Source organism: Scleropages formosus, chromosome 22 (assembly GCF_900964775.1).
Source record: "Scleropages formosus chromosome 22, fSclFor1.1, whole genome shotgun sequence".
Taxonomy (NCBI): Eukaryota; Metazoa; Chordata; class Actinopteri; order Osteoglossiformes; family Osteoglossidae; genus Scleropages; species Scleropages formosus.
The window spans coordinates 3,896,634-4,166,732 of record NC_041827.1 but is presented as its reverse complement, the minus strand read 5'-3'; the positions used below and the strand labels follow the sequence as shown (position 1 = coordinate 4,166,732).

Sequence of the window (270,099 nt, the reverse complement as noted above, 5' to 3'; positions counted from 1 at the left end):
AGCCAGGAATTAACTTACTGAATCAACTTCCAAATTTCAGGCACTGTGCTTTAGGCTCACAGATTTTTTCCACGCCTCAAGCTGACAGGTCTAAGTCAAGAAAGCTCATATTTCTTAGCAGACACCTCGAAGTGGTAATAAAATGTTAACGCAAATGTTCAAGTTCAAGGTTTATTGTCATAGGTACAAGTACCATGAAATTCTTGTCTGAGTGCTTCTCCACATACTATGAACAAAAAAAACTGTAGATAATGGGCAACACGGTGGCACAGTGAGGAGTGCTGCTGTCTCACAGCGCTGGCATTGCGTGTGAGAGGACGAGGATTCGAACCCTGTTGAGTCTGTGTGGGGCTTGCATGTTCTCCCTGTGTCTGTGTGGAGGTGCTCTGGTTTCCTCCCACAGGCCAAAGACATGCTGTTCAGGTCCCCCATAGTGTGTGAGTGACAGAGAGAGTGTGTTCCACGGATGTATGGATGAGTGACCTAGTGTAAGTAGTGTATCTAGCAGTGTAAGTCACCATGGTGAATAAGGTGTGTGGGCTGATAACACTACATGGAGTTCATTGGAAGTTGCTTTGGAGAAAAGTGTCTGCTAAAATAAATAAATGTAAATAATACTGCACAAAACAATAAATAATGCTAATGACAATGGACAGCCTGAGTACTTAAAACTGAGACTACTTAACGTGACAGTATAAGTAATGTGCCGACGTGCTTGGAGGGAACAGTCCAAGTCTAGTTAGAAAGGGTGGAAAAGGGTGCTGGACCCAGCAGGTTTGGCTGGGTCCTGCTCTGTGGTGGGTCTGGGGTTCTAGTCCTGCTTTGGGTGCCCTGCAGTGGACTGGCGTCCTGTCCAGAATGTTCCAGCCTTGTTGCCAGGTTAGACTTCAGCGCTACTGTCCTGATTATTCCACCAAATAATCACAGTTAAGCCTGCCCCAGCCTTCACCTGCTGCCTCTCCGTGATCTGAGTTCACTGTCTCCATACAGTGCCAGAAAGCTCTTTGCCTTTTTTTCCGCAACACGAGCGGAAACAATCCAGAGAGTGTGAGCAGTGTGACGCCTCCTATAAACATTAAATACCATTCTGTTCCTGTTGCTAATGTCATGACTCCAAAATAGAACAGAACAGGAACCAGAGCACCCAGAGGAAACCCATGTAGACACAGGGAGAACACACAAACTCCACACAGACTGAGCAGGGATCAAACCCACATCCTCTGACACCACCCAGGTGCTGTAAGACAGCAGCCCTCCTCACTGTACCACTGTGCCACCCAAGGACATTGTTACTGTACCACATGTACTTGGACAGTACATATTGCATGATGGACTCAAATTTATCTATGACACAAATATTTCAAGTACTCATCAATAGAAATGCTTACAAAGCAATGCCTTTAAAGTGTTCAAGGTTTGTGTGTAACTCTGTGATCTGCATGTGGACAGAAAATCTTTTTAGTGTTTCATATTACAGTGTCGAAATGGAGCGGCTGAGAATAGGTTCAGTCCCTGCATTCTGGAGCACTGTACACAACTCTCCGGACCAGTTGGATGTGTGTCTTTCTGCCTCTTCTGATATGCTAGGTCATATAGAATGCTGTTACAAGTAATGACTGTCCTACCTCATCACGCCCATATCTCAGCCTTCTTGGTTCCCCGTAGGCCTGGCTTTCTAGGCTGCTAGGGACTCAGCACCAATTCACGCACACTCTCAATACATCACACGTATTCATTTAGCTGATTTTTTTCTCCAAAGCGATTTAAGATGTTAAGCTACTGCTTAACTACGCATTTATACAAGGATAATTTTATCTGAACAGTTTCTAGGATGGGGGTGTGGTGGCGCAGCGGGTTTGGCCGGATTCGAGTCCTGCTTAGGGTGCCTTGTGATGGAGTGGCGTCCCATCCTGGGTGTGTTCCCTCCCCCTCCAACCTTGCGCTCTGTGTTGTCAGGTTAGACTCCGGCTCACCGTAACCCCACTCGGGACAAGAGATTTCTGCCAATGTGTGTGTGAGTTTCCAGGGTAAACACCTTGCTCAAGGGTACTGCAGGAGAAAGAAACACGAGACAAGTGTTTGCCAAAATTATTACCATGGTGACAGTGGGTCTGCCACCTGCTAGCATATGACAGCGGGCAGAGTTTGAAAACCAGAAAAAAATAATTATAATTCTGCAAATATGTTTTCACCTTGTCCATCAGCACCATAGGTTCCACACATGGGGAAAAGAGTGCAGTGTCACCATCTGGAACCATCAGGATCAGAGAATAGTTTGCTTTTTATTGTCAACCACTAGTAGTCAGAGCTGCGCTGCCTAACCAGCCAATAATCTCAATGTCCTGTTTCATGTCCAGTATACAGATGTATGGAATACAGTGGAGCCGATTATTAACGGAACAACATAACTAGTCCCTTCATACCACTTTCCCAAGAGCTGCCCTGGAACAACCTGAGGGCCATGGAGAGACATGGGCTGTACCACGGTAAACAACTGCAACACACACGTTATTGAGATGTAAAATCATTAGTGGGGGATGTGATGTTCTACAGTGTCACTTATTCATTATTCGCTTTCACTGCCAAAAATCTATAGATCCACCCAAGAAGACTTTTAAAGTGAAGATGATTTATGTGGGCTGAATATAATTTAGATGGATTTACATCTATTTAAATCTGTCTGTCTGCTGGATTTAAATCTATTTCTTGTACCTGCTTGCATCTTTATGACCTCTTGTTTTACTTAAATACACTTACAGTATCTGTATGCTGAGAACATCGCATACATAAATCGCTTTGGATTAATGTCACTGCTGAATATCGAAATGTAAGTGTTGTTCTGAGTATAATTTTGGTAACATGAAATGTACAGTTCATGGTTTAGTTGGTACCTATACTTAGTACTTTTACTCTGAGTTGCTCTCTTGGAGGAAAGTGTTCATTTGCCAGATGTTAAAGGAATCTATCATTGTAAATACACACACACACGCTTTCTGAACTGCTTGTCCCATACAGGGTTGCAGGGAGCCGGAGCCTAACCCGGCAACACAGGGCATAAGGCCAGAGGGGGAGGGGGCACACCCAGGACAGGATGCCAGACTGTCACAAGGCACTCCAAGCAGGACTTGAACCCCAGACCCACCGGAGAGCAGGACCCGGTCCAACCCACTGCGCCACCGCCCCCCCTTCATTGTAAATATTTATATCTATATGTGTTTTATAGGTAGGGGGGTGCGGTGGCACAGCGAGTTTGGCCGGGTCCTGCTCTCTGGTGGGTCTGGGGTTCAAGTCCTGGTTGTGTCCCCTCCCACCTCCAGCCTTGCGCCCTCTGTTGCCGTGTTAGGCTCCGGCTTGCTGCGACGCTGCTTGGGATGATCGGCTACAGCTTGTGTGTGTGTGTGTGTGTGTGTGTGTGTGTTGTGTGTGTTTTATAGGCTAAATTTTTTGTTAAATATAGATTATGAAGGAATGTCCTGGAACTCACACACACACACACACACAGAAGCTCCTTGTCCCAAGCAGGATCACAGTGAACCAGAGCCTAACCTGACAACACAGGGTGTAAGGATGGAAGGGGAGGGGACACACCCAGGATGGGATGCCAGTCCATCGCAAGGCACCCTCAGCAGGACTCGAACCCCAGACCCCCCAGAGAGCAGGACCTGGCCAAACCCACTGTGCCACCACACCCCCTTACCATCCTCAAACTGATGAAATAAAATATCCAGTGACTATGAATTTTTGGGAAAATATAATGGCAGGAAGGGACTGCTGCATTCAACAACTAACACTAAAAGACCCAAGAGACTCAAATAAAAAATATCCCGAATAGGTCCAGGTTTCATAAAAGAAATGCGTGGGTACCACAGCCTTTGAAAAGTGAACATGTCTGGAATGTTGCTGCTTGCTTCCTTGTTGTAGTCAAATTCTGTGTCAGAAAAATAAAACTGAAGTAAGAATAAAAAAGAAATATTGAAAAACGAGCCCAGAATGCAGCTATCGAAAACACATAATGGACTGATTCATTTCACTAAACAGATTTACGAGAACTGAAACGGTCCTCTGCCCATCCTACACTTTAAAATTATTTTAAAATTCTGTACGAAAATAGGACGCTTTCGGCAAATCTGCCTTAAAAGCCACATCCGAGAACCTGCATCAGAAAACTGAGAAATAAGGAAGAGTGGTTTGAGTTCTACCTCCTGCTGCAGCACCCTTGATTGAGCCCTTGGGCTAAATTGCTCAGGTAAAATTTATGCAGCTGTACAAAAGAGTAAATCACTGTAAGCTGCTTTGGAGAACGTTAAACAAATAAATGTAACAACATGATAATATATTTTTTGCCAAATTGTCACACCCAGTCCTGTTTACCCGTCTTTGGCTTCAGGAATGTCAGACACATGTGTTTTCCATGTGCGATTAACTTTATAATAGTTCTTTTTGGATGGAGCTCCCAGCTCTTATGAAACATGTCTTGCACAACAGGGAAATGTCTTACGTGCAGTAACTGACTTAAATATGATTATTATACCTGGTGGTAAATTAAAGAGAACGTGAACATGTTTATTTCTGAGGTATGCAAACCTTGACCCTGACCTTGACCTTTGCAGACCTTAATTCAAGGCCAGTATATAAAGTACTATGTATTAAATTCAAATAATTTCTTCTTCTTCTTCTTCTTCTTCTTCTTCTTCTTCTTCTTCTTCTTATTATTATTATTATTATTATTATTATTATTATTATTATTATTATTATTATCTATCTGACACCTTTGTCCAGTGCAATGTTTATAGTATGAATTCATGGTATATACCTTGCTAAAGAGAAGTACAACAGGAGGCAGAATTTAGACCCTGCGGTAACACTAATGGTACCTGATCCCCTCCAAGTCAAACCGGGGTCTTTCAATTGCAAGACGATGGCTTTAACTACCACGCCACCTGCTGCCCTCTAAGATACTGAACCCTACAAAAAGTTGCATGTAACTTGCAGAGAAGTCATGTCAGTCTTCTCAAGTTCTAGTATAGGGGTTGTTGTAGCAGACATGCCCCCCCACACACACACACACACACACTCACACACACTCACTCTCTCTCTCTCTCTGAGATATTAGGTGGGTTTTAGGGGCATCAGATACATTCTGCTTGACACAGAAAACCAAAGGACATAAGTATTTCTGACAAAGGCATTGTGATCCACTGAATGACATCCTGAATGAAAGACCAGTGTCAGTTACATGCCATTTTTTTTTTTTTTTTTACAATTTACGATTAATTATTATATCACCGTGATCTGTGAACAAAGAGCAATTTGATTTCTTCCAGCATATTTTTTCCAAAAACATTTAATCATTTTGCTGCATGACAGGGACAATAATATGACAATTCTTGTATAATAACTTAAAATAGCTCAGCCAATGGTATGAGCTGTTACCGGACTCGTCACAAAAAGCACAGCAATGCTGCTGAAAATGTTAATTTCGATAAATTTACAATAAAATATGTAATGCAATCATAGTAGAATTTTTAGTTTTTTGGCTAATTTTATAGGTAACATAACTGTCATTCAGTCAGGTCTTTCGTCATGTATAGAATGGAGAATAAGCACAAAGGAGATGACTACACTGCGAGGTTACTGACATGAAAATAATGAAATATGAATCATTTTAATATCAGAATGTAAGTCAAGATTATTAAACCTGTTTATCATAGAGCAATTTTCTTTGTAACATTTACTGAAGCCGCTAGGGTCTGCCTCCGAGGCACGTTGTAGTTAATGTGAGAAACGCCCAATACAAGTCCTGAGGGACAGGATCGGTTTGCTTGATAGTGATTATTAAATGCATAACTTTTGTTGAGCCTGTGGAGGTGAACTTAGTAACACCCTATGAAAAATACTTACACGTCTAAAATGAAAAACTGAAGGCGTGCAGCACAGACCTGAATATCTGGACTCCCTCCCAAATGTTTTCAGGTAAATATCAATTATAGGCGTTTTAATGACACATAAACACCACATTTATTAGTTCTGGGAACAGATCAAGGCAGCAGGAGGCAGGGAGCTGCCCCAACGTTTAAAAGTCACAAACAAGAAGGAGCATGAATTGAGAGCATTTCGACTAACTTGTACTGCTGTTAGGTAATGGAGTTACACAAAGGTTCAAAAGTTGGTTTGCACGAAACAGGCGGCATTACCACAGGAGACAAACGCCATGTGCAGGTGAACACATGAAGCACCGTCATATGCCGTGTGCACTGCCATTGTACCAAGATACATGTCAGCTGTCCATCACAAGGTGGTCCCGAGAAACTCGCTGAAAAGGGTCCAGTGCAGACCTGATCAAGGATTCCAGGTGTATCCCAGATGAACCCCTTGGATGGTCTGTGCAAGAAGGGTCTGAGACACCTTTACTTTTGAGGAGGCTCAGGTTTTTGGAAGGATGCAGATCACTGTTGCAGATGTTCTACCAGTCACTCAATGCAGGTGTGGAGTCTTCTGTGCAGCTGTACCTGCGCAAATGGCGTTGCTACAGCTGATACCAGAGCACTGGATGAACTAATCGAGAATCCTGGCTTGGACCTGAGACTTAGGCTGGACTCTCTGGAGGGAGTGGCACAGAGAAGAGATCTGAGCAAACTCCTACCCATCATGGACATTGACCTTCTGCATGACCCCATGACTAAACGGAGAAGCACCTTTAGCAACAGACCAGTCCAGTTCCAAGGAGCCCAACCCGAGGTCATTGTCCCCAACAGCCGTTAGGCTCAGTAATGAGACCTTTCACCTTTAGAAGGATGTCAATGTCTTATTGTACGGGTGGTGCTGAGTGATCTGGATAAAACCAAGCTTTATGTACACACTTTCTCCGAGGTTGTTTTTGGTGATGAAATGGAAGCATACCCCCAAGAGACAACAAGAGACATTTTATCGCTTAATTCTACTCCACGAGGTCTAGAAACGAAATTTAAAGCCTCAGTATAACTCCTTGAAATTGACTGCTTTACTGAGTCACTTGTTCCTAAATATTTTGCCAGTTTTTCTTTCCGTGCTGTTTTTCCATGCCTAATTATTTCTGCAGTCAGTCAATCAGAATTGAGCAGTTAAATGCATATGGGGTTACTATGGTAACTAGGTCATACAGTTTGTGATTCCTTCTGGAGTTTCATATAAACTATGACATCTCTGTGCATGTCATACTTGTTTGTTTTGTGTCTCTTCTGCACCTATTAACAATCCTGGCATCACAACCGTGCCAGAGTCATTGTCATTAGGCCTTTAAATAAATTTCAGTTCATAACTTCTATTCATTTCGCATGGGACCTGTAGCACGTTCCATGCTACATCCATGTATGTAAAGATGTTTCACATGTTCTCAAGATTCTAGCGAGATGTTGGTCAGAACACAAGAGCGGAGATCGTTGCCCGAAGTGTCGCAGTCGTGGTCCAAAGAGCGAGGGTCGTGATCCGAAGGGTGATTGACAAGGAGTAAAGAACAAGATGAAAGACAAAGTTTCTCAATGAGATTCCACAACTACTGCAGATAGATGGTCTTCCTTTATAGGGCATTTTTAATGAGGTGTAGGCATTTTCACTTTCTTTCACACACACTTTCAGAACTGCTTGTCCCATACAGGGTCGCAGGGAACCGGAGCCTACCCAGCAACACAAGGTATAAGGCCAGAGGGGGAGAGAACACACCCAGCACAGGACACCAGTCTGTCACAAGGCACCCCAAGCAGAACTTGAACCCCAGACCCACCAGAGAGCAGGACCGTGGTCCAACCCACTGCACCACCACACCCCTATCTTACAGGTGTTTTCATGAATGTGAATTTAGATCTGATGACCTTCCGCTGTAGTCCTCTGGTCTACTCTCCCCAAGGTCATGACATACCTTTATATCCACCAGTTACTTTTACATGGCTCGTGTGTTCACGTCCATTATATTTCTCTGCAAGTGAAATATCAGTTATAACCACAGAAACATATTTTTGGAGAAGTAGAACATATATAATGTATTTTGGAGAAATGTATTCATGGGAATGGTTTGTAGTGTAGTGGTTTAAGCTGCTGCATCTTAACCTCAAGGTTGGAGGTTCAAATCTTCCTCCAGCTATAGTAGCCATAAGAAAAGTACTGATCCTAAGTTGCTCCTGTAAAATCAATCAGCTGTACCAAATTGGTAAATAATTGTAAGCTGCTTTAGAGGCAAGTATGAGCTAAATGAATAAACATGTGCTGTAGTTATACAAACATGTGCCCTGAATACATTATGAGGTTGAATTTCTCTGTCTGCTCAGGGCAGTATTGAAGCTGGCCAAGCACCTTGGGGTTTGAGTGAGAGCAACACCAGCTTTAGTTGTACATAAAAACCTTCAGGTAGGTCCTCATGGGAGATGTGTTCACTTTGTGTACCACAGGGTACTTTTCTGCTGCCTCAAAAGGCTTTTATAATACGGTGCAGGCAGAGAAGCAAGAGGTATGTTTGAAATGTAAGACTGATTAAGGACTTATAAAGCTTAAGTGCAGGATTAAATGTGACACTGCCACCCCACTTGCGAGAGGAGGTTTGAGCTGTATTGTCTACAGGGATGGTCATTATTCCTTTACAAAATATTAAAATAAACTAAAATCTAAATTTGAATTCTTAAAATAAACTTTTAAAATTAATAAATGACTATGATTTACACCCCTGATTCTACTTGCCTACTTGGTGTAACCAGTGTAACTTGGGGTTCACTTATTTTCACATCTGCACTACTTGTGTGTTTCTGCTACACACATGATTTCCTCTAAAATAACATGGAATTGGTCGTTACACACCTATTATGTAACATGAGAAATTCTGATTTTCATTGAATATTTTGTGGTAAAACTAAGGGATACAAGGGGTTCACATATTTGCAAGCAGCACGGTAGGTAAACACAAGCGTTGGTCTGGATTGTATTGCACAGATTCTTACTACGATTAATAACAGATTCTCCAGGCAGTGAAACCAGTCCTTTTTCTCTTGCACATATTGAGGGAAGAGCTGTGGCAGTACTCTATTTCATGGTTATGAAAAAAGCAGAGGTGATAAGACAGGCTATGCATCAACTCACTCACCAGTGTGCCTTTTACAAGTGTGGAAAATAAGACTCCATAATCTATACGCAGGTTATCAAGAGAATTTGAATTTTTTTAAAAAAATACAGCAGTAACAACAATCTTTCTCTTTTTGTGTCTGTACTATGGCGAGCAATTAGGCATTAATAACTATACATGTTCAGCTTTGATTACCGAATTCTCCTTTTTCGCTCAAGGACGAATCCCTCCTGCCTGAGGTCCACTTTACAGTGCGGCGCAAACCACCCCTTCACACCGAAGAGTAAAATATGAGAAAAATATGTTGCGCAACTAAACAATATTGTGCAAAATGTCTTGCAGCCTAAATACCAGGTAGAAAAAAAATGAGAATGTTGTTTTATCCATTAATGAAGATTAAAATATATGACAACTGTTTAGTGCTCATGTGCCAAGAGTAACCTTATATTAATTACATACCCACTTACGTTTGGGGCACAGAGAAAAAGTCTATTCAAAACAATATGAGTAAATTAAATGTCTTTTGGGAGAAGTGCCAGCTTCACTAAAAATCCAAGCTGACTGTCTGGCCAGAAGTTTAGAGGAGCCTTTGCGCTGGCAGGGCAGCAATAGGAAAAGCTTCAAAGTCTCACAAATAATGGTTTACAGCGAAACAAATAGCGGTTCTCTGAATGGAAAATTCCGACACTAATTCAGACATTTGGTTTCACTCTTCAGGCTGTCTCATTCCCACAGGATCTAAATGCGGTAATCACGGTAATACAGAAACAAAACGCAGTTATCTTATTAAATCTCACTCGCAACATCACTGACAATACATACGTGATGTGTTTATGTAAACAACAGAGGTTGTAAAAAGACTGAATTGATTAGACTTCAAACGCATGTTCACATTTACATTTACATTTATTCATTTAGCAGATGCTTTTGTCCAAAGCGACGTGCATCTCAGCAAAAGTACAATTTATGCATTACATTAAGAGAAAGACATAGCTGCAGACATGTGACTCAGATAAACCTAGTTTGTTACCTACCACTTGCTGCACCGAGGTTCATCATTCGAGAAGGTGCATAAAACACAGGATAGACAAATCCTGATACCCTCCTACCATTTATTTTTAAATATTATAAGATACAGTTGTTGGATGTAAGATATTTATATTGGTATTATTTGTCAATATTTTTATGTATTAATATATTCATCATTACTGTATTCAATGTGGGGGCTGCGGTGGTGCAGTGGGTTGGACTGGGTCCTGCTCTCCGGTGGGTCTGGGGTTTGAGTCCCGCTTGGGGTGCCCTGTGACGGATTGGCGTCCCATCCTGGGTGTGTCCCCTTCCCCTCCAGCCTTATGCCCTATGTTGCCGGGTTAGGCTCCAGTTCCCCGCGACCCCGTGTGGGACAAGCGGTTCCGAAAATGTGTGTGTGTATATTCAGTGTTTTGCCATTAATCTCAATCACCCTCTAGACAATATTGTTGTCAGGTCCTGCACACTCTTTTGAAAGAAAAACCGCAGTAGTTTGGCTCCATGTGACTGGCCTCAGTATAGAGAGTTTGTGCAATAACTGCAAGAGTTTGACTTAAGAACATTCAAAAAAACGAAAGAACCTAATCCAGCGTCAAATTTTGCGTGTGGACAAACACACACACACACACACTTTCAGAACCGCTTGTCCCATACGGGGTCACAGGGGACCGGAGCCTACCCAGCAACACAGGGCGTAAGGCCAGAGGGGGAGGGGACACACCCAGGACGGGACGCCAGTCCGCCACAAGGCACCCCAAGCGGGACTCGAACCCCAGACCCACTGGAGAGCAGGACTGTGGTCCAACCCACTGCGCGTGTGGACAAACAGTCTTAAGCTAAAATGCATCCCAATAACTGAAATTTACCAGCAGTCAAAACCAAGCTGGGACCATTAGTTCGGCAGTTTTGGAATTCATATCATTACAGTCGCTATCTTGTGGTCAACTGACGCGTCATCCAGGGTGAACCCTACTTTGCCTTGTGTGCTGTAGTTCAGGAATAGGCTGCAGACCACCATGACCCTGCTTTGGCTAAGTAGTTAACGACAGTGAGTGAGTGAGTGAGAGCACTTTCAATGTTTTGCACTATTTTGTGGTCTTTACTAGTTTAATATTACACACTATGTTTGAATAGATAATCCAACTGAAATAAAACAGCATGCACCTCCAATAAAACTAAGACTGGCTTTGAACGATGGCAAAAACAATAACCGATACACCTGTATTCTTTAACAAGTTAACCTTTAAATGAAGCTTCACGTTTACATTTGCAGTTAAGTGGTCTTCCAGTTTACGGATGGGTGACCATGATAATACAGGTGCAGCTTCGAACCAAGTAACCCTCAAAGAGCGACTGCTTAGATACAGATTATTTACTTTTATAAAGGGGAATGTAACTCGTAGAAGGTGCTCCACAATGATTACGTCATATATTTTTAAAACAGCTGGCTCCCATCAATCTATTTGCCCCCTGCCTCCTAGTTTCTGTGGTCATTCACTGCTACTGACTTTACAAGCTTTGCACACCCAGGGTTCGCAAGGCTGTTAGATGTATTCTGTACCAAAGGGTGAAGCTTCTACCTTTGGCTTTTGCATTGACACGAGAGGCTTAGGCATGACAACAGAGCTGCTGTGGCCTACAGAGGTTAATCCAATGGCTTTATCCACTGGGACTCTCAGGATCACTGGCAGTCTGCATCTCGCCTTTTGGAAATTGCTGAGCACAGAGTATTTTTTGCACTCCCTGTAAAGAGACCTGAGCATGGATGTGAGAGGCTATACATTCACCATAGCCAAGGCTTCTCTGATCATTTATTTATGCCCTTTATAAACCCTCTGGGGAAATTTCAGGCCTGTGATACAACAGATGCAGTGGGAAGGTGAAGTATTTTGTTTCATTTGGATTATATGTTTTTTTGGAGGTGAGCAACTGGACAGCCAATTACGAATAGTTTCCCGGAGGAAACATTTGGAGTGAAACAGGGTGCGCTCAGGTTGTACCGCTCCGCTCCCTCTCTGGGCTGGTAATGAGTGCCCTCCGTTCTAAACATTTTGTTCATTAAAGAAATCTTTAGAGTAACATACAATATCAAAGGTATCTGCAATAACTTGCTTTTGACCAGAATTTCTTAACATTGTGGATACGTTTTTACTCACCCTTGCAGTTTATTAAAGTAGTAAACTGTGAGCTAAAGCTGAATGTAATATGTCATTCGCTGCGATATTTAAATTGGTCTAAATGTGACTAATGAAGAAACTTTAGTGACTAATTGAGTTGTGAATACATGTCTGATCCAGCATTTTATTGACTTTTCTTGTACAGGATTCATGCATTTCTGGATACAAATTAAAGTGTAAGATATATATACTGAAAGCTGGACAACCACCTTAACAGAAATACCAGGTCACAGGTATTGCTAATGTTACTGTAAAAAAAAAATATTTTTATTGACTGCACACATGCGGTCTCCAATATATTTGTGTGTGAATGTGTGTGTGTGATAACTACTGAATCAGTTTTGAATGAAATGGGGTTGTTGGTCAGCCCATTTATCCTCTGTGAAACACAAAATATGTGCACTCAGTTATTTTTGCCAGCAAACACAATCCATCGCCATGATTGATTCAGACTTGAAAAAATGGCACATAAAAGAAAAAATCAGGCATTTGTTTAACGTTGGAAACATTTTGAGGATAATACAGTTTTGGCTCAGGATGCCTGACACACTCTACGCTGTGACTGGCTATATAGTATTACAGAGAGATGAAATTAAATGTGTTCGATTGGTCATAACCACACAGCCTCCTGACAGGCCATAGAGACTTCTAGAAGTGAATGTCTTCCTGTGCTAAATATGATCTTTCACTCCTACTGTGCCTGTGTTCACATCATATTTGATTAAACTATAAATCTTTAAGGAGTGTAGGGAGCATGGTAGTGCAGTGGGTTTGACCAGGTCCTGCTCTCTGGCAGGTCTAGGGTTCAAGTCCCACTTGTGATGGACTGGCGTCCCCTCCTGGGTGTGTCCCCTCCAGCCTTACACCCAGTGTTGCTGGATTAGGTTCCAGTTTGCCACAGTGCTGCTTGGGACAAGCAGTTTCAGTGTGTGTGTATTTAAGGAATTTACCTTTTACCCATAATATCTCACAACTGACAAACTTGCAAGGAATGGGTGCTATTGCTCTTATGTCACATTTCAGTACTTTGTATATTACAATAGGGGGTGCGGTGGCGCAGTGGGTTGGACCGCAGTCCTGCTCTCTGGTGGGTCTGCGGTTCGAGTCCCGCTTGGGGTGCCTTGCGGCGGACTGGCGTCCCGTCCTGGGTGTGTCCCTTCCCCCTCCAGCCTTCCGCCCTGAGTTGCCGGGTTAGGCTCCGGTTCCCCGTGACCCCGTATGGGACAAGCGGTTCTGAAAATGTGTGTGTGTGTGTGTGTGTGTATATTACAATACACTTTGCACTCAAATGACATGACAGAACTGGCACACATGAACCAGAAAAAGTAACATACTTACACCAAAATTATGGTTTTCGCTCAAATACTTGACTACAATGATTATTTCATCAAATTACAATATCTACAAATGTAAGAAATTTAAAAGGAAAACATGGTTATTTCAAGAAATAAGAAAAAAAAAAAGGTTTTAAAATAAACCAGGAACTTTTCTCTATATTTTCTGTATACCACAAGACTGGAGCAGGGCGATGCATGTAATATTATACTGGACAGTTGCTCTCTCGCTGCTGGCAACCAATAGACTGCAGGCATCCAACAGATCCATAAAAGGCCATTATGTGTATTTAGAAACTATGTAACTATAATATCTAAATAAGACAGGTCTGAGATATAGTGCTAAATTAAGCACATGTTTTTATGAATGTGCTTTTTTTGCTCTGCTAGTATGAAAAGCATTGGTACACAACTTTTTAAAAACAGTTTTCCTGAATTTAAAATGTGGAAAGGAGTAAAATGAGCTCAAAGGTAGTCTGATCAAACCTATAGTGATATGTCGAGAAAAAAATCAGTAGGTCTGTATCTTTTTAAAATATGGAACTGATATCTGTAAACTGTGTGTGTGGAGAGGAGCTCTATGAGGACAGAGGTAGGAGGAAGAGGGGAGATCAGATCAAATTCCTGTCATGGAAGTGACACTCTGTATTTCTGTCTTTGGTGAAATATATCCTCTTGGAATGCCCCATGCCCCTTCCTACCAATGGTCTGCATACTAATATTGTATTAAAATAAACTGTGTTGCCCAGCCAAGTGAACAAAATTACTGAAATGGAACATTTTCTCTGAACAAAAATGACAAAATAAGTGCAATGGGACAGAGACTGTCCTGTATCAGACTGGGAGTTACAATATACGGAATGTTTCCTTTAAGGTGTTTCAGAATAATTATACAGTGTAAAACCAGGTTGGGGAATCTGTCTAGTTTTAAATACACTGCACTTCTTACAAAATATAAAATATTCAGCATCATACTGAGATATGTCTCTATTTTGCTGAATATTTTTATATTTTAAATGTTACGAAATTATAAATGTTACATCCACTCTACTTACACTGTATATCCTGTCTACTTGTAATTGCTCTAGTAAATATGTGTTTGTGTGTGCGTGATAGATCATCTGCCAGCACTGGCAATGCAGCAGAGATTTTATTGGAAAACTGAGCCCTGGTAGTAATCACAAACAGCACCATAAGAAGAAAGTTTGGAAATAAATTTCTCATATACTGCATAATGTTTCTTATGGTCCTGCGTGCTGTGGAAGAGAACTAACCAAATTAACACTGAACCATGGGTGCAACAACCAGCAACATTAATCAATTATTATGCACAATCTGGTTTGCACACAGGGGGCATGGGGGCGCAGTGATTTTGCCCAGGTCCTCCTCTCTGCTTGGTCTGGGGTTCGAGTCCTGCTTGAGGTGACTTGTGATGGACTGGTGTCCTGCTCTGGGTGTGTCACCTCCCCCCCCCCCCAGCCCTGTACCCTGTGCTGCCAGGTTAGGCTCCAGCTCACCACAACCCTGTTTGGGACAAGTGGCTTCAGCCAATGTGTGTGTGTGTGTGTGTGTGTGTGTGTGTGTGTGTGTGTGTGTGTGTGTGAGCACTGGGAGGGGGTGTCACCTCTAGCTACACTGGTATCTTAATACTAGGAACATCTGGGCCTCCAACAGCTGTCCACTGGAATCCTTGCATTACTTAATTAAAAACTCACAAAGGCAACTTGTAGTGCAGTGGTTAGGGGTGCTGCCTTTTGATCTGAAGGTCACAGGTTTGAATCCCACCTCCAGTTGTAGTCAATCATCTTGTGTAAGGCACTTACCCTGCAGTACAAGTACTCAGCTGTATACACAGATAAAATAATTGTATGAATTTTAACATAACTCATAAGTCCCTTGGGAGAAAAGACAGAAATATAACTGGGTATTTGGCAAAGAATATTGCATGTCCTTCATACGAAACTCACAACGGTTATATTATCATTCTGTAGTTCCTGAACCCTCAGAAATGAGCAAACTGGTGAAAAAAATTGTCCATAAAGAAAACCAAGCGCTCTTATTGAGACTGATTGACAGCTCGCGAGAGAGAGGCAGCCCGTGTCGTTGTGCGGGAAGGCCTGTAACGTAGTTCCGCCTTCAGCTGCTAAAGCCACCAATCAGAGTTCGTATCATCACCCCCGGACCACAAAGAGGGGCGGGGCTTAGGTTAGGTCTGGTACCGCTACAAGCCAGAGCCAGAGGACCGAATGACAGAGCGGAGAAGAGGAGAGCTGGGGGAAGAAGAAGAAGAAGGAGGAGGAGGAGGAGGTGATGATGATGAGGGAGGATGTGACTGAAGGTGACAACATCAGCAGCACCTCACGAAGGAAGCACGAGTCTGCCGCAAGACCGTCCATAAGCATAACCTCGAACGCGGCACAATGAGCTGACAGTCGCTTTCTATTTTTTTATACGACATTTTATACGGACTGGTGTTCCCCCTCTCTGACGCCGGTGTTTTCCGTTAGAAAAGTAATTTTGACCGTTCTACTCGCGCCGTTTCCCTCCGCAGTGTCAGCCTCGTTTCCACGAGCCTCGTGGTAGGACGTTCTGTCGAGGACCGGCCTTTTGCGGTGGGGGGCGCGGTGTTACCTGACAAGTTATTCATTCGTTTATTATTGACCAAAGGAAACGCATCTCTGGCTTTTCTAGTTTATGCTCTGCTTGTTTTGTACGCGGTGAAAATGATGAACTCGATCCTGTTCGCCGAGGCATCGACAGCCCCCGGGGTGGCCGCGGTGCCGGTCGGCGGAGCCTCCGGCTCGGGTGCGGTGACGAGCGCGCTGCGGAACGACCTGGGCTCCAACATCCATGTCCTTAAGACGCTCAACCTGCGCTTCCGCTGCTTCCTCGCCAAAGTGCACGAGCTGGAGCGCCGGAACAAGCTGCTGGAGAACCAGCTGCGGCAGGCGCTGGAGCGGCCCCGCTACCGGGGACTCTACTACAGCCGCGATGTAGCGGTCCAGACGGATCTCGTTCCGCCCGATTCTCCGCTCCACGGGCCGTTCCGACACTCCAGACTGCCGGGGACCATCTGGAGCTTCACACACGTGAGGAGGCACGGCGAGCGGCTGGAGACGCTGCAGGGCCCGGGGGTGTCGTGGGTGCACCCGGACGGCGTGGGGGTCCAGATCGACACGATCACGCCGGAGATCAGGGCGCTGTACAACGTGCTGGCTAAAGTGAAGAGGGAGAGGGACGAGTACCGCAGCAAGTGAGTGTGTGCGCGCGAGTTTGAATGAGTTTCAGCGAGTTCCACTGAAGGGGAGTTTCTTGCAGAATTTCAGCGAGTCTGACTGAATTTCAGTGCGTGACAGAATTTCAGCGAGTTTTTGACTGGATTTCATTGAGTCTGACAGAATTTCAGCGAGTCTTTGACAGAATTTCAGCGAGTCTTTGACAGAATTTAAGCGAGTCTGACAGAATTTAAGCGAGTCTGACAGAATTTAAGCGAGTCTGACAGAATTTCAGCGAGTCTGACAGAATTTCAGCGAGTCTTTGAATTCCAGGAAGTTTCTGACTGAATTTCGGCGAGTCTTTGAATTTTAGCGAGTTTTTGACTGAATTCCAGTGAGTTTTTGACTGAATTCCAGCGATTTTTTTTTGACTGAATTTCAGTGAGTCTGACAGAATTTCAGCAAGTCTTTAACTGAATTTCAGCCAGTTTTTGACTGAATTCCAGCGAGTCTTTGAATTCCAGCAAGTTTCTGACTGAATTTCAGTGAGTCTGACAGAATTTCAGCGAGTCTTTGAATCTCAACAAGTTTTTGACTGAATTTCAGCGAGTTTTTGACTGAATTTCAGGGAGTCTGACAGAATGTCAGGCAGTTTGACTGAATTTCAGAGTAGAGTCTGAGCGAATTTTTGTGTATTCCTACTGTGATGCGATACAGAAGCAGACACCAGACAAACTGCACCAGCAATTGCCGCTTTTACCAAATATATGTGCAGTGAATCTGGACTTCAATAATAAATGGAAGGTTTATTCCTGAAAAGTCATTTATTTTCTATTATTTGTATTTGTGATATATTGCTTTTTATTAAATATATTCCATGCACATTTCCAGAGGGGTTTTCAAGCATGTGGTCCTGCTACTGCTCAGTCATCACCAGTATTGGGTTTCTCACACACTTTCTTCTTAAATAACTACTTTAATGTTTAACTTGAGCTCTTTTAGGGTACTTTAATTTTATACGGTCTTACATTTTAGAATATACATATATTGGGTGCGTTAGATGTTTTGCAGACGTATTAATGAGTCTGTTTTATTATTATTGCTATTGGTATTGAAGCTGTTATAGGAGGAGGATGATGTGTTGATTCATAGCAAGTCAAAAGCCATATTTCATCCAAAGAAATAGTCATCATGATGATCACAATGATCATAAAACATTGCATAATAATATATACAGGTCCTTGAGGGAATCTGGTTACCCTGTATTTCTTTCCCCATTATGATGTCATTAAACACCGTTTCTGTTAAGGTTTCCGAAGTTAGTTTTTACTGTGTCAGTTATGGTTGTTTCTGTCCAGAATTTCATGGCCTAGAGACATGAAAGAGACATCAGTTTATTACATGTAGGTTTACTGGCTTTGGAGATTGAGCATCCCTAATGAGGCCCTTTCTTGGGCAATATAGTCAACATTAAAGAAAATGGTAAGCACAGTGTTTTCTTTTTGAATGATACATCTCATGTAGGATTCTGTGCAAAGGACAGCAGGTAGTGTTCTGGTATGTTCCTCTGAAGGATGTGTGTTCAAATCCCACTGTTGCTGTTGTACCCCTTATCAGGGTACCTTTACTGACTTGAGGTAGTAAAATATCCTGCTGTATAAATATGTAAATCATTGTAAAGTTGGCAGGGGGTGCGGTGGCGCAGTGGGTTGGACCACAGTCCTGCTCTCCGGTGAGTCTGGGGTTCGAGTCCTGCTTGGGGTGCCTTGCGGCGGACTGGCGTCCCGTCCTGGGTGCGTCCCCTTCCCCTTACGCCCTGTGTTGCCGGGTAGGCTCCGGTTCCCCGTGACCCTGTATGGGACAAGCGGTTCTGAAAATGTGTGTGTGTGAAATTGTAAAGTTGGTTATCTAACATTGACACCTTGGACAAATGTGTCAGCTACATAAAGGTTAAGAATAATAGTGGGGTAGATGAATGGAACAGTGAAGTTACACTATAATTATAGCCTTAGCTGTTTGTATTTTTTTAAGGCAGTAAAGGCAGAGATCTAAGTTAGTGAAATTTGTTTGAAAATTTGTATTTGCAGTTGTAATGTGGCATTATATTTATTTGCCTTAATTTCTTTGTTCAACCTGAAATCCATATGATAGTTGGTGTAACCATAAGCAGTGCAGGTCTGTATGGTCTGATTGTGATATTTTGCACAGTGCACCCCAGTAGGAAACTCTCACAGTGAGAAAGATATTTTCCGGGGAGCTGAGATATCGCAACTATTTTTAGTAACATTTTCACATGCAGTCACAGTTTTCTCATTCCCAGATCTTTATCTGTGTTTTTGGTCGCTTAACTCATGAAGTTGCTATGGAGACAAGGGGTATGGGTGTGAGTTATTGTAAATGTGAGTGTATACTCTTACATGACTATGACATATCTCAGTGTGTCAGCTCTAAGTTACTAAAGCTGTCTTATTCCATGCAGGATAATAAAATAGGACAACAGACGGTTAAGGAACTTAACTTGTGACCAAAATCTTGCCAGTTCAGGTACCTGCTTTAGAGAGTAAAATTGTAAGCTGTGTAAGTAGCTTTGGATGAAGTACCTGCTAAGCTCCTTAATTACAGGTGGAGATGGTGCAGTGGTTGAAGATATCGAAAGGTAATGTCAAGATCACTGCTTCATATCTGAAGGCCGATACTGCTACCAAACCCTGAAATAAAAGGTAATCTAAGTTGAACAATTGAACGTGTTCAGCTGTGTAAATGGATAGGGTTATGAGTTTCTGTGGAGAAAAGCAATGGCATGGTAGTAATATTTTTAACAGTACAATACATATTACTATTGGATGAGTGACCCATTGTAAGTAGTGTATCTAGCAGTGTAAGTCACCTTGGTGAATAAGGTGTGTGGGCTCATAACATTACATAGTATCCATTGTAAGTCGCTTTGGAGAAGAGCGTTGAATAAATGTAAATGAAAATGGATAATATGTGTTTGGTGTTAGAAATTTCTTGTCTTAAGACTGAGCACTTGGGAAACACAGGGTTTCAGGTAAACTTCAGGTTTCAGTGGGTATCGTCAGCAGGATTCAGTTGTGCTTGATGTGTCCATTATTTCTGTCTTTGCAGCCAGTGGAACAGAACAAGGGACATTATTGCACGTTGACAATTAAGCCATGGCAACACTGAAACAGTAACTGTGACTGGGTAGAATTTCTGCTGTTCCAGGTTTTGAATTTAAAAGGTTAAAGCAGCTGTTTTGAGGAAATTATTTTTAATAGTACAAAATGTAGACAAGACTGGATCACTGCCCTCCCTAGCCTGTAGACTCGTCCATCTAGTGTTTCTGCAAATAGTGTTAAATCAGGGCTTTGCTGGAAGCCTGGTTATGAATAAAACATCCTTTATTTGAGAGTCGTTTACCTCCTGCTTGTTGGCCGGCACCGCCCAGGCTTGGTGCCTCAAGGGGCTCTGCAGTGGCCATCGCTTTTTATAGGGGGTGGGGAGGGGGATCAAACATGTTACATACATCTGTTCTGCTCCATATTGCGGTAAGTGGAGCTCCAGTGGCGATTCAGGGAAACTGTAGTAGCTCACAGCCAAATGAGGACCTGTTGAAGCCCAAAAACAACCCCAAAAAAGCAATAAGAGGTCATTATTGGCATTAATGTGGACAGTTTTAATTTAGAGGACTTGTCAAATGGCTGTAGTACCCAAAACATTTTGATATATTACGCAGAGAGGGGCCCACTAGTGATGGCTCTGGTTTCTAGTCTTACAGTAAAAGCTGTGACCATTATGATGTGAAACTGTGGATCCCATGTGGTATAATTCTACATGGCAATAGACTGAGTTAGCAGCTTATGTTTTTTTTTCATATTTATTTGTCTGCCTGTAATTTTTGCTTTAATGAGTGCCAAGTTGGTGCCTCCCTTTGTGCTTATGGTTAGTTTTTGAATGCATTGGAGGCATCAGCTATGTATCGGGGGATAGTGGGAGAAAAAACTTACCCATAAAGACAGAATGGATTAAAACACCCTGTCCCCTGCACACCATTTCCACTCATAGATGTGTTTCATCGCAAGTGTTCCGCAAAGCTGCATCAGAGCCCATGTGGCTGCCATGTGCAGCCACTGGCCTTGTCGTGCTTCACCACTTCCTCATGAGCCACCCTGAAGAAATGTCTCCCAAAGTCTGGTGACCATTTCCTTTATCAAGGCACAAGGAGCCTTTATCTGCCCCTGCATTCAGTGGCTTACTTTGTGATGAGTAAACTGGAGACCTCATCATTTGTTTACTACATCCTACCGTGTTCTCTTAAAGCCCTGACTAAATGAAATTCCTTTTGAGAAGGAAAAGTGGGGCTAGATTTTCATGTATGCAACTAAAAACACAAGCTAATTCCATAGTCTTGTTTTGTGCTCATTAAATGCATTTGGGAAAAAAACTTTTTCATTAAAATAAACTAGTTTTATCATTAATTTGTGACTCTAGAACAATTAGTAACTGGCTGACTAGTGTTGTAATGTTTTGATTTGGCTATAAACTTAAAAACTATGGAAGAGAAACAAATCTCTAGCTACTAAAGGGGAAAAGGAGCTTATTCATAAAAAATTCACTGCAGACCCTCAAGTGGTATAACAAACAAAAGCGTGTCCAAAAAGATCAGTCAAACTCAATGATGAATTTGGCCGGGAAAAATGGGGATAATATTCAGTAAAAATTCTATGGTAACTTTTGTGGGGAATCCTGAGCACAGCAGCTATAACAAATTCAATGGATAGTACAAACAGTTCACATGGTGGGGTATTTTATTGATTATAGTAATTTGATCAAGTATTTTGATATGTAAGAAAAAAGATCAGTCAGGCATGGGTATATAATAATTATATGCACATATTTTTGCTTTGCAGGATAGTGAAAACTCCACATATAATTCAGGAAGCAGGGATAGATGGCATGGACATGGTCTTTGAAAAGGTGTCCTCATGCATGATTAGGGACCAGGAATTCCACAGATGAAACTTGGGGGATTACTAGAGCAGCTTTTCCATTTTACTTTGCAAAGTGTATTGAATCTCTCTCTTTCTACATGTGGTAGAATGAAGCTGAGACTGATTAGATTGAAGAGATAATTGAGTGCCCTTGAAGGAGCTGAAACCATGTGATGTGATTGGACTGGAAAAGATGGGCTGTTGTGTAAAAAGGACCAGTGGGTCTGATATTGGAACAGCTGGTCATTATGAGCCATTATCACAAACGTAGCATAGTCTGAACAGTTGGCATTAAGAAGATTGTTTAATTTAGGGCTTGACATAGAACATCTAAACCATCCTAATATTGCACAACTTCCCTTTGCACTCCAGTGCAATAAAGCTTGTCTTGATGGGGTCTTGGTGTCTTACCATAATATAGTGCATTCTTGGTTATGTTACTGCACTCGACTATATTCTAGTTCAAAAACATTATTTCAAGAAAATAACTATTTTGGTGTCCTCAGTTAAGCTGCTCTGTTTGCAGTTTTGGACGTTATGTCCATACAAAGAAAAAGGCATCATCATCAGGTGCTGTGCACTGACCTACATCCTGATGTGGCAGTGTTCTTTGGGTGAAGTGAACCAGGTCGTGACCATTTGGCCTGATGTAACAGTCCCTCTGTTTCCACCATTCCCATCTGTGTTTGTTCTATCATTCTCTCTACTCCTAGCTCCCTGTTCCCTATGAATAATTCCAGTTCCTGACATCAGACCTTCAGCATTCTTTATTCTTTTGATTATTTCTTATCTCTCTCCATGTCTACTGTCGCTTAATTAACAAGGGTGTTACATCATAAATGTGGTACTGATGTGTCCAGAGTAGAGGTGTTCTTATGGCGTCAATGGCATGCACCATTCACCTGTATAGCTACACATGGGAGAGCGGAGCCCCCTGTGGCATGAGATACAGGCTGTGGCAAGCTGTCCGTTGCCCTTCTGTCTGCTCTTTACGCCATCCTGAACTTGTCTTTTCTTGCTCCTCTTCCTGCAATGCGTTCTTCTTTACTACCATACACACTTCCCTTTTCCATTGTAATGCTTTTTTCGTGTCTGTTTAATCGCGCTAGTGTGTTTGTGTGGAGGCTAGTGGGTGGTAAGTGACATGAACACTGTGCCGATTTGTTAGTATTTAGAAAAGTGCAAAAATATAGACATTCACTGTGCTTTTTGTCATTGACTTTCTGAAATTTTGTTTTTAATCTCAGGGGAATTTAATAATTATTCACAATGTTTCTAAATGAAATTAACTGGTGGTAAATCACAATTTCTCTTTTCCAGCCACTTGGGTATTACTTGGAGGTCTTGTGCCTTTTAAACTTGTATTACAGAAAATCTGAGTATGGGACTGCTGTTATAGTGTGGAATTAAAAGTTACAACCCCCTCACTGACTCTCTGGTATTATACATGTGATAGGATTTAATTTTAGAAAAATTCTTTTCCTGATTAACTTGGGATTCAAAACTACAACTTTCAGGGTAGGGGCCCAGAGCCCTAACCACCTCTTCATTTAAGGATGACCCAGGGTTACTTAAGTATTTTAATTACTTTATATTGATGCAAGTGTGGGTATGGCTTTTTTTCATTGCTCTTGTGACTCATTCCTTACTCATTACTTATTCTGTGTCCTGCTTTAGTGAACAGTGACTGCACTACCCTTTCACCCATACCTAGAAATACCTTGTTGAACAAAACTGTGAATACAGCTATTTGTTGCAACTGTATACCAGGCTTTTACTTGTGCCGCTAAAGTAATGATAAATATCTAGCGCTGAAACATGCAAGAGATGTGGTCCAGACCGCTGTGACGCTGCATTCGACAAGTAGTTATTGATAACAGATGGATAGATAAGACGCACAAAAAGATTAACCAGAGTTGCTGAGAGACGATATTTACAAGCGTAAGTTTTGAAAAAAAAAAAGCCAAAGGCAACACCCCATGTTGTAGAGGCCAAGGCCATCACAGAGTAAGTGCAGTGCAGATATGAAGGATTTGGTGCTGCCTATACGTCAGCTATTTGTCAGTTTCCTGCTGGGTTGCCAGATCATGTGGAAAAGCAGTTTGTTTGGCAGCAGCTTCTTAAAGCAGAATGTTGGTGGGCATCCTTGCCCTTTGTTTTTCTCGCTCTCTGTAGATTAGGAACCAATTTAAAAATGTAATAACACTGAATAGACTTAATTTTAGTGCAGAGTGATAGTATAAAACAACTTGTGTAAATTATATAAAACAGCCTTATTTAGTTTTGGTATGGAATGGGTAATAGACTAATTCAGTAAGGAATTGGTGGGATTTATTCTTTTCTATTTTATTTTTTCTGGGTACGAGAACAACGATGCCATGATGACATTCATGATGAAATGACAGTTTATGACTTTAGTGTATGCACCCAGTTCACATGATCTGCTTGGTTTATATCATGGTACAAATAAGATTCACCTCAGTGGAAAGGGATCCGTTTTTACACAGATATCTTGTGTTCATGAAGCATGGAGATTTTGTGTTCTTCCAGATGTAAATCTTGAACTGAAATCTGAAAAAATAGGTCCACTGTACAAGCTCAGAATCCATATAAACACAAGAATGAGTGTGTTGGTGGCAAATGGAGAGTGATGCTCTAAAAAGCCAAGTGATTTACTGTGATGTGTGTAACAATGCTGCCTGTCTGCCATATAGGTCAGTTCCAGCTCAGGATAAGTATTTTCAATAGCCATGTGGTTTTCCCAAAATGTGACTCCATTGTTTTACAACAGCATCGGTAGGAACTGCCTGTAGATTTATTGTTAATATTTCTTTTGCTGTCACAGGTGTAAATTTTAGCTGAGGCTTTGCTAAATCCTCCTGATGGTACAGAGACAAGGTCTCTCATACAGAACGTTTCTGTTGTGAAAATGAAACTCGGAAGCGGGGCAGGTGCATCATTGCGTGCTCTGCCACTTAGTTTGGCCACATACTGTCGCTCAAAATTCATTATTTAATCCTTCCCACTTCCTTGTGCCAGGCACCAGTTCCTCAGAGCAGTGCGCTGGGTGTTTTTCGCTGGAATATCCTAAGCCTCCTAGGAGTAATGAAACATGCTGCAGTAAGGGGTGGTCAGCTTGCACACACCCTTATTTCTTCAGCCACAGCATTTCAAGTGTTCTCAATATTGCACATATGCACAAATGACCGTCCATATTGCAGTGACCTTTCTTTGGAAATGGAATGAGCTGTTCTGTCACTTCTTAACATCAAAAAAAACGATCTTTTCATCAGATGCAAGCAGATAAATTGAGATGTTTATTAATACACTTTTTCCCCCTGTATGGATAATTCCAGTGAACAGTAAATTAGCAAGTATGTCAGTTATTGAGTATAAACTTGAGATAGGAACTGAATCTGTGCTGATCTAAGGAAGTGAAAGGCATTAAATAATTAATTTAAAACCAGGGAAGACCTTGGTCTGAATGAACCATAAGTGTTTAGTATAGGTTTCAAAACAACAGCCAGTGCATTATGTAGTTGCAGTAGTGCAAAGAACTTAGTTTGTTAAAATAAACTATCCACTATGAAACATTAAATCACAAAAAGCATATTCGAGGTAGAATAACTGTTTTAGTGCCCCTGTTTGCTTAGTTTAGTCTCCTGCCTTTGTCTCCTGCTGCTGTTCTCGGGGTTAGAGTGGGTGTGTGGGGCTGGGGAGACCCCTGATCACGTTCTCTTTTCATGAAGCACTGCAGCACAGACAGGGGTGTGGCTGGCTGTTATTCTGCTTCGCCTTGTCGCTGACCTTCTGCCTTCTGTTGAGCGTCAGAAGACACCCAACCCACCCCAGACAACCATGCCGTGCAGAAGCCTCCTTTCCAGTAGCGTGCAGAGGACCCGCAGCACGGGGTCCATGCATGAATAATTGAGACACAGCCGAATTTAGCTCCGTTGCAGTGGGGATCAATGGAACAGAATGCTTAGGAGACACCTTCGGAAGCTTCCACCTCGTTGCTGGTTCCTGAACGGGAACAGCCTAATTGGAGCTGAACAGCTCACGCTGTCCCACGAGGAGAGAAGAAACACGACGAAACAGCGAATAAATATGAACAGCTTTTGAGCTTGAAAGCTGTGTGTTGAGTGAATAACAATAAACAGGTAACTGAGCTGTGGGAATCCGCACACAGGAAGACCTCGTTATATTTGTTCATCCAAACAATTCAGTGAAAAAGACAAGAATTGCCCGCTACCTTTCGCTATGACCATAGTAGTTAGCCTTTTCTTTAATTTTCAGAAATGCTGTAAAATACACGCCCTTATTCCACACACTTAATGTCATTTGTTGTCTTGCCAGAGTTTTGTGGGATTCTCTCTGTATAAAATAAGTTCTGGATGACAATTTATGGTAAACCACTTATTTAATCTACTTGCTCACTGTTTGTAGTTTAACACACTCAGATTTTTTTTTTTGTTTTTTTTTTCTCTGCACACATTGTACTTTTTATTTAACTTTTAATATTGGACTCCACATATTTTTATCTTACTTATTTATTTTATTATTTATTCTATCCTATTTTCATCATTATATATTTCTGTAGTATGCTCCTAATTTTGGGGGTGCGGTGGCGCAGTGGGTTGGACCGCAGTCCTGCTCTCCGGTGGGTCTGGGGTTCGAGTCCCGCTTGGGGTGCCTTGCGACGGACTGGCGTCCCGTCCTGGGTGTGTCCCCTGCCCCTCTGGCCTTACGCCCTGTGTTACCGGGTAGGCTCCGGTTCCCCCGTGACCCCGTATGGGATGAGCGGTTCTGAAAATGTGTGTGTGTGTGTGTGTGTGTGTGTGTGTGTGTGTGTGTGTGTGTGTGTGTGCTCCTAATTTTTACTTTATTTGTATTGCCTCATTTATCTGTACTACGGACAGTCGGAAAAGCATTTCACTGCACATCGTAATAAGTATGGTTGTGTGTGACAAATAAAATTTGAACTTGAACTAATCCGTTATCACAGTTTTTTCTATTGTTTGAAAGAGATTTTAAAAACTAGGTGTTTGTGATTTGCCATTCAATGGATTTGGACCTAGACAACAATTTAATTTGTTTACAGGTCCTGGGGCCTGTTTTTCAAAGTCTGCTATCCTGTTTTCCTGTGATGGGTGACTGCTGTTTCTTCGTCTGTAGGGCTACGCTGTATCTGGTTCGCTACCAATGGCAAACCATCCAGTTTCGAGCTTGGTTCAGTTGCACTGCAGTGCAGTTTTCCCTTGACAGTGACAAATGTATTTCAGCGACTGTTTTTCTCCTCAATCATACAGCTGAATTCAGTCTTGGCTGAAAAAACAGTCATGTTCTAGTGGTCCCTTGCTATAAGATAAGGATAAATACAAACTCTCGTTTACCCCTTGTCCACATCAGGGTCATGGTGGTCCAGAGCCTACCCCAGAATCAGAGAGCATGGGGCTAAACGGTAAATCTTAGTCGGAATGCCAGCGTACAACAGGGTAGCAAGACATACTCTTTCTCTCACACATTCACCCCCTATGAGTGGTTTAGAGTCCCAAAAAAGATAAATATTCTTTCTGATAAATTTAGTTGGCTTTCAGTTTCCTCAGGAGCTGAGCAGACCTGACATGATGGTTCAGAGGTGTTCAATTGTCGATGACTCTGTATGCAAGGTATTCAGTGGAGCATTCCTAGATGGCATTGACCACTCTTGCCTGTCCTCATTGATTGAGGCTGCTACATGAGGAGTTCACATTCGTGGGCTGCAGTGGATGTGGATGCATACAAATCCATGGTGCCATGGCTGGAGGCAAGCTACAAATGAAACCGAATAACTGCATTTACTGTCTAACCGCTTTCTTGTTAATGGCCATCTAACCTGGGGAATGTGACCGATTCAAGCTTTGCACGTGCACTAATGAAGGAAGCTGATGGTCTCTTCATTCGCTATTGGAAAATGGCACTATTGATTCAGTGTTTTGCATTAACCACATGTTCAGTCATTCTGTGCAAGGGAAGGGCTTCTAGTTTCTAGTCAAGGATACCACTCTGCTAAGCCATGGCCCAATGATTTTATTTGAATTCTTTCTTAAAGCAGTGCTCACACTATGATGTCACCGTCACAGGCAGGACACATGGTCTCCAGTCTCCTAGCATTAATCACACAACTACAGTCCATTTTGGTTTGCCTTACCCAGTTGAGGTGAGATATCTGGCATGCAGGTAGCCTTCTGTTTTATCAGTGAGACATCCAGAGTTTCAGATTCCGTCATGGGCAATTTGCGTGATTTTACTTGTTTGTTGGCCACCTCCAAAAGCTTTAACAGGAGGAAAGGCTAATACTCCATAAATTTAACTTTGCTAAATAAGGTTCTAGTGTAGCAGGAATTACCCTCCCTGCTGTTATCACATTCCTCTTGAGTTAACTTATTAAAATTCCTTTGCTTTAAAAAAAAAAAAAAAATGTGTTTCATTAATAATAATGGAAAGTCTTGAGTAATTGGAATTCCTGGTGTTTGTCTCAACCATTGTTTAAACTTGACACTTTTTGAGGAGATTGGCACTTTGACGAGGCGGTGTTCTCATTGACAGTGTGCTGAAGGTGTGCTGCCCGTCATCCCCCGGACTCCACCTGGTCCAGGTCTGGGCCTGTGGGTTTTGAGGCTGGTTACTGGGTGTCAGACATAAGACATTACATAATATCCACCTTGCTAATAGTAACTGTTGTGACTAGCTCAGGAACCGCACCCCCAGGGCATTCCGCATAACCAAGGAGAACAATACCAACCTGTAGTTCCATGGTGAAGTGGTTGTTCTCTCCTGCCTCCTTAACATTGTGGCTGTACTCATGTCTTAATGCCTGAACACCTGCGAGGAGACAACTGTCCATGCTGAGGTCTGTTGAGAAACCCAAATAGGAACGGTACATGCTCAGTAGAGGGGATGGGTTTGGCTATGCAGACCTCGCATTCCAGTACCCCAAGACATTAAGATTTTCCTTTGCAGATCAAAAGTGAAATGCTTAGAACTGTTTTTAATTGTCCCATGCCATCATGCTTCAAAATTTTAGTTTTTTTTTTTTACGCAAGTTGAAGATGAGGCTTCTGTCACAGCTTAGTCAAAAGCTGTAGCAAAGTGTGCTTTGTTGGTAGCATTCGCTGTTAGACCACCCAGTTTAACAAGACTCGCAGAGATTCCCATCACAGTGACTGTCAACAGTGATTACCAAATATAGTCGACAGAACACAGGAGAAAGTCTTGTGGTTCTTTGTCATTATGGTTCACAGTGCTCTTCTTAGGAATTCTTCCCATTGCAAGTTATTGATCCTAATAGCACTGAATGAATTGCGGGGTCACTGAGATGTGGAGCTCTTGTGCTCTACAGCAATGAAGAGCAGGCTGTGGATTTGTCTTCGTGGTACCATCCTCTCAAAGTCAATTTCAGCTGTTGCCAGTGCTGCAAGTTCCAGCAGAGAGGAGCCAATCTGTCGCTGTTTCGTAGAAACAATTATGTGTTCTTTCACCATATGTGTCATGCAATGCTTGGCGTAAACACCCATGTGTGCTTGCCTCCTCTTGTCTGACTGAGATAAAGCAAATGTGAAAGCTATGTACTCCTTAGGTGTTTCCTTTGTAAGAGATTAGTAAGCTAACCGCATTTCACTTTGGGGCAATTGGCGGGTAATCGCTTGTTGGCAGCTGAATGTTGACATAATGCTTTTTCCTGGTTTTAATGGCATCAACATAACTTCAGTTTTGTTAGAAGTGGGCTTGTTGGGGGAGGATGAGTTGGTAGGCAAGGGTGTGGTATGAATGGCAATGTATTCGGATGCGACTCAGCCATTTCAGCTGTCTACACAAGGCTATCACTTTGCCTATGTGTCCAGGTGTACTTCCTTTCCCTGGGCTCACTCTGATTCAGTCATGCTGGCTATAATTCCGTACATGTATTAAGTACAGTAAAATCTATGTAATTGGTTACATGTGCAGAGATGAATATGATGTGGTTTAAGAAAATGTGACTGTCAGTGTTGCTGCTCAGGCTCTATTCCCTAGCCTGGTCTATGACCCATTCTTTTTTACATAGGAATCACAGAGAAAGTTTTCTGTGTTGTACTAGGGTGAAGTTCGGTTTGGTGTGGGATTGAAAATTTCTATTCATTTCAGGACCTGCACCTGGAAAAGTGTTCAGCAGACAAAACATAGACATACTCTATATTTATAAGAATAATAGTATAAAAACGTTCCTTATTCGTTTCTCTTCCTGTACACAAACCAAAATGGTGAGGTAAAATGGTATTTACTGTATTTACAATTTTTGATTCAGATCTTGATGTAATCATTTCCAAGTTTCATCCTAATACAAGATGAACATAAACCTTCACATTCTCCATCCTTCATGTTCAGCTACACACCCTTCTGGGATCCTTTAAAGGATTGCAACAGAGACCTGTGTTGACGCTCATTATTCAGCTCCCTGTTTGCTACGTCTTACTTGCCAGTGTTTTTAGGCATCGTCTGTCAATATATAAGGACTGCTTTCTCATAGTGTGTGTGACCAAGTCAGTGATCAGCCGGCTTTCCTCAAGACCATTCGGTAGTGTGATCTGCTGTCCCAGCTGCTTGTCCCTTTCACGTCACAGTTCGCTGTGGATGATGAATGTGGTAGTCGAGCATTTGGGTTTTAAGTTACTTCAGAGTGGTCTATTTGAGTTGCTGTGTTTGTGGCTACAGGCAAACATCCTTGCAATGTGCTGAGTCATGACACCAAATCAGCTGTTTCTTGCTGGGATCACATCTCCTACTGTTCATGCCAAGAGCAGAGGAGAGACCAAGGAAATGTTGAATCGCTTAACTATTTGTCACCCTTAGCCTTCTATTCCTGTAGTTTCTGAAGTGTCTTAGGGTGCCTCATTTCATGTGTCATCATTTTGTTTCTATTTTTTCATTTAACTGATACTTTTCCATTAGGTTTGTATTCAACTTAGTTATTTACCCTTTTTGTTGCAAAGTAGTACACAAACTGCTGCCTCTTTCTGTACAATTGTGTTATTGCACTGTGTGGGAAATTTCCTGCAGGGATTAATAAAGTATTATCCCATGTTTTTTCATTTAGCTCACACTTTTCTCCAAAGTGACTTAGTGTTAATCTGCTTACAATTATTCACCCATTTATACAGCTGGGTAATTTTAATGGCGCACTTTAGGATAAGTACCTTGCTGAAGGGCACTGCAACCAGAATAGGGATGTGAACCTGCAACCTTTGGATCCAAAGATAGCTGCACTAACCATGACACTTCCAGCTGTCTCCTGACCCTGTCGATTAAATTCCCTCAAATTGTGAGGGGAAAGCACAGAATGTGTTTGCTATTTTCTGTGTAAATGACTTTCCTCATTAGAAGGATTATAAGCTGATGCTTCCTATGACAGTGACTTGGAGCAAGGCTTCCAGTTTGGGAATCACTTTGTTTAAAGTATTTTTGCAACAAATCTGCAGAATCTTGCTCTTTCCCATCATAGTAACTTCCTTTATACTGTTGAGTATGAATAAATGTATAAATGAAAATGAAAAAATGAATAAATGTAAATGTAAAGAGTATCACTTATGTGCTAAGGTGGAGTCATGTCATAAAATTTGTACTTGATTCTTGTTGTAACTGTAAGCATTCCTCTGTTACTCATCACTGCCTGATAATATAATGGCAGGAACATGTGCTACTGGTTGCCAAGCAGTACTGGTGTTTGCAGGACTTCCAGGTGTGGTCATGTCTGGGATGAGGGTGCTATATTTAAGTGGGTAGCATGTGGAACAGAATTGGAGGCTATTCACCAGAAGTGGGGGAGGGCGGTGGGCACCATATCAGGCATGAGAATGATGACGTGGAGCTGCAATTTTTTCAGTGTGTGTCAGTTGCTTGGAAGTAGGGTGTGAGTCAAGGAGCTGTGAAAGTTTGGAAAGCCACATCCTGTGGGGCACTGACTAACTGAAACATCTGTCCTGTCCTGGGTGTATCCCCTCCCCCTCCAGCATTATGCCCTGTGTTGCTGGGCCAGGCTCTGGCTCCCCATGATCCTGCATTGGGATGAGCGGTTTCAGATTTTGTGTGTATATAACCTTCTTTGCATTTAGAGAGAGCAACTATTATTTTATTAATCTTCATTCATTTTCATATGCACACCTAAATTTGTGTGTCTTTTTTCTTATATAGTGAGGGATTGAAAGCGTAGTGGAGAACGAACTGGGGTTGGGGAGTGAACATGTCGGAGAAGGACAAGCAGAGAGAGAGGCTGAAAGAGAAATCACACAAAGCATGACCTTGAAATGTTGTCTACTCAGCAAATCAATCTACTCACATCCTGCTGGGGGGGTGGTCTCTATGTACTGTAGCCCCCTCCACATGACCACCAGTTATTATCACTCTACATATACTGTACCATTCTGGGTAGCTGTGGTAAATCACACAAACCCATCCGTGTGATGGTAAGTCAATATCTCTCTGCAGGACACACAGTTGGTTTGTCCTTTTCATTTTCTCCTCCTGCAGTAGTAAGCCCAGTCACCAGCTCGGACACTGTTTTTTCTTTGTTGTTCATTTACAATGTTAACGTGCTGTTTCTGGCACTGTTCTCATTTCATCTGAATGTTGCACTATCGTAGGAAGGCACGTTATTCTAAAAAAAAGGCTGCAGCATGTCCGAAAAGAAGGAATTCTCCCTGGTGTTCTGTTCAGAGCATACTGGTAGAGCAAGAAGACTCTTGCAGCCCTGCTGGCAGAGTTTGCGTCTAGCGCAACAAGACCGGGTTGAGGTTGACGACCGCCTGCAAAATGTGATGGCCATCATTTTTTCTGAGGATAAGGGTTTTATTTTGTTCACTCAATAGAGGCTACTCCTATCGGGACAAACTCTCTTACACAACACAGTGTGATGAATGACCGTATTGCATGTAGAATAACTGTCAGTTATCCATGTCTTTATCCTGGCTGGTATTGTAATTTCTTGAGAAGTACATCTCTGTTGAAACAACTGTTTAATTTGCAGTCACTTTAGCTTTGTTGGGCATTTCAGTACAGTGCAGTAGAGTAAACGTACTGTATGTTTCAGTATTTGAAAACGTACGTGAGTGAAGATGTCAGTAGGACGTGTCAAGCCCATGCTATACATATGTTTCTGTATAAACTGTACATACAGTAACCTGATGGGTGTGAGAAAGGCTTAGCCACATATGATCCAGATGTCTTATGAAGTTTGTACAGGGTGATGGTAAGGGACATTCTTTAGGTTGGAGCCCTTGGCAAATACTTTCACTTCCGATTTCCACATATTGCTGGTGTCTTGAAGTCTGGACCTGAGGAGGGTGGTGTCAGTTTTTATACTCAAAAACAGGAAGTTGGGAAGAAAGAACTGAAACGAGATGTAAAGACTGGCAAAGAGAACACCAGAGGAAGAATTAAGAACTGAAAGAGACAGTATGGAGTTTGGAGAATTTTTTTTTTTTTTTTTTAATAAAGAAATGTTTATAGTTTAGTCTGGTACAAATACAGTTATTCATTGACTTACGATGTTAAGGTCTGGTACAATAACTAGGTCTGGTAACCTAGTCGGTCTTCATTGTTTTGATCAAGCTTTGGAAAGTCCTCTGTCATGCTAATAAAAAATAAAAGATATGATTGGCTATAATAAAAATTGCCACAGAGACCTCAGAGATCCAGAGGAATTTTGACATGTAAGGCAGCACTGCTCCTATTGCCTTATGTTCCAATATTCCTTACCCCTGTAAGCTGACCCCCTGCAAACTTGACCTGGTCAGGCTGTTGGTTTGGCTTTTTCATGGTTCTGGATCTCTGCAGGTCTTCATGGATGGTAGCAGTGGATGAAACATCATTGATGTCAACAGAAAATTAGATAAATATTGGAATGCAACTTAAGAATTGCAATATGAGCCATAGTGTGTTGAAAGGCTCTTTCTGTGTTTGGATAATGGATGGAAGTTCAGACAAATGGTGCACAACTAAACATGCCAAGGCTTATCAGCATCTTGAGTGTTATCAACTGTGGCATATGTTTTCTGTGTGATTCATATTACACAGACACGATCTGATGGAAACGACTAAACAGAGGCTGAGACTGACAATGGATTTGTGTGATCAGGAAACCTGGTTTTTCTACCCCACGTCAGCTTGAACAGAAGGCCGTCATCACAGCAGGTGGTGTTCCAGCTAAGTCACAGTTGCTCATATGGTGCTGGGCCAACATAGAGGGTGCGATCAAGGGAGGAATTCCAGTGTTTGTGTGTGTGTGCCTGTGCATATTGGCACAGGGTAGTGGAATTTCTTTGTTCTCCAGAGGAATGTGTCTCCTGAGCCACCTCTTACGCTCATCTTCATCTGATTTGATCTCTCATTACACTTCACCTTTTCTTTCGTTTTCAAAACTGTATAGATTCTCTCTGTGGTCGTAGTGACAAGGCGCTTGTTGAAAATGTGTTTAGATCTCATGATTTTCAGTTTCCATGAAGTGAGACTGAAATTAAACCTAATTCTGATGTGGAGCCATTAACAGCAAATAGTGAATATATTTGTTAATGCTAAATGTACTTTACATATTTCTAATTAATTGTATTGTTTATGATGTATTCCATAAATATGTTCTGCTAGTCTGAATTTTTAGTCCTTTACAGTGCAACCAACAGTGCTCATTTACCCATTTTGGACCTACAGTGAACAATGGAACCATTTCTATCCTTATGACTGTCCTCTTATGTGACAGTTCCTTAACTAAATTCATTTTATAGAGCTCTTCTCAACTGAGGTGGGGGTGGTGGCGCAGTGGGCTTGGCTGGGTCCTGCTATGTGGTGAGTCTGGGGTTTAAGTCTTGCTTGGGGTGCCTTGTGATGGATTGGTGTCCTGTCCTGGCTGTGTCCCCTCCCTCTCCAGCCTTGTGCCCTGTGTTTCCAGGTTAGGCTCCAGTTTGTCCAGAAGTGGTTTCGGATTATGTGTGTGTGTGTGTGTGAGCTCTTCTCACACGGTGACACGGAGCACTGAACAAAGGTTCAGAGGTGTCCTCTTTTCCTAGAGCTTGACAGAATCTCTTTCCAACTTTCATTTTGACAGAAAAAGCATCCTGGCTCTTTAAGGCCATTTTGGAGCCTATTTGTAATCCCTGAAGTTTGCGAAAAATGAAAAACACGACGTGTGTATATCAGCTGCTATGTTGACATTCACCCTAGCGACTCACCTGGCAGCGTTACACTACCCAGAGTGCCAAGGATGGACCTTGTCTGTAGTGGAGAGCAGAGGACTCTGCCCTTGTAAGGTAGTGATCTTTTGTTTTTATTTATTGACCCTCAAAACAAAAGCTAGAAATGGAGTAGCAGACCTTTCCAAGGCAGACCACAGTGGAGATTAAGAGCTGTTTTTGTTGCGATTCCAAATTCCAAACAAATGAGGTGCAGCAGAAGGTTTAAGGACTTTATATTCCGGAGATGTCTTGTTGGTTCCCTCATCAGTGCGCTGACCTGGGCCAGGAGATGACATAGCAGCACTCCACTACTAGAAACTCTGGCAAATGCCTGGGATGGAGAGGATGTCACATCAGCAGAAGACAAATATGAATTAGAAGACCACTATTGAGGAACACAGCAATAAGTACACAGAGAGACACTGCATCTGGCAGAATTGGTCAGGTATATCTGGAAGACATACAAACATGGGTGCTGGAAGAGAACAATTTTTGGATTTGAGTGACAGGTTGACATGTATGCAGTTGAAGTGATGCCCGCAAGACCGGATGAGATACAGGAAAATCGGTAGGCATGGAACAAAAAAGACGAGGTTGCATCTGGATCTGATAGGTGGCACCTGGTATACGAGAGAATGTCATAGTATTTTATGGCCTTACGGTCTTCAAGAACATCTCCCAGATTGCGATGCTGACTGAGGGGGTATCCATGAAGTCTACTCCAAAGCACAGTGGAGTAGAGTGGGGTGAGAATGAGAGGTATTAGAAGTATTTCTTTGCCAGTTTACCTCCCTGTTTGGATGTTCACTGATGGACATTCACTAGTTGACATTGTGGCAAATGGTTGACAGAAGGGGAATTGAAGGATTCCACTGAAGACATCCCCACTGCAGTTGCATGCCATCAGCCATAGGCATAGTTCGCTGTTTGTTTGCATTGCCGTGGTAACAGTCCGGAAGTGGGCCTTGTGGTTTGATTTAGCTGAAGAGGGATGGGCTGTCCTCACACGCACACACATGCACACACACGCAAGGCTAAAATTGAGCACCTCACTCATAAAGCCCTTCAGACATGGGTTGTGGCTAAATTAATGATATATTCCACACGAAATTAAATTTCAGTCCAAAATGCAAACCCTGCCAAAATGAACTCATTAACCTGTCTCACATATACGGTATTTTTTATTTATTTATTTTTTTTTACTGTCTTTTCGGAATTTGTCTGAGAGCATTCCAAGTTTTATTTGTTGTTTAATTTGATTAACTTATTTTGCTATGTGATACCATTTGATCAGTTAACATGGCAAATTAACCTATACCTACTTTCACATCAATTCCTGTCCAAAGTTTTAAATTTTGGAAAAGTGAAATGCTGGAGATAAAATGTTTTAGTAAGTCCAGAAGCTGGCCAGGCATGTACATGAGTGGTAATGGTGAAAGAAAAGGATGGTGCATAACAGGAACACCTGTGACCAGAATTGAAAAGAGAACTGATTTTCCCATCACCCCATTCACCAGTAATCCCATTAATGTAAAAGAAAAGGTACTTTACTGTTCAACTGCTAAATTAATTCTTTTTTTCTGCTGCCCATTAGTTTCAGTTCTACGGGAAAATGTGTGCTTGTTCTTGGTGTTTCACTAAGTCCCAGTTGGAAACTTTTAGAAGAAAACCAACAACTTCAATTAAGCAACTACTCCTCTCTGTTTGTTTCCTTAGGGTTTAATTTGTTGTGCTGTGGCTTTTAATCCACTGCCTCTTTGTCCTCGGAGCTGTGGATGGAATGGAAAGAACTCGCTTTCATTATGTGAAGTGCTGAAATGTATGTCAAAGGGCTCTGGCCACCATGTGTGTTACTGCTAGCCATAAGCACACAACACACAACACTTTCCTGAAGTCTCCCACTACTCTCTTTTAAGACACCATTGAGCACTTAGCCTGCTCTGAAAGCTCTAATTTGGTCACTTTCTTCTTGTATTTTTAGAACACAAATGTTAAACTGTAGAATTGGCTTCTGAGAGAATGTTCACACTGCAGGTTGGTAAATCAGTATTTAGGAAATGATGCCTTGTAAAGAGTTTAGAATGTATGCATTTTAGTGCACAGTGAGTAGTGCTGGTGCCTCACAGTTCCTTGGATGTGGATTCCAATCTGGCTCAGTCTGCATCCGTTTGCATGTTCTCCACGTGTTTACATGGGTTTCCTTACGCATTCCAGAGATGTTTGCCAGGGGAATTGGTGACACGCAATTGTGCGTGAGTGAATGAATGTGTGTTATTGCTCTGCGATGGACTGGCAGCCCATCCAGGGTGTATCCTGCCTCACATCGTGGTACCAGGCTAAACTCTGGACCATGACCTTGCACTGGATATGTGGTTTCTGATGATGGATGGATGTTTTAGTTGAGTGCTTTTCATTAAGCTGAATTTCTGACTTGATGGCTGAAGTTCATGGTCATGAGTGCATTGTTCCGCCATTAGAGGTCAGGAGTGGATAGCTGTGGGAAGCCTGTTGACCTCAGGTGCCCTGTGTTTCAGGTGGGAAGAGGAGGTACTGAGGCGAGAGCAGACGGAGTCCATGGTAGAGACCCTGCAGCAGGTGAGACTTCATTGCTTTTGCCGTTTATTCTTTTCTCTCTACCTTCTCCTCCCCATCTCTGCTTTGTACATACGAAGTGTCGTTCATTATGGCCATCTCCACCCACTGCCCGCTGTGAGGACTCACTCTCTCTGTATGGAGAGATTATATTGGGCTGCCCACCTTAGCTAGGTTACCCTCACTATCCTGTATCACTTTTCTCAGCCATCTCCATGGTTGTGTGCTTACTGTACAACGGTCCCACTTCAGGCAGCATCATGCACTTTTGTTGTTAAATTGATCACATATATGCATTCAGTCTCGAAAGATGGAGCATGTATATGTAAGCATATATATGCATGATATATATACTGTATATATCTGATGTGTGATATATATATATCACTGAAAAATGATGTCATTCTGGTTTATGACAGTGCCTTTCACACAATGACAGCTGTTTGCTGACACAAACAGTTCCACACATCCTCAGTGTGTCCCTAGCTGCTGCGAAATGCCACTGTGCCCTTAAATTTCAAAAGTAGAGCTGGTTACTCTTAGCATTTGTCCCATAGGCCATAGACTTATTATTCTGCATTCGTGACAGAACCTTGTAGAAGAGAAAATTCCCTTGAGGGACCAGTGTGCTAATACTGCTGTGTGTCATTTCACACCAGAATGTATCCCAGCTTTTTCAGTTTTGGGCCTCAGGGACTCTGGAGCAGCAGAACAATCCCACTATCACTATTGGTCGTTCTTAATTCTGTCCACAAACCTGCCTTTGACGACTGCAATCCTACATAATCTTATTCATGGTCATTTATTATTACTATGTTTCAGCAGAATTATACTACATAAAGTATGAATGAATGGAAACCTAAATTATGGTTTCTTTTACAGTCTGCAGTCTGCAGTCTGCATGTAAACTAGTTATATTGGGGAGACTTTGCAAGTTTGAATCCCATCTCTAGCTGTAGTGTCCTTAAGCATGTTATTTACCCTAAATTGCGCCAGTAAAATTTCCCAGCTGTATAAATGGGTAAATAATTGTAGGTAACTTAACAGTGTAAGTTGCATTGGAGATAATTGCTGCTGTATGAAGTGTCGTAAAGACAAATGTAAACTTTACTACCTGTGCAAATGGTTATGTTCCATGAAAGGTGTCAGAAGGAATTGCAAGAATTTCAAAGATGGCTGGTAGCGTGGTAATGTCTCTGTGCGTCCCGTCATGATCTCTTCTCAGACCGTCCAGCAGTCAGAGGCTGTGCAGGATGAGCTCAGTGAGACCGTGGACAGACTGAAGGCTGAGCTGGTGGTCTTCAAAAGCCTTGTGACCGATGTAAGTATCCCCAGGACTGTTCCCCTTTCAGAGTTTTCTATCCATGCTTTTCTGGAGACGATTCTGCTCCTTATTGCTGTTCTGGGGTCCCCTAGTAAAAGTCATTAAAGTTCACTAAGTGCATTTGTTTGCTTTCCAGCAAGTCTCTTAAGAGTAATGCTTACATAAGCTGGCAAAAACAAAATAAGCAAATTATAATCTTACTACTGCTGTATATTTATCTCAACCAACAAAGCCACCATATAAAATATTTTATTTAGTTTTTGTTGGCAATGCATGCAAAGAAATGTATGAATCTGGATCAGTACTTACAACTGCTGAATTAAGGGCTTAGTGATGCTGCTCTGTCTCATGAGAACAGGACCAGCAGGAAGAGTTAACATTTGCTGGAAAAGCATTTGTTTTCAATGAATGCAATTGTGTGTGTGTGTTTTTTTCCCCCTTTTCAGCACCAGCCCTGGGGGTCAGGCCTTCGGATTTTGGTATGATCACCAGATTTGGGTTCAGTCAGGGTTTGAGAGGGCAAAACGTAGTTTGAGGACTACGCTCAAGATTGGTTCGAGCAGCAGACCTGTGGTCATTCAGACCCACTGAGGCTCGCTGTAAGCATTTAAGGTTCCGTTTAAGGTTCCGTTCAAGCCCTGTGGAGCTTCTTCCTTTGCCTTATTTGGGAGTTTTTTTTTTCTTTTTTCTAACAGCAGTGGAAAAACATTCTTTGGTAAACAGTGGTGGTGCCGTTGGGGAAGGCGTTCAGTGAATTCCACTGCACTCAGACAGCGGCATAAACACACTGGATTGGGGAGGAGTAATGTTGCTCAGCCTCTTTGTGCTTTTTTGGATTCTGGAAGCTTGGTGCTCTGCTTCCCTTTAATTTACTGCAGCTGGCCTGCCCGCCCCCCCCCATTTTTTATATGGAATAAGTATACAAATGCCACATGAGTTTCCCAGAGGCCATGTGGACTTCCGTTGAATCGCTCTGGCACATCTCATGCGTCCCATTTTATGTTGCACTCTCCTCATTCTCGTTACTCAGTCCCTGGACAATATGGGCTGTCAGTGTGACTTTTACCTTCAAGACGAATGCATGGGGTCGGTGGTTCATGGGCTAGCCTTAGCTAGCCATTCCATTCACCCTCGCGATTCCATGACGGCAGCTTCATTTGTCGTTCTTCTCAATAAAGGGTACCTGGCGACTCAGTCCTCGTTCAGACCCTGTAGAGATCCTCAGGAAAAGGTGGCATCTGAAAGTAAGAGACATGCACATGTCTGTCCTGCTCTTTGTCTCCAGCAAAAACACCCTGCCTCACTTACTGACTAGTGTGGAACAGCTGAGTCATTCATAAAACTGCATATTTTCATTGTTCCATATTTAATTTTCCTCCTTAATTTTTATTGTGTTGTATTTTGCAAGATGTGCTTTTGTGTTATAATTTCGTTGTGTCATAATCTTCTCACTAAACATCTCCAAGCCAGTTATCTGGAGCCAGGGAGATGATACAAAACTGATGGCTCTGATGAGAGTCCCATGTTCAAATCGAAGAGTGTATTCCACTTGAAGGCTGATGGCCTGTCTGCTTTGGTCCTTGCTCTTCTCTGCGAAGAGTGTGACCTGTTCCACGTTAGGCCTTCTAGCTCCCTCAGGATGTTGATCTTGATGCATTTTGTGGTGTAAGGACATCCCACGAGGCATTGCAAGATGTGTGAACAAGGCACTGTTTCAAAACACTGTGTAGGGACTGCTGGATTTAGGTCTTAGAGATCGGGGGTAGGGCTCTTTTCTAACAGAGACTTTTGAAACAGAAGTTCTGCTGGTATGCTTGTGGCTCTGGGCTGTGTTGCATCTTGGGACAGCTTTCGCTTCAACGCTGAGATCCTCAGGCATGGAGGTTTCATGGAATGTGTTCAGTTTAAAGCAAAGCGAGTGCAAGTTTTTGGATTTGGTTGACTGGGTTCCAGTGGACCTCAGACTCATTTCTGCATAGAAACTAGGTGGGATTCGAACCAGGGGCAAACTTAGCCCTCTGCAGGCTTTGTGTAACGTGATCTAACAGGGTCAGGTTTGGCATGTGACTGGAACGCCTGACAGTGGGTTGGTTTGACGTTGAGCCCTGCATATAAGGAAGGCCGCATGGTTTCTGTACAACTGTGATTCTGACTACCAACTCTCATCTTCCCTCTCTAGCAAATGTCTGATCTGGACACCAAGATCCAGGAGAAAGCCATGAAGGTGGACATGGACATCTGCCGGAGAATTGACATCACAGCCAAACTGTGTGACGTGGCGCAGCAGCGTAACTCTGAAGACATGTCCGTCATGTTCAACGTCAGCCCATCCAGAGCGCAACCAGACAGGGTATGAATACGCCGTGTACCTGGATGTGATATTTCATTAAATCTTATTACTGATCTCTGCTCCCCCCTTGAGAGATTGCAGAGGGGGTGTGGTTGTGTTGAAAGCATCATTTACACTGCATTCCTCGTTGTTTTCGGGGTGCACGGACCAGTCATTAAGTGGGTATCTGTGCAGTGAGATCCTGCAAGCCTTCGGTGTGTCAGGGGAATCCTGTATGAGCCCCCAGCTGCAGATCGGAGGAGTTGTCCAGAACCACTTCAGCCTTTTTCTGGACACAGCAACACCGACAGTGTCCACACACTCAGGTGGCATCTACACACACTGCATCCTGCTCATTACATTGGTAAATGTGCACTGAAAAAATTCACACAGACTTGCTCATATGGAAACATGCATATAGACTCACAGGAACACACGCACAGAAATAACAGTAAACTGCTGAATCACAGATCCTCCCCACCCCGGTGGAGGTGATGACATTGCGCCGACAGTGCTGGCTGCGGCCCAGTTGAGTCGAAGCGCATGCCGATAGTCCTCACTTTCAATGACAACCGATGTAGGGGACCTGAACTTGATCCACTCCTCTTTGCATCAAGTGCTGGGATGAGAAGTAAAATAGTTAAGACTCACATTTAATCCAGAGAAGATTAATTTTTTTTTTTTTTAAATCAGTTTTTCATCCATTTAGGATGTCCGAGGCAGATATGAACTGAGGGGTGGACAGGTTCCTGCGCTGTCAGTGGGAAACACCGGTAGGACAAGCATGTTATTTCACTGGGTGACATACGGCTGGCCTCTGTTGTCCAGGCATCATCGTCGTGCCGCAAAAAGGAGCGCAAGGTGGCATCGGACGAAGACAGCTCAGAGATGGACGCTGACCCCAGCACTTCGGAGGAGGAGGTGGCAGGTTCTCTCAACATCACAGATGAGATGAAGCGCATGTTGAACCAGCTGTGAGTGTGCCGCACCAGCGAGTCGCATTGGACACTGGAGTCACGGTTTTTACCAAGGGTTGTCAGCAGAGTACTTCTCCCTTGGTCTTTCAGTCAAGGAATTGTGTGACATTTCAGTTTTAGACTGCCAACAAGTGGTCTGATGGTGAATTGCACCCGTGGCATTCTTTTTAAAGAAAGGTAAAAACATGGTTCACCAGACTTAGCTTTAACACTGGATTGTGGAGATTTTTACCATCTATTAATACATACAGTATGTTATTATATGTTGTTTTTATAACGAACATCAGTGTGGTCAGTTTTGTGAATGGTCTGTAAGAGTGGGCTTAAAGTCCAGGAGTTTAATGGGGTAAATCATGCCACTTTTCTAGAAGTTTCCTTATCAGCGTTTTAAAAGTGGTTGTTTTGTTATGTGAGCCTTACCTGTGTTCACTCTGTAGGCTGCACACGTTCCTCTACCTGCTCTCCGTCACTTTGTGTTTTTCTCATTTTTCCTGCCTCACTATGCGAAGGCCTGTGCTGAATGTTCTGTCCTTCGTGTTTGTCCTTCTCTTCACACCCGTTATTTGCACTTCTCCTCTTTCTCTTTCTCTCTTTTCTCTCTCTTTCTCTGATGTGCAGAAGTTGCTCAGATAATTGCTTTGTTGCCAGGAGGGAGACATTTGACATTGATGATGACTGCGACAGCCTGACCTGGGAGGAGAATGATGAGACCCTGCTGCTGTGGGAAGACTTTACCAACTACAACATGCCATCTGCCATCTGCACAGGAGACTGCCATGGGGAAGGAGTGGAGGCTGTGAGTGTGTCCACACTGTAGTGGCCCTATGTCCACGCTGCACTCGCTGACACGACATGTCTGTGCATTATACTGCTCCATTTATAAGAGACACTCTGTGACCCATCACCAGGCATCTCATGACGGAAGCTTGGGTAGACTCATCGACGAGACAGAGTCTCTCTTCAAGACCAGAGAACAGGAGTACCAGGAGACCATTGACCAGATTGAGGTGTGAAGTCTGTGCTTGGGTGTCTCTGTGCAAAAGTTCAAATGAGAGAGTTTAGCGTTCATGTAGGGTTCATAGGCCAGATGACGAGAATCAACGGGTGGGTGTTTCCCTCGGTACGAAGTGCTTTCTTCAAGTAGAGGAATATGTTAGATTTGTGGATCTTCTTGTACTGCTGTGGAAGGTTTGTGAGACAGGAGAGGATGTGTCTCGCAAACGTGACTCGTTTGTGGACGCTGCTGGATTGTCTTGCTTGTTTCATCCACTGCCCTCATTAACCCTAACCCTAGTTGGAGCTGGCCACAGCGAAGAGCGACATGAACCGGCACCTGCATGAGTACATGGAAATGTGCAGCATGAAGCGGGGTCTGGACGTGCAGATGGAGACCTGCAGGAGGATGATCAAGGGGGGCAGGTAAGTGGTTGAGTGCATCTACAGTATCGACAGGTGCCTTGGTTGAGCAGCAGGGCTGAGCAAAGCCACAGTCAATGTTCCCCTTGACTGGTTACATTGGAGGTCCCTTGAACAAGTGGCCTTCAACATCAAACCAGCACATTTGGGTATAAACTTTATCTGCTCAGAGTTGGTGTTTGGATTTCTGTGTCCCATCTTCAAGTGGGCGATGTCCAAAGTCACGTGTCCGTTGAGCAGACTGAGATAATATGGCATTAGGGCAGCGAAAGTCAGGTGAAATGAAGAAAGTTCCAGTGTGTGAACTGGGCAGCTGGGTTTCCTGTGTGACAAGCACATGAACTGATTTTAGTGAAATCTCAGCTTTAATAAACTGCTGTCTTCCATTGTGCTCAGGAAATATTCTGTACTGGTTTTGGGTGACATGTCTGCTGCTGACGATGATGATGACGGGGGTGTTGAACTGTATGTTTGATGTGAGGCAATGAAAAACAGCAGTCGCACAGACACAGAAAGAGATTGACTTCCAAGGTGTAGAGCATCGCAGAAAATTCCATAAAGGACCATAAATTCATCCTGCCTGAGGAGCTTTTCCTCACCTCATGGGCTATAAATCTCTCCTCTCCCTGCAGAAACTCCCCGTCTTTCAGCTCGGTGGCGAGCAGCGATTCTGGGAACACCGACGAGATCCAGGATGAGCTGGAGAAGGACGTGGAAGCCGAAGGGCCGGTCAGCTGATGACGGCAAGGCAAGGCCCTACCCTCCCCTGCTCCGGACCCAACGCCCCCTCATGTTACCTGGGGGAAACGCAGGATTTATCCTGACGTCGTGACCCTGGATGCTAATAGCCGGGCCACAGCTCACGGCCCCCATTTGCTAGGACTACGCCATTCTTGTGGGAAGCTGGGGGTGTTCTCCATGGCTTTGCGAGCGCGACATGGGCGATGGCCCCTGGCAGCGCCTCAGCTGTGCTTCCTTCCTCTATGCTGTCAGCCCTGAAAGCCCCCTTCACACCAGCTTTGCTAGGCAGGGAAACGACACCTACTGAGGCACTCTTTATTTATATAAGCCAGAGGAACCCATGTCCACCTAATAAGATGGTCTGTATTTACACAATGCAGAGAAACACATGTCCTCCTGGTCACACACTCTGTATGCAGGCCAGGGACACACATCTCCACTCAACAATATGCTCTGCATACAGGTTAGGGAAACGGGACAGTAATCAAAAGAGCCAACCATCCGAGCTATTGCTCAGTAAGCCTCACATATGAGGAAAACATGGATTTTTCTCTCAGGAGAACCCCTGTTTCTTATCAACAGTGCAGGAGGAATACATGCAGCACTAAGCATCAGGGCAGTGTTTCACAGAGCAAGAGGAATTAGCCAGCAGTCACAGCTGTGCTTCTCCACAGCTCACAGGGTACACACACATAGATCCTCCTCCACAGGGGAAGAGACACTGTGGCTGCAACGTTGCCCTTGCCAAAAATGCATGAACAGGTGAAACCACTCTACCTTCCGTGTGCATCAAACTATAAGACTCCCCATCTCATAATGCCTCATGGTGTACCAGCTGGGGAAGGGGGTTTGCAAGGGGCGCTGTAAAGCACTCGAGAAGGAAGCACAGCCTTTGCTGGAAAGCGCTCTGTTCAGGTACTATGCAATTCGCTTGCCTTATTTCTAGATCAGTATTTATTACTATTATTGTTATCATCTGCCTTTTATTTTGCTGGGTGGGGGGATTATATGAATGAAAGTCCAGTTGCTACTGTATCTTTTTATAAAGTGTAAAATGAATGGGATGTGCACAATGTTTACTTCTGTGAGGGAAGAAAACAAACCTACGACAAATACATGGAAGTGAACCTCTGGACCTCTGTGCTGAGGGGGATGGTGTGAGGAGACACTCTGAGCGCAGGGCCAGTGTTGCAGTGGGCAAAAAATACCTGCGTTGACCTGGTAGAGTGTAGTACCCTGTGCCTACTAAAATTGTGTGTTTGTGTCTGTGTGTGATATTGCCTTATTACATTTCCATGGATTGCACATTATGAATCACTGGGGGGAAAAATGCCATGCTTAAGCGTAAGTACAGTCTTAAGCAACTTTGATTGTAGGGACTTTCGTGTCACTCCAGTAAGTGGATCGCTTGGATATCTGTTTGGCATTGGGTACCTTAGCAGAATCACATGTCTTCTCATGTTGAGGACTTAACAATCTATTTCTGACAATGTTTAGGTACTCAAAAGTAAACAACCTTTTTATTCCCATCAAAATGATGAGAGATGACAGAAAAACTGGTCTGTTTATGCGGAGGGCAGAAGTTTCAGTTAAGTAGGGTAATTAACGTGTGCATTGGCTCCTTAAATTCCAAACTAGTATGATTTTTTTCACTGATTCGTACCTTTTCAGTTCATTTGTATGTAAAAGACATTTTCTTTACTGGTTTTTTTAAAATGTGTCTATAGCAGGACAAACACAACCTGTGTTTACCTGCAGAGCCAGTAGGTGGAACAGGAGTGTGCACGTGGAACAGGAGTGTGTCAGTGCAGTGAACGAGCTCCAGTGTTCACAGCTTGTCTGCTGTTTGTCACTGTTGGTGAGGAAGAGGAGTACCGTTACCACGGAAACCAAAGTGTATAAAGTCGAAAGTAGCGAGAATGTCGCCCATGTGTATGGAAAGAACTGGTCAGTAACTGGGAATCAGTCAATTGGAATTTCAGGCACTGTATTGTATTTTCAGTAATTTTAAATTAGTTTTACTACAGCATGGATTAATAAAGTCTTACAGAATACTCTTTCTATTTATTGTAGCTGTATCTGAGGTTTTTATGGAACTTAACCTAGGAGTAAATTGAGAGATGTCTACTGTTGAACTTGTAATGATTGCGAATTAACGAAAAAGCTAACAAAGCCTTCTGTTCCCTGTTGTTGGCGAGATGAGAGAGAAAGAGAGTATGTGGAAAGTGTGTCCACCCGGTGTCACCGCAGTCCACTGAGTGTGTTTACCCCCTCACAGGTTCCCCTCACAGTGACAGAGGCCCACTCCCTGTTATGCTTATTCTGTGTCAGTTATATCGTCCGTTATCCTTTAAAAAGATCCATTATGTGTGTACAGGAGGTCTGCTGGAGTTCGATCAAACCTTAGTGGCCTTTTGTTCAAATTGTTTTAGAGTTATGCTTATGATGTTAAGCATTATGCCATTTTAATCCTCTCTGTTGGTTGAAGTTACATCATACATTCAATTTTTTAGTCATTTTCTATGTTTTATTTGATATTTTATTCCAAAGCTTTTTTTTCTATGAGTTTAAATTTGTTTTATATTTTTAATCTTTAATAATTTATATGCTGAATGCATCCTGATATTTAAAAGGAAATCCTGCAAAACTGGGAAATGTTTCAAGATATGTCACACAGTTAATGAGGGCTATGTTGCTTATGTTAGAAGTTATTGCAGTTATATAGAAATTTGTCTGGTGGAGGGTGATATACGCCATGATGTGTCTCTGGTTTAACCTAATGATGGCTTGTGGAAAGACCAGAGTACCAGATAATGTACAGTCATTATTCAAAGTGGTATGGTATTTTAGCTAGCCACTTAACTCACAAACGAGTGTTTCTACTTATTTTTCTCACCATGTTTTGTATTAGTACTTTACTCATTTAAATCCAGTTCAAACATTCATAAGAAGCATTAATTACTCTACTTATTTTGTGTTGTGTTTCAAGAAAATTTTGAGAAATTGTTGCAGCAAGTAGAGAGAAGGGCTAAAATGAGTGGAAAAAGAACAACAGAAGTACAGGCAAAGGTCCTGCTCAAAGAAGCATACAAGGAATAAAGAGAGACAGCAGGAATACCAGTTACGTTTAAACCTCGTCCTTGTAAAGATCTTGAGAGCCGAGTCCATGCCCTTGTGTACCGTGTTTACTGTGGTATTACCCTGAAAGGGTGTAGCAGTAGATTTACAAAGCAGACATCTCATAGATCTTTGTTTTTCATTGCTTTTGTGTGTCTAACAACGTAAACAAAACCACTTGGTGTGTTCTAACTGCTGGATAAGGGGTGTACTTGGGAGTGTTTCTATTCAAAGGACTCCCAAGCAAACATTGGGAAATGTTGAACAGGCTGCGCACAAACACACACACACACAAACCACTGGACACTGGGGTGCTTATACACAGCTTGGCTCATAAAACTCTTACTGATACAAAAAAGGCTTTCGGTATACAAACCCCGAGTACAGTAAAAAGCTGTAACTAAAAACACCCTGTTTGTATAAAAGTCATGGGACACTTCACCACAAACGATTGGTGAAGTTTTGGCTGGTACTGAGATGCCGCAAGTTTGTTTGCTATAGTTCTTCATTCCCTCTGCACAATGCTGACACTGGCAGTGATTACAGCTTTATTTATAAGGCTCCTCCCATTTGTGGTCCACTTCGGTTTTTATGAATCAGTGCGTACCTAGAAGAAAGCGTTTTAACTGCCACTTATTTGGATGAACGCAAAGAGAAAATGCAAGAATCCAAACACCTTTTACATACTTCTGAAATACTGTTGCAGTATAAATGGTGAAAAAATGGTTTTGTATCACCTTACAATGCTGTAAACCATTGTAACAAAGTATTTTCTAAAATTCAGTGAACCGAAGGAAGTTCTGTCTCACTTTTTATAATGTTCTGTCTCCGTGTCAATTATATAGATCTGATGCATTGTCAGTAAAACCTGTAAAAAAAAAAAACCTAAACTTACCATCCCAAATCAGGTTTACCTGGGTTTGTTGCCAAACTGTGATTTCTGTATTCCTGTGTCCTGACATGGTCCAAAGATGTATTTATTTAAACTGTATGGATAGTTCTTGCTGTGGGCAGTCCATTATTAGCTTTCAAAAGGTTTCTTTCAAATCTTGCCAAACGCTCTGTAGAGATTCACTCTTTTATTGTTCCAGTGTCATTTCTTAAGATAGCTCAGTGGTATTAATTTCTGTGCATGCAACAAGCAGCCATAAACCACCCCATAGAAAGTATAAGCACTTGCTGTTAATGGATTCACAGTAAACCGGACAATTACACTATTTTGCCATCAGCAAGAGAGAACAATCTGCGGGGGTCCATTTATTCAGAAAATGGTTGACAGTTGATTATCTGGAGAACGGAGAACACCATACTTAAAACTTGGGGTTTACCTCATTCAGGCAAGGCTATCTGGTATTCCTGCCTTTCCTTTGATTGTTAAATTACCCTGTTGGTCACATCCTTAGGACTTCCCTGTGCTCAAGGACAAGTGATTTCTATGAGCCCAAATGTGTCACTTCATTACTGCAGTCATGATGAAGACTTTACATAGACAACAAAGTTTAAATAGCCAGCCCTTCTTTTTACTGCAGAAAATCTACAACTATTTCCTTTGTGCTGTTTGTTTTGGCATACAAAATACATAAATGTTCTCCATACTACACTGACTTGAACACAGCATATAGGTGGTGAGCAATAATCAATTCTGTTGTCTCTGTGTGTGAGAGATGGAGAACATGCTCCACCTGGAACACCTTCTGTGTCTGACTGGTCACTGCTCCTCATCTGAGTTTACCAAAGTGTGGTTTGTAAAATAATGATGAAGGTGCTACCTTCCACTACTGTCTGAAAAAATTTTTTTTTCCCAGTGGTGCTGGTCATAGACAACAGAAGGAACTTGCTTTGACTGTGTTGTGCGCGCGTGACCGAGATGGAGAGATTTGTGATATTTTTCTCATGAAATTTCATGGCAGACTTCTTCTACCAGCTCCCACACTTGGATAGCGTGTGACTCGTATGAGACTGTGGCTCCTCAGCGGTCCTCTTCACTGTGGTATCACAGCACTGAAAGCTGAATAAGCTAAGGCTATACTGAGCATTGTTTTTGTCTGCCTGAATTTAAATTTTATGTTGCCTTATCCGCCCATCAGCGTACTGAATATTTTTGCATATCTTCTTTAAAAAAAAAAAAAAACCTGTTCATTTAACAATTTGAATCTTGTTATATTCATTATACTTCATGTTAAGGTCAAATTATTGATTGCATTGGTTATATGATTATGGCTGTACAGTTACTCAATTATGGATGTAAAAGGGTTTAAAAATTTAAATAAAAAATTTATGGGTAACAATTCTGAGTTGTACTATGGAAGTAATGAAGTTAAGGGGTTAATTATTGTGGCTGTTTTTAAATGGGTATATGAGTGCCAAAAAACTAAAGTAAATGGACTTCAGTTATTACATCTTGTGTTGCACCTGGACACATCAGTAACGTAACCTGGCATCACCGAGAGTTTCAGGTTTTTCAGCATCAGACCGCCTTTCCCTTGGGACTCGACCAAGACTGATCAGTCCTCAGCCAGCACTCAGGTGGTACACGACCGAACCCACAGCATACCTCTTCTGAGCCACAGCCACCCAAATTTTCTCTCTGCACCTTTGGTAGCAACTTTGATGGCCGTCATCCTCCAGTTTTCAATTCTCAATAAAGATCATCAGTCCTGAACCTGTGTAGGGAGAAGGGATGGGACAGCTGATAGTGTAGTGACTACAGCTGCTGCTGCCTTTGGGCTCAGAGGATGCAAATTCAAATCCCACATCCACCTGTTGCTCCCTTGAGTAAGTACACACCCAAAATTGCTCCAGTAAAATAACCCAGCTGTGTAAATGGATAAATAATTGTAGGTATCTTAATGTAAGTTACTTTACAGAAAAATGTCAGATAAGTGAATACATCTAGTGTGTGAATGACAGAGAGAGTGTGTGTGTTCCACTGATGTATGGATGAGAGACCCATTGTAAGTAGTGTATTTTGCAGTGTAAGTCTTTGGGTGCTCTGGTTTCCTCCCACACCCCAAAGACATGCTGTTCAGGTTCACCCATAGTGTGTGAGTGACAGAGAGTGTGTGTGTTCCACTGATGTATGGATGAATGACCCAGCATAAGTAGTATATCTAGCAGTGTAAGTCACCTTTGTGAATAGGGTGTGTGGGCTCATAACACTACACGGAGTTCATTGGAAGCCACTTTGGAAAAAGAAATGTAATGGACACAATGAGTCCATTACTGGGGACTGACAGAACAGGTGGGGAATTAAGAGTTTACAGCCTTGGAACTATGAGCTCACCATAAAAACACAGTACCACAGCAGGTGGTCGGACCATCTCCATACAATCTGTACATGATTGGTTCCGGTTCCAGTCCCACTCCAGCTGTTGCATCATTGAGCAAGGTGTGTATTCTCTGGATTTAGTCAGAATACCCTGCTATATAGTGTAAACTGGTAAATCATCGTGAAGTTCACATTGACATTCTAACATCGTGAGTCACGTCGAGCACACATCTGTCAGTTAAAAAGGGTGAATGTGTCAGAGACAAGGGGGTACGGTGGCGCAGTGGGTTGGACCGCAGTCCTGCTCTCCCGTGGGTCTGGGGTTCAAGTCCCGCTTGGGGTGCCTTGTGGTGGACTGGCGTCCCGTCCTGGGTGTGTCCCCTTCCCCCTCTGGCCTTCCGCCCTGTGTTGCCGGGTAGGCTCCGGTTCCCCGTGACCCTGTAAGGGGCAAGCGGTTCTGAAGATGTGTGTGTGTGTGTCAGAGACCGGGACTTCTGGCTACTGTTATCAAACAGTTCGACCACGCTCTGCAACGTGACCAAAATACACCTGAAAAAAAGCGGATGAGTGCTTAAATGTGCGCGTATAATTACTAGTGACGTGAAGTCGTTGTTTTAGCGAACACAGCGAAAATTTGACCGAACCACTCGCTAGTTTATCTCAAGTACAAACACGCGGTTAAAAAGTCACGAAATGGCCCCGTCTCATTGGATGCTGCTACTGTCTCGGCAGCTGATTGGCCAATCAGACACCCGCCCTTCGCGTGTCCCATTTAACCTTAAACTGGGGGAGTCCACTCTGCATTGTAGTGAAATAAACCATACATAGGAAGCAAATAATGTCTACATGTATGGATGACGAAATACAGGAAACGTAAACATTATAAAACATAGTACCATATACATAATTAAGGACTCTAATACTCGTTTCTAATGTTGGACACTTTTCAATGTCTTTGAGTTCCCCTAAAAGTCAGTGGTACGTTCACTTTTGGTAGCGCTCGCCGTACGAGTCCTTAGTTTTCTCAAGAGACTTCCGAAAGCATTTGGAATTGTCTGAAAAGCTGTCGGACGTTTTTGAGTCCGGTCAGTTTGAAGAAGGCATATCATTTTTTTTTTTTTTTTGTTTTTATATTTCTTGCTGGAGGCATGCTGCGAGCGCGGGTGGCGCTGTGTCAGTCCCTGAGACGGTGGGTATGATATGAGCTCCTCAGTTGGCGGCAGCGCGCGGCCCTCACTCTCGCGCTCTCCCCCTGACGTGCCTGTCGGTGCTGCAGACGACGGAGCCGTGCACGCGCTCTCTCTCCACCGCGCACTCGGCTGTGGAGAATCATGGCAGCGGGGATGTGCTGGGCCCTTTTCCTCGGGTCCCCGCTGATGGCAGCGCCGCCGTTGCGTAACAAACAGTCCGTCAAACATGCGCTGACACGCGTTCGGATCTGTTCGTGGGCAGGGAAGGGGTCAGGTTCTTCTGTGGCACGTCAGAGCAGATATAATGGACCATTAAAAATGGTGCTTGCTCTGCCACTGACTAGTTTCACTGACGATAATCGCGAGGGCATTTTTTCCACACCACTGACTGACGCTTTTCTCTAAACAAGTTCCCTGTAAATTACGTGTAATTCATACAGCTGGGTAATTGTATTGGAGCAATTTAGGGTAAGTACGTCACTCAGGGCACTACAGCCAGAGGTGGGATTGAAACCTACAACCTTTGGACCGAAGGCAGTATGTTGAACCAGTACGCTACCAGCTGGCCCAGTTAGTTGTATTCCTGCAGCACTAACTGAGGTTGAGTTGCTCAACCCCACATACAGTCAAACTGCTACTGGCACTGACATCAACACTGACACCCGGTGATTGCGCTTCAGGCTACTCCACCACCCTGAACACTGCTGATGGTGTGAGATCTCAGGTGCTAAGCATTGTTTGGCCTGGCTATACTCAGGTGGGAAACCTGGGGATACCAGGTGCAGAAAGCTTATCGCTGGACACTTGGTACCATAAGTTAGAGCTGCTGTCTTTGCAATCAGAGGTCACTGGTTCAAATCCCACCTCCAGCTGTGGTACCCTTGAACAAGGTACTTGCCCTAAATTGCTCCAGTAAAAGTTACCCAGCTGTATAGGTAGCTTAACAATGTTGCTTACTCTGGCAAAAAGTGTTAAATACATAAATTGGTGCAATATGTTCATGTAGTTGTATTGCACATTCAATCAATGTAAGTCTGACTCGGCGTAACTCTGCAAGCGTGTTCTTTCCACAACGTGCCGTCCACAGCACTGCGTTCCGGAGAAGTTCAACGTGACAGTCATGGACTTGATTCTCTAAATGTTTCGTCATTTGAACTCGGTGCTGTTGGATATGTTATACTCTCAATTACACTGAACCGATTTATTCTGCCTTTACCATTTATTCATTTAGCTCATGTTTTTTTCCCAAAGCATCTTAGTGTTTAAGGTACTCAATTATTTACCCATTTGTACAGCTGAGTAATTTTACTGGATCAATATAGGGTAAGTACATTGCTTGAGGGTGATAGATCTGGAGGTGGGATTCAAACCTGTGACCTTTGGGTCCAAAAATAGCATCCTTAACCACCATGCTACCAGTGTCCCCATGTTTTATTTTTGTATCATTGCTGAATGAAGTGCACTGTAATCTGTATTCATTTCTGTCATGTAAAAAAACGTGTTGATATTATGCAAAATATAATTTGGCCATTTTATGAAATATCTTAAAGTGAAAGTCAGCTCTGTTGACAGGTAAGTGCTGTGTTTGTGACAGGGAGCAGCCATGTTTCAGTATCCTAAAAAGCCCATAGCCTCCAGCTGCAAAGATTGTGAGTGTGGCACTTTTTCACAGTTTAATTGTTTCACTGAAATTACTATGTGAGGTGCTTATCGTTCACATGGTTATTTGCTCAATAATTATTTGAAACGCACAGAACCGTGGCCTGTGAAGAGCAGGGTTGAAAGGGCCAGAGAAGCAGTCTGTGCAGCTGTCTCCTTCACACGCTGCAGTGTGTCAGAGAAATGTTGTTAATGTATAATGAACCCTTCCTAAATGTCAGTACAGGATTAAGCAGGCTGGAGAAATTCACAATTTCTACTTGTTTATCAAAACACTTAATGGGGGGAAAAGAAAAACTAATATGGTGCTTTTGAAATATTTTAGCCCTTGGACAACTTACAGCTAAGTTTCATGGCTTTGACCTTACTGTCTTTGCTTGTTCTAAAATTGTGCAATGAATCCAGAGTTCTTGGTTTTGGTCAAATTTCTAATGAGCTTTACCATAATTTACTCTCCCTGTGCTCATAGGCAATCAAGGTGCCAGCTTTTAAGCATATTTACTGCCTGTTATACAATTTAAAAAGCGAAACATCTGTTATAATGTACACCATCTCTGCTGGTGTATGGTTAACTCGAGTGGCCAGTTTTTGCTGACTTGTGTGCTCTTGTGCCAAAGAGCAGCTGGGCTGACGCTGCAGCCAAACGAGCAGGAGGTATTCAGGTAGCTTGGCGTGAAGCTGAGAATGGAGCTGCAGCAATTGAAATGCTGCTGTGATTTGGTCCAAAGACCCAGAGCTGAGCTACAGGTTGTCTTTTTTTTTCTTTTTTTGGCTACAGTATGGTTACAGAAGCTATGATTTTCGAAGATTGTATAAGCACTTATTTTAATCGGGATTTATGGAGAAGTGTATAAAGTGGCCTGAGGACATATTCAGTTGATAATGGAAAACCAAAATAAAATGTTCAAACGTTTTAATGGAGACTGGTTATTTACAAAGGGGACTATGGGTGTGTTTTGGGAGGAGGAAGTAAACGGCCCAGTTGTGTAACTGACGTCAGATTCATTCAGGTTATTTTCAATGATGTTGTCGTCTCCAGGGTCAACATCGGATGACCCTTACACCTGGACCATCTGTATGCAGGATTGGAACTGTGACTTCTCGTGTCAAATCTACCTGCCGGACACTCGGTTGCGACAGAACATAGCAAGCTCTCTGAAAAGGGGGGGGTGGGCCGGGAGGAGGGAGACTGATGAGAATGTGTTGCTATGGATGCAATAGTGTGTAGGAGAGGCCATTTGCAGCGACCTCCTGCCTGGCAAGCCAGACAGTGGCCATGCGGCGATCGCTACACTGGGAAGGAGAAGTGATGTATTGCGCGTGCACTTTCCCTGGCTGAATGGGACGTCTGGCCCAGCCCCCCCATGATGTTAGAATTACTTAAATTGTGGTTAATCCAAGCAAACAAGATGGGCTGAATGGCTCCCTTTTGCTCATTTTCTAGAAATGTGTGTCTGTTACTATGCTAAGTAATTATCATTTACATATAAGAACTATAGCTTTATTAAACACAGATTTATTAGAACTGCAGGGTTCTGGAGAATTTTTATGTATTCTGTAAATACTGGGGTTGATGAATGAGTTTGTCTGCTTTCTACAGTTTGAGGACTTCATCCTGTGCTGCTGTGGAAGTGAAAAATGAATCCATCCTGGAATTTAAAGAAGGGAGTCCGGAGAGGGCGCAGCTTCTAAAGGTACATCTATACGTAGTCTCGCTGAATGTCCAGCACTGACCACAGTCGTGTCTCCAAAAAGACAAAAATTACATTATTTCATACAACTGTATTTGCTAAATACTTGTGGGGTGTAATTTCTCCTAGTTTGGACATGAGGATCATTGTGGGGGGAAGGGAGGAGTTTGTTCTCATATGTTTCTGAAAGGCGTCATACTAACTGCATTAATCTGGACATAACAATATGCTCTTAAAATTCTCCTGGTTCGGAGCTGTCGTGTATTGTGATTTTGGTGTGCAGTGTGTCCTTTAGTCCAAAGAGCCTTAAATTCCAACCATTTATTGAGCTGGATGTCTTACTGGAGCATCTTACCATTTAGGATTTTGCTCAAAGATACTGCAGGGCATCCTAGGCTTGGAACCAGCAGCCTCTAGGTCACCAGTTTGTGTTTCTTTGAGTTCTGTTTGTGTCCTCATGTCCACATGTGCTTGACAGGCCTTGCAGGAGCTGAAGGGGAAGACAGAGGAAATTCCCTGTGTGGTTGGAGATGACCATGTGTGGACCAAAGACATCAGATATCAGCTGTCGGTGAGTGAACTCAGTCACCAGCCTCTGATCAAGGTTAACTGGTTAATATGATGACCTAATGCCCTCCTGCAGAGCTTGTGGTAGAGTCAGTAAGTCATGTATAAATAAAATCTTTCTAACACAGTATGTGCAGTCTTCATGGCAACACAGAAAGAGAAGGCAGCTGTAGACACTAATTATGCCAGTTTGTACTACATTTTCTGTGCATTTTGTTTTCCCAAGAATTCACATCAGAAATTGTCTTTCAGCCCTTCAACCACTCTCACAAAGTGGCCAAGTTTTGCTATGCTGACAAGGTAAGGTCATTTGAAAGCAAATGAATGACAGGACCTGTGTTGTCAAGACAGCCGTTTCAGAGAAGTGTTAATTGCATGTACATAATGTTGTCTCTAAGAAGTTCCTCTCCTGTGGAAAAGCTTCAGTAATGAGTTGTAATTTTAGGTTTACTGGGGCAACTTCTCTGATTAGATTTAATTTTGTTTGTGTTATAAAGATGACTTTGGTTGTGCCAACATTTTGCAGGCTAAAATGTTTATGTACAATAAATGGTAGTTTGACCCTAAAATTTTAGCATTAGACTCCTTCTCCATGAGAAGACCTTTGTGAAGATGTACTTAGTGTGAGTTCTAAAGCCACTCTCATGCACTTTTCTACAACAGGACCTCATAAACAGAGCAATTCAGGCATCAGTAGCAGCCCGCCGGGAGTGGGACCTGAAGCCTGTACAAGACCGAGCACAGATCCTGTTCAAGGCCGCTGACATCATCAGCGGGCCCAAGAGGGCGGAGGTGCTTGCCAAGACAATGGTTGGCCAGGTACAGTGAGACACAAGCTGCTTGTGCAGTTGTTCTCGAGACCAGGTCGACGCTGGGCAAAATACACCTGGAAACTCATGTCGAGCATCATCATCGTAACAGTATCACCAGTTTTTCCCTGTGGCTCGCTGCTGTCTGTCTCCAAGAAGGCCATGTCCCTACTGCTGGGATAATAATGGGATCAGGACCTGTTTGCTTCGCAGCTGACAGACTCTAATCTGTGTCTTCACTGACCTTATGTGACATGTTACAGGGCAAGACGGTGGTGCAGGCGGAGATCGACGCAGCTGCCGAGCTGATCGACTTTTTCCGCTTTAACGCCAAGCACGCCATCGAGCTACAGCACCAGCAGCCTCTCAGTGTTGAGGGCAGTACCAACACCATGCTGTACCGTGGCCTGGAGGTGAGCACCCCCTACAAGTCACAGCATGCTTCTCCATACAGGTGTTATTACACTTTCTACACCATAACCCTTGTCCTTCAGTACTTACTGTGTCTTGTTTGCATAAAGCTGGAAAGAGCTATTAAAGGCCAAGCTAAGTGATATATAAGCATAAGACAGTAATAAAGATCTCTGTTGGTGACAGAGTGCCTATGGTTTTGTCTTCAGTAGGTGACTCTTCAGTCTACTGGTGATGCTGTTTAGGCCAGATAGTCACGGCTATACTGTATTGTTTTTGAGGTTAACAGCATACAGAAGTGAAACGCCTCATGTCTAATTCAAGGCTCTAGTGTTGGATGATTCTAATTCCTTAGTTGTTTGCTATAACTTTTGCATCTTACTTCAGGGCTTTGTGGCTGCTGTTGCCCCATTTAACTTCACGGCGATTGGAGGAAACCTGGCTGGGACCCCAGCGCTGATGGCAGGTTTCAGAGAGAGGTTCTGAAAAGGTACTGAAATGGAAAACATTCAAATATAGCGACTGACCCGTGTGCTGCTCTTATCAGGGTAATGTGGTGCTATGGAAACCCAGCGACACTGCCATGTCTGCTAGCTACGCTGTCTACAAGATCCTGAGGGAGTCTGGCCTGCCTCCCAACATCATCCAGTTTTTGCCAGCCGACGGGCCTGTCTTTGGCGACACCATCACGGCCTCCGAGCATCTGGCAGGCATCAACTTCACCGGCAGCGTGCCGTAAGTATTTGTGTCAGGCTGTGTGTGTGTACTGTGTACTATCCATGTGTACTGCTGTGTTATTCTGTCTGTATGACACTGCCTATAGCTTTTTTTTTTTTCCTTTTAATAAAGACCTTCAAAATGCATTGTGAAAATAATCTCCAGTATAATAGCATGACACTGTGTTCTTCCCTGATTCGTGGTGAAATTTCTTCTATGAATCCATGATCTCTTCTTCCCAAACTGGCAATTCTTCCCCCAGAAGAATTGATCAACATTTTGTTCCTAACCAGGACTTTCAAGCGGCTGTGGAAACAGGTGGCTGAAAATCTGGATCGTTACCGGAACTTTCCTCGGGTGGCAGGAGGCGAGTGCTGGGAAGAATTAACGTTCCCTTCTGGATATGTTCCAAGACCCCCATCCCTGAACTTTGAATATGAAGACATGATGAGAGTGTATTTACCATAATGTATACCACCTGTTAAGATCGCTTTGTATTTCTTGGATAATGGTTTTTTTGTCAATTGTTTTATGGAGGACTTGGTCACAGGTTTTGATTTAGTGGTGCAAGGCCTTAATTGTAGCTACTGTCCTGTTAAGTGTCCATCTCTTGTAGTCATTTTGCATCAGTGCACAACTTTCATTCCTCTTTCCTCATGCAGTTTTTCTTTGTTTGCAATATGCTCTTGCAATTTTTAATACTTCCTCCATTGGATTCTGATTCTTTAAATTCACGTATTGGCAGGGTTATTGTCAAACTTCTTGCAGTTTTTTGCATGCGTTAGCATTCATTTTAAGGATTCTTTGTGGCAGCCTTTGTTTCTCTTAAGTACCCTTCTTTTCATTCTATTTTCATCCGTATCCTGTGTTATCAGTCAGAGAAGAAGATTCCTTATGTGTTTATGATAATCAGTTGTTTTACACAGGCATATTTTTCGTGTAATTGCTCTAGTATGTGTGATGCCTTTCAGAGTGTGGCGGTAAGAACTTCCACTTTGTGCACAAGTCTGCGGATGTGCAGAGCGTGGCGATGGGAACGATCCGCTCGGCGTTTGAGTACGGTGGGCAGAAATGCTCGGCCTGCTCCAGGATGTACGTGCCAGACTCTCTATGGCCCCAGATTAAGAAAGAGCTCCTCGCTGTCCAGAAGCACATCAAAGTGGGCGATGTGAGTCACACATTTGGGGATTCTGTCTGACAGCCAGGCTCTCACCTAAATGAGAGGTTTCTCCATGTCTTCGCTGTTTTGTAAACTCCTTTTTCTTTAATTCTGTCTTGCTGTGTTCTCTGTAGCCCGTGGAGGATTTCGGCACCTTCTTCTCTGCAGTCATAGATGACAAAGTATGTGCCACCATCCTGCAATCCATGAATCTCATGTCTTTTGCAGTCTTTAATGTATTCTGATGCTTAAATGTATTAAATTGAATATGTGTGTAGTGCTGTTCTGGTATAATTGCTTAAGGTAACATTTCGGTGTGTCTGTAGTTGAAGGTGTTCTGTGAAGAATCAGTTCCTTGCGTGTACAATTAACCTGCTCATATGGAATGGAGATTTTCATTTAGTTTTTTCTCCTTTGTATTAACAAAATGCATTTTAATTTTGTTTTTAAACACTTTCCCCATGCTTTTATCTTCCCAGTCCTTCGGTCGTATCAAGAAGTGGCTTGATCATGCCAGGTCATCTCCAAAACTGACAGTCATCGCCGGAGGGAACTGCGACGACAAAAAAGGGTACTTTGTGGAGCCCACCATCATTGAGACCAAGGATCCTCAGGACCCCATTATGAATGAGGTAGGGGAGCAGTGGAAGCCCACACCCTCTGAAGAACACCAGGTTGAAGTCATATGCTTGTGAACGTGTACTAATCCTGCACTGCTGGGTCCACATCGCTTAGCTGTTTTGAGATTTCCATGAGGGCAAAAGGTATAGAATGTAGTTTTCCATATTTGCTGAATACCAAAAACAAAATGCTGCGTAGCCAGCCATAGGTTCTACTGCTCAGCAGTGCCTGACATGGTGTCTTTAAACAGTGCTTGGCTTTGTGAATGAGTGAGCAGTCCTGGGTTTCTGCCACAGTAGTCATGCGTTCAGCGAGCAGTCTGATGCTGGAGGATTATCCCAGCCGTTGAGCACAGATGATCCTGGAGAGCAGAGTCTAAATTGCCACTTGAGAATGATCTACTGTGTTTTTTTTAGCTAAAGCCTGGCTGAGCCTCTGTTTGAGCTGTTGATGTGGAGCCTACCCAGCCTAGCTGTGTGTGGAGCCACAGGGAAATTTGTGTGGCCAGTGGGCTGATGGGGCAAAATGTACTGTCTGCAATTTGTTGCACTTTCTTATGTACTTTTAGGTTGTCCATTAGCTTCGGCTGGTAGTCTAGTAGGTCACATTACCTATACCTGCTGTGTCGCTTTTATGTGCGCTTTTTAATTTGCCTTTGAGTCAAGTATATTTGTGTTGCATGTTTCCGGCTTGGTCTACTGGTCTTTTTTTTTTTTTTTTTTTTTTTTTATTTATTTATTTGAATGAGCAATGCAATTTACATTCAGTACAAACTTTGTCTCCACAGGAAATCTTTGGTCCTGTTCTGACTGTCTATGTTTACCCAGAAAACCAGTACACGGACGTGTTGAGGTTAATTGATAACACTTCTCCCTATGCCCTGACTGGAGCCGTCTTTGCTCGTGACAAGTACGTGACAATGACATCATCCTTTGCTGCTGACAAGTTCTTTATGAGATGCTGAAATAAAGTATACAGTGCTACTTGAAAGAGTGGGAACTCCTTGTGTGCCTTAGTTTTACCGCAAAGATGAGAATCAGTGTTTCTTATGTGACATAATAGGTGTGTAATGACCAATTCCATGTGATGCTTTAGAGGAAATCATGTGTGTAGCAGAAATGCAAGTAGTGCTGTTGCAAAAATAAGTGAGCCCCAAGTTGCACTGGTTAAACCAAGTAGGTAAGTAGAATCAGGGGTATAAATCAGTCATTTATTCATTTTACACATTTAATATTTGTATACGTTTATTTTTTAATATTTTGTACAAGAATAATGACATCCTTATAAGGTTCACATATGTTGAAGCAGCACTGTACATGTGAAGGATAAGGATTTTTATTTTGCAGCCATGCATATTAAGGCTTGTGTTGACCGTATTTTATGTTTTTGTGGTTATTAAATATGTCAGGTTTTGCTGCTAGATGGAGAACAAGTCTTGCAACAAAGAACAGCTCTAAACCTTTCACTTTTTCATTTCAGAAACGTTTTGGATGAAGCTGCAAAGGTCTTAAGGAATGCAGCAGGAAATTACTACGTCAACGACAAATCTACTGGGTCCATTGTAGCTCAGCAGCCATTTGGTGGCTCTAGAGCTTCAGGTGAGCATGTTTCAAAGTTCATCATTTTGGGGATCTGATTCCTCATTTTTGTATCTTGCATACTTTGATCTCTTGACATGATTCCGATTTTACAGAAGCATCTGTAAACTTAGTTTTCAGTCCAGCTGTCCTCTTCACTTTATTGTTCATATTTTGCAGAATCTCAGAACTGATGCTTTAAACTTCTGTTTTATACACCTGCCCACATCCTTCTTCCATTCAGGCACCAACGACAAACCTGGTGGCCCCCACTATGTCCTCCGATGGACTTCTCCACAGGTTGTCAAAGAGACCCACATCCCACTGAGAGAATGGAAGTACCCTTACATGTGCTGAAAGGAGACTGCCTGCCTGCCCTAAAACAACTATGCACGCCATCCTTCCAGAATGATAGCACTGATGGACCGTCCTCTTTGACCGTCCCTCCCCTCTTAGCCTCAATCTGTCCTGCTGAACGTGACTGAATGTATCTGGTAGTTGTAACCCAGCTACGAAAAGCTGCTGCAGCTTAATTGGAACTGTTTGCGAGCCGACATAGTCCGCTGCTCAGCCCAGCTCTACCATGCCTGCTACAACGCCAGGCTCTCACCAACCCCAAAACCTAGAGAAATTTCCTTTGGCAGTCAGTTGCATTGCAAGTTTATGATTTAACATTTAAATCATTAAATTTTTAACTGCAACACATGAGGGGAAATTTTTGTTCCTCTTTCTGTTACTCAAGTATTATGCTGATGTCCAGATATTATGCTGATTATCTAGGGGATATGTTTCAAGACCCCCAGCAGATGCCTGAAACCACAGATAGTATATATAGGGTTTGGTACTATGTTTTTCCTACACAGAAGAAGGAAAAAAAAAAACTAAAGACCAGTGCCCAGGTCCTCATAAGTACTGTTTTTTTTTTTTTTTTTTTTTTTTTTTTTTTTCTCTTCTCCTCTCTCTCTTCTCTTCTTCAATGCCACGACAGTCAATTTGATAACCGAAACACTACTGACTAATGGACAGGTAGCGTATACAGCGTGGATACACTGGACAAAGGGATGATTCACGTCCTGAGCATAGCGCGAGATTTCATCACACTGATCAGAATGGCGCGCAATTTAAAACTGATAAATTTATTCCTGGAATTTTTCCATTTAATATTTCCGCACCACGGTTGACGACAGGTAACAAACCGCGAATTAGGGGGGACTACTGTACTGATGAATGTAATAGCTTCATTCTGGTGTCTAGTGTCTCCCATGTGTCCTTTAAGGTTGAGATGCACAATCTAATTCATGTTTAAGTACTAAACTTGTAAACTGTCAATGAAAACATTTTCCCTTTTTATTTTAATATGAGAACAAAGTAATTTCCTTCAGTGTGGGTGTGTCGGCCTGTATATTTTAGGAACAAGTTAGTTTATAGTGTGGCATTGTGGTGATTTCTGGAGTTTGACAGTAGTTTTTTCACCAGCATTGATGGTTCTCAGCTGTTAATGGATTGCAGTACTAGTGGTAAACATGACTGTACACTGCTAGTGAATTGGAAAATAGGGATTGATAAAGTGGAAATACCATCTCCTGCACAATAAATATGATTGTACATCAGTGTAAATGGAAAAAGTAGTTTGAAACTCAGTTTGAATCAGTTTAATTTTTTGAGCAGTGATGTGTTTTAAGGATGTGCCTCAGTAAATAGAATTATATTGTAAATTGTGAGTTACATGCAGTCTTGGATATCCATTTATTTCTGTTGATTCTTTTATGTATTTTATAGGGATTGTTTAAGATGATTGCTTCAATGAAACAACCAGTTGCTGAGTTGCTTTGAAATCCCACAAAGGCTGCAGTTTTAGGACTGACTTCACTTTACCAGAACCAATGGAAAAATACCCCTCAACTGTAGTTTTAATCATTCACAGTTATGTCCTCATCATCCTAACTGTGTTTGAGGACCAGCAAGCAACTGGGAGCATAGTGAGGCTGGAAAAGCAACAGCTGGAGCTGAATACAGTTCCACGCATATCCCTGTAGGTGGCATCCAACGTACATTTGATGTCGAACCAAAGGTGCGAGGAGGAGGTCAGGATGAGCTTGTATGTTCCTTGTTTCTTACACAGTGCTGCAGATCAGTGTAACCTACCACTGCTTCTTATAAGCTATTTGCTTGTAAAGCTGCTTTTTTAAATTGTAGAGCCTGGATCCCACTATCTGTTTGGCCTATAGACTAGATGGTAAATCAGAGTTAATTTTACTCCAGAAAAATTGTCAGCTGTTCACATTTTTAAGGTATTTTGAATGAAAGAACACAGCTGTCACACAGTCCAATTAGCACTTGCAATGCCTCCACCTTGCTTTGACCTTTGACTTTGTTTGGAAGGTAGATCTCGGCCATGGTGTCCCTCCCCCCTCAGTGTCTGTTGAAAGGAGAAGGAACGACGCTCCTTGGACTGCAGTATGTCCTCTCGCTTTGGATTGTGCTTCTGCCTCACCATCTGGAGACGTCAAGTGAACAAAAGTAATAGAGGGGTAATCCAATAGAGAATGTGCTCGCATTTCCTTTGACGCATCAGCACATGCTGTTCAATAATGTAGTGGTGTGTTTCATGAAGAATGTAGTGCCTTTGCCTGCTGTAAACCTTATCTTCAAAATTGGCTCTAAAGATTGTTTACAGTTTGCAAGTAACCAGTGACTTATTTTTGTGAACTAGCCTTTGACCAAGAGGTGGTATAATGAATTACAGCCTAAAGTATTCCTTTAAATATTGATACAAGTTTCAGAAATCAGTAAGTTAAATTTTTAAAACAAAAATATTAATCAGTCCATGAATTCAGGTACAGCATATCCACTCAACGATGATGAATGAAGGACTTTTCGTTATGTTGTTTGCATTTCCATACCATGATATGTGTAAGTCCAATCCTGGATAGAAAATGGGGAAAATACCTTTGTGAACTGAGTGGGAAAAATAAGGCCCTGTCCTCTGTTGTGGGGATGGGCCAGAGAGTGATGCCCTGCTCTCCATTGTGGGGTTAGACCACAGAGCCATGCCATGCCTTCTGTTGGCACAACAGACAGCCCATGCCCTTTGCCTCTGAGCATGTGTGCCCGCGTTTGGCAGCGGTGATATCCTGCGATGCTGAATAGGACAGCTGATTTATGTGCCAGTCCTCCTGATGTCTCTGCAGATGTCCCACGGGCCATTTTTGTTCTTGACTGCAACTCATTGTGCTGGGCCGGGTTCTGTGTCCATAGTGTGGACGGGAGCGCAGGCAGCTGCATGTAAGTTACAGGGGCCCACAAAAATACTGTGAAGAAGTGCGAACATATAACTAGAAAATGGAAGTCATTTCTGTAAGGGGGACAAACCCTAAAAATGGATTGATTACAGAACTTGCAAAGAAAAATAAAGTGTGAGTAGGTGTTGATCAATGTTCAGATCTGATTAAAAGTAAAATACTGTTTTTATTAGGTAACATGTTCTCGAAGGACTTTTTTTATGAGCACTATTCCTAAAACATACAGCACTGACACCTGAAGTGAAGTACTGTAGTTAAGGAAAAATTTCATACATGACTATTGTATGTAAGTAATTTTTATACTGCAATTTTGAATGTTACAAAGTTTAGGGTTACAGAGTTCTGGATACATTTTGTATTTTCATCTTTACATTTATTCATTTAACAGGTGCTGTTCTCCAAAGCGACATACATCTCAGAAAACTTTTGCCAAATAAAAGCTGACCGGTATAATCGGCATGGAAAAGCCCAAGAGCTCAGACTCATTGTGTTCCTATGCTGGACGGCCACAACTCGAGCACCTGGTTTTACGATGTAACGCTACACTCCTTTAGTAGCTGTAGCTTTGCAGACACCCCCACTGTGGTCACCTGGGAGCACGGGAGTGTGGCAACAACATCAAAGTGCAGAGTTACTGTGCCTTGTCACTGCACCTAGGCCTGGAGGGGGGGGGGGGGGAAAGAAGGGTTATAACATGTAGTCCTCATTGTGTCTCACCAGGGTTTTACTGGGATGGATAGGAGTCAAAGGCACACTTCACAGTTTCCTCTGAAACCCACATCACCACAGCCTGTGGTGGGAGCCTGGGAAAGATTGTGTGGTATGGGTTTACTACCCCCTTGGTTCCATTGCTCTTTGTCTCTGAAGGACACACACACACACACAGAGACTGAGAGTTACACCTGAAGCTTTACTACAGGTATGGTCAGGCTCACATGGCAATGACAGTCTAGCCTCCAACCAAAGTAATTACTTGGCTAGATCTCTTAATAGTATATTACCAGATTATTATATAATTATGTAATACTAATATAGTTATATAATTAGTATATAATCTGGTAATTACTTAGGTAGACCCTGCTCATATTTATGAGAGGTACATTCTGATCAGGATCTCAGATGTAAATAATTTTTAAGTAAGACCATTTTACAGCACCAGTCAGAAGTTTGAGTACACTTCCTGGATATTTGTTAATTTGTTGCCTTAGTTTTTTCAAAAAAGTTAATGAGAATCAGTGTTTCTCCCGTGACATAATAGGTGTGTAATGACCAATTCCATATGACGCTTTAGAGGAAATCGTGTGTGTAGTAGAAACACACAAGTAGTGAAGGTGTAAAAATAAGTGAAGCCCATCAGTTATCAGTTTTTTTTAATATTAAGAATAGCGACCATCCCTATAAGGTTCACATACTTTGAAGCAGAACCGTATGTACTAGGTACTGCTCTACCTAGCTATGTGTTTATAGGTATTTGAGGTGTTTAGCCTAGGGAGACTTTTTTTTTGTCCTGGTTAGCTATAGCCTATTATATCCGACTCTGACACACCGGTACAACGGATGTCACGCGCATGTTCCCACAAGTACAATGTGATGACGTGTCCGGGCTTGTGCACCGCGGCGCGCTCCAGCTATCTGGAGGTCCGTCACGGAGAGCTCCGTTTTCCCTTGCTGTGCTTCTTCAGAATGACAGCTGGACTGGCACCTTTCACACTGTTTACTCACACACACACACCTCTGCAGCCGCTCCACCCTTTCCCGCCTTTTTTCGTCCCGCTCTTAATGGAATTGTTTGAAACTATTATCTCATGAAATTGTTATGTCAGCGTTTTATCTGACGTGTCTTATGACCTTGGCTTGTGGAATTTAAGTTTGGAAAAAAAGGAAATATGGAAAAAGGGTTTCAACAGAAGTGTGAGTACGGGTCGGAAAAAAAAAAAAAAAAAAAAAAACAGCATATTCCTACCTTCATGCATGATGCTGTCCAGTATTTTGGACTGTTTTAAAAAATGTTATTTTCTTTATAAAGTTACATCCGATTATGCTGCCTAAGTTTACATGCTAAAACTGAGCTTTCTTGCTATAGACAAAACAAAACTTTCTTATGAAAAGTTCAGCCGAACTAAATGCAGTGAAGTTGATTTAACTTCCATTGTGGGGTGAAACAAAAATTCAGTCATTTCAAGAAGTTTATTTCGCAAAGAAAAGACAACAGTATCAATGTGATAAATAGAAAAGAGAAGTAAAGGTATCTACCAGAGAATACAAAACAATTTCAGAGAAAAAAAAAAAAAAATATATTCTCGTCACACCCTCGGTGCAAAACATCTCTAATTCAGCATGAATCTGAGAAAACACAGCGCAATTTTACAATATGTAAAGAGAATTAATCTTCACAGAAGTTAAATTAATAAAGCATTGTTAAATGCGAATACGGAGGGAAAATGTCGCATTCTATACAGAATACCCAATATTAGCGGATCACCACAACTTTTGCCTACATAGTTACAGCGTTAGAATGGAACACACTTCCTACTCGAAGAGGACACAGTGGCAGTCGGCCCCGCCCCGCCCTCTGGCTCGCGCTCCTCCCGCGTGAGGACTCGGTCTTCACCACGGTCTCCAGAGCCTGCCGCGCTCCGGCACCGCTGCGCCCTTCGGCGCCGAGTGTCCAGCCACCCCCGGCAGACTGGGGCAGCTCTCTGCTCGGTCCGCTCGCCGCTCCGCCACGTGGAAGTGGCTCAGCAGCCTCTTGTGCGAGTCTCCGAGGCGGTCGTGTGCCGACAGGAAGCGCACGGTCTCCTGGAGGCACTTGGCGAAGCCCTCGGCGTAGCCCTGGGGGATGGGAGCGGTGGGGCGCAGGTGGTCCCTCAGGTAGAGGACGGCCATCTCGAGGATGTCCGCCTTCTCGAGCTTGCAGCTGCTCCGGCTCGCTCTCAGCTCCGTCTCGAGCAGCGCCTTCAGCTGCTCGATGCTGCCGTTGATGCGGTCCCTACGCATCTTCTCTACCACGGGCTTCCTTAACTAAAAGGCAGGAAAACAGACACGTCAGGCGAACCCGCAAACAGCAGCAGTGCAGAAGACACGTGTCAATGTTTTAGACTTTTCTTCACCTAGATGTGACACTTACTTTAATTTTTTCCTTCGTGGTCAGACCCACGTTGCAAAGCTTGATGGGCGCCATGGCAGGTCTTGTAAGGTGCTTCCCTGTCGCGGAGCGAAAGCTTCGTTATCGCTGTGTGTCCTCGTGTGGAAGGTCTCCTGTATTTATACTGCTGGTCGGAGCACGAGAATGTGGGTGTGAGCGAGCCGGGGGTTTCCCACACTGCAAAGCCAATCAGCAGCCTTTCAGGGACAAAGAAGGAGGCCTCCATTACTTCATGCTAAATTGACAGCATATTGCCCCCGGACAATGAGCGTCTTCCGCATGAACAGGTGGAGTGTGTGCGACAACAGGGAGCACCCGTAGAATCGTGTAGAACCTGGGAAATAGCTGACCACCGCGGGACCCCCAACCCCCCCTCAGCGCGCACTTTTCCCGCCGACCTAAATTCCAGGAGCGCGCGGTGCCCTGTCACAGAAAGTGACCCGAGGAAAAGGCGGGAAAACGAAGGCACGCAACTCCTCCGATGGAAGCTAAAGAATTACCGCATTATTATTCAGAACCGATGGATTCAAGGCTGAAAAAATCCTTTATAAATGTTTTTAAGTATATAACAATCGTTCGGCAGGCGTTTATTCTATTAAAATATGACTGCAGTTTAATAGTACAATATTACTGCAGTTATGAAAGAATTGACACTAAGCAATAAATACAGTAACAACTAAGTAACTCGTTTATATTTTAAAATTTTGATTTAAAAAAAAAAAAACAAAAAAAACGTGTATTATATAATGGTGACACCTGTCATAAGGGCTTCAAATTTCACCATCAGCCACCACACATCTGGCGACAATGGCGTATATAAAAACACAAATGGCGCAGTTATTACAAGTTACTGAACTTATTACATTCAAAAACAGGGAGCAAATTAAAAACATAATAACAGAAAAGTGTTTATAAGGTGGATTTGTGCCGTCTTTGCGGTGACGGCGGTTGGAGGGAACTCGCGGTATTAACATGATACTTCAGCAGATGGCCCTTTTGGGAAGTGGACACTAAAGAGGAGGCCATTCCAGCAGCACCATTGAACGCGGCACACTTCCTTTGTGCACCCGGTGAATGCGCCGTGTGGGAAAGTTGAGGCAATACTGGCCCCAGGATCCTTTTCTGAAAGACATCAGTGAGCTCAAAAGAGCAGCTGGCTTCTTCGAGCGGGAAACCTTTTCAAGAGCCCGCTGCTTGTTGTCCTCAGAGGTGAACAGCCTTACAACAGGAAGAAGGTCTGCGCGCTTTGCCGCCACAGTAACCATACTGTGTGTGTTCTCTGCTACAACAACATGCGACTTTAAAAGAACAAACAATATTGCTTATCAGCACGAATTACAAGTCCCGTTAAGAACAAAATGAGTAATGGAGTGCGAAGGACTGAGCTCCCCTGAGAGAACCGCTGCATATTAATATGAGATGTTTTCCCATCATCACGAGACCACGAGAGCTCTTTTGAACTTATCTTGATGCCTCAACACTTTTTCTTACATGATTTTGTATATGCTGGCAAACACATTTGCCGTGTAACATTTTAAGTATTTTAAGGTTTGACTTTATTACTGAATTAGTTTAGGTCCCAGGAAAGAGTTTGCTCAAGGTAATTAACCTGAATTGCTCCAGCTGTATGAATGTATAAACTTCTGAAGTTCTTTGGGGTATATCAATAATAAAATCAGTATGCAGCGCTACAGAAAATTGCAACAGAGCAGATACTCTTGGTATGAATTTATGAGCCATATGAATAATCACTGTGGCCACACAACTGTCCCCACTTAATCACCCCCACAAAAAAAGTTCAAAATAAGCTGTAGGATTACTGGAAGTATGTGTGTGCCTCGACCCAAAGAGTTTCCCACACTTACTTCTTCTACCCCCTCATACCGTGGGTTCGCATGGCACAATGCATTCCCGCCTTGCCGCTAAATGGGCTTTGCCTTGGACGCTTCGGGGAAGGCAGTCCTCACACAGAGAGGCAGGTGTTCGGCGCCACGTGTGGCACGAGGGGCACGGGTGGTGGCGCCCGCACAGGACCTGGGAAATCTCTGACCTCTCCCGGGTGCGCAAGTTCTCCCCTTGATGTGGGTGCCGCTCAGTGGCATTCCAGTGTCACGTGGCACAGCCCACACAAAAGAGCCCTGGGAAACCAGGCAAGGCGGGAAGCAGCCAGAATTGAATGCCTTCTGCCTTCTTTGAAACCCACTTCTGAGTGTGGTGACTTAATAATGTGTAGGTGATCAGGGCACGCTGGTGGTGTGACGTGAAGGTTTTTGCCGTCAGTCCCTTGAAAACCTTTTCCCTCGAATGAAAACAGTTTTCTTTTTTGTAAATTAGTATTAATTTTTTTTTAAATGATTTGTTTCAGTGAAGCAAACATACATAGCTCAATTAACCTTTCATCATGCATTTTTTAAGAGCTATATTCATGCTGGTGCACTCAGATGAAAATATTCAAATGATGGATTTGGGAATCAGGTCATCATGATAACTGCTATCAAGTAAAATTTGTTCTTGAATGAATTTCTGCATTCATTAAAAGAGCAAAGAACTAAACACTTCGAGAACCATTGTTTGCGTGTGATGATTGTCGACCTGGATTGTCAGTCTGTCAGTTGGCTTCTGAGAGGTGTGCAGCGCAAGACGAACTTGGGTCACGCCGTGGCAGTCCAGATGGCCCATTGAGAGGGAGACACAACGAGTGCCAGTGGATCTGAGCGGACATGGGGGGGCTCACACTTGTTTAGAGTGCCGATGAATGGACCTGCGGTGTGGGAACAAGGAGTGGACTCAGGCTCTCATGCATTCCTCAGCAGCAGTGGAAAAGGGCTTCGCCGGTGGTGTTTAAACAGGAGGGCAGCTGGGCCATCCGCTGCAGAGGGTTCTTATGGCGGGAGCTCGCAATGAAGATGCGTCTTTTCCCCTGTGAGCAAAGAGAATGTCTACCTTGGAATGCCTGAAACAATGTCCTTTCAGCCAAGTGCTGCATCCATTTTCACATTCTTAATTCATCCTTTGAGAAGAGAAGAAGGATGTTTGAGGATGTTTTCCCTCCAAAACCACCTCTGGTATCTGCTTCCAGAAAGCCCATACAGTTTTGAAGTAACAAAAACATTATTGCACATCTGCCATTATTTTACCTGCTGACAAAAAATGTTTTTGGAAAATAATTTTGTTACCTGGTCTCATGTAAAGATGATATTGTCTGACCTGAAACAGAAAACACAAATAGTTTTATATTTTTTAGTATTGATTCCCAAGGCTTTTCTGTAAAAAACACAATAAAGTCATTCCGTGTCATTTTCACTACAAATTACCTTTTAATGATGTTACACATAATAAAAATATTACAAATCCATAACCATTCCTGTTATTATTTCTGGACAGAGAAAAATGAATTTATAAGGGTACCATGTATAATGACAATAAAACCCAGTGATGACTTCAAAGCACTTTAATTATACTTAAATTAGCTAGTAATGATAATTTTCGGTAACTGCAATAATCTGTCATGTTGTATTTTATTTTCATGTTTTTTTTTTCATATTCTGCAAAAGCATAAAAATGTAAACGTGGACCTTGTAAAAAAACAGTTCATAGAAGGTGGATTAACTTGAAAATATGTGAAAAGTGATGAATGGTACTAACATACATTAGAGCATTAGTTAGTGTTACTATTTACTGATGAATTAATAGTAGAAGTATACTATACATAGATCATTATTACATATGTTGCTTTGACTTAGAGTACTTTACTTCAAAGCATAAGCTTTGTGGGAGCAGATGTTTGTGTCCAGTCAATGACATCCCAGAGGAAGAGAGAAGCAGTGTAATTACAGATAGATTGGTGCTGAAGTGCTGGGAGGAACAGGTGATGTGAGGGAGGCTGAGTGCGAACACACACGCGCCCAGGGTTGCATCGGAGCCTCAGATCTGAACATTGCGATGAAAGAGACTTCTGTTCAGACCAGGGGGGTGCGGAGGGTCAGTTCTATTGACTGGAGAACGTGTGAGTAGGAGTCTGTCCGCGTTTCCCACACTAGCCACCCATTCATGGGTCTGTGTTCTCATGGGAATGAACAATTGAAGTGTGCCTTCCCCAGAGGGGTTGGATAATTGTGTTTAATTGACATTCCCAATGAGAATGTGTTTGTGTTTGTGCGCGTAAAAGTACAGAGAAACACTCTGGACAGAATCCTGGAATGAGGAAGCTAGAAATATTTTTCCTTTTGCATTACTAATTTATATAACTTGTTTAGTTTTGTAATGGAATTAATTTTGCTTTTCAAAAATTGCTAAGGACCACAGTCATATTTTATATCGCAAAGTCTAGTCTGTTTGTCTTAATGGCCAACCTCCTGAGCCACTTTATTTGTGCCTGACTGCTCCTGGACTTTCCAAGGAGATAAAACTTCTTGTGCTGTTTGTCAGTCAATAGTGATATCAATAGTGATATCTCGCGAACCATTCCCCCCTGAGAAACAGCATCCACTCAGCCAGTTAACCATGAAATGATGTTGATGATTCTCCCATTGTTGCGGAGGCCTTGCCTACTGCCCCCTGAGTGTGGGAAACCTAATCCTGCCTGGGGCACATGGCTTTGTAATGCAAATTCAGAGCTATAAATAGTAGCGCAGGGTCCAACGTCGGGTCCCAATCGACTCGTCTTCTGTGGAGAATCCTCATCAGAGCAAACATGGCTCCTTGCTCCTATACGACTGATTTCGGCAGTCTAAAGCTCTCGAACAAGGAGAAGAACAAAGTAAGCTGACGCTGCTACCGGTTCTCCTCTGCTGTAAAATATCGCACCGTTGGCGGCATCTCCTGCATCGCATCTTCGGTACTTGGAGCTCATGTAACGTAATGTTTTTCTTCACAGCTTAGGAAACCGGTGGTGGAGAAGATGCGCCGCGATCGCATCAACGGCTGTATAGAACAGCTCCGGAAGCTGCTGGAGAAGGAATTCCACCAACACGACCCCAGCGCCAAGCTGGAGAAAGCCGACATCTTGGAGATGACGGTGAGCTTCCTGAAGAGGCAGCTGCAGCCGCGTGCCGTCGGCACCGCGAGGGCCTACAGCGAGGGCTACTCCCAGTGCTGGAGAGAGACTCTGTGCTTCCTGTCAGCCAGCTCCGTGGGGGGTGTGTCCCTCGATCACCTCCATCATCTGCACGACAACCAGAGAACCACCAAGCAGCTCTGTGCGGTGTTTCCGGTCGCTTCCACGCAAACTGTGGTGCAGGTGAAGCAGGAGCCAGGTACGGAAGGACCCATCTGGAGGCCATGGTAGAGACACTGTAAAGCCACTGTGGCACAGGAACTGGAGACAGGTTTTACTGCCTCTCAAAGTGTAGGAAAACCTTTTTTTCCAATATGGTCTGTACTTAAGAATTCCCTTCATATTGAAGGATGAGTCAATCTGTATCAGATTTGTTTAGACCCTCCTCAAAAAAGAGAACCAAGTCTTTTTTCTTGAGTTAAAAACTACCCTGTACTCTGAAGGTATAACATGCAAAAGAATGTGTGAGATTTGTGTCTTTGTCCAGTGGTTGCTGTGCAGAAAAACAATTTCTGGATTTTTCTATGACAGCTGTACTCATACATTCTTGAACTTGTCACAGAAACACCATTTGACGAGGAATTTTTGGGGAACATTTCCTTGTGTCTTTAAGTCTTTAGTGTGTCTATCAGGGTAAATTGTTGTATGGCAGGTATGTTGTATCAACAATCAAATTGCATGCATGTTTGTGCAAACCAGATCCTTTATCAATGCCAAGAGTCGACTGAGTTGGGATCTACAAGCAAGTAATCATTTGACCAGAAAAAGGTAGTTGGATTGATAGAATTTTTCTTTTGCAATAAAAAAGGGAGATGTGCATTGTATTTGATTTTCTTTGTTGCATTCAAACATAGTTTTAGTTTGTAAAAGAATAAAATATTGTTCCCTCTCAAGGATCACGTCAAACAACATTTATTTATTTAGCTGATGTTTTTTTTAACTGTTTTAAGCTACACACAATTATTTGCACATATCATTTTTCAGCTGAAGCAATTTTATGGTAGTTACCTTGCTCAAGAGGAGGAGGTAAGATGCAAAACTGCAACATCTGAGTAGAGAAGAAACAGCTTTAACACCTTAACTACCTGCGACTGTGTCAGAATATGACACCAAATTATCATCTATAATAATGATATTATAATAATAGTATAATCATATGAATAATAATTTATATACCATACACTGGTAGCCCCTTCACTTTGTTCTGCCTTTGGGTCAAAAGGTAATATTAATATTTTTATTAATTAGTAATATTAATATTTTTATTAATTAATGGCCATAGTAATTAATACTAAAAGAACTTGAATTTGGATGACATGTCCTGCCCATATACTAAAACACTGTTGCCTAATTAAAATGAAGGTGATTATAAAAGGATGCATGAAGACTTCTGCAGTTTCTTACATGTCAAAACAGAACAGAACCATACTTTATCATACACTAGTTTTCTGGAATCTGTACAGTTGCTACATGTCACCAGGCAGCATTGCTTTCTATAAAGATATTTAGCGTGAGTGGTTGCCATAGAAATATTATTTCCTCATATTGCTTGGAGGAACTTCACTGGTGTCTCCTGTGTTGAGTTTTTATGTTCTTTCTATGTTCATGCCAGTTTCCTCTGGGTGAAACGATTCAGTGTTTCACAGGGATTTTTGAAAAATAATGAATAACTTGACAGGGGGTGCAGTGGCGCAGTGGGTTGGTCCTGGTCCTGCTCTTTAGTAGGTTTGGGGTTCGAGTCCCGCTTGGGGTGCCTTGTAATGGACTGGTGTCCCATCCTGGGTGTGTCTCCTCCCCCTCTGGCCTTGTGCCCTGTGTTACCAGGTAGGCTCTGGTTCCCTGTGACCCTGTATGGGACAAGCGGTTCTAAAAATGTGTGTGTGAATAAATTGACGCTATACCATGACAGTTAGCAAATGCTGCTCCTTTTTCACTGAGAAAGACAGAAAATATTTACTGATGAATGCGGTAAATGGTAACCCATTTTGCCTATGAATATTTTGACAAAGGAGGGTGCAGTGGGTTTGGCCGGGTCCTGCTCTCCGGGGGGTCTGGGATTGGGGTCCTGCTTGGGGTGCCTTGCAACAGGCTGGCGTCCCATCCTGGGTGTGTCCCTTCCCCCTCAAGCCTTACACCCTGTGTTAGCCGGGTTAGGCTCTGACTCCCCGCGACCCTGTATGGGACAAACTGTTTCAGATGATGTGTGTGTGTGTGTGTGTGTGTGTGTGTGTGTGTGTGCGCAGTACTGACACTTAGCATCAAATTGTCAGTGAGCAAAGAAATAGAACGAACGAAGAACGAACAAACGAACAAGCTTTATTGCCAAGTATGTTTGCACATACAAGGAATTTGTCTTGGTGACAGGAACTTCCACAGCACAGACAGAATGACAGTGACAAGATAGATGAGAAGATAGAGTATGTGAACAAGGGATAAAAAATATTTAAAAATATAAAGTACCCAATATACAAAAATAGTCACTAGATACAAATGCAAGGGAGTGTGAGTAAGAGATATGATGTGATAAATAGTTATAAATATAAATATAAATAGCATTATGTATTGCACTGGTTTACTCTCTAGGGGAGAGATTTAGGTGTTCATGAGGTAGATGGCCTGAGGAAAGAAACTTTTCTTATGCCTGGCTGTCCTGGTGCTCAGTGCTCTGTAGCGCCGGCCAGATGGCAAGGGTTCGAAGAGAAAGTGGCCTGGATGTGAGGGGTCTAGAATGATTTTGCTAGCCCTTTTACTGACTCTGGACGAGTGCAGTTCTCGGAGAGCTGGGGGGGATGTGGCGATGATTCTTCCAGCAGTCCGAACTATCTGCTGTAGTCTTCTGATGTCTGATTTCGGAGCTGAGCCGAACCAGACAGTTATAGAGGTGCAGAGGACAGACTCGATGACTGCGGAGTAGAATTGCATCAGTAGCTCCTGTGGCAGGTTGAACTTCCTCAGCTGGCGAAGGAAGTACAACCTCTGCTGGGCCTTCTTCACAATGGAGTCTATGTGGGGCTCCCACTTCAGGTTCTGTGAGATGGTAGTGCCCAGGAACCTGAAAGAAGGTCATCCACTGGCTTTTGTAACACTGACCAAAGCTTTTCATATACGATTACATGGTAGGTACCTCCAACAGTCCTGCAGATGGATGATACATATTTATGTCATCATACAGTCAGCTGATAGACTACAATAGACAGATATTAAATTTAGTAATAAATATATTTTAAGGGGGTGCGGTGGGTTGGACCGCAGTCCTACTCTCCGGTGGGTCTGGGGTTCGAGTCCCGCTTGGGGTGCCTTGCGACGGACTGGCGTCCCGTCCTGGGTGTGTCCCCTCCCCCTCCGGCCTTACGCCCTGTGTTACCGGGTAGGCTCCGGTTCCCCGTGACCCCGTATGGGACAAGCGGTTCTGAAAAAAAAAATATATATTTTAATATTAGAACAGGTATTTTTCAATGAAAATTTTCAGTTGTCAGTTGTATTCATGGACATGTGGGAACGTAGTCATTTTGTTGTCTATGATGCAGGAAAAAAAGTGTGAAAAGCATTTTTTTTCGGAACTTTAAGATGCAAATATTAAGTGAATTAAAAACTTTTTGTCTCGCATGATTTAAGTTGAACAGTCTAAGTGCGTTTGTGCATTTACCATGACTTCACGTGAAAAGTGTGTGTGTGTGTGTGTGTGTGTGTGTGTGTGTGTGTGTGCGCGCGCGCACCTGTTAGAGGACCAGGCACCGGGATTAGGGCCGCTTTTGTCCAGTCTGCTTGGATTGTGTCAAACAGCTGCTCGCGAGGGCTCATAAAAGCGCGCGCTGAGTGTGATGCGCGTGGGGGCGGCTTTGCGCGCCTTTCCCACACTTCTCCCTCATTCTTCTCTTTCATCGCCACCACAAAGGACGTGTGCCGCACTAAATCATCCATTAGGGGTAATTGCGCAAAATCTACCAATTTGTACTCTCCCTAGGGGACCAGCGCTATTTTTGAGCATCGCGATATGTGCACGTGCTTATTTTCATACGAAGTGCTTTACAGAGAAAAAAAAATCCTCACATTAGACCAGTAATCTGTAAGGTAAAACATTAAAAATGTGATTATTTCATTAAAGAGTTGATTATCAAAAAGAGGGCTTTTATTTGTGATTGTTCTACTTTATTCATTGACTCTGACGCCTCCTCCAAAGTGACTTACAGCGTTAATGTACTAGTTACAGTTATTTACCTATTTACACAGGTGGACAATTCAGGGTAAACACCTCACTCAAGGGTACAACAGTCGAAAATGGGGATCAAACCTGCTTTGGAGCCAAAGACAGCAGCTCTAACCACTACACTACCTGTTGTTTTGGGGAGGTAGTTATTATTTTTCCGAATTTACAACCACTTTTAACGATTTGTCGTTAAATATTGTAGCTAGCCTATATGATTTTTATAGGCAACAATGGAAACCCTTAAAATAAATGTGCAGAAAATTAATGTCTGATTAAATCCAATTGTTAGGCTTTAAGTTTAAATTCGGTTCATTCTGACCGCGTATGCGTTTATTGTCCTCGTTTTTACACCCGTGGGAGAGCACAAACTTAAAGAAGCTGTTTATTGTAAAACAGATGACGAGTTTATAGCATTTGATTCCACAGAGGTGTGGGATCCAGCACCGACACGTCGCCGAGGACCGCGGCTCCACAGCCGCCACGCGTTCGAGCGCGAACTAAGGGAGATGAGGTGTTGCCACGAGCTGCGCTACGATTGGCTGTTCACTGTGGGAAAATTCGAAGAGCCCGCGCTGCACGCGAGCGGAAGTGATTCCTGCTTAAAAATTACAGTACAGGGACGCTTTACCTTAATGATTGCAGAGTCGGACAAAGTATGTTCTCTGCTTACTGGTGGTGTGTTATATTCTGATCACTTCGCATTCGCCTCAATACACACTTAGTTGGTTTAGTGTGTGTTTAGCCAGTGCCTTTAACCAAGGCAACTAACAATGGTAAATACACTGCAGTAAGCTACTTACAAGACAAGTATCTACCCATCCGCCCAAGAGAGCGATGTAACACCACAGTGAGGTACAGTAAGGACAAATTAATGTCACCAATCCACCTTAGACACGTTTCAACTGTGGAAGGAACCTCACACAGAGACAGAGACTCATCTCCTACTAAAGATGCATGAATCCGTTGAACAATTCCATGCAACCTTGTCTAGCTCTTTACTCACCGTACTCTACTCATTTTGGACTCCTCACCTTAGACACCTTACTTTGTGATGTTGACCTGATGTTCATGACTCTGACCTCTGGCTGAAGTTTTTGAGCTTACCAGTCATAGCTGGTAAAAGGGAAAACAGCAAGTAGTGACAAATTTGTGCAAATTAGCAGTTATCTTATTCTGGTCCAAATCTATATTAAACTAGTTTGCAGTTAATTAAAAGAGGTCTTTATTTAGAATTAATTACAATTAGTTGTGTGCTCATCTAACATTTAACAATCTCACGGTCCCAGGTTCTAGTTTCCTTTTTTGCTGTAGGATCCTTGAGCAAGTATCAAGGCTGTTGATGCAATATTTTCTGCACCTTCACTTATAAGAAAGAAATGGAATTCAACTGAAAGAGGGACTGAGTAAATTGTGAATTTCATTTATTTCTCATTTATTTTGTAAATAAAATCCATTTTATGAGCACAACAGTGCCAACACTGAACATCGCAGTAATACTTTGCCTTTACAAAAGACATAGAGAAGTGTTACACAACAATGGAAAACTTTCATAGAACTGAACAAACACTACTGATACATTTTGCTCAACATTCAAGTTTGCAGCACAAACTACTTGGAGAAATAAGGATTCTGATGTCTGCATGGAAGCAAAAATTACTTCAGCCATATGTTGTGGCAATGTGGAAATATGTATCATGGTGTGAACATACTATGTACATAATACTGATATAAGGACATATTTCATTCAATATGAAAACACAAGCTTTGCAGTGCAAGGCAGCAGTCTTCAGTAATCAGTAATCAGAACAAACAAGATAAATATACAGATGTACAGAAGTTATAAATCATATCTCATACCTTCAGCCTTGGACAGTCATTTTACATAGTACAAAAATGAAACCATATTTTCTTCATTATGAAGGTTTTACTAGAAAGTTCTCACTGTAAGGTAACAAAAAAAAACATGTGCAATGCAAAATTGACAATTTTCAACACGAATGTTGTCACTGAAACAGTTCAGTTCTAGTTTAGGAGCAGCTAGACTGTTTACTTAATGAGGTCCTACAAAAATCTTTGCTTTTAAATTATAAATTTAAAAAAAAAAACACTGTTAAAAGAGGGTTTCTCCACTGTCTCCAGTTCCTGTGCCACAGTGGCTTTACAGTGTCTCTACCATGGCCTCCAGATGGGTCCTTCCGTACCTGGCTCCTGCTTCACCTGCACCACAGTTTGCGTGGAAGCGACCGGAAACACCGCACAGAGCTGCTTGGTGGTTCTCTGGTTGTCGTGCAGATGATGGAGGTGATCGAGGGACACACCCCCCACGGAGCTGGCTGACAGGAAGCACAGAGTCTCTCTCCAGCACTGGGAGTAGCCCTCGCTGTAGGCCCTCGCGGTGCCGACGGCACGCGGCTGCAGCTGCCTCTTCAGGAAGCTCACCGTCATCTCCAAGATGTCGGCTTTCTCCAGCTTGGCGCTGGGGTCGTGTTGGTGGAATTCCTTCTCCAGCAGCTTCCGGAGCTGTTCTATACAGCCGTTGATGCGATCGCGGCGCATCTTCTCCACCACCGGTTTCCTAAGCTGTGAAGAAAAACATTACGTTACATGAGCTCCAAGTACCGAAGATGCGATGCAGGAGATGCCGCCAACGGTGCGATATTTTACAGCAGAGGAGAACCGGTAGCAGCGTCAGCTTACTTTGTTCTTCTCCTTGTTCGAGAGCTTTAGACTGCCGAAATCAGTCGTATAGGAGCAAGGAGCCATGTTTGCTCTGATGAGGATTCTCCACAGAAGACGAGTCGATTGGGACCCGACGTTGGACCCTGCGCTACTATTTATAGCTCTGAATTTGCATTACAAAGCCATGTGCCCCAGGCAGGATTAGGTTTCCCACACTCAGGGGGCAGTAGGCAAGGCCTCCGCAACAATGGGAGAATCATCAACATCATTTCATGGTTAACTGGCTGAGTGGATGCTGTTTCTCAGGGGGGAATGGTTCGCGAGATATCACTATTGATATCACTATTGACTGACAAACAGCACAAGAAGGCAGTTAAACTTTTATTACCAGGGAAATTTCCAGACCCAAACAGATAAGTCGTGTGCCATATGGATCATTAAAGCTACAGAGATAAGGCCGCATACACCTGCCTTTAATGTCAATGGCCAAATATAATCGGAATATATAATGGATTATTATTGCAGATTCAAATGTCAGTATTTGGAGCAGCACATGCATCCATTTAAATTATTTTGTTTGTGTGCATAAGAATATTTGCTGTCACTCATCATTCAGTCTTCTCCCAGTTGTTGCTGTGTGTTTCTCAGTGTATTAGAGCACTTAGTCATGGAAACACACTGTCCCAGCATGTCTCCACAGTGTGCTGGTCGTGACATTTTATTCAAAAATGTCCTCAAGGTCAGAAAAACACGGAAACAAGTCTGCACAGACACGGACACACACGCATCCTCTCTCTCTCCCTCTTTCACTCATCAATTAAACACACTTATGCAGCCCTTCCAGGGAAGACACACTTCTATTGTTCATTCCCATGAGAACAGGGAGCCATGAATGGGCGACTAGTGTGGGAAAGGAGGACAGTCCCACTCGCGCCTCCTCCACACACTAGAGCTGTGATCCCCCATAACAGACATTTCAAAGGGTGCAAAAATACCCCTTGTCACTTTCACCACGTTTAATGCACAACTGTCATGGACAGATCACACAGACAGTTATTATGGTTGTTATTCATGCTGTACTTATTTTACATCGCATCATAACTGCAAAAATGTGACGTAGTAGTGACAGATTGTTCAGTCTTTGTTTTGGAGGAGTATATGTAACCACTGAAGAATGTTTTTGTGTCTTGAGTAACATTCCTGAATTCACATATGTACAATCTTAAAAAGGAAAAACAAGCAAAAAAAGTAATTTCCATGACCTTGCATAATTAACTAAACTTGCATTGTTGCACACCCAGCTCTGGGACTGTAAACATTTTGATCCTATTACATTGCAGCTTCATTTTCAATTTAAAGAAATTGCATGAGATGGTTCAAAGCTTATTAACAAGTGCTTATGCAATGTTTTTCTCAGTGGCTGTATGTTGTTGCCGCAAATATTTTGTTTTACTACATAAAAATCAGAACTTGCCATTCACCCATCATCAATAACTGCTTGTCTTATGTAGGGTTGCGGTGATCCAGAGCCTCTCCGGCAAACACAGGGTAGGAAGCATGCTACACCCTGGATGTGGCACCACTCCCTCACAGTTCACCAAATGAGACTTGGTTACAGTCAAGTCAAAGGCAGCTGGTAGTGTAGTGGTTGGTGCTGCTGCCTTTGGACATAAAGGTTGCAGATTCCAATCCCATCTCCCGCTATAGTACGTGTGAATAAGGCCATTTACCCTGAATTGCTTTGGTAAAATTATCTAGCTGTATATGTCACAGAATTTCCCCAGGGCGGGAGCATCGGACCCAAGCGCGGCGCACAGGAAGGGCTTTCAGGGGGCAATCCAGGAAACATGGTCAGAAAACAGGCAAAGGGTCACCCATGTACGAACGAAGTTCAGAGGGAGAATCCAAGAGACGTAATCCAAAGGCAGGCAAGGAGTTGTGGTAAGCCAGAAAGTCATGGAGATGCTGGAGAGGATTCAGGGAAACGAGGAGGAGAGGAAATGAAGAAAGCAGAGGCAAGGTACACAGGTGAGTAACAATACTAAGCAAGGTCCTACATCTGTGTGTGCTCAGCGTCTCCCTTTTATGCGCCCGTCCCCTGATCAGCCACAGGTGCTCCTCGTTGTGCCGAGGGGGGCATGACAGTATAAATGGCTAAAATGCTGTAAGTAGTGTAACGTGGTAAGTTGCTCTGGAGAAATGCTTCAGCTAAATGTCTAAATGATCCTTCTGATGGAGTAGTTGCTTAGTTACATTAGTAGGATGATATGCATTGTGATGCTTCTGTACATGGTTAATGTCTCTGTTTCTGCTTGTATGGTAACTTATGCCAAACCAGACTTTGAGTTTAGTGGAATTTTGAACTAAAATGAATGAGCAGATGCTTTTTCGGTCCGGTTCATCAATGCTGTTTCCCCAGCACCAAGACAGCAGTTCACAACAGTCTGCAGGTCCTTGGTTCGAATCCCACTTGTGCTGCACTATCCTTGATTACACGATTTGTCCTGATGTGACATAGTATGGATACCATGTAGGCTATCACATGTCACTGCACTCAGATACCACATCATACAGTCTAAGTGGTGAAGTCATAACTGGTTTATGACTGTTGTAATATATTTTGGTATGATAATCTTCATTAATTGTCAGTTGTCAAACCCAGTAGCCCACACCCCCCTGCCCCCGCCCGGCCCCCCACAGTGTGCCCTGGTTTTTCAAAAGGCGCGTCAGTCTGTCTTGTTTATTCCATTTATAGTTTTGCCCTGCGGGAACCATTTTCCTGCCATCTCCTTGGGGGGCTGGTGGTTGTGGGGGAGTCTCTCTCCTCCTGGCTCACGTGCTCGGCTCATGTGCTCAGCCCCCCTGTGTGGACACGCCTCAGGCACGGCCTTCCAAAGGGAAAAAACACCTTGAGTGTTATGACAAAAACCAGAATCAATCAAGAATCAATGTATACATACTGGAAACAAGTGAAGTGATGATGATGATTATTATTATTATAAGGAATGCATCTGGTAAGTAAATGATAGAAAAAAAGAGTTTTGAGGATGAAAAATCACAGCTCTCCTCTTTAGACAAATTTTTAAATCACAATTATCTGTTCTATAGTCTTATTTCCTACACATTTAAAATGAACTATTATTAGTCATGATTCACACTTCAGTATTTTCTCACCATATATTTCACACAACACATATACACATTATTTTGTTCTCTTTATTATACATTGCTGTCATGCGATAAATAGGAAATTAACATGAAACAAGTACATTTACAGTTTGGACAGCAGAAACACACAAACTTGAAAAACTTGAAAGTGAAAAATTAAAAAAAAAAAAAAAAAACATTAAGGAATGACCAATAGCTTTTCATTTTGTCTTCACAGAAGATCACATGCACTTATGAAATCTCACTTTTAAATATGCTTAACACAAATAAACCACAAGTTTATATAATAAACACTAAGGCACTAAATGAGTTTGACACTCACTGTCAGTACAGTACACTTGATAACACTGACACAGTGATGTTTGGGGAATAGTCTTCACAGAACATATTCAACTTGCTCAGAAACAGGTTTTTTACAAACCTTTTCGCAAACACAATTTCCATTCACATTAAATGCAACATCTAAACACACGTGCAGGGCACAGTGATAGCTATAGTGGCAAAATTGGGTTGTACATTTGATGAAAAGCTGCACCATGATGATTGAAAGTTTTGCAAAGTAGAAGAGAAAGAAATGCTTCCTACACACTGAAAAACAAAGACCTGAAAGTTGTATTACAAATACATACTAAATACTTCATTTGAATGAAGAAGTGCAAATAAAGATCTGCACATACAAAACAATAAGAAAATAATAGCAATGAAGCCATTGGTTAATATATTTCTTTGAAATATAAATGTACCTAAAAAACTCTTGCACAGAGCAGAAAATGTTTCTACAAAACAAAACATAAAACCCACTTTTTACAGTGATGTGAAAATCTCACACAGTATTTGATTCAAATAAAAGTGGATTTAAAATCATCTGCACAAGCAGAAAAGGAAGAAAATACTTCCTACACCCTTAGAATTACTGTCCATGTTTATCACAGATGAACATGTTCAATTGTGTTTGTCTCAGCTCCACTCTGTAGGACTCTACCAGGGTCTCCAGATGGTGCTCTTCACTTGAGTCTTCTCTTTGCTTGTGGTGGAGCAGCATGGAGAACTGAGCTGAGGCAGGACACTCTCAGTCTTGATCATACTGGAGGAAGGCAGCAGGGTTTGGAAATGACTCAGAAGTCTTCTCTGGGACTGCGTGTTCACTTGATCCCGGGACAGGAAGCGCGCGATCTCTTGGACGCACCTGGAGAATCCCTGAGCCTCAGCTACTGAGCAGAAGGAGATGCTCTCGGGCACGGGCTTCTGGCGCCGCTGCCGTCTCAGGAAGGAAACGGTCATCTCCAGGATGTCGGCTTTCTCCAGCTTGGAGTCAGGATTGTGGCTCAGGAACTCTTCACCCAGGAGACACTTGAGCTGCTCGATGCTGTTGTTGATACGATCTCTGCGCATCTTCTCCACCACTGGCTTTCTCAACTGCACACACAAGACAAGAGAATTATTAATAACGTGACGCCGCAATGTATCATCCAAGAAGCCGAAAACAGCGCAAAGTTGAGGTACTTCTTGGAGGTTGAATTGTCACGTTACCTTGTTGGCTAGAGTGAGGTGCTCCTTGGAGTAGATGAGTGCTGCAGTGACTGCAGGTGCCATGGCTGAGTCCTTGTCCTCTACAAGTGTCTGTGCGGAGTGAATGTGACTTGTGCGGCTTCATGTCTCCTATTTATAGTCCCACATCTCCATATGAATGTGTGAGTGCTGAGCTTCTTGGAGTTTCTCACAGTCTGCAGCCAATGGCTGAGCTGCAGAGGACAATGAGGAACGTGGAGCTGCCACATGCTCCACGGAAGATCTTATTGCTGGGGGACAATGGTCACGTCTCCAGGGAACAGGTGGTGGGTGGGAGTCTAAGGATAGATGCTCATAAAGAGCTGTGTAAATCTGAGGCACTTTTGACCCTTAAAAGAGAGACGATCTGTTCTTTGATACTGTGAATAATGACAGTGAAAAAGCACAAAATCAGCATAATGTACACATGTATGACTGAATCAATATCAAATATTGTCTAAAATAATGAAAAACACAAAAATAAAATTTCAGAATGAATTTTGACCTCCTCCGAGCTCAGACACTTTTGAAATCCATTGTTGAATATTCTACAAATTCAGTGTACAGTTATTTATTTTGCTGATCCTTTTCTCCAAAGCAGGTCATCATTTTAAGACACCTACAATTGTTCACCTACCTCTATAACTGGGTATTGGTGTGATTTTATGATAAATATATTGTATTACAGATGCAGACAGAATTCAAACCTGCAACATCTGAGTCCCAAAGCAGCAGCTTTAACAGCTTTACTATGAACTGTCCAGTTTTTTTTTGCTGCAGTAATTTCCTGTTTTGCTACTTTGTGTTTTTCAAATCATCTTTTCCTGTAACACTCAGTACTAAAATTAAAAATATATATATTTTAGAACATATAGAACATACCCTTAAAAAATGCATTTTTAGATTTTTATTAATAATCAGCTCATACACACAGGAAAACTGTAATAATAACAAGTATGAAAGCTCTATGAACAGTGAAATAGTTTTCTTACATTTTTTCCTTTTTAAAAATTTAATTTCCTCTGTAAATGGTATTAAACTCATGCATTTTGGATTTCCATCACGATATTGTTACAAAGGCCATAACCTATGGAAAGGTCATGTATTTTCTATAACTGCAGTGTTTCTGTGTTTTTTTTTTTTTTTAAAGAGAGCAGCTCCAGTGCGGGGAGTCCAGATGTGTGGTCACTGAGTCCGGCGGTGGCTGTGAGTACAGAGTTGCTCAGAGTTTCCCACACTGAGCCCTGTGTGCTGTGATCAATGCCACACAAAGCTCTTTGCTGAACTGAATAGGATATTAGTGACGGCTGTGCGGTGGAACAGCAACATCAAGAGAAGGACGTCACACTCCATCTGGAGGGAAAGTGTAAAAGTTGAAGCAGCATTCACAGCTGTGGTAAATAATCTTGTTGTAAATGCCAAGCTAACAGTCAATATGGAACAAAACTGCAGTAAATGCTATTTTAATTTATTCTCATGGAGATTTTTCTGTTATTCTTTTTTGAAAACGTCAATTTTCAAAACTTTCATTCCATCTTAACTCTGGGCATTGTCTCGGTTTTTAAGTATGTTTAAAAAAATAATTTATTTCATTTAAGAAATTTAGACAAAGTTCTGGGAAACAAAGAATAGCGTTATGAGTAGCAATTAAAAGAAGTAGAGATATTTCCAAATAAGGTCTTATTTGGATATGTTTGAATGAATGAATGAATGAATGAATGAATGAACGAAACTTTATTTCCAGCGGGAGTTCTAGAGAGTTACAGCAGCATACAATACACAACATACACACATGCTCTACATACAGTGAAATAACAGAGGTAAATAAGCAGACAAATTTGTTAGGTAAATTAATGTGAGTTTAATAAACAAGCGAATATAGTTGTACAGTAGGGCCAGCTGGTAGTTTAGTGGTTAGCCTTGCTTTCTTTGGACCCAAAGATCGTAGGTTTGACTCCTACCCACCTCCAGCTGTAGTACCCTTGAGCAAGGTACTTACCCTAGAATTGCTCCAGTGAAATTACCCAGCTATAGAAACAGGTGAATAATTATAATTAGCTTAATATTGCCAGTAAATTGCTTTTGGAGAAAAGCATCAGCTAAATTAATTCATTTACAAGGGAGGGCAGAGTCAAGTGAGGGGGTGCTGAATGTAATGTAATCTGAATTAAATTAAGGTGTTATACGGTTGACGGAAGCACTTCTCAACTTTCTCCCGGGCTACAGAGCACCATGTATGGAAACATTGCTTGATCTTAGTCTTATGTTTGCTGACTCTAGTCACGAGAGGGTTGGAAATACGTGAAGGTGAAACATTTCTGCCTATCTGACAGAAGAAATATTTACCCTGCAAGCGTTAGGTACAAAGACTCTGGGGACACGCTTTTCGACCGATGAATTAGCATGTGAAAAGGCACACTTCTATTGTTCAGTGGGGTCCCTCGATGGGCAGAGTGTGGGAAAGCTCTGGAGAGCAGAGTCACAGGTCCAGTGTCATCAACGTCATCAACGTCATCAACGTCATCAACCCCTCCGGCACCTGGACAACTTGAGGAACCTGTTGATGCACCTTTCAGCTATCTGATACAAATAGTCCCATATCATTGTCACATAATACATTTGTTTCCTTCTAAGTTCTCCTTTTTAGTAGTTTCATCTATTCATTTAGTTGATGCTTTGCTCCGAAGCGACTTATACTGTTAAGCTACTTATAATTATTGATCCATTTATACACCTGAATACTTTTTTTACTGTCAATTCAGGGCAGATACATCGCTCAATGGTACTACAGCAGGAGGTGGGATTTGAAATTGGGTCCATCAGCTGCAAACTGGCAGCTCTAACTGCACTTCATCTGCTATTTTAATAACTGAAATAAACTGGCCTTTTGAAAGATTTTATAATTTATACTACAATTAATGCAAATTAGTGTTTGTCGATAGTTCCTCTTTCGAAAGGAATGCAAGAAAAGAATTTGTAAATATTTGTACCTTTGTACTGTTTCTCAGCTTTCATGATAATACTTTTTGAAAAAGGTGTACCGTGGTGCAAAGGGTAAATGCAGCCTTTCACAGCTCCAGAGTGACTTGGTTCGCAGCTGGTTTGTAGACACGCAAGGAAGAATGGAATGGTTACCCTTTTCGTTCCCCTCTTCACCCGGTTTATTTGATTCAATGGCACTTTCGTGCATTTTGCGGAAAAAATCATGGAACTACAAATGTAGTTAATGGTAGTAATAGGTATATTTAAAAGTGAACTCAGAAAAAATACAGAAAACATCCTGCATGAGCAAAAGAAGAAAAATATTTCCCACTTCACATGGGATCGCAGTGTTTGTCAAAGGTGAACATGTTCAACGCTGTTCCTCTCAGTCATATAACAGAACTGTGTTATGGATATTAAAGGATGCTGTATTGAGTCTTCTCTCTGCTATTTGCTCATCGAGGAGGAAAACTCAGCTGAGGCCTCTTACTACAACAAGGCTACAAGTGTTTAAAATGGAAAAAGGTGAATTTTGAGTCCTTCTGATGCTGCCACTCGATGGAGGTGGAATGACCGTAAAGTCCTCTCTTACACGGTGTCTGTACTTCATCCTCAGACAAGAAGTGTAAAACCCCTTAAACAACTGGAACAGCTGCCAGCAGATGAACATCTGGGCTTCGCATTTTCCCCATTTAAGGCACCCTGTTTATCTGAGGTGCTTTAAGTAAATATAACCTGTGTGAATAAACAATGAAAACCGTTTTTCAAAGTTCTATGAAAAAACTACACAAAACTATTAAATAAACCAATAAATCATTTGGTGTGTTAAAACATGAATGCACCCAGCATGTTAACTAAATACTTCAAAATGCTGTGTACAATTATAAGCAATATTTAGAATTATTGGACCAGAAAAGCAGTGGCTCTTTTTCCACAATTCCTGTATTCACATCCTGGAAGTGTGACTCTGCTCTGGAAAACTTTCCCACACTCTGGCCATTGAGAGACTCCACTGAACGATAGAAGTGTGCCCTTTCACATGCTAATTCAGTTCTATAAAGCGATGCCAAAGTAGTCTGGGGGGGTAAAGCTCGTTGGTTAAATATCGTCAAACTAAGCACAAAATAAAGAGACCGACAGAATGTGTCTGTTTGTGCTAGTGGACAACATGCAGAGGGGGAATCATGGCCTCGTTATTTAAAGTTCTATCTTTATTGAGATTAACCAATTGGGCTGAAACACCCTTGAACAGAAAATGTAGAAAGAGCTAAGGTTTGGAGAAACAATTTAACTGATACGCTTTACTCAGAAAAATTGCCGTGATGTGTATATGTTTGAAAACTGTGGTCCCCTGAACCTATTGTCAGGTGGTAAAGACTCACACACACACACACACACACACACACACACACACACACACACTCTGAAGCTGCTTGTCCCAAGTAAGGTCATGGTGAGCCGGAGCCTAACCCAGCAACACAGGGCATATGGGGCTGGCAGGGGAGGGAACACAACCAGGATGGGATGCAAATCCATCACAAGGCACCCCAAGCAGGACTTGAACCCCAGATGCACCAGAGAGCAGGACCTGTCCAAACCCACTGCATCACTGCGCCTCCCATAAGAAAGAGTCTGTCTCATTAAATAACCATTTAAAACTAAGGGACACAAGAGTTTGACATACTTACTTTCAAGCAGCACTGCATAAACTTTGTAAATGTTTGTGTCACAGCCTTGGTAGAGCTAGTAGTGTAGTGGTCAGACCTGGTGCCTTGGGATGCAAAAGGCACAGATTTAACTCCCATTTCCAGCTAATGTACCCTTGCATAAGGTATTTGCCCTGAATTCCTGCAGTAGAATTACCTTGCTGTATAAATGGGTAAATAACACCGTTTCTTTTGAGAAAAGAGTCACTGAATGAACAAACATAAGCTCTTAACTGCCTGCAGGCCATGGACCCCTTAATTTTAATTAGGAATTTGCTAAAAATTAGGGACCTCCTCCAGAGAAGAAGTCAATATATAAATTTTAACACAGCAATACAGCAATTTTTTTGTAGTGAAAATTGGTTACCTTTGGATATAAAATCATAGACATTAATATATTGTTTTAACTTTTATTCAGTTAGTCTTATTTTTAAAGCAGTTCTGTGCTTCACAGACCCACAAGGATGATCTCCAAATTCAGCACTTCTACTTTAGGCAGTCATCGTGTTCCCGCAGCTTCCAGTGGACATGTCACTCATTGTTATTGGTCGGGTTTCCTTGCTTTATTGTCATCTATTTCATTGTGACAACTGAACACAAAGACTACGTCCCCGTTGGGTATATTTCACAGCCTGTGAGGGAAGCTCTTTCAACGCTTGGTTTATTTCACTGTAAATGCACTGAAACCATGAACTGATGAACCATTTGCTGTTTTATGGTCGAACTACTTAACAATGAAGTGCACAGGGACCTGTTGAGTATCCCCCCCCCCACCATCCATTCCCTCCTAGTGGAACATTATTGTCGCACACAGCTTTCCTCATGGGGAATGTCGATTAAACACACTTATGGAGCCCTTCCAGGGAAGACACACTTCTATTGTTCATTCCCATGAGAACAGGGAGCCATGAATGGGCGACTAGTGTGGGAAAGGAGGACAGAGTCCCACTCGCACCTCCTCCACACACTAGAGCTGTGATCCCCCAAACAGTAATTTCAATAATAAAATGATAGAATGTAATAACTATAATAGCTTGTGATGAACAGGCATCTCGTCCAGTCTGTCTGTTTTTTCCTGTACTTCTAAGCTTAGACACTCTTGAAAGTGAGGATGTGCACTTTTCCCCATTTCACAAAATTGCCAAATAGTCTATAGTGCTGCTTATGACTTGTGCAGGATTTTGTGAGCCAACTTGAGTAATTTAGTGCACCCTGGGTAATGAAGTTTAGTCGGAACTATTACGAATCTCCATGTGCTACAACGATGTTCTGCTGGGGAGACCAGGTCAACCTGAGAATCACTAGAGAACTGGATGAGTACCAGGCCACTTTAAGCAGTGTATGTGTTCCTATAATGTACCTCATCATGTTGCCCTAATAGATGTTAATTGTATCATTTGGGGTTGCATTTTTCTCTTCTCAATCAGTTTCCTTCCTGTTGTCCTAGAGAGGGTTGCCGTCTGAGCCTTCTTTTCCCCAACCACAGTCTCTAGCTCCTCCAAGACATTCCTAGGCCATTTAAGAGACGTAATCTTTCTCATGTGTCCTGGGTCTCCTCCAGGTTTCCTCAGAGTGGGATATACCCAATATAACTCCAGCTGGAGCCAGCTGGGGGCATTTTTACAGCATTACCCTCAAGTGACTCAACTCCAAGGCCTTCCCAAACCACCAAGCCCCTCTTCCTGACATTGACTGAGCCCAGCAATGCTGCAAAGAAGCCACATTTTGACCACTCGTGTCTACGATCATGCTCTCCGAGTCATTACCCAAAGCTCATGGCCATAGCTGGGGATGGGTATGAAGATTAAGGGGTGAACTGTGAGCTTTGTTCAAAGTCTTGACTACCACTTCACAAGATTGCCGACGCTGCACCTTTCCATCTTTTATTCTCCTGTTCCCCTTTGCCAGCACTCATGAACATGAACCCATATCCGAAATTTTGCATTCGGTGCAGCTTTTCTTCTTCTGGTGAGAGCAACACACTCCTTTCTGGGAGAGGACTGTAATCTAAGAGTTGGAGGTGCCGAAATCACTATGGTGGATAGCAGTTTTGTGTCACTATGGTGGTTTGAAGCCTTGCACCCAGAGATTTTCAAAACACTGGACAGCTTCTGGGGTGCATGGCTTTTGTGCTTCTCTAGTTTTGCATGGTAGGCAGGCAAAAAAAGTCTGTACTGCCAAACTAAGTTGGTACACTGTTTAAGATCTTTTGTATCTGACAATTTCAAATTTAAGAAATCACCCTCTGCTTTTTCAATGTTTTTTATTGAATAAAATTGTCATTCAAAGTACAACAAACACCGTGGACAGGTGAACAACTACCCTCCAATGAAAGGAACCACAATCAACTCTTATATCATGAGATGCATGAAAACAAATACTAAAATATTTTCAATAAAGGGAGACCCTCCAGAATGTACCCTGCACACTGGGTAACAGTCTTTATGAAAGACATGCAACTTTCACTTTTTAACATTCCTCAGTTGCTGAGAATATTTATACTTTACCATAAAGCTGTGATAGGCCTTTAAAAGACAGTATTGTCATAGGTCTGAGTTCTTTCATGCATACTAAAATAGGCAGGATCAAATACATTTAAATAAATGTAAATATACAGAGAAAAAAATTGACATTCTTCATAAAAGAAATAATTTTAAAAAGTACATTATCAAAATACTTCAAATTCATCAAATAGATAAATAAACATTTAAAAAGGCACATTTTAAGAAGAAAATTTTCCAAAAAAATGGACAGTTACTAGCAGTAAACCAATTGGTTAATATATATATTTCTTTAAAAAAAAATTACTTAACTCTGGCACAGAGCAGAAAATGTTTCTACAAAACAAAACATAAAACCCACTTTTTACAGTGATGTTAAAATCTCACACAGTATTTGATTCAAATAAAACTGGATTTAAAATCATCTGCACAAGCAGAAAAGGAAGAAAATATTTCCTACACACCTAGAATTACTGTCCATGTTTATCACAGATGAACATGTTCAATTCTGTTTGTCTCAGCTCCACTCTGTAGAACTCTACCAGGGTCTCCAGATGGTGCTCTTCACTTGAGTCTTCTCTTTGCTCGTGGTGGAGCAGCATGGAGAACTGAGCTGAGGCAGGACACTCTCAGTCTTGCTCATACTGGAGGAAGGCTGCAGGGTTTGGAAATGACTCAGAAGTCTTCTCTGGGACTGCGTGTTCACTTGATCCCGGGACAGGAAGTGCGCGATCTCTTGGACGCACCTGGAGAATCCCTGAGCCTCAGCTGCCGAGCAGAAGGAGATGCTCACGGGCACGGGCTTCTGGCGCCGCTGCCGTCTCAGGAAGGAAACGGTCATCTCCAGGATGTCGGCTTTCTCCAGCTTGGAGTCAGGATTGTGGCTCAGGAACTCTTCACCCAGGAGGCACTTGAGCTGCTCGATGCTGTTGTTGATACGATCTCTGCGCATCTTCTCCACCACTGGCTTTCTCAACTGCACACACAAGACAAGAGAATTATTAATAACGTGACGCCGCAATGTATCATCCAAGAAGCCGAAAACAGCGCAAAGTTGAGGTACTTCTTGGAGGTTGAATTGTCACGTTACCTTGTTGGCCAGAGTGAGGTGCTCCTTGGAGTAGATGAGTGCTGCAGTGACTGCAGGTGCCATGGCTGAGTCCTTGTCCTCTACAAGTGTCTGTGTGGAGTGAACGTGACTTGTGCGGCTTCATGTCTTCCATTTATAGTCCCACATCTCCATATGAATGTGTGAGTGCTGAGCTTCTTGGAGTTTCTCACAGTCTGCAGCCAATGGCTGAGCTGCAGAGGACAATGAGGAACGTGGAGCTGCCACATGCTCCACGGAAGATCTTATTGCTGGGGGACAATGGTCACGTCTCCAGGGAACAGGTGGAGAGTGGACGACAAAGGACTAAATCTGGGAAAGTTGTGACCTTCTAATAGATGATATCTGCTCCTTGGTGGTAGGACCAATTACACTGACAGAGGACATACTCAACACTACTGTGTTTGTGTTTGTGACTGCATTGGATCTGTATTTATTAATTGCTCTCTGTGGAATGCGTACTGCTAATACTTTTTCCTCGCTTCCACAATTTTTATCATTTTTATTGCGTACTATTCAATGTCATCATGTAAAAACTTTCAACTTCATACTGATTTGATAATATACTATTATTGGATGTATGAGCTATATCATTAGATCTATAATCTTTAAAGATATTTGTAATATTTGTATATTGCAGGGAGGGGGTGCGGTGGGTTGGACCGCAGTCCTGCTCTCCGGGGGGTCTGGGGTTCAAGTCCCGCTTGGGATGCCTTGCGGCGGACTGGCGTCCCGTCCTGGGTGTGTCCCCTTCCCCCTCCGGCCTTACGCCCTGTGTTGCCGGGTAGGCTCCGGTTCCCCGTGACCCCGTAAGGGACAAGCGGTTCTGAAAGTGGTGGTGGTGGTGGTGGTGTATATTGCAGTTAAATATCTTTCAAAAGTTGTATGGAAAATATTACAATATTAAAATGGGCTATATCTTGTGAATGTATTATTATTTTCTTAAACATTTCTTAAATCGGGAATTTGCATTGCAGACAGTTAGTTGAGCAGTGACTGGATACAGACTATTCCAGTGATATAAAACTTTTAGCAGCGGCTCTGTGATGTCCTCAGTGTTGGGAGTCCAGATGTGTGGTCACTGAGTCCGGCGGTGGCTGTGAGTACGGAGCTGCTCAGTTTCCCACACTGAGCCCTGTGTGCTGTGATCAATGCCACACAAAGCTGTTCGCCGAACTGAAAAGGATATTAGTGACGGTTGTGCGGTGGAACAGCAACATCAAGAGAAAGACGTCTCACTCCATCTGGAGGGAAAGTTCAGTGGCTAATTTGGAACCCAGCAGTTGTGCAAATGTACCAAGAAACCATGTTGTTCAAGGAATATAATAAATAAATCTGCCAAAAACACTTGTCCCGAAAATAACTGTAGTTTTTCGGATTACTAGATTATGGTGATCTGTTTTTAGCTATCCCAAACCATTTGGTCATTTGTGCACAAATATCTGCATGCTTTTTTTTATCATGGTTAAATCCCTATAGCATTTTGTAGAACCATGAAGGTAATCATTCTCCAGATTAAGATGTTGTTTTGAGAAGACAGGAGTTCAGTGTATAAATTTCCCATTAACAGGGCTTGTAGATCCAACAGATTCCAGTGGGAAGTGAGGATGTTAATGACATCAGAACAGGGAGTCTTCTCTCTTGAGCTTTCCCACACTCTTTGAACAATCCCCTCTGAACAACAGGAGTGTGTCTATTCAAATGTAAATTTATTTTCAGACATTCTGTCCAAAGTGATGCCAAGGCTAAACAGTGTTTCTACATTTACATTTACATTTTTTCATTGTGCAGACCCTTTTCTCCAAAGCAACGTACAGTGCCGTGAAAAAGTATTTGCCCCTCCCTGATTATTTTGCATATTTGTCACAGTTAAATGATTGAGATCATCAAACAAATTTTAATATTACACAAAGATAACCCGAGCAAATACAAAATGTAGTTTTGCGTGACTTTTGCATGACTTTTTCACGGCACTGTACATCTCAGAGAAATTACAATTTGTGCATTACATTAAGAGAAAGAGAGACATAGTTGCACATGTGTGATTAGTTGCTATTTTCCACTTTATGCATCGATGTCCATCGCTCAAGTAGGTACATAAAACTCAGGATATACTAATCTTGATCACCTTCCTACAATTTTTTTTTAAAATGTACACACACGCACACTTTCTGAACTGCTTGTCCCATACGGGGTCGCGGGGAACCGGAGCCTAACCCGGCAACTCAGGGCATAAGGCTGGAGGGGGAGGGGACACACCCAGGACAGGACGGCACCCCAAGCGGGATTCCAACCCCAGAGCTACCAGAGAGCAGGACCCAGTCCAATCCACTGCGCCACCGCACCCCCTGTACATAAACATTTACATGAAATACAGGAGTAGTGGCTGTATAAAGGCCTGTTTGGGGAAGATCATAAAGTTACGGTGCATGAACATTTACACCATACATGAGTTTGAGAGATCATGGGTAAAGTGAGTCCGGAAATTATGAGTTTTCAGACCCTTCTTGACTGTAGACAGAGTTTCTGCAGTTCTGAGTGAGAGGGGAAGGTCATTCCACCACAACGGAGCCAGAACTGAGAACCTCCGCGCTTTACTTTTTCTGTGTGGAACCACCAAGCGAGCAGAAGTAGACGAGCGAAACGGTCTGGTTGGGGTGTAGCGTATGATCAAGTCTTGTAGATAGCTGGGAGCAGTTCTATTGATGCATTTGTAGACAATAACCAGGGTCTTGAATTTGATCTGTGCATCTATGGGAAGCCAGTACAAAGAAATGAGTAGAGGAGATACATGGGAATGCTTTGGCAAGTCAAACACAACTCGTGCAGCAGCATTCTGTATGAGCTGTAGAAGTTTGATAGTTTGATAACAGTAGCAGGAAGGTCACACAGGAGAGAGTTGCAGTAGTCCAGACGGGAAGTCACCATGGCTTGGACAAGTAGTTGGGCAAAGTCAGTTTTGAGGTAAAGACGGATCCTGCGAATATTATGCTGGATGTATCTGCAGGTCTGGGTTGTGGCGTCGATGTGCTGAGAGAAAGACAGACTTGAGTCAATTGTCACTCCCAGACTCTTAGCTAAGGAGGTAGGAAAAAATAGTGAGTTGTCCAGTTTGATCAATAGATCATGACAGGAGGACAAGCTGGGAGGTGAAGAATCTCTGTTTTGGAGAGATTGAGTTGGAGGTGATGATCAGACATCCATGCAGAGATGTCTGACAGGCAGGCAGCAATGTGTACAGAAATGTCTGATGCTCCAGGTGGAAAGGAGAGGACGGGCTGGGTATCATCAGCATAGCAGTGGTATTTGAATCCATGGGAGGCTATGACTAGGCTGAGGGAGGAGATGTAGATCGAGAAGAGAAGAGGACCCAGTACCGAGCCCTGCGGGACACCAGATGAGAGAGGCAGAGGAGAAGAACAAGAGCTCCGCCAGACCACTTGATAAGATCTGTCACACAGGTAGGACTCAAGCCATCTTAGTGCTCTTCCTTTGATCCCAAGCTAACTAAGAGAAGAGAGTAGAATCCGGTGGCTGAGTGTCGAATGCTGCAGACAGGTCGAGGAGGATGAGGACCGAGGAGAGGGAAGTAGCTCTAGTTGACTGAAGAGCATCAAACACCAGTAGAAGGCCGTCTCTGTGGAGTGACCAACTTTGAAAACAGACTGATATCCATCAAGGAAATCTTTCCGAGTAAGGAATTCAGATAGTTGATCACAGGCTGTCCCCTCCAGAGTTTTAGACAGGAAGGAGAGGAGGGGGACTGGTCTGTAGTTTTGAACCGAGTTGGGATCCAGGGAGGGTTTCATGAAGAGAGGTGAAATGAGAGCAGTTTTGAAGGCAGCTGGGAAACAGCCAGAGAGGAGCGAGGAGTTGACGATAATAGAGATGAAGGTGGAGAGTTGCGGGGAGATGTTCTGTAGGAGTGATGATGGGATCGGATCAAGCGAGCAGGTGGTGGATCTGTGTGATATTAGGAGGTTGAAGATTTCAGATTCGGAGAGCGATTTGAATTTGGAGAGCATGATTTCACAGTGAGGTCCAGAGCAAACCAGGTAGGGTGATATGGTGAAGTTCTTAGCGATTGCATTGACTTTGTCTCTGAAAAACAAAGCAAAGTCATCAGCAGTGAGAGAAGAAGGAGGAGGAGGCGGCAGAGGACACAGAAGGGATGAGAAGGTGGCAAAGAGTCTTTGTGGTTTTTTAGTTGCAGACTATTTTGTTGTGCTAGAAAGTAGTTTTCGCTAAAGAGACAGCAGAGTGAAAAGTAGCTAAGAGTTGTTTGTAGGCATCCAGGTCCAAGTGAGTCTTGGACTTTTGCCATTTTCCCTCTGCAGCCCGGAGTTTGGTCCTGTTAGCTTGTAACGTATCAGACAGCCATGGAATGTCACTAGGGTGCGCTGGTCTGGAAGATAGCGGACAGGGAGAGTCAAGGGAGAAAGGTAGGGCAGAGAGGAAAATGTAAGTGGCATCGTCTGTTGATGGATCCAAGAATTTTGCAGCAGAAGGAAGAGCGGACAGAGTAGCAGAGGCAAAGCAGGAAAGTGAAAGAGATTTTAAGTTGTGGTAGAAGGTGAGAATAGGTGCAGAAAAATGCGAGGAATTAGAGGTTAGGCAGGGTTGGTAGGAAATGAAGAAGTGGTCAGAGACATGCAGCGGAGTGACAGAAGACGGGACAGCCACAGTTAGGGGAAAATACAAGGTCAAGGAAATTGCCTGCTTTGTGAGTAGCAGGTGACTGGGACAGGGTGCGACTGAAGGACTGTGGAGCAACAGAATATGTTTTCTGTTTTTTTTGTTTCTGTTCATCCGTTTTCAAGTCCAGACTAAAGACTTACATGTTCACTCAGGCATTCCACCTTGAAATGTAATTCCACTTGCCTTGGTTATTTTTACCACCTTTATACAAATGCATTTTAAATTGACTTAAGCTACAAATTACTAACTCTGTTCTTCTTGTCGAGCATTGCCTCGCTACATAAGACTTGAGGAGGTCGGCTGGTGTTGACAGACGAATCCCATGCTGACTAAAGATGATGTCCAATTGCCATGATGGACGAGACGTTCCATGCTGAGCTGGGGATTCAAGATACCATAGGGCAACAATATCATTATAACTTGTACTATCAGTTGGGAGTTTTTCCTTTCCTCCGTGGCCAGTAGACATACTTATACCTCTATAAAAGCATTATATTATGGTAGTCTGTAGTCAACTGTCTTCTTTATTTCTTTATCTGATGTATTTGTTTTTCTTGTCTTATGGCTGTGTTAAAGGGCTCTGTGTCACTGCGTGAGAAGAGCGCTCTATAAAAATAAATTGAATTGAATTGCACAGAAGGCCACTTGCATGAATGTCGTCGACATGCAGGTTGAAGTCACCCAGGAGAGTCAACGGAGCATCGTCCCCAGGGAGAGAGCTCAACAAGATGTCAAGGTCACCTAAGTATGAAATAAGTATTTTTTTCATATACAGAGAAAGAGTGATAATGTTCAGATGATTTTTTAATCTGAAAATCCACAAAAGGAGTGTGATTCAGGAAACTTCAGGTTGTGAGAAAAAAGGCCAGTTGCTATACTACTTGCTGTCCCCGACATGTGTTATGCAACATCTGTCAGTTCATAGATCCAGTTGTAGAATTTAATCAGAATCAGAACGAGCTTTATTGCCAAGTATGTTAACACATACAAGGAATTTGTCTTGGTGACAGAAACTTCCACAGCACAGACAGAATGACAGTGACAAGACAGTTGAGAAGATAGAGTATGTGAACAAGGGATAAAAAATATATATGAAAAATATAAAGTACACAATATACAAAAATAGTCACTAGACATTATATGTATGTACAAGTATGTTCTATACAAATGCAAGGGAGTGTGAGTAAAAGATATGATGTGATAAATAGTTATAAATATAAATAGCGTTGTGTATTGCACTGGTTTACTCTCTAGGGGGGATTTAGCTGTTCATGAGGTAGATGGCCTAAGGAAAGAAACTTTTCTTGTGCCTGGCTGTCCTGGTGCTCAGTGCTCTGTAGCGCCGGCCAGATGGCAAGGGTTCGAAGAGGGAGTGGCCTGGATGTGAGGGGTCTAGAATGATTTTGCTAGCCCTTTTACTGACTCTGGACGAGTGCAGTTCTCGGAGAGCTGGGGGGGATGTGGCGATGATTCTTCCAGCAGTCCGAACTATCTGCTGTAGTCTTCTGATGTCTGATTTCATAGCTGAGCCGAACCAGACAGTTATAGAGGTGCAGAGGACAGACTGGATGACTGCGGAGTAGAATTGCATCAGTAGCTCCTGTGGCAGGTTGAACTTCCTCAGCTGGCGAAGGAAGTACAACCTCTGCTGAGCCTTCTTCACAATGGAGTCTATGTGGAACTCCCACTTCAGGTCCTGTGAGATGGTAGTGCCCAGGAACCTGAATGACTCCACTGTTGCCACAGTGCTGTTCATGATGGTGAGTGGGGATAAAGCTGAGGTGTTTCTCCTAAAGTCCACAGTCATCTCCACTGTTTTGAGTGTGTTCAGTTCATTTAAGGATATTTCAGCATCCTAACAAGAAAATTAAGTGGTCAGTCACATGCTAGTAATCACACTCACATTGTCTGAAGCCGCTTGTCCCAAGCAGGGTCACAGCAAGCCGGAACCTAATCCGGCAACACAGGGCACAAGGTTGGAGGGAGAGGGGACAAACCCAGGATGGGATGCCAGTCCATCGCAAGGCACCCCAAGCAGGGCTTGAACCCCAGACCTGCCAGAGGGCAGGACCCAGTCAAACCCGCTGCATGACCACACCCTTCCTTATGCCAATAATATTTTACAGCTTTTTTTGCAGTTCAGAACAATTAGTTTTTGTCCCTGAAAATATGTGTCATATATTTAATTACATCTGAAACTTGATAAACAGTGTGTGGAGATGGTAGTGTAGTGGTTAGAACTGCTGTCTTTTGTCCAAGAGGTCATAGTTTGAACCTCTCCTACATTTATTCATTTAGCTGGTGCTTTTCTTCTACTTGCAACCAGACTTACAATTATTTACCCAACTGGGCAGTTTTACTGGAGCACTCTTAGGGTAAGTACCTTGTTCAAGGGTACTACAGCCATAGGTGGGGATTGAACCTGCAACCTTCGGAGGCAAAGGGAGCAACTGTAAGCAAGACACTACCAGCTGTCCCCAGTACCACTCCCCCTCCGGCTGTAATACCCTTGAGCGAGGTGCTTGCACTAAATTGCTCCAGATAAAATTACCGTTCTGTATGAATGGGTAAATTGTTGTAGGTAGGTTAATGTTAATCAAGGGTAATGAAGTTCCTTTGGAGAAATGATGAAATAGATATAAAGAAACAATGACCTTCTTCTCATTGCAGTCAACACCTTTGCAGGTGTGTGAATTCACTTTGGATCCATTGTTCCCAAGACGCTCTGTGTGAGTGAGTTTTCCTCTGTTTCCCACACTCTGTTTATTCACTCAAATCAATGGAGGAACAATGGACACGTGTCTTATTACACATCACATTAGTCATGGTGTTTGGTCTCCCATTGCCTGGGGAGGAGGCCTTACACCCAAACAGCTTGATGTGGACCCTCACTTCAGCAGGCTGTTTTGGATAGCTTGATCATATCGCAGTTGACTGAAGCCACCATCTATCAACAAAAAAAACTCTTTACAAGAACAGCAATACCAGTTCCACTTCACTATTTCAGGATGTTCGATTCTGTACCAATAGCATTCAGTTCATTTTTTACATCAGCAGCACTTAAGGAAAGCATTTCATTTGTGTTTCACTATGGCAAGTCAGCAGAAGTAACAGTGCATTAAAGATGTTATGTTATTATGAACATCTTTTTGAGCACAACCTTTAAAACCTCTATTTCTACTTTACTTTCTGTTTCTATTTCTTGATATTGTAGTAACCCCAAATGGCCCTTGTAAAATACCCAGCTGCATGAATAGGTCAGATACTATAATAAGTCGTTTAGGATAAAAAAATCTCATTAAAAAGGGGGTGTGGTGGTGCAGTGGTGCCATAGGCTTGGCCGGGTCCTGCTCTCTGATGGGTCTGGGGTCCGAGTTCCACTTGGGGTGGCTTGTGATGGCCTGGTGTCCCGTTCTGGGTGTTCAGGTTCACCCATAGTGTGTGCGTGACAGAGAGAGAGTGTGTGTGTTCCATTGATGTGTGGATGAGTGACCAATTGTAAGTTGTTTATCTAGCAGTGTAAGTCACCTTGGTGAATAAGGTGTGTGGGCTGATAACACTACATAGAGTTTGTTGGAAGTTGCTTTGGAGAAAAGTGTCTGATAAATAAGTGAATGTAACTCCAGTACAGATCCTTGAGAAAAAAAATTCATACAACTTGCTTTCCACATGGGGTGCAGTGGTGCAGTGGGTTGGACCACAATCCTGCTCTCTGGTGGGTCTGGGGTTCGAGTCCTGCTTGGGGTGCCTTGCAACAGACTGGCGTCCTGTCCTGGGTGTGTCACCTCCCCCTCCGGCCTTACACCCTGTGTTACCGGGTTAGGCTCCGGTTCCCTGCGACCCCGTATGGGACAAGCGGTTCTGAAAATGTGTGTGTGTGTGCTTTCCACATTTTTCACCAGATGCTGTCTTCCTTGAAGTCTGGAAGCCTTTGTTTGGAGGCAGAGTAAGCACACTGGTGGTAGCTGCTGCACTCATGCTCAGATGTAGGTGTTACTCCTTTCCGTCAGTGAGGCATACAGTGTTTTGCTTGAAACTACCTGGATTATACTACATTTATTCATTTATCTGGCGTTTTTCTCCAAAGCAACTTACAGTGTTAGTCTACCTACAATTATTCACCTGTTTGTACAGCTGGGCTCTTTTACGAGAGCAATTTAGGGTAGGTACCTTGCTGAAGGGTACTACAGCCAGAGGTGGGAATCAAGCCTGCAACATTGGGGGCCAAAGACAGTAGCTCTAACTACTAAACTACCACCTGTCTCTGTACCTGGATACCTCCACCAAGGGCATGGTAGGTAGGATTCATGCTCATCGAATCAAAGTCACATTGAACCTAAACAGCCGAAACTTTGTGCTGATGAAAGGTGGCACTGTCCGTGGTACTGAACCGCTCACCCTGAAGAAATGTGTGGGTGGTTGTTCATAGCACTGAAACTCCGACACTGTTAGTGGGGGTGGGGGTGAGGGTGCCTGAACCTTCTTAAAACTTTGTACTTGCTGTTTCAAGATTATCCTCCACTTAAAATGTTGTATTTAATCAGAAAAAATACACAGCAGGAAAAGAATATGTGATAAAAGAGAAAAACAGCTTTCCTAGGCCAGATTTTGAACTATTTAAAGAAAATTATGTTTCACTTAATTCATACCCCTCCGTGAACCGCCACCTTACCGTGGTGGAGGGGTTTGAGTGCCTGAATGAGTCCAGGAGCTATGTTGCATGGGGCAATATTCCCCTGGTAGGGTTTCCCACGGCAAACAGGTCCTGGATGACAGACGAGACAAAGTGCGGTTCAAAAACCCCTTATGAAGAAAATAAAATCGAGGCTTTCGTTTACCCCGCCCGGTATGGGCTCACCGGGGCCCCACCCTGGAGCCAGGTCTGGGGGGGGGGGGCTCGCATGCGAGCGCTTGGTGGCCAGGTCTATGCCAACGGGGCCTGGCCGGGCTCAGCCCAAAACCATAACGTAGAGCCGCTCTTCGGTGGGCTCACCACCTGCCGGAGAGACCGTAAGGGGCCGGTGCATTGTGATTTGGGCAGTGGTCGGGGCCGAGTGCCCAGCCGACCCAAACCTCGGGCTCCAACTCTGATTTTTGAGACTTGGAATGTTACCTCACTGGCGGGGAAGGAGCCTGAGCTGGTGCGGGAAGTTGAGAGATACCGTCTAGATATAGTCGGGCTCACTTCCACTCACAGCTTTGGTTCTGGAACCACTCTTCTCGACCAAGGGTGGACTCTCCACTATTCTGGCGTTGCCCAGGGTGAGAGGCGGCGGGCGGGTGTGGGCTTATTAATAGCCCCCCAGTTTAGCCGCCATGTGTTGGAGTCTACCCCGGTGAATGAGAGGGTCATCTCCCTGCGCCTTCGGGTCAGGGAACGGTCTCTCACTGTTGTTTGTGCTTATGCGCCTAATGGCAGTGTAGAGTACCCGGCCTTCTTGGAGTCCCTGGAGGGCGTGCTGGAAAGCGCTCCCACTGGGGACTCTGTCGTTCTACTGAGGGACTTTAACGCCCACGTGGGTAGTGACAGTGACACCTGGAGGGGCGTGATTGGGAGGAACGGCCTCCCTGATCTGAACCCGAGCAGTGAGTTGATATTGGATTTCTGTGCTAGTCACAGTTTATCCATAACGAACACCATGTTCATGCATAAGGGTGTCCATCAGTGCACTTGGCACCAGGACACCCTAAGTCGGAGGTCGATGATCGACTTTGTAGTCGTTTCTTCTGACCTTCGGCCATATGTCTTGGCTATTCGGGTGAAGAGAGGGGCTGAGCTGTCAACTGATCACCACCTGGTGGTGAGTTGGATTCGATGGCGGGGGGAAAAAGCTGGACAGACCTGGCAGGCCCAAACGCATAGTGAGGGTCTGTTGGGAACGTTTGGCGGAGGCCCCTGTCAGAGAGGTCTTCAACTCCCACCTCCGACAGAGCTTCAACCAGGTCCCGAGGGAGGTGGGGGACATCGAGTCTGAATGGACTATGTTCCACGCCTCCATTGTCGGGGCGGTGGTTCGGAGCTGCGGCCATAAGGTCTCCGGCGCCTGTCGCGGCGGCAATCCCCGAACACGGTGGTGGACACCAGAGGTAAGGGATGCCGTCAAGCTGAAGAAGGAGTTCTATCGGGCCTGGCTGGCTCATGGGACTCCTGAAGCAGCTGACGAGTACCGGAGGGTCAGACGGAACGTGGCTCTGGCAGTCGCCACGGCAAAAACTCGGGCTTGGGAGGAGTTCGGTGAGGCCATGGAGGAAGACTTTCGGTCGGCCTCAAAGAGATTCTGACAAACCGTCTGGCGACTCAGAGGGGGGAAGCGGTGTTCCACAAACACTGTTTACAGTGGAAGTGGTGCGCTGCTGACCTCAACTGAGGATGTCCTCAGGCGGTGGAAGGAGTACTTTGAGGATCTCCTTAATCCCTCCGACACGCCTTCCGTAGAGGAAGCTGAGGCTGGGGACTTGGAGGGGGACTCGTCCATTACCCTGGCTGAAGTTGCTGAGGTAGTCAAAAAACTCCTCGGTGGCAAGGCTCTGGGGGTGGATGAGATCTGCCCCTAGTTTCTCAAGTCTCTGGATTTTGTTTGGCTGTCTTGGCTGACACGCCTCTGCAGCATCGCGTGGAGTTCGGGAACGGTGCCTCTGGACTGGCAGACCGGGGTGGTGGTCCCTCTTTTTAAGAAGGGGGACCGGAGATTGTGTTCCAACTACAGGGCGATCACACTCCTTAGCCTCCCTGGGAAAGTCTATGCCAGGGTACTGGAAAGGAGAATCCGACCGATAGTCGAACCTCGGATTCAGGAGGAGCAATGCGGTTTTCGCCCTGGCCGTGGAACACTGGACCAGCTCTATACCCTCACTAGGGTGCTGGAGGGTTCGTGGGAGTTTGCCCAACCAGTCCATATGTGTTTTGTGGACCTGGAGAAGGCATTCGACCGTGTCCTTTGTGGCATCCTATGGGAGGTACTTCGGGATTATGGGGTTCGGGGCTCGCTGTTATGGGCTGTTCGTTCCCTGTATGACCAGAGCAGGAGCTTGGTTCGCATTGCCGGCAGTAAGTCAGACCTGTTCCCGGTGCATGTTGGACTCCGCCAGGGCTGCCCTTTGTCACCGATTCTGTTCATTATCTTCATGGACAAAATTTCTAGGCGCAGCCAGGGAATGGAGGATGTCTGTTTTGGTGGCCTCGAGATCTCGTCTCTGCTTTTTGCGGACGATGTGGTCCTGCTGGCTTCATCAAGTCAAGACTTGCAGCATGCACTGGGGAGGTTTGGAGCCGAGTGCGAAGCGGCGGGGATGAGAATCAGCACCTCCAAATCCGAGGCTATGGTTCTCAGTCGGAAAAAGGTGGATTTCCCCCTCCGGGTTAGGGGGGAGTTGCTCCCTCAAGTGGAGGAGTTTAAATATCTCGGGGTCTTGTTCACGAGTGAGGGAAAAATGGAACGGCAGGTTGACAGACGGATCGGTGCGGCGTCCGCAGTAATGCGGTCATTGTACCGGTCTGTTGTGGTGAAGAGGGAGCTGAGTCATAAGGCGAAGCTCTCAATTTACCGGTCGATCTACGTTCCTACCCTCACCTATGGTCATGAAATCTGGATCATGACCGAAAGAATGAGATCGCGGATACAAGCGGCAGAAATGAGTTTCCTCCGCAGAGTGGCTGGGCGTACCCTTAGGGATAGGGTGAGGAGCTCAGTCACCCGGGTAGAGCTCGGAGTAGAGCCGCTGCTCCTCCGCATCAAGAGGAGCCAGTTGAGGTGGTTCGGGCATCTGTTCCGGATGCCTCCTGGACGCCTCCCTCGGGAGGTGTTCCGGGCTTGTCCCACTGGGAGGAGGCCTCGGGGCAGACCCAGGACACATTGGAGAGACTATGTCTCCCAGCTGGCCTGGGAACGCCTTGGGGTTTCCCCAGAGGAACTGGAGGAGGTGTGCGGGGGAGAGGGAAGTCTGGAGGACTCTGCTCGGACTGCTGCCCCCGCGACCCGGCCCCGGATAGCGGAGGAAGATGAATGAATGAATGAACTTCATTCATAGGTGTTTGTTGAAAATGTGTAGTTGGGATTTCGAAAGATTTTGCAAAGACTCCATCTTTAAGGATTTTGTGTAATTGTTTTCTTAAGCTGGGGTGCGGTGGCGCAGTGGGTTGGACCGCAGTCCTGCTCTCCGGTGGGTCTGGGGTTTGAGTCCCGCTTGGGGTGCCTTGTGATGGACTGGCGTCCTGTCCTGGGTATGTCCCCTCCCCCTCTGGCCTTATGCCCTGTGTTGCCGGGTAGGCTCCGTGACCCCGTATGGGGCAAGCGGTTCTGATAATGTGTGTGTGTGTGTGTGTTTTCTTAAGCTCTCTACAAACAATTTGCCATGATTCATGTATGTTCACTATAACATATTATTATATTATAATATATAGGGCTTAATGAAAGGCCAAATATAATTTAAAAAGGGAGAGAAAAAACTAAACAGGATGTGAGTTTGCTGTGCACACAGTACAGAGGTTACCTTACACCTCTGTTTACAGCCAAGGTGCTGAAGGGATTGAGAGTGTCAGAAACACTATGAAATGTAAATGTTCTGCTCAAGCTGTCAGTTATGAAAGAAAGTACTTACGGCATCTTTTTAAAATTAATGTTGGTCCAAATCCACCTGTGAAGTTTATACATGCTTATGCTTGCATGAGTTTTTTCCAGGTGCTCAGGTTTCCTCCCACAGCCAAGATGGGGTTTCAGGTGGACAGGAGTATCCAAATGGCCAATAGTGTGTCGGTGTGTCACATTGTACTGTTCTATACATGGACACATGATTGTAATACAGTATATCTAATCTTGTAAAACTGGAACTAGGACCGCTGGTACCCTAATGGTGAGAGCTGCTGTTATTAGACCCAAAGGTTGCAGGTTCAAGTCTCACTTCTAGCTGTAGTACCCCTGAACAAAGTGCTTACCCTAAATTGTCCCAGTAAAATTACCCAGCTGTGCAAACAGGTAAATGCTTGCAGGTTGCTTTGGAGAAAAGTATCAGCTAAATGAATAAATGTGAGTCTCCATGGACGAATATGTCATGTGTTCAAAAAGCTGTAAGTTGCTTCTGTGAGAAGAATGTAATAAACACAAGTATGTACTGCAGAACAACATAACTTTTGTTAAGAAGGGCACTTTAATCTGGATAACTTTTTATACTGTATATACAGTATTTAAAACATTTCCTTGATAAATGTGCAGATAGAGTACAAAATATTAACATTTTAATAATCAACTAAATACAGAAAGAAGAGATTTTTAACACTTTACATATTTGGAAATTCACAAATTTCATGCATCTTCACAGAAGGTGGTACAAATTTCACATTTTCTCATATCAGCCTGATATTTCCATGTAGCATTCTAAAGTAAACATGGTTAAATACAATTACAGTAAACCCATTTTGAGTTTACAGTCTTCTTGGAAGATACATTAGGTTTATTTCTTCAAATTCTAAAAATGTACTCTTTAGAGCTGTAATTATATAATTGCAGCAAAAATACTCAATATTTGATTCAAATAAAGTAATACTTTAAAACTTCTGCACAAGCAGAAAAGGAAGAAAATACTTCCTACACACTTTATGTGTACTTCTTCATTCAAATGAAGAAGATCTGCACATACAAAACAATAAAAAAATAATAGCAATAAAGGCATTGGTTAATATATTTCTTTGAAATATAAATGTACCTAAAAACTCTTGCACAGAGCAGAAAATGTTTCTATAAAACAAAACATAAAACCCACTTTTTACAGTGATGTTAAAATCTCACACAGTATTTGATTCAAATAAAAGTGGATTTAAAATCATCTGCACAAGCAGAAAAGGAAGAAAATACTTCCTACACCCTTAGAATTACTGTCCATGTTTATCACAGATGAACATGTTCAATTCTGTTTGTCTCAGCTCCACTCTGTAGGACTCCACCAGGGTCTCCAGATGGTGCTCTTCACTTGAGTCTTCTCTTTGCTCGTGCTGGAGCAGCATGGAGAACTGAGCTGAGGCAGGACACTCTCAGTCTTGCTCATACTGGAGGAAGGCTGCAGGGTTTGGAAATGACTCAGAAGTCTTCTCTGGGACTGCGTGTTCACTTGATCCCGGGACAGGAAGTGCGCGATCTCTTGGACGCACCTGGAGAATCCCTGAGCCTCAGCTGCCGAGCAGAAGGAAATGCTCACGGGCACGGGCTTCTGGCGCCGCTGCCGTCTCAGGAAGGAAACGGTCATCTCCAGGATGTCGGCTTTCTCCAGCTTGGAGTCAGGATTGTGGCTCAGGAACTCTTCACCCAGGAGACACTTGAGCTGCTCGATGCTGTTGTTGATACGATCTCTGCGCATCTTCTCCACCACTGGCTTTCTCAACTGCACACACAAGACAAGAGAATTATTAATAACGTGATGTCGCAATGTATCACCCAAGAAGCCGATAACAGCGCAAAGCTGAGGTACTTCTTGGAGGTTGAATTGTCACGTTACCTTGTTGGCCAGAGTGAGGTGCTCCTTGGAGTAGATGAGTGCTGCAGTGACTGCAGGTGCCATGGCTGAGTCCTTGTCCTCTACAAGTGTCTGTGTGGAGTGAACGTGACTCGTGCGGCTTCATGTCTTCCATTTATAGTCCCACATCTCCATATGAATGTGTGAGTGCTGAGCTTCTTGGAGTTTCTCACAGTCTGCAGCCAATGGCTGAGCTGCAGAGGACAATGAGGAACGTGGAGCTGCCACATGCTCCACGGAAGATCTTATTGCTGGGGGACAATGGTCACGTCTCCAGGGAACAGGTGGAGAGTGGACGACAAAGGACTAAATCTGGGAAAGTTGTGACCTTCTAATAGATGATATCTGCTCCTTGGTGGTAGTACCAATTACACTGACAGAGGACATACTCAACACTACTGTGTTTGTGTTTGTGACTGCATTGGATCTGTATTTATTAATTGCTCTCTGTGGAATGCGTACTGCTAATACTTTTTCCTCGTTTCCACAATTTTTTTATCATTTTTATTTTGTACTATTCAATGTCATCATGTAAAAACTTTCAGCTTCATACTGATTTGATAATATACTATTATTGGATGTATGAGCTATATCATTAGATCTATAATCTTTAAAGATATTTGTAATATTTGTATATTGCAGTTAAATATCTTTCAAAAGTTGTATGGAAAATATTACAATATTAAAATGGGCTATATCTTGTGAATGTATTATTATTTTCTTAAACATTTCTTAAATCGGGAATTTGCATTGCAGACAGTTAGTTGAGCAGTGACTGGATACAGACTATTCCAGTGATATAAAACTTTTAGCAGCGGCTCTGTGATGTCCTCAGTGTTGGGAGTCCAGATGTGTGGTCACTGAGTCCGGCGGTGGCTGTGAGTACGGAGCTGCTCAGTTTCCCACACTGAGCCCTGTGTGCTGTGATCAATGCCACACAAAGCTGTTCGCCGAACTGAAAAGGATATTAGTGACGGCTGTGCGGTGGAACAGCATCATCAAGAGAAGGACGTCACACTCCATCTGGAGGGAAAGTGCTGCGGTTTATCATGTTACATTTCGCCCCAGGCTGCATGATCCAGGAGCAGAGCTCATCGAAAATACAGTAATATTTTGTGTGTACATGTGTACATGTACATTAATGGACCACGATACAGTACTATTCGGATGTCTATCCTCTTTCTTCAGCTCTGGTTGCTATAATAAGGGCAGTTCTTTTTCTAAGCTGTAATGTTTAATACTTTTAAAAGATACACACTGTAGGTATACACGAAAGCTGAAAACAAAGTTACATAAATGAGGTGTGTGTGTATCCACATGCAGTGTGTCGTGGTGGTTGAGTTATGAAAAATGTTAATGACACTGGACCTGTGACTCTGCTCTCCAGAGCTTTCCCACACTCTGCCCATCGAGGGACCCCACTGAACAATAGAAGTGTGCCTTTTCACAACGTCATTTATTTCCAGATGCGCAGTTCCACATTTCTCTTATCTTTACCTCTAGATCAAATAAAATTAAGGAAAGATAAACATAATTTTATATATGGACCACAACACAGGTTTCCATATAATCTAAATTAATCTAAATGGAATTACAGTTTATGTTTTTCACCTTCAAAACGATGCGCTACATGCAGGCTGAAGTGATGGTAACTTCCACATAAACTTCACCTAACCTTCTTTATTTCATGCATAATCCTGATGTTATTGAAATATAGCCGTATTTTGTTTGCTTTACCGGGTGCTTTGCAGCTCATCCAAATTTAACGATCTTTAAGTAAAAATACTGTACGTGATATGACGGAATACACTGAACTCATGCAGTGAGAATATTGTCTGCATTCCTGAGTGGGAATTTTATGGACTAATTTAAGGACATGCTTGTTGTTAAGGGATACAGCAATCGTCCCCCCTGGGCTGTAGGCTGAGACGTGGGTTCGAATATGGGTCAGTTAACGCAGAGTTTGCGTGTTCCACCTGTGTTTGGGTAGGTGTCCTACAGATAATCCAGTCGAAAGATGTGTTCGGACAAACTGGTGACTAAGCTGCCGTTAATGTATGTCTGTTTGAATGAATGTGCATGGTTGGTGTACCTTACTTCATGTACTGTGCTTACAGGATAGGCTCGTTACCACTGCAACCCTGAACTGGACAACAGATTACTGATAATGAGTGAATGAATGAATGGTGAATGTAATGAAATGCAAGTTACTTATTGTTCATTTTATCTTTATCATGGACATTTCAGTGAAAACTACACACACACACACATTTTCTGAACCACTTGTCCCATACGGGGTCATGGGGAACCGGACCCTAACCCGGCAACGCAGGGCATAAGGCTGGAGGGGGAGGGGACACACCCAGGACGGGACACCAGTCCGTTGCAAGGCACCCCAAGCGGGATTCCAACCCCAGATCCACCGGAGAGCAGGACCCAGTCCAACCCACTGCGCCACCACACCCCCCATTTCCAGTGAAAACTATTTGCACATAACTTCATATTGTCTAGTTTGTAATAGATTTGAGTTTTACGTTAAATTAGACTGAAAGGGTTAACTATGACTTACTATTAATATAAATTTTACTATAAATTTTTATACCACGTTTCATTCAGATATATGGCATATTTCATACTGCTGTGTTCGATGAGAGGAGTGATTCCAACTTTTATCAGTATTAGACAACCTGTTTGGATGACCTTTGACACAACTATACAAAATGACACGAATTATATACTAAGTGTGTGAATTACGACTGTTAGCCTTTACTGTACGACGACATCATCACAGTGGAGGACTGAGTGCATCTAATGGCCTGTATAATATGAGCGGAACGGCTTTCGTGCAGCCTCATGAGTGTACCAACACACAAAGTAATGTGACACTATTATTTGTAAGGATAAGGTAAGGAAAAGGTAAAAGTTCTTTCTTGCATTTAAGCATTTCAGTGTTTTTTCATGTCAATGTCTCTTTGGGTTGGCACAAACCGGTACAACAGAAGTTGTTGAAGCCTTCAGTCGTACAATCTGCCTCTGAGTATAGCCAAGACGTTTAGCGAAACTCTTGTCTTACTTTGGCTTACTTTAACGTCCTGATCAAACACCTTTTCAAATTAATAATAGTAAAATCCCAGTGAAACTTCAGCTTTGTCCCAGTTGATGTCTGGATTTATGAACAAGTGGGCTCAACGGAGCAGCAAAGACAACTGTTATTTTCCAAGATTTTATTAACAGTAAGTAACAGTATTAAACTGACAACAGCATGTTAACAATTAGCTGCCAAATTAAAATGAAACCGTGGCACTGATACAAATTTCTTTCACAATATACACATATCAGGCTTTAACAAAATATCGAATAAAAGTTTAATAACATATGCAATGGCATACAGAACATAACATTTCCTTTTTACAAAGGAATAGACCACTGGTTATTCAATAAAAGCTCTGTTCTGTGACTGACTGTACATTTCATGCAGCGCACATCAGCTTCCAGCTCACCTCCGGCATCATTCCTCTGAAAAAACGTTGCTGTCAATTTGTGCTTTGCAGTGAGATCAATGCAATCTTCACAAATCTGTCTTTCATAAAAATCATAGCATAATCAGGTTTTCTTAAATCTCAGCTCAGCAGCGTGAGCCTTGAAACTTTTGATTTCAAACATATTTTATGACAGCAAGTAACATACATTTAAAAATGTGTTGTTTGAATTTGCTTGCAGGATGTGTGCATGTGTCAACGTCTATACTGCCGCTGAAATCTCTCCTTGGTTTTGCAGCAAAGAAAAGGAAGGTTTTGAAAGTCTCTGAGATGTTGGATTTCTGACCTTTGACCTTTATAACTCTGTATGAAATCTCAGTTTTTATGTTACAGCTGGCAGAGCAGCGGAGCCACATCTTCCACAGGAGCAGGAAAAATGCGCAGGACGTCTCTGGAGCACCTGGAGTATCCATTGTGGAAGAGTAAAGCCTTTCTCAGTGTGAAGAAAGATACCGTCTTCTCCCAAATGTCCAGGCTGGGGAACCCATGTCGGAGGTGGTCCTCAAGGGTCTCCTTCAAACGCTCCACTTGGTCAATGCACATTCTCTCCAGGCTCCGCAGTTTGCACCTGAACAGCACAGAGGAAAATGGTGAGTAACCTAGATATGAGAGCACTGATGACATTGATCATTGACATTGACGAGGGAACTGCATGACTTCTGATCTCATCACTCAAAACTTACTTAGTGCGCTGGTCCTTCACGGAGTCCTGTAGACTGACGTACATGTTGTCTGGCAGGTTTGTGTCTCGGCTGATGGTCTCCAGTGAGATGGCGTGTGAAGTGTCTCCTCTAACTGTGCTTGTCCCACTCAACCTCTATTTATACCGCTTCTGGGTGGGTTTTGTTTTGTGCAGTGGACCAACTGGAGGTCTCTGAGCAGAGAACAATAGAATAGACAGCGATTGCTCATGCGGTCAGAGAAACATCTCAAGCCTCAGAGTGATGGTGGCAGGGTGTCTGCTTAGAAATCACTGTCAGTCAAACACCCAGAGGGATCCTGAGAAAGTGTAGCGAAGTGAAGACTTGTACTTTTGCTGAGATGTACGTCGCTTTGGACAAAAGCGTCTGCTAAATGAATAAATGTAAACGTAAATTGGTTTGGATGTAGTCATAAACCTAAGAATGAAACCTTGCATTTTTTAACAGATGAGTCTTTTTCCAAGTCCTGTTCTTTTATTCTAGTACAGGAGACCCCTCCTCAAAAGCACATGTGCACTGTATATATTGGGTAAAACAGCCACCCATCTGTCTTTCCAGTGACACACAGCAAAACCGACATCTTCTGTCACATAACCGAATTAAGCTAAAATTTTATCTTTCACGGAGAAAGACGGAATATTAAAAGTGTAATAATGAAATGCATGTGTGGGGGTCTTCTTTTTGTCAGGGGAGCAAATGTGCATAATATCATCTCTTTTCATCTCAAAAATATTTTAAACTCCTTTTCAATTATCGCAAACATCAAAAAAGGAGGCTGAAAAATTAGCTGTCATAACTGTTGTTTCTTTAAACTCAGGACTAGTGGTTTATTTAACTGGTAGAAAGACCATGTTAAAGTGTTATATGCTTTTACTGTATGTCTGCATTGAAGAGCCCTTCTTCAGAAAAATTATATTGTTCTGCAAGACATTCTGGAAACACGTTTTTCATTCTTTGTCTTTTATTGCCATCTCGCATTTGCATGGGTTGCCCCAGTGCTATTTGGTCAGGTGTGCTCATCTGAATTAAAGAGATCTGCTTCTGGAGGCTGCAGGAGGACCCCCCCCCCCCCAACCTCAACACCACCTCAAGGCTCCTCCCTTGTTTGCAAAAGTTCTTTGTCTTGCCATCTTGAAAGGATGAATTCAGAAGTGTGGGAAGATATGGATCTCACTGCCTCCCACGTTCCAGCGGCAGGTGTGCTGGCAGGAGGCCCGTGTGATCCGAACGTGGTCGGTGTCACGTACCCTGACAAAGGATACTTACAGGGAGGGAGGTCGGGATGTAGTTTGGACATTTTAAATCGCACATAGTGCTAACACACCCTCTTATTTTACAGTCCTGATTTTAAACCTGTGGAACCAGACCCTGAATACACCTGAACAAAATTTTCTGATTTGTTGCTTATTTAGGCTTTCATTTCACAAAATGTGTGACTACCCCAAATCATAACTCATTTGTTGCAACAGTGAACAACATATCTTTTCACTTTAAAAGGTCACTACTCTCCCAGATTCATTCAGCTCTCTGTCAGTCTCTATCATTAGTCTCCCACCCACCACCTGTTCCCTGGAGACGTGACCATTGTCCCCCAGCAATAAGATCTTCCGTGGAGCATGTGGCAGCTCCACGTTCCTCATTGTCCTCTGCAGCTCAGCCATTGGCTGCAGACTGTGAGAAACTCCAAGAAGCTCGGCACTCACACATTCATATGGAGATGTGGGACTATAAATGGAAGACATGAAGCCGCACGAGTCACGTTCACTCCGCACAGACACTTGTAGAGGACAAGGACTCAGCCATGGCACCTGCAGTCACTGCAGCACTCATCTACTCCAAGGAGCACCTCACTCTGGCCAACAAGGTAACGTGACAATTCAACCTCCAAGAAGTACCTCAGCTTTGCGTTGTCATCGGCTTCTTGGGTGATACATTGCAGCGTCATGTTATTAATAATTCTCTTGTCTTGTGTGTGCAGTTGAGAAAGCCAGTGGTGGAGAAGATGCGCAGAGATCGTATCAACAACAGCATCGAGCAGCTCAAGTGTCTCCTGGGTGAAGAGTTCCTGAGCCACAATCCTGACTCCAAGCTGGAGAAAGCCGACATCCTGGAGATGACCGTTTCCTTCCTGAGACGGCAGCGGCGCCAGAAGCCCGTGCCCGTGAGCATCTCCTCCTGCTCGGCAGCTGAGGCTCAGGGATTCTCCAGGTGCGTCCAAGAGATCGCGCGCTTCCTGTCCCGAGATGAAGTGAACACGCAGTCCCAGAGAAGACTTCTGAGTCATTTAGAAACCCTGCAGCCTTCCTCCAGTATGAGCAAGACTGAGAGTGTCCTGCCTCAGCTTAGTTCTCCATGCTGCTCCAGCACGAGCAAAGAGAAGACTCAAGTGAAGAGCACCATCTGGAGACCCTGGTAGAGTCCTACAGAGTGGAGCTGAGACAAACAGAATTGAACATGTTCATCTGTGATAAACATGGACAGTAATTCTAAGTGTGTAGGAAGTATTTTCTTCCTTTTCTGCTTGTGCGGATGGCTTTAAATCCAGTTTTATTTGTATCAAATATTTTGTATGATACTTTAACAGCACTGTGAATGTATGTTTTATGATTTGCTTTTTACAGATATATTCTGCTCTGTGCCAGAGTTTTAGGTACACTTTTATTTGAAGGACCTTAACCTATGGTTTTATTAACATTAATTACATTTTCTGGTAAAAAATTTTCCCTGTAAAATGTACCTGTCCAAAAGTTTATTTATCTATTTGATGAAGTGGTCTAAGTATTTTTGTAATATACTTTTTAAAACTATTCCTTTTTTTTATGAACTATATGTCACTACGTTCCTGTATACATTTACATGTATTTATGTACTATGACATATTTATGTATGTATGATACATTTGATCATGTATTTTGAGTCAAATTCTCTGTATGAGGAATGTTCTTATTTCTCTGTGCAAGAGATTTTACATAGTTTCATTTAAAACACATATCATGTACTACTTAGTTCTACAGTTCTGCAGGTCTAATATATGCTATTAAACATGTACTTTCGGGTGTCTACACCTCGGCAAAAATGCATGTTTGAGTATGTACCACCCATGTGTTTGATGTTTTCAAGATATTTATCTACATCTGAGACCTTAAAGTTATTTGTGTTTTAAAGAATATTGAACTTACATGTGTTCAATCACACTTGCTTGAGTATGTAGCTTAAACGTATTCAGACCTCTGATATTATTCCCTTTCAAATGTCTATCACAGCCGTTTGTATAGTCTTTCAATTATAATAATTTAATTTTATTCTCAGAAACCGAGAAATGGTGACATTTTAAAAGTTGCGTGTCTTACGTTAAGACTGTTACCCAATATGCTGAGTACACTCTGTTTTGAGAAGCTTCATGTTCTGGAAATATTTTCTGTTTGGAGTTGATTTTATGTGTCTCTTTCTTGGAGATTTTGATTCCTTTCAATGAAGGGTAGCTGTTGACCTGATCATGGTTTCTATTATTCTTTGAATTGAGTCTCCAGTTCAAAGATGCTGTCTTTTCCCTTCAATAAAAAAGGAAAGCAACTTCCTTGCTTTGTTTTTTCATTAAACATTCACAGAAAAGAGCAATTCAGTACAGAAATGTAAAATAGGTAGCATTAGGGAGTGTACACTGCTACACAGCTCATTTAAATATTTTCAATTCAAGGTTTTGTGACTATGATCAGTATGAAGTTTTCCCTCTTTGTGTCACTATGAAGCCAAAATTCTTATTTTGCCGAACATTAGTCAAGTATTGCAATAAGATTTTCAGAAATCATTCTCTAAAAGCCAGAGTTTTGAAGTTTGACTGATTTGCATTGTGGTTCTGGGATTTCAAAAGGTTATTTTGAGAGACAGAACCTTTGTTTAACAGTTTAGAATATTGAGCAACAGTCCTTTCATTTAAAGACATGAAGATTTAACCAGCATGGTCAATGTTTTTTTATCTGTGTTACTCTGCAGAGAAAACACAGTATTTTTTGAAAAAAAAAAAGAATATATACCTTACCAGAGTACAGCAGCAGTGACATCCAAGATCATTATGGCACGACAGTTTATTACAGCAGAAAATAGAGAGATGACCACTGTACATACAAATAATTAGTGGTAACTGCATCTACTGCATGAATAACTTTGTACAACAGTAACCACATCCTAGAAGACTCAGTGCTGAAACACTCAAATAACTACAAATTAAGCACATTCCCACGGGCTGAAACAGCTCATTTAACAATTTCCACCGAATAATACATCTTCATTGTATGAACTTCACATCCTGCATTTCCTCAAACAAAAAATAAGTATGATTTAAAATTAGTTTTAAAAACAACTAAATTTTGACATACTGATTTAAATAAAAGCATAGATCATAACGTTCAAGAAAATACCTAACACTAGTACTGTACAGTGAAACACCTTTACAAAAGGCAAGGTGACATGACAGGCACTGATTCAGTGTCTCCTATAAAATATTTTCAAATACTGTAGCGGAAGCCCACTGACCCATATACTGTATACGTACAACAAAATTTTTTCAACAACTGCAAAGGTTATATAGCTATAGAAGAAATAGTTTCACACTTAATTTTGTCATAGTTTGATCTTTGTTTTTGTTCATGTACTCGACTGTTACTGTACTTCATCTAAGACCATTAACATGTGACTTTTACCCTACCCTGTCAAAGGCACTAATAGTAATTAGGATAATAATAGTAACTAGTAATACACACACACACATTTTCAGAACCGCTTGTCCCATACGGGGTCACGGGGAACCGGAGCCTACCCGGCAACACAGGGCGTAAGGCCGGAGGGGAAGGGGACACACCCAGGACGGGACGCCAGTCTGTCGCAAGGCACCCCAAGCGGGACTCGAACCCCAGACCCACCGGAAAGCAGGACCGTGGTCCAACCCACTGCACCACTGCACCCCCATTAACTAGTAATAATCCTGATATTTTAAGACTTGCTGGACAAAGGCAGCAGCTCGATAAGGAATTGTAACAATAACTATATAGAACATCACTGGTGTTAAAAACAGTATATGCATGAAGTATTCACTGCCATGTATACTGATACGTCTCGCATCATTATTACTGGAACCAAACTGACGCTCGGCTGCAGCGGAGAGAAGAAGTCAGTGATCAGTTCAGGTGCCGCAGTAACTTGAGACAACTGTCAAGCACATCTGCTCTACCATGGTCTCCACAGAGACCCCTGGGACGGCTGCCCCGACTGCGCTGATGCCGCGACAGACTTTGAGAGGTTCCTCCTCGCAGTTTCCTTCTGCGCTGCTGTCCTCCGGCCTGTTCCGGAACTCTCGGTGAGCCCTCGTTCAGCCAAGAGCCGGGGAACCGGCAGCGGGACGGATCTGACGGGCTTCTCTGGGTACCGGGCTGATGCGTGCTCGGGGCCCAGGCCGCCACTCGACTTGACCGTCTCTTTCAGCAGCTTGACGGCCATCTCCAAGATGTCAGCTTTCTCCAGTTTCACGGCGAGCCGCTGCTCTTCCACGTGTCTGCGAAGCAAAGCTCTCAGCTGCTCAATGCTGGAGTTGATGCGATCCCTGCGAATCTTCTCCACAACCGGCTTCCGCAGCTGGAAAAGGTCACGGAACACCATGGATGTCAACAGGTGACGACGCCGGGAACGAAAGAGCCGGAAAGGCCACACAAGTAGGTAGAGCGAAAGTGGTTCAGCGGGATGCACTTACTTTTGTGCAGGAGCTCCCTGGTGCGGGAGGTTCCGCGCGCCTTTGAGCGCGGGGGGTCATTGTGGTGCGCGCGGACAGTGCGGGAACCTGGAACCTGAGTCCCGCGGTCAGAGGTGCACAAAGAGTCCGGAGCGCCCTTATTTATACTATATCCCACCTGCACGTGCGCAGCCCCGACTTGAGGCGCCATTTCCGCGCACTCGCGCGCCAATGAGGCAGCGCAGCGGCGCAATAAATGCGCGCGAAGCGGCTCTGGGGGCCGCGGCGGAAGTATCTGTCTCTCTCTGACTGCGGAGACGAGATGAAAGGGCTGCGAGGAGGTGGGACTTTATGGGGGCCCCGTCCTCGTGGACACACGTGTGACTCTTCCTGTGTGACCGTGGGAAAGTCCACGGCGTCGTCGGGCAGCCGCCTTTAGTTTACACGTCCGGGCACCTCGGCTCGGCCTCGGGGACACTTTCCTTCGCAGTCAAGTACCGTGATTTACACCTTTACTCAGCTGGGCTGCTGTGTAGCAGCGCACCGGAGGGGGACTCGAACCCGCGTCCTTGGCTTGAAACGCAGCAGTAGCTAAATAACCACTGTCTGTGCGAGCCGCTACTCGCCCTCCCTGTGCGCTTTTTTTTCTTTATTGTACGTGCTTCTTTGCACCCTGTAACTGCGAATATGACACAAAGAGCTCCGGAAAGAAGAGCAAACGAATGGGAGTTTCACTCTTTCAGACTTTCTTTCCGAGGGAGAGAAACAGTGAGAAAAGTGCTTTTAACTGATGGAAGCGGAGCTGCGAGTCGCAGTACAGGAAAAACAGACTAAAACATGTTTCCTATAATTTTATTAGGTGCTACAAATATTTTGTGCAATAGAATAGGTTCAGGAACGTCAACGTGTGAAGCGCCACGTTCTACTAAAAGGAATGTACCTTTCAGCTTTTGGCACAAGGACACCGAAGAAAACATTTCAATAGTTTTTTTCCAGAACATTTGACACTAAAAATACATACTACGAGAGATGCCTCTGCGCGCCCTCTGTTTCCAGGATCGGCCCCGGACCACCGCGATCCTACAGAGCAGCGCCGGTTATCGATCGTTGGAAGGATGTGATGACAACAAAACCGCTTTGTTCCAAAATGTCAATTCATAACCGTATGTATACATGGAAATGTAAAATACCATATGATTATTTTTGTTGTTACTGTAACTTATTGTACTGAATTCCATTCATCCATCCTGGTTCCTCATCTGGAAGCACTGGGCGCAAGGTGGGGGTTGGGGGGTACACCCTGGACAGGATGCCTGTCCATCACAAGCTGTTATATTTATTACATTCTATCATTTCATTATTGAAATTACTGTTTGGGGGATCAATCACAGCTCTAGTGTGTGGAGGAGGTGCGAGTGGGACTCTGTCCTCCTTTCCCACACTAGTCGCCCATTCATGGCTCCCTGTTCTCATGGGACTGAACAATAGAAGTGTGTCTTCCCTGGAAGGGCTCCATAAGTGTGTTTAATCGACATTCCCCATGAGGAAAGCTGTGTGCGACAATAATGTTCCACTAGGAGGGAATGGATGGTGGGGGGGGGGATACTCAACAGGTCCCTGTGCACTTCATTGTTAAGTAGTTTGACCATAAAACAGCAAATGGTTCATCAGTTCATAGTTTCAGTGCATTTACAGTGAAATAAACCAAGCGTTGAAAGAGCTTCCCTCACAGGCTGTAAAATATACCCAACGGGGACGTAGTCTTTGTGTTCAGTCGTCACAATGAAATAGATGACAATAAAGCAAGGAAACCCGACCAATAACAACGAGTGACATGTCCACTGGAAGCTGCGGGAACACGATGACTGCCTAAAGCAGAAGTGCTGAATTTGGAAGGAACCCACATTGTAAATAGCTTCTCTGCTTTTACTATTTGTTCAAACAATTTTTACATTATGAAGCTCATCACTGTTTATGCGTGTATTTGCATACAGGTGTTTAAAATACAGATTAATCTGGTGTTACATAATATTTTTTTCATGAGTCTCTGGGCCTAAAATAGTTTTCTTAAGTAATGTTTCCCAAAACCAAGACAGTATTACAGAAGTTACACATTTAAGACAAATAAGACATTTTCTGTACTGTCCTTCAAGAAATGTACTTATTTATTTTTGAAGTTACAGAAAACTGTAGCACAACAATTTCTCAATTCCTCGAGTAAACGTGACAATAAAACTTGAAATTCTTTTTTCTTTCATTGTTAGGGGAACACCAAGCATGGTGTTTTCTTGGTCTCTCGATGGGGAGGAGGAGACTGCACCATTTAATCACTTTTGAGCCGCTGATGAAGAAAACTTTCTTCCCTCGGTATCTGCAGCATAGATGGTCTTTTTTGTGAAGGCGCTCTTCTTATGCAATATGAGTCCAGCACATCCAATGTTGTATGTAATAAGACACACTTTGTTTCCTTACTGTAAGCAGGAAATGAATGAAGTGTGATAAACTGCTGAAAGAACATAGGATTATGTATTCAGGTATATTGCTGTGTATTTTTTCACAGGAATAAGTACCTTACTCAAGAGTATTAGCAACAGAGTGGGATTCAAACCTGCAACCTTGAGACCAAAGATAGTTGATCTAACTATTCTGCTACCAAGCACTACAGCTGAACCCGTGGTCCAGGTTTTACTCGCAGGTTGTAAACTCATCTACATCTGCAAGAACATTGTCATGAAACTAGGGTCACTGCATTGGGTTTCGATCATATGCTTTTAATGTATTAATCCACACACACACACACACATATTTTCAGAACCGCTTGTCCCATACAGGGTCGCGGAGAACCGGAGCCTACCCGGTAACACAGGGCGAAGGCCGGAGGGGGAGGGGACACACCCAGGACGGGACGCCAGTCCGCCGCAAGGCACCCCAAGCGGGACTCAAACCCAAAAATAGCAAAACGTGTCCTGTTTTGGATTTCTACACTTATAACAGAATTTGTTGTTATGTGGCATGTAGTGTTATTCCATTGTTGTCAGCAGTTGTGGAGTATGTGTTTTTCATCTAACCATGTAAATGAAATAGTTTACAATGGTCAGATTGTTTTGTATGTGTCAAAATTTTGATCTTAATTAAGAAGCAACTCTGTTCTATTTATATGATTCCTATATGCGTTGGTTTCAGCTGCATTTCACAGCGTGAAACATTGATGCACCTTTATAAACACAGACAACCTGACAAATTATCTTCTGTTCTTTTCCTCTCTGTCTGTTTTTGTTAAGGATCTTTAACTTAAAGGCTTTGCCTGCAGAGACTTGTTTGGAACCAGTTTTTAGAACTGAATTAGCATGTGAAAAGGCACACTTCTATTGTTCAGGGGGGTCCCTCGATAGGCAGAGTGTGGGAAAGCTCTGGAGAGCAGAGTCACAGATCCAGTGTCATCAACGTCATCAACGTCATCAACGTCATCAACCCCTCCGGCACCTGGACAACCTGAAACTAGATACAGGAGCACTGAGAAATTCAAGCATTCTAAAACATTTATTAAACAATGCTTAAAAGGGCTGCAGGCAGCATAATGGTTAAACCACAAAGGGTGCAGCACCCTTGAGCAAGTTAATCATCCTGAATTGCTCCAATGAATATTAGTCTGCTGTGTGAATGGGAAAGTAATCATAACATTGTAGGTTTCTTCGGAAGAAAGCATCAACTAAATAAACGTAATAGTAATGTGTCTTTTTTCGGATGAGCAGTCATTAGCGTTGTCCTTTTTGATGTCATTTCAAAGATTGTTTAAAATCTTGTTTTATATGCATATATTGTTGTGATAAAATCAACATTAACAATATTTTCAAAAGCAAATATTATCTAGAATATTATAGTACACTATACATTTACAGTTGTTGTTTACTTGTTCAACATCTCTTAAGGTAGAATTTATTGTCAAGACAGAAAACTTACAGAGCCAATTTGTTAGTTTATAGGTGAAAAAAAAAAACAGCTCTTGAAAACACAACTGATTGTGAAAAACATAAACCCCACAATTCAAAAGTCCACGTGCTTATTCCAGCAGCTGCAGATTGAATGTCATTCATCAAGAACATCTGGAAGTAAGTTCAGTGTCTTTACATGGTCACTACTTTCCCAGAGTCATACAACTCTGTAAGTCCCTCTCCTTTGTCCTCTACCTTCCACCTGTTCCCTGGAGACGTGACCATTGTCCCCCAGCAATAAGATCTTCCGTGGAGCATGTGGCAGCTCCACGTTCCTCATTGTCCTCTGCAGCTCAGCTATTGGCTGCAGACTGTGAGAAACTGCAAGAAGCTCAGCACTCACACATTCATATGGAGATGTGGGACTATAAATGGAAGACATGAAGCCGCACGAGTCACATTCACTCCACACAGACACTTGTAGAGGACAAGGACTCAGCCATGGCACCTGCAGTCACTGCAGCACTCATCTACTCCAAGGAGCACCTCACTCTGGCCAACAAGGTAACGTGACAATTCAACCTCCAAGAAGTACCTCAACTTTGCGCCGTTTTCGGCTTCTTGGATGATACATTGCGACATCACGTTATTAATAATTCTCTTGTCTTGTGTGTGCAGTTGAGAAAGCCAGTGGTGGAGAAGATGCGCAGAGACCGTATCAACAACAGCATCGAGCAGCTCAAGTGCCTCCTGGGTGAAGAGTTCCTGAGCCACAATCCTGACTCCAAGCTGGAGAAAGCCGACATCCTGGAGATGACCGTTTCCTTCCTGAGACGGCAGCGGCGCCAGAAGCCCGTGCCCGTGAGCATCTCCTCCTGCTCGGCAGCTGAGGCTCAGGGATTCTCCAGGTGCGTCCAAGAGATCGCGCACTTCCTGTCCCGAGATGAAGTGAACACGCAGTCCCAGAGAAGACTTCTGAGTCATTTCCAAACCCTGCAGCCTTCCTCCAGTATGATCAAGACTGAGAGTGTCCTGCCTCAGCTCAGTTCTCCATGCTGCTCCAGCACGAGCAAAGAGAAGACTCAAGTGAAGAGCACCATCTGGAGACCCTGGTAGAGTCCTACAGACTGGAGCTGAGACAAACAGAATTGAACATGTTCATCTGTGATAAACATGGACAGTAATTCTAAGTGTGTAGGAAGTATTTTCTTCCAATTCTGCATGTGTAGAAATTTTTATATTATGTTTTATTTGTATCAAATAATATTACGTATGACAGATGAGTACCAGTATAAAAGGTCTGTTTGTATTTTCAGTCTGTCAGAAAATTTTACTGTATTTGTTTTTACCCTTAGGGATTCTATCTTTTTGCATTCTTATCTTCCAAGAAGACAATTAAGTAAAAATGGTTGTGCTCAATCATGTGTTTTGTTTCTTGCTTTATTTTATTTGGTTTTGCGGATCATTTAATAGAGTTGGCTTAAAAAATATTGTTTTTACCTTTTTGTAAAAACTAACTGCCTTTCAGAAGGATATTTGCTCAATGTGCAGTGTAGCCTGCTCTCTCTTTATAGTTCCTTCATGTCTTGGAAAGGTTTTCAAGCTGTAGTTTTACATAAATAATATATATTTTTTTATATGACAATTTATTTGGAAATTTCTTTAGTGAAGGATGTTTCAACATGCATGAATTCTGCCTGATGCAATACAAGTTTAATAAAATTAAACAACAAGTAATTCTTTCCTGTCTTAATTTCAATTTTGAGGGAAGAGCTGTGTTGTTCGTGGATGAAGACCGGACAACCTGCAATACTCTGTCTTCCTAACTTATTACAAAGATTTTATTTTATATATTTTGATTCACACACATATTATCAGAATCAGAATCAGAACGAGCTTTATTGCCAAGTATGTTCACACATACAATATATTATACTGTATTATACTTTATTATATTATACTCAGTCAACACAACTTATCGCTTTAAACTATTTAAAGAATCTGTATTTCAAAGTATTATTTCATAATTTCCTTCAGGTATCAGTTCTGATACATTCTAAAATTAATTTATTCATTACTTCTGCTGTTATTCTACAGACTACTGAATGATCCTACCCTGTAAGTAATTTTTATGAGATTAATGTAAAAGTGTGACACAATCTGTTGGTCAAAGTAGAAGCACTTATCCAAAATAATCCATTGTTTTCATTCTGAATGCAATACCTATCCTACAGAACGCTTCTTCATGACATTGAACTGAAACTGTCCGCTGACATGATGGTCCACATATGGCTATTTGGGAGTTAGGCCTCCTCCCCAGACAATAGGAAATCAAACACCATAACTAATGTGCTGTACAATAAGACACACGTCCATTGTTTTTCCATTGATACCAGTGAAAGGACGGAGTGTGGGAAACAGAGGAAAACTCACTCACACAGAGGGCCTTTGGAGCGATGGCTGATCAGTCACTTACCCCACATGCAAACAGATGGACTGTCGTGAAAAGGAGTTTCTTTCTTTCTTAATGAGAAAAGATTTCTATTCCAAAACATCACTGTGATGAAACGAATATGAAATATGTCTGTACTAAGAACACTTGTCGAATCTGTCTGTCATCGAAGAAATTTTAGGATGCCGCTTTTTTCAATTTTCTTTAACCACTTGTGCAGTGCAGAGTTGTGATGGTGTGGAGGCTACTCCAGAAGCAGGACACACCCTGGACAAGGCACCAGCCACTCTCAAAAGCACACAGTCATTAACATGAAACATATTTAATTTAATTCAATCCAATTTATTCTTCTAGAGCGTTCTCATGCGGCAGCACAGAGCGCTTTAATATAGGCATAAAGCAAGAAAAACAAATACATCAGATAAAGAAACAAAGAAGACAGTTCACTACTGACTATCATAATAAAGTACTTTTATAGAACTATAAGTATGCCTACTGGCCACGGAGAAAAGGAACAAAAACTCCCAACCGAAAATTGAGGGACAAAAAAACCTATAGGGGTCCAAGGGCCAGTGGCTGCCCACCCCTCATTCTAGATTAAATAAGAATTCTAAGCCATTTTACAAGTAATAATGACATTATTGCTGTATGGCAGCTTTAATTTCCAGTTTAATGGATAGACATATGGATCTGGATGGAGAGGAAACACACACAACCGCAGGGAGACACACATAGGCCACACTCATCGAGCTGGATTTGAACCCACATTAAAACCCACTACTCAGTGTGAAGTCTCAGCATAACCCACTGCACTACGCTTAACAGACTTCAGCCACACTTGAATAATCAAAATGACTTTATTAATTTAATAAGTTTTGCTCAAGTGTTAGAAAAGATGAAAGTATGTGAACCCATTGTGTGCCTTAGTTTTACCACAAAACGGTTATTAAATGAGAATCAGTCTTACCATGCGACATAATAGGTGTGTAATGACCAATTCCATATGACGCATTAGAGCAAATCGTGTGTGTAGTAGAAACACAAGTAGTGAAGGTGCAAAAATAAGTGAACCCCAAGTTACATTGGTTAAACCAAATAGGTAAGTAGAATTGGGGTGTAAATCATAATCATTTATTCGTTTTACAAGTTTATTTTAAGATTTAACATTTAGATTTTAGAATTTTAATATTTTATTCAAGAATAATGACCATCCATATAGAGTTCACGTTCTTTCAAGTAACACTGTATGTACTGATGCAGGACAAACTTCTGATCTTTCCCTCCAGATGGGCTGTGATGCTCTACTCTGGTTGTTGCCCTGCACAGAGCCAATAGCTTTCATTAGCATGTTATTCAGGTCAGTGAGCAGCTTTTGTGTGGCATTGATCACAGCACAACGGGCTCAGTGTGGGAAACTCTGACCAACTCTCCACTCACAGGAACTATTGGCCACTCAATAACCACACATGTGACATCTGGACTCCCAGCATTGGAGCTCCCAGCTTATCACTGCTACAAATATGTGACACTGGTGAATGACATGCTGTGCTGTCAGAAATGAGCAAATATTTTTACTCAGTAAATAATCATATAATCTTTCCCTATAATTTTATGAAAAATATAGACTACATTAACTGATGATATACTATTTCTAATTTTCATATTCTGAAGTACTAATCTAACATGTATGGATATATAGCTTCAATCTAGCTATGTCTACTGAAATAGGACATATATAGAAACGCTATTTTTCCAAACTTTAAAAAATCATAGCATGAAAATCAGTGATAACATAAATAAATGGGAAAATATTTTCCCTTGCAATAAAAGTCAAATAAGTTTCTTAGTAATTAAACATAACAATTTCTACACGTGAGAGCAGGATTTAAATTAAAAAAAGAGCACACACGCTGCCCGAAACCACCTGTCCCAAGCAGGTTTGAGGTGAATCGGAGCCTAACCTGCCGACGCAGGGCACAAGGCTGGAAGGGGAGGGGACACACCCAGGATGGGACTCCAGTCCCAGTTCATCTCAAGGAACCCCAAGCAGGACTTGAACCCCAGACCCATCAGAAAGCAGGACCCGGCCAAACCCATTACACCACCACAACCCCCTAAACAAAGAGCAATTAAGTTTAATATCTAAAATTGTACTTATGATCTATCACTGTCATTAGTAATAACATCAAACAGCAAAACATCTCTATATACATGGTCACATTACCGGATTCAAACAGCTCACTGTCAGTCTATTTCCACACCCACCCACCTGTTCCCTGGAGACGTGACCATTGTCCCCCAGCAATAAGATCTTCCGTGGAGCATGTGGCAGCTCCACGTTCCTCATTGTCCTCTGCAGCTCAGCCATTGGCTGCAGACTGTGAGAAACTCCAAGAAGCTCAGCACTCACACATTCATATGGAGATGTGGGACTATAAATGGAAGACATGAAGCCGCACGAGTCACGTTCACTCCACACAGACACTTGTAGAGGACAAGGACTCAGCCATGGCACCTGCAGTCACTGCAGCACTCATCTACTCCAAGGAGCACCTCACTCTGGCCAACAAGGTAACGTGACAATTCAACCTCCAAGAAGTACCTTAACTTTGCGCTGTTATCGGTTTCTTGGATGATACATTGTGGCGTCATGTTATTAATAATTCTCTTGTCTTGTGTGTGCAGTTGAGAAAGCCAGTGGTGGAGAAGATGCGCAGAGACCGTATCAACAACAGCATCGAGCAGCTCAAGTGCCTCCTGGGTGAAGAGTTCCTGAGCCACAATCCTGACTCCAAGCTGGAGAAAGCCGACATCCTGGAGATGACCGTTTCCTTCCTGAGACGGCAGTGGCGCCAGAAGCCCGTGCCCGTGAGCATCTCCTCCTCCTCCTGCTCGACAGCTGAGGCTCAGGGATTCTCCAGGTGCGTCCAAGAGATAGTGCGCTTCCTGTCCCGGGATGAAGTGAACACACAGTCCCAGAGAAGACTTCTGAGTCATTTCCAAACCCTGCAGCCTTCCTCCAGTATGATCAAGACTGAGAGTGTCCTGCCTCAGCTTAATTCTCCATGCTGCTCCAGCACGAGCAAAGAGAAGACTCAAGTGAAGAGCACCATCTGGAGACCCTGGTAGAGTCCTACAGAGTGGAACTGAGACAAACAGAATTGAACATGTTCATCTGTGATAAACATGGACAGTAATTCTAAGTGTGTAGGAAGTATTTTCTTCCAGTTCTGATTGTTCAGGAAATTTTAAGTACTGTTTTTGAAAAATATACTACAATTTGCGGTTAAAATGTATGTATCTTTACTGTTTTAGCAAGAAAACATTTTAAAATTATTCATCTTCTAAGAAGACTTTTTGGTTTCACTTTTTCATATTTGATTAATTTTGCTATAGATTTTTCTATTAATAAATGTACATCATCTTCTCTGAAGTTAAAATAGTGATGTTTTCAACATTTTGTATAGTATTTTTTCTTCTGTTTCTCTAGTTTGAGCATTTTTTTTAAACTATTTAATTCTTGATGGGCTGCTTTAATGCCACATTATAGATCTGTCTATATGAGATGATAATGGTAGCAACATAACATTATGAGAAATGTTGAAATCAGATTTATCTTTTTTTAAAGAACTGAAAATGTTCATCTGAGATAAACATGGACAGTAATTCAAAGTTAGTGTGACACTTTTTCTTTCTCTTCAACTTGAGCAAGAGTTTTTACATGAAGTTATTTGAATCAAATATCTAGATCAAATTTCAGATACTGCTGGGAAAAAATATGGATCTTTATGTTTAAAGATACGTATCTTAGTTATCCCAGTGGAAAAATAGTGTTTTCAAAAAACAATGTATCTCCCATGATGGCACATGAGGTTTTTCTTAATGTGTGTGATCATGTTATCTTTAGTAATATCTGAGATAATCTAAATGTTATGGAAATGTAGATTAATCACTGAACATTTGGAGTAAAGCTTGATTAACTGTTTGATGTACAGCATTGCTGTTCATAAGAATTTGTTTCAACAAAGACAATTTTGTTATTGTGTTTTTCATGTGAATTTAAAGTGTATTTTGCATATTTAAGTTTAATTTCAGAAATTATTTAATAAAATTAGTGAAAATAATGTGTTTTTTGTTTCATGACAGAGGAGTCCAGTGAAAAAAAGAAACTGAAATGCTTATGGCTCATAATGCCTGCTTATGTTCCCCATTTTATAAATGTATGCCATAGAAAAAATTTGTCAGGAACTACCTGAGTTTTTGACTTTTTTTAGAATTCTGCTACTCCTTCACGGCAGTTTGGATGGCTGGCACAACCTAAATCATGTAATTCTTTTATCACATTATGAGGGATAGAGATCACATCTAACCTACGTGGCGCTTCTAACCTCAATTTATCTGAAACAGGGCAGATTTAACATGATCCACAGGCTGATGGCTGGGATGGACTGGCTTCCATACGCAAAATACATTTCTACAGCATCATCATCATCATCATCATCAATGCCTTCCACCCCTGGGGCATAAGCTTCTAACAAGGGCTCTCCAGCCATCCCTGTCCTGAGCTTTCTTCTCTTTCTGGCTCTAGGTGTATTCCAGCATCCTGGTGTCAGCTGGAAGATCCATCCTCTCCAAGAGCTGAGATTTCTTGAAGTTTCCTTGTTGGTGTTTCTGTAGCTGGCAAGGTTTTTATGGTGTGGGGTAGCTAGCCCCATGCCCAACTCTCCTCCTTTCTCAGCCGGGCTTGGGACCGTCTATGGCAGAGTTACTTTTCGACACCACAGGAACAGAAGAGTTTCTGTAGTAGTAAGCTAAATAGCAAAAATGCACACAGTAAGTATAAACTAAGTATATTTAATGACATTGACAGTGAGTGGTAATTGATGTGCTGAGCACTGGATAAGTAGCTTAACGAAGGGTTTTAGAGCAGGATGACGGATATGACAATGATATGTGAAGACTGAAGGGCCTTAGAGAGCCTCTTACCCTACTGTTGTCTCTATAGTGAATTTGGTCGATGCTCCTTGTGGAAGGATCTGTTTTTCACATCCTTTCAGAAATAATAGAACAGTTCACTCTTTGTGTCAGAATGTGGTTGTCACTTCACTTTATGTCACTGCTTACTGGAATACCTTTGTTAACAATGTAACAATGTAACAATGTAAGTTTGGCTGCTGATTCACAAATACTTTTTAACAAAAAAGGTTAAGGAAATCTCTTTTAAGATTATACACAAATTTTACCCTGTAAAGCATTTTCTCAGAAAATTCAAGGATGGGACAGATGTAAATCGTTCTGTTTGTAACCTGCATCCGGACACTGTGCCTCACCTCTTCTGACACTGTTGTTACACCAAAAACCACGGAGAGATAGATGTCTCTAAAGTTATTATTGATAAGCTGTGTGAGGATTTTGCTTTGCTCTATGAATATGTACTGTTTGGATTTGTACATTTTGATAGAAGCACAGAGAAACAGGCATATGTCATCAATTTAGTCATCATCTTTGCCAAGTATCAGATACACAGGTTAAAATTTTCAAAAAAAGAAAAAAAACCCCTGTATTTCCTGGTTTTCTTAACGAATTTAAACAGTATATAAAGACTATTGGGAGTGCAATGATAAGGCCATCAAGACTATAAAGTGCTGTAATATTTTTAAAGTTTTGATGTAATATTTTTGGTTATTGGAGTGTTTTGTAATTTGTGTACTTATTTTTATACATTTACTTCCTTTATTTTTTCTCCCCCGCCTAGGTTTGACTATTGCATATTAATTTAGGTCTTGTATTGTGAGTTCTTGAATTGCTTAAACAAGTAAAGAAAAACTGAAGAGCAACAGTCCAATCCATCCAGCACACTACCTGCTACCTGCTATAATAATGTGGTGTTGTAACTTATGAGGTACGGGGAGGGAGACCTAAAATGTTATCAGTAGTACTCTGTGGAGTTATACACAACTATTGGATGGACACATCAGACTTCGTTGAACATTTGCGAGGCACATCCTCCACCTCCAGTAACTACCTGTCGACAAATTAGTCCATGGACAGTACGACATTTCATTTCTGACGTAGTTACGTCATCGGACAACGCCGGGACGTCGGGCGAACGTACGTCGTATTACTGCGTGCCCGCGCTCCACCCCCATACAAGTTAAGCAACATGGCGGATTGCGCTCGAAAGGGGAGAACTCGCGACAGTATGGATAAGAGCATTACTCTTCCGCCCGACGAGATCTTTCGCAACTTGGAGAATGCCAAGAGGTTCGCAATAGATATAGGTACCGGAAAACGAGAGAACGTGTTGGCTGTGTGTCTGCGAAACAGGGCCACTTGTGGAGCTGCTGCCGTATACTAGTATGTTCGCGGGAGCTCTCTGTCCGCAGGTCCCGTCACCCGTGTCTCCTGTGTGCCTGAACTCGTTCGGGGGGCAACAGTCCGTGTGACTCACGCTGACTGTGTGAGTGTGCGCAGGCTGCCATTGTGTCATTCATTGTCATTGTCAGTGCAGTGCCAGAGTAGTGTCACTGTCAGTCAGTGAATGTGATGTCAGGCGCAGTGAGTTTGTCCTGAGTGAGAGAGTGTGTGTCACTCGTGTCTCGTGCGCGCGTTAGCGGAGTGTAAACAACAGGGTCACTGCTGAACGTGTGTGTCATTGTGACATTGATTGTCATGCTTGTGGGAGCATAGCGCCATGACGAAGGGACTGGAGGTGTGTGTGCCAGCTCATCAGTTCTCTGACCTTCCCCGATGTCACCCCACTCACTGGCACAGTCCCTACCTTGAAACAGGCCCTGCCCTGTGCTCTTATCTAGAGTGCTCTCAGCTCTGTGTGTGTATGTGTGTGTGGTGGGGGATGGGAGCTCATCAATTCATCACAGTCATCTTCATCACTGTAGATCACTGGTTCCACATGCAGTGTCTCGAGTTGGAGTACATGACACCACGCCAATGGCGCCGGGTGCTCAGCATGTTGTCTTCGCTTCCCCTATGTAACCTGTAGCGAGTGTTGCGAAGTAAAGGTGATAAAATGTGGACCTGATGTGTTAAAACTTCATGGGGGGGGGGGGTCTGCTGATGCAGGGCTCCTGTCCAAAGTCCGAGTAGATGAACATTCTTCACCCAGTCAGGGTGTTTGTACATTTTTGGCCTTGTAATTTATCGCATTTTGTCTGTAGTATCTCAGGTTGAATTTTTAATGATTTTATTATTGTCAGTGTTCTGGATAATACATTTAGCTGATGCTTTTTTTCCAAAGCAACTTATAATGTTGAGGTTACAATTATTTACCCATTTATACCACTGGGTAATTTTACTGGAGCAATTTTTAAGGTAAGTACCTTGTTCAAGGGTACTACAGCCAGAGATGAGGCTCAAACCTGCAACCTTTGGGTCCAAAGGCAGTAGCTCTAACCCCTACACTACCAGGTGACTCAATAATAAGAATTGTTTTTTGATGTTCAATAATAATGTAGTGGTTAGGACTATCATGTTGCGCTCAGAACAACTCGGGTTTGAATCCTGCATCTGCTGTAGTATCATTGATCTAGTTACCCCAAATTACTCCAGCAAAAATTGGCCAACTGTTTAAACGGGTGCATGGTGTTTATGTATCTTAGCATACAAACCTGAGATTTTAAATTGCTTTGGAGAAAACTTGAATATGAATATATTGTCACCTTTACAGTGATTTACTGATTTATACAGCAGGGAATTCTTAGGTACCAAATTAGGGTAAATGGGGGGGCGTGGTGGCGCAGTGGGTTTGACCGGGTCCTGCTCTCCGGTGGGTCTGGGTGGGTCCCGCTTGGGTGCCCTGCGACGGACTGGCATCCCGTCCTGGGTGTGTCCCCTCCCCCTCCAGCCTTACGCCCTGCGTTGCCAGGTTAGGCTCTGGCTCCCCGCGACCCTGCATGGGGCAAGTGATTTCAGATGATGTGTGTGCGTGCGCAATTCAGGGTAATTACATTGATTAAGGGTGCTGCAGCAGGAGAGGGGTTTGAACCTGCAACCTTCAGATTATAAGGGAATACCAAAAACCTGTGCATTACCTGTCAACAGGATCTCGTTCTGGTTTTTTCTTCACACTTGGTCTATACATTAGCTGTCGAAAAATGTCATCGACATCCTGATTTTGCAGCCATTACAAAGTATTAAATGCTTCTTAATTGGCTGAACATAGTGGGATTATTTTTACATTGCAAATGAAAAAATTGTATCTGTATAACACTATCTGTGCACATTTATTTTTTACAGATCAGACACAGAATGCTCTAAAGAGATCAGTCTAGTATCTACTGTATGTAGCGATCCATATGTAAGTGTAATGAATAGTCCCAAATTGTCACATTTTCTGAATCAGTGTCGTAGAGGTCAGTGTGCTGTGGTTCGAAGAAGAAGCAGCCTGTTTTGAATCCTGGAGCAGGTTCATACAGGAGCTCCATTGTTCCAGTCTTTCGGTGTGTAATAGCAGTGATAGCTCATAATTCTCTCGGTTATCCCTTTTATTAACAGAAGTGCAGTGGTGCTATGCATTGTGGTGGTAGGACTTGATGTAAAGATCCCTCTAACAAAGTTCTCCCTTTCTCCACAGGAGGCTCTTTGACCAAACTTGCTTATTACTCTACAGTTCAACACAAAGTAGCCAAAGTCCGGTCCTTTGACCATACAGCAAAGGTAAGATATTAAGGGTACTAGGGCACTAGGGCACTAGGCAGAACCAACGTAGCATGTTGAATTGGCCTGGAATCTGTTGCATTAGATTTGCAGAATTTTCTTTGCCAGATTTAATTTTATTCAATGACATTTCACCATAAATTGATTGGAAAATGCTGTGAAAAGTGTTGTTGTTGAAATTTGTAGAGTTTTCTGCATCTGTCACCCCAAATTTGAGACCAGACTATTTTGCTGTTGCAATTGTCGGTCTTTGAGAAGGCTTTTGAACAGGTAGGATTTTACAACATGGGTACTGGACTCTACACTGTGTTTGGAGTCCTCAAGCCTCCTGAGTAATTGTCATTCTACACTGGGGTCGGTTATAAGGATGTTAGTGACTTAGTTGCTCCGACAGAATGACGGTGATGTTACAAGCTATTTTTCTAATTGAGTACTCCACTTTTTGTTAATGTTTATTTTTGTTTTTACAACCCCATGTTTGTATTTTCTTTGCGCTTAGCAGGTGCTTTACTCAGTTGAAGCAGGTTCCTTTTACAGTACCGGTCAAAAGTTTGAGTACACCTGCTCAACCTGGGCAATAATTGTATGGGACTGACTGAACAGAAGAATCAATGCAAAGCTACCCACGTGTACATACATCTCTGGGATTTGTTGCAGAAGAGCTGGGAAGACATGTTCCTGCTGGAACTTGTTAGCTGAATGTTGAAAGTGGAAGAAAGTAGTTTCCAGCAAGTGCATGTTGTCGAACTTTTGACTGGCGCTGTACCTTGTTTCGTAGTGTCACGATTCCTAGAATTTGACCAAGCAAGGTTTGGATTGTTGGTTCACAGCCAGTAGTCTATAATCTGGCCATTGTCAATGTACTGGTTATGGAAAATTGAATCCTGGGTAACTTGCACCCATTTCTGACTTTTCAAGAAGCTGTATTTTCAAATTTTATTCAGCCTCAGTCTCTTTCTCCCACCCAGGAGACAGAAGGTGACCCTTTGTATGAGATCTCAGTACAAGAAGAGATCACTGCCCGACTTCACTTTATCAAGTTTGAGAATACCTATATTGAGACGTGCCTGGACTTCATCAAGGATCACCTGGTCAACACAGAAACCAAGGTCATCAAGGCCACAGGCGGGGGTGCTTACAAGTTTAAGGAGCTGATCGAGAAGAAGCTGAGGCTCAAGTGAGCGCCCAAGAGCAGTGAGAAGCTGTAGTGTATATTCAGGAAGCAGCTGTCTTTTGCTTGGTTCTGCATCTGGTTTTTGTTTCCTCTGGATGCAACGTTTGTTCTGCATTTTTTTTTTTTTCCCCCCCGCATTATTTTTTTTAAAGGAAAAAAATTATATTTAAAGTGATACTTGGAATTTTTCAGCCAAAACCATTTGTAAATGGAAAAGTTGATGGATGTCTTAAAATTTTTATTTACCTCATACAAAACGGTTATTTATAAACTGGCTGCTTGTGTTACTAATAGGTGGAGCTACAAATTTTTGAAGGTGCAGATAGTTATTTGTATTTATTCACTTATCCATTTTGTAAACTTTTTGTAAAGTGGTTGTCGATTAGTCATTAAACAGATTGGCAATGACAAATTACTAAGAAAACAGTGCTTTGAATAATAAGAAAATAATAGGGAAAAGGTTAATCAATCAATAAAACAAGTTAGAAATAATGTAAAAATAGGTTGTTTCCTAATGATTTTTTTAAAAGAAAGCAACTTTTGCTTTTCCCCTTTAATTTTTTTCAGTCTCTGTTTTTGATTCTCATAACTTTTGTATTTTCCTCCTCCTAGTATTTCTTTTTTAAACATATGAAACATAGAAGACCTTGTTGGTTATCAACTGAACATTCATTAACAATTTAGCTTTCAGTCTGTGTAATTGCCCTATTTCTACATTGGTTTCTAGTTTATTCTGTTGTCTGATGTTCTGTATTGTTTTTTTATTGGCACTGCCTTTATTTAGCTTAATTTTTCATTTCAGTTTATTTAATGATTGATCAAAAGCTGATTTATTATTTATGTAGCATTCCCCCTCCAAACAGTGCATGGCTGCCTTAATTCAACTCGCTTGCATTGTTTTTACGGCTCATGTCTGGTGTTCCTGACTGTGGGTGATCAATAAGAAAATGAGAAACTGTCCACGTGTTTTTAGGATGAGTTTGTGAAGGCAATGTATTTTTATTTTCTGCCATTTCAAATTAGTTTGAATGTTTGAAGTAAAATTAAAGTAAAAAGTACTTCTAAATGTATTATAGCTGTATGTGCGATTATAGAAGACCTAACTTGCACATAAATTGATGCCTCTATTAATGTTTTACTGATTGTGATTTATTGGGGGAACACACATCCCCATTCTCCCAATGCAGTAAAAGTTACTTTTAAATTACAAACAAAGGAGTTACAGACAATTTTCCAGTCCCAAATGTGTTCATAATCAGTCAGTGGATGTAGTTGTGGGAATGCTGGTATACTTAATTAGTTGAGAGTCAGTTAAATTTTACTTCTTCATTCCCATGTCTCCAAACCAGAGTGGACAAGGAGGATGAGATGACCTGTCTGATAAAGGGCTGTAACTTTGTGCTGAGAAACATTCCCCACGAAGCCTTTGTGTACGCCAAGCATGCAGATTCTGAGTTCCGCTTCCAGAACACACACCCTGACATCTTCCCCTATCTGCTGATCAACATAGGTTCGGGAGTGTCCATCGTCAAGGTAACCAGCCCACTGTTACATACTCTGGTAGCGAAAGAGATTGATCAGTTATGAATATAACATATTTAACTAGCCGTATAATTAACTGTGTTGTCTTGATGAAGGTTGAATCTGAAGATAAGTTTGAACGGATTGGAGGAAGTTCAATTGGGGGAGGGACCTTCTGGGGTCTGGGAGCATTGCTCACAAAAACGAAGGTAACTTGTGCTTTCACTTCCACAAGTGACAGTGCAGTAGATTATTTTCCGAATATTTTTTAAAATGTGAATTCTTTCACTGTTTGAGTGCTGTTGTATTGTGAAAGTTGGTTTACTTGCTTAGCTGTCTTTACAGTGAAGAATGTTCTCATTCTGTTGTTTCTTGCTTGGTAACTATAACTTAGGCGTTTATTGGCATTCTGTCTCTGTGTCTGTACCACTAAAGTATCTTGTGTCTAAGTAACACACCTGACCCATGATGAGAATAAAAAGTCACTGTACCAACATTGCTGAAATGCTACCTGCTCTGTGTTTGATGAGCTACCTTTTCCTCCCTATGCCACTGAGTGTAAATGTATATGCATGATCAGCATTGGGCTGTCATCCTTTTTGCTGCTTAACACCCATCCCACCTTTTTCTACCTGGCCTGGTGGGTTCCACACCACTACTTAAGTGTTTATTACCAGAACAGGACACATGGATGGTTTACTTTGCCCTCTACCCCACTTCCAGAGATTTGATGAGCTGCTTCAGTTGGCCTCCAGGGGGCAGCACTCAAGTGTTGACATGTTGGTCAAGGACATCTATGGGGGAGCCTACAGTTCCTTGGGCTTGACTGGCGATCTCATTGCAAGCAGCTTTGGAAAGTCTGCTACAACAGACAAAGGTAAATGTGTCTGAGAACTTCTTATTATGCTCTTTTGGCTCCTCATAAAACCTCAGACATGACCTGTTCTTTGAATAACCTGCATAGCTTGTGTAGCAAAAGGCCTATCACACAGTCTTGTTCCCTTGTCTGCAGTGATGTCTCTACTACTGTGAAATGGTCTGGTTTTCAGGCATGTGCATCCCTAGGACATTCTCTAGACAGGATTTTAGTCTTTATACGCGGAGGTTTGTGCTTTATTGGTCTTAGAATAATTGAAGTGAATTGGTGCTGTTTATTGGTGCAGTTCTAGGACACACAAACTCAGCGTTTCACACACTAAACACCATTTGATTGTTGCCTTTATCTGCTTTTTTTTTTTTGCTTCTCCCTGCCACATGATTTGTTTAACTGCAAAGATTTCACTGAGCTTATTTTACGATTTGGTCCAACTCAGCAGACTGACCAATGTGTTTATGTCTGTTGCTTTGTGCAGAGTTTTCCAAAGAAGACATGGCCAAGAGTCTCCTTCACATGATCAGCAACGATATTGGCCAGTTGGCCTGCCTGTACGCCCGGCTGCACAACCTGAGCAGGGTTTACTTTGGGGGTTTCTTCATCCGGGGTCACCCAGTAACAATGCATACCATCACGTACAGCATCAACTTCTTCACCAAAGTGAGAAGCTACTACAATGTCCAGGACTTGTATTAATTTCCCACACCAAAATGTTGTAAGCTATGGTATAATGTATGAAATATGACTAGTGATGGAAATTGTAGTCATCGCCTGTAGCTGTTGTAGATGATTAAATTAGCTAGGCATCATTTAAAAAAAAAAAGAAAAAAACTTTCTTTTGTTTAAATCTTAGAGGTATGGTGTTTGACTGCAGTTTTATTTGTGAACAGCTATATGCTTTTTCATCTGGTTTTCATGATGGGTACTTGGTCCACACATTGTCTGGGTGGCACGGTGGCACAGCAAGTAGTGCTGTTGTCTCACAGCGCCTGGGTGGTGTGAGAGAACATGGATTCAATCCCCGCTCAGTCTGTGTAGAGTTTGCATGTTCTCGCCGTGTCTGCGTGGGTTTCCTCCGGGTGCTCCGGTTTCCTCCCACAGTCCAAAGACATGCTGTTCAGGTTCTCCGATAGTGTGTGAGTGTCACAGAGAGTGTGTTCCACTGGTGTATGGATGAGTGACCCAATGTAAGTAGTGTATCTAGCAGTGTAAGTCACCTTGGTGAATAAGGTGTGTGGGCTCATAACACTACATAGTGTTTGTTGTAAGTCGCTTTGGAGAAAAGCATCTGCTAAGTGAATAAATATAAATGTCTTCTAGCGATTACTTAGATTTGCAAGTTCTCAGCTGACCCAATGCTGTGTTTATTTTAGTCAGTTCGTTCATATTGGTGTTGTGGTAAAGTGCAGTACTTTCTACCGTTAATATTGTTTGATGCTTTTTTTGCAGGGCGAGGTGCAGGCTCTGTTCCTTAGACATGAGGGGTATCTTGGCGCTATCGGAGCCTTCCTCAAGGGAGCAGAGGAGGACAGTAAGCCATCTTTTAACTTTCTCCCTGTGCTGCTTGGACATCATAGAAGGCCTTTTCAAACATTTTGCCGCATAATTACTAAGTGCACATTTGCATAATTAGTTATGCCTGAGTTTGGACTCGCTGTGAATTACTTTTTTCAGTGTTACTGTGGAAAATATTGACAATCAGTATGTCTAGGTTTGCTATTCAGCAGTAGCAAAGTGTGACTTTGTACACATCCACTCAGCTGTGTGTGAGGACAGAAAGTCTGCTTGTTGTTTGAATTAATGTTTCTTCAGAGAGGAAAATGTCATCAGCGGATCGAAATGTTCAAAGCTCTTGATGTTCAATTTCTGTGCCGCTCTGATCGTGGGATCATGGTGGGATTACACGGAGTCGACGCAACGGGGTTTTAGTTGCAAGCTAGTTCTCAGATCAGAGGCAGAAGCTTCCAGCTGTACACAGCGCTCAGTATGTCCTCATGAGACTGACCTGTGTCCTGCACAGACCCGAACCAGTACAGCTGGGGGGAGAACTATGCCGGGAGCTCGGGTCTAATGAGCGTCTCCCCCGATTTGAACCCCATGCAGCGCGCGCGTAGCGGAACGGTGAGTCCTCTGCATCAGCATCAGGTGCCACTCCTGTCTCCCCTCAGAGAATATTGCCTTCCTCTTTGTCAAAAACATCTTGAAATAATTTTCTGGGGTCATTATGGTTTCATATTTTGAAGCACTATCCTCATTCTTTAAATTTCACCATGTAGTTCTAATGCCACCCTTAACGTTGTTTTATTTTTCACTTCTTTTCCATATCTACCATGCCCTTTCTCTATTTCTTTAACCTTCTCCTTCAGTTTTCCGTAAGTACCCCCTTCACCCCATTTCGCGGTTGTGTTGGTTAGGCCCTGTAGGACCGTGCTTTCGATCACCCTGCCCGTGTGCCGCTCTTGCTTATGTGGTCATGTTTTAGAGGATGCTGAGTGCAGTCATCATCCTTTCACATGCTTGCTGACTTCTTCACCACCTTTGGCCCCCTTACTAACTCTGTTTTGGTTCAGTTATTGCAGCTTCACAAGTGGGAAATGTTTGTTTTATCCCATAACTGCACGCAAATCCAGGCCTAGTTCATAGTAATATTAGGTCTGAAAGTATTTGAACGCAGGGAATAATCATGATGCAAGGCACAGATCTTCACTGCTAGCGCTGAGAGTTCTCAGTAATACATGGATTCTGTCCTGGCTCACAAAGGATGATGAACAGGTTCAGGAGATATAACAGGCAGTTCAGTTAGGAGGTTCAGTGTTAGCCTAGAGCAACTGCCTCCTGATACTGCAGCTCTCCAGGACTGCAGTGGATGTCTGCTTTCACTGTAAACTATGTAGCCATAAGTGTGGTAAGCTTTCCTAATCATCTCCCAGCTTCAGTGATTCACACATACCTGATGTCTGTTGGCCTCTGTTAGTCTTGGGGTTCATGCGCAGTGTGAAAACTAGGAAGGTCACCACAGGGATGCTTCGTTAGTGTGTCTGACCTTTAGCAAAATCATGCCCTTAAAGCCGTCTGCATCTAGCATTGTGGTTAAAGAATTGCAAGTTTAACCAGCCATTTTCAGACTGGCCAGCATTGCACAAAGGACAAATGCAAAAAAAATCTAAGCTTGTTAAGCTTATTTGAGTATAAGCACCAGTTAAGCTGATAAACGTGTAACAAATATACTTCCAAGTGTGTTGTAAAAATGAGGGATTAGTGTTAATGTGGCCTGTGCTGCTCTCGAGGAAGCAGTGGGGGTTGCTTGAGTGCCGTAGGTGCGCTTTCTCACTATGCTCATGGCAATGTCCCTTTTCCACCCACCCCAGTTTGACATGCTGGAAATGGACCGACTGGAGAGGCAATTGGTGAACCTCCCCCTGCTGCAGGACCCCTCGTCCTACGTGCCCGACACAGTGGACCTGACAGAGGACGCGCTGGCCCGCGAGTACTGGCTCTCCTGCTTCGAGGACGCCCTGGACGGGGTAAGTGGGTATCTGCTTTCATCTGATCCGCTCTTATAGAACGGCTCTCGCTGGACTTTATTACCATCACTGCACTTGCGCACCTTTCATGCTTTGTGCAAGATTGCATTTGTGCTCGAAGTTCAAGTCCAACAAGAAATTCACTAAACGCAATCGTGCACATACTGTGAAGTCCCAAGGTACCGTGTAGGGAAAGTAGTTCACTCCTACTCCTCCTCCCAACGCCTCTGCTGCATGCGTGTGTCCGCAGGTGGTGAAGCGAGCCGTGGCCAGTCAGCCTGACCTCCCGCAGGCCGCCGAACGGGCAGAGAAGTTCCGCCAGAAGTACCTCCACAAGCTGCAGACTCTGCGCCATCAGCCTTTGTAAGAATATTTCTCGACACCCACTGCTCCCGCCGGTGTTTGTCGCCTTCACAGTGGCTTTCTAAGATATCCTGGTAGATGGAGGCCTGCGGGAGGCTTAGTTAACTTCATTGGGTTTAATTTAGTCTAACTTTTTTTGCATTCATTAGCCACTTCATTTGTCTTTTAATCCTTGTTTGCTTGTTAAATGTAGCTTTCTTGTCATTCCTCTGACATTTTGTAATAATTTTCACTGTTGCTAACATTAATAGAAAGAGGTAAGAAGGTTCCTGTGTATGGATTATGGTGGTAGCCTTCCACTGTTTTCTGTCTGCTAATGTAGCTTGCTTTCTTTTCCCCTCCTGCTAGTGCTTATGGGTCCCTCACTGTCAGGAGTCTGTTAGACACAAGAGAGCACTGTCTGAACGAGTTCAACTTTCCTGATCCCTACTCGAAGGTTGGAACTGAATTGCTACCCATCTTTTTCTCTAGGCACTCTGGTTTTTTCCCATTTCCTTAGCCACTTGGCAAGAGGCACTTTGCACCTCTGTGTAGAGCGGAGAGTGTAGGACCATTTTCACCTCTGCTTTTGCATTTTCCTTGGTTGGAGTCCACACTAAGCTGCCAGCTAGGGACAGCTGGGCCATTCGTCCTGCTGTCTGGTGGTATTTTTGCTCTCTGACCACGAACAGGTCAAGAGTACCACAGGGGTAAGATCTGATCAGGACTCGAACTGTAGCAGGAAGTTTCAGCAAAAATTTCAGTTCGCCCTTGTGATGACCATGACTAAAATTTTCATTCTTGTAATTAAAAATGTCAAATTTTTTGTTCCGTGTAATTTTTTAAATTTCAATTTTAAATTGCAGAGCACCGTAATAAATGTCAGATTGAAATGTTAAGGTGTTGCTGTGAGTGTCGTTATTCAAAGCAGCATCGTTTCACCTGTAATCGGTGACCTTTTGTTCTGTTTGGTGTATGCTGGAGGTGTTCGCTACTCTACTCCAATGGAGGGATCCCCGCAAGGGGCATCATTGTTGTGGGTGATACTGTGCGTGTTACTCTGGCATCACTGCTCTTTTCTTTTTCCCCACAGGTAAAGCAGAAGGAAAATGACGTGGCGCTGAAGTACTTCCAGAAGGTGGTGATGTCCTTGGAGAAACTGAGCTGGGAGCAGCGGCAGTTCGCCCTGGTTAAAGGTCTCCTGGCGGGGAACGTGTTCGACTGGGGAGCCAAAGCCATCTCTGAGTGAGTGAGTGAGTGAGTGAGTGAGTGAGTGAGTGAGTGAGTGAGTGAGTGAGTGAGTGAGTGAGTGAGTGAGGGAGTGAGGGAGTGAGGGAGGGAGGGAGGAGGGAGGGAGGGAGGTGCTGCTTGCTGGCCTTTTATGCCATCGCCACAGGGCCACCTGCCAAGAAAGGGCTTCTTCTGAAAGCGTCCACTCACTCGTCAGTGAATGTGCTCCACTGGTTTGTGTGTGTGAGCCCTCATATGAGTCAGGAAGTAGAAGGGCTGCATTGCTGTGTCCACTGGGTTTCCCAGGATTTACATGACAGATATTGCAAGATATTTATTTTTTTAACCACTTGTGCCAGACAATGCTGAAGAATTTTTATTTTACTGTACATTGTTGCTGGAGTTTTGTTTTTAATTATGTTTTTGAAAACGTCTTGCAGTGTTCTTGAATCTGATCCAGAATTTGGATTTGAAGAAGCAAAGCGCCAACTTCAAGGTAAAAATAAGAACTTAACAACCACCCGATATTTTTGCTCGTTTACATTCATTTATTTAGCAGACGCTTTTGTCCGAAGTGACATCCAATAAACTCTGTGTAGTGTTACCAGCCCACACACCTTATTCACCAAGGTGACTTACACTGCTAAATACACTACTTACAATGGGTCACTCATCCATACATCAGTGGAACACACTCTTTCTCTCCTTCCATGCCTGAATCGAGTATGATATTGAGTGTGATTAAAGTTTGAGTCCCTCAGCATTGCTTGTCTTTGTGAATATAATGCTAAAATACCACAACCTTTAGAGAGATCTTTTTTTGTTCTTTGTATAAGCAATACATCTTTGGGGGGGGGGAGTTAATCACTGGTGCCACTCGCACCTTCTTTTACTGTGGTGCAAAGACCTTCCTGATAAATGCCCTTTCTCTACAGAGCGACCCTGGCTGGTCGACTGCTACAACGAATGGCTGGAAAGATTGAAGGTGAAGCTGAGCTCCGCCACACCTGTGTCTTGACAGTCGTCTAGATCTAACGCACTCAGCGCGGCACATGTAGTACCATTTAGTACATGTCTGTCCACCCACCTGTATCTATTACACCACATAGCTTTTATCCACAAATGGCTTGGAACCCCTTAGCCGTTTCTACGGCTCATATTAAACTGGCACAATGCAGGTTAAGTGACAATCTTTAGGGTACAACACTAGGTTCCCCGCAAGTCAATCTCTTTAACAGTTGTTCACTAATAGACATGTTTATGAGTTTTAATATTATTTGTGTTAATCTTATTTTTAAAAAACCTTAAATAGAAATACTGATATTTTAAGTAACTTTACTGTGAAGCGTTAAGTACTTCTGCTGTGTGTGTACGAGACTGGCGAGTCTCCTCCGGACCACTGATTGAACACTGTGCTTACTGACTTTCTCTTGCAGGGTCCTCCTCACAAATGTGCCTTGTTTTTCGTAGATAATAGTGGAATAGACATCATACTGGGAGTGTTCCCATTTGTTAGAGAACTCCTCTGCCGGGGAACGGAGGTAAGAGCTTCTCATCTACCCTTTAGGCAGTAAATCTTCCAGCCTGGAGCCTCAGCGCTGATGGGTATCGGGGGAACTTCATTAGAATGCACCGAGTCCTCTTTTTATTGCTGTGCAGTATCATTCTGTACGAACTTCTCCCTGCACCCGGTAGCTTAGTGGTTACAGCTGCTGTCTTTGGACCCAGAGGTTGCAGGTTTGAATCCACCTCCAGCTGTAGTACCTTTGAGAAAGGTACTTACCCTAAAAATTGCTCCAGTAAAAATTACCCAGCTCTATAAATGGGTAAATAATTCTTAACCCTGTAAGTCGCTTTGGAGAAAAGTGTCAGATAAATGAGTAAATGTAAAATACAGAGATATCTAAACTTTTGCATCTACCTTGTTTCTCTTAGGTTGTGTTAGCCAGCAACTCTGGCCCGGCATTAAATGATGTGACAAACAGTGAGCTCCAGATACTGACAGAGCGAATCGCTGCCATGGATTCAGTCATTCAGTGAGTTCCTGACGCTCTTTGAGCTGGCACTTCATGAGGGCCTTCGTAGAGAATATAGTGACTAAGTTTGTACAATTTCACACGTTTTATTCTGCTGTGTGAACATTTATGTTGCTCTTAACTCATTTATCTTGGGTTCTAGTCATTGCTGCTGTCCTACATTATGGATTGGTATTCCCAAAGGCAGTACTGGCATAAGAGCCACAAGAGGGAGTCCTGAGTTTGTGTCACAGAGATGGAATTTTTATTTCATTCTCACCAGAGACCTTAACAGGCAGTGAACACTCTATAGGGAACACTCTTCTGATTTTTATAAATCACTTTTCTAGAACTGCCCTGAAGGAAGACAAGTTGACATTAGTCCAGAGTGGCTCCAGTTCTCCATGTTTAGACTTAAGGTAAGATTCTCCAAAGAAATTGGTCTGATTATGCATTTTAGTATACAAATTATACAGATGTTTTTCCATAGAAACCTTTTTGTCTGATGCTTTAGCCGTTTTAACCCCAAAGAGTGCTTAGTGCATCTTGTATGTGTTTTGTTCAGTGGTTTGGTGCTGTTTGTCTCTTGTTAATGCAAACATTTGCACAATGCTATAGTTTACATTTGTTTCAAAGGGACAGTAAACAGCTGGGTAGATGAGTCTTATTAAAGAAGACTCTGGGAAGCACGTGGAATGAGACGCGGCTCAGTTTTTCTGACTCGTTCCGGTGGTTTTTGTGGCCTGTGGCTCTGGTACTGCTGTGAGTGCCATGTATGACTTTATGCCATCAAGACTGCGTTTTCTGCAGCAAAACATCTGCTAGTGGGTGAGGGAGACCTATCTTTGTGTAGGTTGCCTTGGAGAGCCCCCTTGGTGGAGGTCTCAGATAGTAGCCACTAGCTCCTCAGCTCAGCACCAACTCTGCTTGTTTACTCTAGAATAAATAAATGTAATGTAAGACAAAGCAAAACAGAACAGAAACAGACAGGCAGTTGATTCTGATTAAGTTCACATCATTTACTAATGAAGGCTTTGAATAAGTAAATGATCTAGAGGTAATGAGGAATTAGGAATGATTGAGGAATTTTCTAGAAAAGAAGGGCTGGACTAACCTTTCCCGAATGCCCCAATGTAGCCGCTTGGACAAGGCTCTGGCCACAGTGGTGCTGGAGCGCCATACAGACCTGGTGGTGATCGAGGGCATGGGGCGAGCCATCCACACCAACTACTACGCAATGCTGAACTGCGAGAGCCTCAAACTGGCCGTGATCAAAAACTCCTGGCTGGCGGAGAGGTTGGGAGGCAAGATCTTCAGTGTTGTCTTCAAGTACGAGGTGCCATTCAAAAGCCAAGAGCTGAAGCAGTAGAAGGTCTCAGCCAGCAGGGGGCGGTGGTGGTCTGTTACTCTCTGAGCGAAGAAGGCGATGCACAGACTTTGATTTTGTGACTTGTCCATGTTGGGTTTGGGGAGTTTTTTTTCTAACAATATAAATCTACAGTCAACAGGCTTGAGCAAATAAAGCCGTTGTCTGCTGTGAAAATGAATGTCCCAGAAATTTTTTCACCGTCCCATCAGTGTAAAAGTTTTTTTTTTTTTTTTTTTTTTCTCCCCCCCTCCCCCCCCACCCTTCCCTTTATCAGATGGTGGGTTTATTTTTAGGGTTAGCAAAGGGATTGACACTAATGTTGAGGGCCCTTCTGCTCTTTCTTTGATTGTAGGCCGTCCCTTTTCAGATGCAGGGCACATAAGTCTCCTGTGGTCATATTTTCAATTAATGTTCAAGCAGACATTTGACAATATTATCCCTGTTTATTCAGAACAATAAATCAGGTTTCACCTTAGAATACAGCTTGTGGGATGCAGTTGTGGGAAGTACTTGTATCTTCATAATCAGTGGTGATTTTGGATTTGAAAGCTTAAGAGTTCTTGACAAAATAATGTTTGGTTGAAAATATTGTAAGAATTTTTAAATATGGATTTCTTTCATAAACAGTTTGGTAACGATCAGAGGTTTGTTTTTGTTTATTTATTTTTTTTGCTTTAATCCACTTTAGTAATGATTTGAGGAGAGGTCTTGATTTGCGCAACTTCAGTGCTTGGTCAACAATAGTGTCTTTGGATGAGACATTCTTACAGCGGTGCTTAGGAAGTTTATCATGTTACATTGAATTTTTTATTAAGTATAAACTTATTTGTGGACTTCATTCAGCTGTTTTTGAGGAATTACTATCAGCCTGTATCCAATTTCCTGCAGTAGGTGGGTTATTCAGGTTGTAAAATGGGATCATTGTTCAAAATATCGGTAGAGCTCTACAGAAATGCTGGGTTTTTGAAAGAGGTCTTGACTAACTGCTGTAAACGGTTGCAATATTCATTCAGATTATGTACCTAAGTGACAGCTTTTTCGACATGTTCTTATCACGTTGAACGGCAACACAGGTACACAACAACCCCATATGTTAAATAAGCGGCGTAATTCTTCAGTGGATGATCTGTTCTTCTTTTCACAGATAAATGTGCCTTTAGGTTGTTGCAAAAAAAAGGTAATTTCCTCTGCAGCGTATCTTGTTTTGTTATCCATTTAAAAAAAAAAAAAAAAAAAACTTATCGGTTTTCTCACTGTTATGAGGTGTTGCAGTTCTCTTTTTTGTCTTCAGTATCTTCATTTCAGTGAAGCATTTTAAGTTTTTTGAAAAGCTTAATCATGCTTTATGTTTTTAGAAATGAACATAGTTTATGTTGAAATAGAAGCCAAAGCAAGACAGAGGTGGTACCTCAGGGGATGCATTCTAACTTAGTAAGTGGTGTTTTCTGTTCATTATAGTATTTTTCTTTTGATGAAATTGTTTTTTTTTTTTGTTTTCATAGAAGAAAACAGGTTCATTAGGTTTCTAAATCATGCCTCATGAAATCTGATTGTATGTAGAACTTCTCAAAGCAAGCAACTGTCAGCAAAGGGACTTTATATTTTCTAATATATTAAAGGTTGTTTATGCTTTACGTTTTCAAAATTCAGACTTGAGTTTTTTTTTTTTTTTTAGGGTTTTCTGTTAGTTTTTTCCATTGCTCATTTTTATAAGCATTTCTGGTTTCCAAAAAAAATGCTTCTTATGTGTCCACCACAGGGTAGTGCAGTAAGTTCATTACTGCCTCATTTTCACAGCATGTTATTTTGGATTTTGTGTGTGTGAGATGATTTGAGCATGTGTGTGTCCTCCTCGAGTGTGTAAAGTACATTGTGACATCAGTTGCAGTCTAGGAGAATCATGTGTTTTCTCTGTGTGTGTGTGTGTGTGTGTGTGTGTGTGTGTGTGAGAGAGAGGGAGACAGAATCAGCGCCATTCTCTGGGAGAAAGAGCACAGTTGTACATTACTGCCTCAGTCGCACAGTCCTGGGAGCTCTGTGTGTGTTTCCACGTGTCCAGCAGTAATACTGCTTCTCAGATGTTCTTCTTACGGCCAGCTTTGTGTGAGCGGCCAAGTTTGTATACACATGAATGTAACCCCACCGTCACGTATGTACTGCACCTGCACACCACAAGCAGGTGGTTGTCATGTTCCTTGTTTTGTATGTTGAGGTATAATGCGCTCATCTTGTCCAAAGTTGGTGCTATTGTCCTCCGTTCACTTGTTCAGAGCTTTGCTTGCTTTTCCTGTGGTCTTTTTATAAACGTTTTATAATTGTATATGTTTACGCACTGTATATATAATGTAAGCGTGTACATACAAAGTTGATTTGTGCATCTTGATTATTACTGCGAGATGTTCATTGTATCGGATGAAGAATGACTTTTCTCTGACAATCACTAGGTAAATATAATTTGAAATGCCTTCACTTGAAAAGGACACTTTCTTTTGAGCTTTTTAATTCACGACAGTGTGAAAGAGCACCATATTTGTCTCATCTTTGTTAGATTGTCTCAATTTGCCATGTACTGGAGTAAAGGTGGAATATTCACACATACTGTGTTACCTCCCTGCAGGCAATTGACAACAGCAACAAGATTTGTACATTAACCATGTGTGCTTTCCTATTGCATTTCACAAAAATTCCAATAAAGAGTGGCATTTGAATAATACATTTTCAGTGTTTTTTTCCATTTTTTTAATTTTCAGAAAATTGTTCGTTCTAACTATATTGTTTCGAGCATCTTTGAGATTTGCTGATGATACATGATGAAGATAACCATTCAGCATTAGCATCTTGGAAGTTATTTTGAATTAAATATATTTAAAATTTGCTCAATAGGGACAGAAGTACACAATGTAATAATTGGGCTGGGTATGATGTATTGTCACTAAGTTATTGTTGCTGATGTCATTGAGTTAAACCTGACCCATAGCGACCACCCGCGTGGCTGTCATGCCATGGGAGGGACAGAAGTGGGTTCATTTAAGTTATTAGGTGACTTAATGAGTTTGATAAGTTCATTTTCCTCCATTTTTTTAATATCTTTTGCTTTGTGTTGACTGCAGAAAAGCTCTCATTTACTAGCTCACAAGCACAAAGGTGGTGGGAAACCTTAAATAAAAGTTACTATGAGAAAAATCTGTCAACTGCGACAGTAATTTAACGTGGAAAAACTGGCGTGTTCAACACGCAAACTTTAGAATGATGTATTTCATCTGTGCTTTAATTATGTTCCAGCAGAAAGACTTTATTTATAAAGGACAGCCAGGACTTTATCTTTTGGAGCGGCTGGTAGCATAGCGGCTGGAGCTGCTGCCTTTGGACCCAAAGGTTGCAGGTTCCAGTCACATCTCCAGCTTCAATACCCTTGAGCAAGGTATACTCACCCTAAAGTCAAGTGGGTCTTTATTGTCATTCCTTTATATAGCTTGTATACAGTGGAATGAAATGTTGTTTCTCCAGGACTATGGTGCAACACAGAACAGTGTGAGATGAGTGCAGGACAATAAATATGCAGAACAGTAGATACATTGCTCCAGTAAAAATTACCCAGCTGTATAAATGGGAAAATAATTGTAAGTGGCTTAACACCAAGTTGCTTTAGAGAAAAACTTCAGCTAAATGCAGTAATGTTATGAAGCCCTTTTTAATGTATGTTAAGGGTGGTTTTCAGAGAAAATAGACCGAGATATTATTTTGGTAGATTCCATTAATCTAACCCATGAAAACTGTATCTGTTTCAGAATCACTTTAATGTTGCCATGAAGCAGTTATGAAGAACTAACACAATGTTTTTCTAACCCAGCAACCAAGTGTCTATATTATGTACCTTCTCTGCCATGTACTATATCTGGTATGTACATTTAAATCTGGTTGGCAGGGCATAAAAAAATATTTAATTTGTTCTTTTTAATCTAAAAAGTCTGAAATTTGAGCTCATTATCTGAATTTGGAATATAGAAATATACTGTATATGCCACCTGGACACAAACAGGCGTACAGACCTGGAGAGCTTCATATTAACATTAGGGAATGGAAGCAGATGTAATTTGCCTTTGAATATATCATTGTTTTAGATATATAAATTCTTAACGCAATGCAGATGTCTTTCATTGTCTTGTGTTTGTGATTTGTAAATTGTCATAGTATCCAGAGCACATAGAATTTACCACTGGTGAACAAATAGATAAACATGGAAAGAAGCAACTGACTAGTGCTGGGAAACAAACTAAATTCCTTAATGGTCCAAGTATGTATAGATTCTTATAACACACACACACACACACACATTTTCAGAAGCGCTTTACATTTACTCATTTAGCAGATGCTTTTCTCCAAAGTGAGGTACACATCAGAGTAAACAAAAGTGCATTTCAGCAACAGATTCCCACACCACCATTTAACCAGCATACATTACACGAGTACCTGCGTGTAGAATTGATGGTGGGCAAGTTTTTTTTTTTTTTTTAAATCTTATTTTTTAACAGATAACTACCGAAGGTTTATGTGTTTAAAGAACATGTAAGAGGCCAGGAGAGAAACGGGCCAGAAAGAGATGTGTTTTGAGACTCTTCTAAAACTATGTGAGGGATTCAGCAGTTCTGAGGGACAGAGAGTAGCTCAAATCGCTGCAATGGAGCAAGAAGTGAGAACCTTCATGTCTTTGATTTTGGGCTCATTGTGAGTGGGATCATCAGGTGGGCAGAGGTGGAGAAACTCAGCAGTCTGGCTAGGATGTAGCAAGTGATCAGGTCCTGTGATCAGGTCCTCTAGGTATAGGGGAGCAGTTCCAGTGATGGTCTTGTAGGCCATAACCAGCATGTTGATCTTGATAGGGGCAGCTACAGGATCCTTTATGATCCTTCTGTCTGGGTTCTGTCACAATTGCTAGAAAATCCATACGATTCACAGGAACAATCTAAAGTTTGAGTACACTGGGTGGAAACTAATTTGCTTTTCCCCCCACAAGTCATTCGGTTAATAGCGAAAGCAGAGCAACCTACAAGTGTCCTACATTTCTGATCTAACTTAACCTTTGTTTAATAATTACAGTTGCTAAAATGTTTGCCATTTTGTATTATTTAGTATTTTTAGTTGTGAACTTCACTAAATTATAATAGTAAGTCTCTGCTTCCTTTTATTGTATTCTCTTTTCAGAAAGAAACGCAGGGGTGTGTATATATTACAGACAATTTTTTGGCACTGGCCCCGACACGGTGTAGTAAACTTCTCGTCTTCCCCAGGACTGCAGACTCTCCCGTAGTCTTCACACAAGGTCTGAAAACCCACTTCTTTTGAAGGCACTCTTGCTCTGTTTTTACCTAATCATGATGATCGTCAAATAAGAACTAACTACTTTCCGTAGTTGTGCGCCCCTCTACGATGGTCTTGTTTGTTTTTGAATAACCTTATTGTCTCTGGATTGTTGTCAGTGTGAACACTGAACCTCTGAATAAATGCAGTGTAGTGCAATTAAGGCAGTTAAGTCAAAGAAAAAGGTTTGAACAAACACAGAGCCCTCTGACGAGTAAGTCCAATAATACAGCTGTTTTAAGATCTGGGGACACATTCCTTGAGTATGCAGTGAGGAGCCATGGTGTAACGCAGTACAGGCATCCCTCAATTATTAATTCTGTTCCAGAAAACAATGTGGATATTGAAATTTTCCATATGGAAAGCACATTACCCAGAATTTTGAATGAGAATAAAAATAATGCCTTCCTAGCCAATCCGAAAACTCCAAAAAAAAACGTCCCAAATATCACTAGAACACTGTAAAACACTAATATAACTATCAACACATGATTTCAGTGCAGTATAAAGCATTCACTTTTATGTACTTACAACTCCAGGTAATTCCCACGTTTTCTTTTTAATTGATCAGTTCTCTGCAGTATATGCAATAGACGAAGCAGGGATCCACTGAGCACATTGTGTTTACTGTGAACAACTTTCTAAAACTGCACACTGCTGGCCAAATGTATACAAACACACACACTTTCTGAACTGCTTATCCCACACGGGGTCGCGGGGAGCCGGAGCCTAACCCGGTAACTCAGGGCATAAGGCTGGAGGGGGAGGGGACACACCCAGGACGGGACACCAGTCCATCGCAAGGCACCCCAAGCAGGACTTGAACCCCAGACCCAGCAGAGAGCAGGACCTGGTCCAACCCACTGCGCCAGCATGCCCCCCTGGAAAACCACCCCCTAAACTTTTCCTTCTAATTGCTCTGATGTCTGCAGAGTCATTCAGTTAAGTAACACACCCAATAAGGCCAACTGTGACGCCCCCCGACTTCATCCCAGTCGAACGCACGTGGCACAAATCAGCAGGGGCGAGCATAAAGGATGCCACACCACCGCTCCGAGGTTGTGGAATCTCAACCGAGACATCTGTCCCCTCTGCATTTGTAACCTGGCACTTCGCCTTGCTCATGCCTTGCCCCGTGTTCCTGCTTCATCTCCCCAGCCCTGATTCCTCGTTCCCAAGTCCTGCCACCCTCATCCACAACCTTCGTCTTATTCTTCGACTTTGACATTGGATCCTCCCTCAGCATGACCTTCGCTCCTTGGTTCTTTGACCCACGCCTGCTCCAGACCACGATTCTTGCCTTGCCCTTTGGACAATGGATAAAAGATCCCACACTTGGGTTCTGCCTCCTGTCTCCTACCCTTGTGTGCATGACCTCAACAGACATTCGTGTGGAATTTCATACACTTCCCATAATGCCCCACTCTCTTAAAGCAACGCTCTCACATTCCCAACACATCAACGCACAGAGAGATGTGGATGCATATGCACCAATTACAGTACATTACTGCACTTCCACTTTACTCGCACGACTTTTAATTTTTTTAAATTTTAATCTTCCAATACATTTTCTTATAGCGATTTTTTGATCCATAAATTGAAAAGTGGGTATCGAAAGCCAAGAATCGTCATACTGAAATTATAGATAAAAACAGATGGTAAAATTGAAGGATACCTTCACATGTAATGTGACCATGTAGACAAACAGTGATGTTATTTCTCCCTCCAATTACATCTACACTAACAGTTATAGATTCGGAGGAGTGAACTGACTGTCGGCCATATGTGGAATGGGACATATGGCACCACTGGGGGGTAGAGAGTCCATCATGCCTCAGGCTGAGGCCAACTGGTACACCCACTGAGAAGTCTTCAGAACCCCTGCTCCACGGCCTCTGCAAGGAAGTTCAGAGGCTTGGTACACCAGTGATATTGGCAAAGCCTGTTCGTCTTCCATCTGGATCATGCTACAGCAATCCTGCATCTGTCACTTCAGCACACTTACTGAGAAGAGAAGATAGACGCACTCTTCGTCCACTGCCTCAGCCTGTTCCCACGGCTGCTCCTACGCTGTTTCTCCACCTGATGAAAGGTCTGATCCGACTTTTGCTTCTGAAAAATGGAAACATCTTTTGGTCATATTAGATTCCACACCTGCTTTCCAAGTGTGCTGTGAGCAGAACAATCATGTGAAAAAATAGTACTGTGTCTATTTGCTGTTACTGTAACATTAACAGAGCAGGCAATAATATGAATAATGGAGCAGCAGCTGTTCTGAGATCTGATTCTTTTAATCTGCTTACTGCGATTTAGGTGGCCCTGCCGTACTTCACTTTTGGACCAGAAAGATCACGATAAACTCCTTTCGTTGCTGTATGGCATCAACAGTGCTTTGTGCCCTGTCACATTTGCAAAAGACTTTCAGTGTTTTACCTGGATATGCTCTCAACAGCTCATTTTCCAAGTGTTCAATGCAGGTCTCGGATGCTAAAATGATGTCATCAAGCAGCAACGTTCCCGGGAGCGCAGTGTGCTTTCTCAGCAACATCGAACCACATCCCACTTTACAAGAATAAACCAAAACCATCAGTTTCATGCCAACTCTTGGTGCACATCAAAGTATGGAATCTGATTTCACAAGGGCTAAAATGGACCAATCTTTGACACGACACTAACTTGGGTCTGAAATACGGTGGAAAATGGGCTTGAGTCACTTTCTTAGCCTCGGGAAGTTTTCTTGGCTTCCGTTCCATGCTGCTGGGTCGTATTTTGTCTTATGGCCACTCCATTCCTCACTCTTTTCTTGCCATTCTGCTTCTCCTCTCTCCGTTTCCATCACGTGATGTATGAGAGTATCACAAACCGGCCCCCATGTAGTCTTCAAGCACTCTGAAGCACTTAGTCTTCCCGATAAAATGGGAAGATGTGTTTTCACCCAAGCAAAGCCCACCTGCCATGTCTACACTCAGTAGGCACCATCTGACTAGCAAATGCCTCCTATGTGGCAACCTCCATTTGTATGTATTCTTCACCTTGACCACGATGTTTTGTGGTTTCTTTCGCAGCCAAATTAGCTTAACTAGTTGTGTAGAGCAACTGCTTCTGTACCGAAACATATTTTCACAGGGGTCAGAGGATCTTTTTTTCCCTTTTTCCATCCTTTTCATGGCGTCTCCATTTGTCCAGTGCTTGTGGCATTTGTAAAAATGTGATAACAAAATTGGGTTGATGGGGCGAAGGAAGGCATAATCATATCTTGCGTTAGCATTAGCATCAAAATTAGCATTCGCCTATTTACAGCTGCGAGTTTACTTGTGCCTACTGGCTCTTAATGTGCGCCGATCCTCTCTGCGTGGTTGTGGGTTTGTGGGTCGCAGCTCAGTGGGAGGCCCCTGTGTGGGAGGTTATCGGTGGTGGAGCTCAGAGCTCCAGGAGTAGGGTGGTGGGGGTGCTCAGGAATGGGACTCCCCAGGCGGCCGGATCCCAGAATCCACCGGGCCCCCGCAGGATGCCTTGCAGAGCCTGTCGCTGCTCCAGCATCAAAGTGGAGCGACAGGGGGCAGCGCCGCACTCTGGCACTGAGGTGCTTGGGGCTGATTACGCACTGTGCCAGGCAGGGGGTCTTCCCTGGTCCCGCTGAGCAGCTGCTTTTTATCCCCCCGCTCCCTACTACCTCCCCCAACCCGTTTTCTGTTCCCTTAGCTTGAGGCACTGCTACAGTACAGCGAGCACCACACTTACCCAATTGTATAATGCTAATCTAAAATATTTAATCCTTGCGACAACGCTCACAGCATATGGCAGAGATAATATGTTCGCGACGCTTGACTTGTTTCCATCATCGTACTTTCCGTACACTGAGCGTGATTTCAGAAGCCCCGCGCGATCACTCACAGAGTCTGTCGAGTTTACGGGGCGAAATCCTTCGGCTGGACCGGCCTGCAGAAGGGTTGGTGTGAGGAACTGCCAGCGCCATTCTTGAGGATGGACTCTTAATGTATTGAACTTGTTCACGTCGGGTTATTAAAGGTTCCTCAACAGCACGGCAGTGTTTATTCTGAATAAATATGTGCAGTGAGTGGCTTGAAATTCAATAGTCGTCAATTTGCTCCTTTGCACCGCCCAGCCCTGGGCTGCGGAGGGACTATCAAGTCCTGGTCTAACAGCATATTTTTACATGAAAGAGTACACCTCGCTATCTTCTTGTTAGAACGTAATCACATTTCACAGTTGTGGGCTAAAACCAAACACTCGGAAAACAGCAGACGAAAAGGTGTTTCTGCAGGTGCTAACTGTAGATTAGAGGCTGACACATGTTCCTACCGGAACTGCTGAACCACGGCAACCTTGAGATGTTTGAAAGGGAACATTTCCCAAGTTCCTCCTGTCCTGTTAAAGAAGATCATTTCAGCAGCACAATGCGGAATTTGACAGATATGAATAGTCTGTGAAATAACGGGGTTATGTCAAAGTGTTCGAGCTCTGGAATGAGACACATTTCTGAAATCGAAAGATTACAGATGAAGATGCGGGAAGAGGAAAGGAAAAAATGACATAAGAGATGCTTAGAATCAAAGAGCTCACTAATCCATCGCAAGTCATCCTGTGATCCCAGCTGGGTTTTCTCACATTTGACACTGATCCAGTACAGAAATGTTATAGGAGCCACAGTCAGTGCTCACTGGGAGCTGAAGAGTGACGGTATGGGCCAGAGACTGGAACCACCCCGGAACCACAGAATGACACGTTAGAGATCAAAACTGCTGAGCTACAAATGTGTAACCATTCTATCCGAGTTGGGCGCTATGCAGTGCTGCTTGAAAACTGTGTGTGAACCCTCAGTGTCCTTTAGTTTTACCATGAAATGGTTATTTAATGAGAATCAGTGTTTCTCATTTGACATAATAGGTGTGTAATGACAAATTCCATATGTTGCTTTAGAGGAACTCATGTGTGTAGTAGAAACACACAAGTAGTGCAGGTGTAAAAATAAGTGAAGCCCAAGTTACACTGGTTACACCTAGTAGGTAAGTAGAATCTGGTGTGTAAATCATCACTTATTCAATTTATATGTTTAAGATTTATATTTAATAGGTTAATTTTAACTTTTTATAACCATCCCTAATAGGGTTCACATACTTTACACTGTATAAGATGTCGAAGGTGTAGACCATCCAAAAGGTGTCACTCTAAAAATGCTGTATACATTAGAAAAATTGTATTGCTGCAACAAAATACCCTTCTGTTTAAAGTGTGTGTGAACATCAACCAGGGACACAGCTGTAGGGTTTTCTTCCTTTTTCATTCAGATGCTCTTCAGTATATTTATGATACACGAGCGTAAAATTTAAACTCCATTCATTTTCTCAATACAACAAATTCAACTTTGCCGGCGGGAAAATGTGTCTCTAATGGTTCTTTTGTGCCGCGTTTTTATGAAAGGCTCGTATAAAGATGACAGAGCTCTTTTTCTGACTGGGAGGACAAAGAAGAGAGGATTCCCGTGTCAAACTTCTTCAAGATCACTGAGGGATGCAGCGAGCAGTTTCTTGATGCAGAACTCTGCAGAGAGGGACCTTTGAATATTGTACACTGCACAAAGTCTCCCTTCAGCCTCAGCCTTTCTTGTCCCTTTAAGGTGTCTTCCCTTTCATGATGACTTTCTTTACTGTTTTGACCAATAATGAACCCCCACCTGCACTCAGTACTGCTGAATCTCTCTACATTTAAACAGACTCTGAAAACTAAGCTCTTTTGGACTCAATTCTCTGCTGATCTTCCCCGATAAACCTATATGTGTTTCTTATCTGTTTAGTCATTTTTAATAATTTGCTGAATAATGGAAAAGCCCAAATGCAGCTACTTGTGTCATGTGCACTGGTTCATACGGTGGTTTGTGACAAATTAACTGAACTCTAGAATCATGTCTGCTTCCAGATCACTCCTTCTGTTGATGTAATGCGCTTGTTCTGTTGTCCTCTGAGATGTACATCACTTTGGAGAAAAGTGACTGCTAAATGAACAAATGTGAATCTAAATGTAAATATATATCAAGTCTGAAAACTAGAACTAAAGTTTCTTTATTCGGAGCCAAAAGCAAAGCGCCTGGGAATTCTGAGGTAAAATAGGAAACATCTGATTTGTTGCTTTGTCAGCTACAGCACATCACATGGTCTCCTTCAAGTTTTGAAGCTGAACTGAACCTCATTCGTTCCTGGAAAACAGGTCCAGAGGTGCAGGATTGTAACAGCTGGTGGCATCATCATAGAGCGGCTTCTTTGGCCCTACTGGTCGTAGGTTCGAATACCACCTCTAGCTGTAGTACCCTTGAGCAAGGTGCTTACCCTACAATTTCTCCAGTAAAATCACCCAGCTGTATAAAAATGGCTTAGTAAGTAATAATTGTCAGCTCAACATTAAAAGTCACTGTTGAGAACCACGTCATTTTGTAAAGGGGGAAATGATAATCTGTATCACATACAAATTCACTCAAAAACAGGTGCAAGGAGAGGGGGTGCGGTGGCGCAGTGGGTTGGACCGCAGTCCTGCTCTCCGGTGGGTCTGGGGTTCAAGTCCTGCTTGGGGTGCCTTGCGGTGGACTGGCGTCCCGTCCTGGGTGTGTCCCCTTCCCCCTCCGGCCTTACGCCCTGTGTTGCCTGGTAGGCTCCGGTTCCCCATGGCCCCGTAAGGGACAAGCGGTTCTGGGAAAAAAAAAAGAAAAAAACAGGTGCAAGGATTAATAATACTGTTCCAAACTTTATAGAGATTGTCTTCATTGCCAAACTCATTGCTCTTATGCTACGGTGAGTCATTCACTTTCTCGGAGTGTCTGGGTAGAGTTTCCAACAAAAAAAACATCTTTTTGATTTCATTACATTTGTTACTTCATTAGGAGACACTTTTTTCCCCAAAGCGACTTCCAATGAACTCTATGTAGTGTTATCAGCCCACACACCTTATTCTGCTAGATACTACTTACACTGGGTCACTCATCCATACATCAGTGGAACACACTCTCTGTCACTCACACACTATGGGTAAACCTGAACAGCATGTCTTTGGACTGTGTGTGGGAGGAAACCAGAGCGCCCGGAGGAAACCCACGCAGACACGGGGAGAACATGCAAACTCCACACAGACTGAGCGGGAATCGAACCCACGTCCTCTGGCACCACCCAGGCGCTGTGAGACATTTACTGTGACATACTAGTAACATGGAAAATATTAGACATTGTGGAAGAGAAATATTTATACCAGCATCTCTTTTCTGTCCATGCAGTTTTAGCTCAGTAGGAAATGCTGTACCCTGGTAACAATACGGCATGTTCATCACAGCTGTTTACTAACCCCCCCCTCCAGTGTCTACGGGCTGGAGTGTAAATGACTGTAAATGACTGTATTCTCTCTCTTGCCAGCAGCGCCGCTGCAGGGATGCCCCCCAGGAAGCACAAAGTTTACACTGCGCCACCCGTCGTCTCTCGGCTCCCGATAACTTTCACGGCGCTCGCGCTCCACGAAGCCCGCGCTGGGAGCGCGCGCGGCCCCCGCCCGGCTGCACGCTTCACGGCCGCTTGGCAGTGAGTGCGCGCGGTTCTCGGCCCCGGTCGTCCTTACTTCTCGTGTCAGCGCAGTTTCCCCGCTAGGATTCATACGACAAACAAAGTAACCTGATTTATAGCTATATGAATGATGATGTATTCGCGTAAACGCCGGTAAATCGGCCCAGATCATTTTGCACAATCAGCTGCCCACGGAGCACGTTTGCAGCGGGCTCGTGGGATCGTTTCACTCTGCTAACGTGTCCGTGTTCAGCTCCGTGTCCACAGGACCTCCAGCCACTCGTGAAACACCCCTTTTGTGGCAAGTCTTTTGTTCACCGTCCCAAACTGTTCCCGCTCACCCCCCAGGTACTCAGCAGCACCCCAGCCCCCCCCCCCGCAGCTCCACGGGGATCCACGCTGACATCAGTCCCCGCGTGGACGCGCGTTGCGGCGGCGCGCCCCGCAGCTCCGTTCCTATAATAAAACGAGCTCACACCGTACGCCTCATCATTCGGCTGACCGCACGCTCACACACGCTCACGCACTCACACACACACACACACACAGGCGCGCGCGCGCGCGCATCTTATCAAAGTTCGGATCTGGTGTGTAATCGCGCGCGGTGGACTGCGGAGGGGAGCCGTGGCGCACTGGAGAACACGGTAAGAGCACTTCGCGATCCTCGCCACACACCGGCGGTGTGCTGTGAGTGGAACGAACGGCGTCGGGGAGCGGCGTGTCCCTCCGGTGTCACCCACGGCGTCCAGAGGACACCATTCACCACCAGCAGGGCATCGCGATCTGATTTTTAAATCAAAGTTCGACACTTAATCGTCAGCACGCCGGTATTACCATGTTCTATCAGTAAGTTCTCGATGTGAGAAACGCGTTCACTGCGGATTGTGACGGTCGCTTCCTGTAGAGAAGCGCCCCGCTATAGTATAAAGTTATTTTTTTATTCCATCGTGTGAAGATATGTAATATTCCATATTTCGCTGTGTACCGCTGAGATTGGCTGACAGCGCTGACTATTATAATATGACCAACTTCATGAATTGGTCAAGAAATTATGCTGACTTTTTGGGTTAGTGCTGTCAAATCTGACTGTATGGTGTTAATTGTCGCCTATGAATTTGAAACATTTCGGCGGCGCCATAATGTTGGGGACACTTTCAGTTTTCTGTATCCGACGTCGCATGTTGTTGTAAACCGCGCTGCGCTCTTTAATATATTAGCCTGTTTTACTGGCGTAAATGGCCCCTTAATCATGGTAATGCCAAGGTGTTCAGGAAAAGGCGCGTGGAACCACTTCGAAATGCGACAGGAAGAAGTCAAATACACAGAAACCATTAAGTTCAAGCAACATGATTAAGATGAAAGCACCTAAGCCGTTTACGAAACTTAAAAATTATAGCAAACCGGGGAATTTACCATCAGAAGACAGCGGCGCTGCACAGCATAATTAATGGATACCAATACATCTATTATGATGATGATGGTGATATTATTATTATTATTATTATTATTATGGCTGTTTCATAGTGCCATTCGTGTTCACTTTCAATTTTCCAACTTCGGAAACCTCACGTTGCACACATTACCTGTGAAACGCTTTAAACAACCTCACGCCCTTAGTTTAATGCATATTCTGTGCGCGCAACTTCGCGGAGCTCGCGAACGCGCCCGCGCGCCAGCAGCCTGACCGCACAGAGAACGCCGGGGACGTAAAGCGTCGCCAAGAGACACATCTCTCACCCAAAAGCACTTATTCTGTAATCGCAGTTTTGGGACACGGCAAGTTCCCGTGGATCTGGAAGACGGAACGACAGACAGATCTCCCATAATTCCAAATCGTACATTATCTGTACACGAGCAGATCCATAGTTACCAGTCACCCGTTTATATTGCAGTCATTATCATTATCGCTCTGTTCTCTGCCTTATTGTTATTGAGATGTTATCAAAAGCACTTATTACTGATTATTATCCCTTTTGGAGGTGAAGAATGAAGAAGAAATATACTCAGACAGACCTGAGAATATTGTATAATTTCTCAGTTATTTGCATATGAAATAAGGCATTTTAACAAGAACAATGTATGTGTTATGTGGGAGAATGGGGGTGGGGTGGGATGAGAGCTCTTGAAATTAAAGAGGCCTGTATTAAGCAGACACCATGCCTCCTGCCATCATGATTACCGATGATGTGTTAATTGAAAATAAAACCAAATAGGAGGGGTGAAGACAGCTGGAAGTGTCACCCAGTGAGCTGCCGAGAGCATCCCTTGGTGTTATCATTATGTGTGGAAATATGAATGTGCATACAGCTGAATAGGAGTGTAATATGGTTAAAAGTGAAAAGAAACATTTATTTCGACATCTTATTGCTTAAAATTCCATGCAATACATATGAGCGGTTAAAGTGCTGATATCACAACTCAGGTGTCCACTGCGGAGGACATTCCTTTGTTGAGCAGTGGAGTTCAGAAGACAAGGGCTTTATGGCGCGCGACACTGCGCTTCGCCGCCGTGCACTTTGCCCCGGTTCGGCCCAGTCGGGCCCTGTGGAGCCAGCTTTGCCCACTTTTGTGCAGGAAGTTGCCGAGTCAGTGCTCCTTCCCAGGACCGATCGATGGATGAGCAGCATGTGTGTGGGTGGACACACAGAGTGGCCTACGCTCACGTGGCTGTGCCTGTCCCACGGAGGCTCATGTCGTACGATACGTTACATGAAGCACAAAGCTACGAGACACCTGCACATGGACGGGTGCCAGGCTGATTGCATATTATTTATCAAATTAAATCACGGTGGAGTGAATTCCCAGAGCCGAGATACGATGGTTAAAGACTAATTTTTTTTAAAAAAAGAAATAAAAAGCCAACAGAGATTAATGATGATCAGTAAAGGTTTTTTGGACAGGCTTGTTACAAGACAAAAAGGCTTCAAGTAAACATGCAAATGGAGATATAAACTGAGCGTCTTTCATTCAGGCTCGTCTATTAATCGTTACATGATGAGACTCCCCTGCTGCAGTCAACAAAGCGCTGATGGTTCAGCAACATTTGGATCGTCCAGCAACAATGGCACAGAACACTGAGACCAGTGGGCCGACTGACTTGGGCACTTCTTGCAAGTTCCAGCCGAATGGAGTGATGAGACAAGACCGAACCTTAAGCGATTTGTACAAATAAATGCATCTATTCGAAGTAAAAAAAAAAAAAAAAAAAAAAAAGCGGGACAATGCTCATTTTTCCTGTAGCTCCAAGATTTCTTATTCGGCTCAACTCATTCTTCTCTTCCTGAAATTGTGGAAGCTCTCATTGTGGGCCCGAGGTGCAATTATCAGCACAGTATTAAAAATATGATGTGCTGCTGTATGAAAGACGGACCATGCGATGCCTTACTGGGGTGTATACCTGAATCTTTTTTTTTTTTTTAACAAAAACCCAATTTCAAACTGATATTTGTCCATTTTACATATTTATGCTGTTTTTATCATAGCTACAAGGTCTTTTTTTATGAGATGCCTTGATCCAAACCGGCTGGACTACACGCACCTTCCTACTAGTCACACCCCTGTACGCCACTTTACGACTGATAATTCATCAGCATGATTTATATTCCTGCAGTTTGTTTGATAATCTCACCCAGGCAGTTTTTACTCTAACAGCATGAATTATGTTCCCACAAAACAATTTACATTTGTGCAGAAGATTGATAATCTCACATTGTGGTTAAAAAAAGCGTCGATATCGCCTCCCGATGCAAACAAGGTTGCTTTTTCCCATATGGTCAGTGATATTGACGCAGCGGCCCCCTTGGTGTTGTTACTCTCGCTGAGTGTAATTGGTACAACGTGTCTTATAGGCGACAGAGAGGGGGTCTCAAAAGGACTCCCCCTCCCCCGCCACGAAAATGAGTGCATGCCGTGAATGCACACTTGAAATGAATGATAAAGGCCACACCACAGGGCGTCTGTCACGTTGTTATCAAACTGTGCCACTGTTCGATTTCGCCAGACATCTGTCGAGCCCGTAGCAATTAGAGCAAGAATCAGGAAGTATGGATCACTTGCCACCAGCAGATGGGCCTTCCTTATGGCACCGCTAGCACCTAAACTGTTCAGAGGAGCTCCACAGCCAAGGCACATTCCGAGCTGCAAGCAAGAGTTGGCGTTGACGCGGAATTGTGGCTATTGACCGCGGGAAGGCGAGCGGCGCCTCAGACGTTGGCGGTCCCGGGATGCGGCTGCTCTCGTCGCGAATGCAGAAAGCTGAGATTGTGCTCGAATGGCGGGGGTTAAAATGGCAGGCTGTTATCCTGAACGCCAACTTGGAGGCAGCTGAGAGAAGAACAATAGATGGCGGAAAGGAGCTTCGACTCTTGCCTGCCTGACAAATATGAGATATTTCCTACACTCGAAGTGGTTCAATATTTCCAACTTTTTTCGAACGACTTGAAGAATGTGGAATTTGACAGAAATATCTAATATTTGTGCTTTCATATCGAAAACCGCCATTCGTAGTGCATCGTTGCCGTGGTGCCGGCTCCATCGTTGAAGCACAGGGCACAAGGCAGAGTATACGTTGGAAGGGGCACCTGCCCATCGCAGGACATAATATGTAGTATTAATATTTCATGTCCTTTACCTATTGTGAGTTTCGCTGTAGGGATTAATAAAACATTATCCTGAGTATCGTTTTTAAAATGCGTGTCGCAGTTACTAGTTAACATAAATATGGCATCTTTACTGCTACTGTAACGGTCATATCGTCACCGAATTAAAAACTGTTATTGCGTATGCATATAGAGGTTTTTATAGGTGTTTATTTTTTTCTTGGTCCTTTTTATGGTTTGAGTGAAGTATTGCATTTCGAAGTGGTTATCATGTCTGAACCTGACCGCTCAGTAATGCATTAGTTTGCCTCCAAAGTATTAATGATCTGTGTCGCAGCCGGTTTCGTCCTTATCGGAGCTGGATGGACAATCTGATTTGTGCCCCCCCGCGCCGCCGGCCTCCCCCTCGCTGTGGCCCACAATGAAAAGCGCAGCTGAGTGGTCAAATTAGTTGTGCCTGTCACCGCCTGCTTCTGCTCTGATCCATAGAGTGTGAAATGTCCCTCTGCTGCGCTCAGCACTTGCTCCACCCCCTGCGGAAGGGCAGAGGAACCCGGGTCCAGGTGCTCTCAAGCAGCACCGCCCTTTCCCGGGGTTCTTTCTCCCTGCTGCCCATATGGGAAAGACATGTGCACACCTACTTCTGGAAAGTGCTAACAAGACAGAGGCAGCAGGTGGCATAGTTGTTAGTGCTGATAGCTCGCAATGAAAGGACCTGAGTTTCAGTTCCACGTCCTGCTGTTGTGCCCTTGAGCAAAGTACTGGTAAAAACGACCGAAAGGGTCAATTACTGAAAGTCACTCACATTGCATGTTGCTTTGGAGAAAAGAATCAGCTAAACAGCATTGAAAACTGCACGACGACCTATATAGCCTGAGATCTTTCTGTTTCGGCCAAAGCAAAATGTTTCGGTAGATTATGGAAACGTGACACTTGTGCTTTAATTTTGGGGAGATTTTTTTTTTTTTGTCTCCTCAGCAACATGAATCACCATCACCTGTGCATTACGCCAGGTGTTAACACAGAAGTCCAGCCAGATGGTTCTTGGGAGCTCTTCTCGGCGGCTGTGGCTTTGGAGTAATTAATACACTCAGGGCCGTCTATGCAACCCGTCAGAACGGCTCCATTGCTGTCCAGCTGGGAGACGGAACGGGGGGGGGGCTTGCACTAACGTTAAAGGTGCCCCCTCTGCTGCTGTGCACAACAGCAGCACCCACCCCCACCCGGACCCAGTCTATACCCAAAGCACATACATCTCACTCACTCGTTCACGTGAAGAATTCCATTATGCCTGAGGGCACCCCGTGCCGCGGCCCACCGCCCCGGTCGCCCCTTTGGAGCCCCACCTCATACTGTGACTCCAATAGAGCGAGGAACCCCTCGCTGGGTGTAGCTGCAGAAACCAAACAAAACACACCTCTCTTTCGTCACTCTCCCCATCGGCCATTGAACGTGGGGACGTGGTGTGTGTGCTGCCCCCTCCCTGCTGACCAGCCTTTCTGTGGTGGAGCTGCCCAGAGTGAAGGTTTGGTGAGCTGGTTAGAGAGAATGAAGCTGTCTGGGTGTTTTCCTACAGTAAATCAACCGGGGGGGGGGGGTGCGGTGGCACAGCGGGTTTCACCAGGTCTCACTTTCTGGTGGGTCTGGGGTTCGAGTTCTGCTTGGAGTGCCCTGCGGCCGTCTGGCGTCCGGTCCTGGGTGTGTCCCCCCCTCCGGCCCTGTTCCCTGCGCTGCTGGGCTAGGCTCCAGTTCGCCACGACCCTGCTTAGGAAAAGCGGTTTCAGCCAGTGTGTGTGTGTGTCAACCAACTGTTCCAGGTGCCATATTTTGTTATGAAATTGCGCCAAATTGAATAGTTCCTATTAAGGTACTGGTTAAAGCTGGTGCCTTTGTACCCAAAAGGTCACAAGATCAAATCCCAGCTCTAGTACCCTTGAGCAAGGTTTTACCCATTACTGCAGTAAAAAAAATTAGTCAGCTATATAAATGGGTAAAAAAGTAGCCAGGTTGTTTTGGAGAAAAGTGGTAAATGACTAAATATTTGTGGTGCTGCTTGTTTGATGGCCCTGCTGCTCTTTCACAGGCGCCTTGTTTTTCTCCAGTGGCTTGTCTGGGTTCTTTGGGGTGAGAAGTGTGCAAAGATTCTTTGTGTATGAGGAGGAGGCTTCTCTTCCACGCTGCCCTCCCATGGCGGCAGTCCCACCCTCCCAACATACCCCTTTATCCACCTCCCCCTACCCTGGAGTGCCTGCTGTGCCAGATGTCATGTCTCCAGTTACCCAGCAACCATCCACACACCCCTTACCCTCCTCAGGTGATCTACACCAGGGGCATATCGCACTACACCTGCAGGGAAATGGCTCAGTGTCCACTGATGCTTCTATCTTACCGTGTCCCCTCATGGTACCACCTGTTACAGGCAGATGATGGAGCGTAGGCAGGGGACTCGGCCACATTACACTAAATGAGGATTTGCTCTCTTCTCAACGCAGACTCAGCATCGTTGACAGGGATCTCAGCCGTTTCCCTATGCAGAAATGTTTAAGTGTCCTGTCCCTACAGACACAGAAGTAAAATGTTCACATTCAATCCCTTTTCCAAATAAGGTGAACTCTAAAATGAACTCTATACGCTTGCTACTGAATTACAAATAGGACTGGAAATTTTTTTCTAATTTATTTTCATTGTAACGTTGAGGTCACTTTTACTACTAACAAGCAAACTCTAAAATCTTCATGGAACACACATACACACACACACACACACACACACACACACACATTGACTGAAACCGCTTGTCCCAAGTGGGGTCGCAGTGAATTGGAGCCTAACCCGGCAACACAGGGCGCAAGGCTGGAGGGGGAGGGGACACACCCAGGACGGGACGCCAGTCTGTTGCAAAGCACCCCAAGCAGGGCTCAAACCGCAGACCCACCAGAGAGCAGTACCCGGCCAAACCCGCTGCACCACCGCAGCCCCCCCCCACCCCCCCCAATGAAACAGAAATTCCCATTTTGTCATATTTTATTATTTTCATTAACTTTGATCTACATTAAAGCTAGAACCAATTTAAAATGAAGGAAAATAAAAATATTTTGTCTGTAAGAACTATTAGATGCCGACTGTTGGCCAATTCATCCCACAGAAATGTGCAAAGTTTATCTTCTTATTGATCACTAGCACTAAGGAACAGCAGATACGCCTTGTAAATACCATGGAAGGTGTTAGTATTAAGGCACTCCCACATTCCTTTTTTTGTCTGTGTTTTACAGACATCTCTCAGCTGGTTGCAAAAATACAGGTCACATTTGCTCTGTAGCAAACAGAAATTTAAGTAAATAATAAAGAAAATTCAAATTAAATTTTTTATAGAGTGCTCTTATCACACAGTGACACAGAGCCCTGAACAAAGGGATAAGACAAATAAACAAATAATACAATTGACTATATACTAGAGTAACACATTATCCATGAAGTTATTGACGCTATAATTATGCCTACTGGCCACAGAGGAAAGAAGCAAAAACTCCCAACTGAAAGGCAAAGAAGAAAAAAAACCTTTGGGGGGGTTCCAAGTGCAAGTGGCTGCCCACCCTCCTGGGCATTCTAGATTAAAAAAGACTTTTATGTCAATTTACAGCTAATAATAACATTATAACTGAATGTTAAATTGATGTCCCAGTTCACATAGGTACATCTTGTCCAACATGGCAGGCAGCCATCAGCTTCAGTCAGCATGGGGTGCTTGCATGACGGCCGGCTGGACTCCTCGTGTTTTATCATAGGGAAACAATGTTCGACAAGAAGAAATTGTTAGTAATTTATAACTTAAAGAAATTAGACAGTTTAATACATAGGGGGGAAAACAGAAACAACCAAGTGGAATTATACTGCTTAGTGATATGCCCGAGTGAACATGTAAGTCTTTAGTCTGGATTTAAAGACTGAGACAGATGTGGCATTCCTCACAGTAACTAGTAGACTATTCCACAGTTTAGGTGCTCTATATCTAAAGGCACGACCTCCTACTGAGATCTTAGGTACTTTAAGGTAGCCCACATCCAATGAACACAGACACCGTCTTGGAATATAAGAATCAACAATCTCACATAGGTAAGCTGGAGCAATACCATTTACTGCCTTATAGGTCAGAAGTAGGATTTTATACTCGGCTCTAAATGTAACTGGGAGCCAGTGCAGTTATTTCACTACTGGTCTTACATGGTCGTAATTCCTAATTCTAGTAACAATTCTCACAGCACCATTTCGTACCAAGTGTAGCCTGGGTACAGTCTGATATGGACAGCCCGATGATAAAGCATTACACTAGTCCAGCCTACTACATCAAAACCATTAACCAATTTCTCAGCATCTTGTCTACATAGGAATCGCCTTAATTTAGCTATGTTTCTCATCTGAAGGAAGCACAACCTAGTTGGCGTAGCCATGTGAAACACAAATGACAGTTTTCCATCCAACAAAGCACCCAAGTCCTTAACACAATCGGTACGCTTGAAACTTATACCATTGATGGTAAAGATTGGTGTGACTGTGTCAAGAGTTTCGGCATAATCACCCACCACAAATACCTCTGTTTTACTGGCATTCAGAGATAAAAATTATTACTTATCCACAATTTTATATTGGTCAAACAATTTGCTAAAAACACCACATGTGATGGGTCATCAGGCTTAAACAAAACTAATAGCTGTCTGTCATCAGCATGAGTGGAAACATTTTATTTTTGCAAATAATATCACGCAATAGTAACATATAGAGTGAGAACAATAATGGACCCAACAAAGAGCCCTGTGGCACACCATATTGAACCATAGACAGGAAGAAAGAGGCACAGTCATCAGATTTCAATACAAATTGTTTACGCTTAGCTAACTACGAATGGAACCACTTCAGAACAGTGCCCCAAAAAGAAATAAACAAACTTGAAAAATGCCAAAAACAACTCAACATGAGGAGTCAGTTTAAGTCTTGTTATTGGATGGATTTGTTGTACTGTAAATTGAGCTTCTTTATTTCTTGTATGTTTGCAAAAATTTTTTGCTGACAGGACATAAAAATTCGATCAGATTTCAGTGTTGTGGAGTAAACGTTGCCTTCAAAGGGGCTGACAACTATCACTGCCACTTTGTTTGTGATTCCTGCCGCAAGGACAGTCAGTTAATAACTCAGAGGTGACATGCTCTTGGTGGAGGCTGGATACTCTAATAAGTTCTTCATATTCTGTCCCATTTGTACAAACATACACACTCAAAACAGACAAAGACAGTCATGGAGGCTGAATATCCCATGTTGCGCTATACAACAGTGGACTTACGCTGTATGTATTCCTATTGATTTCGTACCCCAGCATGTGCCTCCGGTACTAAAGAACTTCCTTCCTTAGACCACCAGGGTGATTGATAACTTCCCACTTAATCGCAGCAGATATATCCACCCACACCTCTATGGGTGGAATGGTAAAGGCAAAGAAATTACTACAGGTGTTAATGTTTTCTCATGAAATCCAGTGGAGATGTTTTCCCAAGAATCCTGCCAGCCCCTCTGATCTGATAACGACACACCAGTGATGGTCTGAATACGGAAACATCTCTTGCTGTTTCAGTGCTTTTGAAAATTCCCCTCAGCATTACTGCACACATTTATTCTGTAAAGGCTCAATTAGGAGCACTGACCAAGTGTCTCCCTATGGCTGAGATTTTAAATCAGGCTGCTAGACATGAGCAATAGCTCAATTATAAAGCAATGATGATAAAACGATGGCAGATCGTATGTGCGGCTGCTTTTTAAGTGCACTTCAGCTCGAAAATTGCTGAGGCTTTCAAGCTAAGAGATGTTCCCTGGCGCCCATCTAGGGGCCCTGAGTGCCATTACAGTTTCAGCTCTCGGGGTTGCTGGTAGTGCTTAAGGAGCTGCTTCCATGATGACCACCCCTCCGGTACCCCTGTGCCCCATCCTCATTATGTCCTCAGACAGACCCCCTTTCCTGGTCCCCAGGACACCAGGAGGTGGGGGGAGGGGGCACATTCAAGGCTTGTAAAAGCTGCCCATATCTAGGTAATTAGAAGAAGAGGAGATGATTCAGGGGAGGATCGACCTGAGCTGCTGCAACTGGGATAGGGTGACACATAGGAGAGGAACCGGACAGAAAATGTTAAGAGGTGCATATCTGCGTGGGTGTGTTTCTGGGTTGTCATTGTTGACTCTGCATGATGAGTAGCAACTGTTATGTGTTTGAATCGGCTCCGTCAATGTCTCATCTCAAGACAACAGAAGCTGTCCTCCACTGCCTTAAGAAAAGTCAGGTCGTATTTTAGATTTGTTCATTTGCTCTTATTTAAAATCAATACCACATTTAGCTACAATTGTATTAAACAAGAGGGGTGTGGTGGCGCAGTGGGTTGGACCACAGTCCTGCTCTCCAGTCGGTCTGGGGTTCGAATCCCGCTTGGGGTGCCTTGCGGCGGACTGGCGTCCCGTCCTGGATGTGTCCCCTTCCCCCTCCGGCCTTACGCCCTGTGTTGCCGGGTAGGCTCCGGTTCCCCGTGACCCCGTATGGGACAAGCGGTTCTGAAAGTGTGTGTGTGTATTAAACAAAACATGACAGTCGACAGTGCATTGTGCTAAGCTGCTCATTTGAGTTACCTGCGAAGTGCTGAGCGTAAGCACTTTTTTACACTGCCAGTGAGCACTGACTAGGCTCTGTATCTTTCATGCTTCATTCAGCTTCAAAATTAATTGCAACCCTTGGAAATATCTGTACACATTTTAAGGCTAATGGGCTGTAGTAAAGTGCGATGCACAATACTGTAGTCACAATAGACTTCATTCGGTGTTGTTTGATTCCTCTCAGTGTCATGTAATAAGAACTCAACTATTGTGTCGAACTGTCAAACCCAAGGAGACAACAGATCTCAACTACTTTTCCTGCTGGACGCTTCTTGAGTCTTTGTGTTGACTGAGTGGTACGGCAGATGGCAGGACAACAAATCTGGCCCCTCATTTCTCACGAAACCAATGTCTGCATTATTCATTCCAATAGGTGGTGCTGTGGTTAAAGATGGCAGCGATCCTGTGGTGTCTGGGCCAGGCTATCCTCCTTTCCACACTGACTACAGTATATGGTGCTGAGGTAGGCCCCAGGCAGGGTAAATGGGGTGCTGGAGACTCCGACACCTTGCTAGCTCCGGAGGCGTGGTCGCAGCGGAACGCCCACTGGCGGAGCCTCAGCAAGGGTGCGAGCCATCGGACGCCACAGACCGCTGGACGCCCTGAGGATGATGGCATAGGCCTGGAAGGCTTGAGCCCCGTGAGGCTGGAATCAGGCCCCCGGGAGAGACGGGGCCCTATGGGGAAGAGGGAGAGTGGCCTCATGGGCTTCGGGATCCCTTCCCAGGAGTTGGGCAACCAGCCGCCAGGGGGCGAGGGGGCTCGCAAGGGGCGCCGACAGGGGCATCACGCTTTGCAGAAGAAGCACGGAGCCCGCAGAGACAAAGCCCGGCTTGCTAAAGGTGAGTCCACCAACTTGGGTGTCCCCATTTCTGCTTGTTCTGGACTCATATGTATGTATCTTTCATTGTACCTCAGCAATTAAGCACTTCACTGGACAAATATTTTCCATAACTGAATCAGTTCAGGGCTCTTTCCAAGTATGTGGCAATCAGCAATTTTAAAAACACAGACAGCCAGGAAAAGATTATTATGACCAACAAATACTGGTCGAGGGTTCACATACCACTTGAGTTCAAAATGGAACCCTCAACCCTTCCTTTTGCTATGTAGTATAAGCATTGACAGCAGAAACAAACTCTAAAGTAAAATTCAGTTCCAACAAAATCACAATTTATATATCTGCGAGACCAGTTTAACCTGGACTTCTCAGTCTTTCTTCTTCTCACTCTCCAGGACGCATCCCTGTTCCAGAGCTGAGCTCTGTGATACGGAATGGAGAGGTGTTTGAAGACCATTACCCCAATTCATCTCCTCCTGGGACCATGACTCCACCCACCGCTGCCTCCACCCTCAGCGCCTCCTTGGTAACCACGGCGATTACCGAGCCACCCCCGGCCCTGCCCCCAGCTTCCACCAAACCCCAGGTACCACTGGGGTCCACATCCAATTTCACTTTGCTCTCCCCAGTAAGAAAAATAAAATAGTCTACACAAACCTCCTTAATATTCCATGTTAAATACAAATTGGTCTCCCAAGGCAAAGACCTGCAATATACTGTCATCTAGCACTGAAAGCTACCTACCACTATATGGTTGATGCCCCTTTTTTTACCGTTCTCTCATTTTTCATATCTATATAGTCCACTGGAGTTTACCTTGCACTGACTAGAGCACCATGTTTTGTCAAGAGGGTCTCCTTCGCCTGATGATCTCAATCGAGCTGTTTTACTTACTGCACCACTGCCCACTCTCTGGTTTAACACTATACATACATTTCGTTAACACCCCACACGGAAAATAACCTTTCTTTTGTTCGAGGAGTCACAGCAAAAAGCCCTCTTTTTGGCACATGTCAATAGCTGGGGGATTGGGGGTTTCCTCACTGCCATCTGTCCTGCAGGTCTTGTCCTGAGCTACCGACCCCCACTTCTCACAAAGCAGACTGCAGCCAGATCTTCCGCTATATGAACTCTATATAAACGCGTACATTCAAGCTGCATGCCTTTCTTATTGCTCTTTTGTGTAACCCATACAATGCAGAGACGATGGATGGTTTTGGGAACTGGTTCGTATTTATTTCGGATGCTGCAGCTAAGCGTCTGGGATCAGCTAGTGATGGAAAGCACGTCCTCTGAAAGTTTTTAACTCGACTTACGAACCATGCAAACTCCATTGCAGTTTGATTTGTGTTGATGAGCAAGCTGGTATTCGAGAACCACCCGTCTCTTCCTATAATTCAAGCAATTGCTCGCCAATGATTTTTTTTTTTTTTTTTGCAGATAGAAAAAAAGACACCCAAACTGGAGTTGGTTAGGAAGTCTAGAGCTTAATAAAAATATGACACATGTGACAGGTGTGAGACTTAACAAATGCTGCTAATTGGAAAACATAAATTTCTTACTCATTACCAACATTCCCGATGTTTTTGCTGTCTCGAGAGGCTAATAAAATATACCAAGGAGCGTATTATAGTGGGCTCCTCTCTGTGGCACAGGATCCTTAAAAAGCTTCTCTTCATATTTTAATATGTTTTTAAATGTACAATGAGGTGATCCCAAGGGTGTTTTTGTCTGGCGTGATTAAGGTTTACAAGTTAATGCCACTAAAATGAGTATTTTTTTAAGGTACGATACAGAGGAGATCGAAGGTCTCTAGCTGGAACGATGGGAAGACCTTTCTAAATCTCCCATTCGACAGTTCATCAGGAACCCCTTGCCCTTTCTGCATCCCGTGAAATGGTTTTTGGTCATCTTCTCTTATCATTTGGAATGGTATTATGAAGAAAACAAAAGCTGAATGAATGAATGAAATATCAGGGCAGAATATAACAACCCTATGCCTTGATACACGTGTACTTTAATGTCCTTGTGCTTGTATTTAATGTCCTGTCTTTGCTCCAGGCAGATGCACGTAAGAAGAGTGGTAAAAGAGCCACACTTTTTTCACTCTCCCGCCTGTGTGATCACACACGGATAGCCTGACGGCATGAATGGAGTTCCGCATCACTGGGACCTGGGGAGATTTACCGGTAGACTGGTGTTGCCTCTGACACAAGGAGCAGCTGGGGTCAGCAACTCTGACCCTTGTTAGAATAAGCCCATCTCCACTGGCCCAAAATAATCTCCCTGGAGACTTCGGGCCTCCTAGATGAGTTTCCTAGAGAAAAGACAGGCCTTCTGTCTTTAGGTGCAGACAGTTCCGTGATAAAGACTGGATTGCTCCGAGTTTCAGGAACTGCCTGGGTGTCTTGTAGATGTTTAATGTGTTGAATTTAGATGAACTCGAAATTATCTCTTTTCCTTGAAAATGCGCAAGCTGCTGTGAGGTGTTAGCTGGTGTGTTTGGCTTGCAGAAATCAGGCCGGGGGAAGGGACAAGGAGATGTGATGCCCACGCTGGACATGGCGCTCTTCGACTGGACTGACTACGAAGACATGAAGCCCGCGGACACCTGGCCATCATCCAAGAAGAAAGGTGATCCCTGTTTACGGACACTTAATACCAGCTGAGTTCAACAGTAGCACAGAAATGTCCCTCTGGCAACGTGGGATATGAATCAGTTTTTTAAAATACAGCCAGAACTGTTTTAATCTTTTGTCACTTTTTTCCACAGAGCCATCTGGGGATACCAGATTGCAAAGTCACCCCGTGATATAATTTTTTGAATTTTTCGCTGTGCATTTGATAGAAAAAATTCATTTATGAATCCAAATGTATGTTACTGCTGCGAGAAAGACTGTGAACACATACAAATCCTTTCTAGAGCGCTTCCTTTTTGCTTCTCCACACCTCTCCCCCTTATGCTCTCACCCTTGGGTGCCCAGACAAGCAGCGTAGTAAGAACCTGAGCAGTGGGAATGTCACAGTGGATCCAGATGCCATTGAACCGTGTGACCACCACTTAGACTGCCTTCCCGGTCAGTCCGTCTCCCCTTCTTTTCCGCTTACTGCTGTGGATTTCAAATGGCGTGTTGAGTCAGTCACTCCCATCTTTTCTTCTGTCACTAGGCTCCTGCTGTGACCTGAGACAACACGAGTGCAAGCCACATAACCGTGGGCTCAACAACAAGTGCTATGACGACTGCATGTGTGAGGACGGTGAGTGAAGGAAGGAGGATTACGGCGGGTGGGGGGGGGGGAGTCATGACTCACACTATCACCAAGCTGTTTGTGCTTTTCCTAATAAAATGCTTTATGTATCTCGAGGTGGCGTGTGATGGAACTGACTTGTGTCATGTTTTTTGTTTTTTTTTGCAGGTCTTCGCTGCTATGCCAAATTCCACCGGAAGAGGAGGGTGACTCGCAGGAGGGGGCGCTGTGTGGAGCCTGAGTCGGCCAACGGCGACCAGGGAGCCTTCATTACGGTCTAAAACAGCAGGAGGAGGGGTTGGGCAGAGGAGGGGGGCTGATCAGGGCCACAATCAGTCGGAGGGGACGTGGGAAGAGTCTGAAGATCGTCCTCCCACCACAGGACCCAGGTGAACAAACCACCTGAGGCCCAGAGGACCTTGTCTCAGTTGTTATACTTATGTGGGCCTCTCTGCTCTTTGCACAGTAAAGTCCTGTATTTGTATGTATTTGTGTGTGCAGCAGCAGGCCACGTGGTTGTATCCCTTTCTCTTTACTTCAGTGACAGCCCCTGGCCTGTGCAAACGTATCTTACACGGTTGAACTCGCGTCATTTTAGAACTGGTTTTAACATTAAACCTTGTAACAGTGCCCTGACTGCTGAGTGTTTTGTTTTCCCAACAACACCAGTGAGCAGTGACAATCAGTTTATTATGTAGTGATCATGCTCTGATCATGCACTGATCAAAATTATATGGGCGATTTGTCCATATTGTTTCGGTACTAGGTATCTTTTGGGTTTTGGGTGACAGACTGCCCAACCTGCTCCCACATGAGCACATCCAGTGATTTTTTTATGGAAGATGGACCTTTTGTGATGATGTTATATATACCACACCGCTTAGAAGGCTAGTGAGCTCTTCTCTGTCCTACCACATGGAGGGCTTTGACATCAGTCTATCTGGTCGTTCAGCCCCCTCCCCCCAAAAAAACTTCAATTCTGATTTCATTATTTTTGAAAAATATGAAGACATGCTGATTTCAAAACAGTGATATCGTGCTTTTCTCATATAAATCTCTGATGAATCAATGTTGGCGTGTATTCATATAAGCGGGTGATGAAGGGGTTAGAGCCAATAGCGTATAGTTAAAGGTCCAAGGTTCAAATGCCCACACTTCCTGTAGTTTTCTTGAGCAATGTACTTTCCTTGCATTGCTATAGTTAAGATTAACCCAAGCGTAGAAATGGGTAAAGGGTTGTAAGCAGCTAAAATAACAAACCTACAGAAATACACAAAACTATAAGTCACTTTAGAGGAAAACATCTCGGAAATGAATAAAGAACAGTTATTAATAACATTACAAATGTTTCTGAATTTTAATGGCAAGGCCAGTTTGTAATTTTTTACTTTTTATTCTGTGAGCTTCCTCAGAAGCATGTAATGTAACCCATGAGCCAAGCAATTCGCCTTCCATCAACCATGCAGATAACGTAAACGTAAAACACTCTTCCAAGCAATTATTAAGACTGAACGTATTTTACGAAATTCAAGGTTTACAACACATATTTATCACAGGGTTCCCCCTCTCCCGGATAATAACAGCCGTACCCTCTGGTATTGCCAGGCTTCAGCTGGCAAGCTTTAGTAGCAGCTATGATGAGCTACACCCTGTTCCGTTGGCCAGGAGACTGACAAGCTGAGTCTGTATCTGGGACCAAGAGGGCTGGTTTGACACTCAGCTATGGGACTCTGTGGCCACATTGATCCCTGCACATTTATGGCAGCATTTTCCACACTGCTTGTGATGCAGAGAGGGATGACCTGCCCGTGCACTCGAAAATTAGGGCCAGGGTGGGGGGGAATGTGACAGTAGAGAAAAACCAACACCAGCTCTGTCTATGAAGTATTCCCTGGGGAAATGACTGGTGGCCTAGTATTGATCTGGAAGAAAAAAGCCCAGGTGGCTGCAAGGATGGAGGGGGTGGATTAGTTCCACATACAGAGCTGAAAGGAAGGATCAAAACATCCAACAGGCCCACTGCTACCCATGATAGGGTCTGGGAATAGTACTGGCTCAGCAATGAAGTTGTTTGCAGTTATTCAAAGCCATGTTTCCCTTCCAGCTTGAAGAAAACCAGAGGGGAAAAGCTGAGGGGCCTTTCACTGCATGGCAGTAAGAACAAGGCAGACTTTAGTGGCGATACATGTGATGAGCTAGAGAAAAATTCCTGTCTTTCACACAAAAAGAACAGTGCTGGGGAATTAATTAATAAATGATGACTTCCCTTCACGTGTGACCGTCCACAACAATAAATGGCAACACTTTTTTTCTCTGCAAAGCGAGGCTGAATTACATGTTTCTCCTTGCCAAGAAGGACAGAGAGCTCAAGAAACCACAAACTCCCAATGCGTTTATCAATGAAAGACTGACACCTTTGCACATAAGTGGCACCAGTGCATTTGCAGGAGGATGCATACACAATGAGACAGACCGTGCGTGGACAGTTTTAGGCCTGGTATGTCAGCCTGCTGAGTAATGAATGCAACTCAAGGCAACCTATCGACAAGGGATAACCAGCAGCTCGATGTACACAATACCTATCTAAACCGTGAAATCTGGAAGTAACAGATTTAAACTGTATTATTTTCAGTCTTTGAAGCATACCAATTCTAGCTACATAAAGAAAGCCTTTTGGTTTTATTACAACTAAATTAAAGACTGAATCATTTCATATTATACTACACTACATTACTTGTCAAAGACAGTCACAGTTTAAAAGATTGTTATATGGTATCGTTTATTTTTCAAAACATCTACATGACCTGGAGTAACTTGTTAAAATTTTGAAGTATAGAGCATAACTACTGTATAATGATTATTTATAATAAGTGAAAAGTAAGGGGAATATTTAATTTTTGCACATGACAAAGTGACTTAGTCTTGATGTAGAAAAAAATGGAATGCTGCACAACCAGTTAAAAGTTTCAACATTTCAACAATATAGAATTGCAGATTTTCTACATATGTAAATGAGATAACAAATGTAGCAAAAAACAACCTGTGTAGAGAAAATAAAAATACTAATTTTATTCTATTGTCAGTTAGTTTTCAGGGTTAGAGGTCATGGCTTCGGGTCAACATGTTCTCGGGAGACTGGTGTTCTGAGGCCTACCGTCTACCGGCTGCCGTGTCTTAGTCACCTGACAAATGAGCTTATTATGAGTCAAGTGTCATGGGAGGAGGGGGCAGTGGCACATGACCTGGACACTGACCGATATGCTGCAGCCAAAGACCCAGGGTCAGGAGCTTGTAGTCTTACAAGAGGTCGTCTTTCCATCCTACTTATTCCATTGAATTATGCCAGAGATGCAAAAGGTACATTACTACCAAAAGAAACTGAATTTAGTGGCCTGCAGTGTGTTCAGTGTAACATCAAAAGTTATTATTATTGCTCAGATTGAATTTATTTTTCCCTCAGAGATGAGTAATTAGTGAAACTTGAAAAATCTGCACCCCACTGACACTGTATCTCATCAAGAGTGTGGTGACACATCACTGTCCTAATGGATCAACCTGATGTTGGTTCAATATTTGTCGCATGAGCTACAGTATTTATTTGCCATGTAACAAGACAGACACTGGATCCAATTCACAATGAATTATTTCATTTATAATTTCTAAATCTGAAACTATTCCATATATCCTGCTTTTTTCCTTTGATGTAATTGAAGGGAAATATCTTAAGTCTTGAGAACAAAAAAAAAACTTGATAGCAATGCTTGATATTTTCAGAAGCTATTTGTATTCTAGACTGCACGGAGTTGAAAGAAAGATGAAGAAAGATTTGTTTTCAAAGATGTTGATCAAGCATTAACTTGCAGAGGGTGTTTTGTGCAAAATCTGTGGCCAAAAGTGAAAAGAAAAAAAAAAAAAAATCACTGAAAAGGTCCATGATACTTAATGGTTCCTTCCCTGACTGTAGTTAAAGGTTCAGTAGAAATTCCAAATCATTATGAAAGCACAAATAAAAAAAATAAAAAATTGTAGGCCTGAGGCACAGCTGAGGCCTGCAAGGAAGCCTTGGCCTTGAAATCTGAAACATCCTGGTTTGAATCCCACTGACCCTGATTTACTACAGCAAGAATACCCTACTGTATAAACAGGCAAAGCACAATAAACTTGACCATGTGACACCGCAAGTCACCTTGGATAAAGACACCAGAGAAAAAAATACAGTAGGCCTTTAGAACACTTTTGTCTGAGGAGAAAATAGTTAACAGACTGAGTCTCTGTGGCAAAATTTAGAGATAGGAATTTTAACATTATAAATATGGTATTGTACTTTCTCGAAATTACCGCTGACAACAGTAACTCATAGTCAAAGGTGTGTTTAGTATAGTTTCTTCAAAGTCAGAAATAAACGGCGACAAACACAAAAGCGTGAAGCGGGAACGAACGGTAAAGAAGACCCCGCCGTTGCCTCGCGCTCGGGACCCGCCTGTGACGGTGTCGCGAGAGGCCGCGGCTGCTGACGCGCACGTGGTCTCGCCTCGCGGACTGGGGCGTCACGTGGCCGCGGAGGAAAAGGGGAGGGGGGCCGCTGTCACATGGTTTGTGTTTGCGGAGAGAAGTGTTGCAACTGGAGGCGCAGTTACGTGCGCGCGGAAGACTGCGGGAGCAGCGGCGACTATGGAGATTCCAGCCATTAACTTGAAGGTACCGTCAGAGAGCGTTTTTCTCCGAAAAGTCCCTCTAACTCTCTTGCAAAGTTTGTTTATGGATCTTTCTCTTATCTTCCCTCCACTAGAATTAGTTATCACTTCGACGATACGATACTAGCACTTGCGATCATAAAAGATAAGAGCAACATCAAACACGGGTAACAGTCAGCATTTCTCTTTGGATCTATGGTATCGATTAGGAAGAAACCTGGTCGCTGTGTTTTCATGTGGATATAAAAGTTTTTATTAATTTAGATAATAAATCTGTCACATCAGGCAGAGCTGAATGGATATTAATGTATTATAACGATATTCATGTTGTTAAGTGACCGTCTTCTTCTTCGTTTTGGCTGTACTGATCTTATCAAATCTGTGTGTGTTGTGTCTGCTTGTCTGTTCCTCCTTGCAGGCCATAGTCTTGGTCCACTGGCTGCTGACCATCTGGTGAGTGTGTTGGCCACTTGGTTTTTTTTTTCCCCACGCACCTGAGGAATGTCTCTCGCTTTGCGGGCAAATGCTGACAAGTCAACTGGTGACTCTGCTGGCGACGGGCCGACGTGTCTCCCGCAGACGCCCTCCCACGCTTTATTGAATCTTTACCCACGCAGTTATCAAGCGCTGATGGTTTCTTCATCGCTACATTCGACGTGGCCTCCCGAGCTGGGTAGAGCAGCACAGCCTGAGCCACGCACACACCATCACACCACACACTCGCACCTCAGCGGCACTTTGGTGGCCAGGAGTGTGCCGACCGCACGGTTTTCCTCCTATACCTGGTACTTCCAACGACCCGTCTGAGGTCGAAAGGCACGGCGGCCTCCTGTGGTCACGTCATTGCGGCTCTGCGTGCGCTACTGGAGGGTAGCGGTTAGAGTCGCGGCCTTTGGACCCAAAAGTTGCAGGTTCGATCCCCACCCTTGAACAAGGCACTTACCCTTAAAGCTGCTCCAGTAAAATTACCCAGCTGTATAAATGGGTAAATAATTGTAACCTTAACATTGTAAGTCATTTTAGAGAAAAGCATCAGCTAAAGTGAATAAATGCACAGAAATACAACCTTTTTGTGTGTTTTCCTGTGTTTCCACTTCCTAGGGGCTGCATGTTTAGCTGGCTGCCTGCCTCCTATGCCTGGGGGAACTTCAGCGTACTGGCCCTTGCTGTGTGGGCTATTGCTCAGAGGGACTCCATCGATGCCGTGCTGATGGTGAGCAGACCCACTTCACACTACTGTGGTATGTCTGATCTAAGGGGGTTTTCACACCCTGGAACAGGGGGTGGATGTGGTGTTGTGGGCGAGTAAAGGCAAAACTTTGTTTGCTTCAGCCTTGTTGCTCTGCTCCTTTAATGGGGGCGGAAAGCAAAGTGTGTAAATTGAGTGCAGGAGACTGATTTAGTGTGAGGAAGCTCCATCTTGGCTCTCTGGGTGTCTGCCATCTTGGCTCTGTTTCACTGCGTTTTCCCTCCCGTGTCACAGTTCCTGATCGGGATGATGGTGACCGTGCTGACAGATATCATCCACTTTGGTATCTATTACCCGTTGGCGGAGAACCTGTCGGAGAGGAATCGGGACACATTCCGCTTCAGCGTAGGCATGGCCATCCTCAGCCTGCTGCTCAAACCCATCTCCTGCTTCTTTGTGTACCAGATGTACCGTGAAAGAGGTGGTGACTACAACGTCAACTTCGGTGAGTGAACGAGGACCGTGTACCGGGAGGGAGGCGGCCGAGATTGCTTTGCGCGTACCAAATCTTTTGGGCGTTGTCCTCAAGTAGAGACCGAGCCTTGCAGACAGCCAGTAAAACAATCGTGAAACTTAAAATACGAGAGCACAGTCTCAAACGCCAGTTGAGTCCTGTCGTCCAACTCTTGGATCAGATCTGAATTGTTGTTTGTCAGAGGAGCTCAGAAAAAGGAGGGGATAATTCATATCGGGCGAGGGAGAAAAATGTAATTAGCTGGAAGAAAAAATAATGATGAAAAGCAACATGTTCATTTTTAATACCCAACTCATTCTGTGTTGGGACGTGCTTGGATCTTGGATGTCTCTCGCTGATACTGGGACCCAGCCCTCCGGAAGCAAAAGTTCATCTTATTTTATTGTATTCGTTTAGCTGAAACTTTTCTTTAAAGTGACTTACGATAAGGTACCTAAAATTATTTACCCATTTATAGAAATGCTGAACTCTTACTGGAGCAATTTCTAGGGTAAGTACCTTACTGGAGGTGGGATTCAAACCTGTGACCTCTGGGGTCCAGAGGCAGCAGGTCTAACCACTATGTTACCAGTTTCTCCTTACAGCAAATAGCATGAAGGAAATAGAGGAGCGTGAACAGAATTCCCGAGGCTGATCCATGCGGAACGAAAGCCTTCAGGGATGTTCAGCTGACGGACTATCTGCCCTTTCTGGGCCCATTAACATTGCGCATTATAAAATATAAAATACGTCCATGTTTTCTAAGTAGCTTCTTGAGCAGTCAAGTGGTTGTCCTGATGCCCCCACCTCACTGGTGGCTGATCAGCACTTGCACTGTCTGACCCTCTGCAGAAGGCTGGCAGCTCTTAATGTAGCAGCGTTCACCCGAGTCATGGCATCACCCAGGGGAGGGAGGTGGGGTAGAGCGGTATGAAAGATGTATGTCGGTACCATGTATAATGTCAGTAGGCTGCAGCATGGACATCAGCACAGACTCTACGAGTTAGTGGGGCAGACGGCAGCGTGAAGGGCTTTAAACAGCAGTCTATCATCATGGTCAGTATGGAGGCAGCTAGTTGCGTAGTGGTTAGAGCTGCTGCCTATGGACCCAAAGGGTGCAGGTTTGAATCCCTCCTCCAGCTCTTGAGCAAGGTACTTGCCCTAAAATTGCTCCAGTAAATTTATCCAGCTGTGTCATGTGCCATCAACTCGGGTTCGAGTCTTGGTGACTTGATAGACCAATGAATTAAAAGGGCTTGGTTTTGTGCTAGCCTGATGAGATCCTCGAGCGTCAGCCCTATCATCATTGTAATCGCATCGATCCATCTCATTGGTGGTCTTCCTCTGCACCTTGTACCCTCGATCTTTCCAGTCATGACATCCTTCTCCAGTGATCTTTCCCTTCGAACCATATGACCGAAATGAGGATTCACATGAGTGGGTAAATTATTGTAAGTAGCTTAACAGTGTAAATTGCTTTGGTGAAAAGTGTCAGATAAATGTCAATATCTGGAACCTATTCTAGAAAATACAGGGTGTGAGACATGGATGGATGCTGTTCCATTGCAAGACAGTCTCGTGCACTCACAGGCCCATACACTGCAGGCAATTTAGTCACCAGTTCGCTTGAAACATGTTTGGATTGTGGGAGGAAACCAGAGCACTCAGGGAAAAACCCACGCAGACATGGCGAGAACATGCAAACTGCTCAGACTGGGTGTGAGAGCAGTGAGGTTCCAGCACTACCTGCTGGGCCACTGTGCTGCCCCATCTTTGAGGGGAGCCTCCAATCCTGAACCTGAATGCATTCACTAATAGGGAGTCCCTCACTTTATCTGTTGGACCATTTAGCAGTTTAATGGCACTATAGCAAGCTTTTACTACTAAGAGCTGATTTATTTATTCTTGGAATTCGAAGAAAGCCTGCATTCTGTGATTGAGTGTTCTGGCTTATGTGTGATAATGAGATCTTGGAAATAAATCGGGGCTAAATCTTTCAGAGCCCTCTAAGTGAGCAATAAGACTTTAAAGTCTGCGCTAAACTTTACTATAAGCCAGTTGAGGGACCTTAAATCTGTGGCAGTACTGCACCCATATTTTCTGGTTCTTGTTGCAAGCTGTTAAAGTTAGAGCGCTGATCCAGCTGTGCAGATCATTTTTTTTTCATTTGCAATGTTCTCGTCAGTGCTGATTTTCATCAGCACTAATTCTAGGTGTGTTCTCTAGTGTGTAACATCGCAAAATTCACCTCCCACATCTTAGGCTGAGTGAGACATCTGAGAAGTAGCAATGCTAAGTGTGTGTGTGTGTGTGTGTGTGTGTGTTGCAAAGTACTGTTTGAAAGTATGTGAACCCCCCAGTGTCCCTTAGTTTTACCATGAAATGGTTATTTAATGAGAATCGCTGTTTCTCATGTGACATAACAGGTATGTAATGACCAATTCCATATGTTGTTTAGAGGAAATCATGTGTGTAGTAGAAACACACAAGTAGTGCAGGTGCAAAAATAAGTGAACCCCAAGTTACACTGGTTATACCAGGTAGGTAAGTAGAATCAGGGGTGTAAATCATAGTCATTTATTAATTTTCTGCGTTTATTTTGTTTTACTCATGAATAGTGGCCATCCTTATAGGGTTCATGTACTTTCAGGCAGCACTATCTACATGTGCAGATGTGAAACAATTTTTACTCCGATCAGAAAGGGTGATGATAATGCGAGGGCTTATGAAGACACACTAATAAGGCCTTTATTAAGGATGTCCAGGTGGGAGAAACACTTTGTTTCTTCTGCGTGTACAGGAGATGCTGTGTGTCAGCGTCACTTCAGCTTGCCTTGGGAGGGGTGTGACCAGAAAGCTTCTGTGAGCTGAGGCACATTGCTGGGGGTTCAGCTAATCTAGTTAAAACGCGAGTCACAAGACCAGCGCGTCTGATGCGCGGTGTCCGAGGACATGAGAAATAGCCTTGGAAACCTTGAGCGGGACATTTGGAATGGAGCAGCATTTAGTGAAATCTATTCACTGATGGTGCTCTTGATGACTTTGTGGGGAGGTCAACATCATCCCTTGGTGGAGAGAAGAGTAACTGCATAGATTGCTTAAATTAAAAGTGGATTTAAAGATTGAAATTTAATCTGATGCCTCTGTTTGCGACTTGTCGGCGTAGGTATTCTTGCAGTACGTCCGTTTGAAGGTAACGCAATGTAACAGTTGTTCAAAATTGTTGATTTTTATGTTGATTATGAGTAGTTCAAGTTCATTGATTACAAAAATACCACTTTCTTTTAAATGGTCAGTTTAGTTTGGTACTTTACAGCCATTGGAAGATTCTAGAAGGCACCAGAACATTGTAAAAAGTTCCAAAACACTCTAGAAAGCATCGGATCCTGAAAGGTAGTGGAATAATTCTTACTTGGAACCCTGTGCCAAAATTTGCTAATTTCTAGAATGTGGAATATTTGTCTAAAAACTGACATTACGATAAGAACTAACATTAGAAGTATGATTAATGTAATCACTGAATTGAAAATGCAACAAATGACACAATGGGTTTTTTTGTTGCGTTGTGTAATAGATCGCCAAGATGAATTTTGAACATGTGGGACAACCACTTCTTCCCTTTGTTAGTGCAGCGTTTTGCTAAATGCGAGTGGGGCGGTGTCGCTGTTGTGGACCAGAACTTGTGGACCCAAAGTCTCCCAGTTTCCTCAAAGCCCCATTGTGTCCGTGTATATAATGTACTTCGCTTCGCTCAGTGTTCACATACTGCAGGGGACAGAGTATAAAACTTTGAGTTATATACTGATTCAGTTACTCGATGGAACTCCTCTCGTATCTGGGGGGGGGGGGGGTGTTTGGCACCAATGCTGGTGTGTGGGGCTTCTGCATGATGCTAATTAACAAGAGGAAACAGGGTGGGATTTTTAACATGACGACACATGTTATTTGAAATAAAATAATAGGGGTCCAGGTTTTCCTCCGTCCAGGTGGCTCCGATGGATACTGGGTTTTATTTAGCGCTCATGTCGAGAATGGAGTGGCTGTCCCCGTGGGCTTGGTGGTGAGATCGGGGGGAGGAGGGGGTGTAGTGTAGACGCCACCCTCTCTGCATTTATGGCAGGGAGCGAGGATGATGGTTCTGAATTCTGGGCTAAACTGGGGCCCAAGAGTTACAGCTGGACTAGTAGTGTTGGTCATATTAATAACAAGTCCCCAGTTTGTGGCTCAATAACAGTGATCTGAGGTGGATGATCTGGTGGCAGCAGGTTCCAGGTGTAGACCTTGCAGCCCCCTTGCGCTCGTGAGGAACGAGGTAAGTTGGGTGTCTTACTCTAAAATACACTAAGATCCTTGAACTCATTTTCTGTAAACAATTTTTTTAATCCCGTTAATCAGATGGCTTCTCTTGGGGGAGGGGGGTGTTAAAAATAACAACCCATTTCCATTTGTTTTAATTATTGCTTCCTAGTAAAGCGCTGCTACCCTCTTTGTTTCTGTTCCATTTACATTTTGCTCGGGCAAACTCGGCGCCTTCTCCCGAGAGCACGTGGACGATAAAAGGGAATATCGGGGGAAAAAAAATTAAATTACACTTTTGGAATGCAGGAATATTGGTCATTCTCTTTCATGCATTGTTAATTTAGTCGCTTCTTTGTTTTATGCTGAACACTGAACGTTTGATATTGGATGTGTGGATGTAATTATGGGGACCGTTGTTTTCCACGTCGAGACGATGGCTCCACAGTCTCCTCTGCAATTCATTCCCTTTGTGGTACTGTCTCCTACCCTTAGCTTGATCGTCCTGTTTGTTTTTCAGCTGGACTCAGCATTGTTTCTTGTCCCCTTGTTGTTTTGGACCAGGTCAACACCCCCCCACCACCATAACCTACCCTTCCCAATGATTGGATCCTTACCTGTCTGTGTCTCTCTCTCGCTTTGTCCTTCTGTCATGTTTCTCGACCCATCAGACTTGGAAACCTCTGTGGACAGCCACTGCACCACAGACAGCGCCGACAGCGCCCCCTTCGGCCGACGCTACTGAGCTGCACCCCCCCCCCCCCCAGGCACTCCCTCCTTTCTGTTCCCAAAGCATGAAATTTGCGCACCATGAGACACTTCCTTTGTGCGATATTCAAGATGACTCCAGATGATTGTGGCTTTGCTGTTGGTCTGAGGTCCGCGCTCCTGGTGCCTTTGGTTTCTAAGACTCTCTGGCCGATTCCCTGAACTGCCACCGTCTGCAGAAATGCTTTTTGAGTCTCCTCTCTCATCTCTGTAAAATGCCAAAGCCTCTCTTTCCTGTTCCTACATTTGCTGCAGTTCTGTTTTCTGCTGTAACCGTTTACCATGAGTCTTTTTCTCCTCTCAGACATCATTTTCTGCACCTGTCCTCTTCTTCCTGCTGAATTTCTGGTTATCACTGCTTTTTAATTTTTTTTTAATGTATAATTGTTGCTGCCCTTTTTTTTTTTTTGCATGTGTGTATATCATTGATTGATTTTTTTTTTGGAAAGCTTCTGATTGTGTGTTTTTTTTTTTTTTTTTTTTTTTTTTTTTTTTTTTTTTTTTTTTTTTGGACCTGACTGCTTTCCCCTCAATATGTTTGGATCCATGTATGTCCCATTTCTTTCTGCATCCGTCACCGGCATTGTTGTGCGTGTGCCACCTGCCAGCTGCGGCCTTCCTTTGACGCAGTGTTTCGAAACAGAAAACGGATTAATATCGAGTTAATTTGTACAGCTTGCGCTTTCTCCTTAACAAAAAATTGTAAAACATGACTTTGAGCTGTTCAGTAATATTTATCGCCTGTCTATTTTCTTTAAAAAGTGTACTGTGTGTTTTTATTAAGCAAAGTTATTTATTTAAATTAATGTTTTAAATAAATTGTGCTCAAGGGAAATATTCCATCACTTCTATGTTGAAGAATTATTAATTGATTTGATGCATTATTTATTTTAGTACATTTAGTTACATAAAGATTCAATTTGTACCTTTAGGATTTCCACATTTGAATTTATGCAGTCTGTCTTTTTTATCCTTTTATGCAAAATCAGCTTTTATGGAATATTCTGTGTACTTGTATCACCTCACAGGTTAAAGGTTAAAGAACATGGAGAATAATGCAGTGTCTTCCTATTATACGCTATAAAAAATGTCACTGACATGTTAAGCACTCTTGGTATGCTACTAAGAACCCTTCTGATGTTGCTAAGTGATGCATTTATAATTTAAATGCTGTATTTGAATGCCCTCAGCACGTTGGCACTTCCATTTAAGCGGAGACAGCTAAGCTCTGTCCTTTCGGAAAGGTTATTCGATCCTTTTATTTGTTTGTTCATTCTTCCCCTCCGTCTATATGGATTTGTACTACCCTAGAGTTTTTCTTCTTTTTTTTTTCTTTTCTTTATTTCTGAGTTATCAGCAGGCAGGCTACATGTCTGCATCCAAGCAAACTCGTTTCCTGGCTTTAGGGTTTTTTTTTTTTTTTATGTTGGTAACCATTAGTGTCGTGTGATAATAGCACTCTTAGATACCGCTCCGTACAAGGGAAAGCTTTTTTTGAAATAGAGACTTGCAGCCTGAATGTTACTTGTTCAAGGCCTGTAATGGGTTCTGGAGCAGGTAATTTTAGTTTTTAGTGAATTATCCAGCTCTACACTGGTATGCATTGGACAGCAGCTTGATCTTTTGTGTTGCACACACCTTGTTGTAGACAGGACACCATCAATAACGTTCTTGTTTCAAGGGTCTGGAGAAGTTTGAAGTAAGAGCTCATCCAGCCACTGAATGAAAACATTTCTTTGCATACCTCAATTTCCATTTATTCACTGAGCAGACACCACGTTGCTCCTGTCTTGCGAATTACCTGCCCAGGATACTATTTTTAAGAGAAACATTTTTACTTCCAGTCATCGCTGTGGAAATGGTATTAAAGAAAGATGTAGCATCTTAAGTCTAAGCCCAAGATCATGAGCAAAAATAACCCCACACACAAATGAAAACATTTTAGGCAAGAATATTATCTTTTTCTGGGTTGGTCATGCTTGAACATTGATGATTCTTATTATTATTTGTGTCTTGCCTGTTAGCTTTGTAACTTCATATTTTTGCTAGTTTTTCCACATTGAAGCTATAATACTTCTTCCACTCTGCTCTTAACGTAAAGTGTGTGGCTTCATAATTGGAGCACCATAGTGTGTGAACATTCAAACCCCGCCCAGAGCCTGCCTTCAGACATTCCACCTCCATAACTCACAGGCATCAGTGAAACGTAAGGTCACACGCATTCATACTCCAAGTGGCGTGAAGGCATATTCCTGAAAGGAAGGTATCTAACACACACTTGATGTATACATTGAAAAAAAAAAAAAACTTGTTCTTTGAGATGTACAGTGCTGCTTGAAACTATGTAAACCTTACAGAGGTGGTTGTCATACTTGTACAAAATTTTAAAACAAACTTATAAAGTCTAAATATGAAGGTAAATGTATAAAATTAATAAATAACTGACTTACACCCCTGATCCTACTTACCTATCTGGTATAACCAATGTAACTTGGGGTTCACCTATTTTTACACCTGCACTACTTGTGTGTTTCTACTATGTGATTTCCTCTAAAGTAATAAATGGAATTGGTCATTACACACCTATTATGTCAAATTAGAAAGATTGATTCTCACTAAATAATGTTTTGTGGTAAAACTAAGGGTCACAAGGGGTTCGCATATTTTCAGGCAGCACCATATGATGATATAAGTGCTGGATATGTGATTCTGATGTAAGGACAGGCTTGAGCTGGACCTTAACCACTCTTGTAATGACTGCATTTCAGCAACTTAAAGAGTGCAAGGACAGTAAGGAAACTTTACGCACAGTGTAGCAGGGAACATTGCTTTCCATATTTACGTTTACATTCACGCATACCTGTTTGTGTACCGCAACTGTCATCATGTTGTGCTACACACTTGACTGAAATATAATTAGAGAATGAAGATGGAGAGCAGGACTCCTACAGTAACTATAGTCGTGTTGTGAACATAAATACAGTAATGAATGAGAGTGGGGCTCTCGCTGCGAGTTGTGGTGATGCTAATGCAGACATTGCGCGAAAGAGTATAGGAATGTGCTCTGCGGTGAATATGGAAATGAACGTGGAAGTGCTTTGTGTTTTGCAGCTGTGCTGACTAACAAATGTCTCTATACAGACCATGGCTTGTGGCTTTTTGTCTACATAGGGTTCCCCGGTATCACTCGGAATCGAGACGCTTACCAGTCCATTGACCAGGAGGACCAGTCCAGCAGTTCAGCCAACCCGTTCAACCAAGCAGAAGACTGCAAGCCTGGACAAAGGTCCTACTGACAGACACTTCCAGAGGCACAGATAAACCCTTAAATAGCTTGCACTGAGTTTTGTGTGTGGGGAAACATAAATGACAGTGCCTTCAGGGATACAAATAGAAGTGAAGAACAGCTGGAAGTGTGTCTGGGAAAAGGTTGAACCACCCAGTAGATTGCTGTCCGTTTTGAGTTTGTTTAGGCTCCGCCCGTTTCTGCACTCTATGTTTGTGAGATTTTCACCAAAGAAAACTCAAGAATTGTAAAGCATGAGGGACACAAGAAGCCCTTCAGATAGGAGTTACCCTTCATATGAACTACCGCTTTCAATGCCTGCATGACATCCCTCGAGGTGTTGTCATAACAGCCTGTGATAGTTTGATAGCATTCATATTCTTTCCTTAAACATGTCGTTGTTTTACATTCTTTACACCTTTGTAACAAAATAGTCGTCAGCTGTTGATGGCAGCTCTCATAAAGTCTCGGCATATTATATTTTCGACCTGAAAGTGTAGTTCACGTGAAGTAAATGATAACATATTAATATGCAGTACATGTTCTAGTCTTCTTGACAAGTGGTGGATTTCAAAGTATTAACTACACTTGCAGAAAAAAGACTCACTGCAGATAAATACTAGTGTGTGACAAAGTTCACGAATGAGATAGTTACTTGCGTTATATTTGAAGCTCACCTTAAGTAATGATATTGATATGTTTAAGCATTCTGATTTATTTAAAGACCTTGGAGAAGGTGTTGTAATGCAGCCTTTAAAGTGTAAATTCTCGTAAATTGCACTTTTGCAGTTCAACCTCTTAATAACTGTAGAGCACTATTAAGAAGGAGCCAGATTAGTTATCTGGAAACCAATCCTAGGAGTGTCTTTCTGCTGATGCTATTTAAACTTAATTTCTTCAAAATATATATGTAGCTACATCGGTTTAAGCTGTTAGATTGTTATATATCATAGATATTTCTGCAATGTTGTCACCCCTGTGCAATATTCCAGACAGTCAATGCTGATGCTAAGATTGCTGAGAGTCTTAATACTGAAGCACTACGGTAACTGTAGATCTCCAGGTAACACCTCTGAAGGATCACTACTGAACGCATTAGTAACTTCTACACCTCTGTGCCAGATCCTTGTGAAATTCTGAGCGTTGAGGACCAGGCTCCTGTCGAAGCTCTAGTACTTTGTGCCGTTCATCAGTGGAAGCTCTTGGTCTCTGTGGTACACCCCATGGAAGAGGAGTAACCTTTTGTTCTTGTTTCTTTCTCATTCTCTTGCCTCATCCTTCTTGTTCTAGGTTGAAAACATGGGGAGGCAGACATTTTGGTGTCCTGCCCTATGCTTGCAGTCATTCCATTTTACATTTAATCCAAGCCAGTCCTCCTGTTTACTTTCCTGGCGCATTAGCGCAATTGCAGGTCTCCATAGAAACCATGTTCCATCCACAGGGAAGTACAGCTTGGTGTCATTTGTCTATATTAAGTGTTGCAGAAGAGAACTGTGTGTTGTTAATTGAATTCATATCAATAACCGTCCTGCTTCTTATGTGATATGACAAGTCTTTGTTGACAGACCCGGGAAAGACATTGTTCTTCCAATGTCTGAAAATATGTGGGTCATCATTATGCTGCCGTCATTACTGCCATTTCATTTCAAGTGAAATTTTCACGTATTGTATGCTTGTGATTTTTATTGTGGAGAGGCGACTGAAGGTTTCATCCTAAACTCTTATGTAATTCAGTGTCCTCCCCATTGGGACTTGGGGTCCTCGTCCAGCATGATCCCCACTGGACTGAGATGGGCAAACTGTTTGTGGTCCACCCCACAACTGAAAGCTAAAATATTTTTTTAACTTAATAATTCTTGTTAAACTAGATTTGAAGAATGTTCTTTATACAGTTTACGGTGAAACATTTTCATGGCTATGTTGTCTTGAACATATCAGTGTAAACTGCTCAGTGTTTAACTGCTTAGAACAGTATTAGGGACAAGACTTGAAATGGTGGCACTTAAAATAGCTTCCTTTCAAATTCTTTGTCTTAATTGTACAATTTGCTGCAACTGGTAGCTTAGGGGAGAACACACATCTGTATAGTGAATAATCAAAAGAGCTACCTGTAGCTCCTGCACTGATCTGTTACATTGAGCTACTGATGCAGGTTTATTATAAAAATGGTTCTTTCCCTATTCTGCTCTGTTCCAGAGGATCATATTCACTGTATAATGAACAAAATTTCAAAGATATTTTGAAAGTGTGAAATTGGCTGTTACTGTAACTTACCAAAAATAAACCAGCATTCTGTTTCACCATAATTTTGTTATTCGAGTCTTTTGGGGGCGATCTGTGTTAAACATACATGTCATCTTCCCGGTATTTGTGTTTCTTTATTTAGCTGAATCTTTTGTACAAAGTAACTTACAATGTTATATTTTTACAGTAAGCTTTATATTTCTGCTTGAAAGTACGAGAACCTATAGGGATGGTCATTATTTTTGTATAAAATATTAAATTAAACTGAAATCTAAATGTTAAACCTTAAAATACACTTATAAAATGAATGAAGAACTATGATTGACATACCTGATTCTACTTACCTACTTGGTGTAACCAGTGCAACTTGGGCTTCACTTATTTTTACACCTGCGCTACTTGTGTTTTTCCACCACATGCACAGTTTTTTCTAAAGCAATGTATGGAGTTAGTCATTACACACCTGTTATATTACTTACTTTCAAGCAGCGCTGCATATTTTTACAATGATTTTTACAATTGTTAACACTTTTATACAGCTTTGAGATTTTTACTCAATAATTCAGGGTATGTTGCTCACGGATATTACAGGAGGTCCAGAGATTTGAACTTGGAGCCTTCTGATTGCAAGGCAGTGGTTCTAATTACCATTTGCTGCCCTACTTTAGTGCACTTTCTTTGTTCCAGTATTTTCAGTTGAGTTTTTTTAAACTTTAAATGTTAATTAAAAGTTTCTAATTTTTAAGTGTAAAAAGTACAAAAAGCACTATGTGGTTTTTGCTGTTTTCACCCCTTCTGGCTCACCTGGTCCATGCAAAACTTTAAAAGGGGTTACATCTGTCTTTTTTGTAATAAGAATCCTGTTTCAGTTATGAAAGTTTTGTTAAAAAGTCTGCCACCCTAAGCGTCCATCTGATTTTCATTGCTTGTACAAGGATTGCCACTTTCACTGCTTTATTTAAGGAGAGGAGGCACGGTGGTCCAGCAGTAGGGCTCGTGTCTCACCTCTCCTGGGCTGTGGGATTGGATGTGGGTTCAAACCTGGTTCAGTCTCTATGGAGCTTGCATGTTCTCCCTGCCCTGGTGTGGATTTCCTCTTGCCGCTCTGACAAAGACATCCGTTTCAGGCAAATTGTAGCGTGAACTGATTGTGTGGATGACCGTGCATGCGATTGCCCTGTGATTGTCTGGCGTCCTGTCTAGAGTGTACCCTGTCTCATGCCCTACGATACGGAGATTGGCTCCAGACCCTCACAACCTGGCATTGGGACAAGCAGTTATGAGTAATAAAAAAAACAAACAAATGCATTTGTAGGGGGACATTGTAATGAATCCTACAGATGATGAACAATTAATTGGTCTCTTGAGCCAAGAAAATAGGTTTTAATAGAATACAGCAGACTCAGTGACTCCTGTGAATTGAGTTTGACATCCCTGCTGTGAGGGCGTTCAGCCTGGGTGTCAAAAGTGACATCATGCACATGGGGCAATACTGAATTTCCTGGGGCAGGTGATAATGAGCAGGCCAAGGAGAGACTGCGTTCCCCCAGGTTTCTGTCCGAGCCTCTGAAGCTGTCATCTTTCTGCTAAAATGGGCGATGTGAGTCTGAGCTTTTCACACGAGCAGGGAGGGAGGCTTCGTCACACACCCTCAGCCAGTGACACACAGAGAAGAACAAGCAGCAGATCACAGTTCAACTAATTTCATTTTTATACAGCAGACCTTCCAACTTAGTTGCCTAAGAATGACAAACACTTTGGGAAAGTCCTGATAATGGTTCTGCTATAACCCATGACTTAACGCTAAAACTTGCACTCGGACAGTACGGGTGAAAACAGAAATTTATAGGTTGATGGAAAGTAATATGGCAGCCTCTCAGAAATCACAATTAACGTTATAAAATAAACACATTTGCAAATGCCGGGTAATTTGGATGGTGCTGTAAAAAGAATCGAACATTTTGAGATATTAGGTGATATTACATGTTGCTGCTCCCCATTATGGAGCTGCGTCAGGTGTCCTGGGAGGATGTCCAGTTCTGGGAAACTGTGTTGTTCAGAATTACAATGAGATATGTTTCGCCTGCTGCATTGCGTATGCTCTCCTTGGCCTCAGGGAGGACCTGTCTGTGGCCTTGTTTTTGACAAGAGGAACTGACCCTCTCATGGTTAACCCTGCACAATCCTCGCAAGAAGGACTCAAGCTTGGGCCTCCAAGGTAAGAGGAGGATAACATTTGATATGAAATAGACTATTTGCAATATCCTCCAGCCCCTATCTATCTGTCACCATGTGAAATTGATGTGTCCATAGACATATTGCTATGTCAAGGACACACCCATCTTCCATGCCAATCTTTAGCGTAACACCTGGAAAATATATCATTTAAGCCATATTTGCAAGGTTTGGTCTTTTGTGAAAGCTCTATTTTTAGGTGCTTTTTGTGATCCTTTCTGTAAATTGTTGTGGAAATTGCTAATGCCAAATCTTTGCTTGCAGGACACAGTTTGTTGGCGTGTACATACTGTGATCATGTCTGAGCTACAGTAAGATCTAGTGATAGCTAAGGTTCAGAATGAAGTCTCATGGAAAAGATTTATCAGATTTCTCAGCATGTCAGATAAAAATATCCATTTATCTATGGCAAATTTGTCAGTGCACCAAATGATCTTTGATTATTTTTTTCTTCCTGTTTTCACATTCAACTTAGCTGTCCAAGATGTTTCATTCTTATCCGTTTGCAGAAACTCTTGTGTAAGCCGGGAAGCCTGAAGGACAGGGTGGGACTGTGCCTCAGATTCCTGTCCATGTCCTGTAAAGATCACTGTATGTCTCACACTAAGATCCGCACGTCTTCCTTCAGAGCAGCTAGTGCTAAACATGAGGGTGGCTAATCGGTTAACTCAAGCAGACAGAAAGCTGAAAGCACTTTTTGAAGAAGTTAACTAGCGTTATACCAGACTGATAATACTGTTCGCTGTGCTGGAGGAATGTATCGGTTGAGCTATAACACTACAGATCCTAGTGGACTGACACTACAGTGTCAGAAGGAGAACTTTTACATCTTCTGCAGCCATAACAGGTCACGGTCTTAGCTTTGTGTGCGCGTCTATATCGGGGATAAAGCTGTGCTGATCTGTTGTACTGAATAACTACTATCGTTCCTAAACTGACGCGTATTTGTCTTTATCTTTACATCTTCTTTGTTGTCAGATACCATTAAGGTTCTAAACAGACATGTCATGGAACAATGGCAAACTGACAAATAGCAAGAGACAGGTGATTCTCCTCATCTGAAAAACTGAGTTGAGTAAATGACCCATCATCTTATAAATGTTGTGTAATATTGATGGTGGTGGCTAGAATGCAGGCCTAAGCACAATTATAATAGTGAAGGTGTCACAAGGCTAGGCTGTTCTTTCTGTAAGGTAACACTTCATCGAATTTAATGGTCTATATTTGTTCTGAACATAGCATGCATGTTAACCATGGGGACACATAAAGCCTCATTAAGAGGGAGTGTAGGAGATATTTTGTTGTATGTGTTGTAGCAATCTCAGCAGCCTTGCTTACAAGCCTGGGTCCACTGATTTTCCACATATGTTCATGTATACTGGACATATTTTGTAGATAGCAAGGAACGGTAGCATGAAGGTTAACAAGTAAATTACACAGCACAGGAAGTGTTCGTCATGAAGCAAAACATGGTGTCTGCTTGATCTGATTGCAAGAATCAGTCAACTCTCAGGTCTCGTTGATACTTAAAGGGCCCTGTGGTGAATATGGAGAAACCTGGGTGACTCTGATGTCTGCTGTGTGCATGTGCTTCTTCTTATGTGTCCATAATCATGTTGTGCATGCTGGTGCAGCTCTCCATATTATCATTCTAAGCCATGCTGAGGTTAGAAAAATCAATGTGCTGCACAAGTTACCCAAAGGGAATTGGATGCAATCTTGTGATATTTTCTCCTAATGCCTGAGACACTCAACATGAAATAATGTAGTTCAAAAACATAATTTCATAAAGAAAAAACTTTCAAAAGCTGGAAAACGCCAAACATAGTTCTTATTATAGCGGCACAGAGTTTAATCTCATTATTTGATTTAGCTTGCTGAATAATGATCTCCCACAGTGAAGGAAGGCAGCTGTGAGCCTCCTCCAGTGGAATTAATTACAGACAAACTGGATGTATTTCTGCTGGACTATAACAGACCGTGAGACTATCTGCTTACCGGTAGATTTTCTCGAACACATTCCTTAACTGTAGCTTTGCGGGGTCGACAATGCCTTTTGACTATCAGAGTTTACAAATGGTCGGAAAATTGTACGAGTGAACGTGACATGATTTGTTTACTATGAGGTACCTGTGAAAAAGAAAAAAACATGCTTGCATAACCAGACCAGAATAGCTGTTAACTAAAAGCTACATGGCAACACAGTGGCCTAGTGGGTAGTGCTGGTGCCTTGCAGTGCCTGGGCTATGCACTTAGATGTGGCCTTGAACCAGATTCAGTCCACATAGAGTTTCCGTGTTCTCTCAGTGTTCTCCTAAGTTCACTCTGAATGCCCTGATTTCCTCCAGCAGTCGAAAAACATGTATTTCAAATAAAATGGTAGCTCTAAATTGCCTGTAGTGTTTACATATGTCAGTGAACGAGGGTATGATGGCCCTGCAATGGACTGACATCTCATCTAGGGTGTATGTTGCCTCATGTCTTGTACCTGTGGAACAGGATATGTACAAGTGCAACCTGTAATGGACAACCAGTTCCTGATAATGAATAAAGTGAAGAAATAAATAAGGTTTAACTGTGGTTTGTTTGGGCTTCCAGACACAAATTAATTGTTAAAGAGCATGATGTGACCATGACTGTGAGGACCGATGAGTTTGTAATATAAAGTAAATGAACGTACATACAAACAAACAACACTGCTAGATCTTGGTCAGGTTTGCTGCTGTGGAATAAATGTACTATAAAGTGTGTACTGTATATGCATAGTAGTTTCATAGGATCTAAGTGTATAGCATTAAAGCGGTTTATAAACATACTTCTCAACCCCAGCAGGAGTTTGAGCCTACTCCTCGTCTCTAATGGTCCCTCTTTAAATCAGGGCAAAGCGCCTAGTAATAACACAACAAAGAAAAATTATGTTTTTTTGAAAACCTTGACCAAGAAAGGTCTTGCTGAGGCAAGGCAGCCAAACTGAAATAGCAGCATGTATTTGATGAGGTTGGGGTTGGGCACAGTGACTTGCTCTGCTTGTCACTTTCTTTCCAGCATCACCATCTCTCTAAACCCTGGTAACCATGGCGTTATGGTCCAAGATGGCCTGAAGCTGTGAGCTCAGTGCATTCTGCCCTGAAGAGTCCTGGCCAGGAACCATCAGTGTCCTGCTGACTCTGTTCTCAGACGATGAGAATAGATGCTTTGTTCCATGGGGCAGTGGAGATCCCCTGGGTGGACATGGGTGGAGTATAGGCAAAGATGGGGTGAGGTGGGCTGGGGTTGGACTCCCATGGTCCATAATTAAAACCCTGCGGCACGGCATTAAAAAAAAAGGTCCCGTGGCTAAAGTCTTAATCATCCCACACCAGCCCTCCTAAAAAACTCTGACGGCCGGAATAATGGCTTTCATCTGGCTGCCAGCAGGAGAGGACGGCCGGGGATTCGCAGCTAAATGAGAACTATTAAATCAACTCCAGTTGGTCTTTTTTCCCTTCTTTGCTTGTGTGTTTCCCTTGGTATCCTGCCGCCTGGCCAGGGGGCCTTAAGGGAGCACGTGCTGGGTAATTCATTGTTGGCCTGGCCCACAAGGTGGGCCCTCCACGCCTACCTACTGTAACTCTTACTGGGCAGATGACAGCATGACCTTTGCAAGTACAGGAGCTCATTTGAAATGAGCAAGGCTGAAAGGACACTGCAGATATAGCCCTTGGGAATAAGAAATGGTATAAGATAAACACGTAATGTGAGGAAAACAAATAATTTGCCTGTATGCCGTCTTTGCTTGGGCATGCAGAAAGAAAGAGAATGCATAATTCATGCACCATATTATAAATTGGCTTACGTGTTTGATTTACCTAGGATTTTTTAATGAACTCATTTGTCCTTTTTCCAGTAATGTACGATTATTAACATTATCAAAAGCATACATGAATAAAACCTTGATACACAACACCCACCATCATACAGTAACATGATTAATCTACACTTCAACTCATAAAAATTGTTTTAAGGGAAGTGTGTCATCTAATAACAGTTTCAGACCGGGCATTAATAGTGCCTCAAATGATGATCGTAAACGGACATTGACAGATCTTTGATAAGTAATAATACCAATTCTGGAGACATACCCAATGGAAATATTTCTTATGTAAGTTCTTCAAATTACAGAGGTGTGTGACCGGCAAAGAAGCAAAAAATGCAAATTCGTTAATGGAGAAACAGAAGCGACAAGCTTAATTTTCCTCTTCCTTTATAACCAATGCATTTGAGGTCATTGCTATGCAGGGAATGAAAAAATTATATTGTGAGTTTCGGTGACCACTTCTGACACGCAAAAGGAAATGAGTAACTAAGCTCTTAATGTGTAAGGAGAAATGATATATGACTACAAGGTGGTGGACCTTGAAGCATTAATTCAGCAATAACACAAACTGATTTTTAATGAGTCCTGACCCCATGACCTTTTGTATGGATACACTATTTTTAATCGCTGCAATTTCCAAATGGGTGATCTTGTGTTTTGTGAACAGCAGTGCTGAGCAACGCTCCTCTAGCCTTACATGCATGATTTATTAGACTTGTCATTTTCTGTGCAGCCCTGTGACATTACTCCCGTTCTAAACTGTAAGGGGGGTACATAAAATAAAGGTTTGTCACACACTGCAGTTGAGAATGTGATAAACTTTTTTTTTGGCGTAGGGGTGTGAATGGTGGCACAGACGATCAATAAGTACATGAAGAATAAGCTTCCCCTTGGTACACTAAAAGGGTATGGTCAACACTGGCAGCTAATGTAATGAGAGAAAAATAAAGCAGCATGACTGAGAAAAGCGTAAAAGCTAGGGGAAGGATGCCGGCGTTAGCTACATGGCATTCTCCCCTCGAGGGGGGCTTCCATGAGGGCACCACTGACACAAACTAATGTACCGCAGCCACTGCAGAGACCCAGAGAAGTGCCTTTCTGAGGCTGGTTGGAAACCGGGGCTGACGAAGAAGCGAGGGAGGTTTAGGACGGGGACATAGCTGAGAGTCACACTTTTGGACCTCTTTGCATAAAGCGTGGTGAGCATACTGAGGCCATTTTTTATTGAGCATAACAGACCAGGCTGTAATGTGCAGTGGATGATTCCCCTCAAGATAAACCACTTCCTCCTAATGTGACAGTCAGTTGTTTTGTAAGTGTGTTATTTTGTTTCGATAAACTGGGCCAGTTTGATGATTTCAAAGCTATCCATTTTTAAGCCCTATACAGAAAGTTCCACAAAGACAATTCTTTTTTTCTAACAGACTTCATTGACAAAAAAGAAATTCCAAAAGTTAGGATCATGAAGAAAACAAAAACCAGTTCCAGATATTACAAGAAACAACAATGCCAGAGGGAATATAACAAAGAGAAGAAGAGCGATACACATACATACATACATATATACATAAATAAATAAATACGTATTGATTACACACGGGGACATGAAAAGAAGCACCAAAGACCGTGTTTCTTCAGATGTGACCTATTGTCATACGTCACAGAAAACCTGAACTGTGTACTGGGCTGCAGTATGAAATAAATCACACAAGGGAGCCTCTAGAATTTAATATTAAATATTTCTCTGAGAAATATCCCCCCCCCCCCTTGAAATAAAATGCTTTGTGTGAAAGAGCTTTGCGGTTGGTGTCGTTTCAGACAAGCAGTATCGAACCAGTGGGTTCACACCATTGCTGCCAAGAGAGGGAGACAAACTCCCGCCACTTGAGGAGCGAGCTGCGCGCGGCTCTTCCGTTGCTCATTAACGTGGGGGCGGAGTCAAAGTCAAACATATCGCGATATTTCCTCCGTAAGCCACCTGCTTTCCAACATGGCGGTGGTGAGGTTGGTGTTGGAAGGGCGGGTGAGCGTTATAAGCTTTGTTTTAGGACTCCTTGTTGTGTTTATCCCTCTTCTTATTTCACTGGTATCGCACATTAACTGGTCGTTTGATGGTTTCGCCGGAATTCGGGCCAAAGTGGCTGTTGCTGTGTACTTGGCGGTAGTTAACGTCTTATTACTCTTCTTGTACACTGGAGCCGTTTATAAGGTAAATGAAATGATCATGTCTTGCTCTGTGTTTGTAGCTCTTACAATTTTTGACCACACTAACCAAAGTGTGAAACTATTACATAGCAAACGATTCGGCATATACAGATTTGTTGTAAAAAAAATTAATAAAAATTTGTTGTAATAAAAATGTTTGTGTAAAACAAAAAAAAAAAAAAAACGAGGGTTTTTGAAAGTTTCCTTAAATGATGTTTGTTTGTTTGTTTGTTTGTTTGTTTATTTATGTCCCTACTGGGACAGCTGTAGAGCTACTGCCTTCCAAAGGTTGCAGGTTCGATTCCCACCTCTGGCTGTAGTACCCTTGAGTAAGGTACTTACCCTAATTGCTCCAGTAAAAATCATCCATCTGTATAAATAATTGTAACCTAAAATTCTAAATTGCTTTGGAGAAAAGCATCAGCTAAATGAATAGATGTAAATGTAATGTAAAAAAGCTCCTTGGGTCCCAACATACATTTATGAATTTATGTGATAATTTTCTCCAAAGCGGCTTAGTGTTAAGATACTTACAATTATTTACCCATTTATACAGCTGAATAACTTTCCTGGTGCAATTTGGGATAAGTACCTTGCTCAAGGGCATTACAACTGGGATTTAAATCTGCAGCCTCTGGGTTCCAAGACAGCAGCTCTAACCACTACACCATGAGCTGCCCCTCCATCCTCCACCCTCCACTTTCACTGTTCACACCTAGTAGTCAGATTTCACTCAGCTTCTTCACTTGGCTCTGTGTTCCCAGAAAAGGACTGACTCAAGTTGACCTGTTAAAGGAGGCCTTACAGAACCTTTGTGTTTGTTCCATCACATATTGGTGGCCTACTTGGAACGGTTATTAAATGAAGTGGGCTATAGTGAAACATTATATTATTTGTGGTGAAAAGACATGCAGGCATCAACTAACTTGAAAATTAATGCAAAATGTTAGTGATTTACATATTTGAATAACGAGCTGGAAAAAGTAGCATTCCTTTTCTTGATTAAATTTGGAAGCCCTAATCTAGACATGCAAATTTGTCTTTTTGTACTAAGATTCGGGGGGGGGGGGATGGTGGTGTAGGGGGTTTGGCCGTGTCCTGCTCTCTTGTGGGTTTGGGGTTCAAGTCCTGCTTGGGGTAACCTGCGATGGACTGGCATCCCATCCTGGGTGTGTCCCCTTCCCCCCCTCCAGCCCTGTGCCCTGCATTGCTGGGCTAGGCTCCAGTTTGCCACAACTCTGCTTGGGACAAGCAGTTTCAGCCAGTGTGTGTGCTAAGATAAATCTGTGGACAGATTTAATGGTGCTCTGATACAGTAGTGGTGATGACAATGTTTTCTTTGCTAGTAATGCTCATTTCTCTTCTTTGAACAAGGTTGCGTTGCGCGCCTGCTTCCTGGGCTTCACATTTGGGTGCGGCCTGCTCATAAGCTTCAGTCAGACACCATGGACACACTTTGGCTGGTAAAACCACAATGCTCTTATCATATGATGTCCAAACTCATCAAACTGACCCTTTTAAATTCAGGAGTTAATACTTTCTCGTACCTGCATTCTTAGTTCTTGGGCTCCGTGCTTATCCAAACCTGTGACATTGCAATTTAGCACATGCTTGTGTCTAAAGTGAATTGGACAGTTTTATCTTTTTGTACTAACTACACCCATTTATGCAACTGTAGATGTTGCTAGAGATTTTAAGGTTAAGGGCCTTTTTTAATGGTAAAATAGTGGCACCTTTTCTGGGAAAGTAGCAAAGTTTCAGTCACAAGTTTTTAAGGAGCACTATGTTTGTAAATGTTGATAAAATGGGATTATACAGTATGGAGAATCCTAACCTTTGTTTCCTGTTGTGCAGTCCAGTCTAACATAGTCATGTCTCTCATTTGTCCTTAAGTTCTTTAACTACCTACTGCCTGTTTGCATAGCTGTTGAACTGTTAATTGCTGTGAGTTTTTTTTGGGTAGGCCAGCTGGTAATCTGCTTGCTCTGTCCACATTTTCCACAGGTATATGTGTTCCCTTTCCTTCTTCCACTATTCAGAGTACTTGGTGACAGCAATCATCAACCCGCATAGCTTGACGCTTGACTCATTCCTGTTGAACCACAGTGTGGAGTACACGGTAGCAGCTGTGTCCTCGTGGATGGAGTTCACACTGGAGATGTTCCTCTTCCCAGGTCAGTTCCCAATTTGCTGTGTTGTGGTGGCCTGTCATTCTCAGTTCCAGTCCATCTGACCCAAGAGCCTACGCATTCTGTTGCATCTCCGCTCAGTGCACATGCTACAGTCAGGGATTTAATGTTGAGGAAGTGTGTTCAGAAGGATTAAGTTTTGCATGTTTTTCTTAATTTGCAGGATGTATTCTGGAAACTTAATCCTTAACTATGTGTTCCATCTTTTTAGGCAGTGATGTTTCTGTGTCTCTTCACTTTTTGCTCTGCCCTCCATTTCCCTACCCAGAGATGAAGCAATGTAGCTGTCTGAGTCTAGTGGGTCTTATCATGGTACTCTGTGGTGAGTGCCTGCGCAAGTCTGCCATGCTCACTGCTGGTTCCAACTTCAACCACATTGTCCAGAACGAGAAGGCCCAGAGTCACGTGCTGGTGACGGCTGGAGTCTATTCTTGTTTTCGGCACCCTTCCTACGTGGGCTGGTTCTACTGGAGCATTGGCACACAGGTAACACACAGCGTGTTACCCGCTGACACTGTGTATGTAAATGTCAGTTAAAATGCACAAAATAATCTGGAGTACTTCTGTTTGTTTGCCCTGAATTTAATTAATGGATTACTCCACATATGCAAGTGACACATGCAAACCCAAGAACACCGGTGTTTGGTTTGTTAGGTGTTGTTTTTATAGTTAAGAATTCTGATGTACTACATGGTACATCAGCGGTACTGGGATGCAGCCTTTCAGCCGCAAGTCCAGGGCTTTAACTACTATTCTGCCTTCTGTCTTATTGTCTGCATTGCTTGCCCGATCTTTCGATGTTGGTTATGTGCGATGTGTTTTGTAGGTGGTGCTTTGCAATCCGGTTTGCTTGCTGGCGTACACTGTGGCCAGCTGGCGCTTCTTCCGGGAACGTGTTGAGGAAGAGGAGATCTCCCTCATCCTCTTCTTCGGGGAAGACTACCTGGATTATAAGCGTCGAGTTCCCACCGGCCTGCCCTTTATCCCTGGCTTCCGCGTCGAATCCTAAACAAGGAGCTGACCTTGTCAGAATGCATCAAAGGAGGCAGCCAGCCAGTAATGTAGCTCTCACCTCCTGGTTGCCTGGGGCCTCCTGGGGCCACCCAGGGCCCCTAACTTCTGCTTCTGTACCTGAAGGACAAAGGTTTTAGTCCTCTTAAACATTGGGATGTGTCCACTCCAAACAGAGCAGGCAATGTTTGTGGCATGGTGCTCTCCTTTGGACCGTTTAGGACTAGCTCTTAATGACCAGAGGGGCTACGGATGTCTGATTCATGGGGGGGACATATTTAATTTTTGTTTCTGCAAGATAACATGCTGAGCAGTTGTACCTTTTTTTTTTTTTTTTGTTTGAGCCTCTATTCTGACAATGGAAAATGTTTGTGGTCTCACTGGGAAGAGTTCTTGAGTGTTTCCTTATTAGTACACCATTGTATTCATTAGTATGGAAGGAACACCGATTTGGGGAAGTATGTTACTGGAAAACAGTTTTATGTGTTGGCTGAATTTTGATTAGAGGGAGAAATTAATTTCCTCCATGGAGTTGGATTTTTTTCCCTTTCCTAAGCAGACCTAATTCAATAGCTTTGACAGCTACTGCTGTTTTACAGTGGCTTGGAGTTTTCTTTTGACCATTCATTGTGAAATTGTGGAAAACACATTTATTCCCAGAATTCTTTTCCTAGTATTTAAAACATATGGAAAAATAATTTCTAAAAGATTTTCATGATGACAGCTTGTAGTCATTCTTTTAAAATTTCAAAATAGTGTGTGCTCTCTGCCATTAAAACAAATATAACCTGTCTTATTTTTAACTTTGTAAATTTCAATATACAGAAATGCCTCAGAACCTCCCTTCATTTTGAAAGAATGGAAAAATGAGTGCATTAAAAACTGAGGTTATATTCTGTGTAATGGGCCAAATAATGGCTTCATTCTGAGAAATCTTGCCGTGTACTTGTTTCCTTCAGGTGTTGTGCATCTGGGCAAGCGGGTGATTTACATATTGGTTATGTTGTGCACATATGATGATGATGATGAACAGTGATATGTAGAAGGAGATGTTTTTGCACTCTTCACTGAATTTGTGGTATGGAACCTGTAGCATTTCTGGGTCCTTTCACAGTCTGAAGGTAAGTTCACAGTAGTGGTAAACTTTCCTCACAATCTTGTTTGTTCTTTCTGTATTCTCTGTACTGTGACTGGAATGGAATTATAGAAGGTCATATGCATTTTTTGGTATTGAAAGTTGTCTGTTATGCAACGTTTTGGGTGGTTTTAACTGCAGATTTAAAAAAAAAAAAAAAAAAAAACTTGACTGGAAGTGAAAGATTGAGGTGCTTTCGGCATCCTGTAAAAAACCCAGTATTAAAGGATCCTAAGCAACTGAGTATGAGATTCTCATTATAGTGAAAACTTGTTACACCATGTAACTTTTCAGAAGAATTCTTCCGTGGTTTTCAATTGTAAATATGTATTATACCTGGAAATGTTTTTTAATTGTTTATATATTTTTGACAGGGTATTAATAAAATTGCTTGAATTACTGGAACTTGCCATCTTGGTTTTGGTGTACTTGGCAGTTTTTAAATTGTAACTTTACAACATTGAAAAGTATCTTTGAAAATATTTATTGTAAAATGATGTGAATTAATCCATTGAGATTAGAAGGATGCTGTTATTGATTGTGTAGTCATAGTGTTAACAATTTTCTACTGGTAATGATATCAAATATAACTATTAGGTCCCCATTTATCTTCATTTATGTCTTTGCAAGAGGCTTTAACCTGATTTCAAATTTTGATTTAGAAGTTTGACTATGCCTAAAGTGGAAGAGCAATCTGGAATTAAACTAAATCACAATTATTAAATTACTATCATTACTTATGGTACTGTAATGTCAGCAACATTTCTTAGAAGTAAGAAGACAGGCAGTTCTGTAGGATTAGATTGATTATTAGTTGTGCTCAGTGCCGAGTGGCTTATTTGCGGATGTTTCTGTATCGGGCAAGATGTCATTTTCACTTCTGCTTGCCGTACTGCTCATAATCCTGGGCTCCTGAGATTTGGGTCTTTGGACAGAGCAGCAAGTCGCAGCGGTTCTGTGAAGGTGCATCCAAGAAACATGTGTTACTCATCACTGCCTTACACACGTTTCCTGCTTCTGGTTCAGTTGGATGTTTTGCTGTCTCGTAGAAGTGAGAGCCATTGTATACATTAGACTTAAGCACAAAAGTTAGTTTCATGGCCTTAAGTGCCTGGGCAATTCAGTTAACCTGCTATGGTCTTTGTAAATATAGCCCGTTTCCCCAATGCATTGAACATGTTTTAAATGTCTTGCTGTGTATTTTTGGGGATTGCATTGATGATTAAGGTTCCATCCTTCTATCCTTTCCATTTAAAAAAAAAAAAAAAAACTGACATGATTGATTTGCAAAATGCATTTTTGGTCCTGTTACACTGTTACTGCACTAACTGCCCTTCTGTTGACCATGTTTTCTGGCAAAGCTGTTGGCTAGAGCTCAAATGCCCAGGACGTCCAACACGCCTAAGGATGGAAACTTCAACCCTGCAGTGAAACGCAATCAGTCCAATCACACTGGACTTCAATCTTTCCGGTGGCCAAAATATGAACCCCCAGCAGGGGTAAGTACTTTGCGCAAGTGTACTATAGACAGATTCAAACTTGCAACCTTTAGGTCCAAAGGCAGGCGCTCTAACCACTACACTACCGGCTGTCCTCCTAATTAATGTTCTGAAGGAGACAGCAACGGGGCTCCCTATTTTTACAGGTTTCTACTCTGTACTATCCAGTATGAGCCCTTGGTTACCCAGTGACTGTTCTTGAACTTCTGGCAGTACTCCATGAAGGGTGTCCCCTCACATCAGGCCAGCAGGACCTTGATGCTTCTGCAACAGTGGGGGTGGGGGGGGTCTGTGTGTCCTCAAAGAGTCCATCTCTTCCTTTTAGAATGACATCACTTTGTTTCTTACCTTAACCTGTTATCTACGGTAACTTAAAATCATTCATGTGTAGAGCTGCTAATGGCACGTAGGTACTAGGGCAGCCAGTAGTATAGTGGTAGACCTGCTGTCTTTAGATTTGAAGATCACAAGTTTAAATCCTGCCAACTGCTGTTGCCTTCTTGAACAAGGTACTTATCCTAAATCCCTCCAGTAAAAATTACACAGCTCTGTAAATGGTTAACTAGATGTAGGTACCTTAACATTGTAAGTCCCTTTGGAGAAACATGATGTAAATGCGTGATGGTGGTAATTGCATGGTCTCCATCACACAATGTGAACAGAGCTCCAGAAGTACTTTTTTTCTACTGCAAGCCAGTAGCACAGTCCCACATGTCTTGGATTACATTATTAATCCCTGCTGCATTCAAGCAACCTGTGAGCTTTACGTAAAAACCCTTGGAGCAGAGAAGCTCTCAAAATTTAGCAAGCTGCAGAACACAACAGCGAACAAGCCGCTAATATAAAAAACAAGCTGGCAGGTTACCAGACATGCAAAGTGAAAAAGCAGAGATAGAGGGTTGGAGGTGATTTACCTTGGCTGTGATGTGGTCTTTTCTCTTGCAGCAGGACACTAAAACCCTTTGAGAGACCGTTAGACTGCTGTGCCTCTGCCCCCCAGGAGCCCTACAAAACATTCACCCTCCATCCCTTGACCAATACCAGATGAAGGTTCTGGTGAGTGGAGTGACATCAGCAGCACAGTACAAAGTGCCCTCCACTCAACTGCTCTCCCCATACACCACGGGACAAGAATCCCAGAGGGTTCTGTGAAATTCTGTTAAAAATAGTGCCAGGCTGCCAAGAAAGAGGCCCCTCCCATACTCATTTACTCCCAGCCAACTGGGCATTTGGAGCAAGAGAGACATAGCTGGGAACACTGAGAGTGATTGATACGTGTGGAAAATTGGCACGGTAGGGAGGTGGGTCATGCAGGCCACAGGGATCAGGGTGGGAAGTGCTTAAGCGGCACGGATGGGTGTCCATTCAATATTTCAAGCTACCCTCCTTCCCACTCCTTGTTAAAAAGTATATGTCCAATAACTTGCCAATAGCAAAGTGTTCAGCTGTTCAGAGGGTGCTGCCAATGTGGAACCTTACGTTGAAGGCAAGTGAACACCAGAACACTGGCGGGGTTTTTTTTTTTTTTTTTTGCAACCTCTAAGCTCACTTTCCGCTGTTGTGAAAATGATATGTGGAAATAAAGGCTTTTCAGTGTCAGTGTCACATCATGCATTAGACACCTTCATTCAACCCACAGAATTTACTTTACATCACTTCATCTCCATTTCAATTGTTTAGTTGATAATACAAAGCAATTTGAGATGAATCATAAACTTGAGGTCAAGCTACTTGGCTACAGTGAAGGAAAGGAAAAAAAAATGAAAGAGTAATTAGTACAAATCATGTGCTTAAGGGACATTTTCTTTCCATATCATTCAGATATGTGGAGCGTGCAAACTGTATAGTCCATACAGATCTTCAGAGCAAAACCTGGAATGGCATTGAGTACCAAGCATTTTCAAAACATAGGGGTTGAATTACATTGAATACTAAGAATATTGAACATGGTGCTAAATGGCATCTGATGCTGAGACAAGGTCATTTATATCCCCTGTTTTCCCAGAAATTAGAGAGATATACTCTGAGTCTCATGGTGTCTCTGACGTTTCATGCAGGATGGATGTTTGCTGAAACCAGAACTTGCTTAAACCGCTCTTGGGCTACTGCTTCTGTACCAGTGCTGACAAGGATCTTTTTGGTCTTCTCTGTTTCTGTCATTTGCCATGTTTAGTTCAGCACTTTAACTTGTTTTACGTTTTTTAATTGGCTGCATAAACTGCTGATATCAGGATCCATATTTCACAGCCGTTGTCTCCCATTGTTTAAGTTTTCAAAACACTTCTTATCCTTTGAGAAGAGGCACGGTTAATGCTTCTGGACTTATACCTCACTCAAAATTCTTTGACTCACCAAGCTGCCAGTTTTTTTTAATTTTCCCAGCTGATTAAATTTGAGGTTAAGTACATTCCGGTGGTACAACTGCAGCATCTCCTGAGATGAAAAATCTGCAGGCAGTGGTCATATCAGCTCTTGGCTCCTGTTCCATCAGCAAACACATGCAGACAGTAGACGTCCTCTCCTGAAGCCCCCTTCATCATCCCTGTGGCGAGAACATCCCTTTCAGTGGCTCAGCCGTGCCATCTGGATGGATAGGAACACTTAGCCCCATCCCCTTCTCCTGCCAAGGTGGCACTCATCACAGCTGGTCTGCCCGCTCCCTGGAAACCCAAAGCCAGCACCTGCTAATCTCCCATGGATGAGCACAGGGATTCCCAACACTGGGAGCAGCTGCTGCCTGCATGCTGCTCAGTCCGCAGACACCAGAAAACAAAATTCTCCTCATGTCTCATGTCAATGGCTGTTTGGAGGTGTCTGGAATGAGGAGTGCTTTCGCTGACAGCACCTGCTATGCACTCTTAAATTCAAAAGAAACTTTGAAAGGGTTTAATGCAGTGTACCGATATGTGTAACACCAAATTCTTACCTGGGCAATGAAAGACCTGCTGAAAAAAAGAGTAAGCTATGGTTTGAGTGGTTTGTTCAGAAGACTTAGAGCTGTAGTCCAGAAACTTGTAATGCTGGAAGGTCATGGCTGGAACATAGACAGAAGGAAGAATGGGTATTAATCTGGATGGGTGCACAAAAATTAAGCCCATGTTTATGTATACATTTACCTGAGGACTATTTCCAAAGTCAACGACACCATACTAAGCTAGTTACAGTGATTTACCCATTTATTCATCCCATTTTTACTGGAACAATTCACTGTAAGTACCTTGATTAAGAGTACTATGCTCTGGATTCAAACCACGGTCTATAATTGCCAGATGACAGCTATACACACTAAACACTATACACACCTCCTGCTGCCCCAATTGCTCATTTTAAGTTGGAGGTTGAACTGCTCACAATGATGCATATTAATAATTTTGACTAAAGTTTGTTGGTGTTTCCTGAGCGGTGTGCAAATATCCCATATAAAGGTCTTGGTAATATTCTTTTTAAAACTGGTAGAATTTCACTGTTTTTCTTTGAGGCCTGGGGGACACTGTCATAGGAGCAGTGGTTTGTCTCCATTATGTTACATAAGGTCGTCTGACATGATTAGTATCGTTGTGTCATTGTGACTTCTCTGAGGGGGTTGTTGTTAATGTACTGCACAAAGCTGTAAAATGGTACAGCCGTCAGTATGTTGTGACACACCCACTTCGCAACATGCGTGCAAAATGGGCTTGTAACTCACCTTTATCTGACACTTTTCTCCCAAGCAACTTACAGGGTGAAGCTTCCCACAATTATTTCTCCATTTATACAGCTGCTTAATAATTTTTTTATTTTTAAAAACTTAGGGTAAGTACCTTGCTCAAGGGTATTACAGCTGGAGATGAGATTCAAACCTGCAACCTTTGGGGCCACAGGCAGAAACTTCAACCAGCATGCTACCACTTGCCACTCGCACTCACCATTACAAAAACGGAAGTGTTTCATCACCCTGGCTTTTCACGTTGCTCTGGAGACAAGATGCAGTGCTGAAAGAAGCAGAACAATAACAAGACTATGAACAGCACCGCTACAGATCAGTAGCCAATAGGTTTGGAAAATCACACCGTTGACATCCAGAAAGTATAATAAATTCCAATTCTAATTCCTTGTGTCCAATTTAAATGTGTATATTGGCACACAGGGAAATGAAGCTGGGCTCTGTAAAATAAATGCATGCACCGGCTTTTAACATCGTTCCGGGAATATTCACCTTGAACCGCTGCCAGGCGGCATTAGGAGACAAGATGGACGACTGGGGCTCACAGATCTCATTAAAGTGTCTGCACAGGGGGGTCACCCAGCACACTCACGTTCTCCTCAAGGGCCGTGGAAATAGTAATGATATAGCGCCCCTGGACCACGACGTCCTACCTCACCGGTGCATTAGTTCTAGCAGACAGCCCCGGAAGAACTAACCCTGACTCGTGTGTATGTGTGTGTGTGCCTTCCTGTTGGTCCCGGCCACCCGACTGTAACTCTAGATGTAGAATAACATGTACAAGTGACGTGGAATAAAAAGCATACTTATTCCGCACCCAGCTGGGAGACCACTTTACACTGAATATTGCCTTACATGTAGCTAAAAGCACCATATGTGGTGACAGCAAAAATGCAAAAAAATAAAAAGGTCTCAGAGGTGCAGTAGGAATAAAACTGTGGGATTATTAACTAGCTTTGAGCATAGAATTTCACGTTTGAAAATACTGCTGCCCCAGGTATAATTTCTATGAAGCCAGTATTCTTTGCAACTGCCGTGTCCTAAAACATGACCTAATTTTCAGGAAATTATGGGATGTGACACCTTTACTTCATCTACACAGAGAAAGACTAACTGATCGCAGAAGAAACACTCAACTGAGAAACACCAAGGGCTTCTGTCTGAAGCCAAGGGAGACACCTTGTGTTAAGAAGCTGTGAAAAGGTTCCTATAACTGCTGGGAACTGCAAATGGATCCAATGCGTCAGTGGCCTTCAGCACTCATCCACACATGCGTTTTGCTCAGAGACATCGTGATGCTACTGAACCAGGGAGACCTGATCCTCTTCGGGTAGGACTCCCACTAGCAAACTCACTTTTAATATCAATTTCAATTTCAATATTTTAGTATCAGTGTCAGTTGCTTGTTAACTGCCTGTGTGAGAACTTAAACAGGAACCTCACCCTAAAATGTCAGCTTCTGTCTACCTAACTCTAAAAGTCGTTCCCCTCAGTAATATCACAAGCCATCCATTTGTGCCCTGCTAAAGACAGCACCAGTATAAAACATGTCCGTGTTAAGCACACTGAATTATTTGCTCAACAGATGCTTTATATATTTACTGAAATTAATGTTTCGGTGACAGTCCAAGTGCCTGATCCATGCATCCAGCATTTTCATTAATCGTTCGTCCTGGTCAGGGTCCAGGGGTTCAGGAGCCTATGTCAGAACAACTGGGTGCAAGACTGAGGGGGGTACACTGGATGCCAGGGATTAATCCGTGTTTATAGAAGAATTAAGGGTAACAATTCCTCAATCACTTTTTTGATGTCTCACAGTTAGCTGCTGGTCTCACTAATGTTGCTGATGCTCACCTCTTCTACGAAAAGGAGTTCTCTTATTTCTTTATTCTGTCTGCACACACTGTGTGTGACATTTTAGTACCAGGTTTCGTTAGAAGGTGGGATTTATTTTTTAAGACTTGGAGGAATTTTATTATTTTGAGTAGCTTTACCTTCTAGAGTCAGCAGCCAAAATGCTCACATAAAAAAGAAAGAAGCTTTCTGCGTACTCCTTTAGTTACCGTAGACTGGTAATGATCCACTCGGCAGCCTAATGGAATTAATTATTTTTGTTAACGTTCATTCAAGTGACGTACTTGTCCAAGGCAACTTACAATGTCAAATAATCAACTTTACAATGATTTACCGATACAGAAGAGTATTCTTCCTGTATTAATTCCGCGTAACTACCAAGGATATGGCGTCAGTGGCAGGGGGCTGAAACCAGGAACCTTTAGATTGTAAAATGACAGACAGTAAGGCGACAGGTGACATTATTCACTGTCACAGGACACTTCACACAATGTGTGTGCTTCAAGATATCCTAAGTAAATATTATTTGAGTATGATAAAAAAAACTCAAAAATATGATGGAAAATTTTATATAGATATTAAAAGAAAAATGTATGGAGTATACATAATATGTTGTAAGAAAACTTTCATTTTGTGAGATGTATCAAAGCGAACAGGACACACTGTTAATCAAAGCCAGATTTGAGGCCCACATCGATTCGCTCTGAGTTCGATTACACTGTGTCATGACCGTGAAAGCGCATGCGTAGGAGCGGCTCCCCCTTTCTGCCGAAATTATTCGCCATGGCTCCGGTGGTGAGTGAAACCGTGTTTCGACAAACGGCCCAGTTCGTGTCTTTATGCGCTCTGGAAGATACGGGCATTTATTGCTTAATTGAAAAGTTGTGAATTTGTAAGAGAATGTGAGATTTAGTGGCGCTGAGGTCAGTTTTGTGCCTTCTTGACGTGGAGACAACACGACGAGGCCTGGTTTCCTCACCACCACGTTGTGGAAGAGAGACAGGAATGGAGCTCCTCCTGTGTTCCTTTCCTAGCGACCGACTCCTTAACACCCTCTCACACCCTGAATACCATAGTAAATATATCTTTCAGACGTCGTAGTTGCAACAGTCAGTGCGGGTTGGTGTTTCTAATTTAGGCATGAGGATGGATACCATGGCATGGTGGTGGCATGGAGGAGGGGGGGAGTTGGAGTAGGACGACCAGAGCCCTGAGGTCTCATCATAAGTTCTTTATTTAATAACTGCCAGAAACTGTAATGAGACAAAAAAAAATCTCTCGCTCATAGTGTGATCCTGCTCTCTGTCTTTTACATCTGCTGCAGAAAAAGCAGAGCACCAAGGGTGGCAAGAAGAAGAAACAAGTGCTCAAGTTCACTCTGGACTGCACACACCCTGTGGAGGATGGCATCATGGACGCTGCCAACTTTGTAAGTACTTACATTTATTAATTTAGCAGATTCTCTCTTTCACCAGAGAGACTTGGATGCAGATGAGTGATTTTAAAGCACAGTTAATTTGTACAGTCCACCATATGAACCAATCAATGTACATCACATGAGTAGCTTCATAAAGGTTTATCTGTTATTCAACAGTTACAATGGCAAAGTTATTGAGTGTAAACATTTACACTTTAATTAATGTGCATGGGGGAAGTGAATCTGAAAGAGGTGGGTTTTTAGACCCTTCTTAAATGTAGAGAGGAGGGCGCGGTGGTGCAGCAGGTTTGGCAGGTGCCCGCTGTGTAGCCGGTCTAGGGTTCGAGCCCTGCTTGGGGTGCCTTGTGATGGACTGGGGTCCCGTCCTGGGTGTGTCCCCCTACCCCCTCAGCCTTGTGCCCTCTGTTGCCGGGTAGGCTTCAGTTTCCCGTAACCCCGCTTACGACAAGCGGTTGTAGAAATTGGATGGTTAAATATAGAGAGAGATTCAGAAGTTCTGAGAGAGAGGGGGAGGTCATTCCACCACATTGGAGCCGGAACTGAAGACCTTCTACTTGACATGGGTGTGCTTTTCCACAACATTATTGTATGACATGGGTCCAGCTTTTATCCAAAGTGTCAATAGTACCTCAACAAGTACCTTGTTTCATGTATCTTTTCAACTGTCTGAGTGTCGTTTTACCCATGATATCTTACTCTTCCATACGATGTTCCTAATCCTACTTTCATTTTAGTAACGTGACTTTGCTTGTGAGCTGTTCTTTTGTTTTGTTTTGTTTTAGTATAAGTCCTTGTGATTGTTTCTAGTCACGTCCTACGTGGCACATTTTGTCATCTTGGTTTATTAATGTATCTTGCAACTTTTTAAGAACTTTATAAAACTTTACATTGTAACTTGCCTTGAACAAGGGTATCTACTTGAGTGAAAGTGAATTCATTCCCTGCTCAGTCTGGAGTTTGCATGCTCTCCTCATGTCTGTGTGGGTTTCCTCCCACAGTCCAAAGACATCCAGTTCAGGTGATGCTAAATTGCTCATAATGGGTGTGTGTGTGTGTGTGTGTGTGTGTGTGTGTGTGTGTGAGAGACTACCCTGTGGTGGACTAGCATCCCATTCAGGGTATTACCCCTCGAGCCTGGTACATAATACTTCTGGGATAGGCTCCGGTTCACCTTGACCCCGACTATTTGTTATTGTAACTGGATGTAGGGAAGTTGTAGTGAATATGATGGTCCTTTTTTAACTTTGAAAGAAATATGTCAATGCAAGTTAAGGTCTAGGAGTAGTTGCAGCTTCCTAGTGATGTGGCTGATTGGGAGCACATGTGTAACCCTTGATTTAATACAAGGTTGTCTCAATGTGTCTTTCACAGGAGCAGTTCCTTCAGGAGCGCATCAAGGTGAATGGAAAAGCAGGAAATCTGGGTGGGGGCGCTGTGACCATTGAGAGGAGCAAGAGTAAAATCAGCGTGACGTCCGAGGTGCCCTTCTCCAAAAGGTATGCCTGCTGTCTCTTCTCTGCTAATGGGTTGACCCTGGAATGAACAAAGTTGAGTGTAACAGACATTGTTGGGCAGTTCCACTTTTATAATAACTGGTGTTTTTGGGCTGGGATTTGATCAAATTACAGCAGTGTCAAAAATTAGAAATAGATAGCTATTACAGTGAATTAAATGCAGAAATCACTTCCTGCCAGTCCTTGTCTTTTTTGTTTCACCTCATTGACTTGCTTATTCAGTTGTCTGTGATTTTTAAATTTATTTCTCCTGAAAATACCTAAATATTTCTTTATGTTCTGCAAGATGTGGAATTGTACTTCAGCATATTATAAATTAATTCAAAATGTAAAATCTTTGTTATAATTAAGGGACTTTTCAATTAAGGCCATACAGATAAAATGTACAGATATCCTGTTTTGGGTTATTTGATATTCATGATGTAAATATAGAAATCTTCAGTAAAGTCCTTTTAAGATGCATTTTTTACATTTAGCAGATGCTTTTCTCAGAAGTGAAGTTCAGATTTCTGGAAGGCTTGTTTGACTGGTTAAATGGCTTGTATGTATGACTGGAGTTTGCTCAAATAACAGCAGAATGATTCTTTGCTAACAGTTTTCATATACATTTCTCCCTTAAACTGGTCTTAAATATAGCCGTATACTTAGTTAGTTAGTTACTTGAATTCAAGTGACAATACTACTAAGAGCCCCGGACAGGTTATTTGGAGGTTGCACTACTTCTGGGTGGCATCATTACTAGTTATCTTCTTTAAAGACTATTAACCCTTAATTAGTGAAAATTACTCCAAGCAGAGTTTGCAACACGGTCAAGAGGAATAACTGATCTATGGACCTGCAGCATTGTGGGTGTGGTGCATCACTGCCACACTGCCCATCTTAGTCAAATCCTACTTCCATTTTGGGAGGCAAGTATTGTGTGCTTTTTAATTTTTTTTTTTTTTTTTAAATTTAGTAATCCAGTGCATGGGGGGGCGTGTTGGCACAATGGGTTGGACCTCATCCTGCTCTCTGGTGGGTCTGGGCTTCGAATCCTGCTTGGGTGCCTTGTGATGGGCTGGTGTCCCGTCCTGGGTGCGTCCCCTCCAGCCTTACGCCCTGTCTTGCTGGGTTGGGCTCCGGCTCCCCTCGACCCCATATGGGACAAGTGGTTCAGATGGTGTGTGTGTGTGTGTGTGAGTAATCCAGTGCTTTAATGTCTACTACACTGGCCTGTTTAACTGGTTGACTGTTCACATCCCATGCAAAGAGATTTCAGTTTGGAGGAAATATTTTGCTACATGTATTCTGAAGTACTGGGGGAAAAAACTTGCATTTAATATGTCTTAGCAGGTAGTGTGTTATGGCTGACTGTCCAAGGTCTTGTTTTAGGTTAATCTGGAACACATTCATTACTTTTGTAGATATACTGTATATGGAGATGTTGGCGTGTTTAGCATCATACATGGAAGTGTGTTTTTTTGCAGCTAGCATGGACCAGGTTTTCAGTCGTGTTGAAATAAGTATTTCTCCCACAGTCTTATGTGTAGGGCTATAAATGTATCATAAGTATGGACAAATTAGCCTATGATTGGATTAATCTGCTCTGTATGTGTTCTGTGGGTTGGCTGATTCTCAGAGACTGTCCTTGGGTTAAGCTGCTGGTTCACTTGGCACTACTGAATGAGCGAGGGACGACGTTATAGCTAGGTAGTGTACTGGTCATGGAACAGAGTTTGGCACTTGGCACGATGAGTTAAAATAAGGAGAAAAATTTCTGTTATGCCTTAGGACGGTAACTGTTATACTAGTTCAGTAGATATTTGACCATAAAAACCAAGGGTCAAGAATCAAGTGTGAAATTGTAACTTGAATGGAAAAGTGGGTTGCAAGATGCATTGGGCATAGTAATGAAAAACACTGAACAAAAGGATTTTGCAAAAGTTTTTGAACTGATACATATTTAACAAACTTCATTTTGAGTTTGATATATATATGTATATAAAGGATTACAGTCACGCATAGTCAATTGCAATGTTAAGTGCTCTAAACTGTAAAACCCAAGTCTTCAGTACAAATGGAGAATCTAACCTGTTTTTTAATGCTTAGCTTCACACTTTTACAGATATATTTTTTTTGTTACAATTTAGTTTCAGATTTAAAGATTTCATACTAAAAGATATTATTGTTAATATGCATTTTAATGGCTGGATAGAACTCTGTATGTACTTGGTAATTTTTTTGGGTTCATTTAGCAAGATTACAAAAATATTTTTCAGAAGAAACATTGGGCCAACAAGTAAAGCAGTGGTATGGCCTACACTTTGGATGTTGGAAGGTTCCTGCTTTGAATCACCCTTCTGCTTAAGGGCTGGAACTTTTGGTTAAGGTACACAATCGTTAACAGGTTAGCAATGTTAAGAAAAGAGGTAAGAAGGTGACTAACCTGTCTAGTGATCACTGACAGACCCATTTTTTTTGGATGCCTGGGATAAAAGCTGCTCAGTTACCGCATAGCAGATTCCCAGAAATGTCAGGTGTGTCTGTGTCAGTTTGTGTTTACTGGTGTCCGCAGAACCGACTCCTCCCTTTGCCTAGGGAGTCACTTAACGTTTAACTTAAGGCTTTGTTCACTTCAAGGATTTTTTTTTTTTTATTTAAACATTAATTTTCAACAGAAAATACTCTTTAATTTCTAACTGAAAAAGTCTGCTAAAATTTGTCTTGTCTGTAAACAAAAATGCTTGTATCCATGAAAATATTGATCGCAAGTGAAATTTAAAGGAATAAATTCAGTGAGTTCAGAAAAATGAAAATTTGAGCATTTGCTAATGAAGGAATGGGATTACAAATGCCATTTTATTTGTGTTAAGTTTGTAAGATGCCCGTTTTAAGTTCAGTCGCATTTTCTTCACTGGTATTTCTTCTGAAATTTCTAAAAGCCTCTATTTACCTTTTGAGCCGATAGATGCAATGACGTGATCAAGTGTGAGCTGGGAGTAAAATGCACCAAAACTGAACAAGAGTGAAACCACATTAATTCGGCTCAGTTCCGTAGGGTTTGTAGCTCGTGTTCCATATTCATGGGTGTTGGTGTACAGTAACAAGGTGAATGTTGTACATGTTTATGGGATCACTTGGATTAAAACATTGGAATTGAATAGGCGTTTGAAAAGACATTTTGTTTTTGTCTTTGAAATTTTATTTTGAATGTTCCTCAAAGTTAATGTATAATCCTATAAGGCTACAGTATTTTCATTTATTATAACTATATCCAGGATTTTTTTTAATCAAACCTAGTCTAAATTAAACTGAAGGATGTCTGTATTATGCTTTTATTTGTGTAGATATGCAATTGTCAGATTGTTTCAAGTTTATTATGTGATCAACTTCTAAATGGTCAGCATTGAATTGGTGGTTGTGGAGGTTACTTATGTAGTTTAAAGCTAATAAAAATATAATCTATAATTTTTAATTATAGCTTTGTCATAGGTTTTTACAGAACCTAGGGACATTTGTCGGCCTTTCATTGATTAGAGCTTTAGTGTCTTTAGATTTACAGACAAATTGAGTTAAACAGATTTCAGTCCCAGTTGTTTTTAATCTGAGGAGTCAGTGTATAGCTGAATTACTCCAGTAAATATAGTGCGCTGTATAAATGAGTAAATAATTGTAAGTTGCTTGTTACTGTACAAACTTCCTACTGTAAGTTTCCTTGGACGAAGACATTAAATATGTTCAGGGCAGCACAATGACACAGCAGGTGATGCAAACTTGACCTGGTTGCTTTGGTCTTTCTTGGGTCCAATGCCTGGGATGTGCATTTGGATATGGGGTTCCAGCTGTGCTCAGTTTGTGTGGAGTTTGCATGATCTTTCCCCTGTTCACATGGGTTTTCTTCGGGTGTTCTGGTTTCCTCCCACAGTCCAAGAGGTGTGTTTGCTGACTAAATTGCCCACAGTTTGTGCAAGTGTGGGTGAATAAGTGTCTGTGATTACCCTGCAACGGACTAGTGTCCCATCTAAAGTTACCCCCCCCATGCCCTGTGCTTCCAAGATCAGCCCCAGACCACCATGACTCTGTATCAGATGAGTGGTTAATGGTAATAAACGAGTCAAAGAATGAATAACATGTTGCCACCAACGCTGCATCAATCTGTGTCACTCCCTCTGGTGGATGCTCTAGGAAAGGCTGTGCCTGAGGAACTGCAGCAAACTCTAAAAATAAAAAGAATAAAATAGAATTTGAATGCATTTAATAGTCAGTTTTGGGTCCTGGCAATATTTAAGGTTTCCTCATAAATCAGTATAATTGCAAATTTTCTCCATGCTGAACAATAGAACAGTGACTTAAATGGATACAGTAAAGGTGGTTAAAAAAAAAACATTGTACAGTACTAAGAGGAGGCTGTTTTTGTCTTCGCACTGAGAATTTTTATTTTTAATGTGTTCCTAATCAGTAAAACATGGTTCTGGCTTGTCTTTAATTATGCACATTTGATCATAGTTTGGCCCTTTGGTATAAAAGATGTTCATCTTTATGTATTTTGCATTTTTTTGTGAAATTTGTATCCCCCAATTGTTTTAAGTGACAATGCATTGGTGTATACACACTTATAAACGCTAGTAGATGAAAGCCCATTGCTAATATCTGCTCTTAAATATACCATTTATTGGAGTACAAATGCTTTCTTTATCATGTGTTGAGCTTTGTCAAAGGACAGATCTGCACCATCCTGTGTTCTTGAATTTTATGTTGGTATAAGCAGTGTAAAAATAGTGATGGGAAAAAAACTCAGAACAGGTCCTATGTACATGCTTTGAGTGAATTAGATAGTGTTGCCAAACAGTTAAAGTGAAAATCTATTCTTACAGCACAAGCTGTTGGAAATTGATTAATCTTAAGTATTTTAATTAGATTTGCTCCCTCTAAATGTGTAAATAAAGTGACAGTAAATAATATTGGCAGGGAATCGTACATGTCTCACCTTTCTCCCCTTGTGGTCTTCCTGTGTGGCCGGCAGATACCTGAAATACCTGACCAAGAAGTACCTTAAGAAGAATAACCTGAGGGACTGGCTGCGCGTGGTCGCCAATACCAAGGAGAGCTACGAACTGCGCTACTTCCAGATCAACCAGGATGAAGAGGAGGAGGAGGAGGAGGACTAAACCTCATGCCCTTTTCAATTTTGTATATCCAATAAAAAACTTGCTACATCCCATGTCTCGTTTTTTGTTTTTCTGTGGGTATCGAGACATGGGAGCGGGACTCTTGTTTTTTTTTTTTTTTTTTTTAAATCAATTTTTTTTTTAAATGAGTGTGCCAGTGAATTGCCAATGCTGCAGAAACCCCAGTTCAGCTTGGGTAAAGGTGGTATCTAAATTGAGATGTTTGGCTTTAATAGTTATGCAGTGTGTGTATATGTATGTGTGTATATATATATATATAAATATATATATATATATATATATATATATATATAAATGATCAGTGAGATGTAATTTAAAAAAAAAAAAACCCTTCTTTTGCATCAGATTTGATAGAAGTGGTTTTTCACCTCTAGAAGTTGCTGGGGAGATGTTTGTTTTAGGCAGGAGGCCACCAGTTGTTAATGATGGTGCCTGTCAAATGAAGGTGCTGGGCTCATTCGCTCATTACACCGTTATCTGGAGCCACCAGATGCAGTGGAGACGCTCCTTTCGTCGTATCACGAAGACACTGCGTGTAGCCGCAGTGACAGCAGCTGTTACGTACACCAGATTTTTCTGTTTGCACCGGAGGGTTCATTGCTTTAACTGCGGCACGTGTCTGCTCTGTGCCCCCGGCTGGAAATGAGCGGCTGTGCAGAGGTAACGGCTAACCAGGTGTTACTGAGGTGGGTCACGAATACCGACATTAATGAATGGAGCTGAGCCGAATGGATGGGGCACCTCAGCGCTCTTACTGTCTCCACTCTCGCTCACCTCCTCCACCAGTGGGCTCTTCCGACGGCCACTATTAATTACATCATAGGATAATTAATGTTCACAGACGTGAATTGTGGAAAGTTCTCTCCTTCCGCCTATCTGTCTTAAACCCTCAGAAGCAGCCCAGCGTGTGGGGGGGTCGCTTTTCAACACGTGAGCGCGAGCGGCTCCGCATCGACCCCTTGCACACGGAGAGACAAAAGCGCCCTTCCGGGGTCCACGCGCCCGGCCGTTTTCTTTCCTTTTTTTTTCTTCTTCTTCCTATTTCCTTTCCTTGTTGTCGGTGACGTCGTCGTCTCGCGGCAGCCGTAACCGTGGCAACTGGCGAAGCGACAGCGCCTGCTGCAACTGTGTGTATTGTGCGCGCTCGTGCGGTGCGTGGTGCAGAGGGCTGACAGTCGTGCGACTCCAGATTTGTGGAACACAAGCACCTTTCCCCCGCACCACCGCGATCGTGCGTGGTAGCTGTGGTGAACGAACAGTTAAAAAAACAAAAGAAAAGGTGCAAAGGTCCGTCCGCAAGCGTTCCTGGGGAAGCTGCGCTCGCCTGACACCTGTGCATCTCGCGGGGTCTCCACCTGAAGTCCTCGCGCAAGCGTTGAGCACGAATCCTCTTTTTCCTTCTTTCTGGGTAGAGTCCAGCCGTTCTGGTCACACTTATCCGAGATGTTTGGTTAGCTGTCTTTTCCGCTGGATGGCACGTGCTTGATGGACCACACACAGACCAGCATCGCCATGGCATCATCATCATCATGATCGTTAATCACCACCGGGTCTCTCTTTTGTCAAGTCAGTTCGAGCGCTTCCCCCAAAAGCACAGGCAGTGCCATAAAGAAAACCCGTTCGCTGTACGGGCACCGGGCTTCACGCGCACCACCGCGAGCCCACGAAACGGCAGCGCGAGCCAAGTTCTTCCCCGCGCTCCAGCGCGACCTCGAATTCCCCGCACTTTGAAGACAGAATTGAAACGCCCACTGCTGCTACCGCCGCTGCCGCTCGCGCAGCAGCGCGCGACTAGTCAAAGTGGTAACCAGGAGAGCATGACTTAACTAGTTGTGCTGGAAATTATGGGATGGATCGCCATGGCAACCGACCAGACGTCACAATCTGGGCATGTGTGTTCCATTTTTGTCTCTTTTTTATTTTCAGACTGGAGGATTTGGACGGAGAAGAGGGAGAGGGGAAAGGGGATTTTGTGCTCCTTAAAAAAGAGGGCAGCCATCTTTTTTGGAAAAAAAGAATAAAAATAAATAACACTAAAAAGAGCCCCGCCGGTGCCGAATACACATCATTCTGTGCAGTGGTTAAAGTGCGTCCTTGCGGTTAAGTTTGTGCGGTGCACTTTGTGCCACGCGGGGGGGGGGTGTTGTTTTTGGACGGACCCCGTATGCGGTAAAGATGCCGGGCTCGCTGAGCAATGAAGATGAGGGTCAGGACGACATGGATTTTGAAGACGAGATGCCAGGTGAGAGAGCAGTGCGTGCGTGCGTGTGTGTGTGTGTGTGTGCGCGCGCGCGCGCGCGCGTGCCCTTCGGATGTGTACAGTAGCGCCGGTACGCCTCGTTGAATGCGGGGAAAAAGGGCTTGCCCTGCCTTACTGTAGACTTTGGGGGGAGGAAAAAAGAAGTGTGTGTGGGATGGGAGGGGGGGTGTTCATGACAGCACGCCTGGGGGGCTCAGCCTCATTTACTGTCACGCGTGACCTGCAACATTGTGCCTTCGGAGAGGAGCTTTCGCTCCCCGGTTGGTAGCCGCCGGAGACACGGAAAGGATGGATGGCATTAAAAAGACAGTCCGGGAATCCGCTCCCTGTAACCGAGCAGCTGCGAGGTGGCGCTACGACATGGACACATCTTTTCCGTGTTTGAAGTTGCTCAATGAGTCCCTTTCCAGCCATTAGTAGGATCCGGTTATATTCCAGCAAAATCCTTCTTCTTGTTCTCAGAACTCCATTTTATTTATTCTTACAGTTCTCTGCCACCAATGCGTAACGTGTATAAGGCGCATATGACTACGTACACCGTGACCATTTTGCTAGGTCTTATTTGGCTACATTGATTTTTTTTGTTCTTTCCCACCATTTAAATATAATGTAAATAGAACAAGGCAACTGCGTGACTGATGTTGAAGTATAGGTCATGTATCTTATTTTTGCTAGAGTCTATAGTGCATTTTTCTTGCTGGAAGCGAAATTAGGTATTGTATTAAATAATATTCTGTTATAATTCTGCAATACGCTTAATGTCGTCATGCATCATTTCCTATTAATCATGTAAAATATTGACCCGAGATGGCATCACAGAAAATGCGATATACAGTAGGCAGAGCAGTGCAGGGTACATAATTATTGGAGACTTGAAGGGCTTATAAATAAATTCTTTCTATTTTTCTGTGATTAACCTCGCGTGATTCGGGTACTTTTTTTAGTTGTTTAAGTTATCATTTGACATTCCTGATTATGTGTTCTCATTTAGGAGTTGTACAGTTTACAAAGTTGCCTGTATGGGAACATCACTGCGGCCACATGATGTGAACCAGGAAAACAGCGGAGAAACCTCCTTTAACGTGGTTCGGGGCCTCGCACGTGTTTAACACTATTATTGCGTGGTGTAACGCTAAATTGTACGTGTCCATGCCAATATTTAGGTATTTCTTGCTTATTTATTGTTTTGTCGGTCATAACTGCACCTTTTTACGTAAGTGTGAATTTCCCCGCTGGGAGTAATAAAGCACCATCCTATCCTAGTCAACGCTCTCATATTAATGTGTATGTATTTATGTGTGTGTGAATACAATTTTGTTTGAATTAATTCAATTGGAGTGGGGATACCTTTTTTAAAATAACCAAACAACTAGAAATTTCCCTTCGTTATGCCTCCTGAACAAGAATCATGTTAAATAGATAATTTGATATATTCAGTACCACGGTAAAGATTTGGAGATAATATTCACTGAAAGGTGTTTTGGCAGAGTCTGGGATGCCATCCTAGCCCTGAAAGTTTTGGTCCGTGGATCATGCTGGAGAGATCATGAGAGATGATCCCGCACCCCAGGCAGGGTTAGGCTGGGCGGTCGCGGGCTTTTCCTCTCATCGCCGCCTCTCGTTGAGCTGTTATTTACACTGCCGGCTAATGGGCGCCTGGTGGCCACCCCATCAGTCTCCCAGTCAGGCGTTTCGGGTCCCGGGCCCCGGGAGCGGCCGCTCGTGTCGCGGCGGAGGTGCCATGATGAAGTGTCTGAGACTAGTCCGGCCCCGCGAAGCGCAGCCCACCTTCCCACACGGCGTGTCACTTTGCTCGATACAATCAATGCGTTCATAGCTGTTTTCCTCCTGCCAGCCGGCTCTCTGCCTTGGCGAAATTAATAGCGGATTAGAAACAAGGGCACACTGGAAACTGCATCGATTTCCACCGACCCGTTTGCATTGTGATGTTGCAGGTGCGCAAGTGGTGCTGCGCGCGCAGCGCTGTGTAAATGAGTGCGTTTGAGGGCAAATGCGGTCGTATGGAGGAGCACCTCGCGCAGCAGGCGTGCATTTGCGCCTTTGTCTTCGCGTTGGAGAAAGCGGCGGTGCTCTAGTCTAGGTTATTTCGGTGTTTTTCTGCAGCCTCCCGCATTCTCTTCTCTCTGAGACGAGAGAACTTTCTACATTTCGATGAGAGAAGGTTCCACAGTTCGACGTGAGGACGTCGTTTCAATGGCGGAACTTTACATTTTCATGACGGAAGGTTCCATTTTGATGAGAGAACTTACTTTATACGTTAATAGCTACACATGATTTTCGACGACAGGTCGTTTGTTGATAAAAGAACACCACGCGGTTTTGAGAGAAGCCTGGTTTACTCATTTCCACGAGTGAACATTCTTTCCACAGTTCTACGTGAGGATGTTTGAATGGCTGATTTTTTTTAAATTTTTTTTTTTTACATTTTCACTATGGGTTGTTCCACATTTTTATGAGAACTTTCTCCATTTAGACTACACAACCACACATTTTGATGACACTAGGACGTTTAACGTTCGGATAAAAGAATAATCTATATTTGAGAGAAGGTTACTCGTTTCCACGAGAGAACATATCACTGATGGACCTTCCTCCATTTTCATGACAGACCTTTCCACATGCTGGCCTGAGAATTAGACACATTTGATGAGGAAAAAATATCCACATTTTCACGAGAGAGCTGCCCGCATTTCGAGGAGAGAACCTAACAAAAATCCCATGAACACTTTCCACTTTTCCAGGAGAGAAACATTCGCAGCTCACTGAGAAGAACTTCCTGCTTTATGATGAGAGATCATTCCTCGTTTTGATAAGAGAAGGCTCCTCCATTTTACCGAGAGAAGGCTTCTTCAGCGGAAGGAAGTTTGATGAGTGACAAGTGTATTCCAAGCAGTATTTTTGATTATTAATAAATAAAAATTAGATCACCATTAAATGCACTTCTCTTAAACTGACCTTGGTGACCACGTGTGTTCTGGGCTGGTTGGAAGCAGCTCAGGAGTAGATATGCGAGAATAAGTTGAATTGCTGGAAGAGTAACTGAAGGAGTTCCTGCTCCAAAAAAGGCTGGAACACTATTCTGCCAGAGGCTTTAAAGAATTGAGCTACACTTTCTTCTGCTGCTGCCCCTCGTTTGTACCCCTTCTCCCCAGGTACTCTTACACATTTTTACCGTCAGGCTGAGTCAGCCTATGGCACTGCGAAGCTTCTGCCTCTGATGTTGATACTTGGTCCTCTACCTCCTTTACCTCGACCTTTACACCACTACTGTGCCGCCCTGGGCTTAAAAAAAAAAAGATCTGTGCTCTATTCCTGTCCATCTGCCCTTTTGTCCTTTCTTCTGCCATAACCCCCCAAACTTCTCTGCTTTGTTCCAGATTCTGTCTAATTCTGCTTCAGATTTCACCTTCTATTCCTGTTCATGTTCCTGCATTCCACAGATTTAAACTCAGTCTTCTGTTCCACTTCATTTTTCTGCTCTTCAACTGACCCAAACTCTTATCTTCTGGTTCTACTTCTGTTTCTACTGTGTGTTGCTTCTGCAGCCAGACTGCTCTTCTCTGGGTCATTCTTTTTCTGCTACTGTTCATACTTCTTTAAAAGGTCTTTATTATTTAAACTATTCCTCTTGTCCACCCTTGTTCTTAGCTATAGATGTTATACTCTATACCTCTTCTTGTTCATACTTCTGCTGCTACCCTGTGTCTACATATGTTCATAAGCTAAGAAGCTGTTACCAGTGTTTGAAAATAAAGTCTCAGCTTCAATGAAATTATTGCAATCATGCCTTGAAATTGATAAATAAAAGCTTTGTTTGTCTGCTGTGCAGTATTGGAACTTGTCCCTGTGATTACCGAGTGCTTTTTTTTTGGCATCACCCCGTGAAATCTGACACCCCTGTCTCACTCGTGGCTTGCATGTATTATTGTGCCTGTGAGAGTGAGTGTGTGTGTAAAAACCCAAGGGCTTGATGGGGGAGAATTGTGCCCATCCACCCTGCTTAAGTGGTCAGGGAACCATTAACCAGACGGTTCCATATGGAGCCTGTCAGACAGCTAATGCATTTTCCCGTAAACACCGGGTTTCTTAGAAGGACAGCGCCACGGGTCTCCTGCGTAATGGAGTGCACCGGTTGGCGGGCCCTTGCAAGAAGGTCAGTGCTGTGCTGCTGACTGGGACGCTCGTGCCAACCTCAGCTGCAGCTCCGCTGGTGAGCGTCAGCTGCCAAGGCCCAGACCCCACCTGTCTGCAGTCCTTAACAGTGCCCACTCCACAGATGCCCTCTGCCAAGTTTGCTTCCTATCTCCACAACAAAATGTACTACGAGGTCCTCCCCAGCTCCTTTCCCAGCACCTCCTGCCTTGGAATTCCGGAAATTTGGTGACCTGAGCCCCACTGAGGTGCAGATGCACATAGATCTCCACTCAGTTGTGGCGAGCGATTGCCGCTGTGGTGGCTGGCGGGACACCGATAAGCCCGTTTACGTCCTTGCCACGTTTACTTGGGTGAGGAGGATTTCCAAGTCCAGATAACCTTTGAGGGATTATGTAGTTAAGGCTTCACCATGGGAATTCAAAAGGAAGTGTTCCACTTGGCCACAGAGAGCTTTGCTTTAATACCATTGAGTGGATAAGAACTCCCATGACAAAACATGGCTTTGTACGACTAGAATATTTCCGACATTTGAATTAAATTCTGCTTTCTATCAGCATGGGGGTGACCGTTTGGAGGCCTTAAAGGGCGTGCACGTCTGCGGAATCCTTAACTGTGATATCTGGCGGCAGCCGTATATTATAGACGCCAGGAAGGGCCCCTGTGAGGTATTGCAGACACTTTGGCCTAAATTCGAGTGCAGTTACAGCAGTGAGATTTCAGGGAGAAGTCTGATCTGTCTTTCAGGGGTACTCAGAACAAGAGGAGCCACAGTTTTCTGGGAGAGCTGTGAAAGCTGTTGGGGACTGTATGTAATCATGGGCTGTGGACGCCCCTTTCAGCCCTGAGAGACCCTCCCCCATCTCTGAGTGCTTGGGATGGATAAAGAGTGGTTAAGTGGGGTGTTAAGGTTGCGCGCTTCCTGGGGAGTGAGGCGATGCTCAATGGCTGGTTGAGCTGGGCATCTGTACTTGGCCCCCGCTGCTTGCCATGTCGTTAGCCTGAAGCTACCTGCTCAGCCATCTGATCTCCTATGACCTACATCAGCTTCTCTGAAAATGGACCTGTCCTCACTGTTCCCACTGCCTCTGTGTCTGAAATTATACAGCTGGAGCCTTGTTTCTTCTTTTTTTACAGCCGATTTCATCACTTCTAGATTGTGAAAATAATCCATGACCGCTTTATGAAAAAAGGCAGTTGAACACACGCCTGTCGCTGAGTGTCTTCATGCTATCAAATGTATCTGTGCAAGTAATATATCTAAGTGCAGCAGAAACTGTCAACGGCTGCCAAACTTAAGGATCTGGTCTTGTGAATGTGCAATCCATATGGACGGTAAAAAAACATTTTAGAAAATGTAAGCAGGGAGTAATGCTTGGGAGGACTGATGAGTTGTATCCCTCTGTGTCCAGATGATGAGGAAGAGTGTGAGGTGCAGCCGGTTTCCCTCGCTCCCCTGGACAGACTCTTCTCCGAAGAAGGCTCTCTCAAACAGCCAAAGAAGAAGAAAGTACGCAAGTTGAAGGAGGGAAAGATGCCCAAAGTTAAGAAGAGGATAAAGGAGGTGAGACTGTTGTTCTTACCGAATCTGTCCTACTCAGTCAAATCAATTCCTGTTCTGTACTTTGCCCTAGGATTTGAGAGCCGGGCCCTTCATGGGCCTTGAGCAATCTACTGGATAAAAGTCCATGTTGTGAAGACCCATGCCAGTAGCGACCCTCAAATGCTCAAACTGATGATTAGCAGTCAGTCAGTATCAGAATCTGCAGTTGTGTGCAGTCTTTACATAGCAGTGGTTAGCAGTAGCAGTTACCGCGTACTTCCGTGTGGCATCATTTTTTCAGTCATTTGACAGTTCAGGATAGCAGGGTAAATTTCGAGAAAATGTCATGCATGCAGGTTTATTCTTGGAAACTCAATGATTATTACTGAAATACTGAATGGTTTTAATAGTGTGTAAATTACGTGAGTAGCTTTGAGTGTCTGAGAAATGTGTTTTCTGGCGCTGATGTGGGAGCACAAGAAACAAGTTTACTGCTCTTTCTTGAGAGCAGAGCAGGATGCAGGAAAAATGAGGGAAAGAAAGGCAAAGCGACACAGGTGAAAGTTCTGGGCCAGAGGCGCCGTTATGACAGGCTTGGTTCTCTGTCACCGCCATGCTGATGCCCCGCAGAGCTTGTTTGGTGACAGAGCTGACCTGACAGGTGAACTCCCAGGAGCGCTGTCGGGGGCACACAGATGGAGTCGGTAAATAAACAGAGCAGAACCTCCATGGCTCCACATGCATCCCAGCAGAACATCCCGTGAGCTGTTACCACCTACCTGCTCCTTGCTGAGACAGTTTTGCCTGGAATGAGGCAGAATCCTTTTAAAAAGTGGTTGCTATAAAAAGGCCCAGGAAGGTGTTATTAAATGAGCTAGTGTGACAGTCCAAAAAAAAAAAAAAAATCCACAAAGATATGATTGGAAGTGCTAAGAATGTGTCAGCCTTATTATCTCTCATGAACTGTAAGGTGCGATTTTTTTTTTTTTTTTTTTTTTTTTTTTTTAAGTTCTTCTTCAGATTTTAGTTATTTAATAGAAGTCATTGTTTGGATAAGACATCATTGCTCCTGTTTTATAAATAAGCTGCTAAAATCTGTCCCAATGAAACTTGTCCATTTGGTCACCACCACATTAGACAGGCATCCTTAGAGCACATCTGATGTGCTTTAGCTCCCTAGTCCTCCACTCTAAAGATTTTTCTACCAGCTTTAGTGTCTAACTACCACTGGTTCACAGCATTTTGGGCTTTGTTCCTCATCTCTTGCCCCCAGCCCGCTATCCCTTGTGGTTAAGGAACATCTTCAGTAAGAATTGAGCTTCTTTAGCCCGCAATGTCCTCGCTCTCTGCTGAGCTGCCGGTGTGTCCCTGAGGATGGCTGAGGGTTGCCCACCAGCAGGGAAAGCCCTTTCCCTCCCTACCCAACGCAGCAGGCAACCCAGGAAACCCTTCCCATCTCCCTCAGCATGAGTGGAATGTGCTGTCATAGAGACCCTAATAACAAATGCGCTACACACTCAGGGAGAACGTTTGGTTGTATTTTCTGATCATGCTGTGGATTTTTCTTGAATAATACAGTGATTTTTGTGGAGAGAGGTATTTCACACCATTTGTGCCAGGTGGCTGAGCAGTTTCATAGTTGTGGTCATAGAGGTGTCGGGTTGCGTGGCTGCGTTTGGATCGGGGTTTACGGTTGTTTGATCTTGGCGACTGCTTGCTTGCAGGTGGTAACCTCTATGCAGCCAGCATTCTGGTCATCACTCTCAGCATCTAAAACACAGAGCTTTTCTGCCTGTTGCTCTGGCCATTGAAGGGACAACAGAGCTAAGAGGTGCACATTACGTCTGACAGATCTGCTTGTGCCATCATTCGCTTAGTTTGGTTTTTTCTTTTTACAAGTGCAGCAGCGATATGATTTTCCATGTAGTTCACATCTATGGCATCTATTCGGGTGTCGTGTACTTTGGTGCGCTCATCGGGTGCTTTGTCCTGAGACTTGCTTTCGGTCACGTTCGCCGCTGTTATAGTCATGGAACATTAACACTGTTTGCGCTCGAATCCTCTGGGTCTTTCGTGGTTCCTACAATGCCCTCCCATTCTGCAATCATAACTCCCCCCTCCCCCATTGCCTGCTTCCATCTCTCCCTCAGTATGTAAATGAGATTTGTCTAGACGGGCCTCAGAACACAGAGACACTGCAAGGCCTCGGCATAATAAGCTCGTTATGCAAAGGTGTCTGATTGGATGAGGCGCTCCCATTGGCTGCTGCGGAGAGAGGGAGTCCAGACGCTGCGCAGCCGGGTAACCATGGCAACAAAGACGGGCTGCTGCCGGGGCTTTGGCAGCGTTCTGCGGCAACACGAGCCTCCCCTGTGCTGCGGAGCGAGACGCCCGCTAACCTGCCCCGTGTCCTCGCTGCGGTGCGGCAGGCACGTCTGCCAACGTTATGCCGTCGGGGGGGGCTCTGCGGTCCCGCCCACCGCAGGGCTCCAGCGGTTCAGCTGGAACTGACTGGAGGACACCCTTTAGTGCCCATGAGACTGCTTTGGCACGCAGTGCTGGGCTTCAGTGTTTGTGCCATTTGCTGTGTTTTTCACACTGATTGATACATGCCCTGACACTGACTGTCTGCGGAATGGGTATCGCGTGTAAATATGAACGTGTGACGCTCCCTATCCGTTTTCCTGTCGCTGTCCTTGCTGTCACTTAAGACAGTGCCACTAGGGGCCCCGCCAAGCTATTCAGACCAACACCGTAACAAAGTGGGGCAGCCCTCTCATATTTGTTTGTCTGAGGCCGGTAATGAGGTTATATGAGTTTGGTTTCTCTGAAACTATCTTTTATAAAATGTGAGTTAAAAGGAATGAGCCGTGGAATCTCTTTTCAGCCATCAGAGCACACCCCTGAGTCTTAGTAGCTGAAAAAGGGGTGCGTGTACCTCTGTGTCTGTATGCTGACTGAAAGCGGTGAGGGACAGTGTACTGTCAGTCAGTTGTGTTTACCCCTTCTGCTATCATCACTGAGACAGTGTTCCCGGTGGCTGCAGGGTGACACCAGCGAGCAAGAGGACGTCTCTGAGAGAGACGAGGAGCTTGTGGACAGGTCCGAAAGTGAGAGCAGCAGCTATGCTCCTATGAAGAAGAAGAAAAAGAGGCCCAAGGAAAAGAAAGAGAAGAAAACCAAGCGGAGGAAGAAGGATGAAGAAGATGACGAAGACGATGACGATAGCAGTCTCAAGGTGAGCACGTGCCGGTACTTTGACCAGTCACATTAGCTTAATGGTTGGATGGGCTCCTTGTGGACATCTCGTCCCTGTTTCCTCCACAGGAACCGAAGTCGTCCAGTCAGCTGATGCAGGAGTGGGGTCTGGAGAACGTCGAATATGCCTTCTCTGAAGAGGATTACCGAACACTTACCAACTACAAGGCTTTTAGCCAGTTCCTTAGGTACACTCTTGTCAGATTGTCTAGCTCGTTTTCCTCACACCTTTTCCGCAGAATGTTGTAATTCGGTCATTTTATTTCACTGTATGTTTGGTGATTATTTGGTACTCCGCTCGGGTAAAAAGTCGAACATTAAATGTAAGATTTCTGCCTCTTTGCTAGTCATGCCTTGGCACCTCTGTGGGATGTCTTCAAGTAACCCTGTAGGTTTAGCATCTGTGCTAATAGTCCCGAACATCTTGAGATCTCTGAGCCTTTTTATCCTGTCTCACATTTGAAACGGAACTCCATATCTGCTCTGCTGATCTGGTGTGTCTGGTCTGGCAGACATTTTTCTCCAAAGTGACATCCAACTCAGAGTAAACAAAAGTGCGTTTCGCCAACAGATGGAGAGATGGATGTAGACACGAGATTCACAAAGTACAGTCACTTAGTCCAGTGTGGTACCATCATCTTTTGCAGCGTACATTACACAATTAGCTGCATGTAGAATTGATAGGAAGTCGAATTTTCGTCGATATGCGGTTCGTTGTGACTTTGCCTTCCTCTCTGTTTGTGTTCAGGCCCCTCATTGCCAAGAAGAACCCCAAGATCCCCATGTCCAAGATGATGACAGTATTGGGTGCCAAGTGGCGCGAGTTTAGTGCCAACAATCCCTTCAAGGGCACTTCTGCCACGGCGGTGGCGGCTGCTGTGGCCGCTGCTGTAGAAACGGTCACGGTGACTCCGTCCATCTCCGTCAGCAGTATTCAGCAGTCCTCTCAAGGGGGAACAATCAAAAAAGCCAAAACCAAAGAAGGAAAGGGTAACGGCTTCCGATCAGTGACTTCCAACTTGAAGAAAATAGTCAGTGAGCCAGCCACAAACCCTAAAGGCATTGAAGAAGGCAATATAAGCATAACTGTTTTAATTCTACACTAGTTGAATAATGAGTTTCTGAGAGAATTTCTAACCTTATTATGTTACAGATTAGACTTTCTTCTCGATTCTCATGTTGTTTTGTCAGCATCGACTCTTAACGTTTAGTGCACTGCTTTTTCAGTGCACTGGACACGTTTGTCGTTGCAAACAAGAGGATCAGTCAAATTAATGACTTGGAAATGTGCAGAAAGTGCATCGTCTCCCTTGTTGTCTGCCTCCAGGTCCAGGTGTGAGGCGGAAAAGCAAGAGTGCAAAGGAGGCCAAGAAGAAGGGCAAGGGAAAGAAGAGCAAGCCGAAGTCTGGGCAGAGCGGAAAGAGGAAAAAGGCCTCATCGGTGAGGAAGGTGTAGGCTCATGGAGCGCTGCGCTGTCTTTAACCTGTTAGTCAGCTGGTGTGTCCAGTGTATCTGGCAGTTTACACACATTGTTAAACAAATCCTTTGCATGGCTTTTTATTGACTTGTCCCTTTGTCGTGAATGCTAGGTCCTTGTGATTTGTTGGCTTTCGATGTCGTGAGAATGACGTGCCACTGTGACTGATCCATGCCTGATTGTCGATCGGCTCCAAGTACCGTGTGACAGTGCAGTGGGTCTCTGTCTCAGAGCGAAGAGGACTTTTTCGAGGAGTCAGATTTCGATGACATCAGCATCCACAGTGCCTCCGTGCGCTCGGACGCCTCTGGAGCCCCCAAAAAGAAGCCGCGGCGGGGTCGCAAGAAGAGGAAAAGTGAGCTGTTTGTACAACAGTTAGGGAATGCAAAACACACTGGCTTTTAATGCTGTTCAACACAGTTGTTACACCAGCATTTTGTCCACTTAGAAGAAACCTGTTGTGGATGTGTTTTACAGAGCTGCTTGAAAGTGCATGAACCGTATAGGAATGGTCATTGTTCTTATTTAAATTATTAAAATAAACATAAAATATAAGTGTTAAATCTGAAAATGAAAGTATAAAATTAATAAATGACTATGATTTACACCTCTGATTCTACTTACCTACTTGGTGTAACCAATGCAACTTGGGCTTCACTTATTTTTACACCTGCACTACTTGTGTGTTTCTGCTACACACATGATTTCCTCTAAAGCAACATATGGAATTGGCCATTACATACCTATTATGTCACATGAGAAACACTGATTCTCATTAAATAACCATTGTGTGGTAAAACTAAGTGACTCAGGGGGTTCACATATTTTCAAGCAGCACTGTATAAGTGAGACAATGGTATATTTTACCTACTCACACAGGCCAATGTTTTACATTTTGGTATGTTCCTCTAAAATTCAGCAGTGGAGCCTTTTCTAGGTGTCAAGCCTACCACCTCTCACTTATGTGTCACATTCCCAATGAATGTTAGGGTGCAGAGGGTGTGAAGCCCATGTTTACCCGTACCTTTTACAGGAGAAGATGGGGATGGCTATGAGACGGACCACCAAGATTACTGTGAGGTGTGCCAGCAAGGTGGTGAGATCATCCTGTGCGATACCTGTCCTCGGGCGTACCACCTGGTGTGCCTGGACCCTGAGCTGGAGAAGGCCCCTGAGGGGAAGTGGAGCTGCCCTCACTGTGTGAGATAACCTTAGTTAATCTGTACATGTACCTTTGTCTTGATTTTAAATAAATATAATTTTTCCCACATTTCTAAGCAAAAGACGGTCAAAATGTGGTCTGTTCTCTACCCTATGCTTTTTGTAATCACCACAGACATTACCGGTAATACATTAAAATGAGCTTGTCCTAAAGTGGTGCATCCCAGGAAATGCCTGCATCACAATTACACACCTTCTTCAAAATGTCATAGTGTTGTATGTTAAATCTGCAGCGCAGACAGTATGTTTGGACGTGGGTTCAAAGCTTGTGTGTATAGTTTTTATGTTCCCTCTGTGTTTGTGTGGGTTTCCACTGGGCGCTTTGGTTTCCTTCCATACACCATAGACCAGCCTTTCAGGTTAATTGGTGACTCTGTATTGCCCATAGTGTGTGTGTGATTTCCCTGCAATAAACTGGTTTTCTTTTCAGGGTGTGCACTGCCTCATACCCCGTGCTTCCATGACGGGCCCCTTTACGCATACACTTAGTGTGATTTCCAAAAAGCTGGAATGCAGGTCTGTCTTTTTTTTACAGGAGAAGGAAGGCATCCAGTGGGAGGCAAAAGATGATGAGGAGGAAGAGGAAGAGGCAGCTGGTGAGGAAGAGGACGACCACATGGAGTTTTGCAGGGTGTGCAAAGACGGCGGCGAGCTGCTGTGTTGTGACACCTGCCCTTCGTCCTACCATATCCACTGCTTGAATCCTCCCCTTCCCGAAATACCAAACGGGGAGTGGCTGTGCCCACGCTGCATGGTAGGTGACACAGGGTAAACCTTTTAAACAGCTATCTTAAAATTAGAACTCATTTTGAATGGCTGAAAATAAAAGTACCTTCTCCACATAAACTCCTCTTCAAAGCTGATTGCTGTCAGTTCCATCTTATGAATGTGCGTAGCGTTCCTCATTTTCTTTATCGCCAGCGCTAGCAGACACCAGACACAAGCTGCAACCACTGTTGAAGTGAGTTGAGTCATGGCGGTGTCGTACAATTTACCGTCAACTAATGACTGAGTCTCTTAGATTCTGCAGCAGACAAATAGAAAATTTGATGTATCAGCAGCAAAGATGGAAGAAAATACAGTTAAGAATAAACTGGAAAATGTTTGTATCTTTAAAAATCCGTAACGGAAACGTTTGTACTACAAGATACCAGCTTTCTTAGTCTCATTACTTCCAAAGGTGTTTTAACAGGATTAAGAAATGGGATAAATTGAGATCCACTTCTTGAAATCTTCTAGGATTTTGGATGTTTTTAATCTGTTGTCACGTTATCCCCCAGTGTCCTCCTCTGAAAGGGAAGGTTCAGCGGATTCTTCACTGGACTTGGGGTGACCCGCCCTTACCCCCTGAGGCACCCCCTGCAGCTGATGGGGAATCAGGCATGCCGATGCTTAACCCCCCTCTGAAGGGGCGCCCTGAGAGGCAGCTGTTTGTGAAGTGGGCTGGGCTCTCCTACTGGCACTGCTCCTGGGTCAGCGAGCTCCAGGTAAAGCAGACACTGGCAGCAGCAGTGACTAATAAATTCATAAAAGAGCAGCCTTTGACCCCTGCTGGCTGACCATTAATGGCTTGCTTGGCTACCATGACCTGGAGCTTTAGTGGGGGTTCATGACTGGTGAATGGCAGTGATGCTCAGGCAAATAATGTGTAAAATTCGTCTTGTAAATTGTACCAATGAGGTGTAAAAGTGTCACGACCGTTCATCATCTGTCGCTGTTTTAACCTGACCGGGTTATTTGCCCCGAGTGAATCATTTTTGTTAGGACCTTCCCGGTGACTCCTGTCTCTGATCCCCCCATTTCTTCCCTGTCTCTTCTGCCCAGCTGGAGCTGTACCACACCGTCATGTATCGTAACTACCAGCGCAAAAATGATATGGATGAGCCTCCGCCTTATGACTATGGTTCTGGGGATGAGGAACTGAATATCGAGAAGCGGAAGAGCAAGGACCCGCAGTATGCCATCATGGAGGAGCGCTTCTATCGCTATGGAATCAAGCCAGAGTGGATGATCATCCACAGGATACTGAACCACAGGTGCGAAACCCATCCAGCCCTACTGGGATCCCATTGGGCATTGGCGTATACCACTCTAACCAGTAAGGTCCTCTTGGTTGTAAGACTAAGCACCACTTACTTGGGTGTCCATTTTTCTTATTTATCATATTCTCATTGATGCTGTAATAAATGTAATAAAACCAAAATACTCATGTTCACTGTGTCATGTTGTCAGTTTTGACAAGGATGGGGATGTGCACTACCTCATCAAATGGAGGGACCTGCCGTATGACCAGTGCACCTGGGAAGTGGACGACTTTGATATCCCTGATTATGACCGGTTCAAGCAGGCCTACTGGGACCACAGGTCAGCCACCATTATACCTTGCTTCCATGCATTGCCATTCCAAAGTACCAGAATTCCTACAGCAGTCGGTGCTCTTGCTGAGAAACAGCCACCCGGTTTCTCCCAGGGAGCAGATACTTGGTGAGGACAGTCGTCCCCTTGTGGTGAGGAAAGAGAAGCGGTCCAAGGAGGAGAAACGAGAACCACCCCCAGAGACCCCAACAGTGGATGTAAGTAAGCAGCAATAGTGGTGAGGCTGGTGTTCCTCACTGGTGTACAGCAGACTGACGGGGCTCTTTCTCGTGACCTCCAGCCAACCATCAAATTTGACCAGCAGCCCTGGTACATCAATGCCACAGGGGGCACTTTACACCCCTACCAACTGGAGGGCCTCAACTGGCTCCGCTTCTCCTGGGCGCAGGGCACAGATACCATCCTTGCTGATGAGATGGGCCTAGGCAAGACGGTCCAGACCATCGTCTTTCTCTATTCCCTCTACAAAGAGGTGTGCATTCTTTATTTTTAAATGGATGTACTGGGCATTCCTATAACAGGAGTGCAACCACCTGCTGGAGCTGTTGATGCTGAATCAGGCCATATATTTCCTCTACGTAGGGCCACTCCAAGGGGCCCTTCTTGGTCAGTGCTCCCTTGTCCACCATCATCAACTGGGAACGTGAATTTGAGCTGTGGGCCCCGCACTTCTATGTGGTGACCTATACTGGGGACAAAGAGAGCCGCTCGATCATTCGAGAGAATGAATTCACTTTCGAAGACAGCGCAGTCAAATCTGGCCGCAAAGTTTTTCGGATGAAGGTAGGTTGCCTGTAGCATTATGGGAAGGTACGTCCACAAAGGCTCCAGTGTCCTATGAATGTTGTATGAGGAGCAACATTTGATGTAGGGACATCGAAGACTTCTCTCAGGCAGAGCACAGCTTTTGTTGTGCATCAGCAGATTATGAAGGTTGTTGGAAAAAGGGTACTCCTAGAAAACTGACATGTCATTTAAAGGCTTGTTTCCTTTTGTTATTTCTTCCTCTTTTGCAGAAGGACACACCGATCAAGTTCCATGTTCTGTTGACATCCTATGAGCTCATCACCATAGACCAGGCCATCCTTGGATCCATCAGCTGGGCTTGCCTGGTGGTGGATGAAGCCCACAGGCTCAAGAACAACCAGTCCAAGGTAAACTACACCCAGATAAAGATAATCCAAGGTAGTACAGTGCAAATCATTGAAAGTGGAAAGTTTGACTTTTTCTGTCTGTAGAAAGAACAATTTATGTCTTAGAGCATAAAAAGCCCATGCAATCATGATAAAAGACACTTCTCTGTTCAAAATCATGCATATTAAAAAAGTGCTGCTCAAATGTTTAAATGCAAATTACGTGCTGCTTGCTGCAAATTAGAGTCCATACGCAGCAAGAAACCCTTGTTGTCATAGTAACTATTTAATTGTTGCTTATGTTGTGACACCAGCATCACCAAAAATTCATAGAGCAGACTTAATTCACCAGTAAAAAGTAATCATTTGGATTCCATTTTAGAAGTATTGTCTTGATCTAATAAAACTGCAAATTCTTGGTTCTGGGTGAAGTTTTTCAGAATCCTCAACGGCTATAAGATTTACTACAAGTTGCTCCTGACTGGAACTCCACTGCAGAATAACCTTGAGGAACTGTTTCATCTGCTGAACTTCCTTACGCCAGAGCGCTTCAAGTAAGAGTTTGGGCTGGGTCTTCTCAGTGTCACTGTTCGCTGTGAGGTTAAACACAAGATCTGGGCTGCTGATCATATCAGACAGCCAGTTCTGTTAGTATAGCTCTTTTATTTACACTGAAGGGAAATATAAGATAAACATTATTTGTAGAAATTCAGTCTAATGTCTTAATTGCATTATTATTATTATTATTATTATTATTATTATTATTATTGTTGTTGTTGTTGTCATCATTGGTACAACATGAACAACAACAACAATTCCTAGTGCTGTTGATCCAAGAAACTACACATTGTTTTTGATCCACCAAGGGGTTCACGATCAACCTGAAACATATGCTTTAGTGTTGGGGTGAAAATATATATGTCCTTGTGTCTCTCAAGTGAAAAACAGCCTAGGAAACCCTCTTATCAAATGTAATTTACGTGGCTTACAGTTCACATTTCTCACACTTTGATGTTCTACCAACGCAATCTATCCCTGGACCTTGCTCAAGTGCAAAGGAGCCTCTCTGGATCATGATTCAACAGCCTTCCTGTCACAGGTCCAGGAGTTTGACCAGTATTGGATCTCTGCTGCCTCTCTGAGCTTATGAAACAAACGATAGTGATTCCAAGCCTCTTCTCTGATGCCAGTAACCTGGAGGGCTTCCTGGAGGAGTTTGCAGATATCTCCAAGGAGGACCAGATCAAGAAGCTGCATGACCTACTGGGGCCACACATGCTCCGTAGGCTGAAGGCAGATGTCTTCAAAAATATGCCAGCCAAGACAGAACTCATCGTCCGTGTGGAGCTCAGTCCCATGCAGAAGTCAGTCATCCCTTCCTTCTAGTTCCTCCTCCTCCATTGTCTGTCTCTCTCTTGTCAATCTTCACTTGTCTCCTGTTGTTTACTTCCTTGCAGCCCTCCTTTTTGCTGTTAGCCTTTCCTGTGTAGAGTTCAAAGCTTTAGAACTTACCTGTCTTAGAAGTTGCTTTACAATTATGAGCTAGATCTAATGTCTGCCTTTTGATCCACAGAAAGTACTACAAGTTCATCCTGACGCGAAACTTTGAGGCACTGAACTCTAAGGGTGGGGGGAACCAGGTGTCCCTGCTCAACATTATGATGGACCTCAAAAAGTGCTGTAACCACCCCTACCTGTTCCCAGTGGCTGCTGTGGTATGGACTTCTCACTGACCCTTAAACTTATCTCATCGTGCAAATGGTATCCCAATGTCCTCATTACTTGTCATAATGGTATAAGGCTATAGAAGTAAAAATATGTTTTCTTTTGAATTTATGAACCACCCCATTCTGACATTTTGAAATAGCTGCGTTGGTGGAACTGGCTTTGGTTTGGGTTTTTCTGTTCTTTGCTTTGTCTAGAAGTAGCTTTGACATACAAAAGCCGTTTAACTAGAACTGGGTTGCCACCGGAAAGCCTTACAAAGTGTAGAGATAAGTCCGCACATTAAACTAGCTGCTTTAGGATTCTAAGCAGTGGTTTTCAAATATGGAGTATATAGTGGGTAGAATGGCTGTCTTCAGACTCAAAGGTTCCAGGTTCAAATCCCACCTCCAGCTGTTGTACCCTTGAGCAAGGTACTCACCTTGAATTGCTCCAGTAAAATTACCCAGCTGTATAAATGAGTTAATCATTGTAGGTTGCTTAACATTGTAAGTCACTTTGCAGATACTCATTTAAAATATACAATGGCGTAAGTGTGTACAATACTGTGAGAACAGATCACTCAGGAAAAGTTTGTTCATGCTGTGCTCTCGGATCTGTCTAACAGTCTGCACAGCAGCCACTGCTGCATAACACCCTCAAATTAATGTCAGTGAGAAACGAAGGGGAACATGAATTGTGACAGTAAGGACATTCACGGTGGCTAACAAAACATCACAAACAACAGTACAAAATGACCCACCCCAGTAACTCCTGCCTACAAAACATTCATTAACTCTATAAACATTTCCAGAACAGCTTTTAAACATCATACAACAAGAAGTCACTAAGTGGCAAGGGATGATGGGAAGGCTCTACCCACCCTGGCAGTGCGATATAATTAACACGATGTAATGAGACAGTGACAAGCTACCACCTTTAGTACAGTGAAAATATGGAATTACCATACAGAGTGCTGCTTGAAAGAATGTGAACCCCCCGAGTCACTTAGTTTTACTACAAAATGGTTATTTAATGAGAATCAGTGTTTCTCATTTGACGTAATAGGTGTGGAATGACCAATTCCATATGTTGCTTTAGAGGAAATCGTGTGTAGTAGAAACACACAAGTAGTACAGGTATGAAAAATAAGTGAAGCCCAAATCGAATTGGTTACATCGGGTAGGTAAGTAGAATCAGGGGTGTAAATCATAGTCATTTATTCATTTCATATATCTATTTTAATATTTTATGTAAGAATAATGACCATCCCTATTTTGCTCTCATACTTTCAAACTGCACTGTATCCCTACCCCTAGCGCATCGTGAGCTGCGATTTCCCACCGGAAGCTGTTACAGTACAGCTAGAGACCATTGCTATAATGCCTTATAATTTCGTTGCGATTGTTTAATAACAGCAATGCATGAAATAATGTGCTTGTTGTTTAACCGGTGCTTTTTTCCAGCATTATTTACTCCATCTATAGAGCTAGGACACTTTTACAGGGGCAGTTCAGGGTTAGTACCGTGTTCAAAGGTACTTCAACAGTGGTGTGGATTAACTGACATCATTCAAGGTGAAACTATATGTCTCTTACTGCTTTCCTACCAGCTGTATAACTATACTACTACCCTTTCAATACAGTGAACTATCGAATTCAGGATATACTATGTTTTAAGGAGCTTAAAAAGTTTCATACCTTGTATACTGACATGTGTGTGTTGTCACTTTCATCGATGTTTGGGTAGACCCATTGTGAGATGTTGCATCTGTTATTGTAGGAGGCCCCCGTGCTGCCCAATGGCTCCTATGACGGCAATCTACTGGTGAAGTCCTCAGGAAAGCTGACGCTTCTCCAGAAGATGCTGAAGAAACTGAAGAACGAAGGACACAGGGTTCTCATCTTCTCTCAGGTCAGTGGGTATAGATGTGTGTCGTGCTCCTACACTCTGCTATTCAAGTGTTCCACACGCTCATTACATTTTATATTGAAAGTATGTAGTTGTTTCCATTTCATGCAGTATTTCCAGTTTCTTAGGGAATTCTTTAACTTACCATGAAATTAAATTTTCTTGAAACTTCAGGCACCAAAACTCTGGTGATTTAGAGGTGTGCATTGGCTATTGCTTCAATCATTCAATAAGCCCTATGAGTGTAATATTGGATTCCTGGTGCTGTAGTGTTCAGTTATACATGAAAGATTATGATTTTTCCAAGAGAAATTTAAGTCTCAAAAGTGTGTTACTTTGGTTTAACACCATGTTCTCAGTATCGCCAACAGTGAGCATGTTCTTGTGTATGGGTTTTTATAATGGGACTTATTGTATTTATTTGTGGTACACTGCAAACAGATGGTTTTCATTTCCCTATTTTTCTCTCTTAGATGACCAAGATGCTGGATCTACTGGAGGACTTCCTAGAGTACGAGGGCTACAAATATGAACGTATTGATGGGGGCATCACCGGTGGCCTGCGGCAGGAGGCCATTGACCGCTTCAATGGTAAGATCTCACCACCCTGTCACAACAGTGGTGAGATTCGATGTTTGAAGAGCAAGCAGAGCTATTTCAGAGCAAGTGTTTACCACGGTGTTGTAGCAGAGGGGAGTGAAGGCTCAACACTTTTTAAACTTGAGTTGTATGACTGCAGTAATGCTCTGCTTTGCTGGAGGACAACACATATGGACTTACCAGTATTTTTCTGTGCAGCCCCGGGAGCTCAGCAGTTCTGCTTTCTGCTCTCAACACGGGCTGGTGGTCTAGGCATCAACCTTGCCACTGCGGACACCGTTATCATTTATGACTCGGACTGGAATCCACACAACGACATCCAGGTAAAGTACTTTAGGCCACATAGGCAGACGCAAGAGCTTGTTTAAAGCCAGAGATATTTTGATTGCAAGTATAGGTTATGAATCTCTACCTTATTTGCTGTTTTTACCTTTGCATGTTCCTTACCTCCCAGGCATTCAGCCGAGCACATCGGATTGGCCAAAACAAGAAGGTGATGATCTACCGCTTTGTGACGCGTGCCTCGGTAGAGGAGCGAATTACCCAAGTGGCCAAGCGCAAGATGATGCTGACCCACCTAGTAGTGAGGCCTGGCCTGGGCTCCAAGACGGGCTCTATGTCCAAGCAGGAGCTGGATGACATTCTTAAGTTTGGCACAGAGGAGCTCTTCAAGGATGACGTGGAGGCTGCCCGGGCTAATGGTAAGTAGGATGTAACCCTCAACAGATTCTTGCTGTTTTCAGTATGCCTTTTCTAATGCCCAGAACAGAGTAAAGGAGAGTAAAGTACACTGGGTATAGTACAAATGGGTTTGTACAGCTACATTCTCAGGTTTTGTTACAGAAACCCAAGACTCAGCCAAAATTTTTCTTTAATGTCTCAATTTTTTTCTTTGCAGGGGATACTAAGGATGGAGAGGAGGGCAGTGTGATCCACTATGACGACGATGCCATCTCCAAGCTTCTGGACCGTAGCCAAGATGCCACCGAAGACACGGAGATTCAGAACATGAACGAGTACCTCAGTTCCTTCAAGGTGGCCCAGTATGTGGTGCGAGAGGAAGATGGAGAGGTGAGGGCTTTCAACATGGACAATAAATCACCGGGAGTAGAAAAGAACAACTGTGATTGTGTCTGTAGAAAAGATCACCTTATTCTAGATAAGGAGCGATGGCAGTGCAGCCATAAGCACCACATGCTTGTTCTACCTTGGGCACCAAAGGGTTCCCATAACAAGCTTCTTATTTCATTTGCTGTAGAACCATAAAATCAGACATATTCAACAGCGTTGTCAGACACACAGCACTGTCCAGCACACTTAGTACTGCTCTCCAACTGAAGTTTATGTCCATGTTTACACGTCAGAGGCAGTAGCTCAATGTAGGTGCTCATCAGGACATTGTGATATGTGCTTGCAGGAGGAAGTGCAGCGGGAGATCATCAAGCAGGAGGAGAATGTAGATCCTGACTACTGGGAGAAGTTGCTGCGGCACCACTACGAGCAACAGCAGGAAGACTTGGCCCGAAACCTGGGCAAGGGCAAGCGCGTCCGCAAGCAGGTCAACTACAACGACACCTCACAGGAGGACCAAGGTAGGATGCCCATAGTCACATGCTGCATAGTACACATACACGGTGTTTTGGTTCTCGCCCTTGGTTGTCTGTGATCATCTGTGTGACCTTGCGTTTTCTTCTGGTTTCTTCTAGTGCATGAGGATTTTTGTAAGTTTCAGAGAAATTATAGGCTGAGGGTGAGGAGCATGAGGAGCACGGGTGTGCTGCATCTCATATTCTGAGTGATCACAAATGCATTCTTACAGCGAACATCAAGTGCAGTATTTGAGACATTGATGAGCATATTGGCCCATTGAGCCGGCAGAATGGTCAGAGTGAGGAAGGAGCAGTTGGAGCCACAGAAACTGTCAGCATGGTTGCAGTGAGGAGTGATTGGCCAGCAGGGTCCCTAACATGGTCAGTGCGGTCCCAGCGAGCAGTTAGAGTTCAGCGAAGTCTCCGAAGCACACGATTGTTCGGCAGGTTCAGTGCTCCTGCAAGGGTGAATGCACTGTGCTGTTTCTCTCTGATCTGTGACTCAGAATGGCAGGATGATCTTTCAGACAATCAGTCCGAGTACTCTGTGGGGTCCGAGGATGAGGACGAAGATTTCGAGGAGAGACCGGAAGGTATGTGTTGCTAAATGTTGCCATAATGGCATACCGCATAACATGGTTAAAACACGGTATGCCCTTTACCGGGAGTCTCTGCAATACCAGACAGCTTTTGAAAAATTCAATATGTTTTAAAACGGAAATGTGGTTTCTGTGAAGTGCGGTAGTGTAAAGATGGCGGCGTGGGTGTGCCCTAAAGTGACACGGCTGTGTTCTGCAGGGGGGAGACGCCAGTCCCGCCGTCAACTGAAGAGTGACAGGGACAAACCTTTGCCACCCCTGCTGGCACGGGTTGGGGGCAGCATAGAGGTGAGGGGGTAGTTCCGGAACTGGGTGCAGACTTTTACTCGCTTGTTTCCCGTATTTTGTGGAAGCGCAGGTGGCTGTCTACATCTCTGTCCGGTGTCCGTGAATGCATCTCTCCTTTTATTTGTGTAGGAATCTTTCTCTATGTACAAAGACGTGCACAACTTAGTGTCCCCTTAAAAGCCATCATTTGATCTACTTTTTATTTCTTGATTGTTTTATCGTGTTTATTTCCAAAGAATCGGCAGGGTGGACTTTTGTGTGCAATACACAAAAAAACAACTTTACAGAAAAGGAATCATAATCGATCTATTAGTCTTCAGGAATAATTACAATCATTAATGTTTCTTTAGGAATTTACATAAATATTTGCTGGTTAACCTTAGATGCTACTTAAAAATAATAAAAAAATAAGCATGCACAAATATTCCAAGGTTTTAAAATAGTTTTTGTGATTGCATGAACGGAGGAGCAGGGATTTGTACAATTTTTTCCTTGTCGCTCTTATGCATGGCATTATTTGCATGGTGAATAAAAAAACCCAGATTTCATCTGTTGGCACAAATATGGCAAGTCCTGAGTAAATGAAGAAGTTTCTGGAGCAGCCCGCCAAACTCACTGCTGGGCGTTTGGCAACGCGATACATGCGGTCAGCTCTTGTTAAATTAAAATTCTACTTGTTCACCTCTCCTTGGAGGCACATTAGTCAAATATTTGCAATTCAAGTAAAATCCTGGCAACAAAATTTTGTGGGAATCATTAATAGCCAGATGATTCTAAGTAGCCCTTGATGCAAAAACAACATGTGCTTGACCAGTAAGTCAGCAGTAAGAGTAAGAGTAACACACTGAAGGTTTGTTTGTTTCTGCATCAGGTGCTGGGGTTCAATGCCCGGCAGCGGAAGGCTTTCCTCAACGCCATCATGCGCTGGGGCATGCCCCCCCAGGATGCCTTCAACTCCCACTGGCTGGTCAGGGACCTACGGGGCAAGAGTGAGAAGGAGTTCAGGTGCAGCGTCTACCTGCCTTCCCTGTGCAGAGGAACTATTGTGTTGCACCGTATTTTTTTTTCTTATTACAGTCAATTGCATATTTTTCCGGGAAGCTGGAGTCGGACCTGTGATGCTGAGGAGGAGCTGGTGTCATTGTATTTGGTTGTCTCCGTGCCAGGGCCTACGTGTCCCTTTTCATGAGGCATCTGTGCGAACCCGGGGCAGACGGGGCAGAGACCTTTGCCGACGGGGTCCCGCGGGAAGGACTCTCACGCCAGCACGTGCTAACCAGGATTGGGGTCATGTCCCTTGTCCGCAAAAAGGTGCTGCCCAGCCCTGCTTCTCACCCGTTACCAGCCTGATCTTTTATAAGTTTAAGCCTGTTTTTTCAATACAGTCGTTTTCAATCAGAAGCAACCCTCCCCATCAAAGACATTTTTATGGGGAAAAGTCACTCTTAGAGGGTCCCAGAGGGTCATGGTATCTGCATTCTCCAGCTCTCTTTAAACCAACAGCCTAAATTCTGTAAATTCAAGTCCGGGAAGGGAGGCTGTTTTATACTTCTGGTACAGTAGGAAGCGTAGTGGTAAGCACTGCTGCCTTTGGACCCAAAGGTTGCAGGTTCAATTCCCACCTCCAGCTCTGGTACCCTTGAGTAAAGTACTTACCCTGAATTGTTCTAGTTGAATTACCCAGCTGTTTAAATGGGTAAATAGTTTCAAGTAGCTTTATATTATAAATCGCTTTGGAGAAAAGTGTCAGACAAATGAGAAGGAGTTTATGGTCCTTTGTCCTAGTCCTCTAGCGTTCACAGCAGTGTAAAACTCTAAGCTGGGTAGGATAAAATCATCAGCTACATAATGGTAATAAAACTGTCTGTCTGTCTTTTTGACCCTGTTTTGAAGGAATTACTTGAAATTTAGTTAAAATGAGTTTTGATAAAATAATTTTATTTATACATTTAATTACTTATTGCCTAGTTAGTATTGAGAATATGCTGTAGTTACTATAATGTAGACCATTGTAAATTTAAGTCACAAAAATATATTGTAGTTTAAAGTTGAGGATACTCATGAAAAGTCACATACATAGAAACACGATAATGCTCATCGGTCACCGTATTTTAGTAGTTTTTCGTATGAAATTGTTTTTTTCTTTATATTTGGCTGATGCTTTTCTCTTAATTGACTTACAATTATTTATCCATTAACTCAGCTGGGTAATTTTACTGGAGCAGCTGAGGGTAAGTATGTTGCTCAATCTCAATGTCTTCTGTTATTTTGAGGAGTTTCCTTTGTTGATTTGTCTCGTCTCTTTCATACAAAACTGTGATCTGTGTAGAGTATCAGGTTTCCCTGCATAAGGCGGAGAGCTGTTTTTTCACTGAAGTCTAATGAAGCTTTATTTCGTGTCGAGCTTGTGGGTGGGGACGCTCGGCCGTGCCGGTGAAAACACCGCTGTCATCTTGCAACATGGATTAACGGGATATTAAAAGCGAGGTGGAAGTAAAATCGACTCTGCCGCTTCCCCACCTCCCTCCAGGTTCAGGAGTTTGAGCATGTCAACGGCAAGTACAGCACCCCCGACCTGCTCCCCGAGGGCGTGGAGCTCAAGAAGCTGACGGAAAGCCTGTCCTCGGACCCAAACACTCCTGTCCCAGCCAGCCCCGCAGCCACACAGCCTGGGACACCTATTCCCTCAGGTGAGTGCAAGAAATGGGCAAGATTTAGACCAGCGTCTCTACTCCTCGATCACAGTACTCACGTTCAAACTGCTTTACTAGATTCTAAACAGACAAACGGTGTATTTCCAGCAAGTACCTATATAGTACTGGATAGGAAGAATAAGCTTGAATTAAATCAGGACGTTATTGTTAATTTACATAATAAATGACGGATGTTCCATGTGCTCTCTTTGGCTCATCTCTGGGTTGGTGTTTTCTGTGCAGGTTTGAACTCCCTGAGGTGATATTGACTATGTGTGTTTCTGCGTGGTGTTGATGTTTGTACTCTGCATGCTATCATGCAGAGAAAATTGAGCCGCTCTCAGGACCCCCCGAGGACAAGGAATCGGCAGAGCAGGAGAGCAAGAAAGCACCAGAGCTGGAGGTCAGATTTTCAGCATTTCTTCCTCCACTTCAGCTCAAATCTGGCTGCTTCACTGGCAGGGATATGCATTTAATACATGCTCCCTAAGCGCATTCTTTTGGTTAGTATTCATTTTTTTTTTAACATTTTAAGCATGTAAGAAAGACATTGGTAAAATCACAGTCAGTATGAATTAATAATAGTATTTTCTATTTCTCCCAATAATAGTAAATAGACCATTAATTGTGTTCATGTTAACATTATTATTAGAAAATTGTTCAATTAATATTAAAATTGAAGTGATACCACACAGAAGTATGTAAACAATTAATTGGAAAATTAGTTTTATTGTAATGTGTTCACTCCTCCTGAGCTCCCTCTGAATTTCCAGCTGGATTTCTCTTTCCCTCACTGACACACGTTCACACTGTTTATACCATACAATACAATTTATTATGTAGCAGCAGACAGACTCAGAGTACTTTCACAAGTTACAGGTAAAACAAAGGACAGATCAATACAGTATATATAAGACATATTTCTAAGAGACAGATAGAGTGCTGCTTGAAAGTATGTGAACCCTATATGGATGGTCATTATTTTTGTATAACATTTATGTTACATTTACATTTATTCATTTAGCAGACGCTTTTCTCAAAAGCGACGTACATCTCAGAGAAAATACCATTTGTGCATTACATTAGGAGAAAGAGACATAGTTGCAGACATGGGATTCTTAAGTAAACCTAGTTTGTTTCTTTCCACTTAATGCACCGATGGTGCATAAAACTCCAGATAGATAAATCCTGATCACCTTCCTACAATTTTATTTTTAAAGGGTAAACAAACATTTACATACAGGAGTTGCGCCTATGTAAAGGCTTATCTGGGCATGATCATAAAGTTAAGGCGCATGAACATTTAAACCGTATATGAACTTGAGAGATCATGGGTATAACATATGAAAATAAAAGTTTTATGATTTACACCCCTGATTCTACTCACGAACTTGGTTTAACCAACGCAACCTGGGCTTCTTGGGGTTTTATTTTTGCACCTGCATGTGTTTCTTCAAGATTTATTATTATTATTATTATTATTATTATTATTATTATTATTATTATCATCATCATCATTTATTCCTGCACTGCTTGTGTGTTTCTTTTACACACATGATCATTTCTTCCATTTCTTCTAAAACAACAAATGGAATTGGTCATTACACCCTAAGCCTAAAATTGAAGAACACAAGAGCTTCCCATACTTTGAAGCAGCACTGTATTTTCTCTCTGCTCCTGTATACGGCCTTCGTTCCCTTTCCCGGCTTCTTGTTCCCGTCTTTCTGGTCCTCGCTGTGCTTCTCACCTTCAAAGTCCCACAGACTTTGCCCCCCCCCACAGGTCCCGACCAGTATGGAGTCGTCTCCCGGGACGGACAAGCTGGCAGACAGCGAGGAGTCCAGGGGCGGGGCGAGTGAAGACCGGCCGGCGGATGAGAGACGGAAGACCGAATCGCCCCCAAAGCAGCCGGAGCCCTCGACCAATCAGAGCCAGCCGTCCTCCTGTCAGACAGATGCGTCGCCCAATCAGACACAGCCAGCCTCCAAGCACCCAGAGCCCTCCTCCAGTCAAACACACACAGGTATGCCAACACACAGGCTTATTCTAAAAACATGTGCTAAGAAAGTGAAAAAAAAAACAATGCAAAACAGAGGGTCTGAATTCTCTCAGCGCTCATTTTCCTTTACTCTTCGTCTTCATTAAGTGTCACAATCGATGCAGGGAATTGCTGCTCAGTCGTTGTCGTGCGGTCTGGTCTCAAGCGGTCGTGTGGTTCCTGCTCGCACGGTCTGCTGTGTTGGGGTCATACGGTGTGTCCTGCCTAGGACATACATTCTGTGATCTCTTCTGCCTACTTTGCGGGTCTGCAATCTCAGGCTGTGCCGTTACCTCCAGGGGATGGAGCTCGGGAGGCCGAGAAGCCTTCTGAGAAGGAGGACAGTGACCCAGCCGCAGTCAGAGCTGAAGAGAAAGACCCCAAACCAGGTCAGTACCAGGCAGAAGGGTCCCTCACTGTCCATAACCCACAGGAGAAGGCTTTGTGGGGCACCTGCACCCTCTTCCCAGGTGTCCGAATGCCATTGTCATTGCCGATGTCACTTAAACTTCAGCTGTAGGGAGCTACTCTTATTATTAGTATCTGTTTATTTTCTTTTCTGCTGTAATTATTTGTTTTATTTATTCTTCTATTTTAATTTATTTCTATTTTTCATGACAAAAGTACCTTGTTTATGCAACTGTTCAGCCACAGCTCTGGCAGTGCAAGTTTGATTCATCAATGAGTGTAAACTGAAACTGAAAAGCTCTGAGAAAACGAATGTATGTCACATCCACGCCCACAACACAAGCAACAACACCCGACTCTGCACTAGCTCATGAGTAATCGCTCACCCTATAAAGACCCTCTTCAGCTCCCGTACCGTTGCGGAATCTCGTTTGGGACAACCGCCCTTCCTCGTGTTACTACACTCTTGCTCTGTCCACGATCTCCGTTTTTTGACTTCTTGCTTCGTTTTCTGAACACGTCCATGGATCCTCGTTCCTGTCCTGTTCGCCGATGAACCGACCCTTCGCCTGTCCCTGGTTTTGAGACTTTGCCTCTTCCCCCAACGTCTAACGAACAACGCTGCACTTGGGTTCAGCCGTCTTGGCTCCCTGTGTTCCGCGTGACAATGTATTGGACTGGCTTTCTGTGCTCATGTGGTGTCAGGGTTCCAATCCTGAGTCAGACATGATCGGATCTTATACTTCTTTTCGTACAGGGCTGCTTTAAAGTATGTGAACCATGTAGGGATATTCCTCTATAATATATTTAAATAAATGTTTAGAGATAAATGATAATGATTTACACCCCTGATTCTACTTACCTACCTGGTATAACCAATGTAACTTTGGCTTCACTTCTTTTTACACCTGCACTACTTGTGTGTTTCTGCCACACGCACGATTTCCTCTAAAGCAACATATGGAATTGGTCATTACACACCTATTACGTCACATGGGAAAGACCGTCATTAAATTACCATTTTGTGGTTAAACTAAGGCACTCGGGGGTTCGCCTACTTTCAAACAGCACTGTAGTATGGTGTCTGATACAGGACGTTTTTATTAATTATTTCTGTATATTTCAGCCACTCTTCAGCACGTTACTACCTGTTGTGTTGTAGTAACACCTGCATGCTTTTATAGTAATCTTACTACTTTGCAATCCCACCAAGGCATGTAAATTGTATAGTTTTTGGAGAAAGAGAGATGAGTTTATGTGAAACCCCCTGGCTGTTCACATGGCATGTATGGGGCAGTACCGTAGTAAGAGCTCTTTCTGAACCCCAGCAGCCGCAGTGGAAGGGAAGGCCGATGAGGTGCCCGAGGGTCAGCTGAACGGAGAGAAGGATGTCCGAGAGGAGGTGGAGGAGAGCCGCAAGGAGGACAGGAGCTGCTGCAAGATAAAGTTTATGTTCAACATTGCAGACGGGGGCTTCACAGGTCAGCGAGAGGACCCCCTGCATGCACATGGACAGCCCTTTATTGTACAAGGGGTCCCCCTAGTGGCTGTCAGCTCGGTGACGTGTGATTAAGGGCGTTAGACTCACTCCTGGAGGGAGAACAATGCCATTTGTCTTTCCATCCATCCAAACCAGTTTCCCTTGGCTTTATTGCTACATTTAGTAATTATTGATTTTTGCAGTTTACAGGAACGAACGAGTCACTTATTGAAGGAAAGGCAGAAATGTTAAAAAATAAATACCTGCCACGAGTATAGGAATGTGCGGCTGATCACACCCTTCTGTCTTCTCAGAGCTGCACACGTTGTGGCAGAACGAGGAGCGGGCGGCTGTGACCTCAGGAAAGATGTACGACATCTGGCACCGCCGACACGACTACTGGCTGCTCGCCGGCATCGTCACGTATCCCCTCTGCGTTGCATGGAAGATTGGGGTCCGCATAGTTTGCCTTTCCTGCTCTTCAGGGTGTTATTTGTGTGTTGGAAGAGGGCTTGATGACCTCAGTTCACTTGTTCTGAAACCAAACCTATACCAAATGCGCAGGAACTGGCTCCTTCAGATTCGATAAAGGCTCCCGGCTTTGTCATTCCCCTTTTGTGGCCGGGGGCCTGGCTGTGAATCCATTATTGGGTGGCACAGCAAGTAGCCCTGCTGTCTCAGAGCGCCTGGGTGGTGTGAGGGGGCATGGGTTTGATCCCCACTCAGTCTGTGTGAAGTTTGCATGTTCTCCCTGTGTCTGCGTGGGTTTCTTCCGGGTGCTCTGGTTTCCTCCCACAGTCCAAAGACATGCTGTTCAGGTTCCCCCATAGTGTGTGAGTGTCACAGAGTGTGTGTATGTATGTATGAGTGGCCCCTTGTAAGTAATGTATCTAGCAGTGTAAGTGAACAAGGTGTGTGGGCTGATAACACTACATAGAGTTCATTGGAAGTCACTTTGGAGAAATGCATCTGTTAAATAAATGTAAATGTCATGCATATGTGCTCTGAAGGAGCAACATAATTGAGTGGGCTGAATACCTTGGCTGCCCAAGTGTGAGACTTTGCTGTTTAATAGGTGCCTGACCGCCAGCCCTCAGAGCTGATTTGCTTTCCTCTTGGCTCTTAGCCCACCCACATGGTGCTCGGTGACTGGCAGTGTGTAAGGAGGGCACATTGGGAGACAATTATTCCTTGTGTAGCCGAACACAAATGCAGAATTGTTCATGAACTGAGAAAAAACAAACAGGTTCAAGTTATGTTTCTCTGCCAGATTGTAAGAAAAAAAATCTACAGCTGTAGAAACGATCAAGCTGACTGTGATTGGTGCGCACTTCATTATGCCCTTGACCGGCTACCTCCCTCAGACATGGCTACGCCCGCTGGCAGGACATTCAGAACGACCCGCGCTATGCCATTCTCAATGAGCCGTTTAAGACAGAAATGCACAAGGGCAACTATCTAGAGATGAAGAACAAGTTCCTGGCAAGACGCTTCAAGGTGAGCGGAGGAGGAAGAGCCACCGTTAATGTACAGCCCCTCTGAGTGTCTCTCGTAGCCGGGTTCGGTGTCATATTGGTGTATATATTTCATACAGCTTGTGTCGTTTCTTGGCGTAATTCATCAGCGTGTCTTGGGACTTGAATGGGAAAACTCTTGATCTACTTTCAACATGCTAGGTTGTCACTGTTCAGATCTTCAAATAGGTCTATGCTGTATATGTGTGAAGCTTTCATGAAGGACTTGGGGTACCAGGTGGAGCAGTGGTTAATTACTCGGTTTGTGATCGAAAGGTTGCTGATTTATATCCTACGATACTCAACCTGAATCGTCTATGTAAAAATAATGAGTTGCATAAATGGATGTCAGTAACTTTAGATGTCAATAATTATGAGAAAATGACTGAGGGGAATGCTTACACGTGCCCTGCCTCTCAGCTGCTAGAGCAGGCCTTGGTGATCGAGGAGCAGCTACGGCGAGCGGCCTACCTCAACATGACGCAGGACCCCAGCCACCCAGCCATGGCACTCAACACGCGCTTTGCTGAGGTCGAGTGTCTGGCCGAGTCCCACCAGCACCTGTCCAAGGAGTCGCTGGCTGGGAACAAGCCTGCCAATGCTGTGCTGCACAAGGGTCAGCCCTCTTTAATGCTTTATTCTTTCAGAGTTCTATAAGTAAGGATACACGGTGCAGTGGATCAAGTGGACATCGTTACATTGGGGTTCAAGGATTATATATTTGAATCCTGCTTCCTCTAGTTCAGATGAACTGATGACACTAAACGACCTTCAAATGTACGAACGATGCCTGTGAGAATGTCCTGTTCCATACAAAGTTTACCCCACTCATACATATTACACTTCCCATGTTCTGCAGATTCCCATGACCCCTGCACCATGAGGTCACTTAGGTCTCTTTATTTAGTCAGCCACCAGCAGATATAAAGTTTTTTATTTGAAGTAGAGCGGAATAAACTGCTTTTTTGTGAAACATGCACCCATGTACAGTACCCATGTACAGTATTTAAAGTACCAACTAATTGTTATCCACTCCATAAGAACTGGCACAAATCCCTTTCTTTTTGAACAATGACATTTACACCGGCTGCTTAGAAACACATGTGAGACAGGAAGTGGGCTTGCAACTCATTCGTTTTGAAAGTCACTTTTACCACAAAGTCACAGTCAGTGAAGTCGTCATTGTACAGATGTCCCATGATTTACTTCCAGGTTAAACATCTCAGCTTTATCTGTAAAAAATAAAATCAGCCAATCAAAGAATAAATAAATACATTTTTAAGAATTTTTATTTTAATTTTTTTTCAACTTTGAACAACATTAAAACTTATTATAAAATGACTGAAAATAGAAATGCCTTCTCTCCACAAACTCATATTCGTTGCCAGCTATTGACCGATTCATCTCTTAAACACGTGCAGCATTTCTCATGTTGTTATTGATCACCAGCACTCCGGAACTCCAGACAAGAGTTGTAAACACTGTGGAAATGAGTTGAACTAAGGCAGCGCACTGGAAAATGTGTGTAAAATTTGTAACTTGACCGTTTATAACATGAAGGTCCAGTGCTTCTTACCATGGATTGCCAAGAAACATGAAGCATTATTGTCTTGCCATGCTTGTTCTTGAATGTGTGCTCTTACAATGTTCTTCGCACCTTCTACGTATGTGTACCATGCTATACCTGTGACTGTGCCGCTCTTGCAGTGCTGAACCAGCTGGAGGAGCTTCTGAGTGACATGAAAGCGGATGTGACGCGGTTGCCCTCCATGCTGTCGCGGATCCCTCCTGTCTCGGCACGGCTGCAGATGTCAGAGAGGAGCATCCTAAGTCGTCTCACCAGCCGAGGCAACGAGCCCCCACCCCAGCAGGTCGGGCTCTCGTGGACAGCTCCCGCTGTGCCTACAGGACAGTCTTAAAGAACACTTCTACATAATCTTCTTGCTATCGTATGCTATTACCACTCCAAGAGCATGGTTTAGGCTCCTGTTTGCAGCACCTCTTTAGAGCCAAAGGATCTGCTGGGTCTGTCTTAAATTTCTTCATTGAGATAATGTGAGTTACGTCTGCCACTTGCCTTGTGTTTCACTTCGTGGCTGCTGAAAGGTGATCTGAAACCTGTGGGAGTGTTGCTCTTGAGGGCTGGACTTTCAAAACCCCCAGTCACAGCACTCTGCTGCTCTGATACAACACAAGAGTGTAAAGACAGTGCTGTATCTGAGTGTGTGTCAGTAGATACATGTGTGCCTGTATGTGTCTGTGTATAAGGGTGTGTGAGTCTGTGCGTCATACCTCTTTCCCATGCCTTGGCCCCCCCAGCCCTTCCCCCAGGGTTCCTTCAGCTGCACCCAGATGTACAGCAGTGGCTTTGGGGCCGGCCTGCGTGGACCCGGAGCCGGCGGGATGGTCAACTACAGCCAGATGCCCTTGGGCCCCTACGTCAGTGGTGAGGGACCGGTTCAAATTTGTGTTAAACTTCGACAGAGTGTTTCGCATTATCTGTGTGAACTCAGCATGCTTCTCTTGTGTTTTTTCCAATTCTTGCTTATCTGACACTTTAATCCAGAGCAACACATTGTCTTTCACCCATGCACACAGCTGGGTATTTTTAGTGCATTTCAAGGTAAGTGCTTTGCACCAGATTGCTACAGCTGTCATCTTCTGGGTTCAGCTTCATGCTCTTAAGTTAGGTGCCAGTTCTTCAACATGGTGGCACAGCGGGTAGAGCTGGCGTCTCACAATTCCTGCGATGTGATTGGATGTAGATTCGGTCCCCACTGAGTTTGTGCGGAGTTTGCTTGTTCTCTGCCCTTTCACGTGTGTAAATTGCCCACGGTGTGTGTGTGTGTGTGTGTGTTACACTGCTCTGATGTATAAATGCATGAATGATTGTAAGGTGTTTAGTGTAGTGTAATTATCATTGTAAAACACCGTTTTAACACCACCTTAGTACCAGTTAATAATCATCGTAAGCCGCTGTAGAGTAAAGTATCTGTTAAATAAATAGACGTAAATGTCATTAGCAGTGATGCAGTTTTGTTGTGGGAGCATCGCAGGTGTTGCAGTAGCTGAGAGATCTTCCAAAGGGTCACATCACAGCATCATACTCAGAACATATTTGTACCATGATATTGTGAAGTGTTCACACCCTGCAGGCCTCATCAGAGCTGTTATTCCAGAGCGTAGGGGTTAGAGCTACTGCCTTTGGATCCAAAGGTTCAGGTTCAATCCTCACCTCCAGCTGTAGTACCCTTGAGCAAGGTACTTATCCTAAATTGCTCTAGTAAATTTACCCAGCTGTATAAATGGATAAATAATTTTAACCTTAACATTGTAAATCTCTTTGGAGAAAAGCATCAGCTAAATGAATAAATGTAAATATTTTATTTGTATGACTAATGAATAAGTTAACAAGTGCACCCTTGTTTCCAGAGCCCTTCAGCTTGCCGCAATGAGCGCAATTCTGAAAATGTGGCTTCCACCCACACCAATGGGCCATGGAACATTTACCTGATGCTTTTCTCCAAAGCGATTTATAATGCTGTAGTCCTTACAATTATTTATCTATTTATACAGCTAGGTAATTTTACTAGAGCAATTTAGGGTAAGTACCTTGCTCATGGGTATTACAGCTGGAGGTGGGGATTTAAATCTGCAATGTTTGGCTCCCAAAGCAGCAGCTCTAACCACTATGCTAGCAGGTGCCTGAGTTTAAAAGCATCTTCTCTTATATATTAAACGATATGAATATTGAATATTGACTATTTCTTGCCTACAAGAGAAATACCTGAGTACTTGAGCTTGATTTGATTCAGTTTTTCTCATATCTGCCTTGTGACCTGTGACTCTTGGGTGTCTCACTGACTTCCGCTCTTCTTCTCCCACCAGTTTCAACCAACGGTCCTCCTCCACCTCCTAGCCTCCTGGACAAAAAGTCGAGCGACCCGCTGAGGGATGTCACAACCCCCGACTTGAAGGCTGGAAAAGCCAGCGACGTGATCTGTATCGAAGATTAGACTTGTCCCCAGTCTAGTGGAGCCAACCAACACCAGTCTCTCTGAAGTTATAGTTGCGCGTGTCTCACTGACTGGCCCCGAATGGGGCCTCCTGTGCTATGCTTCAGACTTGCTTTGGGAAGGTTCTTCTGGGATACGGGCTGGCTGTCCTGAGAAGGAGGTGGTGACCGTTGCCTCTACGTGGGTTTCATTTTCTCTTACTAGCTTGAAAACACTGGAAAGAGGTCATATGTTCTGGGAGGGGTGCTTGCCTTGCAGCAGCTGTGGCCTTTTCCATTTTCCTTAAGCAAAGTTTCCTCTTTGCTGCCGTTGTGCTACAGATGTTAATGTTCATTATTGAGCCAGACGAGAGCCTACCTCCCTGCTTCGGCTGTGGACTTAGTGCGTGGAGTGCAGCCTGGTTCACCCAGCGCGCACCCAGCCCCTCTCCGACTCATGCACCTCACATCTTGCCACCCCACCCACCTCTCTGTCACCCTCTCAAACCCCATAGAGGCTGCAGAGCCTGGGCCAGAGAGGCCTGAAGATCCCAGCTGCAGCACAGGCCCAGAAGGCCACATCTGGATCAGGCTTTGCAGCATGGATGACCCTCTATTCACATCTGTGTTTTCGAAATTTATGACATTGCAGTGGGAAGGACACGTTTGACAAAGAGTATGACATCACGATCTGGCCCTCGGTTGTGCCATCAGTCACATGATGTGCCCTGACGGCAAACGTGGGAAACCGACACAGCAATGTAACACTTGAATTGTGTGACTGCAGTACTGCATTAACATTTCTTTAAATATTCGGAACTCTCTCCACTGCCTGTTGTGAAGAGGCTTTGGTTTATTTAGTGGCGCATATAGTTGAGTTCATGACTTTAAAGTCAATACTAAAGTGATATCAAGTATAGACAAGGGACTGACCTTTTGAATGGAGATGGTCTGGTCACAACCGTGCCATTTGGAATGTGTTTTTTTTTTGGATGCCCGACCTTTTGTTGACACGCTTTTTTTTTTTTAAGATCTGAATGTCAGATCTCGTCCTCAGATCTCCTCCTGGGTTCATTCCTTCGAGGGATGGGGGGTGGGGAGGCTGTACAGCCCAATGCACTATGGGGTGGGGTGGGTGGGTGGGGTTCTGTTTGTATTATACACTGTGCCACCTTGGAGGTTTTCTCTTTCATTGGAGTGTAAAGTACCACATTGTACCGCGGGTCACTCGCTTCTGAGACGTCACTCTCATCTTTGGGACGACGGTTTATTTTCTCAGTCTTTACTTGGCAGCATATATTTCCAGAGCGACGAATGACGAGTGAAGCGTTTTGGAATTTAAGAAAGAATGTTCTCTAGCATTAAGAGTACTGAACTCAGTTTTTGTGTTAAACCTGTGTTTGTGTTCTTTCTTGTTTATCTGGAGTGGTTTGGATGTTTATCTCCCTCCATCTGTGGGCTTAGATGAAGAGAAACATGACAGCGTCCAACAAAGAAAGAAAATGCACTATCATTGTGTATACAGAGCGTCTTCTCTCAGTAATGCTCATGCTTCTTTCAGAAAACGTGATCGTTTCAAGTCCAAAGTGAAACTGCTTTTTTATATCTTGAACCTGATTGTTGTCTTATTTCATGGTTGTGTGTATTTAATATTTTTGCAAGGCTGAAATACTTTGCCCTGTTCCTCGATTCATTCTTTTTCCAAAGAAGATTTTGAGTATTTGGAGGCATTACTTGTTCACGATGTTATGGTTTTGTATTTCCAGTATTGTTATGACTCTAACTGCAGTACTCTGGCACAGCGGGAAGAAGTGTGCTGATGTCGAATGGAAACTTTGTTAACTCGGCACTTCGCGTTGCGCGTGTGTTTTCCTGGCACCTTGCGAATGCTGGGAGCCCACTTGGTCGGTAACGTTGACGAAGCCATTCGGGATCTCCACGTAAACACGGTGAGCGTCGGGGTGCTTGGACATGGCTACGTGATGAATGGATATAGGACACCGCCGTGTTTTACAGCACGTGACCCACCCCACCTTCTGCGCAGTACAATTTGTCACTGCGCATTTGTGCTGTCTGCAGTTTACTTGAATATTGTAACTGCCGTGCATCACGTTTCGGAACTGAAACGTGCTGTCCAACCGTCAGGTGGAGAAAAAACTTAGAAATGACATATCAAAACTCTGAAACCCACCCCCTCCCCAACCCCACCGATGCCCTAGTACTTATAAGACGGTGTTTCCCTAGTAGTGTTCAGTACCTATGAGGCCCAGTGTTTATATCAAGCCTTTAATTTTTCACTGTGTGTGTTTATAAGGATCACCTGAGCGGCTCCGTGTCGACGGAGCACTCGCCGCGTGGGCCGTTTAGGAAGACGAAAGCAGCGGGAGGGGTAGCGATGCGTCCCGGTGATCCACCGCAGTCGCGGGTGATGCGTCTCCTCAGAATTCAGTCACCCAAGAGCGCCAACAAAGCTCCTTTCATTTTAGACTCACAGAAGAGTTCCTTTAAACTGCTGACTTCTACTAAATGGGTTTACCTCACTTAAGCCCCAGTGTTTGATTCTTTCTCTCAGTGCCACAGAGAAGGAATGATGAATACAGTGAAAATCAAATGCAATCAAACTGAAGCCAACAGAATGTAATGAATATATAGGAAACAAGGCTTCAGTATAATACTATAAATACATATATATAAGTATAAATATACAATATACATATGAATAGCAAAGGCTTCAAAAGCTGTCACCCTGTTTAAGGTAACTTTGTAGAAATGTACGGAAACGCATGTGAAATGTTTTGTATGAAGGATCGCTTTGGGCGAAAACGATGTTACATAAAAGAACTGTTGTGCGAATATGCAGTGTTACGGTGCAGATGTTTGGGAGAAAGAAAACGAAAGGAAAAAGTTACTTTGTACTCAGTGTATTTGTTTAATGTGTTTTAATAAATTCTCAATAAGAGATTATAAAACGTTTTCTCGTTTCTGCGTCTGGTTAAGGATGCTCATCTTGTGCATGTCGCAATACCCCTAGTGCCCAAAGGAGGCGCCACTCAGCTGCACTAATCCATTTTACATTTACATTTATTTATTTAGCAGGCGCTTTTCTCCAAACTGACTTCCAATGAACTCTATGTAGTGTTATGAGCCCACACACCTTAACCAAGGTAACTTACACTGCTAGATACACTACTTACAATGGGTCACTCATCCATACGTGAGTGGAACACACTCTCTCTGTCACTCACACGCTATAAATCCAGATATGCTATAATCCCGACCCGGACACTTGTTCACAATTTAATCAGTCACATATAAAAGCAGCAAACACTAAAGCAAGGTTGCAGATTCTTCATCGACAATCTATTGTGATTTATTTTGCGAACCTTAGCTTCTTACTTATTCCAAAGTCTTGTTCCGTAGGTGTTCATTTTCCAGTCCCGAGCGCCTGTCCTGTCTACTCCTGCCTTTTGTGCTCCTGTCCAGGTCCAGTTTTTCATCACCCCTCCGTGTTCAAGTCCCACTCGCAGATTTGTGTTTCACTTTTCACCTTTGTGAGAATACACTGTGTGTCTCTTTGTTGTTTCACCTTTATACTGTACAGTTTGCACTGTGCACTTATAAATACACTCTAAATGTGGGCTCATTATACTTTACGCTTATGTTCGGACGTTACAGCAATGTGTGTCCGTGTTGGTCTCACATTCGCACCTGACAGCTTATGGTAATTTCATAGCTTGTACCCTTATTGAGTAATATTGCTATAATTTACCGTGTAGCTGACACTGTTTCATCACAGCACCTGCCCTGTTTGGGCATAGGTTCAAATGTTGCCCAAATGTTGTCTGTGTGAAGTGTGTATGTTCCCCTTGTGTCTGAATAGGTTTTCTCCAAGTGCTCTGGTTTCCTCCCACACTCCAAACACATGAAGTTCAGGTGAACTGGTGATGCTAAACTGCTCACAGTGTGTGACTGGTTGAGTGTGTGTGTGTGTGTGTGTGTGTGTGTGTGTGTATGGACTAGTGTCCTGTCTAGGGTGTAACCCTGACCAGGACAAGCGGTGAGCGTGAGTGAGTGATTGAAGGCATTCAATAAAAATTCTAATCAAGGCTGATTAATTATGAGCTCAAATGGAATGGGAAAAAGCATAACATACAGACAAGAGGTGTGAAGTTCCACACCCTTACGATTAAACTGAGAACTCAGTTTACGTCCTGGTGTGTGTCCATATATTTTAAACTCTGTGAACATTTTTAACACAGATATTAAAGTCTGATGTTTATAATCCTATATCTATGTAGTCACACAACTTTACATTTCTATAAAAAATGTCAATATGATGTACTGATGTGTAAACAGTTATTTGGAGAGTTTTACACATCTTAATTTTACTTTTAAAATTTTGTAGCTTCTAAATTTATTTTGCTGCAGAATTTCACGTTCAGCATATAACGGAACTCTTTTTTTTTTGTTGGATACCCTCAGGGTGCCTGGGCAAGTATAAAGCAGGCCCTTAAGAGGGTCTGCACATGTTACTGGACTATTTCAACCCGGCGTCCCTTGACAGAATGATCTGCTTATGTTCCACTGCTTCAGATAACATTCCTGTTGAGTTCACTTGAGGCTTCGCTGAAATCAGTAATCCATTTAAACAGGAAAAAAGAGGAAAACTTACTGCGGTAGAACGTCGATTATCCAAACTAATGAAGACCGAGATTTTTTTCGATTTATCAAATAGCTTGAATAATTAAACATACATGAGAATACCCAGTTTATATGTAAAACAGTGTAATTAGGCCTACAGTTAAATTGCTGTATGAAAGGTTATTACTACTGTATTTTGAAATATGAGGTATAATAAAAATAATTGATTTAGGAAATGGTTTGTGAATAATAAGTGTTTTGAAGAAGCAATGTATATTATATTGATTTTGAACTTACCTAATTCTTTTCCAGGGGTGGAGATGTGATGCGACGCAGCGGGTTTGGCCGGGGCCTGCTCTGTGGTTGGTCTGGGGTTCGAGTCCTGCTTGGGGTGCCTCGCAGTGCACTGGCATCCTGTCCGGGGTGTGTCCCCTCCCCCTCCAGCCTTGTTCCCTGTGTTGCTGGGTTAGGCTCCTGCTTGGGACAAGCGGTTTCAGACGTTGTGTGTGTAAATGTAATTCTTTTACATGGTTTCAAGCATATGAACTTTGAGTTCTTATGGTGGAAAGTAACTAACTGTACTTAAGAATCAGGCATCTACATCTAAGTCTGTTTTCCTGCTAATGTAATGCACATGTATTTTCTATGAGATGTGTGTTGCATTGGAGAAAAGCGTCTGCTAAATGAATACATGTACATGTAAATGTAATGTATAAATCACAGTTTTTTACATAAACAGAAATAAACAGAAATAACTGCATAAAAATAAGAGTACAGTGTTGTATTTTTTACAGGGGCGCAGTGGCGCAGTGGGTTGGACCGGGTCCTGCTCTCCGGTGGGTCTGGGGTTCGAGTCCCGCTTGGGGTGCCTTACGACGGATTGGCGTCCCGTCCTGGGTGTGTCCCCTCCCCCTCCGGCCTTATGCCCTGTGTTGTTGGGTAGGCTCCGGTTCCCCGCGACCCCGTATGGGACAAGCGGTTCTGAAAATGTGTATGTGTTGTATTTTTTTGGGGTGGGGGCTTGGATAATTGATGGTTTGGATCATTTATGTTCAGATAATTGACATTCTACTGTATTGAAACCTATAGAGTTAATAAGCAAGGTACCGATCACAATTTGTCATCAAATGGGATGGCCTTCCCTCTACTTAATGGAACACAGAACATGCAAATAAACATAAATTAAATAAATCCTCTCTTACATGTAATTTGTGTTTTCTAATAATTTTTGGGATAGGTGGTATGTGGCACCTACAGCTTTTTTACCGTTTTTCCCAACCTCATTTTGCTTTCCCACTCTTACTGTTTCTGCCTGCTCCGGGTTCGAGCCTTTTCCACATTAGGCCTGCCCACCACACTCATACTGCTGCTGTGATTGGCTGGTGAATCCAAGGTCTGAGCTACGCCATTGGCTGCTGGAGGCCGAGGAGTACGGAGCCTTTCCTGAGGGGCGGTGCCTGTTGTTGCCTGGGAGCAGGCGAGGGAGGGGGGCAATATGAGACCAGGGTGGCGAGAGACAGCGCAGTTGGGGGAGGTTGCTTCATCTCGGATCAGTGGAGGCAGTCTGTGTGTACGGCAGGGGAACTTACGTCTTGTGGGAAAGTAAACGGCCGAGGACTTACAGCCATCTCCGTCAGGTGTATGGAAGAGCGAGGCTGGCTCCGTGAGTGCTGGTCCTGAGGGGTGGACCAGAGCTCTTCAAGAGCATAACAGGATTCCAAAGCCTGTCAGTTTCACTGCAGGAGGTGTGCGGGGGGTGCTTCACGGGATTAAAGACAGGCGGATGCACTACTGCTCTTTCCCCGCTATCTTTCTGGACATCAGGAGGTAAGTGCTGGTTATATGAGTCATCTTTGTCTTGTTCCTCCTCCGTCTCTTGCTCTGTCTTGCTTTGCGTTGCCCAAATGACCAGATATCCTTCAAAGATGTGGAGACTGGGAGGGCAAATCGGTATGGGAATGACCCCCATTCTGTCAGCACTCATGGTGGAGGTTAAATTTGGGGCTGCAAGAACGTAGGAGTCTATGTAAGGACTGCTGTGCTTCAGCATGATCCACCAAGGAGACCCTTTCTCGAAGGCAAGCCATCACCTTTAGTGGATGGTGGGAACACCAAGCTCTCATGCAGGGAGAGGTGAAGATGAAGAACTCTGCTGGCCCTTGACCATCTCCATTGTTCCCATTGACAACCACGACAGGGCCCATGTAGTGCACCTCATCCATACTTTATTTTGGGGAATAATAACTTTTGTCTTTCAACTACAGAGTGGTTCAGTGCAGAGCCCAAGAAGGAAGCTTCTGTTCTGCAGGAGAGTGAAATCTGCCTTTCGGTCTGGAAACTCTTTCTAACTTTGTTAGAACACGCTACTGAGAAGTTCATGTCGTTTCATTCTGGCGATGAGGGATGAAAAGGATTCGTGTGTTTACGCTATGCAGTGTAACGTTTCACATCCTATGTCTTCCAAAGCCTTCCTTAAAGCGGTAGACACTGCGTTGTGCTGTAAAGTGTGGTCAGAACCCACACTCTACTTCCACAGGTCATTGATCGTTGGAATTCCAGCCACTTTTTCAGCACATTCAGTGAATCTGAAGTGATTACAATTTTACTATACAACATCCACCATGAGTAAACAGTCGACTCAGATGGATATTGCAACTTGCTGAGGCATAAACACTGCAGCAGCAATTATATGGCTTTTGTTCTTATAATGATGACATAATGAGCACTACAGGTATGTGGATGCAAAGTCTGTAAGCAGTAATGCTGTCTTTAAGCAGGTAAACTATAGGGTAGCAATAACAAATGGAAGGGCCCATAAGGACAGAGAGCTCTTTTATGGGGCAGATGAAAAAGGAAGAGAGGCAACAAAAGCCACAGAGGAGTGCCAATCTGTCTGTCTCGGCAGCCACAATGGGCCGCAATGGGCCACAAAGGGCCACAAAGGGCCACAATGGGCAAGGCAGTCTCGTCCCACAAATCCTCTTTACGAGGGGCGATGCAGAGCAGAACTCTGCCAGTCCTCTTTTGAACCCGACTTTGCGTCTTTGTGTATTCCATACATTGTGGAAATTTTGTCAGGTGAATAAAAACAAGTTTTAGCTGATGATTCTTCACCGGCACATACTTCAGTGAGAAATGGACAGCGATGCTTTGCAGTGTAGAGTAATAATAGGGCATAGAATCACTGAACACAGGGATAAGTCTTGATTCCTATCTGTCTTACCTGTGGGCAAAAATGCATACATGTAATTGGAAGCTGTTGTTTTGGACTGGGTCAAAACAAACCAGTCTCAGATAGGATTCTTAAGGTGCCACAGAACCAAAACGTCCTTTTGACAAATTTTTCCCATTGGTTGATTACACAATGTAACAAAAAGTTGATGTAGTTTTTTTTGCATTTTCCATTCAGCTTTGTTAGAGTAAGCATACTTTTGGTCTTAGTTCATACTACATATCACTTTTTAGAAAAATATTTCACATTCTTGAAATGAGCAAATTTTCTCGAATTTTTTTCACTGGGTTCCGAGCACCAAATGTTCCAGTACTTTTGAGGATCTGATGTTTTGGTAGTTTTTAGAATGTTCTGGTGCTTTCTGGAATCCTCCAATGGCTGTAAAGTATCAAACTAAAACTGACACTGCAGGAGAACTAGTGGTATTTTTGTAATCGGTAATCTAGCTAATCATAATCAACAGAAAAACTGACATAACTAAGAACTTTGGAAAATTTTGCTGCGTTGTGTTATGCTATTTTATTTATATCGCTGTTATGTTCATGTAAAATTAGTACACATGCTAAATTGAGATGTTTTGCATGTGCAAAGAGGGAAGACAGAGTCAATGAGTGTTGAACTGCTGCGGCTGGACAGGATGACTTTAGAGGAGGAGGCGTGAGCACATATGAGGCCTCATAGCGAGCAGGAAAACCTCCATGGTGACTGTTTGTCATTCCAAGTGCTTGTACTCCTCCATAGGGGTCCCTCCCTGTGTCGGAGGGGACCAGGCGCCAAGTAGCTGAGTGCATGGCTCAGAGGAAATAGATGTTTATCTTGTCTCAATGCCTCACCATTCCAGCAAACTACTTGTCTGGGAGTCAACATCTCTACTCAGTCCCACAGAGTCAGAAACAATCAAACAATAAAATAAATAAATACTTTCAATGCTAAAGCTAGGACACTGCTCTGCTGCTAAAGCTAGGACAGCAGACTCAAAACTCCCTCTAATTTTGATACAAACCCTGCCAGTCTTCGCTGTGTTGGCTTGAACGAAGGAGGAAGTCAGTAAATAAGTCATTACCATCAGACTATTGGCCAGATTGTTATTGTTTATCGTGAAAACAGCTTGTTGGAATCCAACAGTTGAACTAGGAGACTAAATAGGTTTCTCCAGGCTGGATTACTACCGTGATAAATATACAATTATTGAAGATGTTAGTCAGCGACTACAAGGTTTTAAATTATGAAGGCGATACGACTTAACTAATAAAATACTTACAATATGCGTGCGATGAATTCAAACTAAACTGCCGCAGTAAATGTAAAGCTGCCTACGTGCAAGACAACTTGGAGTTAGAAGAAGAGGAATTGTCGCCTATTGCATTGTATTCTAGAATGTCTGTTCTGGAAGACATCCAGGACTAGGCTATATGTGGACAGGACTTACTCTGAGCTGAGCTCCTTTTTACAATCCTAGGACTGTTCATCCTCAGCGAACGCTACACCAGTTGCTCTCTACGCTTGTCTGCTGAGACTTGTATGTGCACCCCCCTCAATCCTACCCCAACTCTATCCTTCCCTGAAATTGCCAGTATGCACTGAGAATCATTCATTCTCTTGAATCTTTGGGCACTGGGGAGAGCTGGAGGTCATAGCGTACAGTAGCCCTCTTTCTCCACCACCAGTCGAAATCACACTGGGTCAGTGAGAATCCCAATTTGGACGGGAGACACCCATGTTGACTGTTACTGACTGTTGTACTGGATCTGAAGTCTTCGAATTCCAGTGCTCACCAGCTATTATTTGCTTGAAATTATTACAAAACAGATGTTGTGTCTGCGTGCCTTGTACAGTATGTGCGTGTGTATATTTGTGTCCATGCCACATAGGTCTATGTATACTTATGTATTTTGCAATAATTTATATCACATCAGATGGTGCAGTTCAAGTCTTTAAATCCAGCACTGTACACTGAACTTAAAATGATGAACAAAACATTCACCTGTAAATTGGTAAAATTATAAACTAGGGTGGGGGTGCAGTGGCGCAGTGAGTTTGCGCCAGTCCTGCTCTCCAGTCGGTCTAAGGTTCAAGTCCCGCTTGGGGTGCCTTGTGAGGGACTGGCATTCCGTCCTTGGTGTGTCCCCTTCCCCTCCAGTCCTACGCCCTGTGTTGTCGGGTTAGGCTCTGGCTCCCTGCGACCCTGCATGGGACAAGCGATTTCATACTGTGTGTGTAAACTATGGCTAACAGTTTTGCATAAAAAAGTAATGGCAGCAGTGGTAATTATGATTTCCTAGCATCTCTTGCTGTGTTTCCTAGTATTTCTCTGCAATAAAAAGCAATAAGGACAAACATTACCCAAAGTAGCATTGCAATGTGACATTTTTGTATAAACTCAATAAAAATCAAAAGAGCCTCAAAGTATACTCTGTATGTCCAAGCTATTTAGCTTCCTGAAATGTACTTGTGTTCATTTACTGAAATAAGCAGGCTAAAATTTCTTGTTCTTCTGCTAACATTTTTTAAAAACGATACTACATCTAGATATCTGGAAGAGCTGGAAGTTCACTGAGCTGGAAAATCATCAATTTTAATAAGCAGAGTGAATTTTCATTGCATCTGGGTTGCAAGGATATTACCTTAAATTCCAATATTCCTCTTCAGTGTGTTGTGCACTTCTCTTAATCATAGGATGGAGAGTTGTGAAATGAACACTTGATTAAATGCTTTCATTTAGCACTCAGTTTTTCTACACACAGCCTCAAACCACACCTTTTACCTTTACTCATTTAGCAGATGCTCTTCTCCAAAGTGAACAATTTGTAGTTTTTAGCTGACTTTCATCCAATCACTCATCTATACACCATCACTATGTAACACACTCTATTGGTAAGTTCAGAGTAATCAATCCACTTGAAACGTTTCTTTAGACTGCAGGAGGAAATCAAACCCCCATCCTCTTGAACTGTCTGGATGAGAGTGCAACTCACCGTGCCACTTGTCTACACCACTGTCTGTGTGTCCAAAATCTGCTGCTGTGCTTTAGATTGAGACACATAGTTTGAATAACTTTAATGAAGTCTGTATCCTGTGGGAAACTAAATTATTCTAAGTCAATTACAAAGTTTAATAAATGTAATCAAAGGTTATTCTTTGGTACATACAGTGGTGCTGGAAAGTATGTGAAGCCCTCATGTCCCTTAGTTTTACCACACAAGGGTTATTCAAAGAGAATCAGTATTTCTCATGTGACATAATAGGTGTGTAAAGAGAAATTCCATATGTTACTTTAGAAGAAATCATGTGTGTAGCAGAAACACACAAGTAGTGCAGGTGTAAAAATAAGTGAAGCCCAAGTTGCACTGGTTACACCAGGTAGGTAAGTAGAATCAGGCGTGTAAATCATTATCATTTATCTTTAAACATTTATTTAAATATATTATAGAAGAATAATGACCATCCCTACATGGTTCACATACTTTAAAGCAGCCTTGTACGAAAAGAAGTATAAGATCCGGGGTGTAAATCATAGTCATTTATTCATTTTATATGTTTTTTATATGTTTATTTTAATAGTTTATACAAGAATAACAACCATCCACATAGGGTTTGCATACTTTGAAGCAACCACAAGTTGTTTATTACGTACATCCCATTACTTCATTCTATACTGTGACGTATTTCCTTAATGGACTGCACCCTTACCCATGCGTAGCCCAAACACTGAGCACCATGAAGACATCCTGAAGACATCCCTTTGAAACATGTACATTCACTCAGTTTCCATGAGGAGTACATCCAATCATTCTACAGTAAGTTATCTAATTTCTTCATGAATGAGCTCACTGGTGGCATTCGGGGAATCAAAGATGTTATTTAAGACACTTGGTTCACTGTAGCAGATGTAAAGACCGCTTTATCAGGACTCTGTTTTTGGCTGCTTTTGGTGGAACAAAAATTGCCCAGTCTCTGTTCAGGCTAACAAAGATCATTCAAAATTGCTCCTTCTGTGTTAGTGAAAATCACAGTTGCCCCGGGCAATGACTCACCCCCCACCCCATTGGTTTCTACATGTTGCTGTTGTTCCCTTAAGGGAGCGTGACTTGGCGGACCTTGGAAAAAAAATGTTCTTCCACATGATTTTGCAATTACCACATTACATTGTTGTGTTGTAAAGAAAGCTGGACTAAAATTATTCGTCTGAATGTTGTCGCATGAGGACTGTACATTCATGAGTTCTACATTGTACTAATGTGGAAGGTATACTTCTTTACTAGACAAGATATATTTGTCTTTGTCAAACAAGATGAAGAAAAAACTCACATTGTGGTGGTCTACCTATTTATTTGTTTTAATTGCTTTAATAACTGCACATTGTCATTTAGCTGTGGAATACATGGTCTTCTAAGCAAAAATGTGTCAACTTTCAGAAAAGTACCCAATGAACAGGATAAATGAACACAACTGTCAGTCATTCAGAATAAAAGTGTTTGGAATCCACCTGGATACAGCATAAAAATTAGCAGCAGGTGGTTTAGAGGTTAAGGAAATGGTTTTGTAACCTGAAAGTCATTGGTTGTAAGTCTCACCCCATACTGCTACTGTTGTACCCTTGAGAAAAGTCATCCCTCTACACAGTCTGCTCAGATCACTCCATAGAGTGTTTGATCCAATGCTTAGTTAGTCAACCAGACATGACCCATCAGTTGGAGGTTCACCTGTGCACGAGGTCCTGGGAGGTACTTTTCTAAACTTACTCCTTCTCAGTATCTTTAATTTGTTTAAATTCCACACACACACACACACACACACACACACACACACACACACACACACACACACACACACATTTTCTAAACCACTTGTCCCATACAGGGTCGCGGGGAGCCAGAGCCTAACCCGGCAACACAGGGTGTAAGGCTGTGTAAGGTTGGCACACCCAGGACAGGACGCCAGTCCGTCACAAGACACCCCAAGCGGGATTCAAACCCCAGACCCACTAAAGAGCAAGACCCGGTCCAACCCACTGCACCACCGCGCCCCCCTATCCATTCAAAATACAATCCTGTCATTCTGGGGTCTTTCAGTTTTCCCAGCTTCCATAAGGACATGCATACAAAAGCGCTGTGATGTGTGTTGTGCTTCACTTCACTGCCTGGATAGCTATACATAAAAACAGCCACAAACATCCAAAACTCTTGCTTTATGCCATAAAAATCAATGGATGTACATTGATTCATTTGGCTGACACTTTCCTCCAAAACAACTTACAGTGGTAGTCTACCTACAGTTATTTACCCATTTGTACAGCTAGGTTATTCTACTGGAGAAATTTAGGGTAAGTACCTTACTCAAGGGTACTACTGCCAGAGGTGGAGATCAAACCTGCAACTTTTGGATCCAAAGGCAGTAGCGTTAACAAGTACCCTATAGCAGCTGTCCCACTGGGTGTGACTACAGTAAGTGTTTCTCCCCTTGCCATGATGTCAGACGATTTGAAGCCCGACTTACACAAGACATACTCTACAATTTGGCTTTCCCTGTTGCCTATATATTTTTGCCTGTTTCTTCTGTCTGACTCTTAGCTACATCAGATTGTTGCCCACATGCAACATTTCTTCTGCTAAGACAGTGTTTGTCTTTTTCTTTCTCAAACATTTCTTACCCAGGCTTTTCCTCCAGTAAAATAGAAGTCATCTCGTGGAGGGAATATGAAGAATTGCTAGTTATGTATTATGCCACCAGCATTTTACAAATTGCGCAACAGGCATCCAAGGAGACTGTTTATGAAAGCCGAATCATCCCTTCCCAGTAATTTGCTCATAGGTCTGATGCTGACCGTCAGCACAAACACGAGTCTGCGTGCGTGGACAATAAATCACAAATCCTCTGTCTGGGATGCAACCCAAAAGGACTGTTTACCAATTTGCCTGACAATGAAAAGAGTAAAAGTTTTTAGGCATTACTGTATAAATAAATCCCAGAACAGGAATTTAAAGCTTGCCTTGCTTATGGTCTGTGGAAACCATTCAAAAATAGTCTTAACAATAACAAATGCTTTTTCAGCCTTCATCTGTATAGGAGCCAGAACAGAAAACAACATTGTACTTCTGAAATATTGATTATGTGAAATGGCAGTAGAATTTCACCCTTAATCACACTTGTCTGCATTATTTTTGCCAAAGACAATGTGTACAGAGTTTCATAACTATAAATAACCCTCCCACAAGATTTCTTCTATTTAAAAGGGGGCTACAACTGCAAGAGACAAGTAGATCTGGAAGGAAAGCATTCGCATTGTTCTGTTGCATTAGTCTTGATTTTCTTTTACTTAGCTTTGTGGCACAAACAAAACTTCTGCAATAAGGCAGAACTGCAGATCAAACGCAACCTATGCGTGACAGAGCCATTTGACAAATTTGTAACATTTAAAAAGACATGTGTTGCAGCCTACAGCGAGGTTCAGACATTTATTTTTAGCAACACCCCGTACTACATGAATGGAAAAGATAGTGGATGGAGATATGTTTATTTTAGTCACAAAACTGTGACTAAATCCTATGAAACAAACAGAAACTCTAAATGTCCTTCACTTCAAAAGTAGTATTCATGTTTAAATAGAGGATTAGGCCTTGCAAATAAAAATATATGTTTATTTACATTTACATTTATTTTGCATGTAGTCATTTTGCAGACACTTTGTATCTTACAGGTCAGAGATAACAAAACTGGTTAATATAAAACTGGGGTAAGTAGTGTAGATGGAGAAGAGCAAGGGGCCCAGTACCAAGCCCTGAAGAACACCACTTGACACAGATTGAGCGGAGGACAGGGAGTTGCACCAAACCACCTAGTAATATCTACCTAGTACATAACACTCAGACCATTTCAATGCTGTTCCTTTGATTCCAAGATGACAGAAGACAGCAGGGTCTGGTGATTTGCTCACAGAGTCAAGTGCTCCAGAGAGGTTAAGTAGAATGAGCACCAAGGAGAGGGAGACCACTCTGGCTGCCTTGAGAGCCTCTGACACCCCCAGGAGGGCAAAGATTTAGGTTGTGGTTTAGGGTTAGTGGAATGGCCAATGTTAAAAAAGAAATTAGGCTGGAATTCTGGACTGAGTTTGGGTCCAGAAACTGTTTCTTTCGCAGGCTGAAATGTGGGCTGTTTTAAAGGCAGATAGGAAGCAGCTAGAGGTGAGTGAGGAATTAAAGATAGGAGAGATAAAATTAATGGGAAATGGCCTGTGAGTAAGAGGTGAGGGGATGGGATCAAGGGAGCAGCTGTGGGCTCTTTGTGCAGGTAGTGTGAATGGTTTCAAAATATTTACTTTAGTGCACGGGGGAAATGTTGCTGAGAAACATAGGAGCTCTTTAAAGGAAACTATCTATCTGGAGACTCTTCACTGGAAGCTGGAGGAAGTAGAGTGGGTAGATGGAGAGCTCACAGCCGAAAAGTATGCGGACCCTACTGGGATGGGCATTGTCGTTCTATAACATATTAAAATAAACTTATAAAGTGAATAAATGACTATGATTTACACCCCTGATTCTACTTACCTACCTGGTGTAACCAGTGCAACTTGGGCTTCACTTATTTTTATACCTGCACTACTTGTGTGTTTGGGGGGTGCGGTGGCGCAGTGGGTTGGACCACAGTCCTGCTGTCCGGTGGGTCTGGGGTTCAAGTCCCGCTTGGGGTGCCTTGCGACGGACTGGCGTCCCGTCCTGGGTGTGTCCCCTCCCCCTCCGGCCTTACGCCCCTGTGTTCCCGGGTAGGCTCCGGTTCCCCGTGACCCCGTATGGGACAAGCGGTTCTGATAATGTGTGTGTGTGTGTGTACTTGTGTGTTTCTGCTACACACATGATTTCCTCTACAGTAACATACAGAATTGGTCATTACACACCTTTTACGTGACATGAGAAAGACTGATTCTCATTGAATAACCCTTATGTGGTAAAACTAAGAGACATGAGGGCTTCAC

The 270,099-nt window shown here is 43.2% G+C and overlaps 12 protein-coding genes and 6 pseudogenes across 15 annotated transcripts; 12 read left to right on the top strand and 6 right to left on the bottom strand.

Annotated features, from left to right (window-relative positions):
* Window positions 1-15,830: 15,830 nt before the first annotated feature.
* iffo2b (intermediate filament family orphan 2b) lies at window positions 15,831-49,648 on the top strand. 2 transcript variants are annotated; one of them, XM_029247858.1, is made up of 9 exons: window positions 15,831-16,878; window positions 37,604-37,664; window positions 38,887-38,982; window positions 41,165-41,335; window positions 42,143-42,288; window positions 42,940-43,087; window positions 43,200-43,298; window positions 43,586-43,710; window positions 44,340-49,648. In XM_029247858.1, exons 1-9 carry the CDS (start codon window positions 16,349-16,351, stop codon window positions 44,443-44,445), a joined length of 1,482 nt encoding a protein of 493 aa, XP_029103691.1. In that variant the 5' UTR covers window positions 15,831-16,348; the 3' UTR covers window positions 44,446-49,648. The 2 variants fall into 2 exon arrangements, with proteins under 2 accessions (XP_029103691.1, XP_029103690.1); XM_029247857.1 differs by having other exon boundaries at window positions 42,910-43,087.
* A 2,181-nt stretch (window positions 49,649-51,829) lies between these two features.
* On the top strand, window positions 51,830-62,142 carry aldh4a1 (aldehyde dehydrogenase 4 family, member A1). The gene is made up of 15 exons (XM_018725191.2): window positions 51,830-52,022; window positions 55,283-55,376; window positions 55,852-55,944; window positions 56,193-56,240; window positions 56,604-56,759; window positions 57,013-57,162; window positions 57,548-57,622; window positions 57,708-57,895; window positions 58,171-58,244; window positions 58,849-59,045; window positions 59,171-59,218; window positions 59,516-59,668; window positions 60,445-60,566; window positions 61,137-61,255; window positions 61,479-62,142. The coding sequence occupies exons 1-15, from the start codon at window positions 51,982-51,984 to the stop codon at window positions 61,589-61,591; spliced, it is 1,671 nt and encodes a 556-aa protein (XP_018580707.2). The 5' UTR covers window positions 51,830-51,981; the 3' UTR covers window positions 61,592-62,142.
* Window positions 62,143-66,771: 4,629 nt separating this feature from the next.
* Window positions 66,772-67,783, bottom strand: her2 (hairy-related 2). Its single transcript, XM_018725388.2, has 2 exons — window positions 67,664-67,783; window positions 66,772-67,557 (listed from the first exon to the last, which is right to left on the bottom strand). The coding sequence occupies exons 1-2, from the start codon at window positions 67,715-67,717 to the stop codon at window positions 67,144-67,146; spliced, it is 468 nt and encodes a 155-aa protein (XP_018580904.2). The 5' UTR covers window positions 67,718-67,783; the 3' UTR covers window positions 66,772-67,143.
* Window positions 67,784-72,374: 4,591 nt separating this feature from the next.
* her15.1 (hairy and enhancer of split-related 15, tandem duplicate 1) lies at window positions 72,375-72,968 on the top strand. Its single transcript, XM_029247957.1, has 2 exons — window positions 72,375-72,440; window positions 72,558-72,968. The coding sequence occupies exons 1-2, from the start codon at window positions 72,375-72,377 to the stop codon at window positions 72,966-72,968; spliced, it is 477 nt and encodes a 158-aa protein (XP_029103790.1).
* A 6,121-nt stretch (window positions 72,969-79,089) lies between these two features.
* Window positions 79,090-79,707, bottom strand: LOC108923807 (transcription factor HES-5-like). The gene is made up of 2 exons (XM_018734827.2): window positions 79,642-79,707; window positions 79,090-79,524 (listed from the first exon to the last, which is right to left on the bottom strand). Exons 1-2 carry the CDS (start codon window positions 79,705-79,707, stop codon window positions 79,114-79,116), a joined length of 477 nt encoding a protein of 158 aa, XP_018590343.2. The 3' UTR covers window positions 79,090-79,113.
* A 3,992-nt stretch (window positions 79,708-83,699) lies between these two features.
* Window positions 83,700-84,569, bottom strand: LOC108918386 (transcription factor HES-5-like; annotated as a pseudogene).
* Window positions 84,570-92,066: 7,497 nt separating this feature from the next.
* LOC108918391 (transcription factor HES-5-like) lies at window positions 92,067-92,866 on the bottom strand (annotated as a pseudogene).
* Window positions 92,867-107,246: 14,380 nt separating this feature from the next.
* On the bottom strand, window positions 107,247-108,067 carry LOC108918266 (transcription factor HES-5-like; annotated as a pseudogene).
* A 5,626-nt stretch (window positions 108,068-113,693) lies between these two features.
* On the top strand, window positions 113,694-114,493 carry LOC108918264 (transcription factor HES-5-like; annotated as a pseudogene).
* Window positions 114,494-117,300: 2,807 nt separating this feature from the next.
* Window positions 117,301-118,010, bottom strand: LOC108918263 (transcription factor HES-5-like). Its single transcript, XM_018725385.2, has 2 exons — window positions 117,978-118,010; window positions 117,301-117,705 (listed from the first exon to the last, which is right to left on the bottom strand). Exons 1-2 carry the CDS (start codon window positions 118,008-118,010, stop codon window positions 117,301-117,303), a joined length of 438 nt encoding a protein of 145 aa, XP_018580901.2.
* A 4,037-nt stretch (window positions 118,011-122,047) lies between these two features.
* LOC108918387 (transcription factor HES-5-like) lies at window positions 122,048-122,847 on the top strand (annotated as a pseudogene).
* A 3,659-nt stretch (window positions 122,848-126,506) lies between these two features.
* LOC108918393 (transcription factor HES-5-like) lies at window positions 126,507-127,312 on the top strand (annotated as a pseudogene).
* Window positions 127,313-130,342: 3,030 nt separating this feature from the next.
* On the top strand, window positions 130,343-145,164 carry pank4 (pantothenate kinase 4 (inactive)). 2 transcript variants are annotated; one of them, XM_018725283.2, is made up of 19 exons: window positions 130,343-130,464; window positions 132,777-132,859; window positions 133,828-134,036; window positions 135,383-135,566; window positions 135,671-135,763; window positions 136,278-136,431; window positions 136,907-137,088; window positions 137,878-137,959; window positions 138,449-138,549; window positions 139,797-139,952; window positions 140,203-140,315; window positions 140,664-140,751; window positions 141,388-141,539; window positions 141,965-142,020; window positions 142,460-142,509; window positions 142,961-143,065; window positions 143,460-143,560; window positions 143,890-143,958; window positions 144,677-145,164. In XM_018725283.2, exons 1-19 carry the CDS (start codon window positions 130,347-130,349, stop codon window positions 144,906-144,908), a joined length of 2,328 nt encoding a protein of 775 aa, XP_018580799.2. In that variant the 5' UTR covers window positions 130,343-130,346; the 3' UTR covers window positions 144,909-145,164. The 2 variants fall into 2 exon arrangements, with proteins under 2 accessions (XP_018580799.2, XP_018580800.2); XM_018725284.2 differs by having other exon boundaries at window positions 130,376-130,447.
* Window positions 145,165-158,291: 13,127 nt separating this feature from the next.
* draxina (dorsal inhibitory axon guidance protein a) lies at window positions 158,292-173,829 on the top strand. Of its 2 annotated transcripts, none has more exons than XM_018725261.1 (7): window positions 158,292-158,469; window positions 169,484-169,952; window positions 170,347-170,477; window positions 172,465-172,585; window positions 172,936-173,028; window positions 173,120-173,209; window positions 173,369-173,829. In XM_018725261.1, exons 2-7 carry the CDS (start codon window positions 169,502-169,504, stop codon window positions 173,479-173,481), a joined length of 999 nt encoding a protein of 332 aa, XP_018580777.1. In that variant the 5' UTR covers window positions 158,292-158,469; window positions 169,484-169,501; the 3' UTR covers window positions 173,482-173,829. The 2 variants fall into 2 exon arrangements, with proteins under 2 accessions (XP_018580777.1, XP_018580776.1); XM_018725260.1 differs by having other exon boundaries at window positions 170,347-170,537.
* Window positions 173,830-177,775: 3,946 nt separating this feature from the next.
* agtrap (angiotensin II receptor-associated protein) lies at window positions 177,776-190,231 on the top strand. The gene is made up of 5 exons (XM_018725329.1): window positions 177,776-177,898; window positions 178,313-178,347; window positions 178,996-179,107; window positions 179,378-179,588; window positions 187,833-190,231. Exons 1-5 carry the CDS (start codon window positions 177,872-177,874, stop codon window positions 187,955-187,957), a joined length of 510 nt encoding a protein of 169 aa, XP_018580845.1. The 5' UTR covers window positions 177,776-177,871; the 3' UTR covers window positions 187,958-190,231.
* Window positions 190,232-198,269: 8,038 nt separating this feature from the next.
* Window positions 198,270-202,009, top strand: LOC108918346 (protein-S-isoprenylcysteine O-methyltransferase-like). Its single transcript, XM_018725481.2, has 5 exons — window positions 198,270-198,491; window positions 199,862-199,950; window positions 200,492-200,661; window positions 200,945-201,162; window positions 201,503-202,009. The coding sequence occupies exons 1-5, from the start codon at window positions 198,273-198,275 to the stop codon at window positions 201,683-201,685; spliced, it is 879 nt and encodes a 292-aa protein (XP_018580997.1). The 5' UTR covers window positions 198,270-198,272; the 3' UTR covers window positions 201,686-202,009.
* An 8,610-nt stretch (window positions 202,010-210,619) lies between these two features.
* Window positions 210,620-218,030, top strand: rpl22 (ribosomal protein L22). The gene is made up of 4 exons (XM_018725445.2): window positions 210,620-210,673; window positions 211,203-211,307; window positions 212,688-212,812; window positions 217,833-218,030. Exons 1-4 carry the CDS (start codon window positions 210,620-210,622, stop codon window positions 217,975-217,977), a joined length of 429 nt encoding a protein of 142 aa, XP_018580961.1. The 3' UTR covers window positions 217,978-218,030.
* Window positions 218,031-219,859: 1,829 nt separating this feature from the next.
* Window positions 219,860-255,271, top strand: chd5 (chromodomain helicase DNA binding protein 5). The gene is made up of 40 exons (XM_018725235.1): window positions 219,860-220,240; window positions 225,844-225,995; window positions 229,021-229,212; window positions 229,302-229,420; window positions 229,981-230,222; window positions 230,560-230,672; window positions 230,941-231,064; window positions 231,743-231,909; window positions 232,466-232,684; window positions 233,211-233,417; window positions 233,755-233,966; window positions 234,163-234,294; window positions 234,401-234,503; window positions 234,587-234,778; window positions 234,889-235,089; window positions 235,323-235,460; window positions 235,872-235,993; window positions 236,630-236,803; window positions 237,013-237,154; window positions 238,926-239,057; window positions 239,528-239,645; window positions 239,853-239,977; window positions 240,109-240,355; window positions 240,553-240,725; window positions 241,072-241,246; window positions 241,750-241,836; window positions 242,042-242,130; window positions 243,002-243,135; window positions 243,297-243,441; window positions 244,661-244,820; window positions 245,147-245,226; window positions 246,606-246,846; window positions 247,161-247,250; window positions 248,598-248,750; window positions 249,064-249,172; window positions 250,114-250,246; window positions 250,684-250,879; window positions 251,971-252,134; window positions 252,583-252,709; window positions 254,152-255,271. Exons 1-40 carry the CDS (start codon window positions 220,174-220,176, stop codon window positions 254,277-254,279), a joined length of 6,024 nt encoding a protein of 2,007 aa, XP_018580751.1. The 5' UTR covers window positions 219,860-220,173; the 3' UTR covers window positions 254,280-255,271.
* Window positions 255,272-270,099: the final 14,828 nt, after the last annotated feature.

Bases quoted from the DNA above. Each gene is read 5' to 3' on its own strand.
- iffo2b (XM_029247857.1), top strand. From the start codon at position 16,349: ATGATGAACTCGATCCTGTTCGCCGAGGCATCGACAGCCCCCGGGGTG. The intron at 41,336-42,142 runs GTATGAATACGC...TCTGTTGTCCAG, and splicing joins CCAGAGCGCAACCAGACAGG to GCATCATCGTCGTGCCGCAA. The intron at 43,088-43,199 runs GTGAGTGTGTCC...ACCCATCACCAG, and splicing joins ATGGGGAAGGAGTGGAGGCT to GCATCTCATGACGGAAGCTT.
- aldh4a1 (XM_018725191.2), top strand. From the start codon at position 51,982: ATGCTGCGAGCGCGGGTGGCGCTGTGTCAGTCCCTGAGACG. The intron at 60,567-61,136 runs GTACGTGACAAT...TTTTCATTTCAG, and splicing joins GCCGTCTTTGCTCGTGACAA to AAACGTTTTGGATGAAGCTG. The intron at 61,256-61,478 runs GTGAGCATGTTT...TCTTCCATTCAG, and splicing joins TGGTGGCTCTAGAGCTTCAG to GCACCAACGACAAACCTGGT.
- her2 (XM_018725388.2), bottom strand. From the start codon at position 67,717: ATGGCGCCCATCAAGCTTTGCAACGTGGGTCTGACCACGAAGGAAAAA. The intron at 67,558-67,663 runs GTAAGTGTCACA...CCTGCCTTTTAG, and splicing joins CCACGAAGGAAAAAATTAAA to TTAAGGAAGCCCGTGGTAGA.
- her15.1 (XM_029247957.1), top strand. From the start codon at position 72,375: ATGGCTCCTTGCTCCTATACGACTGATTTCGGCAGTCTAAAGCTCTCG. The intron at 72,441-72,557 runs GTAAGCTGACGC...TTTTCTTCACAG, and splicing joins CGAACAAGGAGAAGAACAAA to CTTAGGAAACCGGTGGTGGA.
- LOC108923807 (XM_018734827.2), bottom strand. From the start codon at position 79,707: ATGGCTCCTTGCTCCTATACGACTGATTTCGGCAGTCTAAAGCTCTCG. The intron at 79,525-79,641 runs GTAAGCTGACGC...TTTTCTTCACAG, and splicing joins CGAACAAGGAGAAGAACAAA to CTTAGGAAACCGGTGGTGGA.
- LOC108918263 (XM_018725385.2), bottom strand. From the start codon at position 118,010: ATGGCGCCTCAAGTCGGGGCTGCGCACGTGCAG. The intron at 117,706-117,977 runs GTGGGATATAGT...GACCTTTTCCAG, and splicing joins TCGGGGCTGCGCACGTGCAG to CTGCGGAAGCCGGTTGTGGA.
- pank4 (XM_018725283.2), top strand. From the start codon at position 130,347: ATGGCGGATTGCGCTCGAAAGGGGAGAACTCGCGACAGTATGGATAAG. The intron at 136,432-136,906 runs GTAAATGTGTCT...TGCTTTGTGCAG, and splicing joins GTCTGCTACAACAGACAAAG to AGTTTTCCAAAGAAGACATG. The intron at 137,960-138,448 runs GTAAGCCATCTT...TGTCCTGCACAG, and splicing joins CAAGGGAGCAGAGGAGGACA to ACCCGAACCAGTACAGCTGG.
- draxina (XM_018725260.1), top strand. From the start codon at position 169,502: ATGGCAGCGATCCTGTGGTGTCTGGGCCAGGCTATCCTCCTTTCCACA. The intron at 170,538-172,464 runs GTACCACTGGGG...TTTGGCTTGCAG, and splicing joins CAGCTTCCACCAAACCCCAG to AAATCAGGCCGGGGGAAGGG. The intron at 172,586-172,935 runs GTGATCCCTGTT...TTGGGTGCCCAG, and splicing joins GCCATCATCCAAGAAGAAAG to ACAAGCAGCGTAGTAAGAAC.
- agtrap (XM_018725329.1), top strand. From the start codon at position 177,872: ATGGAGATTCCAGCCATTAACTTGAAG. The intron at 177,899-178,312 runs GTACCGTCAGAG...TCCTCCTTGCAG, and splicing joins TTCCAGCCATTAACTTGAAG to GCCATAGTCTTGGTCCACTG. The intron at 179,108-179,377 runs GTGAGCAGACCC...CCCGTGTCACAG, and splicing joins CCATCGATGCCGTGCTGATG to TTCCTGATCGGGATGATGGT.
- LOC108918346 (XM_018725481.2), top strand. From the start codon at position 198,273: ATGGCGGTGGTGAGGTTGGTGTTGGAAGGGCGGGTGAGCGTTATAAGC. The intron at 199,951-200,491 runs GTAAAACCACAA...CATTTTCCACAG, and splicing joins CCATGGACACACTTTGGCTG to GTATATGTGTTCCCTTTCCT. The intron at 201,163-201,502 runs GTAACACACAGC...TGTGTTTTGTAG, and splicing joins ACTGGAGCATTGGCACACAG to GTGGTGCTTTGCAATCCGGT.
- rpl22 (XM_018725445.2), top strand. From the start codon at position 210,620: ATGCGTAGGAGCGGCTCCCCCTTTCTGCCGAAATTATTCGCCATGGCT. The intron at 211,308-212,687 runs GTAAGTACTTAC...TGTCTTTCACAG, and splicing joins TCATGGACGCTGCCAACTTT to GAGCAGTTCCTTCAGGAGCG. The intron at 212,813-217,832 runs GTATGCCTGCTG...TGTGGCCGGCAG, and splicing joins GAGGTGCCCTTCTCCAAAAG to ATACCTGAAATACCTGACCA.
- chd5 (XM_018725235.1), top strand. From the start codon at position 220,174: ATGCCGGGCTCGCTGAGCAATGAAGATGAGGGTCAGGACGACATGGAT. The intron at 229,421-229,980 runs GTACACTCTTGT...GTTTGTGTTCAG, and splicing joins GCTTTTAGCCAGTTCCTTAG to GCCCCTCATTGCCAAGAAGA. The intron at 235,461-235,871 runs GTAAACTACACC...TTCTGGGTGAAG, and splicing joins TCAAGAACAACCAGTCCAAG to TTTTTCAGAATCCTCAACGG.